Source organism: Anopheles coustani, chromosome 2, assembly GCF_943734705.1.
Source record: "Anopheles coustani chromosome 2, idAnoCousDA_361_x.2, whole genome shotgun sequence".
NCBI lineage: Eukaryota > Metazoa > Arthropoda > Insecta > Diptera > Culicidae > Anopheles > Anopheles coustani.
Window position 1 is genome coordinate 1,932,916 of NC_071289.1, and position 288,358 is coordinate 2,221,273.

At 45.9% G+C, this 288,358-nt stretch overlaps 4 protein-coding genes across 6 annotated transcripts; 2 read left to right on the top strand and 2 right to left on the bottom strand.

Moving 5' to 3' along the window:
• Nucleotides 1-47,738: 47,738 nt before the first annotated feature.
• On the top strand, nt 47,739-49,808 carry LOC131267087 (uncharacterized). Its single transcript, XM_058269847.1, has 5 exons — nt 47,739-47,780; nt 48,096-48,168; nt 48,903-49,106; nt 49,406-49,516; nt 49,579-49,808. The coding sequence occupies exons 2-5, from the start codon at nt 48,108-48,110 to the stop codon at nt 49,806-49,808; spliced, it is 606 nt and encodes a 201-aa protein (XP_058125830.1). The 5' UTR covers nt 47,739-47,780; nt 48,096-48,107.
• A 1,739-nt stretch (nt 49,809-51,547) lies between these two features.
• On the top strand, nt 51,548-61,785 carry LOC131267068 (adhesive plaque matrix protein). Its single transcript, XM_058269824.1, has 7 exons — nt 51,548-51,608; nt 57,834-58,117; nt 58,515-59,111; nt 59,182-59,629; nt 59,692-60,830; nt 60,897-61,039; nt 61,107-61,785. Exons 1-7 carry the CDS (start codon nt 51,548-51,550, stop codon nt 61,783-61,785), a joined length of 3,351 nt encoding a protein of 1,116 aa, XP_058125807.1.
• Nucleotides 61,786-62,219: 434 nt separating this feature from the next.
• On the bottom strand, nt 62,220-64,570 carry LOC131267069 (uncharacterized). Its single transcript, XM_058269825.1, has 3 exons — nt 64,434-64,570; nt 64,288-64,357; nt 62,220-64,222 (listed from the first exon to the last, which is right to left on the bottom strand). The coding sequence occupies exons 1-3, from the start codon at nt 64,457-64,459 to the stop codon at nt 62,363-62,365; spliced, it is 1,956 nt and encodes a 651-aa protein (XP_058125808.1). The 5' UTR covers nt 64,460-64,570; the 3' UTR covers nt 62,220-62,362.
• A 7,195-nt stretch (nt 64,571-71,765) lies between these two features.
• Nucleotides 71,766-186,176, bottom strand: LOC131267075 (CUGBP Elav-like family member 2). 3 transcript variants are annotated; one of them, XM_058269832.1, is made up of 10 exons: nt 185,493-186,176; nt 179,158-179,498; nt 164,331-164,413; nt 149,558-149,606; nt 86,109-86,287; nt 80,188-80,506; nt 78,358-78,534; nt 76,673-76,702; nt 74,455-74,610; nt 71,766-74,235 (listed from the first exon to the last, which is right to left on the bottom strand). In XM_058269832.1, exons 1-10 carry the CDS (start codon nt 185,597-185,599, stop codon nt 73,964-73,966), a joined length of 1,713 nt encoding a protein of 570 aa, XP_058125815.1. In that variant the 5' UTR covers nt 185,600-186,176; the 3' UTR covers nt 71,766-73,963. The 3 variants fall into 3 exon arrangements, with proteins under 3 accessions (XP_058125815.1, XP_058125817.1, XP_058125816.1); XM_058269834.1 differs by lacking the exon at nt 76,673-76,702 and having other exon boundaries at nt 80,215-80,506; XM_058269833.1 differs by lacking the exon at nt 76,673-76,702.
• Nucleotides 186,177-288,358: the final 102,182 nt, after the last annotated feature.

The following is a 288,358-nucleotide window of genomic DNA, read 5'->3' on the forward strand; positions in this document are numbered from 1 at the left end:
CGTTTGCCAAACCACGTGCTGAGCATCCTTCTGCGTCTCTTTCGTCAGCTCCATTGGATAAAGCGGGCCGCGTTCAGATGGCTGGCGTGTGCTGCGGTCGAGCACCCCGGTGACCCCACGTGCCTGACCCCGAGGGGTCAAGCAGTGTTTGCTTTTAAGATGTTATAAACGGTAATTTCGCGATCATTATCGACTGATTTGATTAATGTTGATTCGAGACGATCGGCCTCCTGGGGTTGCTCCTCTGGTGGATTAAGCTGGGTTTGAGCTGGGGTCAAAGGACGTGATGGATCGAGACCCGAAACGTGCATCCTTAAGAAATGTGGCTCGCTTCAGGCGAACTTCGATGAAGCTGTGTCCGATCCACTGACGTTTCCACTCCCACCCGAGCTTGTTTCTTAGGATGTTTCGTTCTCCGGAGACTCTCACTTCATTCCCCCGTCTTATAGCGGGGCTATCAAAAAGTCCGCGTCGTGTCTCCCGAATTGATTGGGTTTAATTTTGGGGCATTAAATACAAATAAGACACTGTTCCAAGGGAACATGGATGAATATACGAAATAGAAATTAAAAACGACGATTCCCAAAACTTCCTCCCGATCGACGCTAACGTTCTTTCGCTCGGGCCAACTTTAACGAGCCATGTTTTTGGGTCCCGGAGTCGGAATCGTTTTGACTTTGGCTACTGCCCATTCATGTGTGTGTGTGTGAGTGTGTGTGATGCAATTTATCGTCCGCTCGATCGCTCATCAAACTCGATCAAATCAATAGCTTATATGTTGGGTTTGATGTTGTGTTTATTTGTCGTCCTGTTCCCCGTCTTCCCTCCTCCTGGCGCAGTCTCCTCCGGACAACAACGCAATCAACGTGGAGCCATTTGAACAAATTTTGGGCTCCCGGAAGAGCGCACTAGAAGAGTGTGAACCCAACGCATCCTCCCGAGTGTGTGACCGAGCGTGAGAACGGGCTCCCGCGAGATCGACGCTTGACAAAGGTGCGAGTAGCTTTTAGCTGGAAAAAGGAAAACCAAAACGAACCCCAAAAGGCTCTCCAGGCAAGCGTTATGATGTTTTACTATAGATATGATAATTGTTTCGGCTCCCGTGCTACCAGACCGTAACGCGGAGCCAGCGGAGTTGGTCCCGAGATGAGCGCAAATGAGCCCAAATGATTCCGATCGAATCTCACCACCAGAAGGAGAATTGGAGCAGCAGCAATCAAAGCTTTCTTTAGTGCGATTTATCGGTTGATAGTTGCTGGGATAGAGACTCTCGTCGGAAGCCAGTAATGGTCCATATAGGCCAATTTCGGACGATTTTATTGGCGTGGTGCTAAGTTGACGGCCTTTTTTCTCACGATAGGTCAAGCTGGAAGGAACGAATCGAGTATCCTTGCGATAAACATAAACCGCTTGCAATCAATACTTTGTAACGTTGAATTGAAGAACGTTGGAGGATTAACGGAAACGGACTTTATTGACACACCACACAACTACTCAATCTTTGAATGTAATATTGGTTCCTTTTAAAAAATTGAAAGCATCGAAGGATTATCGGCAAAAGACGAAGAGAAAGTGTCAGCTGCGCTCAAAACGACGAAATTTCCGATCGATCGACAGCCGGACAGGGATAACACAGGGATCAATCCCAACGACCAGAGAGCGCAGGCCACACTTTCATCGAGTTCAATCGAGTGCCGCTGATGGCCAATTGGTTGCGGTGGATTAAACGGCAGCTCGCCAGTGCTACTAAGTCGCTGCCTCTCGTCGGTGGCAACGGTTTAATAAGCAAATTGCACACATCAAATCGGACAGTGATCGATACTCATTCGAACGTCCGGACAGTGGACGAACGGCTTTCAAACGATACCGGGCCCATAGGTGGTCGCTACTTTTAATAACTTAATTATTAATTGATACACTTTTGATTAAATATTGATTTACATTAATTCCGCCTGCTCCGTGTCCCGGGGACACCGTGTGGGAGCATTGCCTGGAGACGACCATAATGATTGTTATTACGTGACCCAAGAGTCCATTAGAGGGGGCGCCTTTAAAAGCCCTCAGCTCAGGGGCTTCACGCGCGGAAAAAAATCACGTCTCACGATCACAACATAATCCGGGAGCACTTTCCAGAGGACGAGGGCCTGTAACGGGTGACGAATGTTTCCAGTCCTGCATTAGCACCGAGCATCGGATCGGATCGAGCGTCCAACAAGGTTGCAATTTTGCATCGGGCTCCCACGCAAGCAGCCCGTCAGTAGCGTCAAACCGCATCCGAATCGAGATGGAAGACGATAAGATTGGCATCGCAAGCTGTGAGTGACTCCATATTGACTTAAGTTGTTCATTTACTCGTGTTTGCCGTGCATCAAGGGAGAACATATTTTCCATCGGAGGTTTGCCGATTGATCGATTGAACCGTCACACCTTAAAGGTTTACGCAAGTTTCGTCCGTTGCATGTTCATCTGCGAGTCAATGAACGTAATACTCAGACGAGCAAGTGGTTTATCGATCAGATTTAGTCACAACGCCACCATCCGGGGTGTATGGAAGTCCTGCGTGATGGTAATGAGGGAGTTAATTGTGCACCGATAAGGAACACGAGCGCAACACAGCATTTAATTAGTACCGGGGGCTTCTCCGAATCCTAGTCTCAAAGTCTCAATCGGGTTTTGCGTTGATCTGGTGAACGAATCTAAGCCCTACTCACCCCACCATTGCGTACTCCGGTTCGTACGCTGGAAAATTTCAAAATTAAACGGTTTGCAAGCCACTCCGAGCGTTTCACCTATTTATTAATTTCGTCCGTTCAGCTTGATCGATCGACACGGGCCGAACGGAACAACAACGAGCAACGAACGGAATCCAGTGCGGTCTAAGACTGAACAGCGTGCCGTTCGATTCGATCGACCTGGCGATCAACTGATTAGGCCGGGGGGCAACGGTAGGTAGGGGTACGGAGGGATGTTTTTGTAGAACTATGCAATAATTAATAATGCTTTGCTGCGATAAATTACCGTGCAGCGGCCCGCACGGAAAAGTAAATAGTGAGCGTGAAAATGAGATAAAGAGTCCGCTCCGATCGGGAACAATCGCGCAACAAGGGCTCGCCAACGGCTTGAACGAAAGACTTGAGACGGAGGAGTGAAGCGACGAACCTCACCGAACACTTGGCCAGTCTATCTCTGGCACCAAAGGGCGGCGTTTGCTTTCACGTGCCCGGCTCGTGATTCGACGATAGGTAGGTACCGATAGAAGCATTTAATTTGATTATTTTCGAATTAACAACCGCGATGCGTGCGCAAGCGCTATTCGCTCCGGATATTGGGTAATCACTAATGCCCAGGTCCTGGCGAGCGGGCAGCTCCTACGCCGCTTCCAAGGATGGTAATCAAACGAGGTTTGGTTTGATGCCTGGCCACGTGAAGCTGTTTCATCAGTTTGATCTCAATATTGTGGCGGACTCGGGAGATTTCTCAACCTATTTTAAGGGCCGCAAATCGATAAACCGTTTCGTTTCATTAACCAACGTTGGTTTTACACAACTCGATCTAGAACAACTGAAGCGAGATTTTTATTATTTTAAACGCAACCATACTTGAAGAAGTATGTTTCATGGAGCATGTTTTTAAAGAGCAACAAAATTCCATTATTTGGTAATTTCTTTTCCACGATGACTTCAGCAAAATGTCCAAAAAACCATGACTCGACACTCAACCAACGAAGGACGGTCGTAAACGATAGCTCTCACCGTTTAAAAAAAATCTTGTTTACAAGATAACAGCGCACCAGGCCAAGGCTTCCAATCCCGCTCCATCCATGTTGTGCATTAATGTTATTCCTCTTGCATGCCATCATTTGATGCAAATCTGTTGCAATTTACTCACGACAGTCAAGAAAAGAGCAAAGGCAAAGGTACACACCGTTCTGCGCGGGCTAAAGACTGCCGGATGGTGACGGAGGAAAAAAAAATCAATTTCCAGATGTGATTCTTTTTCCCTTACATTGTACACAAACTTCACACCAGCCGAGACTCGCCGAGAGCCTCATTTTGGGATTGCAACGATGGGTATGTGTTGTCAGAAAACTCATTCCGGATCGCAGCAGCAGCAGCCTGTCATTAGCAGCGTAAGCATCAGGCTCTTCTTCATCAGCAGCGCATCCTTCCCAACGACGACGGTCCCATTCCGGTTCGGTTTGGCGTTGTTCAACGTTATGAATATAAATGCCACAGTCACTGTGTGAGTAGTGTTTCCACCGGTGTTGCCACCGGTGTTACGCCGGTTCGGAAGATAAAAATTGATTTCGTTTTGCTGTCGACTTTGGTTTAGCCCCGGTCAAACTGATGTAAAGATTTAAAAAATGGATGTCCATTTTTTTCCACCTGTCCGCTCGTGACAGAACTGGTGTGCATGTAAAGACGAGTGCGACTCAACAAGTTTCAGTTGGTCATCTACCGGGGGGATAAACAGCAGTGACTTCTTTTTTAATGCCATCCATGGTACCTGTTCCGTTTTTGTAACTGCATTTTACTGCATGACGATATTCTGCACTGTGAAACATTTAAAAAGAAAGATATTCCTTTCATATTATTATGCTTGCTATTGGCATCACCTTTCAATAATAATCATAAACCGTTCTTCCTTCTATGAATGTACACATCCATATCTTGCACCATGACACCTGCGTTAGGGAACACTCATTCAAACGGTATTGGGCAGGTGAAAGTTGTATCGAAGACGGCCTGATATGCGCGGAATAAAATCAAAGATTTTTTCATAAAGTCAAAGACCATGTGGAAAAAAATGTTACCGTAAATTCAACGACAAAAAAACATGATTCTAACCGTTAGCTTTACACGACACGAGGGTCAAATCACCTGCCGATGTCGCAGAAGGGATGATTACGTGTGTGTGTGCTGTAACAGCTACATTTTATGTAGCGAAAATGATACGTGTTCCGTTTTTCAAACAAACCGTTTGAAAGGTGGAAAATGAGGAGTCGCAAGATGCTAACAGATGCTCACCGCGGGTCATCGAATTAATGTTGATCAAACAATTTGAACCATCAAGAACAAACAGATGCGTTGCTTTGCGATAGTACGGAACATTTTTATGCCTTTCTTTCTGCTTTGATAAACATCACATAATTGACATCTGTTTTGAAATTTTAACGTTTTTGAAACAATGCATTCAAACTAGAGTTGTGTAAATCTAATTCATATTCATGAATCATAATGAATCTCTGCCTTATAAGAGATTCATGAATCATTCGACGAGAGAATCTCAAAGATATACCAAATGATGACAAGTCACCAGCCAAAATTGGGTTGAGGGACCCCTTTTTTTGTCGCATTGTCCATTGTCGTTCAATGAAAGAATCGGGGAGATTCATGACAGATCCATCAAAGATTCATGAAGATTCATTAAGGTTTCGAAAGATTCATAAAGCTTTGAAGATTCGAATCCGCATAGATTCATGAATCCATCGGATTGAATCTTAGGTGCAAGATTCATATGAATGAATCTCGCCAAAAGATTCATTAAGCACAATACTAGTTCAAACACGTTTAAGAGGTAACATATCACATTTTTTTTAAATATTTTCCCTCTCGTTGAATATAAATTCCACGAATTAGGTTAATGTAATAAATCCCTTGCTCGATTTGAAATGCTTTGAAATTGTGATTCACACAAACGATCGTTCTAGTATTTGCATTCCTCATGCTTGAAGGACCATCAAAGCTCGAAGCAATTTGTTGACGAATCGAACGATGACCACATCAGAGACTTAGCGAGCCGAATCCTCTCCAGGATCCCACTTGAACGAGCCGTGGTGATCGACCAAACACAAACTCCCCGAAGGCAGTCACGCCTAAGGAGCCCCTTCTCCCGCTTGCGGAAGGCGTCAAATTGTTTGCGCAAAATCGGCGTGCTGCCGCGGCACCAAAGGGCCCAAATGCCGGCGTCGGTGCCTTTGACCGTCATCGCTCATTATTGAGCTACGATTTCTTCCGCTCCCCTCCAACCAAGAGAGAAGGCCCGCGACAAATCGAACCTTAGAGCCGGACCGGACGTGGGCCTGCTGGGAGTTTATGTATGTTTTTCATCCCTCCCTCCCACCCCATGGGTTTCCTTTAGCGAGTTTTCCACCATGGCGATTCCTTTTATGTTTGCTCCGATTTTGATTCAATGCTTCTTTTGACTTATGCTTGAATGCGGTGCGGTTTGTTCGCTTCACGCAGTTTTTCATGCACGTTTTCGAAACAGTTGCGCATATTGTTTGCCGACAAAACGGAGGGGGAGAGTGCTATCGATCGCACTCGAGCGATCCGAGAAGAGTGTTAACTCATCACACTTGCCGCCGCGGTGGGTGATTTACAAGTGTTTCGCGGAACGAATTCCTCCGACGATCCGGCGGGTGCTGTGTTTGGTTTGAGATTCGATTCACTTTATCGACGTTGATCGATTTGTGAAGGGCGTAGCGATTCGGAGAAAGGGAGTGGGACGAAAAAAAAGTGATTAAATTACACTATCCATCGGGACCGACCTCAACCAAGCTCGACGGAACCGAAACAAAACCTCCGGGGAAATGCTGCGGTCAGTGGTGTAGGTTTCCACAAAACAAAAATGGATCAGTTTTTCTTCTTAATTTAAATACAACCACAATCAACCTTCGGCCACGACGTTCGAAGTTGATCTATATGAGCCATCTGAGGGGTCGAGTGGTTTTTAGGCGAGTCCGAACCCCGAAGAGAAGCGTGCAAAAATACGGAGGAAAATGTAAACGTGATATCTCGATCGACCGCGAGGAGCTTTTCCTACCCCTCCCCCTCCCCCGAGCTTCAATCGATGCTGCGTGCGGAGTCTCGCGTTTCCAATCAAGCAGCAAACATTGTAATCATAATATTTTTCTTACAAAATAACACTCATTGCCGTCCAGCCCCAACTCCATAAGCCCCCGGCTCGGGCTCATATTGTTCTGGAGCGCCGGCATCGTCCGATCGTGCGATCTCATTACGATCGAAAAAGCGTAAATTCCTCGCCCGTTGCAGCTTCCCTTTAGCTGTTTATTTGTTCAACGGGAAGCACGAAGGAACGAGGAGGCGAGCGCGACGTTCTATGCTCGCTGGCAAGTCATCCAAGCCACGGACCGACCTGCGGTTGACCTGAGAAATTGAAGTCACGCGGCCACATCATCCCGGACGCGGGACCGCAACAACGCCAGTCCAAGCCAAGAGTCCCACAGCAATGTATCATCATCACTTTAATCCCATTGATTGGAGTCTCGCGTCGCCGGAATGAAGAAGTAGGACCCCGGGAAGATTAGATTGTAGTTCGGTTGGAGCCGGTAGACCGAGTTCCGAGTTCAAGTACCCTTTGAAGAACGGCAGAAAAGGAAGGGGACCGGTAGACAGGAAGGGTGGGGATTCGTTACACTTATGCTTCATGTTCCGTTCCGTGGCATCACACCGAATGACCATCGGTTGAAGTTTCGTGGCGGCACTTGTGCTTCGAGATAAAAAGCTGCGTCACAATATTTCACCCGCAGGTTACAACACGCTCACCTCCAAGATCCAAAGAAAAACCACGTGAAAAGCGGCCAGAACGGGTGACCGAAATTACTCAACCGATCGCGATCTAATCCGATTTTATGACGCAGCGAAATCTCGCACCTATTCGACCGGACTTAGAAGCGGCCTACTTGGATGCGCTTTTGGGTGCAATGACCCTTCCTTTTTGAGGTTAGTTCAGAAGAGAAGATAGTGTTTGAAAGTATTTACTCACACGCTAAATAAGCACTTTTGGAGTCGGAAGCTTCTACCAGTTCGGGGGAGCTCCATGATACGAAATGACCCACACGTCTTTCCATCCATTCCAATAATGATAAATAACGCCATGAAGTTCCCAACTTCTTCAACCCTGTGTGTGTGATTAAACTATCAGGGAGCGTAAGAACGGGATTCAATTTCTGTCCACCCTATCTCAGCCGGTGAAAACAAAAACCCGCGTCGCGTAATAACAAACTGTCGCGCACTCCTGAAAAGATGAACACCCCTCCAGAATTGCTCCAGGGTGACGCAGGGTGCAATATAAACATCCACTCTCGGCCTTTTAGACAGCTGCCATAGCCGAGAACTGGACAGATTCCAAGAACGCTCGAGGCCAGTAGCAGCATCTCCTTCTGGGCTAAAGATAGGATGAAGCTCAAATCTGCTACCGTCCGCGCAGCGGACTTTTCCAACGCTATGACAATGGTATTTTCGAGACGACAGCAAAAAGCCGTCCGTCCCGACATATCCCCGAGACATTAGCTCCCGGCTCGGAGGAGTCGTAAATTGCGTGCATTTTAATGTGGAGCAATTAAAACATTTATAATCTCTTCAGTCACCGTCCGCGCCGACCACGCAGGTCTTCCTCCTATGATGCTGCGGATGATACCATCACATCACTTTCCACAGAGCGACCTCACTGTGGCACTAAGCGACGAACCCTATTCAACTCGCAAAAGAAAACACATTGTCGGACGATGGCTTCGTTGTGGCGTCGTCGGTAGCTGATGTCGGTTTGTGTCGTGTCGGGTAAACAATCCTACCATACACCGCGCCCGGTGCGTCCATTGTGACACCCGGCAGCCAATTACAGTATGTTTAATTACCGGTGACATAAATTATCGCTCGAAGACGAGCGCAGACGTTCCAAAGGTTGGGACTTCAGTGGAAAGAGACATTCCATCAAACAGGGGGGGATTTCTGTGGCGTACTCGCGATAGAAGAGACGGGTTTTTCGAAGTAGGATAGCTTAAAGTACGAGCACGAGCTCGGGCACGTGTCGAATGAGGCTAGACCCCGATAGCCAATAGAACTCTGGGAGATTTATTTCTTCATCCTTCGAAGAAACCGAATTCTGTGAAATCGAATTACGATCAGCTCCGGACGAATCCATCCGACGATCGGTGATTGAATACCGACCCCAAACTCCCGCTCCACACACGCGTCTGTCACGTGCGGTTCTCTCCGTTTCTCGGTTCCCTTAGTGCCAGTCACGCTCCACTTTGGCCCCGCGAAAGGGTTCTTGGTTCCCCCGGTAATTGATTCCTTCCAGCGATGGATGGGCGCTGCTCGCGTGCCTCAACAGGAAATTTAACTTCCCTCCTCTCTTTCGGAATGGATGGAGAGGAAGGGTGGATGGCACGCGCGTTCTAGCCGATCGGTAGCGGTTCATTGACCATTTGACAAATGGTCAGGAGCTTTCCTGCAAAAACGCGAGGCGAACGTGGACGAAAATCTAGCGTGCAAATTATTGTACACATGGTGAGGAGGAAGTGGGGATGATTTTCCGGGGGGGAGAGGAGAACTATAGGCTCGCGCTTTCCGCTTCACGATCGGAACGAATACTGAAACTCCGGCTTCGATTAGAACCCGCCTGCGGAAAAGTTTTCCGTGGCGTTGGCCGGCCATTAGATCGAATCGAAATCGGAATCGAATCGAATCGAAATCGGTTCCAACTGGCTGATTGTTTTTTTGTTACTCCAACCCGCTGCCGACGGGGAAGGCCAGCGTGAGCACGGAAGTCCTGATCCCATTCAGGCCCGACGTTCCAGAGATCCAGAGGCGCATCCAGGGCGCAGTCCGTGGCGCGGCGAATCGTCATGGAAAAGGCAATCGGGACCGGGGCCCTTTTGTAGTCATTGTTGCAAAGGGTGCACCATTAACGTAAAAGCGGGCGTGAAGAGTGATCTCTCTCCCGCGCTGACCTCGCCGACGGGCATGAGGAAAATAGCTTGGCTGCAACTAACAAGCCGAGACTTCACTCTCGAGATGCACTTCGCTAAAAGGGTGCGATGCTTATCAATCAATTTACCGATCCGTCCGAAGGGCGCCCGTAGCGGAGAGGGAGTCGATCCGATCCGTTCGACGGACAATTTGTGCACCGTCTTCCTACGACCGTTCTGGCCAGAAGACCACGAGCCGACAACGGGTCGCCTCGGCTCGATCTAGGCCAAGCCACGGCCAGACCAGGCTAATTAATAGCTCAACCACGGCGTCCAGAAATTACAGGCATCCATCATCGACCGGCAACGGCACCAAACAGCAGCAGCACTGTCGTCGACGTATTCCGTCAAACGCGGCCCCGAGACGATCCTTTCCCTCCCCCTCCTACCGCGCTCCTTCATTTGAATGACGCCTGCCGCCTTCGCCGACTTCTTTTGGCGAAAGAAATCATACGGTGAGCGACACGCGGACACTCTCATTACGAATGTATCAATGTCTAATGATGATTATCTTTCCTTTCCCGGGTTTCCACCCCGGGCTTTGCGGGTCCCCGGGAGGAGTACCTCCCACCCACTCACCCACCCACCCTCTCCAAAGAGGGCAAGCAAGAGGTCAGCAGCATGCCATCGCTATGCGGTGCGCTGTGTTTAGGGCTTTTTACGAGCACGTGCTATCTTTGCGGTTACCCGGACGAAGTCGTTTCGAGACCGACCACGCTTGTTTTTTTTTCCCCATTCCTTTCGACTGCGTGTTTTTTCGGCATGCTTTCAAACCCCGAAAGACACCAGCTTCTCGTAGCAGATCGTTGTGCCCCATCTCTCCCCACAAAGCGAGCTAATGATAGACAAAACACCTGCGCGCTGCTGCTGCGGCTGCCTTTCGTTTTATCGTCCTTTCTGAGATGAACATTACTTTTTCTCCCCTCTCCCCCTTCGGAGTTTCTTTCCCTCCTTGGCACACCTCGTGTTTTTTGCCGCCATTCTTAGACCGAACGAAAAACGGGGGAGACGCTTCGAACGGGACACTTTCCAAAGCGCGCGCGCACCTTTGGAATACTCGTACGCAAAGTAACCGCTAATCACATCGTTTAATGGTCTTTCGGGAAGCGTCTTTCGGGACGGTTCGACGAAGCGATGGAGCGAGTGAGTGGAGAGAAAAAGAAAACCGCAAACACCCAAATTCAAATGAGTTGCCCTGATTTCCCGCCCCCCAGAGGAGGGAAGCGACAAAGGTGGCTTGAACTTGAAAGGACTCTGGAAGAGGTAAGTGGGGGAGTTAGGTGGAGAAACCTACGAAACGCGTGACCGAACCCGATTCGAAAATTGATGAAAATTACCATTTAGTGGCAGGTTGGTGTGAACCATAAATCAATTATGAACGATTAGCCGCGAAAACCCGCAGGACAGAAGTGACTCTCCGACGGGATAGGTTTTGTTGTGAATAAGGGGAAAACATTTTCCCGTGGCGTGAACTTAATTATTCCACACTCGAAACCCCTTGATGAGTATGATTGATGAATCGCGAGGAATATCGAAACCCGAACCGGGCAAACATTTTGGAACAATTTGAAACGACGAGGTAACGAGAAAGGGAGTATTCAAAACAGCTACAATGAAGCTAAAATCAAAGGATAACATAAGTAATAGACCCAAGCATAGATTTCCATATTCCTTTTCAACAGAACATAAAAACAGTCCGAAGTTGTAAATCCGTTCGACAACTGCACAAAATCGATATCCAACCCCGTCACTCACCGCGAGACACACAACCAGCTGCCATAAAGTTAAATCATCCGCCCCCCTTGGTCGGGGCAACCCTTTCTCCCTCCCCCTTTTCCCCACCACCACCCCAAGCAGGGCGTTATCTGAGCTCACCCATCGTTGCACTAAACGGTTCGCCAAACGGACAGTAATTACCCAGTCGCGTCACGATTTGTTAACCATTGACCATCCGCTACCAGGCGGCAAGCGTTACGGGTACGCCATAACGGTGACTTCAACGACCGCAACGACGAACCCCCCTCCCTCCCACGAACCCTCTCCCGTTCGTGCGCCCGCGCTTGACAGATTCAAAGTGATGTGAAAACACTTCTCATATTGTCTTATCGCGCCCGTTTCATCTCCGGCCGGTGGTGGTGGTGGTGGTGGTGGTTTCCAGTGGCAGTTTTTCCCGCCCGAAGGGGCCTCCTCGCAGGACACCCACCTGTCTATTGGCAATCATAAATTTCACTCAGCTCACCGGGGCCAGCAAACGTGGAGTCGACGTCGAAAGCGAGTGGGCCTCGCGAGATGGAACAAGATCCGATGCTGCGAGCACAAAAGCGACAGGCCTTCGCTTATAGGTACGGGCGATATCCACCTGGCTGGCCGACGATCGTAGATAGTTCTATTAAATTTATTATTTTTAATAATCGATACGCTCGTAAATGTTTTGTAATGTGTATTTCTCCACCACCCTCCCCCCTCCCCAGGCAACGCCAGCCGCCCGGGGCGATAGGGATCTTTGCACGTTGACCAAGCGTTGTTCCCCTCCCGGAGTCGAGAGGACAAGCGGTGGTTGAGGGGGAAGCCGATGGAAGTGTGCGAAAAAACCTGGCGGTTCACAGAGTCGCACTTCGACGACGTTCGATCGACGACGGGATCAGTTTACAGACCCATTTCGACCTCAAGACAGCTCGCTGGTCGTCGTTCGTCGTTGTTGCACACGTTGCGTTCTTTTCCCATGACACTGGGACAACCTCCACCTCTTCTGCGACACACACACTTGTTTTTCCCTCCCGTGGCTTTGCAAGCACGCACTTTGTCTATCACTTTTTCCCAGGGGGAGAGCTTTGAGTATGCGTTTTTTGTGCTGGAAAAGCGCCTATAAATCGACCTGAATTTGACTAATTCACCCTCTGACCCTCTGTCCTCCGATCGCTCTCTACCCATTTTGTAACACCAATGTGTCCTATTGGGATGATAAATTGCATCCGTTTCTATTTCCTCACCCCCTCCCGATCCCCTTTTGGCCGTTTTCACGTGCATCCGGTCGGGGACCGGGGTCCGTCCATGGAAAGCATTAGCCTTAGACATTACTCGGTTTAAAAAAGACCGAAAGACCTGTCCGAACTGGACTCCAACTCCAACACTCGGTGCGCTGACAATTTAACTCTATTTCGCCCAACCATTGGGTGCCCCTTTCGATATGATAAATTACGTTTGATGTCTTAATCTTTGAAGGGTTCCAATGGAGGTCAAACATTGATAGCGTCGAAGTCGATGTGTTCATGGACGCGAGCGGAGTTTCGTTGTCATGATTCATTATCGTGACTTCGAGCCAACAGAATGTGTCCAAGAAGTGGGAACTGGAGGATGTATCGAACAGGCACGCTATTCAGAAGTCACATTGCGCCCGTTGTTGAACTAGTTCTCACTTTCTTCCTAATGTCTGCACGACCTTTCGCGAGTTCGAAGCGGTGAGAGGCCCGGTTCCCGGTTTGTCAACTGGCGATCACTTTCTCGCGCTTCATGAGAAAAAACGCTTCACGATTACACGACTTCCGATGAGTGACAAGTCGCACGATCTCTCGTTGCGATCGCGATTTTTCGCGAGTTTCCAGCACCTATGGACCCCTTCCCCGTGGGAGGCGGCTTTCCTTTGAAGAGCGAACACCACAACAGACGGGATCGTGAAGCGGCATAGTTCGGTGCACAGGAATTCGTCCATCGATCCGTTTGGGTCTTTCCATCGCACCAGGGAACCATCGGGGACCTTGTCCAGAACAACTTGTCCCTAAGCGACGTGCAAGAATATCCCATTTCCGCTGGCTTTGCGCCATCACGCAATGCCGTGTGCCATCTTCCATCGCATCCCGCACCAGAGGACAACTTTCTTCCGGCTCGGGAAAACGGGTTTTATGATTTACCGCCCCAGGACTCATTCACGCACTTCTGTTTTCTATCGGCGGACCGATTCGAGTTGGCGAACCCGTTCCTGGAGTTGTCTAGTTCTTATCCGGCGGGGACAGTGGCGCCCGTAGGCAAATGTTCCTTCGATGTTCGCTGTCCGTTGTCGTGGTGGGCCGAATCTTCCCCCTCCCCACGATGATCAAATCGATCAATTTGCTCGTTTTCTCGATTGAGGGAAAACTGTTGCTCCGTTTGCTCCATGGAGTGGCCGGTAAGAAGCCGCCGTGCGCAACGACGAGTGATTCTGTGAACTATAATTGGAAATAATGATCACCGGGCGGGAACTGGTTTGCTGTCGCCGAGTCCTTCCAGTGCTCGTGCGGTGACGTGTAATATGGCATCGAGCGGGATCGATCGAGCACGCATACGGCCTGTCGTAGATCCGATACGAAGGAATCGGCAAATTAGAGATTCTCCCAGGCTGCCCAGACAACAGGAAGACAGGAAATCGTCAATCAATTATTTCACCTATACGCACAGGGAGACATACTCACACACACACACACACGCACACGTACCACCGGCCGCCGGATGCCCCGTCGCGATAATTACTCTTCATTTTTCCGCGCCTCTGCTTGTCACTTACAAAGTCAGTCGATGGTTCCAGGTTCCGTACCAGCTCGCAGCGATCGAGGCGAGGATCGTTTGTTACCGTTCTCGCCCCCGGGGGTGCAGCGGGGAGGGGGGATGACTTCTAGGGAGGAGACGTTCGTTCCTTTTAAGTAAACTCCCTACGAGGCGGGTTTCTTCCCAGTTTCCATAGTGTCGCCCTTTCGTGGAAAATATTCGGGAAACAATTAATTGTCGCTGAGTTCCTCCCAAATTCGTTCGAAATTGTGAGCACAAATGGTCATAATGATGCAAGTAATGCCCTTCTTCCCTTCGCGGGGAAACGACCTGTATTCTAACGTGCACACTCTTTGCGCAACAGGAAGTTCCATAGATGACACCAACGGACCAACGCCAATGGAGAAGTCTTGTGGTCCAATGCTGCAACCGTAGCAGCCTCGGGAGCTAATAATTACATGGTGTCACATTTTTGCACCCGAGCCCTGTGCTGCCGCCGTTCTGCTGTGGATAAGTTTGGTGCCTTTTCCTTGTGCCCTTCCTTTCTTCAATCCTCTTTCCCCTTGTTTTCCCTTGCTCCAGTTCCTCCATAAACGTGCTTGTTGGATCGTTTGCGTGAGTGCTTTTATATCCCCTCTGCACTGCTCAAACCTCTTGCAGTTCGTTGTTTGTGCCCTGTTGAGGTCTTATGCTCTCCTCTACCCTTCTCGACGGGGTTGCTGTTTTGCGAAATGGAATTTCGAAACATATGTGCGTCCCCTGGTTTGGATGTACGGATGTAAACAAGTTTTTAATTAACCATCGTTGCACATGAGAATCGTTGGGCGCCAGAATATTCCTAATACTAATCCGAGCATCCTTTCTAGAGCAAAATTCGAAACAGATGAGTTTGGATTTAGAGAGTGATGGAATGGTTCCCATCGTTTACAAAAGCAACATTTCGATCATCGTGATCATCATCATCATTTTCATGTCCCGGCGTAATGGTTCAAATTTATCCGATACAATTAATCCCCAACTGAGAAGCAAACTGCGCTCAGCAACTTTCGACCACCGATTCCCTACTTTCCGTACGATATCTTCATCCCTTCGTTCGAGCGGGGATAAATGATCACGCCTAACGAACGAGCTCCCAGATCCCCGGGGACGCTTCTTTCCGAGTAATGAATGACATTTTTGGCTACACATTGAAATTACCTTTTAGGTACGGTACGTCGATTTCACGCGTGCGTCTATAGGTTGTCCCACATTGCTGGGAGTTAACCCTACCCGCGCCTTCCGGATGGATTCCACTGTTCCCAAGCAGCGTCAAATTATGGTTATTACCATTAGATTGAGATAATTCACCTAACACGATTTAACCGGATCAAATCAACCGGAATTCGTGCTGTGGCTGTGAACTACGTGCTTCCCCAATCACATCTCGACGGCGTATCGCAGTGGAAGACGGTGGTTTAAGCCGTTCAACAATGAATGAACAGCTCTTCACCGTGGACATCTTCGAGTTCCATCCAATCGGTGGAATGCTGTGCGGAAATCAAAGATTAACCAATTATCATAGGAATTGGAAGAAAAAAAAAACGACACATCATGAGTTTGGTTGCCTCTTTGTCTGCCACGGTTTGCTTCGAGGTAATTGTAAATTTTCTGGTTTTCTGGATTGTGGAAACTACACTTACTTATGACTTCGGGGAAAGATCGGGAAGTATAAAGTCAATTTTGTACTGGTGTACATTCGAATGTTCTTCATTACCGTTGGAATATTGCTACGAAAAGAAAGGCATCGTTCGAATGAAAGTGTGTCTTTTTGTGTCACTTCTTAACAATTCATGCTACAGTAATGAAATTGAAGTTTGGAAAATCTTAAGTTAATGTAAAATAGACTAAAAATTAAACTTTGGAAACTCGAATCGCGACTTTTTTAATTTTCGGTTTTAAAATTTTAGTTACAATCATCTTGTTCTAGACAATATCTTAGTTGCAACTACCTTGGTCAACAGTCATTACTTCCTACATTTGTCACTAGATGGCGCTAACACTGCACGATACACTTTTTAAAACCTACGTGCCGCTGTAAAAATGTGAATTTACTGGACTTTCGTTTTCACGAATTTAGCAATGATTTTGGAAATTATTGCTAAATTTAAGACCAGAGAATAAAAACCTCTTTATTTGTTTTGTTCCTTCGTAATACTTTGAAAGCAAGTTCATTCTTTACGATCATATCAGTCCTCCGAAGGTGTCAACCGTCCAACGACTAATTCCTTTACCAAACTGACATCCCCACTGGAGATAATCGTAATTAAAGAGTACGGCCCGATACTTACCCTCAACGGCTCAAGGGCCAGCATTGCCCATCGATGCGCACCAGAACCTTGGGTCGCCGAGGACCACTGCTCGGTCCTTTTGCTCGCCACCGACAAGCCAACTTTCTCGCAATCGTCTGTCTAGCGAGAGGAAAGATAAAACTTTCGTGCGGATTATTTCGTCTACACTTTACAACGGCAAATCGCTTTCCGAATCCGAAACGTCCCCGAAATGGCGAACGTGCCATCCGAGGCGCCAGAAGGGCCAAGGAGGCCGTATCGCTCGAAAGGAAACCCGCGAGGGGGGTGAAGATAAGACACACAAGAAGAAAAATCCCCAGGACCTCTCCCGAGGCGCTGGGCCGTTTCTTTTGACAGATTCAGACAACGGGAAAGTTTTAAGGCAAATCCCTTCTCACGATAGGAAATAATCACTATGTGTTGTGTCTGCCGGAGTTGTCGCCCCGTTTTCTTCGGAATCCCCCCCCCTCCCACCGCGTCCCGTCCTCTTTGGACACAGCCAAGCACCACCCCCAGGAGCAAATAAACTGATCCGCGTCGGCGACGACGAAACAAGGCAAACAAACCCGAAACGATACCGAACGAATTCGGCTTCCAGTACACGGAAGTGCCTCGAGGTGGCTTATTGAAATTCGAAATTACACCTTCTCCAAGTCCGAGAGCTCGTTTGGGCGGACATTGCAATGAATTCCCTGTGGAGTTGTCACGAATGTGAGTGAAAAACTTTATTTCGCTCCCCGTCGCATTATTGGAATGCTCGATTTTACTATTTGGACACAATGGCTCGGTTTGACATAAAAATAATAAAATAAAAGAGTTTTCTGCTCATACGGTAACATATCTCATAGAATACAGGCATTCAACGAACGGATCGATATGAAAATGAGAAATTTTTCCATTCAAACTAAAGTAAACTTTCACAAATGATATGCTTTATGTAACAAGCAGAGAATTATGTTATTATTGACAACAAAAATGTTGAAATCAAAATCCTCATTACAATTTCATAGGAAATGGTCGTTGGAAATTATTCGTTGAAATGATAATTATTTTTCCAACATGCCAATCGAGCAACTCGTTGTGCCGGGCAACCGGTGAAACCAATCGAAACCAAACGAATAAAATGCAATCAGTTTCGACATTGCATTCATTTTACTTCCCGTTAATTTTGCATCCGGCATTCCAGTTGACAGGTTATTACAATTAAGAGGAAAATTTGTGCCCCATCCCCAGCTGGTCTTTCCCTCGTTTTACGAACCCGCCGTGGGCCGTCCTAATGCATTCTGAACGCAAATTATGAATCCATCGTCTTCATCGGGAGCGCTTAAGCGATGCGCCCTCGGCAGGATGGTCGTCGGCATTTTCCGGCATCAACATGCCTCGGTGCCACAGGTGCGCCCCGTCCATCGATGCGAAAGTTTTCTATTTATTTATAAGCCCGTAAATGAATGCAGACACTTACGCGGGCCCAGGGACTCTACCGGGCCACCATTCATTCTCGTGCACCTTCGAGAAAAGGTTGCGCCAAGGCGGGATGCGAGTGAAAAATGGAAAATAAATCCTCACTTTAGTGGCGGCCATGTTGAAGTGGTGAAGGAAAACATGGGGTTTGGGTGGAAAAGACGGATGGAAACTTTCGCAACCCATCCGCCAACATTGTCCTTTTCTTGCGTTGTAGGATGTTTCCCTCGGATGGTGGGAGGAAAAATCCAAACAGCAACGAATTTGCAGGAACTCCATTTACCGGCAACGGAACACGCTTTCACCAATCGCTTACCTTCATCGATGACGGGGGGCCACGGTGTGTCGTGGGCCGAAAAGATGATTGGTTGTGTAGGTTTGTTTATCTTCGCGTAACGACGACCCCGGGTCCATATCCGGGCGAAGGAAATTTTGTCACGATTTTCACAATTTCCTTCCAATGAAATGAATGAAAAACACTTTCGACTTTTTCTGATGAATCGCGTATGTGTCCATGGACGCGAATGAAACGATGGCGGGCGAGTCCCCAACGAGAGGTGAAAGAATAAAAAAATTCTTCCGTTCGCTCAACAGGCACGTCGTCCGAAATACGACGACGTGTCTGGAAAATCCTTGCCAGAAATTAACCTCACTTTACAGAGGCAAATACAAACCAGCACCCTCCGACCTCTTATCGGTGCACTGGAAAGTACATACACAGACACACAGGCAATCAGGGAAATGGCGAATTGATATTCCTCACACGAAAACAGTCCTCCCGAAAGCGGCTGAAGACCAGAAACATTGGCCAGATCTCCGATCGGAATCAGTATGCACATTTCGGTACCACATAATCGTTGGGGATGAGCTTTTCCAACCAGCAGAGCGAGAGAGAGAGGCAAGGAGGGAAATAGAGGATGGGAAAACGGCGAGGACATTCATTAAGGGCACCATGAATAAGACACCATCGTCAACTTTTCACCTTGAAATGGTGCTTTATTTTATTTTGGTCACCAACGGTAAATATGTTTCGCTTCCATTCAATGTATTCGACAGCACGAACGAAAGGACGAATGGAAAATCTGTTGAATTTTAAACCATTTAGCGGAAAGAAATCTCACCATCGTCATATATTTCATCAAAATTAAATCCCAATGATTCTTATAGAAGTTTATTTTCTTTAATTTCATACGAATTTTGATTCACTCGGAATTTTAAAAAATTAAACCTACATGAGTCGTAAAATTTTCCGCCAATCATCTTCTAGTTTAATTTGCTTACACGGCCTACTTTCCAAAAACATTCAACTTTTCCCTCCCAGACTTCACGCTTCCACGCAGGGTCCTTCTTTTCCAGCTACATTCCACTGGGTCTTTGTCCACGCTTGGAAAACGGTTTTGAAACCGAGAGCGGCAGGCACTAATTTAACTAATTTTCTTTTCAACTTTGATTACATTGCTACCAGTTGGCACTTTTTTCCTCAAAAGCTCTGCTTTTTTCTCCCCGTCTCTCTCTCTCTCTCTCTTTGATTATTGCCGCAAGTAGGAAGTGTCGTTTATTACTACTGGCTCGCACTAACCGTCGTCGTACGCTCGGGAGTTTAACGTTGGGAAATTTTTCCTTCAAAGCCCACTCTCCCCCTCGTTCGGGAGTTTAATCTTGCGCCGGAACGGAAAAGTGAAGACCAATTTGGCGGCTCCAACTTGATTTCATGATTATGGCTGACAGGCGAAATCCTTCTCTCTGTGGTCCACCATCCTTGGATTGAAAGCCGAGATGGCAGTGACGGGGGGGAGAGGGGTACCGGTACATACCGAAGCACGAAAATCGTGTTTAATTGGGGAATCCTCTCTCCACCCTTCAAAGATGGGAGGGATTTTCCCATCCCCGCGAAGGCAAACATTTATTACCGTTACACGGCATTTGACGGTCACGGAACAATAGATGGCCGGTTTTTTAAATGATATTACGGTGAATTTGGAGAATTATTGATGACAATTTGGTGATGGACGAGGATCGTTCTAAAATGTCCTTTTCGTTTTGTGGAAATTCACCAAATGCACTTCCCAAACGCACCGCTCTGCTGTCCGGTGGAAAACAATTACGCCAGCGCGGTAGGCATGGAGATATATAATTGGTCGAAAAACGTGTCGCTTCCGTGGCGCAACCCGCGCTCGCGCACACACACAATTAGAGATGTACGATATGTTTAATTAAATTCCTAAAATAATTTATGTCTTTAATAATGAAATATCTTGCTAGCGTTGGTCGCCAGGCGCCCGGTTCACCGGGTTTCGGCCATGGGGGAGCGTGACCGGGAAAAAGGAAAGCAATAGTAATCCGCACCGTCGCCAACGTCGATGCAGACGGAGATAGGTGGGTGAGGGTGAGGGCGAGTGGGAAGTTAGATTCCATTCGAACAAATCCTTCGCCAGCTTAGCATACTAGCCCCGGGGAAAACCACTGGGATGGATGGTTTTTCACGGTAACCTAGATTTTCCTCCGGGCACGGAACAATCGCCAGAACCCGCTGCATTAAGTCTTCGGCGTGGTTTCGACTTGATGGGGAAGGAATTATTTCATTCAATCAACCGTATAAATCACGAAAGGTCAAACGTAACGCTGGAGGATTTCTCGTTGCTCTAATTGTTGTTCCTTTTGCAAAAGAGTGTTCAACCCGGTTGGAATCACAGAGTTTCCTTACGAGGGATGGAAAAATTTCAACTCGAGTGGGAAAAATACAACCATCTCCGATACAAATGTTTGGACGGAGTGAATGAAAATTTTAAAGTGAGGTTTGATGAAAAATCGAAAGCATCTTTTGTGCTTCAATTGAGGCAAAATCCTTTAAAAACGAGTGAAGAATTCAGATAAAATAAATCCTTTTTGTTTTGTGATTTCATTTCCGAGTAATCAAGAAGAAAATTACCCAAATTTTAATATTGATGAACCTGTTCATTTGCACAAAGGAACTCGCCTCGCCCAGCATTACTTATTATTGTTGTAAAACAACAAACACCACCAAATGGAAACCTTTTTCCCACCCCCAACAGGGAAGGGTCCTTATGGAAAATAAATCATAATGCATTTTTATGCGAACAAATGATGATGCATTGACAATTTGTTTGTTGACAGCGCATTCCGGGATGGAAATGGGCAGAAGAAATGCTGATTTTTCCATCGCTCAATTTCCATACTTCCCACGCCAAACACGCGGAGCCCGCGATGCACCGGGAGCGCACGTATTCAATCAACGACGGGGCTGCAACTGCCACCGACACAACACCTGAGGTTAATGCAGTCCCGTCGATTGCACGTGCACGCAATTGCCACGATTTCCTCCCCTCCCCCCTCGCGTTGGTTGCAACATGGTGAAAAAGTGGCCAGGAAAGAAGGATGAAAAAAAAGAAGCCCCCCCTCCACAGCAGAAATCTCATCAACATCGTTGCGTGCGCGTGGGACGACGGTTGGTCCGTTTGCGAATGCATTTGCACTCAAAATGTTTGTTTGTTCAACGCTCTCGCCATTGGGGACTCGACCGGCACGGAGTCGAATGCGATGTCATCAATCATTGACTGTTTATTTGTCTTGAGCCGGATGCAAAGCGATACTTCCTTTACCCACTTTCACACACACACGCATCCACATGGTACACGTTCAAATGACCAATTGCCGTCCAAAGGGTAGGCACCTGTGTGGCAGCTAGGTATTCATTAATTACACCCTTTTTCGCAAAGGTGAGAGCAAACCCATCAGCCATTTCGTGGCTGGCAGCGCTTCAGCAGCCGTTACTGGATTTTCGCCACTGAAATCAATTTAAAAAGCACATCCGCCACATCGATTGTAACCCATCCTTTAACGCCAAGAAAGCACCGTCGAAACACGCACCACTTTCTAACACACAACCATGGGAGGCAAATCGATCCACCCGGCCCGGTGGTAATGGAAAAGTTTTGTCCTACGGTGCAAAAAAGTTCACTCACAACGGATGTGTCCTGAGGTTAGGGGAAAATTGAGTAACACAATCGTTCCGTTCGCTCGTCGCGAAAGGCTGACAGCTCGTTATAATGAAGCAGTAAGCGAAACAAAGATGAAATTGATTTTGACAATCATTTTTCCACACATTTCAACGCGCGCGCCGGGGCGAACATCAATCAAGTCGAGTCAAAGTTGGCGAGCAAAAGGAGTATGAGGCCTGCTTTGCTCATATTGGAACACGCAAACAGCAGGAGCTTCTAACAATTTGTCAGCCATTTTTCGCAGCTCCGTAAGCCGGGTTTCGATGGTGCACGTAACATTAAAGTGCTCATCGTCGAGGCTACCGCGCAGGTAAGGTTAAAAGAAATAAGGTTTGGTGCGAGGAAATATTCAACTTTTCACCAGGAGCCATTGCTTTAGTGGGCGAGTACAATACGTTGCACCCCTGGCAACTCCTTGGCCGCAATTTCCCCGACATCGCTTTCTTTCTAGTGCGCAAAATTTAATTTCGCCCGTAAATAAGCATGAAATAACCCATCTCCTTTCGCCGTGATTTCGTAATTGAATATTCGTGCAAACTGCAGCTCCAGTCGGACGTGCGACTCCAACCAATGCAACATCCGGTTTGCAATAATGGCTGCCAACCCAACCCTACCCACTGCCCCTGATGGATGGATGATGGTTCGATGTCTCTTTGTGGAGAGATGTACCGGAGTTAAAGAACCATAGGATTGCCATTGTGCTACTGTGTTTTGTAAATCCATCCGGCACACCGAGCTCGACGGCGGAAGGAAAATTCAATTTCCCAAGCAAGGAAGTATAAATTGGAACAGACCGAGGCGCAAAGTGCAGATGTACTTCCCGATGGAAGACGACATGCCCGGATGCGTTACAACGGATTCAATTGTGTTAATGTGAAGTTGCAGTGAATGTAACATGAATAATGATTTTTAAATTAAAATCTTGTTCCACAAAAATTCATTCTTACTTTCAGCTCTTTTAAAAGAAGCTAAAGCACGGTGCGCCATTGTAGAAGAAAAACTAGGATAAAACGCAACCATCTGTTACAAGCAAATGGTTCTTTAAGAAGACAGGAGAAAATTTCACAGAAAGAGCCCGTGGGCGATAATGAACTTTATCAACCCTTCCGCTTATGAAGCAATCAAAACCCAATCTAACCCAAAATCTCGAATCGAAACAACACGGAGTAGCTTGTTTCAAGCGAACGGAGGAGCCGACGAAGGTTCGCTCGCAGTAATGCATTCGAATTGCAACCACCGGATGGTTTGCGGGAAAGTGGATGGGGCGGGTTTTGCGGGCCAAATGCTTTTTAGAAGAATCATGATGGGGTCTTGAAGGAGCTGCGAGAGATGAGGAGGAGTTCACTTTACAACTTGACCCTTAAGCACCGTTTTCCGGAACAACAAAACTCTCATCATCTGCACACGCCTCCTCCAACGGACGCCCCCTTGTTTCCCCATTGGTTTCCGCTCCTATCCCCGGCCTACACACGTCCTCCGACATCCATGCATCCGGCGTCAAACGAACAAGGTGCCAACAAACTGCAATAATGCATTAATTTGATTCCCCAACTCTCCATCCCCCCCCCCGCGCTTTCCACGGGCTCAATTACAACGTCCTCTGCATACCTCGGGGCACCCTCCCGTTTGGCCGCTTTTCCATCAGCAGCAGCAGCAGCCGAGAGGTCTAAGTGGAAAACAGAAGATTGTGCAATAAACTTTACTTTACACCGGCGAAAAGTTTCACTTGCGCGCGGCTCTTCACAGCGAAGAAGCAATTGTGCATCTTCCACCCGATGGTGGCCTCTCGGTAACCCTTTTCCCGCCCGAGGAGAACGAAGGACAACTCCAACGACGTTTGGATGGATTATCGTCCCGAGGCACAAGCCGAGCCCGGGAAAAAGAAAACTTCTTCGCCGAGGAAAACCGGTAAGTGAACCTACGTTTTAAGAGCCTTCTGGCTAACAACATGTATGGATTCTGGGGTTCAGGAACTACTGTTCTTAAGAAAAAAAGGCCCCAACTGGAGTGATAATTTGTGTTAGTGTAGTCAAAAAGAGATTAAATGTATGATTAAACTAGTTCATGTCCTTAAATGTTCAAAGAAACAAACGTATTCGGCCTAGAAATAAGTTCTTGCAGGAACCTGAACCCGGAACCCATGACAACTCGCGCAATAGTGGACTAGAGATAAAAACTTCTCGCTCTACTCCGAACCGAAACCATCCCGGAATGTCTCGTTTTTCTGAAAAAGTTATATGATGTGCTTATTAAAAATTCACAGATTAGTGCTAATTATTTTGCGGCGGTCAGCGACGAAACATCAACCGGAAGTGGCAAGTGGTGCAAGCGCCGCTTCTGTGGTGCTTCCTGCGCTGTGACCTAAACCAGCCAGAATGTTCTCGCAAATGACCATAATTAGGAGTCCCTCACTTTCCCACCCGTTCCAACCCGCAGTGGGATCCACTTTTTTGCCCCATTTGTGACGTGTCTTCCAATTAACGGATAGCACGGTTTTTTTGGGGGAAGCTGAACATATTCCAACGCTCTGCGGGATGTTCCTCGAGACGGCTTACCACCACACTACCACGCTAACCACATTTTTCCACTCCTTCCACCCCGGGGGAAAACCTATCTGCGGCTTAGAACTGCCGTGTAATGTTATCGCTCGTTGTAAGTGCCTCCGGGACATACACTCACACACGCACACATGCCAGTTCCGAAGTAGTACTCCAAGGCACTCAAAACGAATCACTGCCTCCCCCCCGTTTCCTCCGTGTAAGCTCCTCGCTTGAATCGCCCATGCATCCCGTGCATAAAGATTACGCCGAAATCGAGTGGGAAAGAAGTGGGAGAGTATTAAGCGTAACAGTGTATGATAATAATCCGCTTTTTTTTTTTGGGAAATTTTTAAAACATTAATCCGCTTTACAATCCGGTACAATGTGCGTCCGTTCCCTTCTCGATGATGTGCTTCCTTGTGGCTGGACCATCGCCGATGTCCGTCGTCGACGCGTATGCGAACTTTTCACCCGAGGCAGAAATACGCCACGCCACATCCGTCACCGTCAACATCGAGGCATATGTGCGCAAAATTCCGGAAAGGGGTTCTGTTTTATTCCATCACTCTTGCGCACGTTCACTCGTCATCGTTCGAAGGTCGGAAAAGCGACGTCGTGTGGTGTGGGAAAAGGGATTCATACTCGAAAAAGGATAATTCCCATGGACGGTGTGTTGATGGGTTCCGAGAAACCGACCGATGGACACACACACACAAACACATGGCTATGGATAATATTTTCCAGGGGGGAAAACGGGGAAAATTTCGTCGTCCAAGTGCTATATTGACGGATGCATCGCACAATCCGCTCATGCTCTCATTCCATCGCCCGCCAGCCAGTTTCGCCCGAGGCGGAAGAACTTGTACACTGGTCGCGAGGATATGGAATTCGTCAGCCCAAAACAAAAAAAAATGCCTCCTGTTTGAAAAGCATTTAAAATGTGTTCGAAAAAAATAGGGAAAACTCTGGTGGATTGGAGAAAATAAAAACAAATGATGCTGCTTACGGATTTGGATATGGAACGTATTTTTACATTCAGGGTTTTTTTCCGAGCAGGGTAGATTTTCGTACGTTTCGTGTATCAAACCAGGAAAATATGGAAAATTATCCCTTTTTTCAAACATTTCCCGATACATCCATGTTTTGTAGCTGGAATACTGGAATGCTGTTTCAAGTAAAAAATAGGTAAAACCAGGAACGATTCGAGGAAATTTTACTTCGCATTATCGTGTGAATAATAAGTGTTTGGTTTAAGCAGATCCTTTTCCCGTGAAACGAATACGTAAAAGGTATAAATATAAAACAGTGACTATTCTTCTGCAATACCAACCAAATACTGTTACTTAAAAGATTAAGTTAGATTAAATATTGAATGATCATGTATTTTCAATAAAATCCTGAAACATTGTTTCCAGGTCCTGTTTGCTACAATTCTAATTCCTCAATTCTAATTTTCCTCAAAATTCTGTGACCAAAAGTGTCGTGTAAAAGTATGGGTGACACTAATCAAGCCAGTTGCATTAATCGAAAATCAAGTTCCATCCATTCGTTCAACTGTACGACACACTTTTATGCACACATTTCGACCATCCGAAAGGCTAAACACAAACCCACAGAATGGAAAAGATGAAATTGAGAGCCCACAGTTGTGGACGGGGCATCTTCTTCCTCCGCATGAGGCTGTCCGGGCTGCGCTCGACCGTGCCATCATTAGACCGATAGAACTGCTCGATGCAATTAACTTCATCGTGCGACCGGTAACGCTATCGAACACCGGAGGATGCACAACGTACGCAAATTTGTACGCAATCCAACCCGAAACGGGTCCGGCGGAATTAATTTATAATGTAATAATCATGACACTGGCCAGATTCCCTCGGTTTTGGTCCGGTGGCCGAAATCCGGACTGTGCAGAACGTGACGTTTCAACGGCCCTTAACACCGAGGCCGCGCTGCATCTACACGCACAATTTGGCGCAGAGACCAGTGGATTCCCCGAACCCCGAACGTTTGGACTGTCGATTTGGGAAAGGCGTTGAAGTGAAAGTACGAAACGCTCGAAAATATGCTGACCCTGGCGTGCGTGCGTGAACTATGACACGCTTCCGATTGGGTCTAACGACGAACGAACCTGCTGCAAATTGTGTGTGTGTGTCTTTTTTGGAAAGGGAACCGATCTCGGGAAAGTGGCTCGATTACACTGTGGTAAACACAGTTGGGCCCGAGAGTTGATTTCCTCCCGTCCGAAAACAATGCCCACGGTGGAAACTGTGTACTGGACATGCGTTGCAGCGTCATTCGGGTTGGGATTGGTAATGATCATTTTCCTCCGTAACACCATATCGTGCCACGATTAGACGCACGTGTGTGCAACACAACGAACGATAAGTTTTCGATGTTTTGTTGGGCTCAGGGAAAAAAAACTAGAAAACATAATAAATTGCGTCTTAGTCCACTTCTCGTGTGCGAATGGTTCCTTTCTAACTGATTGACTTCCGTGACGTAACGGTTGAGAAGTGGGCGGGAAAGGGCAGTAGGCCATTTTCTCTCTCTCTCTCTCCCTCTCTTTCCACGTAGGGGAGGCTTCGGAATGGAGGCGCATGATGTTTCAATCAATCGGTAAATAAATCATCAAAGCAAAACAACAAAATAGCCTTCCCAACGATAGGAAACACGGCGGCAGCCCATTAATCTCAATTTGGATTCGATTTTTCTCCGTCACTTTCTTCTTCGTCACTCGCACTTCGGCTAGGTTTGTTTGCTTTAGGGCCCCATTTTTCCCGTCCAGCGCAAAAGCTCATCGTTTTGCACTCTGCCTACCTCCCTTTCTTGTACGCCATCTTTTCCATCCCGCAAACGACACGTTCGTTTTTTGACGGGGACGTTTTTCCCATCAAAGCATCCAACGGCCTATCGGCCGGGGCACGTTTTCATTCCCTTTTTTCCCGGGACTGACCAGGAGACTTCGGGGGAGCAAATAAGCCGCGTTCCGCTTGGCAAGACCGGGCCGGGTGGATGGAGTGTGTTTTTCATCGTGGCCCAAAACCCGTCTTGCAACGCTGCCCGAAGACGAGCGTCCTACCGATTCGAATCAATCAATCAAACGGTAATGATCACCTACAACCGCCGACCGATCCGTTTTCCGGCAGCTTCGATTCGGGCAGCAGCAACGGCAGCCTGCGTGCCTATCACGATATTGGTCGCATTACACTTCGTTTCCCTTCGCTGGGCATATCTGGAGTGGGGGAAATTTTCCGGTTTCCCAGGCTTCCGCAAAATCGAAAACGTTCGACCATCAAACGGAAAGAGTTCATCTCTTAAAGTGTCCGTTTTCAGCTCCTGCACTCGCAATGCCCGCATTTTTCCAGCCTTCCGACGGTTCAAACGAGGATTTTCCTCTGCTTTTGCTTTATTTCTCGCTTTCTTTACGCAAGGCTCCGTTGTTCAAACATCATTTTCCGACACAGGCCGCATCGCTTTTTTATGCCTTCATTGAATTTGATGCGGGGGGAAAATTCATGTTCGCCTGCGAGGAAGCTTTCGCCGTCAACTGTGGTGGAAAAGATTAATGCACTTTCGCTTCCGTTTTGTACACCTCGAGGGTACATCGTGGACACACACAGGCCCCACTCTAACAACTCGTTGTTTCATTGCGCAACAACCCCGAACCCGTAACGAACTGACCCCGCTATAAACTTTAATCGAGAACTCAATCAAACGTCATAAAAAGGGAATTGGGTTTTGGCGCTCCTCACCCACGTTTGAAGGGTTTCGGTTTTCTCCGGGAAGCAAGATTGGCCACCATCTCGCCACCCAGTGAAGCACTGTGGAGTGTGTTTGTGCAAGACAAATGTCGCCCCGTGCAGAACATTTTGGGCTCGTGTTTTGGAGGCCGCCTTTGATGATGTTCTCCCCGACTTCCTCTCGGAGTTTTCCTCCTCCCTCCCCCAGAAGGGAAACGCTTCTCGCTGCCATTAAACGATGAAACGCTTCATCCCAAAGCCGCCACCGACGAACGATATGTGTGTGTGTCGCTAAATCCGTGCGCAGTTTTCCTCTTCCGAAAAGTGCGCCTCTGAAGTTTATGTGCCTGTTTGTTCAGGCAAATTTGATTTCTTATCGAACGGAGAAACTCCCCCCGTCTGTGGATGGAATGAAGTGGGGTTGGGGGGAGGGGGGGGGGGGTATTGCCACAAACATATCGAAACGCGGGAAGGAAATAAAAGCGCTTAAGTATTTCTCGATTCCGTGGGCGACCATCTCGGCCTTTTTTTTACGATGAATGTATCCCATTTGTTTGTGGTTGTGTCGAAACGAGCTTGATAAACATGGGGTCGAAATTGAAAAATTCGATCACCAAACCCCCAACCCAATTGATTTCGAGGGGCGCCTCAAACCAGTCGTGTATGGGCAAAACACAAGCTCACAAGCATGTGGAAAACAACAGGTTTAACTTAAACTAATTACGGCCCTTTGGTGGGTGGAAGTAAACGGATCGGTAGCGATCGGGTTTTCTTCGTTTGTTCCTTCTGGGGGAACGAGTTTCTGCGGAAGATATTAAATCTATGATCCAATAGGCAACAAGTCTTCGCTACGCTATGGAGCCCGCGGGCTGCAAATTAGCAACGTCAACTGCAGTAGCAAACTACAGAAGCCAAGGAACGGAACCCGCCGGATAGGACCACTTCGTATAAGTCAGCATCATCATCATCCTCGTCGGCGTCGTAACGAGCGAACGCCTCGAGGGTACACATGTGAAGAGAGTTTGCAAGAAATACCGTCGACCGTTCGTATCAGTTTCGATCGGGGTTTGGATGCATTCGATCCGGCTGCAAGTCCCCGTCCATCGCCCTCGAGCATCTTCAACCCGTTCGTGCGCTTCTTCACGAACCATCGACATCGACAACAATAATAATATCCGGTTGCACAAGCCCGGGTCCGTTTCGAGTGGTAACTTCGCTGCAGCTTCACTTGACGGGCTTCCTCCTCCGTCGGAGGACGATGAAAACTCCCGCCTAGAGTGAAATGCATCAACGTCGACTTTATTACCGTCAATATTGAGGTATTATAATTTTCCAATTTCCAAACCATGCATATTTTGATCGGATACCAGTTCAGTAGTTTCTTTCTCAAAAGGGGGAGAGAATGCATCGAAAAGGGATCAGGTAAGGCGTAGAGTGCATGTAGCGCACCCGAGTGCATTCGAGGAGTAAGCTCATCATGGGAAGATCGGGAAATTTCCTACGAGTCTGGGGAAAGATGTACTTTTACAGTGTTGTTGTATGTTGCAGCTTACTGGCCAAGCCCTTCCCTCATTTAAATACAGGATTTCGTTCCATACAATGTAATGTTTCAATAGACAGAGAGAACATTTAAAACGCACAAGGGATATTTTCAACCGGTTGAGAGAACTTTGCAATCATATAGGGGAATGTTTCAGACAGCAAGTAGTGCAAACTCACCTCACAACCTCACAAAAGTCCTCTTTTGTTATAATGTTTTTGTTTACTTCGATCCACCCCTGTGTACTCACGCAAGAAAAGTAAATTAATTACTGTGTTTTATTAATCGTCTATCAATTTAATTAAAATGTGTGTCTAATCCACTAGTCTACACATGTTTGTTAAGCAACGAATTTGGTACGATAAACGTGGAGAATCTCACATCGAATTTTTACCTCAGCGGATTGATTCCTTTACCGAACCGTTTGTAACAAGTGGAAAAATTGACGAAAAATCGGACAATATTGTTGTATTTTAGTTGAAAACAACTGTTTGTACTTTGTAAAAATATCGAGTTTAGACCAGTCGGTTGATCCTTGACATAAACTTAAGCACCAATCACTAGGCACACATTTATCCCTAGAAAAGTATAAATAAGAGCGAAATAAACAAAATCTCTCTCTTGATCCTCGCACTTCGTTGTCACCGTTTGGGTAACTATTTGTCGCGTCCGAAACAACGATCCGAAATTTCGCGCTAGATCAACAACTTATACGATTTTCAAATATTTAATTATCCAAAGTTATATCATCCCTTATCATAAAAATGATAAATTTTGTAAGGTTAGGAGCTTCCCCAACCAAAGCGCTCCGGTGGATTTGCACGATTCCCCTAGCTGGCTGAAATATTCCCCTATATGATTGCAAATTTCTCAAAACCGATTGATAATATCCCCTACGTTTTTGAATTGTTCTCTCTACCTATTGAAACATTCCATTGTATGAATCGAAACCCTGTTACACATGGATGCTGAAGATAGCAAAACAATACTAGAAGATATATCCACCAGCAAATATTTCGTCCCACACTGTTCCAAAGAGCAAGAATGTACATATCCTTTGCCTCCCTCCATCGACTACAACGATTCGACAACCTCTCCCTACCGGGCCGGAAAATCGAAACACAACGAGACAAAGTAAAGTGGAAAATTTTCGTAAACATGTTTGTTTATGTAGAACTGGTTCCAGCACCCTCGGCTCGTTCGTCCTTTATTCGGTTGGAAAAAAGAAGAGATCGGTCGTCCCTTATTTTTCGGTTACAATGCAAGACATCCCGACATGCGTCGGAGTGAAGCCGACCTCAACCACGATGCCTTTGCCGACTCTTTCGACAGTCGATTATTTTTCGTTTGTCTTGTACATGTCTGCCCCGGCACGCGCTTCCTCCCGCCTTCGTAAGTCCAACAGGAAATCCTTGTTTGAGCGAGTAGTTTCGGCCATCCCCGTTGCCCGTTGTTCACGTCGGAAAAATGGATTGAACTCACATTATTCCTGGCCCAAAACAGGTTGCAGAAGGGGGGAGGAAATATTGAAAACTATGAAAAACCTACCAACTATATCCCCTTGTACGACATTTATGGGAAAAAGTTACCTCACGGACCGCAAGCCGAACACACGTCGGTTCCCTCGGACCGTGTGGCTTTATGCTTATCCGTCGATGGTCCGGTTTGTTTCGTTACGCGAGAGGTTAGGATCCCTCTCCTAATCGCATCACGATAGCTGGCGGTTAAGCTGATAAGAGCAGCGTTTTTCGTTCGGCCAACGTTTGTGTGTGTTTGGGAAACTTTTTCAACAAGCGTTTCACCGTATCTCTCGAGCCGCTCGTCGCACGCGCCGGGTGGTAATTGTATGGTCAAAAATGCTCCACCACATTTGCCCACAGCCTCCAACGCTTTCACAGCCATGGGGGAAAAATGCGAGGAGGGAAAAATGAGGAAAAATCGAACGACCAAACCGGATTATAAGGATTCGATTCCAGTCATGCTCAACGAATTAGATTGTCGATTGGCAGGAAAAGTTTGTGTAGGATTTCTCTTCGACCGATCCTGCCCCCTCTCTTGTGAAGCCCCCCCAAACATACCCTTCCTTACGGCCTGAAGAATGCTCTTTTTCCACCAATGAGCAAACCCTCGCTTCCTTCGCCTCGTGGCCACATTTCGAACTTCGAGTAATCGAAACTCATCAACTAATTACTTCCTGTTTATGTAGTTTGTTTGCTTATAGCTCCCGCTGTAGGAGCTTTTTTTTCACCCGGCCGGTTCGTCCGGAATCGCGAGTTTTCCCGGGCTCTTCTCGATGATTCCAATACTTTCCACCTCTTTTTTTTCTTTCCTCGAACTCCCCGTGTTTGCGCTAAGCCTTAAACTACTAGCCAAATGATCAAATCATTGCTCGTGAATGTCCGGTTCGGTATTGGTTTTTCCTTGTTGCGCATCGGCCATCCGGGCGGGGTTTTTGCTTCTCCGTGGCTTTCTTTTTCACTGCCCGTCTGAGTCTTTTTCCGACTACCACGGCAGCGCGATGCAGGAGTTGCCGCATTTTCCCGCTCGGAATCTTCGAACCTTTCGCGCATTGGGTTTCGTGTACCGCCCCGGTAGTTTTCCATCGAGCTTCAATCCCGACCGGGGCCAAAGTTTTCCACCAGCTGGCCGGAAGTTGTTCATTTGATTTCGTTTTGATGTTTATCTAAGCGGGCGAGTGGCCGGTTGCTTTTGCAAAGCACCGGTTTTCCTTGCATTCTTTCTCGGTTCGAGAGAGTAAAGCCAGCCCGGCGAAGGTTGCACCGACGGGAAGAGAATGCTGCACACCAGCACCGTTAAGCTAATGAAGTACATGTTTGGAAGCTGCATGGGAGGTTGAGAAAAGTCCAACAACCCTGGGGGAGCTGCTAAGACCTCTCCTATCTGCTGTTATCCTCACCCTTTCGTGGCCTTTCTCCGGTAATCACTATTTTCTGGCGATTTTTCGGCATCAGCTGCCTTTGAGTTTTCATCGAACCGAAGCGAACAACGAACATTCATCCATCGGTCCGCCTCGTGCAGGGAAGAATTTATTTAAAGGGAGATGTACAATTAAAGCGTGAAGGTTGTAAAACAGCACCGACTTAATTAAAGTGACTCAACAAAGACAAGTTTTATTTTGAGCATGCCAGTTTCAAGGAAGACAAATTCATTACACAAAGAATTCTCACATGCAGATCAACCCATGTTGCTATAGGCAACCACTAACATGACATCCGCGTCGGAAAACTGCCGCCGGAAAATGGTACGACACCAAACCTACAACAATTTTGCCATTTCCATTACCTTCTTCCCTTTCAAGAACTGGGAAACCTTCCACTTCACTAATGTCTTCTAGGGATACTCTTCTTTCACCGCGCCAGAGTAACATGCTGCACCCCCTTTCTTCTTTATCATAGATCGCACCTCCCCATGGGGAGTAGTCGCATCCATGCAACGACTGGAAGCTTATGAAACGCCATTCCATCATTGGGCGCGTCAGGGTGCAATTTGATTTTCATACTTATGCACCATGCTGCGACGCTGCGTCTTGCGTTTGTTTGAAGTTGTTTTGCCTTCTTTTCCTTGTGTTTCAGCACGACGATCCGATGTCGACGCTCAGATTGCTTCCTGATTACTTCGCAACCGGTTGAACGTTTTATATTTGCACAACACGCTTGTGTCTTCCAACTCGAATCGAGTACATGTTCCCACTCCAGTGGACCGAAAAGCGGCTTACAAATACCATTTCTGGAAAGTGGAGGTAGGATCATATTTAATTTAAATGAGACTCATATTCTTCGCTTTGGGGTCTTCAGAGAATGCACTGAGGAGCTGGGGTCTCGACAAAGGATGGGTTCCATGGAGTGCATAAGGATTCATAATTGATTAAATCATCTCCAACCTCGCCAAGGCAAATAGCTCGATGACGAACGATGGGAAGATTAAATTGTCCCAATGTGCATGTGTTGTTCTCTATGAACTAACACGTATGTTTCATAGGAGAGCGTGATGGAATTCCAATACACGAACAACATGCAAAGGCGTTTCAATCTTTGACTCAATCATAGTTTCAAGTTGTGACGGATTTCATGCGAAAATCAAAACCACGACTTGGTATAGGAAAGACATATTTTGACCCACTTTATCTATTTATATCTCAACCACCACCACCTCCAACATCAACCATATCTACACCTCCTCCACTTTTGACCCTTTGCGATGCTTAATGAAGCACATTAGTCCCGTATCGATCGAAGATTATTTATGCTTTGCTAATTTTTCCCGACCCCAAACTAACGATCGCATTGAGGCGAGATTGCAAGCAAATGAACGGCCGTCCCGAATCCGGCCTAACTTTCCCGACCCCTTCCAATCCCCGCACGAGTCCGCCGGCATCGATGCGGGAACCTCTTCTCAATCGAAATCGGCAAAAGGATGCGTACCGCCGTGGCGCGTATTTCCCACAACCCATGGGGAAAAACCCCGGGGGCTGGCTCGACCCGGAAAAGTTCTCCCGAAATGTTATCGTCATCAGGCTCTCCCCCCCCCCACACACACACACACATTACAACGGGACGGAACCGAGGCAAGCGATCCGTTTTGGAACGGTGTGGAAATTTGCGTTCGGTTTTCGGGGTCCGTGTTGCTCGGCGTGTTTAATTTTATATCGTTATAATTATCGTACGTCCCTCCCTCCAAACAGTCAAGGCGGGCCACCCTCCCCCAACAGCACCACCGTGAACTTTTTCCCGTGGGGTGCGTGTGAAGCGGGCATTTTCTACCGAAGCGTGCGGTTCAATGCATTTCGTTCGCTTAATGAGTTAAATCAAAAGCATCAACTCGAACCCAAGCGAAACGCATTCCGGGCACATTCCGCATCGGAGGCCAAGGGAAGGTCAGAACCGATGGTGGGAGAGGTTGGTTAGGAATTTCCCGCCTGTTTTCCCGGCTTCGCATGCAACATCATCAGCACCCTTTCGGGTCGACGGGCCAGCTTCCTCATCAGTAGCAGCAGCAGTTGGGGGCTGCTCACCATGATTGGGGCTTCTATTAGCATCGGCTATTCTGGCCCGACCGGGACCTGGTCCTGCACGACCACGCATAAGCAACCAGATAACGTACAGGGGCGAGATTCATCGGTGGAACGATGGGATCTGATTATTTATATCGATGTTGCCCCCTTTCGACTAACAAACCTTTAACGAGATCGTCACTTCAGGAGCTTCCTGTTTTCATTTTACGGCCGTTTTGCAACATTTGAGGGAAGAAGAGAGCATTTTAAGAGTTATTCTCTAATTATATTTCGTTTAGTATGTTTACTAAAACGGTTGGTAAACATTGTTTTATATTTCTGATCTTTTAACATGGACTTTGAAGTTCTACTTAGTAGGCGATGTTCTTACAATTATTTTACCTGGTATATTATTAGAACCGGTAGGTCTTTATGCGTAACTGATCCGACACACCACACCTTATCAAAAGAATGCACTCTCAATTCTACCATAAACATACACGCAAACAACAAACGCAACTGCATCGATACGAGGCGCCTTCCGGAACAGAACATGTCACCTTCAGCCAGGTGTGGAAAAGGGGTTTGCTCGTTCCGGTTTTGTGGTTCGCCGAGTTTCGTAAAGTTTGTTTGAGTGGAAAACTCATTCCGTGCGTTAATAGGACCTATCGGATGTGCGTTACTAGGACCTACAGGATGTTTCCTAGAGGGCGTCAAACTGTGGAAAGTATTCTTTGAACAGGGAAAGGATGAATAAAAGTTAACCCAACCTTCAATTAATTCTTTCAAGTTGACAATATAAACTATGTTTCCATGTGTTTAAAGTGCTTTCAAAATTGGAAAGAAAAATGAATCGTGGAACAACTAATATCTACGATATTTATCAAGTCGAATCTCATCCTCACTTCATCCTCATCCACATTTTCGAACAACAACTCCTGGTAGAGGGAGTATTTGTGTGTATTAAGTTTCTCGATTCCTTGAAAACTCCCAATCCATACTTGCGAAACTTTATAACAAACAAGCAGCAAGACCGCACAACGTACTACGCACCTTCCTTCCAACTTCGAGCCCACATGTTGGCGTTGGTCAGTCGGTCGGAAGCACATTAGTGACGGTTCGATGAAAATCTTTCCAACAAACTGATTCCGTCCGACCTATCAAAGCCATAGCAAAGGGAGGGGAAAACTAGGCCGAGTTTCCATAGGCAAGAGACGTGAAAGATGTTTCACGGAACGATATAGATAAAAGGCATAGATTTTAGGTTCAATGTATCAAAACAGTGAAGAAAATCAATGTTAACAGCTTCAACTATATGGAGTTAAATTATACATCTCATCTCATCATTGCGGGAAGTAATCAATCTGATGAGAAAATCAATACCGGCGTGTTATAGAAATTATCAACTCAATACCTCACTGCTATCAATCTACAATACCTTTCACGAGCGCGGACAAAGTTTTCCACTTCCACACTAACTCTGGAGAGAAATCTCCAGCGTCCGTCCGAAGTTTTCCGTGCACCTAACGACTTGCTCATCGATCATTAAGTTTAATTAATATCTTCTATTCTAAGCCTTCCGGGTGTCAGTTTTGAAGCATAATTTCCATTCTATTTGCTCACTCATTCAGAAGAGATTAATTAGCTACCGATTAGGGCCGGAAGTAGCACCAACCCCGACCCGGGCGGTACTGTTCCCCTCCCCTTTTGCGTCGTACAGTCATTTTTCAGCTTCGGTTCTGGTAAAGATAAAAACCCCCCGCTCGGTCCTTGTAATCCTCAACGTCGATGAAGACTTCGGAGGAATAATCAGCGCACCGGTTTCCCGGTTGACCCGCCCAGGTGTGACGACTATTTGAAGCGGTTTGAAATTAATTTAAGCAGCGATGATTAACCAAAACCCCGTTCGCCTGAATACACGGGCCGCTCATTAAAGTGTGGACCTTTATTGCGAAGGATTAATGGAAGGGAAAATTCCACCAAATTTCGTCGCACAAACTTGCATTAAAACAATGTCTTCAGGATCGCGGAAGTTAAATGAAGCAACAAACTTTTCAAATTCTCCCCCACCCACTGGGCCACCCAAAAACAGATCTAACGTAAGGAAAATACAAAACAAAAGATGAAGGAAACGAATGTAGATCGATAGGCACCCGAAAATATCGTGACCATCTTTTATTTTCCCCACAACTCGCGAACTTGTCAATTGGCATGCGACAACGCGGTAAAATGGGCGGTGGGGGGGGGGAACGGCTCTTGCAGTGAGTTCTCGAAAACGGGGTGAAAAATCAACAAGCACCAGCCACGGCCAGAAGCACGATTTTCCCCGCAAACCTGGGCCCGAGGTGAACGAGCAAAAGTTTAATTTCATCAAAAGTCAAAAGTAATTTTTAGTTCACTTCACACAAGTATTTCCCGTCGTTGGCACGATTCTCCCCCTCTTTCCTACGGCCGTCTCCCTTCTCTTCTTCCCCCCCTCCTTCGCCAGCCAACTTTCTTCAAGATGTCTGGCCAGTTTAAGCTTTGTACGACAGTTTTTCATTAAACTTTTTCCCGCTTGAATTAACTTTTTCCACCTCGTCGAATCGGTTGGCGTAGAGGGTGGTTTCTCCCCCCTCGGAGAGCCCTCACCACACGCCTTTGGCCACACAATGTCGTCACTTGCACTAGACCCGCTGTTACTATACCGCTAAATTTCTCCACCTTCCAAAAAAAACTTTCAAAGCCTCGAATGCGGCACGCACGCCATTCCGTTTGCGAGTTCTTTTCCCATTTTCCCTGACTTTGGCCCCCCGGTTCCTACCGCAACGAAGTTTATGAACCATCCTTAGTCAAACTATTAGCGGGCGCACATTACTTTTCCCGCGAGATCCGAATCAACCCACGACCAACTGCAATTGCTTGCTCGTGCTAAGATGCCATCGCTCAAAAATCGCATGTGAATTCGGCATCAGACATCAACCTGGCGCCGGAGTCCGGAGTCCACTTCTTTATCGCTGCCATCGTTCGGGCGTCGGGAGGTGAAAAAGTCGGAAAAATGGAAGAAAAATCTACTCCCATACGATTAGAAGAATCTCTCGAAAAGTATCTTCGAGACGTGGGCGAACTTCTCTCGACTTAAAGAGCCCACTTCACCTCATCGCATTCTACTGCACACACGCGCTTGTGTCCGTTTTCTCCCGCCAGTTCTTCAACTCCATGAGCCGTCGTTACCGAGGTGCTTGTTCGCATGTTTTCTTTTCGCGCAACCAGCCCCCGGGGGCTTGCACAGAAGGCATCGGCGAACTTTCTTACACGAAGACGTAAAGTTGATTTTAATCAAGTAAAATGGTTATATCTCACCATGCGAGAGATTTTCTCTTCACTCTAAAGTACGGTAGATTGAAAGACGTAAAAAGTAAAAGAAAGTCCTTCCGGCAGTAAGTCAAAAAACAAAAATTTTCTTCATGCTTGTTGTTGGAAAAATAGCAGACCGAAATTTATAATCGCAAGCATTCCGGTCGTTCGCGGAGGACAAGACCGTTCCCTGGATGTGCAACAGGCATCGGGTGGAATTCGTCTCACCCTTGGAGTTGAACCCAGAATCAGTCACACTTATAACTTCACTGCAAGAAGGTGAATGCCTCCGGGGGGCCGAGGATGAGCTGCCTGATGGTAAGCGGAGCATCACAAGGATCATGATCCACGATGAGGTTCCCTCGTAAGGAAGCGGTGGAATTTTTGCTTTGTATCACCATCTTGGACCGACTACGGAACTTCAAGAGCTCAAACTGGCCAGACCGAGAGATACTTAGCTCGGAGCGTTCCGTGCTAACGCTAATAAAGTTAGTTTTGATTTTATTTCTGTTGGCTCAAATTAATACTTTTTCTTTCCCCCTTTTTGTCTCGGTTGATAAGATACGTATGGAGCGAGGGAACAGATGGATAAAAAGTGTTAGTTGTGAAAGTCAACAAGAGTCAGCGATACTTGAAGGGAGATAGATTTTTTAAATACATTTTCATTCCTACTATTGTGCGTTCCAACCGAGTTTGTGTCTTGGAAATGTTATCACCCAACGCTTCTGCGTGATCAAGTTTAGTTTTATTATCTTACAAACAACCAACCTATTCGTCACGTCACCAACTCGAAACATCTCGGGGGGGCGAAAGGAAAACTTTCTCCTGTGTAGTTGGTTTTTGATGCAATAAATTAAATATCGTCTTCCGTACAATTTTTCATCTCCAACTCCCTGCTCTACGATTCCAAAGGACGTACGCAAGGGAAAAACTGTCACGAGACGAGCATGAAGTGCAACTTTCAACAGTTCTTGATTTGTTGAACCAAGATTCACCCACTGCTGGAGAGTAATATTCATCGGGGCAACAGATTCCTTCAGCAAACTGCAGCTAAAATTCGCTCCCCCTTGACAGAAACGTCTTGCAATTTATTTAGCTTCATTAATTTGTCGTTCGAAAGTGTTTATTTTTGTATCTGCACGATGAAGTCACACCACTCCGGGAGTCAACTCGATTAAGTGGAAGTTTCGAAAGGCAAATTAATACTTCATCCTTGATCAGTGCAACACTCCTTCCAACTCCCCCCCTGGACAACTGCACACTTTGACGCACCGTTCAATGCTTTACAACCGGGGGAAAAGCATAATTGATCAATATTTGTTCTGTTAACGATGCACTTAATTATCGCTGATTGACAGCACTATAATCGCTCGCGGAACAAACAATCTGCCCTCGATTTGGCGAACGCATCGATAGAGGAGGCCGGCCGATCGGAGGATTATGATTTGTTGCAAAACGCGCACATCGATTCTCGCTGCAGTTGTCATACGGAAGTTTCGCAATTAAAGCATAAACAAGTAAGCATAATTATTGACCTATAAATTGACGATACATGATGCAAACGGCGTCGGTTTCAAATGTTCATCGAACGAAAAGCAAAAAGTAAAAGTATGGCACAAGAGTGGACAACAAAAACAGAAAGAAAAAGCACAGAAAAAAGTCCCATTCTGCTTTAGCTAAATGTTCAACTGTGTCGGAATGTCTGTGCATGGCGAGAACCCTTTGCAGTACTGTGAAAAGCGCATAATATTTGTGTACCGAATGGAAAATGGGCGAACTTTTCCTTCGCCAGCCACAGCACGCAACCATGCTGCTGGTCGAGTAGCACGGAACGTAATCGCAACCGAGCATCAATAATAGATCGAACTTGACTTTTACCAGTACCGAACCGAATGCATTCGGTTGCTTCTCTCACAGCTTTTCCACGTTCGATGGTCAAATTCCATTAGCGAATTACTATTTCGCTCGGATGCAAAAAGGGGGCCAATTTCCGGCAGCGTTCTATCTAACTTGCAGTTCAACCTCGGAGAGATTCTGTGGAGATTATTTGGACCCCCCGAAGTCGGGTGCAGAACGGACATAACTTCGACCTGACGTGTGACATCACAATGCACTTGGCACTGGCGCGTACCATTTTGCATCCGATGTGCCAAAAGTGCACATTTTCGATGCCATAGGGTAGGTCTTTTTCGCGAAAGACTCACAAACTATGGCAGGTTAATGTAATCACTCGATTCGGTACATTTTTGGGGATGGCAAATGGTAGATGCAATTTTTACATTATAGTAAACTTGGTTCTTCAAAGATTAAGCTGCTTCAGTGTTACAATACAGCTGTATATTTCTTACCGAAAATGTAATCAGCTCTGTACATTATCATAAAGCGTTAGGTCGTTCCCTTAGGGTGACCTTTTTCCGCGAATCGCCGAGTGATATAAACGTTTAGTGCAGGTCCTTTTGCTACCAAAAGTAATTTACCAGAGTGTGGAATAAATTGTAGCATCCCTTGAATTGGACCATTTCGCGAGCGGAATACAGAAATCTATTAAACAAATTACTCCACATCGCTCCCGAAACCCGGTTCAACGAAAAGGGCAGACAAAGATTATCCTCTCCCGCCTGGAGCTCTATCCTTTTCCTTGTTTGGAACTTTCTAAAAGCAGAAAAGTCAACAGTAAATCTCTCCGCTGTGAATTGAATTCGGGCGAGGGTACTTAAGTTAATTACACTCCCGAGCACACAAAACGCCCTCACCGAATCGATGCATCTAACGCAATGCACCTAACCAAAGCGACCGTTTTTGGAAGGACCGTTCTGATTAGAACTCTCTCAACGACTCCGGGGACGCCGGATTTGCTTGCATTCGGAGGAATTATTTCAAGTAAAGTTTTCCACTTCGAAACCGAAAGTCTCACGAGACGAACGCAAACAACGCAAACGCTGTGTTTGTCCACGGTAATATTCGGATTCGGTGACATTTCATTCGTGATAAGACAAAAAAAAAACGTCAACACAACCTCCACGATGAAGACGTTAAGGGGGAAGAAAATGGAATCGTCTGTGTCATCTAGGCGAAAACATTCCGAGTAACTTTCTGTCGGCGTTATCGAACGCATTCGTGCGTAACCTTCGTCCTGCTTCTAGAGGTCGTTAATTGCTACCAGCAGCCGTGACCGAACCGTGTCGATCGAAAACGCAAATTTCCAAACCAACACTAACCTTCTTCCCAAGGCCAACCATTAAACGTTGTCCGTCTGTCTTCGCGCGAAACGTTGAATGCTGACCGTCTTGCTATCGTTATTATCGCGAGCGACCCATCGAGACCCAATAACACTCTATCTTCGCGGACTTACGACTAGACGAGCCGGTCCTTGACGGCTCGATGGCTCGATGGAGGGCGGCCGCGAAAGTTCTTCAATCGGAAAATGATGCGAATAATTTGAATAATTTGATCACGATCGCTTTTTCCCCGAGACCCGCAGTCAAATTCTTGTCGCGCAATTGGAAGCTGCTACTTGATTTTGGGGGGTGAGTTTCCATTAGGATGGCCGAGAGGAGGGAAAAAGTGCGAGGAAATTTTTCACCCAAATGAATTCACAGTAGAAGCGGGGAGAAGGAAAAGCCTGGGATAGTCCAGCGTGAGCAAACAAACTTCTAAATCGATGCAAATGAGTTTTGACGCCCCGGAAAGCAGATGAGACTTAACAAAAAGAAATAAAACAGAAATCAGTTATCAAACTTTCGAGAAGACATTCAATTATCCCTAACAGTTTTCTTATGTCAAGGAATTTTACCAGTTGAATGATTACTTTTACAGATTTTATAAACATGTTTGAACTATTTCGGCCATCAACCAAATAGTTTTCGAAAGGGTTCAATGATTACTTTTATGGGAATATATTTACTACCAACTCGATGGCGTGACTAACCCTCATAATTTTCCAACGTGAAACATGTGGCTTAAATGTGCTGAGAACCCGAAAAAAGGACTCATCGCCTTTCTTTTTACTCCCGGTCCACTTATCTATGAATTAAACCCACGGCAAACAGAAATATTTCAATAGAGGATGAAATAAAAGCTCTTCGTGAGCAAAACAAAAAAAAAATCCAGCAGCCTCCAATTGTGCTGATGGGATCCCACAAATCGTTTCCATTTCAATATCATTCTCAATTAAGCTAAATTATTATTTCCCACCCACTCCCGCCCAGCGTCGGATCCTTTTCCTCTTTCGCTTCCCAACACCGAACCGGTTCTGGGGAGTAGGAGTAGCTTTTCTGGGGACCGGTAGCATTTCTCCACCCCATGACCTACCTTCACCTTCCGAGCAGTTGAACCTCAACAACGGCCCCCCACCCTCCCACCAGTGCCCGGTTGGGAGGAAAATTCCCATTTTCCTCCACTAAACCATAAGTAGATTTATGGTTAGAATTTAATTGAAAAATTTGGAAATTTATTCCGACCCACAACAACCGGGTGTGCAGGGACTTTGGTCCCTTTTCCCCCCGGCCCCCCTTTCCACCCCCGTCCCCACGACGACGACAAACAACCAAGACGAAATTCGATACACACTCCACCACTTCATCCAAACCCGGGGCGCGTCCCGGGGATGGACTCAGTGATTTGTGAAACAAACCTCCCATCCGAAAATTGGTTTCTTCATTCGCCACCAGTCTCGGAAAAGGGCGATGCTGCGGAACTTTCACCACCAGGCGTGTTGTCCCCCGGTTTCCCTTCCCCCGGGAAAACCACTCCGAAAACCACTTCTCGGGTAGAAGTGGAAGAGTGTCACATTAAAGTTGTGACCCATGCCGTACTCGAGGCGTTCGTTCGGGGTTTCGTGGAGCATATAATTGATAGTTTGACTTTTCCTGCAGCCGGAAAACCCGCAAAGATATCGCAGTGGTATTGAGAATTATCGGTCAAGTACTCTGTTTTGCGGGGGGAATTAGTGAACAAATTGGTCAGTTCTTTGTTTTTTTCCGGTGGCTTAGGATGGGGGGATATTTAACAAGATTAATACATGGTAGCTCTTTGGAACATTATTCTGAAGGATTTACCACCATACGAATAAGCTTTATGCGCCGCTCTTGTAGACATAATTTCTTATTTAAAATAAAAGTTAATTTATCTGATCCAATAAATTTTCGCTTTTTGTTTTGCGACCATAATTGTCTTAAATGAATTCGAAGCTTAAGAATCGAATCGAGATGGCCTTCTGGTGAGCCGCACACCACATCTACTTAAGCACACACTCCTGGCAAAGTACGATGCGATTAAAGCACTTTAAGTAGAGCATTGTTATGCCTGCATGCGTCTTAACGATGCGAGTATATCTTGCCCGGTTCGAGCGGGTATTGGATTTGAATGTCTTCCCCCGCGCCGACCTTGGCATAAAAGAGAGCCACAGCGAGTAGAAGAAGTGAAGTGAATTGCTGGCTCCAAGATGGCTCGTTTCCGAATCGGAGACGCTCGCTGCTGCTGCGGTCTAATTATTTTGATCCGCCAACTGACGCACGGCTCGTCCGCTTTGCATTGCTCGGTTCTTTCGATGATTGACGGGTTGGTGAACGTGTACGCAAGGTCTGAAAGTTCTGGTGCCACGGTGTTGACCCGCTTTGCCGAAAGGGAATGCCTTTATCAAATTAACCGAAAGTAAAATGGGACAATGTCGTACATCGTCGCGATTCCACTATTTCCCTTGTCGCGAAACACCACACGAGCCTTGGAGTGGACAAACTTTCCGAATTGGCACCCCCCGCGTTGACCGGTGGTGGACACAAAAACAAATGAAACACTCGTTAAAACAACATCATGGCACGGATGGAGAGTTTCATCCGGTCCAACATTCCGGCATTAGCACCTTCCACCAAACGGGCGAACAATCGGAATCGGGCGGAAAGTAAATCAAACCAACGCCCGTAAATGGTATTAGGAAGCATGATTGAATTTTCCCGACTGATCCGATTTAACGCCACGTTAAGGCAACACACACGCACACACACGATGGTCCACGTCCATCCATGAGATGGTAGTCAGACAATGGTGGCGCAAAGCTCTTCGCTAACATGCTCTCGAACCGTACCGGTTTTGTTCGGTTCTCGTTCGGTTGTATGTTTTTCTCTAATTAAAACTTTCCCACTGGGATGTGTTGGAGATGCGTTCGATCCATCCAGGAACGGGCACGGCCAACCGTATGTGGACAAAAATACGCAGCAAAGTGCGTAATCAGTTACAGATAAACGGATGAAGGTCGTAGGCCCTACGGACCGGAGTGAGAACCGGGCAACGCCATTGCTTCGACGTTGGCACAGATGTCCACTTCGATTCGTGTTTATTTCGAACTGGATATTCCTGACACACTCATGCGCCTGGGGAAAGAAAACCCACCGGAAAGGTAAAGCTCCGATGCTTTGAAAATTCCTTCCTTTAGTCGCATGTCCGTTTGGCTAAGGATGCATCCGTTCAGCGTGAATTGAGAGGACATGATTGACGGTTTCTGGGACGGTACGAGGATTTCAAATATAGGTCCGGCGCAATACGGTACACAGAGACGGGTGTTTCTAAAAAAAGGTTGTGAAAACCTGCGATAAAGCAATAGCTAAAGTGAACCCCTTTGCTTTACGCAGTTCCATAGAGAAGCGCCTACGATAGATTCATTGGAAAATGTAACATAGTTTCTTCTTACATTTCATTTCGTGCAAGGAAACAGATGCCATTTAGTGTCTTTCAATCATTTGACAATTCAATCACTCTACCGAGTGTCTCAATTCTCTTCGAGCCAATTGCTTAACATGTCTCTGTTTCATGAGATCTAGTTCCTTTTTCATGCGTATCTTATTTCTTACTAATTAATTTTAATTTCATAAATTGTCTACACAAATCCTAAGGCATAGGTATTTCTTGCCTCATTCAACATTGAAAGCATTAACCGTCATTTCAAACGTCAAACGTCTATCAAACGGTGGTTTAAATGAATCTAATTTGATCGTTAGATGACTTTTGGCAGTGTTGCCAGCCACATTTCAGCTGAAAGCTTTCAAAAGTTGCACTTTCCTATACCGTTTACTTCGTGGAGATTTCGATAACAGAAACTTGAAACGATTCTCACGCGCAGAATGTGGCTTTAGTGGAACACAATGTGACAATTTTATGTCGTTCGACCATATGACCCCGTAATAAACTACTCGATCATTTCCGCTAAACGACCACCTCGTCGAGGTCCCGAGGTTGACTTTCAATTAATTGGAAACCCCCCCTCATTTCATGGCGTTGTCCTTGTGGCGGTTTTGTCTCTCCGCGTTCATCCCCAAAAAACGCAACCACCATAGAAAAACCAAACACACATTCTAACTCCTCCAGAACGCCGCCACCGAAAGCGATCGAAGTTGGAAAGGAAGCGACACACCACGCGAATAGGGCTGTGTATGATCTCATCTCGTGTTGTTGTCCCTCGCCAAAGAGAAAAAAAAAACCAACATAAAAAAGAAGCTGGATGCGAAGGAAGGCCAAAATCGCGGGCTCGGAATCGAAAGGAAGAGACGACGATGACAGAAACACACAAGTTCCACGGAGCGATTGTATTCTGCTCGGGAAACCGTTGCTTTTTCAAGAATAAAAATTCGTACCGATCCCGCGCGAGAAGGTCGAACGTGGAGGGGGTCCCCCAAAGGGAGTGGAGAGGTGGTGCCGACTGGGTACGCATGCGCACGCAGCATTACAAGCGTCGGTGGCATGTTTCAGCCCACGAGGGTCAGCGTGTAGCGCGATCCTCCAAAGCCTAAGGCCCTCGGTTCTCGCCGCGAGAAGTGCGAGTCGCACGAATCTCGCGAGATCGCGGGACGAACAAAAAGAAAAATAAATGCAACCCCCAACCAAAGCTCAGGCTAGAAAGAGCGCATTAGAAGGGAAGAGAAACATAGCCCGCCAAAGATATTGTTGTCTGAAGGAAGCATAAGAAAACGCACGAGCCTGAACGAGAAGGAAAGAGAGTGTTGTGTCTGCCTTTGGCCCGCCACTCGGGGGATCGTTTGGGATTCGGTTTCTTTTTTTTTTGCTTCTCAGCATTAACTTCTTCAGTTACAACATAAAGCGAGACAGCCGGAGATGGAGACGGTGCCACCAGCAGGCCGGATTCTCACCGCATGCTGGCTCAGTATGTGTTGACGACTGCGCGAGTTCGGTGGAGGTTTCGGTGTGTTTAGGCCCAGTGGTTTGTGTTGTTTTTTTCGGTGCGAAGGTATGATCAGGATCGTCGACCAGTGGATCCGTTAGATTACCTTTCCCAACTCCCGAGTTCCGCGTTAGTGAGCGTTTGGAGAGAAGGTACGAAAGTGTCCTTTAGATTGGAGGAGAAGAAATGAAACCGATATCGATCACGTGATTTTAGAAAAAGCAACTCTTGGAGCTCGAACTCCAACTCATCTAAACCCCTGTGGCTGTGGGGGAGTACAAATAATCGCCTCAGCCTTTTGGAGGAACCGTACTTTATCGGAACCGTGTGAAACGAACGAACGTTCTCTCTCAGTGGTGGTTTCTAATTTAATTATTTCTTAATTAAGAATATTCGTGTTCGCGACGGTGTCGGATCCGAAGGTGATGCATGTTGCCAGCGCCACCCCAAGAGCGCGTGTTATACTCCCCCTCCCCCTCCCCTACCTCCTTCCACCCCCACGAACAATACCGAAAGGCCACTCCGGCGTCAACAATCGCCACACAAACGTTCTCTCACGTTTCGGTGCTTGACATTTACCCAGTTTGATCGGTTGGTTGGTGTGCTATGCTGTTAGTTGTTTTTCCCCCCCTTCCCCTTCCTTCACGAAAGATCCCTCGCCTTGCAGACGCCCGCGTCTTCTGGAGGGCAGCCAACGTTTTGCAAGCGCTGCTCCAATAATGCCACGGCTGGCGATTCGAACTATGTGCCACAAATTAGAGCCCCGATCGAAAAATCCGATCGAATCTCGTCGGTCTCGAGGGTCGAAGTAATTCGAAGTGCCCAGCCCAGCCCAGCCCGGGTCCAGCCACTGGTCCAGCCCAACCCAACCTCCCTCCCTGGCCGTCCAAACGATCGGACACGGACCTATGCGCGCATTTGTTTGTGTGTGCTGATCGACCCTAATGTGGGTGTGTCGTGGTGCATTAATCATACGCCACCCGGAGATGCTGGGCCTGTTGATGATGATGCTGCTGCTGATGACGATGATGGTGATGGCAAAACCGAAGCCCAACCGCTTAGGTCAACGGCGGAGGGCGAGCGATTCACGAGCGTTCGTCGTTCAACGTCGCGTTCAAGTCACCCCACGGAGCTGGACACCCGGAGCCTGGAGGCTCCGCTGGAGGGAGGCGAGGGGGCCTGGTTGTCGGTTCCGATGTACCGAGCCCACGGGCTTCCAGCAAGCAATATTCGAACCGCGAAAGCCTGCGGTCGTCGTCGAACGTCGCTCGGAGTTGTTCTTCTCGCGTACACTCGCGTCGTCGCGTCGTGCGGAAAAAGTAAAAGTTGTTTGCGTGCACATGCGAGGTTAGATAATAGCAATCATCACATCCCTGTGTGGGCCATCTTCATTCCGTACCGTGGTGGTCCATTCCAGTGGGATAGCGTCAGGTTGTGCGTCAACAGTGTGTGTTTATCTAATTTGGTTTTCGCTCTTCCTGTTTCGACCTGGTTCGATTGAGTTTGGTTTGTTCGGTTTCGGAGGAGGGACAATATGCTGCACAAATAAACAAACCAAGTTGTGCTGTGATGAACTCAACTAATTTGTGTTGCAACATCGTGCCAAAGTACACTCGACTCAATAAAAAATCACCTCTTTATTCTCTTCCACAAACCCCCAGCTGAAAATGTTTCTCCGGCGAACGAATTCGGTAGTTTTACTGATATTTGGATGTCTCCTTATAATAGGTAAGCGCTTTCCGTTGCATAATCGTTGAATCTGAATTTGGTTAAGAGGAAGCATACACGGCATGCAAATGTCGCGCGATGGTGCGAACTCCGCCTGATATGTATTGGAAGACGACCACAGCCAGATCAGGCCCAGGAGATTCGCTCTTTTTTGGGGAGTGTGATTTATGTTTTATAGCTCCGCCACCACGAAGCTGAAGTCGGTCGGTCGATCGTTCGGTCTTGGCCTTGCCCACCTTGCGATGATTTCCTTGACTGCGTTTAATTTTACGGCCCCCCAGCCCAACCCTCCAAACTCAGCCCGACGATACATTTACTCCGTAGGCAAATGGAGGCGAAAAAATGTCTGCCAACCGCTTCGGCTTCGAACCGAATTTAAAGCGATCACCTTTTCGGTGCGGGTTTTTATTATGGCTTCCCCGCGCGGTTCGGTTTCCTACGTCATATCTTATGACAACCAGATTGCTTCGGAAATTGGGGTCTTTGAATATTTGATGACATTTTATGCAATTAGCTAAGCCGAGGCTTGGGCAGGATATTGCACCTTAATTGAGTGCTGGCTTGCGATCGTAAATGATATTGGATGCAATCAGCTCTAAGCATGCACTTCCTTTCTAATAAGGTTTAATTTAAGGGTTTACATTTAAAGATGCTCTAAACGTTCTCCTTTAAATGGCTTAGAATAATAATACCTGTGTGTGTTTTTTTAAAAACCCGGTTTGGCTTTCAACTAGATGGTCACGAGCAAAAGAATCGCACCAAAAGAGGACGGAATGCGCGAACCTCCAACACAGCACAGTCGGTCGATGGCTCCGAACCGAGCCAGGATCTTGATTCCAACGGCAACAGCCAGCAGGAACAGGACGTCCCCGACATTCCGCCCGGATTTCTAAGCCCTTCGGTACAGGAGTATCTGGAGCTTGGGAAATCCATCCCTGGTAAGTTGAAAAACAACAAATTTTATTGTTGAGTGAACCAATGTGAAAGGTTTAGATTTGTGCTGTCGGCGAGCATCCTTGAAATGATGAATGAATAGCTTTACAAGTTTTCTTACTTATCCGAAAAAAAAAATCCGTGTCTCCAACGGGCGACGAAACCAACCGATCATCAGCGTCAGCGTTGACAGAAACGGGTTCTTTTACGTTGTTCGGCGTGGTGGTGTCAATGTATTTTTCGTAGCGTGAAGGCCGTCGCCATTTTTTGACCATCTTCTTTTCCACCCCCTTCGACACCACAGGCCGGCCCGGAACTGACTACCCCATCCTGTCGGCGATTCCGTACACCAATTTTTACTGCGACGAGCAAGAATACCCCGGCTTTTTCGCGGACATGGACACGAGGTGTCAAGGTAATGGCTGCGATTGACGTTCCCCTTGATGTTTTTAAAAAGCCCAATCCATTTGCTTCTAGGATGGCACTATTGCGACATCGACGGACGCCAGGCGACATTCCTCTGCCCCAACGGGACGCAGTTTTCGCAAGCGGTATTCGTGTGCGACTGGTGGTTTAACGTGCGCTGTGATCTCTCGCCCCGGCTCTACTCAATCAACGCCCGGCTGTACCAGCGACCGAAGTTCAATCCGACGCAGCCGCATCGAGTCATCACCCGTCAGCTGGTGGACGAAATCTTCAACGTGTAAAAAATGTGTGTGCGTGTGTAATGTTTAAAGTTTCGATATTTATTTAGCTTCGATAGAGTAACGTTTAGAGACTTCTGCCACTTGTTTTTCCCTTTCCCCCAATTTTAAACTAAGAAAACCTTGTCATCTGGATTCACTTTCTTATCGATCAACCCAGGGAACGGAAGGGAGGTGTGAAATAGTTGCCAAGAAAAATAAATCCCATCAAATCGCGTCCCATTTTTTTATTCGTTAATTCTATTGTATATGTTGCTTTTCCTCAAAGTGTCCCGACAGATGCTATTTTGCATAGGCTTACGACTCGTCATCGTGCGATTGTACTGTTGTAAAAAAACGAACCACAATGTGTAATAAAATATGTAAATATTAATTTACCACCAAACAAAGTGTTTATCGAGAATGGTTTTTAATCATCCGAAGAGTTGAAAGATTTACCATTAACGAGATGGTTTGTGTTTACAGTTTGAACCTTCATCCCCATTGTGTGGGGAATAAAATCCGTAAGAAATTGTAGGTAAGCACACTCACATAAAAAACATCGATGAACGGTGCCTTCCGTTGGCAAACATTTGCAACTAACAACAAAAAAAACAACACACTCATCATGTTCACGAATCAACCGGTACTGGCCACAGACAAGCCCCCATTTCAAACGCTACGGCACCGCCAGTAGCTTACCCCAAAACGAAAGCTCCACGCTTGGAAGCGCGTAACGGTTTCCTTCTAGCTTCAAAACGGTTCCCCGCACGGGCTGTACGTTCGTCGCTTGCCCAGCCGTTGAAGTCTTTTGTTTGCGAGCGTCAAGCTCCCCAAGGGAGCTTTCGCAAATAATGCGACGAGCCACCGGAGGAAGTATCGCGCGTGAGCACTCACGCCGTGGTGAGAAAAAGGGTGAGGAAAAAGTGAGACCGGATTTTTCGGAGCTTCGTCGGACGTCGTCGGGCCGCGAGGCGGCGTACCCGTGGACACGCGCTGCTCGGCGAGCTCAGTAAGCCCGCGACGCTGGCTTGGAACGCTGGTCAGTTTTGGTTGGAAGTCGAGACGTCGAGACGTCGAAGTCGAAGTCTGCCCAAGTCTGGGTCTCGGTCGATCCAGTTTGAATGTTGGCGCCGCAGCATTGCAGCAGTGCAAAACGGTGTAATTGCGGGGGGTGAAAAAAGCTTTTCCTTCCATTAAAGATCGTGTGTCGTAATCGTCGCGTGGTGTTCGTCCTGTTCTGCACGCGGTGTTATGCCATTACGTTCGTGCGGGCAGCGATCGCGCATCTCTCGGGTGGTGGTGCATCTGCATAGCATTGCGAGCCCTAGTGAAGTGTTGTAGTGCACACACACGCGCGGTTAACGGCAATATGCTGCCGGTCCGGTGATCTTCAGCTGCAGCCTTCGTCGGTAATGTGCCGTTTGAGTGGTTCGACGACGGAAAGTTACAATCTCCCGCGATGCGAGTGATACGATAACGACACTTTCACTCTCTCACAGCCGATCGCCTGTGCCTGCTGCACTTCCTTGAACCAGTGTTGCACCATCGTGTGTATGCTGTTGCATATCGAGCGTCGAAAAGATAGAGTGCCCGCGCGCAACCTACGCGCAAGCAGCGTGAAATACACACACACACACATCTCAGTGCCAAACGGAGTTGCATTTAATTGCCAAGTCAAGCAGCAGTAGTTTGATCCTCGACGAGTGACAGTTCTAGCGCACGCGGGAGGAAGCGAACGCGTTCACGTTCTAAGCGACAACATGAACGCAAGACATCAACGATGGATGAGGCAACGAACGCTGCCACTATTCATGGTCACAGGTAGGTCGGCCACGGGAGAACGTGTGCCAAACTGCGGTTTGTGGTTGGTGGACAAATTGCCAACGGTGGGAATGCACGGGGGGGAAAATGCAGCCACTCTATCCTACCCTTGCCATCCATGTGTCATGTTGCAAGTGTCGTAATAAAATGCATCCAGTTCCTGCTCCGCGCACGCTGGCGCATTTAAATGTTTCGAAGGGAAACCGCCACTAACCAGCAGGCCACACTAGCTCGAGAGGCTGCAGGGCAGCGCACCAGGCCCAGCTGGCATTCAAGTGATCGTTCAACTCCTTTGACATGCCACGGTGTGGTGGAAGTGGCCGTTTTGAATTGGAAATCGTAGCCCATTAGCTCGAGTTGGTTTTTGTGTGTGCGTGTGTGTGTATGTATGCAGTTTTTAATGACACTTCCTTCTATTATGGTGGAGTAGCAATTATGCAGCGGAATGCGTCTGAAGGGTGGACTTAATTATTCACTTCAATTTGGGGGAGAATATTTTTTTATTAAAATCCATAAATCTTTCCACTTCTGTTGCTGTTGGGAAATGCATATATGGATTTTATTTTTAACTTAAGTTAGAGGAAAATATTTGTTTTGTAAATTGTATCAATTCTTCTTTAACACAAGAGTCGAAATTATACTGTTTAATGCAGTGATGTCAAACTCGTATGACCTCGTGGGCCGCATTTCGTCCCAAAATATGTTTGCGGGCCAAAACGTAGAATTGATTGGATTGATGAAAACTATGTTCTTGTCAGTGTGGTTATATCTTAACAGTCAATACACTTTTAAAATATTTCTTCGTATAAAATTTACAATTTCGAGCAAAAGAGAAGGTTTCTTGCTCAATCATTTTCCAAATTTAAACGGATTTAAATCAAGTTTATTGAAATATATGTTGCAGTTCAACACTATTGTGCATTTTGGTAAAGCTTTAAGAAAAGTAATGGTGAATTATTGCTATAGCTAACTTATTGCTCCATACCTGTTATTTTATTTAGAATGCTCTTGTAGTTCAGCATGTTTATTTTCTATTAAAACTATTTATTTGGTTTTATCTAAACATCTGTGTAACACCTCCTGTGTATGAGGAATAATGTTTTATATCACTTTCTTATAGAAATTGAATAATTTGACGTTCGCTCAGGTTTTTTTGCAATTCGCAGTTTGTGAAACCATTAACAAAAAATGTTTTGCTATTCAAACGAAAGCCAATAATCAAGAATCCAATGGCCGCAGGTTTGACATCCCTGGTTTAATGCGTCACTAGCTTGACTAACTATTTATCATTATCGGGACGGTTTCAAATTCACAAGATTCAATCTTCCTTTACTTTGTTTTGGACCACACGATGTAAAACATGTTGTAAATTTATCTTGAATCATAAATCACCTTATTTGGACTGGAACAGTATGCAGATACGATCGAACAAGACAAAGTCCCCCGAAAACCAGGAAAAGAAAGTCAAGAATTAAGCAAATGTGTTAGCAGAGTATAATTTTGTTTTTGTGCATTCGCCACGATCGTCTAAATGTCAGGTTCGCCAAGAAGCGGCTCTTCAGTGAGGGGGTGGGATGCAGGTGTGGGTGCTTATGCTCCTTCGGCAAACGTAACGCAACGTTTGCCCGAACGCAAACACTGCATCCCATCCGCCGACCCCCCCCCCTCCGGCACCGAACACAGAAACAAAAAAAAACACCCGGACACGAGCCAGCGCTTCGAAAGCATCATAAGCTCGTGGTGCTGCTGCGAGGCAGCATAGCGAAGGCGCATAACGGGTGAACGGGGGAGGGCTGAAAACTATCTCATACACTGTTTTGCATCGGCGCCCGGGCTGCGGCGGTGTATGTGCCCCCCGTCTCTCACTCCCCGTCGACACACGACTCCAACTCTCTGTTGGGCTGCGAAATGTAAAACCAACCGAACGAAATGAAACCGAAAAAAAATGGAGTGTGAAATAACGAGCCTTGCAATATTGGACTCCCGAGGCAACAGTGCCGCATGCCGGGGATGAAAATGAGGGAAAAGACAAACATCTCACGTCGGATGCTAGAGGAGCGCTGCTGCTGCTGCTGGTGGTGGTAGTGAAATATGTGACATGCGGCCCCGGCGGCGGCGTGGAATCGCGGAAAAGTTTGAAGTGCGTGTCGTGCGCGGGCGCCTTCGGTTCCAACATACATCACCACCACCATCCACCATCCTTACCCCTTTCGAACGTGGTGGTGCGCAATGCAAACAAGGTTGGAAAACAACAGAAAAAGAGCGACCAACGGGAGAAGGGAGGAGGAAAAAAGTGGCTTAATGCCACGTAAGAGGGGCCCGCCAAACACTCCGATGCAAGAGGAACGGCCGAGGCTGTGAGATAACGAGGAAATGCAGTTCGGCGCAGCACCCCATGCATGGGAGATAGTGATATTTTTGTGATTGATTGTTTGCGAGCACAATGGATTGCCAAGGTGTGTGTTTTAATTTGGCCACCTTCCGCACTGGTTTTAATTATTCCCCGCGGGCGTTTCATCTTTGACGAAGCTTGAAGTAAATGGTCTTCCTATTCTTATCTTTATTGGAGCAGCAACACACACACAAAAAACCAGAAGCGGATGTTCCCGTTTAGAGCCATTAGAGAAAACAAAGAAGATAGTTTTCTTATCGCACGGGATCCTCCATTAGGGGGGGAGGGAAAATGTGCAGTTAGAAGCACAATACAAACGATAGATGATTGATGTATTTGTTTTCGTTTGCATAATGTTCTGGGAGTGAACCTGGAAATGATAGGATTCGGACAAAAACCAAACAAAGAGTAAACCGAAAAAAGCTGCAAACTATCGCACCCCGGGCATCAAACGTATAATTGACGGGCCGTAAACAATCTTCGCGAAAAATAACCGAAAAGAAAGGGGTAAACAGAGAAGTTCATCCCCGCCCCGGGGGGCGGGATACAGAAAGATCCGGAAGATTTCTTTCCTCGGAACAGGAGAAAGACATAAACAGTCGAAACGATCAAAAACCTCAAAAGCCAATAAAAGATAAGATCCCAAAATGCAACGGAAGGCACAAGAAAAGAAAAAAAAAGACCACAGCCCGAGGCAGAAAAACCGCGACGGATTGTGTGTCGGATTTCCTCCTCCGGCAGAAAATATGGCTATATTTGTATGCTGCTTAGCATAGTCCGTTCTGAAACCCGAAACAAAAACACACAACACACCAAAAAAAAACTTGTATAAATCGTTTAATTAGGTTGCTTGGAAGTCGTTTGCTGAAACTAATTACTACCTTTCCCGTGTGCCATATAAACAGAGGCCTGACCCATCTCTCCCTCTCTCTCTCTATGGCTACCCCCTGGCGGAAGGTTGCGGGATTCATTCTTTAGGTCGATAAATTGTGTCTTGTAATTATAAGATTTTACGGCACACAATAGTGTGACTTTCTCCGGAAAGCCATTCTCTCTCACTGCGCGACCCGGCAGCAACCGTTCCATCTGTCCGGTCGATTCGGAATGGACCGGTAGGGTAAGGTAAGGCGGAGGATGCTGACTACTTGCCCTACTGGAACTGCGAAAAGCACCGCACACCGTTGGATAAAAAAAAAAGTTAGTTCCGCAATCGACAAAAAAAGAACTGGTTTCGTGTGGTTTTGTTTTGAATTCCCTTCAGATCCCCTCTCGCACCCTTCCGCCTCCCCCTATTAGAGGGGAAAGAGAGGTGGGACAGGAAGGAATACCAATGGGCCCGATTTTTTTTGCTGAACGGCCCGGGGAAAGTAGAGCGACACGCGATGAAAGATGTGACGCGACTTGGCGTTTGATTGCTGCCATGTCAATTTGTATTATTTCCATCGTCGGTTGGTTTTCTTCCCCGTTCAAGCACACCATATACCGATATTTTGCCTCCTAATTCAGGTTTTTCACTCTTGATGTGATTTGTCAAAAGTAAACGAAACGTCCCGCAGGAAAAAGGGAAAGTTTTGCGCCTAAACGAGTTCCCGCCCGGACTTTGTTGAAAAAGTTGTCGTATGCATTTCGGTTAGTATGGTTTTCCTTTCTTAATACAACCCCCTTTACATTGTGTGGTTGGGAGAAGCATATTTCATGCCCGTTTTCCACCGGCAGCATCATCACCAGCACCTGCCAACACCTGCGCGTTGCGTTTATCACCTTGCGATCGGTGTTGTCCTCCGGCTGTGGCTGTGATTACTCGTGCGCCGAGTGTGCTTGTGACCCAGTTTTTCCCTGCGCCGTCTCTTGATTGCAGTAAGTGCCCTTGCCTGCTGCCTGATGGTGCCTTGCCGTTTTACAAGATGCCATGCTCGTGATGCGCCGTTGACCGATCGCAAGGTCAGGCCCGAGAGCGCGCGCGCGAAAACAAGCCAAGAAAGCGGAGGAGAGAAAGAGAGTTTTCACGTAAGGCGCTGATCAGCTGTGTTCAGCATCTCCACGTGTGTGTTGAACGCGAAGTGCGTTCGAAGATTCCACCGCGTGAAAAGTGAGAGATTTCTCTCGCGCAGTGATCGTTCACCGATCGTGGGACGGAAAAGCTCGGCGAGAAGTCATCCGGTCGAACAAATCAAAGGCGAGCTCACCAGGTGGTGTGTGCACGCTTTTCAATTGAACAAGTTAATTGGCCACAAGTCTTTCTAAACGCTCCGAAACAGACCGAAGTGGCTCAAATAATGATTTTATTATTTCGTGGTTGCTCGTGATCTTGAAGATCTTAGATCATGGATCTCGGCATCGCGCCACCGCCGCGTGACGACGTGGGAACAGCAGTAGGGTTCTGCCGACAAGACAGCATCCGGGCGAGTGGTAAACTCCAGAACACAAGGTCACCAATGGCACGAAGTTTCCCTTTGTTCGCCCCGACGACGACGACTACTGGCTGTCGCTACAAGCGATCTCTAAAGGAAAAAGGGGTCTAAAACACACAAACATGTACACACACACACAAGAGCAGGCGGAACACAAAAGCTGAGAAAATCCTTCACCTCCAACTGCTGGCAGGGCTGGGTGGTGCTTCAGCCCACGCCAATCACCCCGAGGGCAATTCTACCCTTAAAGCCGACGGGGGAAGGGGATGAGGGAGGTTGTCGTCGACGAGTGGTCACAAAGCCGTCTAGTAATAAGCGGCCATTGGATTAATCTTTTCTAGAGCACTGGAAGCAGCACTTAAACTGCAATTGCTGTTTGCCATTTATGGCACGGACGGACCGGGGGTTTAGATTGGGTTCACAAAGAGTCGATCGGTGTGTGACGCAAACATAACCCCATGCGCAAGAATAAAGGCAAAACCACGATGGGTTCAAAAGAAAAGAAAAACCAACATCTCGAGCGGTCAGAATGTGACCTGAAAATTGACGATAATTTCTCACCAACCACGCATTTCGACGGCGATCTTTTTGCCATCCGGCGCACCACGTGTTTAAACGTTGTCAATTTGCAAAAAAAACCGTTATTGCACCAGCATCTTTCGCGGGCGAAGACGAAATACGATCGATCGTTCGAACCGGTCACACACCATAAATTCTGCAATTAGAAACATTCCAAACCCCACCACCGTTTTTCTGTGAGGCCCCGTAATTGATTGAGTTTGAGCACCGAGCACCGTCTCACAGAATTATTAATTTAATCCCCACACACACGCACTCACGAAAGCACGGGGGTCACAAGAAAATTTCTAAAATAAGCCATCAACGCGGAGAAGGAAACCGATTATCCATTAACACACCGCATCACCGAGCCGAAGAAAAACACCGAGAAACACAACCAGGCGCCGCATGCGATCGTGAACCGAGCAGAATGTGCGTTGAGTGTGATTGAGTAACGGTTTTCGGGTGGTTTTTTTTAATGTCGTTGTGTCTTTGAACGGTATTGACAGCAGCCTTGATGGGCGCCGGCCATCTCACGGCCATCTAACGCCGATGCGGGTGAGGAGGTTTTCTGCCGGGCGCGCCAAAACAAAAACATAAAAAAAGAAAAGCCCCCCAACCAGCGAACGGAAAAGCCCCCGAAACTGTGTGATGAAAATGAGCGTGACCAAAGGCCGCCGGGGAGGGTGGTCACGGGTGGGTTGAATCGATGAACCGCACGCGGCGCGTGAAGGGGACAATAATTTCCCATTTTTCACCATTTTTTTCGGCGATTACCAAAACAAGAGTGAAGAGCAACGAAAAATTGCCCCACAATTTTCCCGCACATTAACGTGTTTACTTACTGCTTCTTCTTCTTACCAGTTCTGTGCATCATCGGATTAGAAGGAACGACGATACGGCTAGTTGCCGGCGATGGCCAGACAAAGGATACCGGGAAGGGCGCGACGATGGGTCCTTTGTCCGTGGACGGACACCAGCTCCACAATGCTTCCTCCAGCAACGGCGGCGATCGGCAGCGAAGGTTGATCCCGTACATGCAGTACTACGTAACGTCGACGGCAGCGCCGCCGTCGCCGTCGGCGGGAACCGATAGCGCGGACGGCTATCAGCCGTCGTTCAATCAAGTCTATAATTATAGGCCGATCGTGAGTATTGCCTTATGTATGCAGATTGCTAGGATTAAAACTCGCCCCCGGTTCCCCCGGCGCGATCGTAAAAGGAGAGCGGAGCCAGAAGGAAAGAATAAATAGAGCATAAATCGTTATTTATGTAACCGACGCGGCGGACAATACACGTATCCGTCGTCCACGGTCGACGATCGGAGGCTCGGGAAAGAATTGAGATTAAAAAGCTTAATGCAATTGCGAAAGGGCTCTATCACGTTTTAACGTTTGATCTATTTCCTTTCCATCATTTCCATATTTGCTCGCCTTTTACCTTTTTTTTCCCCCGCCTACTTCGTGTGTATCATGGACGACTGATTTATGTTTCTGATAATCCCCCTTACAACACGTTTTTCCCGAAACATCCACCTCCCCACAGAATGTCCCCTTGCGTGAGCCGTCAGACAATCGACCCAGTTACTATTCCCAAAAACCCAGCAAACCGCAACAACAACAGCAGCAAACGATCTACCGGCCACAAGAAGACCCGGTAGCGTATGAATACCAATCGCCCCGGCCGGCACTCCACCACCGTAAGCCGTACTATGGTACGCAAGCGAAGCTCGTACCGGTCAACATCAACCCGTTCACGTACGAGTACAACCATCGGCATCAAACGCCCGTGAAGGTGGACAGTGTCGGTACATCACCACAAGCACAACAGCAACATTCTCCTGCGCAACCGCATTCGGCCACATCGTACTCGGTGTTAAGCTCCGCATCCTCCAGCGATCATGGGCCGGAGTTGTACGAACGGCCCAAGTACGCCGTCATTCCACGCGAGCGAGAACCTTCGTACGAGCCAGTTCCGCCGCAACGGTTCGCTGTCCTCCCGGCGAAAGTGTACGGCATTGAAATTCACACCAAATCTCAACCACATCCGGACGAAGACGAACGCAGTCCCGCATCAGGGGGTGGGAAGTTTTACCTTCCGAACGCCCCGGTAGACCACTCACCTTCGAGAAAACCGGCGCTGGTAAGTAAAAGAGATAATGTTTTTGTTAAATACTCCATTTTCCCTAAATGCGTTCCTACGTTCCTCCCAGTATCAAAGCGTTCCGGTATATAAAAAGAACCGGATTAATCCGTTCTTACCCTCGAACACCATTCCGGGCCCGTTCACGCCGATGACCAGTAGCAGCTCAGCCGGTGTTAGTTCGAGTTCTTCGAACGCACATAACCATCAAGAAAGCGCACGAGGGGAGCAGGAAGGACTCGTACAGGTGACGTACGTGAAGGGTCCCGTAACGGAACAACCGTCCGCGTTGGACTACCAATCGTACGATCATGGCGCTCCGGTACACGATAACCGTGGCCATCCCGCGGAAGGTTTCCCTCCGTCGCCGTACGTGTTGGTGAAAACGGTACCGAAGTTTTACTACGAAAAACCGAAGATTCCGGTTGCGGCAACACCGACGCCGGTGCCTTACCAGGTTTACTACAAGGAGAAGCCAAGTACCCATGACGGACGAAAACAACACTCCAATCACAGTGGTAAGTATTTAAAAGGTGTTTTTTTAAGGAGAGATTTACAGCATATTTTTCCCATCTTAAAGGTTATACAAGACCTCGTATAGTTGGAGTGGTACCGGTAAGAATATCTGCTGAACCACAACATCCCGTGGAGCACCCAGTCGTCAATCCGTACTATCACGTTGGCCCACATGTGTACAAGGTCCCCGAGCATGGAGTCGTTCCAAGCAAGGTACAATCCGTACCACCAACCCGACAGCATTTAACCGAAACAATTCTGCCCCAACAACACGCCCAAAAGATGGTAGTGAAGGAGGTCGTGGCCAGTAAACCTCCGACCGGCGCTGGTCAGTACTTCCTGGGTGCAAACTATAAGCTCTACAAAGTGCCAGCGAAGCAGCAACACCAGCCCCATCACCAACAGAACGTTGCCCCGGATCCGGCGTACCCATTCGCACATCCACAATTGATTTCAACGATTTCCAACACCACACCGAAGCCGGTGTTTTATTCGACCACTCCGGTAACAACCGCCGCTCCCCCGGTGTACCACGAGACGCCGTCCTACCCGGTGTATACCCATCCGAAACCGCCGCGGCACAATCGTACCGAGTACACGGAACGCCAGCGTTTCTATCCGCAATCGATGCGCCATCCGAACCAACACAAACCGAGACCGATCCCGTTGGCACCGATCGTCGAGCGAGAGAAGGAACATGGAGGAGCGGCAACGACCGCTTCACTGTCGGACCTGCTGAAGAGTTTACAGGACAGCAACTTGCTGCCGAGGACGCTCACGCCGGACAACATAGATAACTCCATTCGAACGTTGGTGAAGATACTTAACAATTTGAAAGAAAACGGTCACCACCATGGTCAGGACGAGGATGATACCCGGCAGGCAGCGGTTGACCCTGGGACGCACTACAGTCGACCGAACTACACCACCGTCGAGCCGGAAACGTACGTCGACGCCGACAAATACCGCAACGGGCCACCGATGTTGATCAACAAGATAGTTTCCCCCGGACCGAATACGGGCAAACCCGGTATCGACTACCCTGCGCTTGCCGAAATCCCCGAGACGAGCTTCAAGTGTAAGGATCAACGGTACAAGGGATTCTTTGGCGATCCGGAAACCAACTGCCAGGTGTGGCATTACTGTGACCTCAACGGAGGCAAGGCTTCCTTTCTTTGCCCGAATGGAACCATCTTTAGTCAGGTGAGTTGCACGATCATGCAGAACACACGCAGATCTTACCGTTTTACCATGATATCTCCGTTCCAGGTCGCATTGACATGTGACTGGTGGTTTAATGTGAAATGCTCCACAACGGCACAACTGTACGTGCTTAACGAACGTTTGTACAAGTATATCCTTCCTTTCACTCCGAAATTCCCCGAGGATTACAGTGGCCCATTGGTTGATAAGTATGACAAACCTTCACTCATCGAAGGTGAAAAATGCGAGCTATATTTCATTTCACTTCACTTACAGGTATCTTGCACTCAAGTTCCAAGAAATGGAAGAAAAGATGAAGCAGCAACGTGCCAAGGGAGCCAAACAGGGTTCGATTGCGATACCCAGCGCCGTCCCGGACAACGATGAAGTCAACGGCAACACGCTGGAGGACAATGACGATCGGTATAATCAGAATCAACCGTACCCGGTCAAATATGTGACGACAGAGGCGGGACCGGACAAACCGAAGCCTATGGACTCGCCTTCGTCTGCCGGTCCGATTACTCTCGAAGATATTGATGCGGAGTTGCAACGAGGCAGCGCCGGAACGGAAGCTTCCAGTAGCAGTACAGCCGCTCCATCGACCATGAGGACGGAAGATGAGAACGATGGTGGTACCGCCACATCACCGGCGGTAGCAAACTTCCGAACATCCTCCGTCCCATCGACAACTACCTTCATCATCTCGACGGAGGATCCTCCGAATGACGATTACCGGGAGATGATGGTGGGGCAACCGGAGGGCAGGGAAGAGGAGGATTTTTCCAACGTTCTCAACACGGAACAACCGACCGGTCCGCCCCCTCCGCCTCTTGTGCATTTGCCAACGGCGGCCCCGATGCTGGGCAAGATTCGAAGGATCGAAGTGAAAAACGATGGCACCAGTGGACATCTGATAAGGAATCCAAGTTACGATCGTAGACGAAGAAGATGAGCAGACGTACAGTATGTGATGAATGCGATGTTGATTTTCTCAGCAATACTCAAATGAAGCTAAATAAAATTTTGTACAATACATTATGGTAACATTAAAGAAAATTACTATAGTAAGCGTTCAGTATTCGTTCAACACAATTCAGTAACACGCGGTCCTTCTGTTAGAGCACGTTACCGGCCTACTACTTTCTAAGCTTAATTTTCCTTGGTAACCGATTACGCATGATTTACGCAACATGGGTATTGCGAAAATCTGGACACAAAATGAGGCCAAACGAAACGCTTTTCGGGATGGTTGAGAAATGGAAAGGAAGTGAGCACTAATCCTTACTCAAACGAATAATATCGATGGACGACAAAGGTGAACAACAAAAACGATTGAGCAAACACGAAGTCAAGAAGTGTTTATGAACAAATACCAATTCGAATATGTCAGAACAATAAAACGTCTATCTATTTATACGTTGCAGTATACTTTACAGATAATTCAACTCTTTTAAGGAGTTTTTGAACAGATTAAAAATAAAACATTTCCAAAATATTGCTCCCGTCCATTCGTTTGCACTAGTTCTCGTCTACCTTGGGTTTTCAGGGAAATGCTTAAATTCATACACAACCAGTGGATGAAAGTTACTTATCGGATCGTCATCGTCGTCGTCTGTTTCAACTTCGGAATCGGTCATGTAGTAGACCAGCGTCGAGCTGCGATTAATATGTTTTCTAAAGCCAGTAAAGTTGTGCCTTCTAGTTTCACATACGGCACTTAAATCCAGATCCCGTTCAGTAACTACTATTTTCTCTCCTCCCACCGAGGGAACTTCCATTGCTGAGGCTGGAATGTTTTTGGGTTTATAAATGACAATTCCCTCAATCTTATAGCCACACCGTCCATCTTTGGAAAGCTGCTTCTGATAATATTCTGGCATGCAATATTTTTGAGCCTTCATAGGTTCAGGCGTTGTGTTAGAATCTCTAACGATGTCCTCCACGGGAAGCTTATTTGGCTTCTGTTCTTTTGGTTTACCGTCCGACGCATTCGATGGAGCTGTGCTTATGGTTTGTTGTTGAGTTGATGGTTTAGCGATATTTGTCACCGGTTTCGTGCTGCTCGAGTTCGTGAGTTTGGTTAATTTATTATCCGGGTTAACAGGCTTACAATGCGCGGAAATATTCTTTTGCTTCGGTGCTGGTTCAACACTTTCATCGTTGCTCGAGCTAATAATTATGCTAAATTCAGCATCTCGTTTGACGTCATTAGCTGATGCTTTGTTGTTCGCAGTTGCAGAAAATGGGATATCGAGAGCTTTTACTTGTTGCTGCGAGCAAAGGCTAGCATCGACTTTGCCAGTTTTTTTCGCTTCCGTATGCTCATTGGCCTGCCGAATAGATTTTTCAATTATTTGTTTTTGTTTCGATTGGAGTGTTTCTTCATCGTCACTGGAACTAACACTGTCTTCAATGATTCGCCGTGTACCTCGTCGTAATGGTGGTCTTTTATCCGACGTTCTACCATAACTCGATACGAACGAGTCTTCTTCATCATCGGAACAGGACTTCTTTCGCTGGTGTTGTTTCTTTCCATTATTCCGACAAGCCGATTCCTTAACATTTGTTTTAGGAGCCTTCTTTTGTCTTTCTTTTTGCAATACACGGGAAGATTTACGTTGAATACACTTGTGTTCTTGGGAGACGTTTTCTTTATCACGTTTAGCATTCATGTTCTCGTTCTTTTTGTGACAAGCTGAATCCTTAAGCGCCGGCAAATTGATATTTAAGAACCGGTGTTGGTCGATTGGATTTGGTATTTTAAACCCCTGGACACATTGAAACAATGGCAACGGTGGCACATTGAATCCTGGGAACGAACCAAAAGACAGCCCATGGTGTGCACTTCCATATCCTTCCGTAGTGATTTCGGTTACCGTGGTCAATATAGTTTTTTCGACCTGATGCACAATAATCTTTTTGTTGCCACTCGACATCTCATAGTTGGACCTGTTCTCAGATAAAATACCATTCTGGTCGACGCCGTTTACAATGGTCAGGTTAGATGCACAGGATAAGTTTATCGTCGAGTCGCCTTCCTGTGTCGTAATTTGTGACTCTCGGCCTACCACCACCTGCTTGTTGCTGCTATGCATGTTTTTACTTAACCAGTCATTCACAACATCCGTATCCAGCTTAAAATGGACATCGTTTAAAATTTTGCTTAGGCCATTCATTTGCCACTTTTTACTGCGTTCCTTCTTAACCACACTGAGCTGCTTTTGCACATCCTTATAATCATAGGATGAGTCGCTTCCTGCGTCATCGTCCTCCTGAACGTCGGAGGCGGATGAGGTGTCTTCATCATGATCAATCTTTTGCCAGATCTTCAGCGCGTCAGGTACCATGAAGCCTGTTTCATCTGTGTTTCTGTCCGCAGAGGAATATTTCTACAATCGGTATAAAAACATGCTTTATTCATAACAAACCACTTGACTGAGATAATTTTACGTACGGTGATTATATTTCTCCATCCCAAATTCCGCGAAACTAGTTTTTGATCATCCGGAAACAAATCGGCGACACTGCATAAAACACACGATCGTGAAGAAAGCGTCAACAATGCAATTCCATGTCTCCGGTATACGAAGCGTTACTTACTTTACTCGAGACGATTTCTTTGCCATTATGCACTACAAATGCAACCCGTCTTCATTCACGCCACAAAGCAATTACAAAACACTTTAAATCAGTGATTTTCTGATTTTATAAACACAAACAATGCAATTTGCGAATGCACGAACTTCGCTTGGTCAGGTACGATTTCAAATCTCCAACTGACTGATCAAGTGACAGCTGACAGATCTAGAGATCCCCATATGCATATGAACCTACAGGTTCGAACCGTTCCTTATAATAGAACCATGTAAAACATTACGCACTTAAAATTCAAATTAAATCATATTACCCCACAAAACAACTAAAAGACATGTCCCGCGAATAAAAAAAGTCAAATAATTTATGTCGCGACTGCTTGAGCCGCTTTGTCAGGTACTGTTTTAAGTATCCAACAGATCTAGGGATCCGTACAGCAACAAGTACGAACCGTTCCTAATAGCGGAACCATTTTTGGCTTATTTTTGACCAAATCACTGATAACAAATTAAATAATATGGCTTTACATACTTAAACAAATTGTGGACTGACGCATTAATTAATTCGGTGAGAACAGACCCAAAGAAAAGAGTCCTTCAAAATCTTATCATTTGACCGCTCAATAGTATTGCTTTACTACACCGTGCGCACGCGGTTGCACAGGAGAAAACCAATAATACATTTTCCCCATATTCCATGCTTCTCCACTGGGACAATAACTTCTGGGAAATGAGTCTTGTAATGAAAAATTTATTGATTACTCACTTTGTTTAACGATCGCATTTAGCTCCACGGGCTCCATTCCGGAAGCAGCGTTTGTTGATGAATCGATGCGGCTCGCCGATGCTACGGCAAAGTTTTGCTGCGAAAGAGAGTAAAATATCGATGGCTTACGTGCTGTGGTGCTTCATTTTGGCCGACGATGGATGTCCTTACTAATAGCCAATGGTCGGTTGATAAAAACAGTAGCCCGCAAGGACCGCACACGCAGGCAATAGGGAACGACATTAATTGCGTTCGGTTGCATCCCATGCGCTTCGTGTGTCCATCGTCCTTAATGACTCCCCGTCACGACATTCGATCATCAGCCTTCTACCTCGCACTCGTCCTACTTCGATAGTTTGGTCGGAACGCCACCATTGTGCTAACCACTTTTCCCAATTCTCTGGAGCACTCCACGACAAAGGAAAACACTACCGCACTACCTTGCTTCGGTCACGAATAGAGGACAGAGCCTGCTACATTGTGGAGTCCGGCTAAAAACAATGAATCAAGCGCTTCTATCGTTTACGATGGCGATCAACGTGGTTCAATAATTCGCCTATCACGTCCATCAATCGATGGCTCGTTGTGGCCGGTGGAAAGAGAAAAAAGTAATCAACCATTTTTAGATGATTTGTTATACAAGACAAAGCCAATAAATTCTTTAAAAAATTATTTGTCTAAACCTAAGGGTCATTATTTTTTATATTCTTTCGAACGTCTGCTGCTAGTTTTAATTATGACACGTAACTTTTCATTCTCAGTAACACTATATTCCCTAGACGAACACATTGTATGATTAAAACAATGGCCGGTCCTTGGCCCAAAACTTAACGGTACTTGCACTGCACGTAAGCGGACGCCACGCGCGGCTCGTCCGTGCCCGATACTCTCGCGATCCGCAGCCGAACTGTCCGATCGTCGGATGCTGCACATGAATGTGACCCCGTGTCAATTGATCCCGATGGATAGCAGACACCCATATCAGCTGATAACAATGAGTTATCAGTGAGTGTTCTAACGCTTATCCGTCGGGTCAGGTCCTATATTAATTATTTTAAAAGCTTTTCAACATTTATTTCGATGAAAGTATCATTTCTTCGCCTAGAACATCACTGCTAAACACACGAACGAAAGTTTTTCCTTTTATTTTCCCTGGGATCCTTTTTTATCGTATCGCGTCGTAACACCGGGGCCATTAATCGTGCCCCGATACGGACAACCCAAGTCTCACGTTCTCACCACGCCTCCACCGACCATGAAAGTTAGCGCACTAATCGGGCTCTCGAGAGACACTTCCGGTCTTACCGGAAGCCATCCACAAAGCACGCCAGTCTCCCGGTCACGCAACTGGAATGGGATGCTGGTTAATAAGAAGATCATTAAAATAACACAAAATGGCTGAAATTATCTCACATGACAGACGATAAAACAAAGGCATCAAGTAGCCCCGTGTGCCATTTCTCTCGGCACACTTAGTTAGGGGCGAATTTTGTAAGTGAAAAGTTTGCATCACGCACATCAGACAGAGTAGATTGGTTTGAATCCAGGCGAAATAAACATGACCAACCACCACAAACGGACGACGAAAAAGGACGAGACAATTAAAACGTTTGGGGCTGCTTGTAAACAAATTTCACAGATCGCAGATCACGACGGCCATGTCCTTCTACCCGTGGCCTGCTGACGGATGCCTTGCCGGATAGCCGCAACGAAAGAGAAAAGGTGGGCGACAGTAATTAAAAGTTCGTCACCTTAAGGAAAGGCTTTGCTTGTGAGAACGAAGATCCAATAAAGCACTCATAATAATGGCGTGGCCAGGGCAATTACGGTGAACGACAGCGTTGTTCCATTCGATGCCTTCAATTCCGAGCAGGAGCAGAGACCGTTCTCTTCCAACGGCGAGTCCTTGGCTGGTGCCATCGTGAAAGCACCGTTATCGTCATCGTCACCAAAAGATTCAAACATCGTGGGCATCCTTTTGAATGCGAAGAACCAACAACAGTCCATTGGTGAACTAATTTAGTGATTATGCAAATGAATGCTTCCCTGAGACTGGCCGATCCTTGTCCCTGTTCCTTTCGGCAACGAGTCGGTGTTGTCTGTCTTACCATCTAGGTTCCCTCGGGGTGGACGATAGTGCCAAAGGCTGATGTCGTCAAGGCAGTGAAGGTCCGCCCTTTTACGCTGGTGTTGGAGCTAATTGAAGAATAATAGATAGTTTCAATATCCGATCGGAGCAAGGGAATGGACCGACACCGGAAACGGTGGTCTAGAACAATTGTCAAGCTCGATGATTGCCTCGCCAGCAGCGGTTCTTTCGCCCCTTTGCTCTTTCCGGATCGTTCCTCGCTTCCTGCAAATAGAGGCAAGGTTAAACACGAAATGGTCTACAAGCGCCGTAAAGGAAATGCATTCAACGCGAGATAGAATTCTAATGAGCGTCGGTTTCACACGGTAAGTTTCCTTCTTTCTTTCATGGCTCCACTGGACGAGGGAGCATTAAACGGAAGTATCCCCAAAACCCAAACCCGTTGAAATGAAAACTCGGAAGAAACGAACGGATTCTTTTCATTCTGTGATTTCACGAGCTCTTGCAAAAGAAAAGTTTATTATCAAATTTCAAAGTAAACAAATAATAAAACCATACAGAAGGACTTCAAGAAGAGGGAGCAAAGAATGATCCGACAAACATTGAGATGGTTTGATTCGCTTTCTTACTTACTGATTTCGAACTAAGACGTTAGAGTTAAGGGAAAGCAAGAATTGGAATTTGAATGACTACACACAACATATGAAAACAAAGGAAACACTTTTTTTATGTGGAATCGAAGGATATCCAAGGAAAAGTTTAAAGTTGTATAACTCATTCAAATTGCATAGAAAGACGGATAACAAAAACAATGAATTAAAAATCTAGAGGTACAAAAGATCCAAGCCTTCAAATCAAACCATTTCACCACTACGGAGAAAGAAACTTTGATTAATAGATTCGGTTTTTCCTGTTTTCGTGTTTGTTCAATGAAACACCAAACGATTGTTTCGTGTTTGCCTTAAGAGTACGGAAAAAAACGAGAACGAGGGTAAAAGATTGATAATCTAACAAGGAAACAATAGAGATATTATGCTCCACATTTTTTGCTCTTCTCGTGCACATCCTCGTTCTTTTTCTCCTCTTCCATTTCATTATCCTCTTCTGTTGTATATAATATATATTCATATATAAGTACCTAGTGTATATAATATATAGTTAAGTTTTTCTTCTTTTCTCGTTTCTATCTCTTTTAAACCGAATTTTGCTTCTCTTCTTCCCATTTTTTTACTAATAGACTTTTTCACATCTCTTTTTCTGCAAACCTGCCTCCTCCTTCTCCCGTCTCGCTTATTTACTCTGATTTACACTTTGGGGTACCTAAATCGATTTCTTTTACAGTTTTCTTTCTTTCAACCTTCAAATGTTTCTCTCCTTCTGAATGCTTCTTTTTTAGATTTTCTGTTTTTCGCTTTATTTTTTCCTATAAACTGGCACATTTAGTGTTTCTCCTCGCGGATTCTTCTTTTTTTTCTACAGTAGACTTTGTTAAGTCCTCGTGTCGCGGCTTCACTGTTTTGTTTGGAAAGTCTACAGTTTTCCTTTGTTTACTTTTTTTTTGTTTTATACACTAAATCCAATCACGACTAACCAATCAAAGGGAGGGAAACACATGCTTGCGTTCAGCGCGACACAGTTCTGTTGTTTATATGTTAGCTACACGAAGAAGAAGCGTTTGGTTTTTTAAATGTTTTGTTCAACCAAAGGATCGAAATTGTACATAAAGCCAAAGTGTGGACCTGGCTCCGATGGTTAGCGTCACGAACGTGAAACATACCGGCATAGAACTGTTTCTTATTCGTACTGTTTTAATGCGATTGCACCTTGCGTTAGTAGTTTCCACTAGTTTATCCCCGTTCCTGCCTGGTGATGAGGCGTTCTTACCCTTCTCTAACTTTTCCGTCTAAAGCACCAAACGGCGGTACATGACGATAACCCGATTTCGGGAGTTCTTATGCGATGTGTTTGCCTGAGCACTTCTAACTTACGACCTATGCTGAACAGAAAAAAAAAACAGGCGTTATGTGAATGGGAAATATGTATATAAATGTGAGTAATGGTGAAAATGAAGAGCATAAAAACGTATCTTGATTGAAACGGAACACAAACAGAAAATATAAGGATGATGACAAATAATAGCTAGTGATGGTTTCTTCTTCAGGGCTATCAAAGAAGTGCTGACCTTTGTGTCTGCCAAAACAATCGACGAGACGGTACAAACACACACTACCAAAGTCGAAAATTCCTTACGAACGAGTTTAATAATTATACAAAAGATTTGGTATCTGCCGTTTTTTTGTTTTCGTCGTGAATCAGACAATCCTTACACATGACTGCACATTTACACTGTACATAGTATGATGAGCACGAAGATGAATTCTATGTCTCTTAACGGTCTACACCATACACCATTCACACATACGCACACACACACACACACAACATAACATGCTGGGTGTCCCTTTCGACAGTGCACATTTCGAGTGCACTTAATTGGTTTATCCTACTTTTACATGTACATACGTTTCGTGTTTCGCTTTTCCAATAAACTGACACATCTCCTTCAATTGGACAATTGATTTAACGGTTGCCGCTGTTGCCGGCAGGTTTTTTTTTGTAATCGATTCATCCAGTCTACCATTATTCAGTCATTGGTGTAGAGCTGCAAGGATATATTTATGCGCTTCCATACACACATGCAGCCATTTTCCCAACTTCCTTCGGAATTGCAGATGGATGGGACCGATGTAATAGTTGGTAAGCAAAATAGCTCTATCGAAAAAACCGTATCGTCCAATGCAACCCCCACGGACGGTGTTGGAAAAGGTCGTGTTCGTTAGCGACAAAATTACGAAACATTAACGCAACTTAAATTAAAACACTAGTGGGACATTGACTACTTTTGTTATTTGTTTTTTGGATATTGATGGCTCAATGTTCTATGTTTAAACGAAACTACAAAATATGTATTAAACAAACTACTATATGCTGGAAATAAAACATCAAGATTGATAGAAAATTACTTTCGATTGGATATGTGTATTTTGCTTTTGGGATCCTGAATCGAAACCAAATAGGTATTATTTTTAAATATTCAGTTTGTTTCATCCGTATTCAAAATGGGGCGTTCAATTTCCAACCCACCATTGCCGGGCCTGGTGCGAAATGGATTTGATGCCAATACCTAACACCAAATCAGCCACTTCGGATCGAGTCAAATAATATTGATGGGTTGACAGCCGAAAACCCACAAGGGTTGCAGCCTCCTCCTCCTCCCGCTGGGTTCGTCTTCCATCAGCATGTAGCATGGAATATTACTGTGTGTTTCGGGCGGGCGGGCACACTTCTGTTTCGTCGGATTTACATAATTAAATAATTAATCATAATCAATGGGTTTAAATTAGAGGTAACTATCGCGCACTATCATTCACATTCACACCTTGGACGTAGTATGGCTCTTGGGTTGGTGTGGACAACTTTGGTCTGGTGCGGTGGTGGTTTGACACACCGTTGACACAACAGCGCACGCAGGGACGCATGGACCAAACGCCCAAATCGATCTCCTTTCCTCGTCCACTGCACCGACCTTTGTTCACTGACCATTTCCTTCGCTATTTGATCATTGTGTCGACGTTATTACCACAAACCGGTGGTTTGACCGTTGAACAATGTTTAAGACGACGCCCTTATGCGTCGCCAATTTCAACCCGATCCCTCGTCCTCCTCCCCTAGGGGTGATTGTTGCTGACCTGCTTATCACTGGAACTGCACCAACAAAAGCACCTTGCAACAAACAAAACCACATCGCACCACGTGATTACTCATAGTAGCGCTAATACCGCGCTAATGAAAATTGATAGCAACCGGATATGCGGAAATTCCCCGGGCAAACACAAGCCCGAAACACACAACCACACACGCGCTCCAATTACAGTGTCCTTTGCAGTCCCTCTGCCCGGTGTGTTATGGTCCTGATTAGTTAGTCCAACCCCCTTTTCGGTCCCCCCGATAGTTTCGATTGGAGATGCAACCCCGGGGATAATGTGTCCTCGTGGCGTGTTCGCGGATCAGAGATCAGTTGACGCCCCCAAATACCGGTGGCAACCGGTGGTGGTGTTATTTCACACCACACAACCGACACCACACACAGGGTTTTTGAAATATGAGCTCAAAAAGAGTGACGACCAGATGGTAATACAACTGGCGGAGACTGGAGTTAGTCCTAGAACTGGGTTGGCTACCGGGTGTGCCGGGTGTTTGCGGTTGTGGAACTTTCGACCCTCATTGCCAGTGAGCGTTTCTATCAATTTGAGTAATTACGCTACTTCCCAGCTGTAATTATAATTCTGCTATAATGAAGGAGGATTGCGTATTTTGGGGGATGTTTTCCTCACAGAACCACCACATATCTCTTTGTTGAATCTTAGAAAATAATTTGGACTTCACATCTCGCCGCTGGAGGAATAAGATTCTGGAATCAAACGTATTTTGCAGAAGTTTATGTTACGAAAGAATAAATGAATGACATTTGATGTGATTTAACAAAAGAATAATGCTTATACATGATATACGCTACACAACATAATATGATATCGCTCTCTTATCATATGCTTCTTTCTTTTCCTTTCCTACAGGCGTGTGTGTTCTTCTTTAGTACGTCTATCACTCCTCTTCAGGCGCGCTCTTGCGTGTGTTGTTTTCCATCTATTTTTTTTCTTTTAGAAGGTTCCCACATTGTACAAGTAGTTACAACAGTTTTGTTATACACAAATCAAACAACTCGTGGCAGCGGGATACAGAAAACGGTAAGTACGGAAACACATCGAACAAACGGCAATCTTGCGATACGTATTACACACAGCAATAGAGAACTGTTATTACACAGCCTCCCAGACTTTCTTATAGTTCCTTATTCAAAAGGATACATTCAACCGGAAAGGAAAAAAGCGTTGCTACACGGTCAGGCTTTACAAGCTCATGGCATGAAACAAGTGTATCTCTCTTCCTCGCGAATGGCGATCTGTTCTGTTAGCTTTGAACTATTTTTCATTTACGTGCGCGTACTTATGAATATGAATAAACGAAAGAAATTTGTTTAATAATAGATAGAGTAATATAAAAGAAAGAGAAACAAAACTTTGAAACAATTCACTCTCAGATGCAAGCCGGGAGGAACTTGCATGGATTGTTTTAGCAGGTGCAGAATTTGTATTCCTTGGTCCACATCGTAACTTGCGCAAGGACTAGTTCATTCTTATTACTACTAACATGATCGCACCAAACGTGCCGGCGTTGAAATCGCTTAAAATCAATCAACATATTATATTTAAAAGGTAAACAGATAAACGATATAGTGCTGCGTTTACAATTTGTGCTAAATAAATGAGCTGCCTAATAAGTGTGTTGCAAAAGAGAATGCAAATTGATTTTATGAAAATGAAAAAGAAAAAAAGTAAAAATACATAAAACAGTATCAGGGATCAATACCGTCGTTTCATATGATTCAAATTAGTATTTAGCCGATTGATTGATATTGAATTCATTACATACATGAAAACAAACTTAAAGTTATTGAAATATGAACGATTAATGAAAGAAACAAAATAATAAAATCCACAACTAACAAATCCATCAAACTAAAGTAACTGTCACGCAGTTGAAAATTAGATACAGTAGATGAAAAAAAAATCAAACAAAAAAGTAAATGGCCATTTTCAATGAAAGTCAGTTCAAAATCTAACTGCGAGCACCATTGGATCGCAAAAGATCGCGCACAATCGTAGTCACCTGCGTTTTTTGTTTGTGGTTGCTGGGATTTCCGGTTCAACTAGTTTTTGCTTTGCTTGTGACATTAACTTATAGTACAGTTACGCACATAAAGGTAACACAACGTCACGTCACAAGTCAACCTTTTCTGTACAACCTCTTTCGAGCGGATATCGATCCGTTTCGATCGATCATAACACCGACGACATTAACCTTAACATAGCTTGCTGACACACGCTCACACACACGCACACGTACAAGTGGGTAAGAAAGGTGGTAACAGAAACAGAAAATAAAAGTTCCTATGAAATGAACTTTCAATACACCTAACGACAACTAGAGCTGCTCGCATCAAACGGATAGTTGATGCCTTTTCGTACGGTTCGTGTTGCATGTTTGGGAACAATAGTGTAGAGTGTGGTCGTACAATCCCTTCCCCCTGTACCATTTCCAAGGATAACGAGTGCGGTGGTGGTGGGTGGTAGTTGTAGTCTTCGACGGTCCTTTGACATACAGCGACAAAAGCTGGCCATCACAGAGGCTACATCAATTAGAGGGAGGCTTGCATGTTGCGTTGTGCTGTTGTTGTTGTTGTTGTTGTTGATGTTATATGCTGAGCACAATTAGCCATCGCTTCTTAGTCCTCTTCCTTACCCCCTGGTTGCCTGCCTCAGGACTCACTAGTCACTCCCGTGGATCTTCCGTTGGTACTGGTGGTAAATTTGAGGTTGTTTGTTGGGAATGCGCTTATGCGGTTCCCACTGGATGAGTTGTTTTGCCGGGTGTCGGGGGCGGTGGTGGTGGTGGTGGCGGTGATTGTTGCGCGTGCGATGATGGTGGCAGTGGCGGTGGCGACGGCAGCCGCGCAGCACTTGAGCAGCTGTGCGTTCGCTGCCGCCGCCAGCTGCCCCAAATCCTAGTATGGTTTGGAGGCATCCTTCGAGCGCTTGAGCTGCACCTTCAGTCGCTTGGTGCCGATCTGGAAACCGTGCATCGCCTGGATGGCCGCCTGAGCCGATGCGACGTTGTCGAACGACACGAAACCGAAGCACTTCGACAGGTTCGTCTGCTTATCGATGAAAACCTTCGCCGAGACGACGTTACCGAACGGCATGAACGTCGAGGCCAGATCGGTGTCGGTGAATTCCTGCGGCAGGTGATAGATGAACAGATTGCAACCTTCCGGTCCTGTGTCCGGTCCGATTAGATCGGGGTAAAGAAAATAAAGTGAAACAACACAGCATTAACTAGCTATAAGAAAGAGGCTGGAAGACGCATCCGATTCTAACACACCCTTGCCTCAAGTTTTGGCAAAAAACTACCACAACAGCTGAACGTAAAGCAAGCGCTAAAAAGCTAACTTGTTATCATCCAAAGCAAGGGCAAGCTGGCAACAGACGTACGTACCTTCAATCTGCTTTCCGGCGGCGGCAGCCACCGCTTGCGCTATCGACGGGGTAGGTAAAGGCGTCGGGGTGAATGCTGCTGCAGTGGCTGCTGCTGAACCAAACTGCGGTAAGGCGGCGTATGAAGTCAGGCTAGCTGTATCACTTCCGGTGGTCCCTATCGTTCCGGTTCCGCGTGAAAACAACAAGCACAAAAAGAAAAACAAACGCAGCGCCTATTAGTGTGTGTGAAGCGGCCTCGGCAAATGCATGGGGGACTGGAGGATGATGGAGAGCTGATTATGTATATGGGGGAGGTTCCTTTTTTTTTTGCGCAGCCATTAAAAACCAAAACCAAACCAAACAGACCATCCCTTCCGGTTTTAGTATTGGGAAACGTATTCGAAGGAAATGTGTAACAACAAACGCAATCAAACAGAACGTGGAACCAACACGATACACGGAAAACTCCGCTCGATGCACTAGATACGAAACCAACCGAAGCAATGGGAAGAATTGGAGATAGGCATGCATTTAAAATGAATGGGTTTGTTTTTTAAGAAAGCACTTCAGTTGATGGAAAATATATTTATCATACAGCAGTGTTAGCGATAAGACAAACCCAAAGAGATATAATTATTACAACTATTAATGTGCGAAAATCGTCTTATTTTGTACCAATAAAACCTTGTAGATTGCATAATTAAACCAATAGTGACGCTATTTTGTATTAAAGGTAGTGCAAAGAGTGTGTGTGTGTTACCGTACAGTTATCCTTATTTATTATCACAAACCCTAGAGCTCTACTCCGATCCGGACAGTCTTAACGCAGAATTGAAGGTAAATTTTAACGCTTTTTAAAAGTTAAATCAATTAAAGAGCGTAAATTCACTCGAAACCCGCGATGCAACAGGCAACAAAACCGAATAGAGAAACTTCTAGGCCATGTCGGGAAATACCGATGGTGAGATGATACGGCGTATCGACATCGCGCTGGGTAGTCTAATTAAATTTTTATGAATTTTATGCGTGTTATTTCACTCATTTAGCAAGTGGTCATATCTCTTACCGCCCACTACAGGCGGAAAACGAAAATATGCAATGGAAAAAAACCAGCAAGGATGCACCAAACGGCGAGTCGAGAGTATGTCCGCACAAAACGTAATCAACTGCAAGCATACCATGTGGTCGGTGGCGATTGGCATAAAAAAAGGGGCAAAGTTTCCCGACGTCGGGCCCCGTGTACGATAAATCCCGTGCACGGTTGGCATGGCCATGTATGCAGTCGGCAAAGTTATGACGCATACATTACGCGATTTTGAATTCAAAAGCGTCTGGCACGAGGCTGGAGGGGGAGTGGCGTCCCAGGGTTCCGCGTGTAGTGTATATGCGGCCACGGGAGGTTATATCGAGTTATGGTTTTTACATTCGTCCACCGTCGACGGAGAGTGTGTCCTCGCGGTAGTGAACTGCACCACGGCGTCGTACGGAAGCATATCCTGTGCAGACTTCAATGCTTTCAATGGGTAACCGCGTTCATTCCGTCCTTTCGGTGCTCGGATGTGTGCTCGCGAACGCGACCAAAGTGGGTAATTATCAACATTTTAAATTTTTAACGTTTTTTGAAACGGGTTAGCGGGGGCTGAAATTAAATTTTCACACATGTGGTGAGGGGTTTTTGACCATTTACCATTGACTAATAGCAGTGAAGTAAAGGGGGGCGATGATGTTTTGTGAACCGTTGACACTTTTTCCCTTTAAAACGGTGTAAGCGCATTGAAGAATGTTTTATCCATGGCACTGTGTCATCATTTTAACGACATACGTATTTCCAGTTTTAGGTGGTATTTTCGTTTTAAATAGCACAAACAAGCATATGTAGAACATAGAAATATAACATGCATCAACACACATCGCACATACCAAATAATGACAAAAAAAAGATGTGAACAGAACTACTGAATTAAGGTAAACCGTAACGAAGAAGTATTTTGCAGTAATAAAATAGTATAAACACACTACCACAAACGGGCAAATGAGGAAAATTAAAACAACAACGGATAAGTTTACACACTTAGCACTGGCTTTTGGGGAGGTTTTAATTCATTTTCACCAGAGGGAGGCGAGCGGGGGCAACTCAGAGTCCATTCCAACAGAAAGAAAACGGAAATAAACTTGACATTCCAAAAACAAAACGGGAGATTCGAGGTAGAAAGAAGTAGAGAGAACTTGGGGCTCACCTGACGTAGCTGTCTTCCCTAACAGACCGGCTGTTTTGGGGAGGATTTTATTTTTGCATATTTGATTTTGGGTACGAAACAGGGATCACACAAGTTTCCGATCGATGAGCGCAAAAGGAAGGTGTTATGAGATGGGCGTAAAGTTTGCGTTTAACATTCAAGGAAGAGGTGCCGATGTCGTCACAATGGAAAAGAAAGCGATGTCGTCGGTAAAGTTGTCGATAGAGAGGGAGAGAGAGAGAGAGAAAGAAGGGAAGAACGTTGATATTCAGTTACGATATGAAGAATAAGATAGCTGCTAAAAATGGTAATATTAATTTCACCTCCCACCTCCCTTGACCTACGCACGGCGCGCCCGTATTTTGTCCTTCCCGCATTATTTATCAGGAGTTTAAAAATCTACACTAATTTAATTTAATATAAACACATTCATTGTTGGCCACGATTCATGCGATTAGAGGGTCGGGTGACAAGGGTGGAGAGAAAAATTCCACCTACACCAAAACCACCCCTAAAAACGTTGGCCAGCAGCTCGAGAGATCCACGGCTCGGGTGGCGGTGGTCCACAGTTGGTGAATCCATTCTGGTGTGATCATAAAATCGTTTATTGCCTCGACAAGGAGCGCACTTTTATGGAACGACAGAGCATGATAGCTATCCTCCATTACGGCAACAACAAGCAACAAGCGCCCGATGACTCCCGGAGTAGAGCCCCCGTTCCCCCAGACGACGGGCTATGGCCCTGGGGGGTGGCGCCATCCACAATCGCGAAATTCATGCGCGCACAGGTGAAGAAGCCATAAAACAGATAAAAGTAAAATCGTTCATCTTTATAACTTTTACGACTGTTTTAATGGGACATTGTTGTAGCTGTTATGATTTCTTTCGACCGTTCGGCTTCGTCCATTTCGATCGATTCGTTACGGTCGGCGGGCTCCCCCCCTCCTCGTTGGCGCGGCGGAGGTTTTCGATATTAATTTTACTTTTTTACGTGTTCCGGATTCCACCAAACTGCCTGCTTCGTGGGGATTCCTCCTCGACGTTCGACTCAAGAAGGGGAGAGAAAAAGCCAGCTTTCGTCATAAAACTGCGGATTCTTGGGCGGAGGGTAGAGTAAGTGCAGGACATGAAAAAGGGATCACAAAACAGGGAGCTGCCCCTCACTGCAGTGATGTGCACTTGAAGCATTATTTTGACCGTCTCCGAAGACTTGTTTGTTCTGAGAGGTCGTATTCTGCATGTCCCCTCGGAAGGGCGACAGGTAATGGGGCATGGAGGTAGGAGAAGAAGTTTTTCCATTATCATATCCATTCTTCGGCCACGAGAATCTCCTCACATTGCGCTGCTAAGTAGTAGTGCGCAGGTTGTACGGTGCTTTTTTGAAGAACTCTCATGAACTTTGCGTGAACAGCTTCAAGACGTTACTTTTTCTCCCTATAATTACGGTTACAGAAAGATCTTTCTTTTGCCGTTAGACAGGATCATGCTGGATTATCTTTTATGGCGTTGCTATAATAATCGACCTTGCATTAGTTGTTAATGCACCTTTACGAAGAATTATTGTATGTGAAAAGGTACTTGTTTCGCCCATGAACGAATTTGCTTAACAGCAACGTTGTGTCCTGAAAAAAAACCACCAAAAGGACGAAGAAGATATACAACATGCGCTGGCGAATGACACTTACACAAGGATGTCGCTGCATTGGTGATGGCCGATGCCGGTGTCTGGGCAGCTGCTGCGGCCGCAGTTTGCAGTGACGGCTGCGTCATTGCGGCGAGCGTCACCAGGTTCTGCATCGACAGCGGGGCGAGAAGGCTTGCGGCGGCGGCAGCGGCGCTCGTATCAGTCTGTGCACCAAGTCCTAGAGTGCGTGGAAGGACGCCGTCGACGCCGGCAGTGGCAAGTATTTCCGAGAATGAGAACGAGAACGAGAAAATACCATCAGAAGCTAATCCGGGCATACGCACCAGGCATGACATTCCCCCCACAAAAAGCCCATTCATCTTCGTCACCGATCGGGACCCGATTCCTGCGCCAAAAGGGAAGGGTTCTTTGCGTTTAGTAGCGTCACCTTGTGGACACTGGACCTGGGCTAAGCATTGCGGTAATCATTCTCGAGCAGCCGAAATCCGCGTTCGCAAAAGGGAAGGAACCAGCGTCGCGTGCGTGTGTGTGCACGTGCGTGACGTCCGTTAAATTCGTTTATTTATGATCCATTGAACAACGAAACACGCCGCACACGTCGGCGTTGGTTAGCGTTAAAACGGACCAAAAGTGTTTTCGTGGAAGGACTAAGACGAATAACGTTTCCGAACTGCCCCCGAACTGGTGTGAGGAGGTTTGTTGATGGCCATCGGTCACCATTTTGTCACGATTTTCCTTAAAAACATCATCGAGCTGCTGCTCGTTTGCTAGCGAGCGTCCTTCTTGTGGCAAAGTCCCCAAACCATTGCTTGGGATTCTTCCCTTTTACGATCACAATTGGCCGTCGACGGTTGGGTTTAATCCGGAGGGAACCCTCGGACAGGAGGGCCATTCTCCCGCGTGGGCGGGGGTATATTAAATCATTTCTAATTCCCATTTAGAGTGGACGAAGTTGACGTGTTTCTGTTCGTGCCCTGGCCCAGTGGTCACACAGTCCGGGTTCCGTGTAGTAGGCGAAGCTTTTAGCAATCACCACGATTTAATGAAGGTGCTGCCACCCGAATGTGTGTGTGCCGGAAACCACCGGTTCAACGGCGCTCGAAACCGTCGTCATTTCGCGCCTTTTCAACACCATCACCCAAGGGTTTCAATGCTCGTTATTCTTCTCACCGGGGCGCGTTTGCGTGTCGTTGTCACAGGGACCGTCGTACAACGGTACCGACCGGTCTCCTGCAAAGGTGGACATTGCCAGAGTACATTCTGATTAAAAATAAATCGAAAGCGGCAAGGGCAACTAGCGCTCTCTCACTCGTTGGCCGACATGGAATGTAAGCGAATAAAGGGGTCTCATTGGAGCGCGCGTTGACCACGTTTTCATTCGGGAGGGGGGTTAAAGATTCGGTTTCGTTGGCTAACGATAAAATTTTGCCACTTCCGGTGGGAGCAGCAGAAGGAATAGAGAACGATGCAGCAAAAGCGGGCGGTGGGCAGAAGCGATTCACATTGTCGTCCGCTCGGTAGCGGGAACATCGCATGAACACGCGGCACAGAATTACGGATGAAAGGAATTTAGAAACAGGTAATTATGTAACCGAGCATGCCTTCCAGCGATCCATTAGGACGGTGTCCGGAGTACAACCGTAGTACGGTCGGTGTGTATTAGAGTGTCGTTTTATGGCTTAAATCGATTAAGCGAGCCTGATTTGTTTGATTAACTAGTTGTCCGGAGGGTCGGGAGAAGTTATTTTCTCCTGTCGTGTCTAGACGATTTATAGCGATTCATGTTCCATCTGCTTGGCGAATGGCGGTGTGTGGCGAGTTCTTATTAACAACAGCGCTTAAAGCTAACCGTTACTGCTACCGCTCATACCGAGTTCTTGGTGCTCCAGAAACGAACCTTGCATTAGATGCTGCTGCTGCGCCACGGCTTGCAGCTGCTGGAGCAAGGTGATCGGTGGGGAGATGGCATCCGCCGCCAAGAACGGGGTCTGCTGCTGCGGTGGATTCGGATGGGCGGACGCGGTCAGCGGCGTTACCGACTGCGTGATCGGTTGATTGATGCCGGTCATGTTCCACAGATTCGACTGCATCTGTTGCATCCGTTTGGCATCCTTTTCCTTCTGCGTGTCGGCAAACTTCACGACCAGCGGCGCCGAGCAGCCTTCCATCGTTTTGCTCTGATGAAGATGCTGTGGAGGAAAAAAAAGCAGAGGAAACAGATTGGATAAAAACGGTTCAACCGAAGAAATGGGAACAGGTCGTAGGAAGCAACAGTTTTGATGGAGAAGAAAAAAACGGTTGCAACGAATGGAATGGTGATGAATCAGCAGAACGACCCGCTTGGCACAAGAAATGCAAAAGGTTTATTCAATCCACGAAATGATAAAACCTTTGCAAAAGTGTGTACCTTCGTGTCTTTAGCTATCTTTTGGTTCTTTGAGTATTCTTTGAATAGTAAACCGCCTGCCAAATGTATCAACCAAGGATGAAATGGCTCCTGGATCCCAACTCGGGGAGGAATTCACTTCAGCATCACCACACAGCATGACGACGCCGAAAACGACTTCCGCTCACAAAATGTTTCCTTCCTTCGTTTCCCCGAGGGTGTCTCTGTCTCCGACAGGTTAAACCGTCGTCTCCTTCGCGTACGACGTTCGAGGGGCAATAACATAATAACACATTGCGCTCGTAACCTGGTGCCCAAATGTGCGGGTGTTAATTTCTAGACGAATTATTCTTAATGGTCGTGTCGTCACTTTTCCGTCGTAAGTCGCTCCCTGGCGCAACATTAAGGTACGGCATTTGCCGCTCACATTTGCCTTGATCTGCCGGCATGGACTGGCACCGAACAGAGATGGATAGGGAGGAAGACAAGACGGTCGGTGAGGGTGGTGACATTCTCTGATAAAATACTCGTGTCACTCGTGTTCTGAAAATATTTATCCAAACGCTTAGTCGTATTTGTTCAAAGAGGAAAAACTTACAAGAAGGGGAATCCGAAAACAGCATCCCGCCTCTTGCACAACTGATAAGTGTTTCACATCAGTGAAGCTTTCAGAAGGTGAAAAACTCATCTCCTCGTTACGCGTCTTCGGATGGAAGTGTATGTTACGTGAGCATGATGCTTAAAAATCATAAAATTTACATAGAACGTTCGTCGGTTTCTAATGATCCCCAAAGTGTCGTCTCGGTGATGTTTCCTGCCACCAACAAGCACACCTTCTTGCCTCACACACAGCAACGGAGGGGCGCGTTTGTTAAACGAGGGCTCATTAGCGCTTACTGACGCTGGGGGAGGAGGGTGGGAAGAACTTTGGGCGCCAATTTAGCTTTCCTTTCTCCCGCCACTTCTTCCCAACCTACCTCGACATTATAATCAGCCTCGAAAGGGATATAATGGCAACAGTAACAGTGCTATCATTACATTCATGAAACACGCGTTTATGTGAGCATAATAATAAGTTTATGAAAAATAAAAATTACATTTCCACGGAAATAACACCACACCCTGCGTTTTTTTTTGTGGGAACCCACTTCTGCGGGTAAGTTTTGACAAGTATGACACCGACGTCAAGGGGGTCAAACTAGAGGGCAGATCCTGTCGTCCTACCCCGCCCCGATCCGTTGGCCAACATCACCCAATGTCAATCCGAAAGCCATAAAAAATAATCGTAACAACTGTGGCTGTCGCGTAAATGCTGACAATACACGCCATTCCGGGTTCAGGGAAGGATAAGGCGAAGAACAGAAGAAAAAGGGAAACGATCAATGTTCTCTTTCCACCTTTTATCCCCGCGTAAAGGAAATGAACGCCATTGCTTGAGAATGAGACTCCATGGGTTTTTTTTGTGTGTTTTGGTGGTTGTTGACATTCGTCCTGTATCTCAAACTATTGTATTGAGAGGACGCTAGAGTGTTAAAAGAAAGAAGAAAAAAACCCCCTACCCGCCGTCAGTTTCATCATTGTACGAACGACGACGCCAAAACCCAAACCTAAACCACCACCATCGGATCCGTATTTTCTTCGGTCCCTGCAAACTCGACGTGGATTTTCCCTCAAAGCGTCGGCAGTAAAGAAAAAAAACAAAAACTCAGGGAAAGGAAACATTCACCCCAAACAAACCCATCGACAAACAACCATCACAATCACATAAACGATGATTATTGTTATTGATGTTTTGCATGTCGTTATGCTGCGGTGGCAAATGTTGCTGCACTAATGGTGAGGGCAAAACCGTAAGAAAAATGCTTGGAAATGGTGGAAAGTTATTCGTTCTCTCGACCGTTGTCGGTTTGGTGCGAGGGAAATTTTTTGGAGACAGGGAAAAAATAAAACCGACACACATACAGGCTAAGGGTCAACTTTTGCCAATGTCTTTTCCACCCATGGCGTTCAATTTCGACGTCGGGAGTGATCCTGTCAAATCCTGGCGTCATTAAATTTTACCGAGCAGCAAATGATGAGTCCCCGACAGCATGGCGCGCCAGAGAGAGAGAGAGGGGGGGTTGGTGGAAAATGCAGCAACCTCTAGCGATGCTTAACATTTCCATAAAACTGATTATCGTGAGGAAATGGCGGCATGAATAAATGTGCAATTATTTTCTGCTAAATAATTATAATTTCCAACACTTTGCAGAGTTTTTCTCGTGCCTTTTTTTACAAAAAATAAACGCCATCGGCTCGAACCAGTTCGATGAAAAACAACACTCAATAAAAAAAGATAATATTTTCTCGGAACGATTACTGGTCACCATAATCAGTTGGGAAGGATGGCGCATCGTGTTTTTTACCAACCCGAGTAAAAGGAAACCCTTTACATGCCTCAAAAACATACCACAAACTGTGAGCACCGGCACCGTTTATTTTACAGGGCCCTGGAAAAACCTACTCCATCATCCTTCCCGGTAGGCTCGACGACGACGATTGTGTGTCCCGGTCGTTACACGAAAATCCACTCGATTTAAGTGAGCGCTAGATTCTTTTTGAAGTCGAACACTTCCCCCGTACCGCTACGTGTTTTTTTTCTCTCTCCATTCCGGTGCAGTAGTGTGTACATTACGGAGTGGATGAAGTACTTTTTTTTTGCCGACTTTGCCAATCGCATTCAAAATAAGGTCGCGAACCCGGCGGAAGGAAAACTTCAGCGTAAGCAGGCATAACTTTTACACGAGCCACGAGCCGTACACACTCGCTACGCGAAGGGCTAAAAACTTTCACCCTTTTTTGATGATAAATGAGGCAAAACCACTTGAGAGACCCTTTTTTCCTTCGACGGAGCAGCATATAGGAGGATAGGTTGTATTAAGCACAATCGTTGCAGGGTTGTGTTGCTGATATTTGGTGGTCGTGATTTGCATAATATGCCATACATTTGCCTACAGTTCCTGGAAGCGTTTGCAAAGAGTTGGGTATTGTAATGGTTTGCAACATAACTACCCGAACATGAAAGGAATATTTTATTTGTATTTTATAACGATCAAACAGGAAGCGTCGGCAGAACGAATTTAATATCGTCCAGATCATAATAAATCGCGCCTCGGTCCACCCTGTTGCTGTGGACGACGATAATAAAATAATTGAAATCTTTGTGTAATAAGTCATACCGCCACTGACTAACAGATTAATATAATAAAAATCGTTAATTCCACATCATCAATCATAAAATCGTTTGTTATGCGACCAAAATCCTGGACACCTCCCGGCCCCGCTTTCGTCACCCACATTCGGGGGTCGAGGCCGGGGATGGGTCATTCGTCATTGAGATGTGCGGATTAAAGAGACCCAGGTTTGAAGCAAGAGGAGGGGTGGGGTGCGGGGGGGGGGGGGGGGTGGTAGATAACGAACCATTAAAAACGTTTCAATTCACCTCCATTCTTCGCTATTTTGCAATCCCAAACATGCATGTAGTAGCGAGGTGCATGGCAAACAAATTGCACACCGTGCACACCGATAGGATGCACCTTTTGTTGCCCCTTCCGACAACGCCATCTCCCGCACCACCCCCCACCCCACACTTTCCCTTTCTCCGAGCGAAACACAAATAATATGAAACCGATATGTTGTCGGTGCTGTTTGCGTGGGTAACTACTACTAGTACCTGTTTGCCTTCTGTCATCCCCCACCCCACTTCCGGGGTTCCGATCTTCCCCTCCCCCGAAAATCCAAATCCCAATCAATCGATTCAATGGGCAGGAAAAACTCCCACGAATATACATTTTCAATTTAATTAAACCTAGCAATTAATTCGATTTCACTTAGGGACACACACAGAAGCTCTTTCTCGCCCCATTACCATCGTGACCGAGGGGGGGGGAAGGTTTGAAGTTCCAACACCAAACAAAACACACACACGTACACACACAGACAACAATCGACCGAAGTGGAAGCTGATCATTAAATGATATTTTTCTATTTAAGTACGTCACTATACGGTTCGTTTCATCACCCAGTATTTTTCCGGGAACCGATTTTCCCATTTCAAATGAATCGAATGAACGAACCGGTTTGTTCCGGGGCTTGAAAAATGATCCGCATTACAAAAGTGCATTCAAAGCGTTCAAACCACGTTGCAATAATCAAACGTGATGATATTATGTTACTAATTGCAACATATGCACCCAACCATGCGGGCGGGCATAGCATTGGGTCATTCGTTTGTCCATTCCCCCTCCACCCCTCCTCCCCCGCTGCACTCCCACCGACGTGTCTTCCGTGGGGGAAATTAATATTATTGATATATGCATAAAACAGTGCCATCCTTTAAACCAACAACCCTTTCCCCTCCGATGGTGAGGAGCTGACCGCGGATGGGCTTTAACTGACCAACTGACTCGGTAAGCCAACCGTCACCCAACCTCAGCCTCTTTCCTGCCTTCTCGCTTCAATAGAAAAAGGTATCGCTCAGAAGGATTCATTAAATTGATATAGAAATAAATAATGGATGGAAGGGTGGTTTGAGGTGGGGGATGGACGCACGGAGGAACACTCCACCAGCCACACATGATGATGATGATGATGATGATGATCGTAATGATAGCAACCGATAAGGGAAGCGGGAGGGAAAACCATTGGTCGCCATATTTAGCTCCACCTGCAAACCCCGTTCACTTTCCCATCGGCAAACGAATGTTACAACCGATAGCAGCATACGATCGTGGTGCTGAAAGCGATAAATAAATAACCCATTTTTTATCTCATACCCCCCTCCCTTTCCCACAATCTGGTGGCTGGAGAGCACCCTTTCTTCGGAGTCATAAATCAAATCGAAGGTTTGTGGTTCAGGTTCCCTTTCTAACACATCGTAGGTCTGGTCTTCCCTTTCTACGTGTGCTTATGGGGAGCGCGTCATCGGGTCCGGAATGCATCGACGGGGGCGTCCTCTATATTATCGCTGCGTGGAAAACGCACACCCCAAAACCGCGCACACCACCACTACCATAGAAAAGTGAAGTGTTTTATGGTTGCAAATACAAAAATGATTTATTTATTCAGCAAACGCCATCGAGAGGTGGCGATGTCCTGACCGCAATTTGTAGCAGTGTGGAGGTCAAAGGAGGCCGGGTTTGTTGCGTGTTTGACAGATGGTGTAAGTTTTCGGTGAGGCTAATTTGAAAAAGCTTAATTCCCAAACTACGGACGGCTGGAGGAAAACTCGTCTACCGAAAAACGAAGGCAGAAGGACATTTCGTTGTGCCGCCAACTAAAGGGCGATTCCATTAATCATGGCGTGATATCGGTTCGGTGTATCTGGAGGTCCACCACCCTCCAGGAGGAGGTCACCTGACGCTTACCTTAATTGCACCGATCGCGGCCTGTTTGGTTGCGAATGTTACGAAAGCACAGCCTTTACTCTGCCCGGACGGGTCACGCAGCACCGTGCACTCCTCGATGGTGCCGTGGCCGGAGAACAGCTGTCGAACGTCGTTCTCGTTATACTTTTTGCTCAGCATACCGACGAACAGTTTGCGCTCTGGAAGAAAGAGAGTCAAAGGAAACGAGAAGTCAGTCAAGTTAATCAATTAATTTGAGGGCGGCCAATGGAGGCGCATGGTCAGTTGTGAATTACTGGAAAATATTATAATTTTCGTGTGTGACGAAATAATTCTACGAGTCAGAATAAATTTAAAATCCCATAAGTTCCATACTGGTATTTTTATAATGCATGAAGAAGGGACATTTCTTCTCTGTCAGCTCATCCGGGTCACTAAGCTATCGCTAAAGCCACACGCCTTCAGGAACCGAATCCGGCGCCACAATGTTACACTGCTGTTATCGGATCGTTTATTTCCGCCCCGAAGCCGATAATCCTTGCCGAGTCATTGGTTGACAATCAACAAAGCAAGAGAAACGGAAGAGCAAGCCGGGCACGACGACAATGGGAGGTTTTTTTCTCCCGACCCGGAAAATCCTACCAGCTGCTGCTTCATCTTCCCCCCGGGACGAAGGTGAGTGGGGGGAGAAGCGTCAAGAAAAGAATTTCTAATGAAATCCACTTATAAATTTATATCACACCCCGAAAAACCGGGGGCCCCGCTCGAAACACTTCACTTCACGCAAGGAGTCTTTCTCTTTTGTCACCCAAAATGTTCCCGAAGAAAGGAAGGAACAGAAACAAACATTTGGAGACGAAGATCTGGAGCTCCGGGAATGCCAGATGTTTTGGTAAATTTGCTTCCTCCATTCCAGCACAATTGTCCTTTCGAAGGAATCGATGGAAAAAATAAACGTAGTGCCATCGTTTCCCGAGGTCTGTCTTTAGGAAATTTTCCTTCACACCACTCTCGACGTACCCAGTGTTATCGGTTCTAATCTAAATGTAGATGAAAAGCGGGGATAAAAGAAAGGAAAAACACTTTCCACACCACCACCACCCCGAAACCGTAAGCAAAAGGCACACTTCATTTGATTCGCGTTGTTTTTATGCTAATTTATTTCTTCCTTCACTCGGCGCGAATTGGTTTATCGGGCGTAAAGTTTAAGCCTGCTTTCTTTGCAGCGGGTGTGTGGCAATCGCAAGATACGGGATTTTCCAGTCCCGTACACGTTAAGCTGGGATAGCTGGGAGTTTGATGAAAGTACTTTACCCTCATCGGTGTCATCGTCATGATCAAGACTCCACTGTCCCTGGACTAGGTGAAAGTATACAACCAATATCATCAAGATTGGACGAGGTGAGATGAGATGAGTACCTCTTTGTAGGAAAGAAATTTCCAACTCCGGAAAAATCCCTCCTTCTTCCTAATTCCAACGACCAAGTACAATAAATCCCATAATGGCTAAATTATACCGCACAAGCTGTTGTTTGTTTAGCTAAAGGTAGCGCTTTTCGGATAAATTATGAACCTAGTTTCCACACCAGGAGAGCACATACACACACACAGTTTTTCCTTATCGCTAGTCTGGATGCACTTCAAGCGGACGAGTCTCGCACTATTTTGCACCGAAAGAAGCAGCAATGCAGTTGAAAAATGAGCCCCCAAAGCGTTTGGGGGGGCATTTAGATGAAGCGAAAAAAAAACGGAGACTTGATAGCAAACCCACCCCGGGGGGAGGTAGTGGCGTTTTTATTTAAACGCAATAAAAGACGTCCCCAGCGGAAGGTAGCAAAAGAAGTTGGAAAAAAGTGAGCCTTTTATGCAAATCACTTCCCTACCTGGGAAGGCGCACAAGAATGTATGCCAAAGAGGCGAAAAGAAAAGCAAGCACGCCCCGTGTGGGACACCCGCCGATTTTAGCATAATAGATAGAAAATATGGGGCAAATTTCCATGTGGCGGCGGTGGTGGCGGTGGCAGCAGTCTGCGACTTCGGCCGAGCAGATTATGTCACCTTCCGGGCGGGAGGCACCCGGTTTCAATTTAATCTTACCCGCTTAAGGTGGCGGCACACACCTTGAGGATGATCGAGTAAAATAAGGAACGAAACACAAAACGAACGTGAACGATATTCATATTCTCAGTGGGTTCGAAGACCGGCCAGGACACAGGCCATTGGATGTTTTTTGCCAGCTTTCCTCTGCTGGAGTGAAGTTGTTAATGAAACATGTTGAGCAATCTGGTAAAAATGGTGGTCCTGTGATCTGGCCCCGCTTCCGCTGGGATGATAATCCGCTTAAGGCGAAGACTGACATTTTGGAACAGAAAATGAGCAGTTATTGTTAGGGCTTTGTAAAGAGGTCAGGTATAAAGGTTTGTCGAAGGCTTTGCCAGGCAAAAGGATATCGATACAATTACGATTCACCCATTGTGCTGCGAATTTAGACATCGCGTAAGAAAGTTCACTTCATGAGACAAACTTGTACATTATTTTGGATAGTCCTACTGTGTCTCATAGTACATAAGGAAGTTTAATTTTGTAGCGTGGTTTACAGAAATTTGGCCTGTGATATTTTGAAATCCTATTCTAGACAATCTCCAATAGGAATCCAGAAAGCCACAGGTCGGATGTTAATCCAATACATTCATTGTTGAATCCAAAAAGCCTGTGTGTAGGTAAGTCTTGTTCTTCCTTAAACTCATCCACGAGACACACTGTACTTCACATTAAACTTGTTCATTGGTCGACAGAAAAGTGCTATAAGGATTTCACGCTCCCAAGCAAGCAAATTCTCGTTCATCTTTACCCTCAGTAACAACGCAAATCGCACGAGGTTATTGCCTTTTTTTCCATTGCAAGACGAATCTCTGAAGAACGACTCTGGACTGCTGTTCATTGAACCTTGCATTTTCCAGGATAATGGTAAGCCCGGAAAGGCCTCGAATGGTTGGCTGCCAAAGCCATTGAAAATCTTCTCCTTTCTTTCGTGGAAGAATAATGAATAGAACTGATGTCGGAAAGCAGTTCTTCGTTCGTTTTTTTCCGTCGGCGATGCTTTACGGATGAATAATGCGGACTAATACACCTCCTCCCCCCCCCCCCCCCCCCCCCCCCGAGTCCCCGTTGAGAGAGGGTACGGATTGTACCGGGGTTTTCTGTTTTTACACTTATTACAGAACACACCGTACAAGCCCGCACCATTGTGTTTGGCTGAGGTTTGGATCGGGTTAGAGCTTCTTCCACTGCACACACACACACACACCACTCAAGCACCTTATCGGGGGAAAGGCTTGTAAATCCATTTTCCACATACACAAACATTTGGTTGATTGGTGTTCCCAGAATGTTCGGTACCGGAAAATCCTGTGTTAATGACGAGCCAACAACACCGTTACAGAGAGCCTTCAGAAGCATACGGTATTGTTCACGGGAGTTTCGTGGGTGATCGGAATATCGGGACAACGGGGGGAGAAACGGGAAGCACACACTAAAACCATCGCCACCCTTGACTAGGCTTTTCCCAATGCCTCACCGTTGGTTGGTTTCACTAACCATACTTAGAGCACACAATTCCGGAAAGTGATAGCAAAGTGTGGAGTTTCCGTTCCAACCATGCCGTGATCAGTTTTCCCGCAGCATCCCGCAGCAGCAGTTCCGTTCCCCGGGTAGTGTTTTCCCCCGGTATAATGTTGAGCCATCAAAAGCTGGGGCTTAATTTTGTTGAAAAAGCAGCCGGAAAACAGGTTAACTTTTAATACGCTGCTAATTGGCAATTAGTAGGGAAAATTTGTAAACTCACGATACACGAACGCAGGTTTTCCCTACTACACTACCGCTTCTATTCATACAATATCGACAGGGTGACTAAAATAATGCCTTTTCCAGCAAGACTCATGACATAAGGTTTCGATAGTTCCATGGACATCGTAAATCCTCGCATTCATTCCGAGGATGATTTAACCTGCACGGCAATGATCATAATTTTCCACATAATCACACTGATCTTTTGTGGAAAATCATTCCAAAGCAGATTCCACACGCCATTACAGACGTTATGAATAGAATTTGCGCATAGCTCTCTGCAGAACCACGTAACTAATGACCTTTCAACTAAAATAAAAAATAATAAGTCGAGCTTAACTCCATTCAACATGTTTCCATGCCGACACTATGAGTTCATGTTATCAAATCAAATCATAATGCAATACAATACGAATTGTTTTTCTATAATCACTGGTATTTTAGGTTAAAACAAAAAAGACATAATAAAAATTTATTGAACATTTCCAAATGATGTCGTATAAAATACGGGAGCAGGGTTATTGGGAAAAAGGGTTACATGATATTTGTTGGTTTCATGGGATATACCCATAGATACGGATTTACATCGAATTAATATTGTTATCTGATACTTTATTCAGTTGTTCGTTATCTGTTATGGCTTTGTTGTTTATTACCCGTCCATCACGAAATGTTTCCCTCAACTTCCTTTCAAACCATCCTTTTAAACCACTCAGCCTGTGGTTTATAATCAAGGAATAATGGAAAAAAAATCTTTCCCTGTTTGCGTGAAACCAATCATATTCGTGATAGGCATTTTTCAAAAATGATAACGGGTAGTACAACACTTTACATCACTCAAACGATGTATGAAATACAATATTTGCAGTGAATACCTCGACTCTTGTCCGTTTCGGAATATAGTTTTTACACCCACAGCTCGATGTACATGAAAATGAAAAATAAAACCTGTAATGAGGCCCCCACATGAATTCCGCCCGCTTTTCAAATGCCGCCATGGAGACGCCCAGTGGTTCACGGTGGCGCCTTTTTCTCCACCATCAAAAACACTCACATGATATTTGAAACCGACCCGATTCAAATCATTGGCAGCTGGCCAACAAATTGGAACAATATTCGCATCGAAAATGCGATCCAAAAATCCGTTTCCCAATAAATCGAGCCGACATAACGAGTGGTTGTTTGAGTACTTTTTTAATCATTCCCGCGGTCTCATTCATCGTCGATGGTTTGGAGGGATGTTGGAAAGCATTGGAAAGAGCAAGCAGAAGAAATAAAAAAACAAGCCCCACCTGAATGCGTCGGTGAAGGTTGGGTAATGCTTCTGCGATAATGATTCGCAAATAAATGCACCACCATCGAACGGAGCGCCAATGCTTGCAGTGCTGTACGATGCCTTCTCACTTCTTCCCACCGCTTTTGAGTGGATTTTCCGTTTCCGAACCGCAGGAGAACCCTCACCAATCCCTCGGAACCGGTATCAATTACGCGGCGAAATATTCCCTCCGTCAAAATACTGCTGAAGCGAAGTTTTGCCAGCCCAGTCTCTTTATCCTAAAACCATACACAGACAAACACACACGGGTGCACGTATTGCAAACTGGCGGAAAATCAAATACGACAGCCGGTCTTGAGGGTCGGAAGCGGCTCAAGGTACGGGGCAACACATTGTTTTGCGACGGATCCCATTCTCGCCGGATTATGCTTCGCGATCTGCTGAACATCCTGACGCGCGCGAACCGATGCTGCTATCACCACCACCACACACACAACACACACGCGAGTTGCGGGTGGCACTCAAATATAAAGCTCATCCATAATTATAACGATAGTGATTTGTCAAAATCCTACAATCGCATATCCGCACCGCGTAACATCCGAAACCAGCATTTCTCCTTCACCGGGCCGGGCTGGGCTTCGAATCGTTTCGATAACATCTTCGATATCCACGTGCGCTCATGGGTGTGTTTGTGTGTGTATTTAGCCAGGGGAATCGCACTTCATACACGAAAAGCCGAGTGCGGTAAACGCCTCACCTCCTAAGGATCGGTGGGTAAAGGTGTGTGGGTGGTGAAAGGAGGAGGCTACCGTTTGGGAAAACCAAGCGCCAGAGAACAATGGCATAATACATGTGCAAACAACCGCCCGAAACGGTAGACTTCCGAGGGAAGGTGGGACGGCACGAGGGACATGGGAATGCCACCCCTCGTCAAACACCGACATCACAATGGTCACAAACATACACAACGGGAATTTCCACACACACACATAAGGCGAACTGTATTTATATGCACACAGACAGACAAACAGAAGTAAACATATTTTACTCCTAACCCTAGCAGCATCACGACCATGTGAACCTGTCAAAGCACACATACACTCACACACACACCCACGGCGTCTGATAGCTGACGGCGGGCTGATACAACGAGCACAAGAGCATGTTTGTTTTCCCGCACAAGAGATGCGCTTTTCCAGTGGCTTCGCGCCGCGCGTTATCTTATTTTCGCCGCGAAAGAGAACGTAGCTGGAGCAACACCTCCTCCCCTCCTCCTGGAAATGGAAAAGCGCGCTGGTTGAAGCTCGCAGATCTATTTGATAGTTGATTTTTCCTCTCTTAAATCAACAATAACGCGAATAAACACAAACAATCGGGGAAATGATACGTGGACAAACGTGGCGGAATGCCTGCGCCAACCACTTGAACGCCTACCCACCCTCCCCCGCAGCACTAGACATTGTCCTTTTTTCCTACCCTTCCACCACTTCCGGGACGCCTCAGGGTGCCACTCAATCGGGAGTGCTCGTTCGGACACCGAATGGAATGAAACAACTGTCAAAATGGATAGTGTACGGTGGACCAACCAAATGGCAAGGAAAGTGGAACGTCCGTTCCATTCATACGTTACGACTGATTGCCAAAACATGTGGCCGATGTAGAATCCGGGGGGAAAATATTTACATTTGAGTTAGCATGATGTGAGCGGAATTGGTTGTAATTACATAAATTAAGGCTCATCCACAGACACACACACAAGCGCTGGGTGGACAGGACGAGTCAACGATGACAACAGGCGCGACATGCAACAGATTTGGGACGTACAGTTTTATCAACACGGATAAGATGAATCACCGTCGAGTATCCCTCTATCCCTCTTACTGTCTCTCTCTATTTTAGCCAGAGGCGTGTGTCACACACTATCAATCAAACTGTTAGTGAAAGCAAGGACACAGGTTGGAAGTAGCGGAAGGATGCTGCGTTTTACGATGACGCGACGACAAGTGCGCTAATGAGAATAAGGGAAAATGACATTGCTCCTGGCGACATTGTGACACGCGTTGTGTCCATACGAGTTGCCACAGGGGAAAAAAATATGACTTAAACTTCGCACGGATTTATGTTTTCCAGTCCGCACCATAACCATTCTGTCAATCATAATAATAGTAATTTACATCTCATTATACTGGTCAAATGTCGACTAACATTGTCGTTCATGCGACCTTCCGGGTGAACAGTTGACTCACAGTTGCACAACTTTTCGACAACTTGCTTCCAAATTCAAACCCATCTCTCAACTCATTGAACTATTAACTGAACTCACTTACTCCACCAATCCACTCGGAAAACGGACGACGAACCGTAATTTATGGTGTGTCGAAAGAATGAATATCTTTCGCACGAATAAATTTCCAACCCCGGCAAGATGAACTCCCTTCATTTCCGCAGCACGTACAACGAAACGAACCAAAAGGGCCCATGTATGGCACAACGTGCTCCGAAAAACCGGGCGAACTTGGATAAGGTTTCCTTTGGGGGTTTTTTTCCCCCCGCCTTTATGGGGTTTTTTATGGCCGAGCCAAACTTTATCCGGAATGGGATAAAGTTAATACGTGAATTATATGCATTCAGTGTCGCTCAGCCTCAAAGCGGGACCTCTCTCGCTCGTTCGGGACATCGGACACAAACGGGGGAGTCTTTATAATGACATTTTTTCGACACAAGACTCTTCCTTCGATGGGTCCCATCTGCCTCGGTTGGAAATTATTTCACGTTCTTTATGTCTAAAAGAGGAGGTTGATTTAGTTCGTTGGAGATTGGTTTGGACGACCAACCATGGTTTAGGGAAAATTATTTGGAAGATTTTTACAAATAAACAAGCGCATCAAAGGAATTCGGGCAACAGATAGGAGGATTTAGGAACTCGGGACTTTTTTCTACAATTCATCGTATACCACAAACGGGTGATTAGCCAATGAGCTTATCCTTTTAATGTAGACGACCCTTAAAATACAATTAAAAACATATGTGGCTGTGTCTGTTGATTTTTTCCTTCATTCCAGAACCGGCTGAGTCGCTCCGACTGGGTGATCATTACCATCAAATTTTATGACTGCAACGAGCTCCACACAGATGCCTGTCGCTTAACCCGAGCGCAACTGGAATATAACGCGAGTAAGCAGAAATGTTCCGGGGGGCAAACACACACACACAACAGTTGGTCAGAATCACCGACGGACGAAACCCGAAGGAAACTGCTGTTGCATCTGCAAATTTCACAATTGCCCTCCAAAGGGCCTCAACCACTGGAAAAAGGGACTCCATACACATACACATAAGCACCCGGAAAAAGGGAAAGTATTTGCCGGTCCCTGCTGCTAATCGTTGGCCATCGTCGTTTGCTGGAATCACCCTGCGTCCACGTTCCACGTTTGACGGCCAACATTTGCCTAACGATGCGCGGGGGAAAAGGGTAAGCTAACTATTTTTCTTCTGCCATGAGGAAAAAGCGGCTCCCCTTCCAACATGCATGAATAATCGAAAATGTCCCGACCGGAACCGGGGAAAAGGGAGCGCAGAACCCTAAATGGGCACACACCGAATGACAATCTCTCCTCGCGGAAGTCGAACGAATTGCATGGAAACAAAACACACACTTCCCTCCCTAATTACATATAAGTGCGCGCTTAATTGGGGAATGCACTGGGCACATACAAATACACACACAAATGTGTTACCAATTTGATCGAAAATTTATGGTTCATATGCTGTCGGCTCCGGGAGTCCGAGGGTGATACTTTTGAATGCGTGTCAAAATTGAACCTATTTTCCACCTCCGTGGGTACCTTTATTTTTGCTTAAACAACCGCGCTGCTGCTGCTGATTAGTGGAGGCAAATATATGCTCTCAGTGGCGTTGCTCGCCGGCCGGAAAGAGTCCTCGTCGTCTGGGATTGGGTTTGTTTGAATCGGGCTCATTAAAACTTAACAGCGCCGTCCCAAAATCAACAGGAGTCTGGACCAGGACGAAAATCGATATTGCACCGGAAAAACTGATGGCTGTTGGTGTGTCGATTTGATGCTTTTAAATATGTATGTTTGTTAGCGGAGAGTCTCTCAGTTTGTCCTCGTAATATTTGCCACTATATTTTTCAGGAGTTGATAATAAAAATATAGCGTGACGTTGCAATTGGCTTTGTAACATTTTATTACACACGTGACATGGAGAAAAACCGTGTGACAAGTTGTTATTAAAATGTAATGGAAAAGAGGTTCAACTAACTACAGCCAACCAGATGGGTTATGTCACAAACACATATTAGCGGGTGCATTGTTTCTGTTCGTTGCATTTCCACCGATTAGGTTTTTTTACTCTCCACGTCCTACATTATCATTATGATTCTGCCAGGAGCATGGCGTGGATTTGCATAAGCACCACGCTGCGCTGCTACTACTACGCCACGTCGCACTTATTCATTCATTACCGTAACCGGAGCGGAAAGTGGGTGGTGGGAAGATGGGGGGGGGCCCCTCGATCGACCGCAAAGGGTAAAATCATAATTGTAGCCAAACGGCAGAAGTGAGGTTAGTCCGGAACACAGCGCTCGGGACATACATGTGCAACAACCCTTTGGGAAGGCAGAAGTAGTAGTAGTAGTAGTAGTAGTAACCGTCGGAAGCATATTTCTCGCTCGCCACACCCCGCGTCGCACCATAAAGATGTCCTACCCGGGGACGCGTCGGAAGGAAAACTCCCGACGGATGCCGTCGTGTCCCGTGGATGGAATTAATATTCTTTATGCATTCCGGCGTGGCTACGAGCGCGCGGCAGCAGAAATCACGTAGTCGTACTTAAAATTTTCCGGCTTCTGTGGCGGTTGTTTCATGGATTGCATGGATCGGTTGAATCTGCTACCCCTAACCTAACCGCTTTTTCCTCAAATCGGAAAACCCTTCCATTGCAACACACGAAAGCAAAGCGAAAAGGGAGGAAAGAACAAGAACAACCATTCATGAAATATTATTTTTAATGTCAGTGCACATTTTAATTTTCCACAAATCGCAACCATCTTCAATGAAAGCCCTCGCCGTTTTGTGCCCTACTAGAGCTGACATTTTTACTGTTTCCAGTTTGTGTACGACAACTTCGTCCTTCAGGTCTGTTTATGGACCGTTGCTCGTTTCCAACATTGGAGCATAACAAATTCCATTTCAGTTGAAAGTTGAATGCACTTAAAGTTGCACACCGTCGTTGATTGGAGATTAGTTTATCGTTTAAAAAAATCGACAAACATGATTTCGGACTGGTGCTTGGAGCATAAGAAAATAAACACTTTCCAACACGTTGGTGTACACGTTTGGGACTCAAGCGTCAAGTGAAAACAGGGACTTCCATCTCCCGAAACGAAACGGCACAATGCACGGTGAAGCGCGCACGATGCCATCTAATTGATTTAGAGTTACAGAAATATTTGTTCTGGTGTTAATGGATTAAGTTTAGTTGTTGTACTCCACCAGCCCCAGCTAGTTCTTTCCCTTCGTCCCCCAAGCCATCCGGTGAAATCCGGTACGCGGAAATTAGCGCCCCATGATGTCGCCCGACAGGAATTTTTGCAACCCCCTCGAGAGAAAGAGAGAGAGAGGGGACAAAAATAGAGGGCATCAAATAGAGAACCCGGGAACAATGCCAGGTGAGGGAGGTACGCGGCTGGCAACGATAGAAACCTCGTAACGCCCATACATCCTAGTTCCGAGGCTAATGCTGCCGGGGATTTTCGTTACAACGAGAGCACGAAACGAATGCTGGAAGGTGAAGGTATGGGATTTGTGCTAAATCGACACAAAACTTAACGTGGCGATGCTGGCCCATTTCAGTGCCGGCAACAACGGCTCAACCATCGCCGCCGCCACCGTCAACATGGACGAGAGGGAATTGAATTCTGGGATTTTCGCTAATGTATTTCACGGCGCTTTCGCTAGGCAATGTGTTTGTTGTAACATTTGTGTAAACCTTCGCTTTAGAATATGTGCACGTTAAGTAAAGAGCGTGGAAATCAGCCGAGTCTTATTTTGTAACGTTGACCAATCCGATTACCATTGATGTATTTTGGTCAATGTATAAACGTTATAGCTAACAAACAAACTAATTTAATATTGAATATTCCGTTCCACACAAGTTTGAATCACATTTTGCATCTTATGTTACTTGCATGTGTGCAAAAATAAAAATAAAAAGAACTGTAAAAAAGGTGCATATAATGATGCACATTATTGCAAACGAGAAATACGACACATCCTTATGAATGTGAGAATGCCAAAGAGGGAAACAAACATGCCCTATAATTTATGTTGTGTTAGAAAATGCAACGGCGTGGAATGTGATACCAGCAGAATTCGAAACCATCAGATGCCATCCGTTAACCATTTTGATGTGCATCTTTACCGGCATTGTGTCTCTCAGGAATTTGCTTTTAATGGAGCATAAGAGGAGTCACACGAGTTTGTACATAATGCCGGCAAAAAACGGTGGGAAAATGCACATTCATGGGTCTCAATTATGTTCCATTCAATCATAAATGTAAAAATGGAATGTTTCTGCGCCGTCGCATATACTTATGATAAAGAATTTCTGATTTATTGTTAAGCGATGCAAAGAGACTTCTTTTCATCCATTATTATTCTACAAAAACATTGAAACTCCTAGGTTTTCGCACTATCATGCGGAAAATTATTTAGTTTTAATATTGTATAGTTTTATTTTGTGATTCAAAGACTTTCAGGAGTGAAAAGGAAGTCCACACTTTCCTTTGCCACATTTGGAAGGGGAAACCGAATCAGTCAAAAGCTGACGTTGCGTCTTTATGACATTCCGTGTCGTCAAATTTACTGCATACGTGATTGGAATTCAGACGAAACCCCGTTACCAAATATGCAACGGAAAAGACGGCGGTTTACTCGTTTTCATAGTTTGATGTCTTTCTTTTTTGCATACCGCTCAGCCAGATTTGGGAAGAGAGCCGTAAACGCAAGTGACATGATTTGCCTTTTTCCATAACTAACTTTCGTGGTGGAGATCCGGTTTGAATACATCATTAAACAGTAGGGTTGTTCTTTTCCGATGAAAGAGGAGCAAATTTGAAATCAACCTCATCGCAGGTCCGTAATTAGTATTATGTTCCATTTGTATTCAATAAGGTTCTTTTCGAGTCTCTCAAAAAGTTACTGATTTCTTCCTTTTAAATACAATTTTGTAAAAATGTTTATGTCTTGATGCTCCTTCTTCCAACAAATTCGTCAGCAAAACAAACAAATAACACATCCACAATCCGGGCTGAATAATGCATCACGCATTTTCAACGCCTTGTGCACTCGAGATGATTTACACCTTTTGCCGTGAACGTGTTCAAAAAGCGTTACAAAGAAAGAATGAACTGACTGTCCCGCTCTCTTCTTCAAATGGAAGAATGGTTTTGGCAACACAATTCGACATTAATGGCCGGCAGGAACAAAACGCCAAACACCGGCGTGAAGATTATCTCTGACGGATCGTTCTTCATTATTTGCAAATTTTTATCGCTTATGACGGTCACGATGCGGACCCAGTTGCCACACACACAAATCCTTAAGGTCTTCAGTCGAGGACACGATCGTTTCGGTGGCGAAAAAAGGTCGCTCCATAAAACACATTCCCCGCTGAAGGGAACAACACTCAACGTAACGTGTGTTGTTGTGTGTGCGCCGAGGTCCCATTCCACGACTTTAACCACGAGTTAAATATTTTATTACATTTTGAAATTTTATCCCTCTGCCACCCTCGCCAGTAGTTGAACATGCCGCTTACAGAAAATGCCCACCGAATGAAAACTAAAAAGTTCCAGCTCGGACCAGAGAGCCACCACCTTCGTAACACGTCGGCGTTTGAGATTTGCATATTTCATAATTTTTAATTTCGGTGCTGACACAGTTTCATGCTTTGCGCGACACTTTGTTTTTCCCTCCCATCCCCATTGGATTGCGCCATTGTTTCCGCCGGACCAAGGGGGTGTTGAGTGTGTGCAGTGCGTTAAATGTCAAAAATAAAAGATGGAAAAACGTGCGCTGCTACCGCGTTGCGCGCCATTTCGCATTTGTCCATTAAACACAAATAAGATCCCACCGACCGGACATTTAAGCGTCGAGCGGCAGGATCGTCGTTCTTTTTTTATTATCCATGCACTTGCCTTGAGCAAAAAAAAGGATCATAAAAAACATCAAACCAACGCGAAGATGAGCTGCTGAATAAGTGTCAACGCTTGGTGCAAAACTGTAGGGGTGGTTTTTCGGTGGACGATGGATGGTTTTTAAACTTTGCCGGTTTTGTTGTTGCCTTGTGTTTTCGGGCGGCATTTTTTGACGAACAGAGAAACTTTACGACCGTTTTATTACAGTGTTTATTATGACTTTTGAATCTCCATGGTAGGGCCGGACATGCCACGGGATTAAAGCAAGGGAAGGGAAAAATGTCAGCCGGAGACAAAAACAAATCTCCAGCAAGTAAAAAAAAAACCCTGATTCTACATTTCATCTCTCACCGTGTTTGTGTACCGTTAGTTTAAAATGTATTAACTGTGAATCACTCGTAAAAGATTCAAAAACTCCTGTCGGATACGCTTGGGAAGCTAGGTAATAAAAACAAGAAATTAAACTCTAGTCGGCAACACATAAATATTCTGTAACGGTAACGAAATAACCGAATGGAAAACAAACAGCGGATATAATCGTCGTGTCGAACTGAAACAGACACATTACGACGCCATTTAACGCCTTCTTATTGTTGAGTCAACAACGATCATATACATTGGGACTTTATGCCATCAAACTTACAACAACAATATTAATTAAGTCGCAAACCATGACTCGAGACGCCCACCGGCAGCTAAAGGACACACGCCATAATTCATATAATGCATCTTCCGCACAAGATTACTCGCATGCTCGTCCAAACAGTCCAAACTGACGAGACGGCTCGCTTTTCACTTAGAATTTCCACATCACAAGCCATTGTTTTCACTTGTCTTCACAACCACCAACCGGCCAACGGAAGGAAGATTCCTCCTCGAGGAAAGCGAAGAGGACACACCATTTCACGTGGTGCCGTATGTGCGCGTTCAATGGCTCGCTTCCCAACATAAACACCACAATGGCAGGACGGAACAAACAACACAGCCCCTCCGGAAGGATATGAAGGTATGCTAATGACTTTGAAGTCGGCAATAACAATGATATATGCCCAACATGCACGGAGAGTGAAATTGACTCGCTTTTGAATTGATACATTCATAACCCGGGTGTGTGTTACCCCGGTTTTGTATGCGAAGAATTCGACAACAACATCAATACTATAATGGCAGCCAAGGCAGCATCTCCCTCAGAAGGTAGAATATTTACCCCGTTCTAATTATTCTAGATTCAGCGCTCGGAACACTGAATACCAACGCTTCCGTAGCAACGGAACCGTTAGTGGGAAGGAATTACGACGTGTAACCGCAGTTGGGACTGAATCTGAGAAGAATCCCCTTCTGGAAACTCCCTAGACCGTAAAACAGAACATTCGAAAGGGCAGAGCAAACACATAGAGCTATAGAGAAGCTCAAAACAAGCGTGAAGCTGTTGTGTAGAGGTGGATGATAGTTAGTTCGAAGGAGTTGAACAAAATACACTTTTGCTACCTGTTCGCATTATGCTTCCAGTTACAACGAACGGTTTTGATTAGTGTTGTGCTTAATGAATCTTTCGATGAGATTCATTCATATGAATCTTTCACCTAAGATTCAATCAGATGGATTCATGGATCTTTGCGGATTCGAATCTTCAAAGCTTAATGAATCTTTCGAAACCTTAATGAATCTTCATGAATCTTTCAGGGATCTCCCCGATTCTATGTTAGGCGTGGACCATACGACCAAAAAAAAACTTTAAACCTATTTTTTGCTGGCGACTTTTCATCAATTGTTGTGCCTTTGGGATTCATGAATCTCTCGACGAAAGATTCATGAATCTGAATCGGATTTACACAACTCTAGTTTTGATAAATTTGAATAGGATATTCAAACCGGGAGACCAGGTTCTTAGGATATATTCGTGCTATGTGGTTGCACTTTTAGTAAGAGTATTAGACATAAAAGACGAAATACCATGTTTGACAGCTTTTCAAGGTATTTGAGAAGAGCATCTTCTTACAGCTAAAAGATCACCAACTGCTTGACATTTCAGTTCTTTAGTTGCAAAGGTGAGACATTTCCGATCCCATTTTGAGGCTATGAAACTTCAAAGCGGAAAGTTTCATCTCATCTAGCATGAAAAACGTAATGAGTCTACGATAATTTACGACGCATTTTCACCAGGCCATGGCCACAGGTGTTGGTGGTAGAAATTCCTAACCACGCTCGTTACTTCCACCACCTTCTCCCGTCCACCACAAGTGTCAACCTTGAAAGTGTGCAGTTTAAGTTGATTGAAACGACGACCACAGTAGTGCGCTAAAAGTGCAGCGGTCGGTTAAAGTTTTGCTGACTTCTTCAGCAACTTCGCAAGCCTACAACAAAGCCATCTCCCTAAGCCGGGCTCCATAATTCCCATGAATTATATGCCAGCCGTCGCGCCATCGTCGCGATCTTCCACAGCAAATGGCGACGAATCACTTAAGTTACACGCCGAGGAACTTCATTGTTGGCAGAGGGTTGGTTTCCAGGTGCAGACGCGAATTGTGGTTAGAAATACGCCGAGTGTGCATGTGCACCGACACGACGAGGCCATCAGACGATGAGCGGCGTTGGCGCTAAACTCTCGTGCACATTATTTTCAAAGCGTAATCGTATCATGCTGTGCCTCCCGTCTGGAGATAATTTTCGTGCCTGTCGTCGAACCTTACTAACTTAAATTGTTACATCACGTTGCACAAAAGCTACGAAGCAGCAAAATGCCGTCAATCAAAATGTGAAAGACGTCATTTCGTTACAGATGCAAATTCTTGGTTTTGCGAAAGTTGTCTTAAAGCATTCAATCAACTTAAAGTAAATGAAACAAGAAGTGGGCAACATTCAATTTTTCATACTAAACATTTAATATGCTTTGAGATCAAAGATGCATATTCCTTTATACGCAAAGTGCACAAAAATGAACATAAATACTATTCAAACATGAGTTACTTCGACCGAAAGGTCCTTCAGGACACCACTTCGTACCCCGCAAGAAACAGAAACCATTCATTGGGGGCGATCCTTTGGGATAGACATCCTCACCACAACGTGTACTGACCACCCTACGTCACATAAACTAATAGACAGCCGTCTTTCACCACCATCCATTAGAGCTATGAGCTTCGCCCGGAAGACCTGTAAGAGCGACCCATCTTAACAAATCATCACCTTTAAGAAAAGCCCATCCGGGTCCATTCACTCGTGTTTTTTTCTCTCTCTTTTTCTTAAGCATTATGATCGCTTGTTTCTATTACGTGGAAAAAGAACGATGAGAGTAATCCGGGCACGGGATGAATGCAAGGTGCGTGACTTCCATATCTGTTGGCGTTTCCTCCGGAACATTTATGTAACGGGGCTTAAGGAGGTTGAAGCGCGGGGTTGGAAGACACATCCCATAAAGCTTTTGGTACAAAAATCAACCACCAACAAGTGACCGTCGGTCAGCTTTGCTTGCCTCTCTCTCCCTCTGAAAGCCGCTACAAGGAGCATTTACCACATGAACGAGACATTCGTCGGAAGCTGATGCATGGTCCATGGCAGCATCTTTACCACACGTTTTTCGTTCTTCACGATGGAGCCGTCGCTTATCTCCCCTGCTGCACGCTCAGATAGTTGCTTTGGGTAGACTTTTTGATTTCTGTAACACAAACGATAGGTTGGGCACGTACGTAGACTACTTCCATTCAACCGAAAACATGAAACACATATGTAGAAGAAGATGAATTTCGACAACAGCGTGCAGCAACAGCCAGGAAAGGAAAGAGCGACTGACTGGTTAAAAATGTTTCATGGATTTAGTTTTTGACAGATGTAAATTTATTAGAAAACACACCTTCAGGTGTCAAGATAAATCTTCTGCGGTTCCCCACACAATCTGATTTCGAAATACTGGTAACGAACAGCTCTACCAAAAAGCCCACCAAACCGTAAGAAGTTGGAATTTTAATTCAAATCGATTTGTATCCTTACAATATTTATTTGAGGCAGGGTTGTAAAAAATAACAGAATATTATAGACCAAAGATAGTCTAGTCCAAGCAAGTGAATAATTCGTAGTGTTATTGATTCTACCGCCACAACCACAACCAACCCGGAGAACTAACTCTTACCAATGAGTAAAACATACAGCAGATAATATTATGCAATGGATTCGACCACCAACCAACCATCTTCTTGTTGTTTGCAGCATAGACAAGTAAAATTTGCGGTGTTGGTATGGCGTTACCATTTACCACTCATCCTCATGCTCTTCCAAAAACTCCATATTTGTTAAAACTTCTAAGGTTTATTTGTTTTACGATGCTCAGCTTCTAACCCTATAAGCCCGGAATAGGAACAACTAGAGGGCGTAGGAATTGTTTTGTGTTGATGGAAAATAATATGGAGGAGAAGTTGAGCGAAACCAAGTATTGAAAGCCACAAGAGAAACTCTGAATTTGATCCGTAATGGAAAACTTGCTACTCACGTAGTTCATAAACATAACCAAAAAGAAGGGAAAAGAAAGGCTGTTAGGTACGATCGTTTCAACAAATTTTATATATATCAAGTTTTATATATATCAGTGAAAAAACATGGAAGAAAATTCTTTTGTTCTTTGGCATTTTACAGTGCAATTTTTTCCTGTAACTTAAATATGTCTTCAACATAGAAGAGCAGATTAATCTTAACCTTTGAACCAGTGTAATGAATTTATAATTCCTTGACATCGTTGCCCAGTGAGCAGCTTGTTTCGGATCATTAGTAGTGAACGCATCACAAAATGGTCTCTAGAGACAGTGCTCCTTTGCAGCTGGCCCAAAGCCCAAAGCCGATTGCATAGCCTGGCATTCTGAGACAGGGATACTTTCTTTCAATTTAACTGCTCGTCCGGTGCCAAAGTGCTCGACGAACGTTTCCGTCAGCAGCATCTGCAGCTTAGGGAACGGGGACTGATAATGATACAAGCAAATCCTACACGCCCGAGCACAAATGGTAGGTCAGTTTTGATTCGGAAGGAGTTCCGTCCTGGGAGTGGAATTAGGATTGAGGCTATCCATTCCTTTTTCGTGCGTTCTTCTGCGGCGTGTTTGACGGGGATAAGGGGCACTTCCTGTAGCTCTGGGAAGTAAGACTGTAACCCACTGCAGAACCAACGGATAAGCTATAATCCATCCCCCAAAGGCCCTACGGTGTTGCACTATTCATTGCCCTATCAAGTAGCAAAGTACGTTACATTCCTTCCGGGGTTTAGAATGGTGCCCTGTGCCGAGAACTGTGCCTTCTCCAACGACTCAAGTGGTATCGGGGTGAGGAGCTGTGTACATTTGCATCGTATCAGGCAGATTGAAATCTTAAACCGTGATGGAGCATTGTGCGGCTGAATGGGGATGCATTGCAATAGCTGCACACAAAGAACACTACCTACACCAAACGAAACAGTACCCAAAAGGGCCCAAAACTATTACTTAGATGACTCGACGGAGTTGGATATGAAACATTGGCAATGTGCCTAGAAGGGAAGACCTGCTTTTTTTCCAACAGCATGTAAAAGAAACAGAGAACGAAAGTCGACCATCTCCATGTTTATTTAGATGTCTGTAATAAGTGAAGTTGCCTAGGTCAAAGATGCATCCTTTCTTCTTTTCTGTCTCTCAGATGTTTGGCTTTCGTGTTTGTTTTACATTACACGGCATAATAATTCTTGGAGGAATTCCCTACGCTTCCCCAAAGCCAAATAAATACCACATGGAATGCATAATCCAAGGTCCAAGATGTTGTGCTCAAAAGGAAGTCGTTCTAGGAGTATGCAGAAAATTGGTTGAGGAATATTTTTCATCTCCAAGTTTTCGTTGATGGAGTAATCCTTTCTGGTTTTGGTTTTGAGTGCCAACTAAAAGGTTCAAAAAGAGCATGCTTGTCTTTCACTAATGAACTGTTTAGGATTTGGATACAGTTATTCTCAAGGTAAAATGTATAGTTAACGTTCCACTTACACGCTTAATGTGTAGAATCACGAGAAAAGGCTTTGGGGTAAAACACATTTTTATATTTTCTCGATCGAATAGAAAATTAAAGATTATTCAAGTATCCTTTAAATCCATCAGGAATTCGCCTTAAATTAACGCAAATTGCTGGACACAGGCGAAACTTCTTTAAAATATCTCGGTTAGTTTTTTTTCCATTCATTCTCTTCCTCACCACCACCCACCCCCTAAGCCCAGATTTGCGCGTACCCTAAACACAATAATGTGGTCCACAGCACTTAATTCATTATTAAATCCAATTTCAGCGTACCCAAATTATGCACAACTGTTTCGGCGTTTGTTCGTGTCTTTTTTCGTGTCCTCCCCCTTCCAAAAGTTCAACTTTCATGTTCTGCCCGGGCATGTGGTTTGCACGATATGTGCGAAATAGTTTGTGAGTACGCGCGACTACTGTAGACTACTATTTATTCGGAGCGGAAGGATTCATTCTAAAAAACTACCGACGTTCCACATTCAACTGACATTCACGAGAAGGGAGTTTTTTGGGGACCCAGGAAGGAGAGAAATCCCTGATTTCAACCTCGTTCTACACACTCCTACGGGAGCCGGAAAGGAAATGTCGAAAGTCCACAAGTACTACATTCGCCTATGAAATATTGCCTGCGCTACAGTGGAATAATCATAAGGTTTTTCTTAATTGAATTAAACTGCTAGTTTCATGAATTAATTTTTCCACCAAATGCTTGCAGCTAGCGGCGTGTGTCCAAGGGTGAATACGTGGACACACATGTTGGTTAGATATAATTTGCAAAACTCCCCTATGCGCTCTATGAACCCGACGAACCTTATTCTCATTCGTCCACCAAATAAGGAATGTCTAGGGGGCTTTTTTCCCCCGGTTCCACCGAAAGCCGCAACCAACCGGCTTGGGTTTGGAAAAAGTGTTCCTCCAAAATTCAGAAACTCCCAAGCGGAAACGTGTTCTATTAAAATTACTCTCATTCCTCGGGAAAACTTTTCCTCACAGCATTGGAGGTGCGCGTGTCTGTGTCGTACATCATTTCGAATAAATCCGGGGGGTCCAAGTGTCCGGTGGAAATAAGCGAGGCTAGAAGAATAGTTAGCGGACTGCATCAAACGAGGAACAAGGATCAACCCTCGGTGACCAGCTCTAATCCAATTTCCCAAGCGGCGAGCGAGAGATTAATTCCGAAATCGTTTATCACTACGCGCGACGAAAACGAACGGAGATTTTACGTGTCGGTGGTCGCGAAGCTCAAGGCTCCTCCCACATTCCTCCTCCAACATTCCACATCCACCCATCCATTGGAGCGTGTTTTATACTTCGCCACTCGGGAACTCGGGTCCAACGGTTGTGTGGTCATGAAAAACCACGTCCATTGGGGTACTCCCCACTCCCATTGCTCCCGGTTTTCCCAGGTTGCCCGCCCGCACACTCTCGTCAGGAAAGGATTTCCGCCGGCATAATTATTATTCATCCCTCATAAAGACCAGAGCCGTTTACCTACAGACACAGTTTCGCGCACATTACGTAAACGCAACCGTAATGACACCAGGGTTTCGATTTGGACCTGGACACGAAATATATTAGTTCTGCTGCCTCGCACGCGTGTGTTGGTATGCCCATGCCAACCCGCATTGGTCAACGGTGAAAATGCATACAGCAGAAGGTACTGGGTCGAAAATCGGTACTGACCTCTGGAACATTGGCGGACATGCATATTTTAGGGCCGGATTATTTGTTTCCATTCGAATTCGAAACCTTTTGCGGAAGAGGTTTTAGTTTCCATGAATACTTGTGTATGAGTGTCAATGCCAATGTGTGACATACTTCCAACCACGACTCGTTCAAACAAACATTCAAGAACTATTTTGATTCTGGAGTCCTTTCTGAAATTTTGAGTATTATTATCAACACCTAATTCTAATAAGTTAAGGCTTATACATTATCCTAGTAGTAAACTGACTTTAGACACACCTCCTTTTATCAAAAAGTACAACATAGTCCCTCGGGTCATCCCCGGAGTTGCGCAGCAGCACGTTTAGAGTTTACTCCACTTCTAAGCGGCAACATAAGACGCCACAACCAAACCGCCACAACTGGCCTAGATTGCCACTTTACATCCAGATGTAAAATATTGTAAGCAAATGTTAACGAGTGGTGCGCGGTCCGTGCGCTGTTGAATAATGGATCCGTCACGAAAGGTCCGTCGTCGTCTCTTCGACAAATTGGATCTATGGGTCTAATCTGTTTGCTCTCCGTCAGTCAAGCTCTCCATATTCCCACCAGCATCCCAAGGTGTCGCGGAAGACGATCTACCATTTCGGTCGGTCATGTTTGCCCCGGCGTTGCGGATTATTTTTACATTCAATTATTATTTATGAACCAACGATGGCGACTCGTCGAACGGTTTCGTTGTGAACCGTGTCTAACTTGAATAATAGTTATAAACAGGCTTATAGAACGTACTGGCTTACGTATACATAATTCAATATGCTTTATCCCATCCGACCAACATGATCGGATCGAAAACTATCCCACCCCCGGAAGGCAACAAAGTTGTTGGGATGAAATATTTTAAATCTCGTTTTTCGATGTATGCGTTTTCCGATATCAAATAATCAATGGCGCTAGTTTTGGCTTTTTGCCGCATTACGTCAAAATCCGACGCCATTCTGGCCAACGGCAAGAAGCGCATAAAATGTAGATGCACCATACAATCAACGCCAATACTTTTACCCTTCCTCCTTCTCCAGCTTTCTCATAAATACTCTATGCGACACTCATAGTTTTCTAGCCAAAAGGAAACAAAAATCACATTTATATAAATGTTTACCGATTCAGTCTGGGTTTCTGCGTTTGGAAATCATATTTTTCCGGACAGTCGTTTGAATGTAAAAACACTAACGCACAGGCTCGAAACACATCTGGGATAAGTGCATTCGCGCGATGTATTGCGAAACAAAAAAAACCCTCCTCTGCACAATCGTTGCATTTTACGACTCTTGCAGTGGAGAAGTGCAACGTAGTGGAAGCAGTATAGTTTCAACCTTCTCCAACCAATTGACTCTGGATGGTGGTGTGTGTTTGTATAAGTGGCGCAATGTGGTGCCCTTCTGAGCCGCTACAAACGTTGCTATTTTATTGCCGCATTACCACAAGGGGCCCCCACCCGCGCGAGCCGCGGGGCTTCTGCAATTGGAGTCGATTTAAAGTGCACTAATCGCTTCCACGAGGGAGGCCTAGGGCCGCTTGTTGCCATGTTCGATGATGCTTCCGAACTCGAGTAGGAGACTTTGTCATAGATTAGTTGAGTTGCGATTGATGTCACAAAACACACGTACACACACCTACATGTGCACTTTTCTGGCTTCCAGATGTTGATGGAAACGAAAAATATATCCATCCACTTTTTTACTGCCGCAACGAATCCATCGAACGACGCAAAGTGAATAACTAGTAATTTGCCGGTTGTACGTTTCCCGTTGAATCCATTTTATTGATGATGGGAGCAATCGACATACATTTTCCATCGTTCGTGGAAGGCAAATACATACATGGATTGTATGAATTGCATAGGAATTTTTCAAGTCTTTTGTGCGACAGTCATAAAAATATTTGAAAACAACATAATTCTTTTATGTTCTGTAATCTGTTTTCGAAAAAAAGGAAAAAAAACAAGACATGTGCCACGAACATGTTTATTTTCTCGAAATTTGGTATTGAACCAGCGAGCAATCTATGTTTGAGGATATTTATGAAGTTTTAGGCAAACACAACACCTACACATACAATCCCCCATAGCATCGATTTCGTTTCGTCGTAGGTAAAGTGTTAAAAAGGAAGACAATTTTGTGTACACTTACGCAACACTACCCTTCTTCCAAGAAGAACACTCACAAGGTTATGACATCCCTGACGTGGAAGAACCCACACCTTCGACGCTAGGTCGACAACTCACCTGCGAATGAGAAGAGATTGAAGAATAAACATTTATTAACAAGGTGTGAAATGCAAGGAGATCGGTTTCTTTACAAGCTGAGCCCTCCGGTTTGTAGGATGATAGGTTTAAACTATTTACAATACAATAATATGGGTGATATAGAGTGTAAATGTTTGAAAAGTATTTCAATTTATATGAAGATCGAAGATATTTCTTAAAATATTATTGAATTCGAAATTGATACATGACAGACTCATAACTACACCTTCTCATTATTTGTAAAATCAAAATAAAATATTGTTGAAAAGTTTTGAATATCACATTCTCCCACAACATTCACCCTTCCGTAGAATAAAAGTAGATTTGCCTCTTCATGACAATCTACTCAAGACTAGACATAGTCCATGCTAAGCTTTCCTTCGTGATGGTACCATCGACGATAAGCATTTAGGCAAACAAGCTTGTTCGTACTTAAGACATGGGTTTATAGTCGCCTCGGATTGTGTCAGACTTCGACCGTCGTTTGAAAAGCTTAACGGAAGAATCAAAGTGTTGCAAGAACAGTGTTCTCTGAAAAACTAAATAAAGAAAGGACCCAGGACGCTTCAAATAATCATTCTCAATCCCATAACGGACCCGGCAAAACCCCCTTATCGTGGAATCTCTTCGAAACACAAACGAAGTTCTATTCGTCGCACGTGTCCGAGTGTGGCTGCAGTTAGATTGGAAGCCGGACCTTAACTTTTACGGAAGTAAACCTTTTTCTGTGCGTTTCTTACGCCGTCGTCTGCAATCCAACCAAAGATGGTGCTGCAATGGCCAAACATGTTATGCTCACTTGTCTGTCCTTCCTGAGGACGTGCTGCGAATACATCATTTACAACTATTGACTTACTTTACCGAGAGGGGTGTACTTGTTTCGGGCTGACGCGCTATCTTCAAAAAGATTTTCCATAGCGGAATGCAATAAATCAAGAATAGTTTAACCGATGAAAGATGAATGAGTAATGATAGTTTTTAAAAAATTTGAGGTATTTTGGCAAAAGGATTTGATTGTCAAGTAGCTAGATATGGTTTACTTAAAACAAAATTGGAGATTTAAAAATCTTTTCATGAGAGAATACGAGTATATAAACCATCGGTATACTTCTCAAGCATCATCTGCAATTGACAAGCATCAAAAATGAAAAATGGAAGTCATCGTTCACTTGGTTTCTGCGAAAGTTCGATCGAAAAACTTGGCTCAGCTTTATTTTCCTTTAAAAACGAGGAAAGTTTCTCTCAGACACTTGTAACAGAAGAAGTAAGCTACATTTATGTAGCTGGAAGAAATCTGATTATTAACAAACGTAGCAAAGTAACCCCTTAATTTGCCTTACAGAGGTTTTTAGCAGTAAAAAGCCGTTCTTGTTTTCGTTCGTGACATAATGCCACACGCGCTTGTTAGAACCTGTTCATACGCTCTGGCTCCGGCTGTTGGTGGTTTTTCTGGTAAGTAACTGCTAATACACATGTCACGCACATCTCGTTAGGATTATAACATCAAAAGTGGCAACCACCCATCGTGTTTTCCGCGAATGAAAGAACTCACAGAAAAAAAAAGTGGAACGCTAGTGACGAGTTTAGTGTCACTTTCAGTGGGCAGAGATTTGCGATGAAGAGAAGAGGGATGGGTCCGGGGCGGGGGGGAAATGAACAAAACAGAAGGTTGCAACAAATGCAACTGCACGGAATCACAGCCTGCCGTTTCTGACGTTTGTTCTGTGTTAATCAACAACGGCGAAAAACAAGTCATAGTTGCAATTAAAATGGAATCACCTCCTGTCACATCATGTGGTGCTAGTGTGTGGTTGTGTTTTACAGTCGGAAACACAAAACAGAAAATGAAAAATAGTAACCCCCTGCTATCGGCACACAATCCTCAGCGATCTAAACACGTGCCTTGAAGTCAAGCACGAGCGACATATTGTGGAACGAGGTTCTGTAATGGGGGATCATCGTAAATCCACAGGTTCTTCAACAGATGTTTCATATTTCTAACATTAGAATGCTTAGTCGAGGTCTTTCCCCACAAAAGGAAGAAACATATTTTCAAGACGCGCAAAAATGTTGAACAATCTTCAGAAGCTAATCTCCATTCTAAATAATGGCAACGTGCTCTTTGCCTTGGAACGATCTCTGTGTGGTTGTGTGGACGTGCAACGATTTAATTTAATTAGTAGTAGCGCTCGTACATCCAGTGTAGACATTTTGCATGAAGAGAAGATTCGTATAATCCGTATCCAAACTTATTATTTTGAGCAACGGTGAATACATAGTTCCGTAAATGTATTCTTAGGAAATCTTCTTGTACTACTGTCACATGTCGTTACTGCTTCTACTCCCTTTCAAACATCATGTCAATGAACTTACGTGAGGAATGTTTCAGACAGATGAGCTGCCCTCAAACGAATATTAGCTCACTAATTAACACCAAAACCTGTCGAACGGTCTTTGTCACTGACCCATCCTCCATAAGATGCTAATTTTCGAGCGTCATCAACTGAAACATTGCAGCTCGAGGCGCAACTACTTTTGAAGTTGCAATAACCAACAAAAATGACCCACCTTTGTGTCCATTCCGAGTCGTTTTCTTGTAATTTGTTGAGTAAAAGAAGCAGAATTATTGTGAACAACAAGGTGGTAGCAAAAAAGAAAACCCATTTCAAAAACCATACGAACGGAAGTCATTGCAAGCGAAATCATTTATCCTTCCGGTGGTAGTTTTTTTGCTTGAACTTTGCCAAAAAAAGGGTAAGGTGAAAAACGGATGAGAAACACTTCCCAAAATCTTGAAACACCCGTGGAATGAGGAGGAGGAGGCAGAACGGAAACGGGAACAGGATGCAGATAAATTGCACCCCATTGATTCTCGACCCCTCGAGTGCATTGCACTAACGGTACACTAGCAGGTGTGTGTGTGTGTGTGTGTGTTTTCGGAACTTTTCTTGCACCCGTAAGTTTCAACATAACTTGACCATATTCAAAGCATCAACGTTGGAGAATGAATTTATGCTCCGTTGCCGGTTGCAGCTCGTTCGTGATTTTCTACGAAACGATTTCAAACGTTCTTCTCAACACATGCACCCACACACGCTTGGTTTTTCGGCACGGAAGCTTGACTTTTCCGGCTGCCGAAAGTCGCCCGAGAAAAGACGTCCTTTGAGGTTCCGCTCTTTCGGAGCTGCTATCGGACGGCTCTCGCTTTCGGGCTGCGAAATCAGCAACGTCGCTTGGACAGCTACATTTATTGGCACATAAATTCATTCTACCTCTACCCCCATCTAATGGGGGTTTTTCCTTAACCCCTGCCTTCACAACACTCGGTGTACCAATTCTCCACCACGTGCTCGCTTGCTTTCTCGAGAGAAACTAAGGGGGAAGAAAAATCCACTTGGAAAACTGGTGTGCTGGCGCGCTTGGTTGGAATGGTTTTCCCGGTCCCTGCACTCTGACTCTGCCGTGTAGGGGTGGGTGTTTTCGATGTGTGTTGCCCTCGGTTCAATTGGTACCGGAAGTCACACATAAAATCTCAACAGACGTATCAAACACCGCACGAATTGCACACACACAGGTCTCTAATCTCGTTGGACTGGGAGGAATGTTGGACTATTTCGCATGTAGTAAACATAAATTTTGCAACCGTGAAATGGCGAAGATCGAAAAAGAACGGGACGGCTGAAAACAACTAATCACGAAATACGACACACATTGAGAGTGGAGAACTTTCCGATACGAGAAGAAATAGGTTTGCCAAGAAAGTGGAAAGCGTTTGAAAGAAAAACGGCTCCGATATCCGGGTTTTTCAATAGTCAAAACTCCAGAGAACGAGTTTAACCCTTTTCCTTTTTACCATCCGTTTGACACATATTTGTATTTTTAATATCATTTCAAAGAAGTTGCCAACTCTTATTTTATTATATAAAATACATATTTTTTCTACAAAGTCTTTAAAAACTAAAACGAAAAAGGAAAAACCCGGATAATGAAACGGAAAACCGTTGGCTATCATAAAAAAAGCAAGTAGGATGTAAAGTTTTTTAATGGACCAAAGTAAAGTTCTAAAGCTGTCTGAGCTATGGGACGCACGCGCCAGTATAGTTGAGTTAATTTTAGTTTCTTTTGAATATAGTTTGCCAAGTTCTTTCCAAATCCGTGGCAGACGAAGAAGATCCCGCTTAAGATTGCTGCTGCAAAAGGCTCGCGGCAATGACTTATATCTTTTGCGCACCAAGTACATACAGTACACACAAAAAACTATGCATACTTTCGTCAGTTGTTACGCCTGCGAAACTGTTTAAAGAACTGATCCACTGCAACCAGGAAGAAATACAAAATGTACAACGCTCCCCCCCTCTTTCGCACACCATTCGGGAGGCATTATTCACTCGGGAAATCCTTTTGGGGATGGCCCCAAAGTTTTCTCATTTGTTTAGACACCACCACCATCGTGCTGTCTTTTTCGTTCCTTCGGCCACATTTCGGTAGGGGGAAAGTTTGCAAAAGTTTCGATTTTATTGGTAGTATCGTACAAAGCACTCGCCGCCAACGACGACGTCGGATCTATCTCCCTTTGGGCCCTTTCTCGGATTTGAAGTTCGCTTTTTAACCAACGAAAATAAACCACTGTACGATAAATACGATCTTCAATTGATACAACTATGAATGCGCACACAACACATGTGCAGCGTAGTTCGGGGCAAATCGGTTGAAACCGATATTTCAATGAGCAGTTTGAAAGACAAATACTTCAAACCGACTGAGAAATTGATTCTCGATGCAATTGCTTGAGAATGATTGAAGTTTTTTTTTTTAAACGAGAAGTCATTTCAGAACGCTTCCATTTGTGAAGAGGATCTAAACCACAACAAACTCGAACAAAGGCGGAACTCCCAGATATTGCAGAATTCGGATCATCCACTCTTCAAAACTGCATCACTCCGAAAATCGATCGATACTCCGGGAGTTCGATCCCACAGAACTTAACCACAACAGCATAAAGACAGATGGAACATAAACCTAAAATACATCCTACACTCTGGGATCCCTTAAAAAAATCAGGAGTTTTGCAACGTTCCACAAGACAGCAAGATGCCGGCCTGATCAATCTGGTTGAACTGGTTGTAGGAGGGTCAGATTCTTAGCAAAAATTGAATGAACCTTTTCCGTTCGGGTCAGCGCGTCCGACGGGGTAGGGGAAACAAGAAGCAGCCGAAAACTTCTCAATGAATGGCCAAAATTGTTCAATAGCATAACCGAGACACACCAACTGGGGGCAAAGATGCTGCTGGTTTATCGCCGCAGAGGATGAGCAGAAGGCGGTCCTCTCCACCGTTTGTCCATCATTCCAGGTTCCAGAAAGAGGGGGCGCTCGGGGAAAGGCAGAAGCGCACAGACAGGCAAGCAAAATAATCGAGATGAAAGCATATAAAACCATATGAGAAGCGGGGAGTCTAGATTTAAGATACACACACCCAGAGAACGGGCTGAGCGCGCGCGCTCTATGGTTTATTGAGGTTATGTTTACGCGCGGGTTAAGATTGCACCAGTTGCGTGGACCAATGCAAGAAGGGGGGAAAGAAGAAGATCTATCTTTGCGTCCCCCATTCCCGGCTCTTTCCTTACGTCTTCTATTTCACATAGCTCTCTTATGAACCCTGCATCCACCGGAGAACATAATAAAGTTATTATTGTGCGCTGGCAACCGTTTTCTCTCCTTTTTTTTTGTTATTCTGTATCGCGAACTAACGTTTCACATAATGGAATTGAGTTCACGTTGGCATTTTTAAAACTGCTACCTCTGAAACGGATATCCAGATGGGGAGCGAGTGGAACGATTTTTTGTTTTTCTTATTGCGAAACATCGTTTATCGAAATTCTCAAGCATTTGGTGCGCGGCGAAAGTTTACTAAAAAAATCAAAAAGAAAATTAAATTTTGAACGGTCCTCGTGAGAAAAACTGTGTCATAATAAGAATGGAAAGAAGTTACGATTCTCTTCCTTCCACCGCAGAAGATAAATTGAGTTATGGTAAAGTTTACGATTTATGGGTTTCAAACTGTTCGCACACTTGATGGATATCTAGTTCAAGGTCGAAAGCGGTCATAAATAGTTGTGCTTTGCTCAATCCGTTTTTATGTTTCTTCAATAGAAACTTCAGAACACTAACTGTTTTCCTCAGACGAAAACGACTTCAGCTAACGGAAAGCATAAAATAAACTCTAACAACAATGAGGAAATCTATTTCTTAATTCTGCATCCCAAGATCGATAAAGGAAGAACATAAAACATCAGTTTCGAAAAGGAAAACGAAAAGCGTCATAATAGAGAAGGAAAGATTGTGTTTGCTGCTTTTTTTCCTGCGTAAGTCATTCATCTCCATTGAAATTGAAGATTGGCACAACTGCAATACAACGTCCCCCACAGAGTGCTATCGATCGGTCTCGACTTCACAACTCCTCCCTCCCCGAAGGAAGTGGTCAAACAGAAGCAAAGATGCTAAATTAATTGATATTCATATTACGTAAACTATGCCTCTTCCCTCTCTTCGGCTTCCTTTTGGATCGTCTCATTTGTTGTTTCCATGATCCCTCGGGAGCTGTTCGTGTTGATTCTGGATGGACTCATTTACAGGCAGTACGTCAACAAATAACTCTGCGAAAGAGCCGACAGGAATGTACAGCTCCGCTGTCCCTCTTCGTCTCGTCTCCTTCTCCTCGAATGCACTTCTCGGACTCATGTTTCCAAACCACGGGCAAACGTTTGCTGACAGGCAGACTTTCTCCAGCCATCTTGAAGATTATCTTACTTCCCAAAACGCATTCTGACCGAGAAAAGGGAAGAGAGACAGGAAGTCATTTTCATTAGACTTCACTTGGCGGCCGGGCAAAACTGCAAACGGGAGTCGGTGTCTCGAGACATTTTTCTTACGCAAAGGAAAGAAGAAAACTGTGCGAAAGGAATAAGAAGAAGGCAAGCATTACAACACAACTGTGGGGGGGCAGAACTTTTCCCCAACTTCGCCAGACGCCGGTTGCTGGAAATGGCAATGGTCGTAATTAAGCACCGCTGCCCCGTCCTCCCTCCTTGCCGACTCTCTTGCAGGAATAAAGGCGCAGGCAACTTTAAGCAACTTTAGCGACAAACCTCGTAGGAGTTGAGCCGAGATCATACCGTTTTCTTGGGCTCCCTTCAATCCTTTACTACACTTTTCCACCTCCACATTATCTTTTATCCCGTTTAATCCTCCATCGCACGCCAGTCCGTGCCGTGTAGTGCATATTAATTAAGGCAAAAGCATCCGTAGCAAAACCTTGTCCTGACCAGTGGAATCAATAATCGCCACCTATAAGTGGAACAAATCGAGCTTCAGCTCGTCTTTTACTACTTAACTCCATTCCGGACGAAACGAAGGACACTAAGCGACGAGAAAAGACCAATGTGAAGGACGGTCGTCCTTGTTTGTGCTGTAACTTGCAGCCTTAGAAGGTCCTGCAGCTTTGGAAACCAGTAAGAGAGTTCGTCGAGTACGTCATTAAACTAATGAGCACTAATGAAATAAATGTCAAATCGAATTGAGATTTTTACGAATCCTGCTTCGAACTCGAAAAACACGGTCGAGCTGAGGTGAGACATTGGTCGGAGGACGCGTTTATTGTTCATGGCAAAATTGGAGAAACACTTGGCTCCCGTGAGGACTTCCGTCGTAAATGCACCTTTTTTTTAAAGAATCGCTAGAAAACTGGGTTCTATGGAGAGCACAATGAAAGTGTGTCTTCTTTTTGTTTTTCCCGCTGGTGCATTTTCTCTTGCGAGGTTGTATTGTACTTGTCGCAATGCTGCAAAATGGTGCGCTGCACTTTCTGTCAAAGCCTGCTGCATGCCCTTTTCTCCAACCCTGCGTGAATCAGAGTGCAATTACAATCGGGGCTGCATTAACAGAGAAAGGATGTGCCACCATTGTTACGCTTATGGCAAGCGCAGGCAACCGTGCACACATATTAAGGGTTTGTCGCGAAAACCCACACAAAAGTGAATAGGAAGGATGCACCACGAAAGGTCGTTCAGTGGAACCGGAGTCATTTCAAGCCAAACACAAAGGAGGAGGCAGTTTTTCACAAGCAGTACATGTATTTTCACTTATTGCAAATGTAAGGTTATGGAAAGGATTTTTTTCGCATTTAAGCTCACTCAGCTTCTACACTAGTGATGGGTTCTCGAAAACGCACCCACCGCCCGGAACCGCTTCCGAGCATTTTTAAACCGACTTCGATTTCGGCTTAGTAAAACCTACGATTCCGTTCAGAGCCCTCCGGAATCGTCCGGAAGTCCGGAGTCATCGGAGCCGTCAGAGCCTTCGGAGCCGTCCGGAGTCACCCGGAGCCATCCGGAGTTACCCGGAGCCGTCCGGAGTTACCCGGAGCCATCCGGAGTTACCCGGAGCCGTCCGGAGTTACCCGGTGCTGTCCGGAGTCACCCGGAGCTGTCCGGAGCCGTCCGGAGCCACTCGGAGAAGTCCGGAGCCGTCCGGAACCGCTAGTCGACAGCCGGAGTTGGCTTCGGACGACTCCGAACGGCTCCGGACGGTTCCGGGTGCCGACTTGCGGTTCCGAAGTATTGTTCCTACTTTACGGAGCCGCTTCCGATATTGAAAAAGTCATTCGGAAGCGGTCCCGTTTTTATGTTGAATTGACCCATCACTATTCTACACTCACTCATACTAACCTGGCACTTGGTACGGTGTCGGCGTCGGTGCCGGCAGCCAGTAGGCCGCACTGATCGAGGGGTACGACTTGGAGGACTCTTCATTGCGCAGCGGACAGATCGGTCCGATTCCTGCGCCTCCACCTCCTCCACCCGCCCCGACGACACCCCCGCATGATGGGCTGCTCGGCGATTTGGTGCGACTTTTCATGGTTTGCAGCAACGAGCGTTACACGGAACACGGTTTTGATTTGGTATCAGATTTTTTGGTTTGCGGTACAAATATGTGTTGTATTATTTATTTTACAGTTGCGGTGTTGCGGGAGGCGAAATTGGTAAAGTTGCACATGGTTTTTTTTCACCCCATTGAAGTACGGTTATTCACAGCCACATTTTCCCGGCGATTTCATTTTCCAATTGCAAACGATATTACACATTGATAGCGACGCGTGTTTTGTGTATTTTGGGGACGGTTTTGGGGACCGGGAAGGTTGGTGGTATTTTTTATTTTCAATAATTAATAACCCGTTATAAGAGCATTTGGAAACACGTGTGCGTACACAGAACCACGGGAGCAGGACACGCCGCCGTGGGGAAGGCACGGAAAATAAAATAGAATCAAAATACACACAATTACACGGGTTCCCCAAGCTTTGTGCGAGTGAGTGCGTGTGTCCGTGGCGGTTCACGTTGCAGTTTAGGACGAAATTTTCCCTTTTTTGCAATAATTGCAGTCGTTTGGTGGGTGGTAACAGGGAAAACCCGACGGGCGATGGAGACAATTTTAGTGTTGCACAAACATGAAATATATATTGATAACGGTGTTAAAAAGCGTGTACAGGGGATGGGAAGCCAGCCGAGACTAAATGGAGTCGACAGTTGGGGGGTAAATGGAGGATTCTGTGGTGTTCAGCAGAGGAAAATAATGATGCAACCGAACACTGGAAACTGTACCATCCAACTGTATTAAATATCGGCACCCGTGGACGTAAACACCGTTACATTTTAGTTGTAATTGTCTTGGTCTGTAAAGTTGCTTTTGTGCACAAGCTTTTCCATCGTCTCCCGCCCTTCATGTACAATATGGTGGGGTGGTTGGTTTTCCACCGCTGCCCCAGGTGTTATATTTTTTGCACAATTAGTTTTGTGCTCATCCGAGCTCGATGGATGTCCTGTCGGTTGTGATGGAAACACCTCGCACACAACACAAGCAGCGACAAGTTGAGGAGGGGGGGAGAGGGCTTGGGAGGCGCAAACCACACACGTAATTATTGGCAAATTATGCTTCACGTATGAAACACGAACGCCTCTCTCGCGCGCCCTCGGGGGATGATGATTTATAACTTATTTTCATCAACTGCGTGTGGAACAACTCTTTCCCATTTTTCCGGCGAGCTCTCGGCCGGGGCGATTTTTCAGCAGCAGTTTGTTGGGAAAAACGGGATTCAACAAAAAAAAAAAAAACCATCAACAATACGGTGTACACCACATCAACAGGAGATCAAAGTTTCCACAAATTCCACTGACCGCAGACCACAAGCTTCCTTCCTTTTTGTTCCCCCCACCACCCGCTTCACTGCGGGGTGGAAACGCGGCACAAACACACCAACATTGATTTATATGTCATTATAATCATATGCACCGATGATAATTTTTGTTAATTAACAACATACTGCTGTGTGTTACATCCGACCCGATCCGATCCTTCCTGCCCTCCTTTTTTCACACTCGCGGCGCGACCTTTGCGAAATATTTTTCAGGCGATTACTTCATCCGATTTTTCCCTCTGCCATGGGGGAAAACTATCGGGAAGGGACTTTCCAGCAAACTATCACATTTACGCCGTACTGAACATTGTGACTCCCATTCAGGGTTCCGAAACAATACAATAGGAGCACGCGATGGACAGATAATCAATTTGATGCCGATATGGTTTCCAAACTAAAAACCAACCTCATATCACGGAACATTCACAACACATTCACACTCAGAGAGATTATGCTCGGACCAGAAGCACAGAGAGATGATGGAGTGGTGGTGGTGGTGGTGGTGGTGTTGGTAGTAGTAATAATAGTAGTGCCGACGTGCCAGGCTGGGCTGCTGCAGGATGAAAATTACACTCGATTAACACACGAGACACGATAGAGCATTTGTTTGTTGATATTTTATGAAAAGCGATACAGCGGCTAAATGGGTGCTTTTTGGTTATCATTAAGTCACAGATAGAAAGACAGGTAAATCCCATTCGGTGTGTCACTTGCATTACGTAATCTGCGAACCACATAAGCACATTGAACATCCAAGACATGTTTTTTTTCATCCTCGTCAGTATTTTCTCGTTCTTTCAAGTCGATCCAATAGTGTGTTTTCCATCTTTTTATAACCATACGAAATATTGTCTTATCACATGAAACAAAACACAAAGCACATGGAAACCCCTTCATCAAGCAGTCCGGAAAGAACGAGAAAATGGTTCGATTAGCAACAGAAATGTTTTTGTTTGAAAAACACATATGTAACACACACAAACACACAGAAACACACACATGGTACACCACAGGAAAGCACAGGATTATGAAAGGACACCTCGGTGAGCGCGAGGAAGAAGCGACAACGTGCGTGCACCGAACCGATTGATCGATCGATCGAGTTCGAGCGCCAACGGGCCAATGGAAACCTCGAACAGGGCTGCCCGTCAGTCAAGTGTTCCGCGCGATCGGGCCCGATCTTCGCGGGCGCCGTGTCTTTCGTAATCCTCGTGTCGACACCTTCGGTTCTGGGAGGGTGTGTTTCGTTGGAGCCTTTTTTTGCGAATGGGTCCGTTTCGCCGTTCGTCGCCATCCTCCGTCGTCGTTGACGTCCGCGTTCGAGCACGTGAAGAAAATGTCACCCCCTTTTGACCCACCCAAAAGGTAGAGGGGTGGTGGAGGAAGTATTTTCGAAAAGGGAAAATGTCATCGATCGCGCAGCAACACCCGAATGATAGTGGATCAATTAATTATAGCCTCCTCTCTTGCATTGATTGAGCGGGTCTAAATTTGGCAACAAATGGAAAATCACTAGGAATGGAAGGGTGGTGCTTCGGGGGGAGGGAAAATTACACTATCGAACTTCGACTTAACAAGATAGCAACGGAGTAGAGAGAGTGAAAGAGACCGGGCGCACACAAATGGAGCAATGTGGCGCGATTGAAGTTACAACCGAGAGGTGAACCGATCACGGAAAGTGAGGTAGTTAGCATACATACAACACACACACACAGACACGATTTAGACACACAAACATGAACAATGTTAGATGACTTTTGGCGGGGGGGTGGACACGGAAAGGGGCGGAAAACCAACCGAACCAACCAGATTCCATTACGCCCAGGATGCTAATTATAAACCTCAACATAACAACGGGCCTCGGAAGCGGTTAGCACCAGGTATCCTTGTGGAGCCGATCGATCGATTTCAAACCGACGAAGACGGGCGCTAATTTTAGGAAGTGCCTTCCTCGGTTGACGACTGTGCAGAAATCTCACCAACCCGACAGAGAAAGAAAAAAAAAGAATCCCTCCAACGATTAGCAACACAGCGCAACACACGTCGTAAAAAAGGCGACTACGCAGCGAAGAAAAACGAACCGTCCCTTTGAAAATAAATAAAAGATGAAACGCAAATGTAGAACGCTGGGTGGAAAAAACTGTTTTTCCCAGCTTCACTGACACACTAGTGATGGGTAAATTCGATTAAAAACCGGAATCGCTTCCGAATGACTCCACCAATTTCGGAAGCGGCTCCGTAAGATAGAAGCAATACTTCGAGCTCGGAACCGTCCGGAGCAGTCCAGAACTGTCCGGAGTCGCTAGTTGGCAGCCAGAGCCGTCGAAGGAGCCGACTCCGGCTGCAGACTACCGGTTCCGAATGGCTCCGACGGCTCCGACGACTCTGACGGCTCCGGGTGATTCCGGACGGCTCCGACGGCTCCGACTGCCGACTAGCGGCTCCGGACGATTCCGGATGACTCCGGACGGAATCGTGTCTTTTACTAAGCCGGAATCAGAGCCGGTTTAAAGATTCTCGGAAGCGATTCCGGGCAGTGGGTGCGGTTCCGAGAACCCACCACTACGACTCCGGAACGAACGCGAGGGAAACGTTTTTGTGTAAATTAAATTAACAAATAGATAGAAAACAGTTTTCAGATCGTGTGCGTCGTTAAAAAACTGTACAAGAACACAAAATAAAAACAAGAACGACACCAAACGAAGTTGCCATAAAATGGCGCACACTCAATTATGGCGGTGTGTTAATTAATTTTTCCTTTTTCCCCCACCAAAACTAAACGGAAGCTAGACGGTACTTCCTCCGCGTTTTCCTCGTAAAACCGTTCAATCATCGTTTACCAATCGGACCAAGACTTGACCGTCCACTCGGCGGTTTGTCCATCATTTATTTCTTCCACCCGACTTGCCCGTTTGCTCAATCAGATAAAATTTGCTGTTTGATGTTGTCATTACGATGCTTGTGCTCGCCCTCCCTTCCTCCTTCCCTGCTGCTTTGAGTCAATCGTTTTCCATCGATTTATGTAACACTATCAAACAGCGAGGGATGACGATTGCGAAACAAACATCTCTGGATCAACATTTGACACTTTTGATTGAATGACGCAATATCAAGTCCGCAAACGTATAAATAGTGGATAAAATACATTATTTTCAACGTAACATACAATTGCTAAAAGAGTATTTTGAATAGGGCCTGTTAATACAAAATATAAAAAATATATCTTTCCTCGAAATGCAAATCCCATACGAAAGGATGATGATTCCATTGGCCGGAGTATTTTCTGCATACGATTTCGATCGTCTAACTAGGCGCTCGTTTCTCTATTAGCACAGTCAATTTCACTTTTCTGCCACTCAAATATTTCAAATACCATCGAGTTCGATGACGGAAGGCAACCAGGACACACCGAGCTGTCTCTCTCTTTCGTAGGCAGCAGAGCCGTTTGTTGCTGACAGTGCCTTGTAGCCTCCCCGCACATGCTTTTCCGCCATTCGCCATTCGCGGTATCAAGAGACCGCTAAAATTCACATTCGTTCATCAGAATTTTATTTGTTGCACATCCATCGTTGCTCGATGCAAACGAACCGCCAGGAAAATACCCATCCAACCCGTTTGCGCGAGAGAGACCGGGGCCAATCGAGACGGGTCGGGAAAATTGAGTCAGCACTTCCCCCAAGCGCGATGACATTCCGAGGGCTACTCTGCATATGGTTTGAAGAAAAAGCGGCAGCATTCAAGCACCGACCGACGGTGTAGTTGCATACGATGCATTCCCAGCGAAATGCACCGAAAGAAGTGACGCGAACCGATGCGCGCTGGCATCGGGAAAAAAAGCTTCACATTCCTGCGAGGCCGGAAAACGACCGGGTGACAAGTACCATCGATATGCTGGGCTGTTGGCGAAGATAGTCGTCAAGTCGAGTGCTGGCATGCGGTGCCAAAGCTGTCAGCGAAAAGATGCATCAAGTAAAACGTGCGTAAAATGTGTTCGGTTTTCCAGTTTTGCATGTCGGCAAATTTACACAAAATCGTTTCCACAGTCAACCGAACCATTTTTGCTGTCGCCCTAGAGTACGTTGAAAGTGCATACCCCATCCGGGGGGGTTTTATCGGAAGTATATAGGACAACAATCCACAAGCGTCATGGATCGTGCGGGGTTTCATTTGAATAACCTACAATGAAAATTAGACCGATGAACGTATCTCGGCACAGGTCACTTTCATTTACTGATTGGCGGCGATGGAGGAAAACCAATCATCAAAGAAGACCTCCAAGGGGACACTTTATGGCGCCCGATGATGATGATGTTGAGGAGCAAAGCGGAGAGCAAAAATAAATAAATTAGCAATCACTAGTTGGGACTCCATGTGGATGCCGTTTTCATTCGCTTTCCCCTGCAAAGTAGACGCATCTGCAAGATAAACATCGGCACTTCTAAGCCCTCCGAGTAATGATTGCTTTCGACTAAACACATACCGGGAAAGACCACGTTGTGTGCATTTTATAGAAATATTTTTTCCGGTTGCTTTTAACTGCTCTCACCATTCCTCGCAGTACAGTCTCTTATTGACACTGCTGTGAGATTCGATATAGAAAACAAATCACGGAGAAGAACTCAAAGTCGAGAGACACACCAATGTGTTGTTGACAATCAATACGGGGCCATAACTTCACAAAGATGCTTCACCTCAATTCAGTAGCAGCAGCGGTTCACTCTCCATCCCTTTTCCAACAAAAGAGCGATCGGAGGCTTACAAATACTTCACGTAAACGCATGCATATTATTTTTTCCCCCCATTTCATATCGTATTCAACGCATGAGCGAGTCCCAACCCTACTCATAAACCACCATCATCCATCAACGGCCACAACAACGATCCCATGTGCTCTCATGTGGTGGCTTGAATGCATTTTTACCGCTTACATCATGCAGAATGTCACCACTACTGACGGGGTGAGCGAAGGAACCGGTTTTCCACCGGCTAGGTGGTGTGGTCTGCAGCAAACCCGCTAGATGATGAATGGAATAGTAAAATCATCGTGGCAAACGTCGTGGTGACTGGCGTTGATCGTGTCTCTTGCACAAAAGAGAAAACCCCACATACAACACAAACACGTGTAAAGAACCGGTGACCGGAGAATTTATGGAACAACATAATAATAACATACAAAAATGTTATGCGTTTCACAAGCCGTACGAGAAAACTCTTCCAACTCGCTTTAACGATCGTACACCGTGATCGTAAAAGTGCATCCAAGGTTGCACCGGACAAAACAGGTGAGAAACAGCACCACACAACAAAACGTCCACCGTCGTCGTGCGACAAACCTTTTTCAAAGCAACATTTGTTGCACGCGAGTTGTGTCTAACTGTTGCGAGTTCCAAACTGCGATGAGTGACGCCAGATGGGTGACGGACAGAGACTCTATGGTTCGGAGGTTCGGGGGGCTTGGGGAGGGAAAACACGTGAGGATTAGAGAACATGTCAGACGTTGACACATTCGTCAACGTCGTCGATCGCGGGACGCACCATTACGACCGTCAGTCATCATCAACCCGTTCCGAGAGTGTGTCGTCGTACGTCTCTCGGTCAGCGAAAATAAAATAGGAAAAACTAGGAATTTTCCGCAACTGGGCCACGACGGCGAAAATGTTTAGAAAAATGTAAAAACGGGGTAAACATGTTTCGAATTTCACTTTCCACCAGGGAGGATGTTGAACCTATCCCAAGGAGTAGGTTTTATTTAGTTTATTTTCTTCGTCACTTCAACTGCTACGATTCTGATTTAAACTGACACAGTTATAATAAACATGATCGGGTTAGAAAATCAACTGGTACTGTTGGAATATTATGTGCTGCAGTCGGAATAAATGCTGCTACTGTTATGATATCACCTGAAAATCCCTGTAAGTCAAATAGTTCAAACGTTCGGTACTTCCCATCGTCGTTGGATTGGAGTTAGTTAATTTCCTGCCATTTCTACCGATGGTGATGAACCACCTTCGCTACAAACATTGGGTTTTTTTTCTGGGTGCAGCATCCCAAACGGCCATTGAAAATCACAAATACGTGCACACACCCCTAGACAGATTCTGCTGGCGTTTGATGCAACCTGCCGGAGAGTCGAAGTGGCTCCCTTATTGGATAACAATTTACCTTGTGTACCTTGCCACCCTTCCCGCCCCCCACTCCTCCCAAAAAAACCCACCCCGATGCCACCCATCGCAGCAAACAGCACACAATCAACGATTAATTAACTATACATCCCAACTCGGTGTCAAAACCGATAGTAGTACAGGGATGCTGTTGGCGGACGAACGATCGCGAACGGTGTTGTACTTCGATTTTGAAGTACCCTCACACACAACAAACACATACGAGGGGGTTTCGTTTGCCACCCGGTGCACAAATACCCGCCCCTCTCGAGAGAGAGCTCTCCACCAAACCGATACTTGACGTTGTGTCATCCGCGACTCATCCCCCGGGGAATGGATGAATTTGCTTTCTTGATTTCATCACATGTTTGCAAACAACTTCTCTCGCACCAGCAGAACAAACACATTATTACCTCAGCGGTAGGAGGAGAAAAAAAAGGTACCACCGTTCGGAAAAGAGGTGGTAAGCATTTTCGGTTGCTTAAACCGGACGACGAGCCCTACACCACGGCGACGAATGTGCCCAAACAATTGAGGGTGGTGAAGAGGGAAGGAGCAGAGACACGGTGGGACCCCATGAATACGCACATTCCGCGACTCATCAGCACATGAACCTTTCGCAATGTGCTTTACCCGTTTTTTTTTTAAAGGAATTTCAGCCTTAAAAACCATCACCACCAATGAGCAAGAATGTTGGTTTTTAAAGCTGCTTCTTTCGGCTTCAGAACATTGTTCATAAATGCAGAGGCAAGCAACGAGTTGTCGTTACTTTTCTCACAAAAAAAATGTTTCGAAACAAGTTCCCAATTTTCATAAACGCGGTGGGGAATAAAAAGCAGCTTCAGTGCACAAAAATTTCAACAAGTCACAATCGCAAAAGGACTGCAAAAAAGTAGCTTGATTTCAGGCAACAATTTTCAACACAAGAATTGGGTTTTAAGGAAAAATGCATAACAGTACAATAATTTTTCATTTTTGTTGGTTATGGTTTTCTGCTTCATAAATTATTCTACACCACCAATTAATTTCCCTTAAAAGCCCCGCCGTTGATGACAGGAGCTTGGTTGGTTGCAAAAGAATCTCTTCTGATTCTGAACGAAACCCTGCAAGTGTTTTTAAAATAGTGAAGGAAAAAAAATTGTCAATCTCTTAACATGATGGAGGCCACTCCATTTCGAAAACAGAAACGTTTAAATGGTATGACGAACTGGGTGACGATGGGTCGTAAATTTGTCTAGGCTCAAAAGCCGCACAGTTTCCCTTTGTGGCCAACATTGCATGATGCACTTGGACGAAGACTAATTTATTAACTCTTATCCAATGAGATGGATTATTTTGGAGCGTTTTGACAGACGGTTTTCTCTCATTTTAAAAATTGTTTTGCCTGTGTTTGATTTAGTGTGTATATAAAAAGGAAAAAATATTTATTATCACTTTAATTCAAACTCGCAACGTTTCCAAAATGACGGTAACAAAATTTTTAATAAACGTGAGATGTAAATTCCCCGTTAACGTGCCAAAGAAGAGTAGTAAAACCCATTTTTCATATCATTAAATGCAAAAGAGGTGTTGACGAGTGCACTTTGTGAACGTGCGAACGAAGCCAACGACTCTCGTCGGAGAACGTGTTTCCAAGTACCGTGCAGCCCTTGTCCCACATTGCTTTCGGTACTCGAATGCAGCGACGATTGTGGAACATCTCCCACGTCCACCCACTGGCCCTTTGCACCCCACATCCTCCCGCCGCCGCCGTTCGGGGTCGGGTCGATGATGTTTTGCATTTTCCACTCCATTATCCATTGTTTTCTAATTTCTTCCGAAGAGCGGTCTTGTCGAGAATGCAATTATCTTTTCCAGCGCTCGTCGACGTACGGTCCGGAAACGATGACGCATGCAGATAGATATTTCAACCGATACGATCATCTTTTAGCGCGTTGCAACATGACAAGTTATAGTTTGGGTAATGTATAAGGAGCAAACAAATTAAACTTGGACTTTTTTACATTGAACCTTTGAAAAATAGAACCAGCAACCAAACACCGCACCTCAAACTCTATCAAAGTCACATATCATAGTTCCCAACCAGGTCACAGAGGTTAAATTTACCGTGATATGCGTCAACATTATTAATTTTTGCGGGAAACAAACGGATGGATGTTAACCTTCTTGTGATGTCTCCAGGACAACTCTCAACATTTCTCCCCGCATCCGGCGTCTTCAACCGGTTTCTTTGAAAATGTAAGTAAATACACGGAAGCGGCCCTTCCTAGAAGATACCAGATCTTGGGATGAGTTTGGTACTTCCCTCTTCTCTTCCATTCATGTTTATTTTTCGAAGGCGCGGCACCATCACCACATCTTAGATCGTTCCCTCCCATAGAAGACCGACGACTTCTCCCCCGTCGGAAGCTCAAAAAGGTCGGGCCAAATGATGTGTTGCCATTCGGTGACCCTTAACCGACATACCTATAAACATAGACCTCCCACCCTCGCCTAAGAGAAACCACAACGGGGAATAATTGGCCTCCAACCGAGCCGTCAGACAGCCCGAACCTTTTGCCACCTGCGACATCATGGCCCGGGGGGTGGGATTCTTATTGGATTGTTTGTATACTTAAAAACCGCCCCTCCTCCCACCGCTTGTTTATCAACACACGCGCGTTCTGATTTAACATCCATCATCCACCAACCCGCAGTCACAGTTTTGCTCCGTTTTATCTCTGGGTTCACCTCTCCCCTCCATGGTCTCCTCCGTGGTCTCGCCTGTCACGAGGCCACTTCACCCCTGTCACGCAGCAGCACTATCGTAAACATCTAATTACGCGAGATTTAGCTGACTCCACAACGGAGGAGGGAGAAGAAGAAAGTGGATTCATTTAATTTCCCTCGTCATCGTCGACCTCGATGGTTACAAAGTCATCCACGGCGAGATGATCAGCTGCTTCAAGCTAATACTTGTTTGTACGGGAAAAACGAAACACCTAAGAAGATGATGTAAGGTATCGTGCAAAGAAAGCTCTGCAACTCTAATTGTGAAGATCTTTGCAATTTATTAAAATTCTGGAAACTAACTCCAGTCGTGAACATCGACTTTGTGATTCAATCTCAAACTGTTTTAACGATAAGTAAAATTGACAAACTGCACGATAAACGTAAAGGGCAATCAAATTACTGTAAAACACGAGCTCCCACTCACGATTTCCACCACCTTGTCAACGAATGTGAGTAGCGACGAGAAATTAGCTGCACATTCGCTGTTAGCCTTTTGCGAAATATCGCAGGTCGAAGAGATAGCGCGAGAAAGATGCAGGTGCTCGTGGCAGTTAATTTGAGATAGGAGTTTTCATGTAACAGGGGTTTTTTCTCCAACAGGTACAAGATACCCTCAACGCAAAGAGCATAGAATAAGTTGTCATTGGTATCGATTTGCACCAACCCGAAAAAGTTATCTTCAGCCAGCCGTGGAAGCGCTCCCTTTTACTCGAGTGGTTTGCAACATTTGCATGGCCCTGTTTTTACGCGGACTTACCAACTCACAAGCAAACGATCCGCGCTAAACCACCCCCAACCGTCCTCTCTGCTGGCCTACGAACAACAAAGTCGCTAAGTCACCTCGTCGTCGTCAGCCAGCGAACGAAAGAGCGTGAGTGCATCCGTCGACTGATGTCGGTTGCAACGAGCGCTTATCTTTCCATTGCCGGGAGCTAAACTACTAACCGCCACCCGAACACGCCGGCGGGCGATGGGGAGTTGGAGTTTTTCTCATCTTGTGCACGATAGCTGCGAGTAGAGCCCGCTTTAAGCTGGTCCACAATCTGCAGACCCACCTGTTGTAGCTGAAATGCTAACGTTTTGCCACTAATTGTTGTTGCTTCACATGCAGTTTTTTCCTTTAGCTAAAATGATGCTAAAGGTGAAAAAGTCTATAAACAAACATTTAAATAGCCAGGGTAATTAAACACCTGAGAAGTTTTTTGTTGAATTTTATTTCATAAAATTATTATTAAAACGACGTAATTGACGCAAGGAATGTTTAAAAACTAGTCTTGAAATGTAGTGTTCTTAAACATACGCCAAAAAGAAAATACAAGTCAAAGTATAACAGCACATATTACGGGTGTTTGTCATTTATTTCTGATCGAAAAATAGTATGAAGTACAAACTTCTTGGTGGTTTTCTCGACGTACAAAAACATTGAAAACGAAACCTTTGGCGTTTTGTCCACCAACTCTCCCTCCGTTGGTTTCGTCGCTCCAACTCAACTAAAAGCTGGTTGACTGTGGATCCGATAATATTATTGTCTATTCCGGCCGGAAAGACGCCATTTACATACGGGTGTGTACGCGTCGCTCCGCAAGCGCAAACATATTTTGCGGTCGGTGCACGTCGAAGCGTCCCCTCATCGGGCCCCCTCTTCACCTGGCCGGTGGAGTTTCGCTAGAGTGAGGCGAAACTATCCTCCACCAGCGAAGATGACGAGCGGGGTCCGACCTCGGTCCCGATCGAAATAGGACGGATAGGGGGGAGGGAATTGACGGTGTTGTGGGACGGTGCGACGGATTCCAGTTATGCGTGCGGCATACTGAGCACCGGGTAAACCGGAGACCCGATGGCCATAATGAAACCGCCGTGTAAGTGGTTGATGAGCTGGGGGGGGAAGGGATGGCGTGGAAGCGGGCGGGAGCCTCGACTAAGTGTCTTCAAGGCGACCGAAGGCGGGGAAAGTTGGAACGGCGTCTAAGCTATCGGTCAAATGGTTTGCGGTTGCACAAATGCACTAAACTAGCTATTTTACTAGCGGACTCTTGCAATTGCTTGACCCTTCTTCCCTAGGAACCTTACCGTTCAGTTACCATCGTAGTTTTGCCAATACCTTTTCTTTTCAATTGTACTAATTTAGTTTAATTTTATCATGCAAAACTTAACGAAGCATCCACTTGTGAAGCGTTTGATCGTAAAGGCCAGAAAAGCAGAAGCGGAAATGTGACATAATCTCTTCGCCCGCCTCCACCCGGCACCCGGATTCCCATACCGTTTCCACCGACTCAACAACAATAGACACTAACATATCTCCCCCACTCCCTTCCCCCCGGGTGGGGAAAAACAACCCACCGGAGACCACAACAATCGCCGACAGACAGCCACACAACATTCAACCGTACCGTCATAGACACAATAAAAAACATGTTGAATGTTGTGGCTGCAAAAAAAAAACGCCGGGTTGGGGGAGCTGGAACTCTTTTTCCGCGGTTTTCTGCCATCTTCCCCTGGTGCTGTAGTAAAGCAGGTGAATTTAACGAGCCTATTCCCCGCGTTGAGAAATGCGCATCGCCGTGCGTTTTCCTTTCGCGCTCGCGAGTCGGTTTGCGCCGGCTTGCGGAAAGCAAAAGTTACACCTTGCCTTTTCTTAGTCGGACGACAGCATTGCATTGAAATGAGCAAAGAAAGGAGAGAAAGCAGCCACTAGTAGCTGGACGAACACACGTGCGGAAAGGGTTGGAAAAATAGGTGAATGGGTAATAATTATGGTGGGGTAGGTAGCATGCGGCATAACAAAACATAATAAAAATACAAAAACATGAAAAAAGGCGGTTGATGATTCCGATTTTTATGCTCCACGCACAAGCCTCGCGAGTGGAGGAAGAAAATGGCGCGGTGACGTATGTGTGTTTGGTCATAGAAATGGATAAAAATACCGTCGTCGTACAAACGGTTTCATTTTGCGATCAAAAAGACACATCACACAAATAGCAGCCAAAAGTATAAAGACAGGAAAAAAATGGGAAAGAATCGCCATTAATAATAGAACTGGCGATCATGACGGATGGCGTTGGTTCATCCATTTCCATTCGATGCTCAAATGTGCATGCGAGAAACACAAGCCAAACGGCTAAAAACGCCGCTCGGAGACACAATCATAAAGTAAATTTTGTAAAATAAAACACACAAACGCTCGTGAAAAATGACTGAGAAATGTGTAAGGGTACGGCACATTAACGCATAAAATCGAGAAAGACGACTCATCAACGTCCTAAACGTAGCCGAAGAGATACAAAACGGTTAAGTCCCTGCTGGCAGCGGTAACTCAAAATTCCGTGTCACGTCTACGTCTCTCCCGTCTTCACCCGTTTCCACCCCTCATTGGCCCACACTTTTCAAACGATGTGCAACATCGTCAACGGTCAATTGCTACAATCAGCAGGCCATCCTACTCCCACCTTCGACCCCGAATTTTCGTACTCGCTCTTTTGGGACTTAGTCAATTTTTCAAACCGTTTTCATTTTTGCAAAACTTAAATAAATAACGTCGATTTGATTAATGATCAACAAATTTGTCAAATTCCAAACGTATTTGAACTTTTGTACGTAACTATACAGAATAAAAAAGTTAAAAAGCATGTTCATAATGCACTTCAAATGATTTCAGCACATTTTACAACGGAAATAAACATAGAAAAGAGATTATGCGTTCGATTCCAACATTTTCAATATGATTTACGTCCATGTATTTGAAAATAACAATGAAAATCAAATTCACACTTCGACCAGATTTTCAATCACTCAATGCCAAGCGAAACCGCCTACATTATTGTGGGATTTGGTTGTCCTGTGGACAAAGTTTATTGCGGGTGGATAAATTATTTTTATCACCGATTTTTCATGCAATTGTTGAATAGGCGAAACCTCAACCCCGTACAAAAAAAACATTATCAAATTAAAACAATTTTAGGACAGATAAACTTTCGCCACACGCGATTTTTGTTCAACGATCACACTTATTTTTGACCACCATAGTCTCAAACCCACGCTCACAGTCAAGCTGTCAGGGGAGCGTTCAGTGATGGCAGCCGCCGGGACCAGCTTGGAGTGCGTCGAGCGCAGTGATAATAAAGTGTGTGAAATAGTGATGTTTTCAGTGTTAATTAGTGGACATTACAGAAATGACTGAAACAATTGTGCTTGTGTTTCGTTTGCGGTTCATATTCAGCCCGAAAATGGAAGTGTAGTGTTTGTTTACATCGCTACTATTCCGCACGACGAGGTACTGCAGCTGCTGGCGACTGAACAGATTTTGCAGAATTCATCGATGGAAAACAAGACAAGATAAGTATTTCATCACTTATTGCGTATCAACATTAATAATTATTGAATTCCTCTCTATTTTCATTTCTAGAGTATCTTCCGTCGGAAGTTTGTTTTGGATCCCGATCCCGCTGCTCGGAAGTGCATGTGGAAGATATTCCCTAGAAGTGCGATCTAATTTATGGTTCAAATGATTTATGGTTAATGTGTAGTGATATAAAATGAGTTTTAATATTAAGAATAGTCTAAAGTGGCGTTGGAAATAATAAACCTCAATAAATTGATTGTTATAATGTTATGGAACTGGCGGACTTATGTTTGCATGATGACCATCACTACACAGGGTACTCGGGGGCCGCCATTACTGACCCATGCGCATGCGCAAAATCGCCCACGAGGGCATCTCAGACCCGCTGGTTGCGTGTCACAACCAGCGCCAAACCAGCGCCAAACCAGCGGGGTTTACAACATTTTTACGCGTCGCGTGACATTTTCTGCCTCCAGGGGTGAATCCGTCCGTTCGCTTTTGTCGTGCTGCAGAGGTGAATAATTTCCTCCTTGCGGATAAACCGAATAAAATCATAACCCCGTTGCGAAAACGGGGACTCTTTCTTGGCAGGCAAGTTTAACGCACGTTCCGGGCTTTAATGACGATTGCTTCTTGAGTGTTAATATATCCGGGGGGGGTTGGTAAATATACACGAACATCTGACCCAGTTCGAAAGTGTACTTTTAAATGAATAATTACGAGCGGTGCAACGATAAAACGGCGTCCAACGACAAACCAACACCAAACGGAAACCAACTAGTGTTGATTTTAAGATGTTTTACAGAGTAAAACAAGTCTCGTTCTGTACCATTTCATCTCATGTGATTTATGACCGAAGGAAGGAACGTAAAAGAAAGCTTTCGAAAATGATGATGATGAGAGTTTTCTTCCGATTTGAACGTACGTGCGTGATCGGTTTCTATCTGGTATGCATCATATTTATTTGCACTGCGCTTTCCTCTAAACGAGAACTGAAATCTGAAATCGACCCTTTTTCATGTTTCAGACCACCCGAGGGGAAAGAAAAATAGATAGAGGTCACATCACAAGGAAAACGTTTACATTCCTTCTCATTTCCAAAAATTGAACATCTTAGGAAAATAAAATATACCATAGACTTACGAAGTCCGAGCGCGGGAGCCGATTTCCTTGTGATTATTGTTTTTGCGTGTCGTCGGGGGTTCGGTCGATGTTCGGTCGGGGAGGAAAAATAACATCCTCGTAGAACATTTCCCACAGCGCGTCGTCTCACGCGCGCTTGGGTGGACGATATATTTTCAGATTCTTAATTTCTTCCACATGGCTGCGAGTTGTGCGGTGTGAGGAGAAGGAGGCTCGTGGACCGGCGGGGGGAAAGATATATATTTTGAGTTTTCATTCCCAGAAATGGACTCTCCATGGCCCGGTGGGATGTCGGAGAATTTTCTTCACTCCTTCCTCCACCGTCACCGGATGCCACCCAAGTATGTCGGTCGTTCGACTACCGTTTAGCCTCCATCATAATGCTTCACTCCAGACCACGCGAGTGGTTTAAACAGTCGAAAAACATGGGTGGGCGTACGCCGCGTGAGGATCTGCGCACAATGGCCCCAAATGGTGGTGGTCCTACCCGCACCACTCAGCTCCCCGGGGGCGGGGGAAGTCATCATTTAGTGTGAGTTTTCCGGACGTCTGCAATATTTTTCCGAAGCCGAAATCGATTAAAAAATTGGACGATTTCGACGGCACGCGGACGACCACGTTGTTCTGAACGCTGGAAGAGACACCGGCCGACACCGCGTAGAATGTCGTCACGAGCAGAAATAGAGCGCCGACCAGAGTGAACCATAATCGAGCCAATGGCCCGTGAAATTGTCTGCGCTCCCGAGCAACTTGAGCCGGCGAGCATTTTGCTGTCGTAACATATATCCCCGAGCCGGGATTCCTTTTTCCCTCCACGTTGCCGAAGGGCCCAACCCTTCGCAGAACGAATCCGACCGCTGCTTCCGCTTCAGACTGCCTCGGGTTGAAAAGTGTTGGTGGTGAAATTGGATACAAGAGAATGTGACCACGTTGAGTGAATTTGTGAAAAATTATTGTCTGGCGCGCCATTTTCTTTGCCGCCTTCGAAACAATTTCTTGAATAACTACAAAAATTAAAAAAGGTACGAACTTCCTGTGTTGAAATGAGAAAACGTGCCACTTTGCATGCAAACGATAAGAGACAGTCGCTAATCAGCTATTCTGGTCCATTTCCACCCGAGCACCAAGAAAACAACTTGTTTCGAACCCTTAACTCCAACCGGGAAACATATCCATCCCAACCTAAACTTCGTGACTTCTTCGTTAAACGGCGAGCGCAAATTATCGCCTTACGGGTGAGATGTGTGAGAAACGTTCGACAGCGACCACCAACACTTGGGGAAGACGCTAATCATTTACCCCTCCTCGGTCACGGTAGAGGCAAACAATAGGGTTCGAAAAAAAACCCCCGAGAGCAGCGAAATGAGGATTCGTATGAGCAACAGCTTTCAAGTGCTTTAACTCGTTAAGCAAACGTTGCGAATTCCGCCAGAAGTAGCAGCCATCACCCGGATTGCTCACCAAGCAAACTTGAAAAAAAAAACGCTAGACACAACACTCTCTTCTGGTCGGACGACGGAAAGGATCGTCCGAATCGCAGCCAAGTCCAAGCGCGATTTTAAATTCAAATTACATGTCGTAAGCAATTGTGGTCCCATTTCGATGATACCTTTTGCCTGCTTACCACCGCTGAACCCCCGGCCCCTTAAGCTAACCTAACCCACCGCTGTTTGCCTTCAACTACAAGCGTGTGTGTACGTGCAGAGAAATAATCAGTAAGGTTTGGCTGGACTCCAAAACAAAGGGAAGGATTTGTGTTCGGAGCTGGTTTCACAAATTGCGGGGATGGTGATCGTGTGTTTGGTTTAGAATATAAATCGGTAGGAAATCACTCAAACTTCGTCACAAATACTAAAAGATAACTTAGGAGCCTTTCGGGGGCATCTCAAATCAAGGATGCGTGATCTTTGATTTTGTACACAAACTTTTTCCTTTTGAACACAACACATACGACAAACACAGACACCGTAGGATTTGATTTGCCTACAGTGTTGGTGTGTGCCGATAACAGGATCACTCACTCGACACATGGTAAGGACGACGACAACGGAGACGACGACGACGATGGCGACGACGGTGAGGATGAGGACGAGCTTGTCGGTGGAGGAAAACCCACCGACGATGCCGTCGACGATAACAAAGCTGTTGATGATGTTGTCGTTGGTGACGACTGTGTTGATGATGATGGCGCCGATCCGAGCAACCGGTGCCCACTTCCGTCCGGCACCATGCCACATCCGGTCCCGACCACGAGCCCACCACCCCCGCCGTAGAAGTGGAGGGGAAGCTGGGGGGACAGTTCCACCTCGAAGTGGGCGGTTGCGGCTTGATTCATTCTCGGCAATTTAATAATTCCAATCACACGATCACGGATACGATTCTTTTGCACTTGGATACACACGCACTGTGGGAGAAGCAATAGAATCACCTCCGCCTCCTCCACACAAAAAAAAACAAAAAGATCACGGGAACGATCAAACCACCACCCACTGTGACGAAATGCACCGTGCACCGTCGTCTTGGAGCTAGAACTGCATCGCGGCGTGCCTTAAACCCACCAACTAACCCAACTAGACGCGCAGGCGAAGGCACACGCAAGTGGCAAGCGCGCCCGATCAACAACTATTACAACAACCACGAGCACACACCGACGTCGAACACACGGAACGGAACACCCGCGGAACACACACCCCGGATCGAACCCGCGCTCGGGTGCGTTTTCAGCGATTTTGCTGTTCCCAGTTGGCCAGCGACGACGACGACACCAAAGCGCGTCGTTGCTGAAACAAAACTCAAAACGCTACTAAGCTAATATACATTTCATACACGCGTGCAATGAACAATGACGGACCCGGAGATCGGAGACCGGGTCGGACCGGGTTGGTCGGTCGGTTGGTTGGCTGGTGTGTCTCGTCGCGGCATTGGATCCCCCTTTTTCCCCACAATTTTCACGCGGTCTCTCTCTATCTCTCTATGACTAGCTGGCTCGATCTCACCGCGCGCACGGTCTGGCCTCTCAATGATCTCTCGCAACACGCGCGCGAGGCCCGCGATCGGCTTTACAACGTCGCGCGCTCGCAGAAAACCGCGGATCTCGCACAGCAACGCAACGGAGACTCGAGCTGTCGTGTCTCGTGGGGTTTAACAAACGGTGGAATTCGGTCGCCAGTGCAAAGGGGTACGGTTCCCCTAAAGGTGTGTCACCCACAATCCAGCAAAACAGACGATCGTCGACTGCGCCCAGCTTCGGTGAGGGGATTTTTCCAGGTTACCAACGAGATGTAACTTATTCTGGAACCCCGTTCATCCCAACAGCGCTGTGTGTATCAGTTCTCCGAAATCGGTACGGTACGGAAACCCGCTGGACTATTCTTACTTTCCGTCGTCAGTCGGTAAATCCTTCATCCGGTCAACGGTGAGATTTAAATTGAATACCGCGACCGAGACCGAAACCAAGGGCCAAGCGGACACGGGGTGTAAAGTGAGAAAGATTCACGGTCCAAAACCATTAGCATATGCGCCACTGGGACCGCAACAGCGTCATGGAAAGGAAAGCACATAAATCACAACAAGAGGAAGAGCGTCCCAGAGCTCCGGGGGGAATGGGTATTACACTGAGCGAAGTCTCGAACAAACGAGTCTTTCATCCCAAGAAAATCCCTCCTCTTCGTCCCATCCGACAGTGTGATCGTGTGCTGGACAGGCCTTGGCTCCGGTGAGAGATGGTAAACAAACCCGCGCGCGCCCGCGCCATCCAGGAACTCCGTCTTCTTCATCACAACACACGCGTGCCTGTTGCAGCGAACAGCATCATTTCATTAGATTTTCTCTCACGATCGCGGACGCGGGACAAGAAGATCGCCCCTCCATCGACTCTCGACGACCACTCTCGTCAGCCGATCTGGCCTCTCAACGTCTTAACATCAAAGGTCGGAGGAGTGGAATTCCCATCACAAAACCTCCACAGCAGCAATTCAAGACCTCCCTCCAAACGTCAATTGAAGTCGCCAAGCGGCCCTAAGCCAGGGGTCGTCAAAGTTCAGCTTCGATCCAGGCCGTGGATACCGAATTCTGCTAAAACAAAGGAATTAAAAATCTACACAAAGTTCATTAATACTTTACATTCAGAAGATTTTGCGTTCACACGACTAGATGGTGCCTATCAGATGGATTCTGTGTCCACAAGACTCCAAAGGGTTACAGACCCCTGTGTTCCAGATATACGATGCAACGTGAATCCTAAGCGTTCTAATCCAAAGAGTGGATAGAACTAATACTAATCCACGGGTGACGTTATTGTTGGGTGCATTTTGATGGACTAGATCGTGCTATGTCTTCTAGGTCAAACCAATTGATCATTATTCCTACGATTAATGTAATTGATCTATAACCGCTGATGAGGAGCAGTTTTGATGAAACATTCGTCGATGTACCGATGGCATGACTTTATGTCTATTACCGCCAACTATTTCCTCTCTCAATGAGCGGACAATTTTTGGCAAACATAACTCACATCTTCTTCCTACACTGAGCTAGGGGTCGTCGATGGCCGCTCGCGACACCGAACGAAAACACTTGGATGAACATCATCATTCTCGTCGGCTTACGTGATTTACGCACGCTCTTAATCCGGCCCCATCCGGCCCCATCCGGAGACAAGACATTCAACAAGTTTCTTCGACGAATTGCTCACGGCTGACGTAACGCGCACCCGCGATACTTGTCTAAGCCCAGGAGAGAAGGAGTAGCAAAATCAATCCCATCTGCGATCGTCCAAGAACCGCCCGGGTGCCTTTCTAGCGCAGCAAGGCAGCGTTCTCGTTGACGGAATTTGTTCGTCAAGCATTCATGTCATGTGCATGTAGTAAAACTCGCATCAATTCGTCCGCAAAAAAACGAAAACGAAACAAAACCACCAAGGAGCCAAGAAGCGACACGGGTTTTGATTGATGCCAAACTCTTCACCGGCTGCGGAGCGGTGTGGCGCCTCTGTCAAGCGGTGTTTATTCAACGATGAAAGTTACCATAACAACATTCTCCCGTCGGCCAACGTCAGCGGGCACGTAAATCTTCAACAAAATACTAAATGTCTCTTGTATCTCGATGGCTTTAATAAGTCACAAATGTTTCGTCTCATAGAAACGAAGTGAAGTAATTGCCTTTGGCTTTGGATCTTTTGATGTGGGAGTCAACTCGGAAGAGCTTGGAACTCTCATTAAGAAGGATATGGTAACGTATGAGGAGATTGCCATTTGGAAAACAGGAAGAATGTCATTTCATATTCCTGAAGTCAGTATTGCATTTCATTCAATCGATCAGCATATGCTCCTCCCGGAAACACACCTCCAAAACAGCTTCTGTGTGCCATTGTTCAATGCACGAAATAATTTACCCCTTTTGCTGACGTTTCGGTCACTTGTGTGACCCTTTGCCTCAAAACGCATGTATACACTACACCAAGGTGGGTGTATGCATGTTGACTTGACAAAATGATATTCCCAAACTGTATTCCCATGAACACCATCACGGAAAAGGGAGACATCCAAGGAGGCACGGTTACAATAGTTTCTTACTTCCAACTGCAGCTACCAAAGGCAAAGTAAGCCATCTTGGAACCACTGAAAGGCGAGTACAACAAAACTTCCACTCGTTGCTTATCCACCCTAGACCGCTTGTTGTTGTTTCGGAATCGAAACCGGTAAAAAGTTGATGACAAATCGGAAAAAGGTAGGGCTGAACAAAAAAACTAACCCAACCCCGCCCTGGGTGAGGTGCCCCTCGACCTGCGGGTGAAAGAAGTTACAAGCGTGTGGCATCGTAGTGTGACCGACCGTATGGAGTGACAACCTGGTGAACGATTGCCAAAAAAGACACGGCAGGAGGGAAAACTATACGACCGGAAAGCGACGGGTGTGCACTATATGAGGTATACGGGGTTCATGAAGTAGCATACATTATACGGCTCTCATTTACATACTAACTCCCGTCGGGGAGGTAGTTCCTCAAGAGCAAGGGGCTAGTTCCATATGCTAACAATGTTTTCGTCATCGTACGATGATACAGTTGTTCGACTCGGAGCCCGGAATCATGCATTCTGAAGCGTACCTTCAACACCCCGGTGTCGGTGTGAGTGGTAAAAAGAACACAGTATTATTGCATTCCTGTTCCAGGTGGCTCGCCATTTCTTTAGCATACCCTTTGAAGTGACCTTCCGCTTATAGACTTCCGAGTTTCCGAAAACTACGGTACGCCAAAGCCAGACCAACCAATCGAGCACATTCGGCAGAAGCTGTTTTCCCATTTCTGAAGCGACGTTTCTTTGATCGTATTGTTTGATGCATGCGACGAATAGAAGTCCTACAACGAAGACGACAAAATCATGACCTGATGATGATAGCTCATTTAATTTTTCCATCTCACCCGCAACCAAACACGAGTTTCATATGCAATAACTTACGACCATCTGCAGCAAAACAGGGCTTTCGCTTGGTAAACGGACCATTTCTAATACTGCACACTCTCATTCTCTTCGCGATGCCCGCTGTTCCAGGTTGCAAAGCACACACACGACGGCCAGTGCAGTATCGTCCGGAAATACGAGAAGAAACCCTGTTGTGTTTCGTTGATTAAATTTCCTCCGTCGGCAAGAAAAGAGCCGGGGAGACCACGACCTCTGTAGTACGACGACACATTGGCTGGTGTTTGTAGGCCCCGGAACGGACTTACGACCGCCTTTGACCGCCAGTACGCTGCCGCTACCGAGACCGCTCTAACATGGTTCATCTTGACCGTTCTTCTCGCCACGGTTTTCTTATGTTTTCTTGCTGGAGACAACATCGTTGCATTGAAACGATGATGCCGCGGCGACCAAAGCGAAAAGGAAACCATAATTAATGAGTAAATGCAACCTCTTCCACCAGGACCTTGCCCGTTCCATCGGACCGGCTGCCTGTTCCGTGTGGTATGAAGTGTGTGTGTGTCTGTGGCTCAAATTAAAAACTATCATGGAAAACTAAACTCCCCGGCTGGCCATACGATACCATCGCTGCGCAGGGAAAAAAAATAGCAGTCGCTCTTGTTACCCCCGTTGTTCCTCGTGTAGAAGTCGCGTTTTGAAGAACCTGTAACTAACTGAGGGAACAGCGTACTGAGTAGTTAAGTCTGCCCATGTCACACCACTTCATTTTGAAGCTCATGCCAACCCCGACGACAACCTGCCATGTCCCACAGGGGCAACGACGGGTTGATGGGATGCTTCATTTGCCGTTAGTAGTGGACACCGTTCCATTTTGTACCAAAGTAGCCAACTCCTCTTCCGAGCGACGACAGGTGAAGTGAGATAGAAGATGATTAAATTTCACTTTCCGTTTCTAATTAAGATTGTACGGTAATGTTTCCCTTCTTTTCGCAAAACGAGGCGACCCATCGGGGGTTTCTTCTAATTCTTCCCCCTTTAACCTCCCCTTCTGCTAGAGCTTGGCCGCGCTCACACGTTAAATGGAGCGTTTGTCAGGATATTTTTACACTGTCCGCGCCATTTGACGAAGACCGAATTGGAACGGAACCGAATGGAGTGGTGGATATAGGAAACCAGCTCAAACCGATGGTCATTCTCTATTCCCGTGCGGTCAGCCGTCCAATGTCTTACGAATTGAATCCAATTTTAGAACGTCTTCTTCCAAGCACACGCGAACCGGAATCATCCATTAGTAGTTGCTTTCTCTTGCCATTGCCTGTCCGCTGCTGTCGGGAGTGACGACACTTTTCCACCGACACACTCGTCACCCCTCTCTCGCGTCACCTCGGCCGATGAAAAGTCGCTCGCTAAAACGATAATTAAGTGGTAGCCAAAACACGGACCCAGCTGTTCCGTGCGCCTACGATCGATGATCGACCGGATTTTCTGCCCGACCAGCACGGGGGAAAACGAAGGGTGTGTGTGGGTGTCCACCCACGTTCCGCGAGTAAATCGCTCCCCAACGGTAGCAGCAACAAGCGTGCATTTCAATGAAAACAAACAGACAATCCTCGCGGCCGCGAGATGTTTCGTGAAGTGAACGAAATTATGAGCAGGAATTATCGCGAGTTGGTGCGCTCTGATTAATAGCCGGGGTGACCGTCGCACGGAAAGGCGAGAAAAATTTGCCCAACGAGCACGTACAAGCTTTAACAGCACGGAAAAAGAGACCTCTTCTCTTTTTTTGATTTTTGAAAATTGTAGTAAGAGAAGGTAAAAACGTGGTGAGCAACCAGGGACCATTAAAAAACGGTGACAACATCGATAATCACACCTCAACCCTCCCCGAACCCAAACCCACATCTTGGGGTGGTTGGTTTTCGGGGTCGGAAAACGCATTCAGCATAAATTAACAGGTCAACCGCAAAACATGGTTCTCGCCGATCATCACTACCCGGCCAATTCCGGGTTTATTCGCTCCGGGCGAACGCAAGAATGAATGTAACGCGCGAACACGATAAACGGCTGGATGCCGCACCACCGCACCCCCGCTCCTTATCGCACTTCCTGCCGTTCCCCCAACCAAACAAGTGGTATATCCGCATGTCCACATCCGCCACATATGGTGTAGAGGTGACCACGGAAAAGTATAAAACATAAACCTCCAACTAACAGCGTTACCATGTGTCGTCGACTCCGAACGTCCGGCGACATCGTCGATAAAATTACGGCAAAGACGGAGCCCGCCACCGGTCGGTTAGTTGGTTGGTGGAAAAATGCCCTAAGGAAGGAAACTGCTCGCATGACACATTCTTCGATATGGCCATCGGTTCGGGTAGACCATGACACGCGAACCGGATGCGGCCCAACCCAGCGACGAACACGTGGACGCCTACTTCATATGGGTAAACCGGCGACGACGGTCGTTTGGAACAAGTGTCCATCCCTTCGATGCGTTGGTTCTATCGGTTTGTTATGTGGCCAGCGTACGGGTGGTCGGTCGGTATGATCTTCCCTGGTTCTACAAAACGCAACGGCAATATTGGAAAGACAATACTTGATAACTGGATTTGCAGGGAGACAATAGCAACCGTTCCTTAGGAGTGGCTTTTCGTTTCCATTCGTGTTAAAGTCATAATGCGCCCGCCGTTCTGATTGCTGCAATGGATGTGAAAATATAAGTTTAAAAAATTCTACAAACAAAGAAACCAGAACAGTATCTTTAAGTGAACTCGCAAGGAGCCTGCATTCATTTGCCATTTATATGCCAATGTTCTCCCGGTTGAACTGCAACGTCGGTAACGCTCCTCTTTGGAGCACTAGCAAACAAAACGTTCTATTTTAAAGTGCGAAAGCGGTAAAAATGTGTGAGTTCCCGCATACCGAAACCGAAACCGATTGCGACAGAGTTTTGCAACCGAACCAAAAGGAAAGCACAATTGGATTCATTTGAGGTGTTTGTTTGTGCAAAAGTGCACAGTCCGCCTCCGACCGAGCAGCACCGTGTTCCGAAGTCTGAAAACCGCTGGCATCAGATGCAAATGACAATTTTACACCCAATAAATCTCTCATTGCTCCGTCACGCGCAGTCGAGTTTTCTCGATCGTTTGGTGCGACGGGAGGGCCACCGTGGAACCTCCTTCTGACTCGGTAAGACAGTTTTCTCCTTCCCCACGTACCCCACGAGCTACCACTGTTTAAAGAACGGCACAAGGACACGTCCCGTGGTTCAGGATCGTTGGTTTCAATTTAGCAGCACCGCAAAATCCGACCACCATCGGTTGACATTTACGTTCCAATAGTCGAACCGATTCCTTCCTATTCGGACGATAAAGTTTAGATTTAATTAGTTGGAACCTGTCGCCAGTGTCCATGACCCAAGGGGGTGAGGCGGTGACTAATGGGAATGTTGAGTTGAGGAAACGGTTGGTTTAGAACAAGTGTGAAGAATGCAACCAAAGCCACTCCAAACCATGAAAGGGAAACACCCGACGTTTCCCAACAGAACTCGGACAACCTGGGACTGTAATGTTGCCAGTTTTAAGGTTGGTGTTTATGATTTGTTTTGTGTCGTAACATGTAAGCCCCCAAGTAACGATTTATTCGACATTGCTTTTCAATAAAACGGTGACGGAGTTCTGTTATTCCAGAATGCAATCCACTGAATGCACCCAAATTGTTGGTAGATCTTATTCCCTTTTGGTACTTTTTGAATCACTCAAGTTGTATAACATCCCTATCAAATGCAGTGATGATCCATCGTTAACTGCACCGCTGGGATATTCAATTCTACCACACTTTATCGTCAACTTGAGGGCAACAAAAATAAAATTCGAATATCCAGAAAGTCATCTTGCAACCGCAGCAATTCCATCCAACCAACGTAGGTCGTAAAAAATCGGTCCCGTTAGGACACAAATCTGAAACATAATAGCGAAGGACGGTGGACAATACATTAGTTTCCGACGCTGCAACAGCGGTGGACTTATGGTGTGCTTTTCGTTAGTTCGAACGCATTTCCCGCATTGTTATGGGAACATAAACTAATCCTTCGCGATAAACTGAACAGTCACCATCGAAAATTTGAAAAGGCACAAGAAACGACACCAACGAAAAAACCGGATGGGCACTACAAGGCTGAAGCAATTGTCGGCGTGTTTTAGTAGTTTATAAAGTACAGTATAAAATGCCTCCCTGGCCACCTGACCACCACCTGCAGCTAAAATAAACGGTTATGTTGCTATGCTTTATGTTACCGGCTGATCGTTTGTTACAACATCGGTCCCGCTAGTTGCCGGCCGGAGACTAAGCGCGGACAGCGCCGTCGTCGTCGTTCGACAACCCGCTCCCAACACGACGACGGTGGAAAACAAAAAGCATCCTTACGGCAGGGAACACAGGGCAATAATCGACGTCCGAGTGCTACCGTTTGTTTCCGGCCAACGTTCGTCGGGCCCGGTTTCGCGCGCCGTGATCAACGTACAACCGGGATATGAAAAATTGTTTATATGCAGTACACGTTCATAAATTGTCTCAGCATGCTGTTCCTGCGCATTTGATGCAGCAGTCCCCGGGTCCTTGGATACGCCGATGCTTCATGTGGGAAAATTGGAAATTTGTTCGAGTTAACCCGCACACCCGGGAATCTAAAAGGGCAACCAGTGCCAGTGTGGCATGGGAAAATCTAAAATGAAACCTAGAGCAAGCAAAAACAAAAATTACGAACGGCAGTAAAAATCTTTACTGTCATTCGGTCCTTGATGTTGGTTACCTAGTAACTCTCCCAGGTTGTTCGAGAGAATTTCAACGAATCTAAAAAAATCTAAAAAAATATGCTTGTTCATTTGAAGCAGTTTGATCTTAGGAGATGAAAGAGATTATGATAGTTGATCGGTGCGACATTGCATTTGTTTTCATTTGGCATCAATAGTTGAAGGTAGTGTTTCGGTTTCTACTTTCGTTTCAGTAATGTTCGATGTTGATATGTGTCTTGTAGAAAATATTGTTGAAAGGTGTTTCTACGATACTGCATTACTTACTTCATACTCGAAGCATTAGCTTTAATCAGGAGAAACCCCTTTGGACATGCAGTGACTTACCTAAAATGAGAAGAAAATGAAAAGTTTACTTCCAGATCCAGTAAAGGCTTCAGTAGGGAGCCTTCGACACGCAACATTATGATACGTAACCTTCTTTGTCACCTTGTTTGTACCAACATAGACTATGCTCGGGAGATTCGCCATTGCTTAAGCATGTTTGGCACATATGGCTCAAGCTAAACACTAGTCCCCGCTCAGGAACCGCCAGTGATAAGATTATGTTATCCTGACAAAAAGCACTACATTTCCTTCTACGTCTACAAAAGTTGCCAACCATTTGATACATCATTTTGGACACCGGACGTACGGAAACACGAAGACCACAAATTTCACGAACTTATTCGCAAAGCACTCCGCCAAATTCTGGGAGCTGTCAAAACCTGTACTTGTAAACACTAGCAAAAAACAAGTTTTAAACCACTCAGTTGCCAACAGAGGACGCTTCTGACACAAATCCATTTCGAACAAAACCTTTTGCAAACCGTTTTTCCAGGATAAATCAAATAAGAAGTTTTTACTTTCTAGAGTACAGCAACATTTTTCAGTTAATTTATCTTTTATATGTAAGGTTTTTGGTACCTTTTTCAACTCCAAAAGTCCATTTAGCGTTCAGTGAAATGCAAAAGACTTGAACACTAGTAGCTGAATTTTTATTCATAATTAAATTAGAGGGTTCGCTTTCAGAATTTAGAAATGAAATTCTAAGTGAAATGAGCGAAACGTAAAACTGCATACCGTAACCAATTTTCACTAATAAACATGCGTTTTTATTTTCTCTACCATCCGTGACTGTTGCCGTTACTCCGGGAATGCACAACACGCGGCAAGGGATCTTTCGCGTTTGCCTTTCTTCTTGCCCTTGCTCAGTTGCGAATTATTGCGGTCGAAGTGGTGGACCCGAGGACCACCGTCTGTGGCTCCCGAGGAAGCAAGGGTTCCGACAAAGCAAATGCAACATTCAAAAAGCAATCTACAGAAAAATGGTTTGCTAGCACAACCTCGTTTTTTTCTGCCTCTCTTCCGTCCACGCCGGGTTGCGAGGTTTTTGTTTCAGGTCAGCATCATCAACCCTTAATTATTAAAATTAAATTTAATGAAAGGAATCATTTCCATTTGAATTTTTCATTGCCCTTTCCGAGCGATGCTGTTTGGCGCGGTCTTTGCTGTGAAAAATCTCTCAAACACAGGACGGGGAAGAGCTGTGCTGGAGACTTTGTAAAGTGAAACAAATTTTCCTCTAAAGACTACCGTTCAAGCAACCAGCAGAGTGGCGAAAAATAACCGAAATTTGAATTGAAATTTCGACTACCACGTGGTAGACTTTAATTAGAAAGGAGTTTCTGTAGCTGTATCAATTGAACACCTTCTTTCCAGTGGCCACTTTGGCCAATTTGTGAATGCAAACGATCCTGATGGCGTTGTTATCGGTTAGTTCATTTCCGTTTTTCGCATCGCTTTGTCGCGCCCGTGGTCAAAGTGTGTTCATCAATCTTTCTTCAAAAAAGTCTTACAACAGCGGAATTCGGTTTGAGATGGTTGGCTAAGAAAAGTGACACTGATAATTGAATTCTTCAAATTTCCGGACCGACGCGCTTCAATTTCCTACCTTCGTCCGCTGGTGAGCCCTTTTCGAGAGAATAAAAAAGATATTCTTGGCGTTCACGTTCACCACGATGTACCATCGGCAGATGAAAAACGATTTCCATTGCTTTTCATGGGTGGTTTTTCCCTCTTTTTTGTAAATGCCTATCGTACCGTGAACTTCTATCAGTATCCGTCCTCGGTACATCTTTCATCCAAAGGCATCTTGTTCGGGCACGAAAATGAGAGATGAAAAATGCTATACAACAAAAAATCTGCTAGGCTAGGAAAATTCTCCCCGGCCGTAGCCGGGAAACAAATAGTGGAAACGACGCAAATGAGAAATAAATAGGTAACGATTGAGATCTTCTGGCGCGCTCTGGGATGCACCATGGAACAGGTTCAAGGAGACCGTTATCGCAGCGAGTCGTCTCGTTTGCGTTTGTGTTCTATTTGAAAGTGGAAAATTACTATTTACACAATTCTATGCGGGCATCAACACTGGGAAGGGAGCCGTCGCCGGAAAGAAGGACGACTTAAAGCATAACGACATCCTTTCCGGCCACTAGTTCTAACCTGCCGGGAGGACGTGTGAATGTCGTGCCAGTCGAACATTTATCAGACGTTGGAAACGTCCGGGACACATTCGCGTGCTTCCGGGAACGGCGACGAGGGAAGGCGAAAAAGTTTAATTGGGAAAGTTGTTGTTATTTGCTCAAGCATCAATAGGCTACCTGTGTGACGAACACGAGAGCCGTGTGGTGTGTGGCCATACCATACATTCTAAGGATCTCAGACGAAGCAGTTGGCTTCACTCACCAACGGAAAGGACATTCCATGTGAAACTTCGGACGATGGTAATCCACAAAACTTGTAATCTCACCCTCTCTCTCACTCTGTCTCTCTTTCTCCACGTGCCCAAAAGGAATAACGAACTGCCAGGGCATGCCAACGTGTGCATTGACTTTGCACATATCCTTACTGTAGGGATCGAGTATAGGGTAACAGAAAGATAAGGAATAGTAAAAGTAAAAAGAAGGCAGAGCGTAATGGAATCATAGTACGCCCCAACGGCATGCATATCAGGCAAGATCGCAAACGAGTTCAAATTCAAAATCAGGCGAAAAGCAGGGTGTCAGAAAATTCGAATAAGGCGAATTAGCGAGAGAAGCGAGAAGGAAAGAGAAGGATTAGGAACACGCGAGCCCCACTTGGGCTCGTCAGTCTTGTGGTATGTGTCGTAAAGAGAAGTGATCGATGGAGGATTACTTGAGGTAAACAGAAATAAAACTGTAGAAAATTGGACAAGGTGCAGCAGTTGTGTTTGAAAAGAACGGATGGGGCTCAACAGTCACGACACTTACCACAGTCGCTTTGTGCCGGTAAAAGGTGAGAGAAATTAGCACAACGACACAAACCGCACCGATCCAAGCCATTTCGAATGCAACACTTTTGCGCTCGTCTGGGTTTGCCAATGCGGCTAATCTTTAGTTGCATATTTCGACCTCCATGCCTAGCCTTTCCTTGCCAGGGCTTCCTCGAACGAAATTGAAACTCCCTCTCCCTTACAGTACATCCTGTTGTCCCTCCCAACCCATCATAGCAAGGACAGTCGTTATTTTAGCTAAAGATATCAAAACATATAAGCTTTTCCCAGTCAGTTCCCTGGAGTTGATTGCCAGGAAAGGAAGTCTCAAAGATGCACAATAAGCACAGCGTGGCACAGGAGGACAGGTGAAGGAGATACCCTGTCGCTTCCCCTCCCATCCCCACACATGGCGAAGTGTTCCCGAGTGGGAGCAGAAATACGAAAGGATTCACATTTAATTTAAGGCTTGAGTGCCTCCATGTGCTACGGTTGCAGAAAGTACACAAACATTCCTCGCTTCCATTCGTGTGCAGGAAACTGTCTCCCCCCCCCCTCCCTGTTCCCCATCGCCCCGATTCCCTCCATCACCATTGGCAATGAGGCTTGCGTCGGTTGAATTGAAATTGACATTCACTTAAACGTAAGCCTCCAAGTGGAAAACTCTTCGTTTTCGAGCCCGAGGATATCGTTTAAGCACCACTATTTTTATATTTGTTTGGTTTTTTTGTCCTTTTCACCGTACGGTTGCTAATCTTCCAGGCAGTGATTCGGTAACCGATCGACTTCTCAAATCGACGTTCGTTTGAGGTCGATTGAATTTAATTAAAACCCCGTATGCGAGAGGAAAATATTCTTTTCCCCCAGAGGATCAAACCAAGTGACTATTTGTTACGGAATCCCCGGGTGACCACAAATGGGGGGGGCTGAGAAATAATCAAGCCCCACCTTTCGTTGGGATGAATTCAACTTACCGTTTCGATTTTCGCTGTCGGCGGGTTTCATCTGGATCGGATGGTGCATCTGTAATGGTAAGGAAAAAAAAGAAAAAAGTGGTTAAAGCCATGCGGAAAATCACAGTCGTGAAGGGTGGAAATAATGTTGACCAACAGTTGAGCAGCACTGGTAGGTACGAAAACCTGCCAGATAAACCAACCAAACCAACAAACTTTGCTGAACACTAAACTGGACTAATTGGATTCTCCTCTGACAGCGATGAAATTAGTCCCGAAACATCAAACTACAAATGGATCCATTTTCCAAGCATCCACCCGCCCACTTCCCTCCCTCCGTTGGCTCGGTACAATTAGCATAATGGGCAATTTATGGAGTGAACAAGACGCGCGCGCGCGTTCGACAAACACAAAAACCGGCAGAATCCGATTAACGTACGGTCTCCGGTTACGGCTCGTTCTATCTCCCGGCTGGCTTCGCGTATGACGGACCGGAATAATTAGGAATTGATTTGGGGGGGCAGCATCTTCAGCTCGCAACGAGGCGCGATTTCGACGATGAGGTGGAAGGTGATGAAATCATCATCATAACTATTAGCACCCTTAAGACAAGCCGCGGTGGATTCGCATTACGCAAACCGAATGATTGGTTGGAATCGAGTTTCAGGCAACATTATTGGCCCGCACGATCTGTCATTAAAGGCCTTGAGCTTGGTGGTGTTTATTGTACACATAGGCAAAAATACACTCTCCAGCGAAGGCCTGGAGTGTGCCTTCGAGTGGTAGTGATAAAGCAAATATTTCCTTAATTAAAACTTTCTCTCCCATCTTTAACTTCCGGTTTTCTCCGGGATTCCTTGTCCGCTCGAGTGGCGACTTTCGGTGGCAGGTGTGGATGTAGTTATTCTTAAGTGGAAACCCAAAACTTCCCGCCCATCGGGCAACTCTTGGGCGACTACAATAAGTCACCGTACATACACAACATTTGTGTGCCTTACGATTCACGCTGGATCTTTGGTCCATTATATTTCTCCCCCCACCCTTCCGACAAGAACACCGACTTCCCGTAGCCATAAGTGACTTCTTATGTGTGTGTTTGTGCGGAAGAAAGCAACATCTTCAGAAAAGCTCTCCAAGTTCCCCGTGAGTGGTGGGTGAGTTTAGGCTAGTAGTGGAATAATTCCGAACTCCGGGGTAAGTGGTATTGTTTGTGAAGCAGGTCGCCGGATTCGGAATCCGGTATCCCGGGCCCGGGCGGGTTGTTATTTGACTTTGGCATTTGAGTACTTGAGAAGCACCCAAACGGGTTTTGTGGGGTGGAATAGTTTAAATGCAGTACAATCGTTTGAGTTTGTTGTTAACACTAGAATACATTGCTTTGGAAACTTGCCCGAATGCTTTTTAGGGGTCATTTTGACCCCTATTTTGAAAACGCTATAACTTCACCATTTTTGAAGATTTTTCAAATCCGTAAACTGTTACGTTTTAGTATATTTATTGACTATCTTTTGGCGTTTTTAATTTTTTGATGTACCACTTCACCATTTCGCTAGCTCGGTGTATAACAAAAAAGATCGTTATGAGTCGAATTTTAATCCTTTTCAACTTTTATTCTTTGAAAACGTATCATGTAAATTCCGAAAAAAAGTGTGCGCTACGATGTTGATATATTAGGCCACCTTTGAAAAATAATTTCATATTTTTAACTTAACAAATAACGCCACAAATTGATCTTGAAGATGTGGATTTTAACATTTTCCATAGGAAGTTTCCGTTCTGCGCTTTGTTCCGTTATTCCGTACGCGAGCGTTTCGAAGCGTTATGCGCGATGCGTTACTATGAGAATTGGCGTTATTTTTAATCTTTGCGGTCAATTTATGGAGTCATTTGTAATGACAAAAATACGATTTTATTTTTGAAATGTTGCTCAACACACTAACTTTCTAGCGCACACTTTTTTTTTAGATTGACATCAAAGATTTTGAATGAATAAAAGTTGAAAAAAACGCAATTTCAACCTTTTTTGCTATACACCGAGCTAGCGGAATTATGAAGAAATTCATCGAAAAACCAAAAACGTCAAAAGATAGTTAACAAATATACTAAGAAGTACCAGTTTACGAATTTGAAAAATTTTCAAAAATAGTGAAGTTATAGCGTTTTACAAGTAGGGGTCAAAATGACCCCTAAAAAGCATTCTAGGTATAGTCACGTTGGTTCTCGGAACTGGTCGAACAGAAAAATCTGAAATTTTTGTTTTAGATATAACTTTGGATTTTAAGAAAAGCCTTATTTTTTTTTGTAAAAATATTCAGCCGTTTTCGAGATATTAAAATCGAAAACTGCGTCGGGGTCAAAATGACCCCAGTTTGGATTCTAGTGTTAAGAGGGTGGCATGCTTCGTTATGTAAATTTTGCTTCCATTTACGATTTTTGTGAAGTGCGAAACGTCTGTTTTGAAGATTGTGTTCCTAAATTTCCTGTTTCAAAATGTGTTCAAAAGTGTTTCAAAAAAGGTAAAACTATATATAATCAATGGAGTTTCATACCTTTTAATTAAAGAGCAAAGTAGAATCGTGTATTAAATCAAGACTCCACCATTTTGTCCCGGATCCTTTTGCCCCATGAGGCATTCGAATAGCGTCACCAACAATATTTCCGTCGAATGCTTCATCGATACGGCTTCATACAGGGTCGCGTCAACGAAGTCACACAAAGAGGCCAGCTTTGCAATAATAATACATTCGAGAGACTTCAAGCCTCCTGGAAACCACCCGACTCGATGCTCGTTCGAAGACCGTCCACTATTTTGTTGCTCGTTGGTCGTCTATAATGTATCCTTCTCGGTTTCCCGGTGCCGTCGATCGATAGCTGGTTCCTAGCGAATGCACGATGGACAGTCGAGTCCTTACTGACCTATCATTCACCACGAGAATCGATGCAGGTGTGCGGGTCGGTTCAATTTGTGTCCTGCTTGGCCTCGGCTCGATGATGGTTGACGAGCCGTAAATAATGCACACTGAAGGCATGATTGGTCAATAATTGAACCAGTCTGGTCGTAGAATTGACTGTTGGTCTTCCAATTTCTAAGACGGTACGATTCACTCAAATTGCACCACTTCCGTTTTGATTGGGAATTTGGAAAATGAAACTAATTTTAAAACCATTCCTTTTCAGTAAAAAGGACACATTGAGTCGTTGAGGATTGAGTTGAAGAATTTAGGAACTAATATAATTTGATTTTGGCTAACTCGTAAACAAATAAAAGAGCCACTTGAGCCACAGTATCCTTTTGGTTTATTTAACACTTGTGACAGTGAAACTCACGGTCACTTTCGTTACCAAAAACCAAACAAAAAACCAGAATCCACCGGAATAAAACTAGAACATATTCTCAGCACGTCCAACTAGATTGGCTTTCAATCGTTCTCTTCAACACACGCCCTGCAAGTGATGCAATAAATTTGATGGAATTTAGACAGCATCACGATATCGCTTAAATTGATCGCCTAACGAGGTTTACACTTCTTTTATTGGCGAAAGTGCGCACCAAGCACCGCTCCTCTACCAACCCCGTGCGCGCCCCAAAACATCAGGGTGACATCGTTCATGAGGAGTTTGGATTTGGACACCGCGATCACATTCATTTGCTCCTTTCCGTCCGCCAAACATTCTAATCCATAAAATTTAAACCCATCCATCCACCACCCTTTAATCATCCATCACCCCCCCCCAACCCTTGGCGCAAAAGCGCATTGTGAAGAGGCGCACGTGGACTGCATCCTCGATCAAGTGCTGGAGTGGAGATGATGGTGGTCAGTCGAGAAGCGGCAACGGCAGAGAGATGGATTCTGAAATGATTCAATTAAGGGTTTCGATGGCGGTAACGAACGATAGAAACCGATGAAAATTGGCACATGGCACCGCGTTTGGGCGAACACTTCGTTGTAGAACCGGAGGACTTTTCGCAGATGGAAAGAGATAGTAACGTCCACAAACAGGATACCATGTGTCGGCTTTGGATGAAGTATAAAATATGAAAACAGTACGCACACACACACACCGAGGGGGGTGGTTTATGTTTCGCGTACCTTTCCGCGAGAGTTAACCTTCGCACAGCCGATGGCCGCGTTTCGTAATTAGGCGCTGGTGAGGATCGGCCGTCGTTTCACCTGAGTGAGTCAGCCTCGAAGCTCTCTGGCGGCCACAAATACGCCAAACATAAACCCCACCACCCGGACGCCCGGTGAGGCTCTTAATTAAGTTCGAACGACGCACAACTGACGCACAGCGACCTATCGTACCTACCGGGTGTGTCGGGAAAATATATCACAACCGAATGCGCGCCCGTTTTCGCGCCATGCGAGCTTCAAAAAACCACCCATTTCCGGTCTATCAACGTCTTTATCGTCTTTAAACTGCATCATCATCATCATCACCATGATCATCATGGAGTACCGCGGCATCGGTTGGAGTAGCGCGATGGTGTCATGGAAAGTCAAGGCACACACACACACCTCTTCCCCGAATCGTGGCTGCCAGAACGACGATCATTATTCTCGTTAAAGGCGCGCTCACTGCGCCATCGTTAAAATGCCTTTCCATCAGGATTGTGGCACTTCATTACACCATGCACGGGGAGGCCAACTACGACGCACCGAACTAACTCGGGATCCTTCCATCCTTCAAGTGCTACACGTACACACGATTGCCTGAGTACCTAAATGCACTACCCTCCCACCAGGTAGCACGCCACGCCATTTATATTTACCACCACTTTTGGGGAGGTTTAATGTGTCAACTGTGCTACATAAAATATCCATTCGCCTCCACGTCTCGCGATGGGGAAAAGTAGGAAAATTTTAGATGCACCAAACGGGCGTTTGAACGGGAGTTCGTTCCTTCTTTTTTGCGTCCACAGCTCCCCACAGCTGCGTGGTTCCTTTCCCACGTGTTTTATGCACCTTCACAGTGAGCTGAGGCAATGATTTATGAAACAAACAAGAAGGGGCCCACAGTTATCGAGATACAATCGAAGCCCGGGGTGGTGGTTTTGCTCTTTAAAAACCCCAAGGACATTATGGCGCAGGTGGAAGGAAGCTTTTAATAAAACGCCTTCAACTTAAACTGTTCGCCATGTGCAACCCGAACCGGGTCGATCTTCCGGAACGTTTCTTCCCATGGACGATGGAAATTTATTACTTTCCCGAACCGTTCCGTCCCCGGGCCACCCGGAAAAGCCACAGGTGAACCACGTTGGGTAAGTGCTTGTGCATCGTTAAGGTGATCAAACTATTCATGCTAGTAACTTGCCACAATCTCTCGTTAGAGGGCCTCTGGAAAACTTATTTACCCGTCCCGTCGTTTTTCCGATATGTTGTCAATCTTTTTTTTAATGAGTCATTTAGTAGTTGACGAAGATTGTTATGTTTCGCTTGTTCGAAGAAACCATCGAAAAGATCACGGTACAAGAGAAACTCTTACCCGGATAAAACACTCCATCATAAAACTAGGGAGTGCTCTTATTAAAATAAGGGACTACTCTCAAGGGCTAATTAAGCTTGGAAACAGCTGTTTTGCTTCCAACGGGAAACTTTAGCCATTCTGTAAACGCTTTCTTCTAGACAAGTTGAGAAAGAAGACGGTGCAAGAAGTTGTGCCTTTTCCAAGCGGACTTCGGAGGGATGGTTTTCACCTTAAGGACCTACGATATAGGGCGACGTTATATGAAACAAGATTGCCAGGTAAGGACGTTCGAAACACACGCTCTTCAAGTGACGTTGCGTATTTCACTCGGAAAGGGTAAGCAGCATGCTTACGAACGGTATTTTAAATTTTAATTAATAGATCACGCCTCTCTAGCGCCACCGTTGCTGGTTGGAGGCTTGGATAGAAATATTTACAGGCATACACCTGCAATAAAAATACACGAATGGGTGAATAACATCCTCGCTAAGCACGATTGCTTCGGAATGCATGCTTGATACTTTCACGCCCGTCTTTGACAGGCGTCACCCCAATGAGCACTCTTAGGGTTCGTTAAACGTTAAGGTGGGGATGGCTTTTCATTTCCCTGAAACGGTAGCTTTGTAAGCTTGGAGGGCGTTTGTGGAACTTATATGTGAATAAATAAATAGTGTGAGTGGCATTTGACAAATGACAAATGCGTCCCATCTCCTTTCCATTTCCAGGATAAGGCTCAAGGCCAAGAAGGCTACTGAACAAAAATACACAAACACACATTGGTGTGCTGGTGCTGGAAAATCGATCGTTAAAAAGGAGTCTCTCACCTGGCACGGTTCTCAAGCGTCTTTTGCCGGAAACAATTCACAGAAAACGAGCTTATGAAAGGATTAAAATGGAAAATACCCATCGGCTTAGAAGCCAATTATGAGGTCACATTGGGAAAAATGTATGTGTGTGTGTTCACAGATGCAGATGAGCTCTGCTTCTATGTGGCCAAACCAGGCAGAGGTTTCTCGAGAGTGGTGGACGCAGTGCAGTGCTGCTTTCGAAACGCAACAGGTCCGATGTCCAGCCGGAGAATATCCTTGAGTCACAAGTCACCGTACCTACTCGCTCCGTGCTCCAGCTGTCACCGAACCTGTCCTTCCGGCGTGCACAAAACACTGAAGCTTCAAAACGGCCAGCAGCGTGTGTGTGTGTGTTTCGCCCCAGCCCGAAGTGCCGGTCAGTTTTTGCAAACGATCGAGAAAGGCGCACGACGACGATGATTTTGTAGCATAATAATCGGTTCTCCATCCACGGCCATCCGGCTGGATTTCAAACTACCAGAGGCAGGGACACACTCCGAGTTGAAGAGAGTCAGTCAACGCAAACGGTTCGACCCGAGTCCCCGGCAACAGCCTCCCCGGGCCTGGCACCAGCATGGCATCGCCCGAATCGAAATATAAATACGAGACAGATTAAATTCAATTAGACCTTCGCTACGGATCTCGGAGTCCCCCGAGCCGGTGGACTTGAGAAATCTCACACACGGCACTCCGACGAACCCGTGTTGGAATCGGCACGTACGACAGCACCGACACGACGTCTGCTGCAGGCCACACCACGATCCCTCAGGGGTTTTCCCCAACCGGGCAGCTGTCGGGAAAGTCGAGTGTTGTTCGAGACGGTTTGCGAAATACGCTTGCACAATACCGGATTGTACACAATTACTGATTCCACCTGCAGCACCTTCATGTCCGGAGTTGGCGCTCCAATCCCCTGCTCTTCTATCCCATCCTCAGGCAACCGGCTCGGGCCACGAAGTGTTGCCTTCAATCCTCGAATCCCACACAGGATTAACAGGATTTCTATCACCACAAGGCTTATCCCTTTTTCGCACCCCCTCCCCTTCCACGTTCCTCGCGGCGAATCCGAACCGACACACCGAGGGACCGCCTGAATTCGAACGTAATGCCAACATCATGTATGCATAAAAGATTTCTGCTTGATGATTGCTTCGGCGGGGATTAAGCCATGAAAAAAATGCACCATACACCAAAAGGCAAACCGAACAACAACAAAAAAAAAAAGGAAAAACGGAAGGGAAAACAAAATCGCAAACACTCCCTCCTCCTGGCGGAACCTGGGACTGTCCAAATTCTCTGACGTTCGTTGCCGCCATTGGATGTTTGTTCTCCGTTTTGACTCCATTACTTCTTCCACCCTGCGTCAAATCGAAGGATCAGTGTTCTGTTTGTTCCTACCGACCTCCCTCCCCTTTCGTTGGCAAGAACAATGGTTGCCGGCCGTTCATCAGTGGTCGACTCGTGTCTAGACTATCTCTCCCTGCAGGATTCGCACTCTAGAACACACTCCAGCTCCACTTGGCTTTCACGGTGCGGAGTTATCCTCGAGGTCTCCGTGAAGTGTTATAGCTGTTAATTCCCTCACCTGGGAGATATAAAAATGAATTTTAATGGCGCACCGGAAGCGGAAGTGCTCGGTGTGGGTGGAATCGATGGTTTCATGCAGGCTCCAGCTTCCTGACGAAAAACATGCCACGACTCCCTCTTTAAACGAAACGAGAGAAGTTCGATCGAACGCTGCCCGGCCTCGACTTCTGGACCGTGCGGTTTTTCGGCGAATCGTGTGTTGATGCAAAACTCCCTTTTTAAGAATTATCACCTCCTGTTGTGACAATTGCTGCCAAGGGTACACTTGCAGATATCGCGTAGGAACCGCTCCCGAAGAACGCTTCCAGCGGAGTCGGGGAATCCTATTCCGACGTCCATTACCCGACGGCGTTGAGTTCGGTGTGGGACACGATCCACTTGGCGCTCGTGAAGAAGAAAATAATTGCACGATTATGACACCGAGCGCAACGGAGGAAGGTTCCTTCGGTTCCAAGGGGGACCCGGCGGGAGAAAGAGTTCTTAAGTTGTGCTCATTTTCTTCGGCATTATCGACCCCATTACCAGCGGAAAAACCCAGACCCGGGCTACCAGCGTCGTCCCTTTGCGATTGCAGTAATTTCTGCCCTCGTATCGTCTGCCTGCCAAACTGTATAATGGCTTCATTTGGGACTGTGGCCGACGCCGGCGGTTATGGTTCCGTGTGCCAGACTGTGATGCGCTTTTTCGGGTGGCGAGAGAGAGAGAGAGAGAGTGCTACAGCACATCGTTGTTGTGTTGTGGCTTGTGATTTGAACCTTTCAGTTCCCTATTATCGCTCCGGCATCGTTCCAGCACTTCTTGCCAGCAGCAGGCTGCTTCTGCATGATGAGGAGTTGGAAGTTTAAATAAATTCAGCATACACACATCCCTCCGCTTTCCCATGGATTTCAGAATTTCTACTTTCGCTTCAACAGCTGGCCGGTAGTAGATAAGGGACCTAATATGACAAAATGCCGCAAGTTATGTGTGGCTCTTTGATGGGCCTTTGGGTCTGGTGGTTCGGATCGAGAAAATCGATGAAATCTTTAAAGATATAGCCCCAGTTTATTTTTGTTGCTGTTCAAGCGTGTCATGCGATTTTCTCAATATTAGTTGGTACATACAGCACCAAAGCATGGTAACATCTTTACATTCAAATATCTTCCTTGCCGTATTTTGATTTCGAATGAACTAAGTTGTTCTCATTTTAACGCCGCTCAAAAGTTTCGCCACAGCTGACGAAATGACTGGCAGCAGCGAAGGAAAGAACGAACCAACTCACCAACCACCACCACCAGCAGCTGATAAAATTAGAACGTAATCGTTTTTCAACAGCTAAATTTATCGCAAATTACTCTTCAATCTTTGCACGGTGTGTGGTGCTTCATCCAAGCGCGGCGTCAACCTTCGAAACGTCTACCCGTTTTTGCGCCAAAAGGTATGCAACCGGTGCAGCACACACGATCGGCCGATCAAACGGGCGGCAGTGTTGCCAGAAAGTGGGAAAGTAGATGAAACCGAAAAACCGTAACTTTTAAGAGGAGGAGGTGGAGCAGAGAAGCTGATGGCATGCCACAAATTGGGGAGGACAAGGGGTGGGGGAAAAGATGCCACACGGATGAAGGGGCAGCAAACTATGTTCTATGGCAAATTTGTCGCATTCAAGCAAGTCGGTATTCAAATGAATCTTTGAACCTACCATCCTATCTTTTGCAACGAAGCAGTAGAGGGAGCGAGTTTTCCCCATCCTTGGAGCTTTTCCGTGAAGCTGGAAATGTTTGAACGAGCGAGAGAGAGAGTCCGGACGAGTTAATGAAAATGCATTTAGGTGTCATTCATCTTATCCGCTTTCCGGGGGTTCTCTACCAGCCCGGAATCGGCCCCGGTACTATTTATAACGTTGCACAGCGTTCTAACAGCGTTGGCATTCAAGCATATGGCGCTCTGCAGGCCTTCTGGTGGTGAATGCTTTCATTTCCCCGGCTTTTTCCCCGGAGCAACCCCAGGAGCATTGGGGGGGTTTTATTTTGGCTTCGGGAAAAGATCCTTTTGTGGAAGAAAGTATGTGGCCCCGAATGCTTAGCAGTTCACCGTGCACTGCAGTGGTCATTTCTTTTTCAAATGGCGCAATGGCAGAAGTGAAGTGTATTTGGAAACTTCGGTCCCAATATCTGAGATGCTGTATGAATGACGTGTCTAAATTTTCTGCCATTTTTATCCCGGCACCCTGGAATCTGATTGGAAACAAAGTTGTTCGTGGGTTTGCCGTCAATCACCCTAACGTTAGGAGTAAAGGAAAAACCCCTGCGCTGCCCTTTTAAACCCGTACACAATTTCACCGATTTGCTTCAGTGAATGAGGCGGATGGTCATTAAAAATTCTCTTGCGCTAAAGTCGGCAGCCAACTGCTCGCCTAACAGCTGCGTCAACACATACGTCGTCGTCGTCGTCGTCGTCGTCGGGATTTGGGACACTAACGGCGTGTGTGTGGAAAGCAATTAATTTTCAGCTTGTGCCATCCATCTCCCGGCACGCGCATAAACACGTTACTCTCGTTTGTTCCGTCCGAATGACCACTGGACTGGGTTGACCGGCAAAGCATCCGGCAATGTGCTCTCCACACCTCCTTTGACAGGAAGAGCAGGTTGTGTGCAGCGGAACATCATCCTCTCTTCCGGTTCGTTACCACCACGGAGGATTATCGCGTCCATGGTATGCGAGGACGTCCGGGAAGGACTCCGGGAACGGCGGATGACATCACACAGCAGAATGGATAAAGCCACGCCAAGCGGGACGTCCGTCCGGTCGGCAGAGATCGGTCCACGGTGTGCCCGCTGCCGGGTCGGACGCTAAACACTCACTGGTGGCAGTGTCTGGTGATAGCACTGATTACGAGTTTAAACGATTATGATTATGTAAATTGAAAATAATAGATCGATTAAAGTTTAATTTCCCACAGCTTCGATGAATTTTACAGTTTGTTGCGCCCATCGACGCCATGTTGCGGAACTATTCCGATCCTGGGGAGGGATGGCTAATCGCACCGAACAGCCGCTAATTGCTTAATTCGTTTAGAGGCCGCTGAGCGGCTTACACACACCGACGCACGCGGTGCTGATGATCCGACGAGGTTTCCCCGAAGGGGAAAGGGCACACGAGAGAGCCTTTTCAGGTTTTTCAATTTTTGTTATTGAAACACAATTAACAGCAGATTTATGGTCGTTACACGCAATTGAACAGTCCATTAACATTGCCACCGACACCGACACCCACGGGGGAGGAGTTGCAATGTTGCACTTTCGAGGACTTTGTGGTCGATTGGAACAAGGATTTAAACATGTCAAACTACTTACGGGAGAGGGATGAAAATCTAATGAGTATTGCATGGATTTTATTGCCTCTTCTGACGCTTTATCCATCCCTGGTTGCTAACCTAGGAGCTCCGGTTTTTAATAACATATTCCAAGAACGAGATGAGCCTATAAGCTCCCCCTGAAGATACGAGCATTGTGCGAAGCACTCTAATTTGAAACACGATGCCTTGTACTTCGTCACCTTGATTTTGCAAGAGCGACGCCTGTCAAGAAGTCTTTGAAATCCACTCGCACCATTATTCCGTCCATCAGCTAAGCCCTAAATCGTGTCGTTTTCTTACTTCGAGGAACACTGAAACTAGAGCCGTGAGAGGTATCTAAATAGATCGGTGTTGCTTCGGTGAACCGAAAACACATACAACCTCCGGATCTGAGCTCCCGGGGCATTGTGATTCCCTGAGGTGGCGAAAAAGCTTTTTGCAAACTAGGATAAGAGATGATTCTCTTTACCTTTTTTTTCCTTTCGTCACCGTCTTAATGCAATGGGGACCTTCCTGCTTCCTGCTTTACTCGTCCTCTACTCGAAGGCTTCCACTTTCAGCAGCATTTCTTCCCGCACGCATTGACGTTCTTTTGATGAACCAGAGCTGAGGGAAAGGCGCTAATACACCTCCCCGCCGATGGCATCGTTTCGACGCGGTTCTAGGTTATCTCAATCACCATTTCGAGTTTTCAATGCTTTTTGCCAGCTGCCGGGTGTGTGTTGGAGTCTGCCGATGTGTGGTGTGTAAATAGAGCTAGGCACTCCCGAGGAAGCTGATCGAAGCGAATCAACGGCTCGAACCGGGAAATCAGTGCTTTTCACAGATTAAAGAACGTCTAGGGGATGTGTCTGCTCTCGTGCCTCTCCAATGGCGGTGTGTATTAATATAACATTACAGCCGAGAAGAACACAGAAAAAAAGACGAATCGAATGAACATAGAAACCATACCCGGGGAGGGTGAGTTCAAAAGAAGGGAGCAAGAACGTCGACGTGGGACGACATTTCGAACAACCCGCAGGATTTCAAAAAAATTGAACTACTTTGAAGTGGATAGAGCAAAAAAAAAAAAATATTATGTTCATATTCAAACACTCTACCAGCGTCTCTCTTCGTCCGCCAATCACAATTTGGCCTCAGTTCGCGCGCGCCGTAAATGGTTCTGGGGAGACTTTTCCGTTTTGCGTTCAACCAATGCGACCTTCCATAGTTCGATCATGGTACGGTGCCGCTGGCGTCGCAGGGCATACTACACGCCCGGGACGTAAGTATGTTACTGACTCAAGCACATTCATCGATGAATCGATGAGCTTTGATTATGGTTGGAGTTTTCCGAAACGTGAAAATCGCTGCCGCTCGTTGATGTGCTGTGCTCGGGTGTGAGAAACTCAACGGGGAGGCGGATCGGATCATCAACCGGCGGCGCCGATGGGAAATGGGATGTAGATTTTCAGAGCGCCCGGAACGGAAGTAAACAATCTGCAGAGCTTCTAGTTTTTACCCGATGGACGAACGGGAAAAACACTAAATGAGCAAAGAGGAACGCGTCGCCAGGAGGGAGAAGTCGGACGATAACTTTCTGCACACACACACGAAAGCGTTAGTGTTGAAACTTCGAAAGCGCTTCGGAAAGCGGAAAACAAAACGAGGTCGTGTCCTATGTGTCGGGTTTCTGTAATGTTTTCAGAGCCAACCTCATTCCGGGCTCGGAGCTAAGCTTCGAGTACGCCATGCGACGGGAAAACATACTCCGACTTCGATTGTTCCCGGTGCTTTGATGATGGTCGGTTGTGAAAGTATGACATGCCATCGACAAACTTTTCAATATTTGCTTTTTAATAATGACAGGGAATATGTTTCGATTTTTACCCCATCCACTCGGCACGGAAAACACAACAACAAGGAAGACCCGCCAGTGACTGCGAGGCGAGGTGATTGGATTTTCCTTGTGCTCGTACCGCGACCTCCAAGAGCGACTCTGAATGCGGTTGGTTGTTTTTTTTTCTACTCTTTTCATTCTCATCGTACCACCAAACCTTTCTCGGGCTCAGCTTTTCCCGACATCTGATTGCTGTACATCGCACAAAGCAGTCTCCTCCCCTCCCGGGGGCTAGGAAGGAAAGCCAGGGACGTCCTGTAATGATGGGCAAAGTTTCAATATGGAAAAACATAACAATTTGACGACACCACCCAACTCGCAACTGGCGCCAACTCCGCGCTAGGGTTCCCTTCCTGGAGTCACCTGGAGCCGCGATGGCGCGTTTCCTTTTGTGAAGTAAACCACACACACACACACACAAACACACCGGGGTGAAGATAACCCGACGCGGGTGTGTGCTTAGGGAGCCTGACAGCAGGAAATAAAAATCGATAATCATGAATTATTGAGAGCGCGCTTATTCTCGTCAAGCCGCTCGGAAAAGTTATGTTTTTGTTCATGTCTTTTTTGCTGATAGAACAGCCGGTGGGGTGTCATTGCTGTATAAAATGGTGGACTGAGATTGACTGAAGAACCTCTGCGTATGGGAAAACAGCGTTTACAGGTTCGCGGAACATATGCAAACACCGAAGGACCGTGTCATCAACTAAACTTGTGCTTCGCGTGGCAAAAACAGTGTAAAGTGAATCCTTTTTCACGTGATGAAGCTTTTGATGTCTTCTGTGTATACACTCCTGGGAGCTCTCTCGTGGCCAGTGAATGCCCCTGGCAGCCTTTTCCGATGCGATGGAACACACACACACATACAGCCATCGAAGCTGAGTGATTGTCGTTTAAAATTTTCGTGAAGTGTCATGAGCGCGCGTTTGCTTAAAAGGGTTTGCGAATGGCACAGGACAGGTATGAAGTAGTGAAGCATCGTTGGGGGCGTGTGCTTGATTTGATGCAGTGCTCTTCTTTTTTCCAAGATCTTTGTGTCCTACGCAGCACCAGGAGCCTCCATTAGTTCAATGCTTCAACATGTCAATATTATGAAGTGATCTTGGAGCTCCATGTTTGGAGTGTTTCGAGGCTTAACATTTGAGTGACCTAAATTTGATAAGAGCTTTCATGATTCATATAAAAAAAGCTTCAAGTATTACGCTTGGAAACCGCACTAAATATAGTAGTGGACAGAACATGAAAACCTCTTCCATTGGATTTGCTTTCATCCGTGTGGTTTGCAAAATAAAAACAGTGTTTAGTATTCGCTGCATTCTCAAGCCACGATTGGACGGACGCTTTGTACAAAAATAAAAAAAAACGAATACGGACGGGGATTCGGACGGACAAGACATAACCTAAAACCGTATTTCACTGGATTGGTGAAGACAAACAGTGCCGAGCAGTGGCGTTATGCAAATACGCAAACAGGAACAGGATTGCACCAGTAATAATCACATTTATCCCTTTGCACAGGGGAAAAAAACAGTAGAACAAACATAGGAAACAAATATAGATGGGAGCGTGAAATATGGACAAGAATATCCTAGCTGGAGCGATATTTTTATACCGCCTTTGTTTTAAGTTTAGCTGCGGAATAAAAACAAACATAGACAGCAAACAGGTGACTCTACTTACCCCGACGAGTGTTTTGATATTATGCAGCGCATCTTGAGCCTTGAGGGCTGCCTTTCGCGTGTAAAACGTCACAAAACAGCACCCTGTGGATGGAAAGAAACGGAAACAGAAAAGCACGATAAAGCAACGGGACACACTGGCACAAAACGATGACGATAACGCACGCATTGGTTTCTGAGAACTGGTCAAACGGAGTGACGAAAAACGAGCAATGGATTTTAGAAAAAAAAGGCTTGCAAACTTACAGCTGGTAAAAAGAAGCACTCATAACAATTTCATTTTCAAACATTATGCTTTTGACTGGGGAAATTTTACTTCAAATTCACCTGCCCATGTCGTTGGACAGTTTTGCTATGCAATACTCTTCAATACATAAAACACACAGAACTTTACAAAAAAGGAGCGGTAGGACAAACTTTTTCAAGCCTTGAAGAAAACTGTTTTATATAAAATATTTACAACAACACCTTTGGCGTTTTTTGGTAGCATACTTGTTAACATCGATCGAGCACTGTTTAGTACTGTTTCATCGAGAAAACATACGATGTACATTTAGAATATATATTACAGAAACCCCATTCAACAAACGTAAAGTAACATTTGTGGACAAGTACTTTTTCGACAAACGAAAATTTTACACCCAACACATCATTTGAAAAGAGTAAAACAACCTGATTGATACAGAAAATATTGTACAATATGCTGTCTCGATTTGAAAGACAGCATTATTGCATAATTTTTTTTTTTTTTAATATTATTCAGTGATATTACGTGAAAAAATAATTAACAAGAAAACGTAGGTAGAACCTTAATTTCTCAAAGTATTTTTAACGCCAGATGGTTCACTCCATCAACCCGTATCGGCCATTCAAAGCAACCCACGAGGTCTTCATTCTGCGTAAATGTCATTGGTGGTGACGGAGATTATGCCGGGCTTAGGTCATCGCTTCGTATTTCCTGCTTAGCTAGAATACCCCCACGAGATTTAGATCCTGTTTGGAACGTTCTGAAAAGCGATCCCCGCGGACCGGACGGAAGCGGTGGAAGATCGGGGATTTGGGTCCCGCCGGAGGACCGGATATTAAAAAGATTCATTCACAAAGGGACCGGCGGAAAGTTGGAGTTCCAATTTGTGTGCGGAACATAGCCGACCCGAAATGAACCCTGTCAGAGTCCTGCTGCGACGGTTGACTTTTCTTTTACCGCTCGCTGTCATTCGCTGTCAACGGTTTTCTAAGGCTAGAATAAAGAAAACAGATACTGGTTTTGTGTTGGATAAAAGAAAAAGAGACAAGGACATCTTCCAAGTCCTTCAACCATCGGTGGAGTTTTTCTCCAGAATTGAAGGTATAGGATCAAAGAAATAGCAGAAGTCCTGCCGGGGTTTGATGATAACACAGTTGGTAAGCTATTTCCAATCTTCAGCTCAATACAATCCAGAAATATTGCCGCGGAATGTCTTGGTTAACAAATCAAATCTTATCTGTTAGGAGGAACTTTACAATCCATTTATTTCCCAACGAGCCTTATAATCACAACCGCTTTTAGCAACACTTTTGGGGTTTTAAATGAAAAATAGAAATTAATTTACTTTTGCAAAACACATCAAAACTCCATCGGAGGGACAGGTCCACTCCAAAACCGGACCGAGGGTCGGGTGAGCAGAGATAATATGAAGTCACAATTTGTTTAGGACTCAAGTTGTCATCCCTTTCTCCTCCCCTTCCACCGATTGACTCAAATCGGTATATTCCGAAAAACTCGGACCCTCCCAGAATGGCTGGTCAGAAATGTGACCGAAAACGGTTTGGTCGGAAGGAAAGTAAGAAACTTTTAATGGTATCGTTAACAATAGATTTTCCACCCAATTTGTGTGGCTGATTTGTTTTTCCTAGCCTCCACTCTCTCTCTCTCTCTCTGCTCCTTGATGTTTGAGGTTTGGATTTCGCTTGCGGTGGTGAGGAGCTGGTTGAGATGATTTTATCTATCTTTAGAACCCTCATGCCAATCATTCAACGAGACTATTTTCCCTACCGGGACCCTACCGGCAAACCCCGGGAAAAGTCCCGGGCCCAACTAGCCCCTTATCACCGGAGTAACAACATCATCATATTTATACGATCCGGAACTCGTTTTATCTGTTTCATCCTTTGGCTCAAGCGACTTGCGGAGTACGGAAGCGTCCTTTTCATCATTTGATTCACTTTAGCGCATTAGGCCGACCTCTTCGAAATCGGTTTGGAAAAGAGAAATAGCAAGCATTACTTTCGGAGAAAGACCACCATCGAATAAAGCAGTAGATGAGTTAGACAGCGGTGGTGAAAGCTGAAGATGGCCAGAACCCCACGTCACCGGAAACTGACCACTGTTTCCTTTCGTTTCTCAAGAGGTACACTTCGGCGCAGAAGGGGAAGGCATTAATTCCTTGAGTAGTCCCCCCAACTCCATTGGCTCAAGCAAAAAGGAAAAGATCGAAACAATCACTCTCATCATCGATTGCGTCGATGACCAGCATCGGATCGGTGTGGCTGGATGTGGGTTTAATGAAAATGTGCCCGGGAATCCGGCCGTTATCGGAAAACCCGGAACTTTCCCTTCGGTTCGATTGTTTCGTAGTTCATCGTCCCCACCTCTGTGGCTAACTCATTGGATGGTGTCGTTTCGATATCGTCACATTTCTATTCAAGTCTCCCCTTCTCTCGGCATGTGTGTGTGTGTGTGGTTTTGCTCGGACAAACGAAGCAAATCACACTTACTGCGGATTATGCTGTGCGTGTCGATCGAAAAACCCTTTTCCCAACCCGCTCCACGTCTTGCACAAGCCACACAGCCATCTCCAACGAGGGGCCAGAATGAAACCTAATTAAGTAACTAATCTTCAACGGAGACAAGGGTTTGGCTCGGATCGTCTGTCACTAGCAGAACAAACACAACTGGACGGACACGATATTTGATACTTGTGCCTCGAGAGAAGAAATCATCGAGGGCGAGAAGAAAAGTAAAATGGAGTGGAAGAGAAGGCATTTGTTTTACTTGCGGTGGATGATAGTGGTATGGCCTCGGTGGTCACTACTCCTCGTTGCAAAGTCCATTTCCGACGAGGATCCCGAACCCCAAAAACCCCGGTACCAACTCCCGGCTCCCGGAATGTTTGATTTCGCTTCATCACAATCTTATCCGTGCGCCTTTTGATACAGCGAACGGAGAAATGTTTCTCCGGAGCTAACCGAGACATTATCATGCCGAGCGCCTCCGAAGGGGAAGGAGGGTAGACTGACGGACGCATGGACATGGGACGGATTCATTGTGTGTGTTTGTTGTTTGGTATCGCCTTGGAATCGATTCCTGGAAGAAGCGAGCTTCAGTCTCGTCCTGCCTGCGGTTCCCGCAAAAAGGAATTGTAAGGTGTGCCTGACAAGGACTGTCCGAAGATACTGTGTTGTTTGTTTGGATTAGTTGGTTTGGTTGGGACTTTGTGGTCGAAAGGAAATGAATTTCGTTTCCTCTCCGATAGCACAACGTGTTCTTAGCCACACGATAACCTACACACACTCTCATGGGGTGTTTCTTGGTGTCTTGCAAAAGCGCCCTCGGGAAGGACTCAAACTTTCCGAATCGTTTTCCTTTTAGTGGTTCCAGAGCAGCGAGCTTGGTTGGGTAATAGTTGAGTTCAATTTCTTGGGAGATGTTTGTTTAATTATAATTTTGAGCAGTTTAATTTTGCGAGAAACCAAACGAGGTTACATTTTATGCTACTATAGTTTCAAATTAAATAAAAAGAAACCTCTTGTAACGAATAATTAGAGATCAGTTGCATTTTAGCTTCCAATATGTCAAGAGAGCCTCGAGGCAAATTATGGCGTTAAAGCGGAAAATTACAATTTATGATCCATTAGATAAACATAAGCAGGATTACGATAGTCAATAATTAGATAAGCGTTAGTCGCTCAAACCGTGATTCAATTGAATGTTAACTCAGGAATTAAATGTTATCCATTCTGCACATCACACCGCTCTAGAGTTAAATCCGCTTAAGACACTTGTGACGGAAGATACTTCCCGACGTGAATCGATTAGAAGAGCTTCATTCCTCACTCCGCCCGAAAGCAGATTAGTGTGTGTAGGACAAATTTTCATTTCGCCACCTTCTTAAAGAGCGAGCCCGCAACCCATTGTGCTCGACTCCGCCGTGCAGACAATTATCGTGTCATCAGGTGAAAATTCCATCACACCGTACTTTAAACGATGGAGAGGCAGCAGAGCTTCAGCGTTTTTCCGGAAGGAGCAGCAAAGGTTACAACAAAGACGCGGCTCGACGAGTTTTACGACAAGCTTCGTGCCCTCGTCATGCCAACGCAAATGTGCGAAGAGAGAAAGGCCCCTTTCGTGCGAAAGGTTCGCTTTAATGAAATTAATTTTCAATTATGAACCGTCTTTCGGTGTCAAATCGAAAGTTCATCTTCGGGCCTTTGGCGTCGTAGGCGTGCGCGCCCGTGCTGGCGTGCCAAGAGACCAGTGTTTCCCTTCCCCGGGGCTATTTGCGGAACACAAAAAGGTGGAGGCCACGAACGAAAGAAGGGCACAATTAAGGTGCATAACCGATTTTACAGCCCAACGTAAAGGCGGACCTGGAGCGTCGCGTTCCGGGGACCGGAAAACCCCGTTTGGGAAAACGCTAGTCCTCCACGGTCCAGATGATGGTGTCATCGTCGATTGCTGGCGTATTGTGGGAAAATTGCCATTCGCTCGGAACGAGTTTCGAGCAGCTGGGAAAACCTCCGGGGGCCCCGAGGGTGTGGACAGTGGGTTAAATTACGCGTCAGCTACAAGCCCTAGGAAGGCTTTTTCCCGAACCTAGAGCTTTTGTTTGTGATGTAACCACTTCCGAAGCAAATTATAGGTTCTTCGCCAGCGCATGACTTCCATTGCCATTTGCTGCACCACCAAGGACCCACCTGAGTGTATTTCAAATGATTTTCCACCCCGGCCACATAATGCTGTTGTTCAATTTTTAAATTACTTATGAATTTTGCCGACCAAATGGGAAAGAAGTTGGGTTGGGAATACGGTTTGGGGGAAAACTCATCGCACCAAAGAAGCAGCAGCCGCAGCACTGCAACTTCGAAAGCTAGAAAAACATACGTCAATATGTTTGAATTATTAAGCACCACTTTCGCGTCCGTTGGTTCGCCTTTCACGTAACGTTCCTTCCGTCCGATACAGCGTGTGTTCGTTCGTTTCCAGCGTGCTCGAAGGTAACAAAACTGCAATCGTGACTCGAGTCGAAACCACGTGAATAATGCATTCGTGCAAGAAACCGTTGTCCGTTGGTCGAAACACGATTCCGGGGAGCTCCTGGTTTGAGGCCACCAAACGGAAGGTAATAGGGCCAGCTTTCGTTGGTCTTTGTTGGGCAACTTTGATCGACGAGTATTTCGTTGCCAACTTGATCGATTTCGATCGAAAATTAGAGAAGTACGATAATATGTAAGTTTGTGTGCTTTAAAAGGAGAAAACTATTTCAAATAATATATACAACTTTAAGCAAATTACATCAATACGAGTTGGAGAAGTTTTTGCCAATACAACACTTCAACAAAATCTTACAGGATCACCGCTTAATCAAAATGCATCCAATCGTATGAAATTCAGAAATAGAAGCCCGTGAGGTATCCTTCCACCTACACCCTGTTAGTATTCATAACACGTTGGCGAAACCATTTTCACCACCGCTTGGGGGGGAAATTCACCACCAAGTACCAGGCGCCTCCATTGGTGCTAGAATCTCCCGAGGGGCTCGTCTTCAGGTACCTTCGGGTACGGGGGTTTCCGTGATCGATTTCAAGACCCACTCTCCCACCAGTTCCGTAAAGGCAGCCACACTAATCGACACAAAACGCGTCGTGAATCGTGAAATTTGACGACTGACACGTCACGCTTTGCGGGCGACGCACAACGGTGGCGTCGCGCATAAATTAACCGAAAGTATCGTTTATGAATATTTAAACATTTCTCCTGGTATTCGCACTTCGGGTAAGTTTTCCCGCTCCCGCACCATTCCACCGCCAAACCAACTATCGCGAAACAGTAGTTTCCGATCCCGAGTCACAGTTGTCGAACGAAAGTTAAACACACTCACACACACACCGTTCCGGGTGCTCGAGCATCGGGGCCAGCGAGTGAGAATGCCGCCAATATTAATTTGAGCAAATTTTATTGACCGTCGTGCAAATAGTATAATTAATTTCAGAACCCTCCCACCGCGGGTTTGGGGCGCAAACCTGGCGCAAAACCGGAACACGATCATGTCGTCGTTGTTTTTAGTGCACGGGGGGGGAAAGGAGGAGTGAGGCGGTTAATAGGGAGTGGTTTATGCGTTCGGCTTATCGGGTTACCTACGGGGCTCCGTGGGGTTGACAATTTACACACAAAAACCAAACAAAACCCACCCAACCAAACACTCGGTTTTCCCTCGGACGCAAAACCGGACACCGGGGATCGTGGTCGGGAGGAATGGTGGGGGCACACGGAGGGAACGGCCCGGCTACTCACCCGAGGTCGGTTTCATTTGCCTGATGATAGCTCAAAAGTGCCGGAAATTCGAGAGTCCTCCCAGGTGCTCCCCGGGGAGGCAGGTGGAGGAAATGGGCGTTTATCAGCGGGTTTCGGAACCGCCCCGGAACCGGAAGTTAACTTTCTATCCATGGCGAGGCTTCCCAACCCCGCGGCCGGTGTTTTTCCCGTGCGACCGAAAGTGGTCCGGGGAGCTCCAAATGAATTATATGCAAATTATGTTTAAATTCCAATTGACATTGTCAAATTTATGGTAATTGCTTTATTATACCGACACTGGCCCGGGGTTGAACACTCCGGGGAGTGTAGTGTCCGAGGTGGAATGACTCATGAATCATTTTCCACCACTCTCAATCCCCCGTTTCGCTATTTCAAGGACCGAAAAGGATCAAAGCTGAAACCCGCAGCACGCCGTTGGGCGGCCAAATGGTGTTCCATTTAAAAGTGGAAACCTCACGATGGGCGCCAGCGGAAGATCCTGTTCCCAGGATAAGCTTAATGACGCGTGACAGGTTCTTTCGTGCACGCTCAGCGCAATCGGGCATGCGAAACCTTCGACCTAATTCGCCGACGCGTCAACGCATCCTTCCTACCTCGGCAGCGCATAAATTAGGAACACTTTACGATGACTGCACACGACGGTGAGAGGGCGACGGAGGGTAGGGGGAGGGCGGAGGAGATTATTTTTTCGCTCGCAAAAACCCTCAGCCTCGGTGGTTATTTGAGTCAGATTTTATACACCACTTATAAAAACGGGGCGCCGAAGAGCTCCAAACGTAGAGGCTGCGTTTTAGGAAAAGATACCACAGACTGGGAAGGTCTGAGAGGCTGGGTGTGTGTGTGTGTGTGACGATATCTCAACTCGTTCAAAGGGTAAGATACCATGCCATGCGATCGTAAGGTTTAATGTTTATTACACCGCTTGGCACGATTGTACACATGTGACCCACAAAAGGTGTAGAACTTTCGTTAACGCCTGCTGAACCTGAAGAGGCACAGGAGGGTCTTAGTTCTAGGTGCCAAACGGTTATGTAACACTGACAGTATGGAGATTTTTGTTACATAAATCTAGCCTTTAGAAGTTATTTATTAGTCAAGAACTGGTTTAATAAAAAGAAGAAGTTTTCATATCTTTATGGATAAGACTGTGCAGGCAAATAAAAGAGCCATGTTGTAAACTAACGTCATAGAACACGTCTTCAAAAATACAATCAAGTTGGTACGAACAACAAAGTCTAGGGAAACGACGACAGATGGATGATAAAAGATTAATTGCAACCTACTTGCCTACAAGATAAATTCCCTTCTTGTTCATAAAGAGCTGTTGAAGCAGGTGAAAGATGATTCTCAATCCCAAGGGAACTTTGTGTTAACTAGTTTCAGCTAGATAGATGCTTGTTTTTGTAACTTAACAGTGTAAGTAAGGACCGTTGAAGGCAGTGTCTCATTCATTAGTCATAGAAATGTTTAACTATTTGCAGAAAAAGGACTCCGACATAAACATTCGGAGTTAAAAGATTCATCGGAAATGACTAGGAAAACCGAAAAAAAATCACATATCCTAACTCTCCCCCCGTTCAATTGTTCAAAACGGAAATGCAAAACCAAATAAATCCACATAATGTTCGCATTTTTACCTTCCAATTTGAGATTCCATAATTGATGGGTTTTGCACCGGAATCTGCTGACAGTTTTGGACTGGCCGAAGGTATTAATTATTCACGCTAAACTATCGACACGAAAAACGCGTTGATTGGGGGGGAAAATAAAATACGCCAGTTGCCAACAGTTGTCGTGCAGTATGCATGTTGTCAATTTTTTTCCACCATTCCGCATTTCCCACCCTTCATCATCCAATCGCGATCATGGATCAACGCTAATTAGTGCTTGCTTACTGTCTAAATTTGACAAGCCCTGTACCCCGTACACTCCATGTTTTCCGTTTTCAACGCCACCGGCTTTGCTCGCATATGTGAACATGTTTCCGACAAACAACAGCCGGGCATCAGATCAGTGTTCAAGAAATGAACAATACATTCCCGGGTACACAGTGTACACTCACCGGCTGTACAAATACGTACTCTTCTATGTCATGCACTTCCATTCGGTTATTTGATTTGATTCCCAACGGACGAGGAATTTTTTGTTATAAGCCTGATGTGTGGAACCGATAGCAAAGGCTATTGATTCCTTCCCTTTTTTTTCTGCGGGATTCATCCGATGAGAGGCACAAAAACCATCCGTTTAAAGTGCAGCTCATACAGAGAGATTTTTGTGTGCGCTGCAACTAAGCGAAACTGACCACCAGATTGACCTAGTTTTATACAAACGAAAAAAAAAACAGCACCGATCCCTGTCATCCACTCCAACGTGGCCATTTGCCCGTACAATACCGGATATTAGATAACCGGAGTGAAAGCGGAGAGCACTTTTCATTATTTTTCCACCGAATTTTAGACCTTTTTGGGGCGCTTCAAATGTATTGATAGCGCTGTTTGGTATGGTTCGGTAAGCATTATATGATCACAAATAAACATCCACAACAACGCCAGAAGAGGGCGTTCGCCACCAACTCACTTTACGGTCAGCGCGAGGTGCCATTCAAAAATGGACTCAAAATATAAAAACGTCAAACCGATGCCAGTATGTCGCAGGTTGGATGATCCTCCAGTTAAAAGAGTGTTGAAAAATCGATACTGCAATAACCTAAGCATATCGATGGCGTTCGTCAACGTTTCAACAACTGGCCAGTGCGAACCGACATATGCTTCTCCTCCGAACAACTGGCGAGTCCAGCTGGTGGAACCAATTTTCATCATCGATTTGAAAAGGTGAAAAGCATTGGGTCACTGAAAGCTCTGAAAAGGGTTTTGGGAAGGGAAAGGGGCACGGAAACTCATTGGGAACACCGCTAATCTCCTCCTCCTTCTTCTCCTGTTCCTCCGTTCTCCCTGTTTCCCTTCCTCCCCTATTAAGGGTTGTGCGAATGTGCTCGAGTGTGCTCGTTATCTGTAATTACTTCTGACAGAACCGATGCGAGGTGGTGGTGGAGCGAGTGCATTCGTTTTCCAATTGACCATCGGCAATAGAACTCGATCTTCCCCTCAAGCTACTTTCCACTCGCTTTCCAACCTTCGCTACCTTTCACGGCAAACCGACATGACGTCTAATTAAGATTGTCAGCTTAATTACAATCGCTAAAAGTTTCGCCTGATTCTGGCGCTCTCTGATGTCGATTATTATTACTTTGCGTCACTGTTAGGGTAGGGCGGAACACAAGGTCCATTGGACTCGGAGTGGAATACAAACTTGCAATCGATATTTATACACCCCCTTAATGTGGCAGCAATGGAAGCTTTATTCCAATTTATTATACTTCAGTTTTGTAAACAACCGCAAGTTGCATTCCTGAACGCTACTGAGCGGATGAATAACTTTCCTGTCAATATTTTGGCAGAGCAAATTGAATTTGGGTCACTGGAAAACTTTGTTTTTTGGGGTTTTGTAGCTAACCTTCGGGCTTTCGTATGTACAAATAAAACTTTCGACCACAAAATGGCGCCTAAAATACCGACGAACCTTAATTAGCCGTCGGTTAAGCTTCTCGATTGGATGTTTGCCCTTTTTGCGTTGACCTTTAGTGTTGGGGTTTCAAGAGATGGCGCTTTAATGTATCTGTCTGCATACACAGTTTTGTTTCAAAGTGCACATTTTAAGAGATGTGGAAAATTTTATCTATGCAATATTATGTGAAAAACAGTTAAACTACGAACCACTATGAAACATCAAATGGAAAATATATTTCACCTCCTACGAAAGAAGTCTTTAATCTTTACCGCGTTCCACAGCCATCATAATTCCCATCAAACGAATGACATTTTCAGACTGAAATCGTTTCGCGTTTCGCTGCGTCCTTAAAATCTCGTTCATTCTTTCTTTTCATCTTGTTCAGATTCTGAATACTTGAACTTTCCTCACCACCAGCACCACCAGAACCAGTTTCTTTCGCGAATTAAACCTCGTTGCATATACCGCTGAAAACGTGACAAACAGACGGTCTTTCTCACGTTCCTCTGTGCCAAATTTGGGCCGGCACCGAAGAGACTGTGTGCAACTATGCAATCCGGAACACGGGTACAGGTGACGGGTTTTCCAAAGGGCTTTCCGTTTGCTCCGTTTTTTTTTCGGTCCAAGCCGTACTCTTATTGCAATTTTAACGATTTTCCTTCATTCTACCAATTCATCCTTGGTTTCACGGAGAGAATAGAGGCTATTAAAAATTGAAATATATTTCAAGAGCGAGGGAAATTTCAGGTTCAAAAGTAGGTTAAGGGTGGAACGAATTCAGGACTTCAGGCCGGTCACGAGCAAGACAGGTGAGATTATTAAGTTGGATAGAAAAATGAAGATTGCAGCCGGGCAGCTCAAAGAACGTTCCTCGTTCAAATGGGTACTCGTGTTTCGGTAATGAAATTCTTTGTTTTATGATTTGACATTTCACCGAGGGATATTAAAGAGAATCACGTGGACGTGAGTTGGATTGTCATTTTAAGGCTGCTAAATTCACATTTCCAGTGTTTTACCCTTGAGTCCTATTTTTTGTTGAAAAGATACCAACGTGACGGTTTCGCAAATTATTGAACCTGAACATACAAAAAAAGATCATTGAAATTACTGATGCCAAAGAATACTAATTTATTCAACGTCAATAAACCACGAAATAAAGGATCCACAGTGTTCCGGCACCGTTCACACAATGTTCGGTTACAATTAGCCATAAATTTGAATTTTTTAAAAGCCTAATTTTGCGGTACCAAATGCCAGAAAAACGAGTGGCTCCCGTGGGATCCTTCTCTGATCTCTTGGCTAAATCCGTTCAAACCGGAGGGAGGAGCAGTGCGGTACAATTTAGCTTGAACCGACAGGTTTTGACAGCCCTTTCATCTTTTCGAAACCGGCCGGAAAAATCCTTCGCCGACTAATTACAAATCCACCGGACCCAAATCAACATTCATTTTCCGTCCATCGGAGGGGCATATCGGGAGGGATCGGTTGGGCGTCGTGATTCCATCAAAAGCAAACGAGCAATGGAAGCCTACGAGGCTCCGAGGGAAAGATAAAACGTAAGTGAAATGGAAAATTCAAGCAATAAGCTAACAAGGTTTGCATTGGTAATCTCACGCCGTAGTAGTAGTCGTCCATCATTAGGATGGTTTTTGATATTACTTCGGTTAAATATAGCGTAACGCCCACGGGTGCGATTTTCTACTCATGAATTATTGCATTAAAAACAAATAGAAATAATAAATTTAAAATCTTGCATCTATTGGAATTGTATTTTTTAAAAATCCCAAATATATTCTAGTCAGTTCCCATGGATCTGTTCCATAAACGGAGGGAGTCTTTCCTTTCCAACACTAACCACTCGTAACCCAGGGCACTCGACACCCTCGGCAACCGCAACACTTACCTCCTCACATTACCAACCCGAAGCGACAATCTGGTTTCGAGGAAGTGAAGTGCGTTTTGATTCAATTTTGCGTTGAATTTAAATTAGAACAGAACCGATACCCGGGATATCCGAGAACGATGATGGAGTGAAATCCCTGTCGGCAGGATAGAATGTCGAAAAAAAGGTACAGAGTAAGAAGCAGAGGATGGCAAAAATAACGCTTTGTCACGTTGATTTTGCTCTTCAGAGGGTTTTTTTTTTCTTCATTTCCCCCTGTCGGTTTATTTGTTCCAAAATCAACCGGGAATTCCCAGAAAAAGGAAAAAGATGTTAAGCAAACGTGCGTTGAAGTGCGTCACGCTAGTTCATGCTGGTGAAGAGGGTGGTGGCGTGGGAGACAAGCAGACGGCAGGTCACCGGAAATGGAAGCATCTTCCACGCCTAAAAAAAAGTATCGGTCTGGATGGGATGGGAGTTTTCCCGGCGAGAGAAAATCGCGTGCGGTGGTGCTTGAGTTTACTGAATAAAACAGAGGAGAATAAAAACGAAAAGACCATATAAACCAGCACGCACCAGGCAGAGAGGAGATCCTGAGGCCACTGATTTGACATTTTCCACTCCCCCCCCTCCCTCTTCCCTTATCGAGGGTGGATTGGGGTGAAGCGTGACGTCGTTCCACGTCGCTCACGCGGGAACCGACAGAGCGTGGCGGTGGAGGTATATCAGCCTGATGAGGTAATCGAAAAATGTTGCTAAATTTTCTGCGGGTTTGTCCGTGGGCCCCTTTCCGGTCGAAGAAGCCCGACGACAAGCAGGAGGGAAGTGGTGTGGCAAGAGAAAAAAAATGAACAGGAGAAGCCAAAGGAGGACCCATGACTGAAATCGGCTACGGCTTTACCGCTGGTGACGTGAGTGGATTTTGTTTTATGTCTCAAGCCGTATCCGTATGACCATCGTTGCACGGAGGAAGTTTGGTACGTGTGCTACCTAGGGATCAATTTTCCTCGTGGGGTGCTTTCGATAAGAAGAAAAATCATGCCAGTAATCATGACTACATGGTTCGTAATTGAAATTCCTACCCTGAAATATTGGTAACGATTTCAATCACGGCGTGGTTTTATGTTTCGAATATCTAAACGAGACACATTCGATCGTTTATGCGTCCCGTCTGCGGAGTTTTGTTGTTTAAAATGTTTTTCCAAACCAAGGCAGTATGGGTGGATATAAAAAAAATGCACATAAACTTGACCTTCGTTTGAATTTTCCATTTAGCCTCCAAGGCAAGTAGTTCTCTCGAAAACCGTATCGTCGTACGATTTATTTGCCCAAGGATACTTTTGCTTCCCAAGTCCGCAAACTTTGATGGCTAAGCAAACATACATTGTGCAGCAGGAAGTATTAACCCCGCTCCTCTCCCTTTCCCTCTCTCACTCTTTCTCTCTCTGGCACAACTAAAGAGCAGCCAGCAGTCAAACATTTTTCCCACTAAAACCAATCCCAAAAGGAAAGGCAGAGAAACTTTCTCTTTACGTTACATTTGTCGCTGTGGTGGAAGATTTTTCCGCTTGCCAGTTCGATGCCTGCTACACTTTGCCAGCGCTGGTCAGCCGAATAAATCGCGTACCATTCCGCTGTCGTCCCGGGCACAACTTTCCACACCACCGCCAAATCGTACGACGCTCGAAGCTAGCTTCAACCGCATGCTTTAAGAGCAAGACCATTATCGTCATCATGCTCCATCGAGGATGTCAACCGTGTGTCCGAGCGACGCCATGTCGTTCGATTTTCCCGCTCCTTCGGGTTTGCACCGTTGAACGCCAGCATCGACGGGTCAACACGTCCATCCGGTCAGCAGAAGAGAAATGAGTAATGGATTGGAAATCAACAGTTCTTTCTCCTCCTGCATACCGTCCACACTGCCGTTGAGAGCGACCCGCTGCACTCCCCGTTCGATTGGTGCACTTTTTTATGCGAGGTCAAAGTGAGGAACCCGAGCAGCTAAAGGGCTTCCCGAGTGTCACCAACCGAAAACCCGTGCTCGAAGTGGAGAACGATGGCTCGAATCGGCTTCCAGGATCTATTGGCATCGACTCCGGTCAACCGGGCGGGCACGTCAAAAACATCAAGTATCCTGCCCGGCGGCGTCCATGCCATTTTCCCTTCTGTCACCTCGTATGCACCAGGTCCTGAGGCCCCGTGACAAAAAGCTTCTGTGATGCAGGTCCCTCCGATTGAACGACCAACATAAACATGCCATCCGTACGTCATATAGTTTTCTTTGGTGTCGGGCAAGAAGCCGCCTTTTTGAGCGAGGAATCATTGTGTTGGCGATCGTTGTTTTTTGGGTTCCGATGTGGCAGAGACGAAACGATGGCGCTTTCCAGGTGATAAGAGCTTCTACTCTTTGGTACTTTGTCCCTTAAAAAGACAACATGCATTAAAAACCAACCAAAAAACGTGAAGAGCTCTTCACCAACCGAACGGGTTTAGTGAAATCTCTCGAAGGATTTAGCAGGAGAAAATCAATCTCTATTGTTCTTTGCTGGTTAGTCTATCAAATCGCCCTGTAAGAAAAAATAGAACGCCCTTGGCATCCGTGACACCTACATCCTATTCTCTTTCTTTCCTTCGTCAGTTGTGAGATCGATTGAATTTATCCAAAAAGACCGTTTCAACCGTTGCTGATGATTCTGTCACTCCTCCGTCCCGTGAGTGGCAAATCAATTAACGGGAAAATAGAACCCCCTCAAGGGGATGGCTGGCCCTAGTCTTGGTTGCTGTGCAAAACACACAGACACTCACCCTTGCTCTGACCGGATGTCTTGTCCCGCAGCACGTTGATCTGGTGCACCCTACCGAACTCCTCGAACATCTCCTTCAGCTGCTGCTCGTCCATCGAGCGAGGCACCTGCCCGACGAACATCTTGATATAGTCCGGATCGGGCTGGTCGCTCACGGCCTCCTCGTCTTGGTCCTGGCACGGCGACAGCTTACCACCCGCGTCCGCCATGGTGTTGTTGTTTATCACCTTCGGATTGTTGTTGTTCAGGGTATGATTGTTATTGTTGAGGCTGCCGGGGCTGAGGTTCATGTTGTTGACGCTAGCGTTGCTATTCGCGGTGTTGTTCAAGTTCATAATGGCGCTACAAAAAGAATGAGAACAGAGAAACGGTGATTTAATAAAATGAGTAATAAAAAGTGAATCTTATGACATTTCAATAATTCCATTATGAACAATATAATCTTCTGCGATGTGAGACACATTCGAAAACTCAACCTGGTTCAAAGATTTTCTTTTGTGTTGTGACTTTAAATTGAATTTCCAAAATGGTCAACCCAACGACGAACGACAAACCCGCCCGGGTGGTCGATTTTCTTCCATCCGGCGGATGGCGGCGCCCCAAAAGGACGACCACCACCGATCGAACCGACAAGACAGATTTGTCCCGTCGATTCCGTTGTTTCCGCCCCCGTCGTTCGGTATGAAAATCATTTGTCACGATGTGGCAATTTAACGGTAGACTCCCTGGATGATTCGCCATCGGACGTGGCCCAGGACGTGCCCGGAATGTGAATTTCTTTCCAAGCAGTCCCCCACGTCGCCCGGTCGGTGGAAAAATTCGATAAACATGGAACGAACCGAACGCAGGGCGCGAAGGGCGGGCGGACGGAACGAACGAAATCTAATCTCGTCACACCTTATTGATGGTGGTTGTTTTCGAGGAGGGGGACGTGGTGGGAGGGGAAAGGTCAGGACGGAAGCTGACGGCGAAATGACCGAAAAGAACCATCATAATAATGATGCTCCGTTAGAAGGACACCCGAGCTTCATGATCCTTTTTTTTTCGTCCCGATGCTGGAACCGGAACGGTGGTGCCAATGTTGTTGTTGATGAGCATGTTTCTGTCCGAAGGGGAAGCCATCCACCCGACGGTTCCTGCGACACCAATGAACCGCGAAAACCGCCCTCGCGTCTCAGTCCCTTTTCCCCGACCGACGGCAGAATGACGGATAAAAATTTTATCGTCCAATAAAACGAAGCACTGAAACAGTGAGAGACAGAAAGAAGGAGGAATCGAGGAAGATAAAAACGATATAAAAAGCATCACTCATTAACCAGCCTCGGTGGACAGCTTGAGCGGATGTTGGAAACAAAAAATCCTCGTCGCCACGTTGGAGGACGGATGGTCGAACATGTCGGGCTTTGGCACGTACTATATTAAAGATGACCACAAAGGACCAACGAGGGGATTCGGTGGAAATGAGCCCGCGGAGCTGGTGGTCGGTCAGTGAAATTATCATCTTCGTCTGCACGGTGAATGGCCCACCATCATTGTTCTGCAATCGAAAAGGATGATTCGAGGATGCTTCACCAAGTACCGCAACGAGGTCGTAAACGTATAAGTCATCTTTCAGTGTCTGGATCAGGCTCCACGGGATCGTGATGCACAAAATAACCATCTGTTGGATAAACCTGAGTGTGCACAAGGGTGTTCTTTTTTCTCTCCCCACGAACGGATTAAAGGATCATTGGGTGTAAAAAACGATTGAATCTTTGGTCTAGGAAACGGTTTTGGTTTCCGTGTGTCTCTCTTTCTCGTACAAGTTCATTGGCCCCTACCGAGGTGGAAATAATTCAATAGAGGAACAGGAACAACTCCCCATCGATGCGATTTCCATCCGACACCATGGGGAAGTTTACGTTATTTTTCCTCCCTCTACGTAATTTTCTCTCAACACGCGGGAGAGTAAAAAATCTACATTCCTAGCAATAGACAATATGAAACGAAGAAACACTCTCAAAACAACATGCCAGTTAGAGGGCGTTGTCCGGGGATAAAATATGAGATTCAATTATTTCCGATATTGTATTTAAGTTCGCTGGGCCGTGGAGAATTTAATGAACTTCCCTGTTCTTCCACTCACGCCTCCAGGACACCTTTTCATGAATGTGTTGTGGGTTTATAAAAAAGCTAGGGTAGAAAAAATCTGCGCCGACGATGATATGAACATACATAAAACATATTTCAGGTTTCCCCCTTACTTAAATAAGCAGACGATTGAATTGTTTTCAAGCACCGGGAGATCATTTTCTATCATGTATTTTTCATGACTTTCCCTAGATGATTTTCCTTGACATTCGATGGTTGCCATGGTTTTACTTGCTACTACGACTCAAAATTTCCAAAAATCAGGATACCAACGCTGGCCACGTGTCTCGGGACGAAATGCCGCCATGGTTATTCAAATTGTTTTTACGAATCATTGATCAATGCGTCTTACACCCGCACAGAGGAAGGATTTGATAGCCCTCATATCACAAACTGTCTTGCAACGGTTGACGATTGATAAACGATGCTTTCCAAACCGGTAGACGTTTCTTGTTTTAGTTTCTCGAGGGTTCTCCAGACAAAAACCTTGATGGAAAAGCAACTTGTGAGGAGCGAACGGAGACGTGGAGTAGATTATAATTTTCCAAATCAATGAATCGAGGAGGATACTCTCATGCCGCGTGACGACGGCCAAGACTCGCCCGTTAACGAATGGCCATTCCCGTCCCGATTGATGGTCGTTGTCGACGACGTTTGAATGCCTAGAGACCTTGTAAAGAAGGTAGCTCCCATATACCAGCAGCTCCTTGCGAAGGAAAGCAAATTGGATGAATGCTCCTTCTGGAATGAGATTCTGTTTTTTGAAGGCTGCATCCACAGCTCGGCCTTACGAAGCCATGTAGTACAAGGGCTCGTGCGCACTAGGTGGAAAAGAGGATAACAATCCATCGTCCGCCGGTAGGTTGTTCCGTCTTCCGAAAGTAGGGAATTCGAGAGATTCGATTCGAAACTAATTGGAGGAAAGCAAATTCCCCGGGAAAGTCATTTGAATAATTTTCCCTGTTTTCCAGCAGCTTCTGTGATTTTCTGCAGGTTTGCGTGAAAAATAAGAAAGAAACCTGGAACAAATTAAATACGGGTATTCGGCACACAAATCGGCACGGTGCGCTTGTCGGGACGTCCCGGCCATGACAATGAGCCAAAAATGAGGTGCCTTGAATTAAGGATCTTCTCGGAAAAGATAGAGGGGAGGAAGAGACTGGCTACCGGGTACTATAAAGACACTTAATTGAATCAAAGAAAATGGAATTAAATTGATGACTGACTTTCGGTGGCGATGCGTGATCCTCCTTGCAAGACATTCAAAGCCGGAAAAACGTAATTACGAATAAATTGAGTGATTTAGCAGATGGCGTTGTAGCTGATATAATTTCATTTCGCAGCTGGTCACCGTCTCTTGGCAAAGAAAATGATTTCCTAGAGAGTATTTCGGACGAATGGGTGTCGAATTTCTCGCATTTCTGAGAGATTGAAAATTTCTTTCACCGAGGCAGCACTTCGATGATGATTTCTTGGAATTTGCTTGTTAGTGGAATTACGTTTCTTTTGGAAGGTTTTATTTATTCGTTGGTCATTGAACGCACGAGAACCATGGTTCACATGCCATTCATATCTAAGAGGATTGTAAGCACACAGTCGCAAAAGATCCTTTTTTAATGGTCATGATTATTTTATTCAAATTCCAAAACATCGCGGCACAGTATAAAAGTTTCCTCATTAAAACGAACAAAACGATACCGTGAATCCGATGCGAAAGGACATCTTATCTTTCGCCGAATACTACACATTAAAGGACAAACTCAAAGAAGGAGAGAACTTCAGTGTAAACATCACTAATTGCTCCTAACTGTGAGTGTCGATTAATTACTGGTCACGGTGAGAAGAAATAGTTTTACAGCTAATTATAAAGTTTCATTCGACTGCAAGAATGAAACGTCAAAATACGTCGACGAAGCAACGGATCGACATACAAAACCGTGTCTGTGCAAAAGTACTGAATATTTAAATACAAGAAAACTATTAAGAAAAACCAACAAACAATGTGCTAAAGGTTTTTCCTAAGTTGCTTGATACTTAAGGTTGCTCCTTCCACCACGTGTTAGTATTCGGTTCACTCACGCATGGCAGTGGTAAAACAAGTGCATAGGACGACTTTACGAGCCTTGCCTTGTTTATATTGCACGGATGAAATGATATCACCGGCGGACAATCTAATTACCCGTTGACGACAACAACAACGACGCCGCCAAACACTTCAAGTCAAACCGAGTGCCCGGCAATCGCTTGTGAAAGGATAACCAACAAACAAATTCCTTCGTTTCTGCAGAAAGCAGAAAAGTGCTCGGGCGTGTTTGTGTTCCCTGCCAACCATCTTCCTTTACGTGAGACAGTGTCGACTTTATCTGCTGTCTACAGCGCGGCATTGCCTTTTACTCGCCGCCATTTGGTTGGCCGGAGGAAATTCTCGACAACCAGCAATTCGTTTGGCTTAAGTTTTCTGCCACCGCATTCGCCACCCTCCACCCGCCTGGTGTGTATCGTTGTGCTTATGGTTTAAACTAGTCTGACCCCTCTTCGCGTTTACGTTATCTGACCCTAAACAGACAACTTTTCCCGGGGTAGAAAAAAACGGCAAGTAGCGCTGCACGGCGAGCGTGCGGCGACAGCAAGACACAACAGACTCCCGGCAAACCGGACCACCGGGGGGGAAAGGATTGTGACCAAGTGCAATCCATGCGGGGCACAAACACCAACTCCCGGCTGCTGCTGCCGGTGAAACTAATTAATAACATTTTAAAACAAAACTGAGTAAGTCTTTAAGCGTTTATCTTGCTTTGAAATGAGATGACCTCGGTGGGAGGAGGGTATGCGGGATGCGGGGGGCGTCGAGGGAAGATGAAGTTGGTGTTTTCTTTTCCGTCAGTTGACTTTTGCCAGTGCAGCAACCAGAGAGGACCCTGGTGTGGCTGGTGCGTCTACTTCAACCTGCCGCAACACGGGGTGTGAAAATCACGAAGGATTCTTTCTCTGCCTGAAGAGGCTACACCTCGTCCTGCTGGTCGACCAACGTCCCCACATAGCGCCGAGGGGCAGCGGTCTGGAATTATGAAAACCAACAGTGTGAATAACTGCCAGATCGTACATTCTTTCCCCCGTTTTCGGACCGCTTTGATCCGCCACCGCCGCCGCCGCGGGTCGTGGGTTGGGAAGCCTTTATTTACTTTGCTTGTAGTTTAACGCGTCCTGGGCGCGCGGACGAAAACGACGATGGCGCCTTGCAAAAGGATTAAAGATAAATACCATTACAAGATCATTCTGGTTTTCTGGTTTGCTGCCCGTTTCTCTGTTTGGCCCTATGGTTGGCCGTGTCACGTTTTGTCGCTGCGGAATGCGTGTTTTACCGTTTCCCTTTGGCTTCTTGAACGAGAAAAAAACTGTATAATTGTTGTACGGGTGAAAAATGTCATGGATAATAAAAGAGTGAACAGGTTAAAAGCAAAGAGCATGAAAAATGTATGCACCGTCGAGAGACATGAGAAACATTCTTGAGCTTCAACGAACTGTTAATTCCTGCTAGGTGGATAGGGAGGACCAGTTGGCACGTCGAGACCGTCGCTGTGGCCCGAAACAAGCACAAATACGTTGACTTTTTGCTGCTCAGGATAAAGCTGCTCTCCCACCGCCGAGACCGGTCAGGAAGTGACAAAGAACATGCCCTGCATGGGATGCATAGGAATGAAGAAAAAAGTGCATGCACCATACCACAACCAAACTCGGACGAAGCCAGAGGGTATACATGGCGTTCAACAGACCGTCGAGCGTGGTCGTGATAATGCCTAATGCTCCAACCAGCGGCAGTACTTGAGTGCATACTCTTCTTCGTCGTCGTATGGCATAAGATGGATTAGACACTCGCGAAGAACCGTTGTATGCTTGGGGGCCCTCTTCAACCGTTCCCCTCCTCCGCCAACAGAACCCAAGCTGTATCATCTTGCCCGTTCCTATCTGCTCTTCCAGGGACAAGCATGAAGCAGGAAAAAGCATGCTCCTGCAACTTTAAGTCAAGATAATAAAGTGGATCTTCCTACAAAGATCGCTTCCCCCGGGGGAAGAGAAATGTGAAACAAAATGGCGCCCGCTAGGGCACACGTGTGAAGCTTTGGATCATAACATGGTATGGTCATTTAGAGGTCACACCTGTCCCAACACAGAGCGGGCAGGTGACATGAAACTACGCATACTTACATAGCGTCATACTCGATGGACGAAGTGGTATCCATCGCCATCGTGCCTAAAAACGGATTTTGGCTCTTCTTGTCGGTTTCCGCGGTGGAGTAGGTAAGCATTTTCATACTGCTGCTTAAACCAATAGTACTTTGTAACAATAAAATCCGATCCTGGTCAAATCACGTGACAGGCAACGATTGTATAAAAAAAAACGAGGGAACGTTTACTGTGTCACACTTTTCAAAGAGTCCGGAAACCGAACGAATATTGCTCCAGTACACCACGATTAAATCTTCACGCACGATTCACGACGAAAAACGTATTCGTCAAACAATTGGTTAACAGTTGTTAAGGGTTACGAAACTTAACAGAACGCTTGCAAAAAAAAATACACTTGCACACAAGAATCTGCACGTGATCGACACGTGGTTTTTCTTTCTCTTGTACTTTGTGCGGGTCAAGGCACTGGGGGAATATCTTAAATCACCACGAGACGCGTCGCGAAAGTCGTACCGCTTGAATATCAAGGCACTTGAATAACAGTACCCAAGTCGTATACGCGTTTTAGAGATAAAAATCGGGGTAGAGCGGGGAATTGCGAGCCAGATGGGACGCTTTAAGAAGAAAGGTTAGGATCAGATTGGATAAAAGGGGGAAAAAGAAGAGCCGTAACACGACAAGCGGTGCACCTCCAACCGTTTCGATACGATTATGATAACGAAATGATCGAGCGTTCGATAAGATCAGTCTCGATTGCTCTCGAACGATCGCTGATGAGATGAGGTGAGATGAGATAATATTCGCTCTCACTATTCGTTCGGGTCTGATCTGATAAGCGAGAGGATCATCTTAGGTTCAACGAGCGCAAACACCTGCCGGTGTCCGAAATGCGAAACATCTTTGATCCACGAGTGTTCAACTTGAAGAATTTCTTTACCTGCAAATGATATCAATCGGGAGGAAACTAAGTTATCAGCTTGAAGCGAAGATAAGCTTTAAACTTGAATTAATTATTGTTTGAACGATCAATATCGAGCTGGATGATACAATGAAATAGTGTCTAGACCAAAATGCTTAAAGAAAGAGGTAACAATGTTTTATTAGACCTTTCAAAATCCCCTCTTGATTCCGTGTCATCGAAGCGACCCCGATACGATCATTTGTTCGCAGTTTCAAAGACCTTGAAAGAACCGTTATTCGCTTTGCAGCTACTAGTAAAAAGACCCCTTTCGGCCAGCTGCACGAAATGTGGCCAAAATCCAATGAAGAAGAAAGACCATCGAAATGGGTACGTGTGTGATTGCTTGAAGCAAGCGAGCGAACAATTTTGCTCGAGCTGTCGTTCATCGCACTTGTTGGCAATACTTTTTTGCGAGCGATATTCTACTCCTCGTATCGAGCTATTGCAATTTCCTCTTTGCACCGGTTCGTGTTCCATTGTCATCAACGGGTCAGACCGGACGATCGGAAACTTCCGCAAAGTACTATTGCCCTCGGAGGCGCTTGACTTCAGCTAGGGGCTTTGAGGTTTGATCACAGTCAAGTTCGCAGTTTCGGGTCAAATGGCGTCGTGTACGGTCACCATACCGTGGCGTGTGCGGTTCGTTCGTCCGCGATGCGGGGTAGTGGTATTCGAACGGCGTGCGGGAGTGCGTAGTGGTGATATTGAACGTGTGAATCTGATCTGAACCTTCCCCAACGTGCAAAATTATTATGCTTTATCGTTCTGTCTAATTGAAAATTGTTAAAAACAAAACCAAATTGCATGACGATTTTGCACGCTGGGTCCGCTTCTAGTTTATAAAATGTGACTCTTGTCTAGTTTACAAAAATCTAAAAATGCAAAAGGTCCCTAAAGTTTTGAGGAACAAGAAACGTTCCTTTTTGTTTTTCATCAATTAAATTCATTCTTTCTCTCAGTTGGAAGAGAAGTTAAAAAAGAAATTTCACTTCAACATTCAATTTGTGCAGTAGGATAACTTTTTGTGTCGCTTAGAAACGATATGAACTAGTGATTAGGAAAGTCTGTGGTGCAAGTGCATATGGTGACTTCAATAGCCTCGTAATGTGTAAGTATCATTTCTTTAATTTTAGGTGATGGAATTGGTGAAAAAACAACATGTCTTATCATACCCATAAAGCTTTACAAACTAAAAGCGGAACGGTTTTAGTTTTACCACGCATTTTTCGATTGAATGTGATTGCTTGTGCGTATGTGAAGTCTGTTGACTTTCGTTCTATGGATAGCGAAACCTGGCATTTTCATCGGAACCAATCTTAGCATCGGGAAAGTGGAGCAACTGGGAGGAATAGAAGTGAAGGCCCTTGCAAAGAAATTGATCTTTCTACTGGATTCGCTTGCAGCTGATACGGTTACTAGCTTCAAGCATGCATGTATCCAGACTACTGCGATGCGCTACTCCCTATTCGCGATCAGATTGTTGCTTTTCCACGACCGACTCGTTAGCTTGGCCAGGTATCAATCTTCTTCCCATCGAGATAGCAACTGTTGAACCACGGCTTGTTTGGATGCGGGAAGAAGGGGATCCGTTGTTCCGTCCGCCCTAGTGGTTGAGGATGTGTGGGAAGAAAATCCAGAAAGCGGTACCATGCAACGGGATTTGCTGAACTAGCGGAAGTGGCACTCGGCAATGCTACGATCTGTGATAAACACCAGCACGGTGGGGAGCGTAGGAGGCAAGCAATTTTCCGACTGATATGATTCGAGAGCGTAAAATATACGAAAAGAATACGCCATTCGCTTTCCCCCAAGCCGAATGTGTGTGTTGGAGCAGGAGGAGGAAAAGAAAAGTCTTCCACGAGCACAGCATCGGAAGTCATACTTTTTTTACCTCAATTCCAGGATCGCGCCTGGATGTGTGGGTTTGCGCTAAGGGCCTTCATATGGAACGGGGGCTTCAGAAAGACGCGGTTCCGGTATTTTATCGTAAAAATGAGGTTATGAGATGAATGGATGAGATATGGCAGAGCGCTCCAGCAGCGCCCTCCAAGACTAGCTTTTTTTTTCTACCACGCATCTACAATGTTGATCTCGCCCACGGACTGATAAGGTAACCGGTAAGCCGTATCGTAACGTTTCGTTTGCTCCCGGGTTTGGCCTCATTTTACTTTCCACTTCCGTGGTTGACTTTCTTCCCAGGCCGTGTTGCGACTGCGGAAATGAATATAGCTCAACGGTGAGTTTATTTTTATCTCTTCGCAATTATACCATCTTGGTTGCCATTTGGACCATCGATGGTGACGTTAAAATGAACAAGAAACTTTGACTTCCGTAGTAATTAGTGAATCGGTTATGGCCTTTTTATATGAGGCTTAACAATAGATAATTGCGCTATTCATTCCTAGTGCGCACAATGAATTGCTCACGTACGAACGTACTTTCTTTCAAAATATGAACAACCAGCATGACATGAGAGAAGGTTAAATTTACATGATATATCTGGCCACATGCAGATAGATGTAAATCCTTACGAAAAGCTATCACGTATGAGAAGGCAGTTCCCTTTCCTGCAGCTTTCAGTGCTTTAAAAGATGAATTTCCATTGGGTATTGACAGGATAGCCGTGCCATTCAACCGCTCGTTGACTAGATTAGACATGTCTCGGTGATAGGCTACCGGGGCGAGACCCTTTAGTCCAAAAGAAATAATAATAACACTAGCCTTTTCAGAGCTGTCCCCAAAATCGGCATTCGTGTCACGTTTAATCATTCTGTTCGGGCCCGAAATGAAAGAAAACACCCGGACCCGGAAGCATGGCGAGGATATGGGTTCCGGGGAACCGTGTTTCATAATCCCCAAAACATGAAAGCAATCAGTTTCCCATTTCCGATTCGGGATACAGCTGAAGGCGAACTAAGGATCGCCGGTATCCGAAAGCCGGTTACGACCAAAATGCGTACGGAACGGAAAGATGATTGACTGTAAGCGGTGGCCTTAAGGGTGTATGGTTCAGGTTGGAATCAGTGAATTTGTCCACACGTTGCTTACAAATTGAGCGCAAGAAATGGTGACGCTGGTCACAAAGATGGAAAAGAATTGTATAAGAGGATAGATATTTATTGTAAACCATGATCCAAGCAATGAGGCGTGCAAACGCCTTAGTAACTCACTCATTATATGTGTTTCTTAGTTAAGCAAAGTAATTTTCTCGAAGTGATTCACAAGGTCAGCGTGTTTAACATTATTCACCTAACTTCCATAAAGTCTTCGAGTCGGGATTTCGTTTGACAGGAAATTATTTTGTCTCTTCCGGTATCCTAATCGATACTGGCTTGGTTTGCGGTTTTGATTGATTGAGCATAAGGAACAGTGATCCCAGTGATGGGAAATCGTTCCGAATAGAAATTCATCAGATATGGGTCAGCCAGGAAATTGAAAAAAGTGGTCCAAACGAGAGGAAGGTTTTTGATTTATTAAATTCCGTTGTCCATAGAGAAACCAAGGGCTGCAGGCAACAAGTATCCCGAACCACTTGGAACCATATTCCTGGTATTCTGTTTATAGACAAAATGTTATTGGAAAAATTATGTAAACCCTATTTCACTTCCATAACTTCCGCATCCTGTCGTTGCGTAATAGATATTGCAAGACATCAAAGGGTGAGGCCACTTGCCCGTGCATCCTGGCTGTCCAATCGGGCGATCGTTCTCATCATCATCATCTGACCGATGAGTGGCCGGAAGTGTTTATCTTTGATGTAATGCCCAAGTTATCAGGTCTGGTTCGGTCCCGTCCATTTGACCGTGCAACTAATCACACGGAGTAAGTTCGCCTGCGTCGTGCACCATTGAAGACAATTTCCTCTGTACTTTGACATCCGGCACTCGGAAACCCCGATGGCCCGACTGGTTTCCCGGGAAGGCTATTTAACCTGTCCCATACTTCATACGTATCCACTGTTGCCGGTGAGATATTGATTGCCTTTCGAGGTAAAGCTCCTTGTCATAAGCTAATGATTGGCTTCGAATGTTCAACCGATGGCAACACCGGGGCAACCCATTCCTTCCTGGCCGTGATCATTTTGCATCAAATGGTTGACCCGGTCGTATCAAATCGATTAGGCTTCGTAATTAATGAACTCACTCACAAGTAGGGCTTCCGCGTCCGGGGAGGTAGTCGTCGCATCCTGATTTCTGTACTGCATCCCAGGCGAACCATAGTGAATGCTATCGGCAGTCTCAATCTTGACTATGAACCGTATCAGAACATCTTCAGTAAGTAAATTAAGGGCTTCCCATCGATTTGTGGTTCGTTTCAGCAGCCGAGCAAGCGCCATCGGAGTAGGAAGAGGAACCGCAATTCATCATTTTACTTTCAATTAGCTTAAAAACTCGATTAAACTCCACTCTGGTAGGACTGGGTGGATTTTATGCGTGCCATTGAAAGCCGCAATTTTCTCTTAAGACCCGGAAGATGGCACAAACAAATTGACAATAGACTCAGTGGGGCACAACCTATCGATGGTTTAGGTGACTCTATGGGCAGTATGATCCAGCAGTTTATCGCTGGGCTTACCGAACGGAGGCTGAACACTAGCAGAATCGAAAAATGCATGCAAATACAATGAAATTTATGACCCTCCTGGGAAATTCACAATGGACACTTTCCTTTTTTGTGCCTCGGGGTGTAAATCGTAGCTGCGTGCAGGAATACCGTTAGAGGAAAAACAGCAACACCAAGGCCTGTAACAGCCATGGCAACCAGTATTCCGGCATTGAGCCAATGATGGATGTTGTGGTTCTTCTGAGTCCCTTGGGAACCAGGACAATGTTTCATTTCTTATTGTTCGAGTGCCTCTCTTCAGCACTTATTCTCCTGTGGGAGTTTGGTGGGAAATAAGTCCTTAATTGATTTATATAGATTGTTTCCGAATTATCACTGGATCTCGAGTGCCACTCGAAGGGGGGGTCTGTACGTCTTCACTAACCTCCAACACCGGTCCAAATGTCACGTGTCCGTTACCTAAGGCTGGGGAAATTGAGCTGATCAATAATGAATCGCGCGTTGCAATTTGAAATCGTCACTATGTGTTGACATTTAAGCTGTGCAGTCTGTTTTTCCAGGTTGGTGGGAGATGGAACAAGCCGTTTGAAAACGCTCGTTCGATACCCAATGGCTAGTTGGTCTTATGGTGGTACTACGGGCGCCCTGTACGCTTCCTGGAATCCGCGTGGATTTGGCGACGCTTTTGTACGATGGTCACGTTTCAAGCTACACGAACTCACGATAGTACACGCGTATGGTGAAAAGCGTTTCATTTGTGTGGCTTTCCACAGAACGCGGCGTGGAAGATGATGATTGCGCTGGACTGGCAGAATCGCGTAATATTATCTTTTCAGCTGGCCAAACGTGGACAATACGATGCTCCCCTCGGTGGCTCTGGCATTGTAGCATAGGAGCGTGTCTACTCACGGAAGCTTTTGCGCTTTTCCCCTTGTTCAACTCTCCCGATGGGATCCGGAAGCGTAGACGGAAGTTTTCATGTATTCAAAATTACAAAACCCCTCCCCCGCCTACAATACCCGGGAATACTCTGTGGCGCAATGTTCAGCAACCCGATGGATGTCCACTTTGGTGCCTGTGGAGTTCTAAAATCCCACAACTTCCGATTTTACGCTAGCATTCGTATAAAGTCCTCTCGTCTGTCGCAGTTTTCCCCTACCCCGTTCCAGCCTCGAATAGACGAGGACACATGTCCTGGCACTGATCCTTCAAAGCTGAACATTACCATGGTAATAATGCTTCACATTTCCTGCCTGCACGATATTGCACTCAATCTGTTGGCATGGACTTCGCCATGGAGTTGCCTTTTGCAGCAGCTTCGGATAATAATCCGGTCGTTGGCCAGCTCACAAAAAAAAAGAGGGAGTCCCCATCATGTCGGTCAGCGTTTTCGGATTGTTCATTGTTTGCCAAATTTATGATTTCAATGTTTTACGATTTTGCTACAATTTTCAACATACAACCCGGCCTCCCTCGCCAATTGTTCCTTTTTGGTGTCCCTTATGCATGGTAAATGGTCGCAATGAACCCGAAATGCACAAAAATGGGGACGCGGGCCATGTCGACGCCGGGGTTACGTCCTCCAATTGTACCAAAAAGCGAACCAACCGCAAGGAACTACAAAAAAAACTGAAATAGACAATGAATCCGATTTAGGTCAGTGGAAAATGTCCCCTTTGGAATTTTTTGAGGTTAGTATTCTATTATCCATTGTGCTATTGTTTCACGAAGGAACATTCTTCCCCGAAGTGGGATTTTAGCGGCGTGATTTTACCAAGCATGAATATGGGAAAAGAAACGTCAGCGTACGGTGGTTTAACCAGCGAAATGGCTTTTCCTCTAGGGTTTCCTCATCCGTTACTGACTGCAGGAAAATTATGGTGCTTTAAATAGTTAATACCACGCAAGCGTTGGAACAGAGGGAAATAAGGAACGTAGTCCTTTTGTCTTGATTTTCTGACCAACACTGAATGTTTTGAGAAAGTCCAGAAACATTTGCCAAGCAGTAAAATATTTTGGTCGTCATTTATTAATGCATCCTTTGGAACCCTTTCCCTCCCCTACGACGCTACAGAGTTCGTGACGCGGTTTTGGCGACGCTTATAATTCGGCTAATAATAGTCGCAGCCTTTTGTTGGGCCGCCATTTCGTCCATTCCCGCCCGGGAGGATTCGGGAGAGCCTGATGGAGATAAATGGGGAGCTTTGGTCTCGCCGACAAATGTTGTTTTTTGCTGATGCGTTTTCTTCTTCCACCCCAACCCAGGGGGAGGGTTGAGGGGACATCAAGCAATGGTTGTTATTATGCTGCTAATGCCGAGGTTTTGGTGCCCGAGTGCGCACCGGGGCTAAACGTTTTATGGGCAAGTGTCTGCCTAGGACCAACCGGAATGGTCCCTCCCTTTCCCTTTTTTCCTGCAGAGAGGCCAAAATGGGTAAAAACCCGGCCTCGACACTGGCTTCGGCACTCGAGGCACCAACATCAGCGCCAGCCGTCGCCATTTCGATGATTTATGGTGCGACTGAAGGGCGAAAGGTTTTTTCCCCGGTAGCGTGGTGGGCCGTCGGGGACAGGGAAAAAGGAGGGGGGGGGGGGGGGGGGGGTAGGAAGAATGGAACATCGAAATGATTGCGGTCGCGATGGCGGCATCTGCGGAAAGTCTGGCCCGTTCTTGGGACGGGTTTTTTCAACATGGCCAATGTCTGCCATGATGGTTCCTGGTGATGCCTAGAACCTTTTTTTTTAATTCTCGGAATCGATTTTCGGTAAGTATGTTTGCCTTTAAAGTTCTGTTAAACGTTTTGTGTCATCAAAAAAGCGTGTCGCATGCATTTTCGCCCACATCAACAGGAATTGAATTGCGAACAAAGGAAAACAGTGCCTACAAAATAGGGATTTTTCCGTAGGGAGTGCTTTCATACTCGTACAAAATCTTCAAAATCTTCACTTCCATTTTTGTTGAAGCCTTGCACGAATGAAAGAGTATGTATATGGAAATGGTTGGATTTTTTGTTTCGAAAAACGAAAGTATCGCCAGGATCTTGCCCTCTTTTTTCTCCTCCCTCACAAAAAGCCTCCCATCGCCGATCCGGAAGTTGTGGAAAATTGAATGAAATCGATCCCGATACTCTTCCAATATCCGGTTGCTGTTCCCCCGCCGGCTAAACCCGCCGAACGCCATGCTCGCGGATTCACCTTCACGCCGTACGGGAAGAATTGAAGATAAGAAAACGATAAACCTATTAAATTATCTTTCCCTCCTTTTTCCTGTGTCAGGAGCAAATTTGTAACGGCCAAGCGGGTCGCGGACAGAGCGGGAGTAAGAAACGGAATGGGGAGCGGGAAAATGGTGAACGTCTGCCTATCGATTCTTTATCTCACCCGGATCGCGTGCCTCCGGGGCTAGAGCTAGCTTTTTAAACGGCATTCATTTTTTATGCGTCCGCTACTTTAATGAAAACCTTCCGCTTTCTGTCCGGGCCGAATGTCTTGAACTTGGGGGGAAGAAAACCGGCGAGCACTTTCTCGCGGCGGGACAATAAAGACGGACCGTTTCCAGAGTGGAAGGTAAGTAGGCCTTCACCGAGTGGTCCCTTTTTATGTTCCTTTCTTCCACGGGGCCATCTTAAAGGCTTGTCCTCAAGGGATGTCCATCGTTGGTGGGCGTTTTTATGCTTTCGGAATTCCGCTGGAAAATGGATGCGAAAAGGAAGTGTAGGCGAAATGGAATCGGAAACGGTGGAGGAGTTTCCTCGTTGCAATGCAGAAGCAAAGTGCCACTTAACCGTCCTTGTCCGCGAAGCGCTACCCAAGCCGAGATAACGAGAAGAACAACCTTAAGGTTTGTGGGTTGATTTGGTTTACAGAAATACTGCAAGCATCATCCGAAACATGTACATGGAGGAGTGTTTTTGGTTTTGATTTTATATTTTAAAGGGTACGCAATGTTTGATAGTTTGACTATTTGATATAGAGAGGAAGTCGTCTATCACTATTCCAATATCGGCATAAAAGTATCTTAAAATCAATCTCTATCCGAAAAAATTTTGGAGTAAATGTTTGTCGTCTTTATTTTAAATAAACCAAACATCGAAAAATCATAACGAATTGACCGGCCGATGCTCTCCAGGTCGTATACCTTATTAAAAGTATTGATTCGTGTGCGCTGTATAATCTTATTTGTCCTCAGGCCATGTCGTACATGTTGGCAGAATGGCGACGAAGCTCCCCGTTCCACAAAAATCACATTAAATTGAGATTCTTCGAGAGCATTCGGGATATATGCGATCCTGACTTACGATGGCCGTAGTTCGATTGGTTGGCCGGAGGATATAAACCAGTTTTGGAGCTATCTTCAAACAGAAAAATGCTACTCCCACCTCTCCAACCCTCAGCAGGATGTTGTAACTAGCTCAACAGGTTCGTTATCTCTTCGTTAGGATCGTTTTGGAGTGCTGTTTTCTGGAGCTCTCTCCCTTTAAAAAAACGTCTAATGATGTTTATGCTTGATGGGATTCAGTTTAGGGAAAGCCAAGGCTCGCTGTAGACGAAATAAAAGTCTTTAAGGTCTTTCCTCAATTCTTGAGGCTGAAATCGAAACGGTATTTTGCTTTGCCTCGTAATTCCTACTCGATAAAGGTCTAAAGGGCAAGACATCATTAAAAAAAGAATGTTTTGCTGGTGAAATCGAAAGAAACAAAAGTATCAATTCGAGTTGATGAGAAAAATCATTCCTTCAAGGCTATTTCATCACAAAGCATCTTTTTTTTTCCTTTTTCCGCTAGCAATAGCATAGCGAATAGGTGAAAGGAAGCAATGGTTTGTACTCTTATTTGAAAAATAACTTTTCCGTCAATGAGCGCGAGTGCTTGGTTTTGTTTTCCATTTCTTTCAAGGAACTCTATTTACTTCCACCGTGCCCTGCACCACCACCTTGCGCGCTGCGGAAACTTGTGTTTGTCGCGAATGTTTTCCCGGAGCCAAAGCCAAAGACGAAAGCTGCAAACGGCCACCACCCCGGCTTGATAGAGAGGGCTCAATTGCATCTGCCTCTCGAGCAAAATCTTAAATACACTTACAGAACGAGGAGCTTATGCGGAAAAGTTCATTTCCGCCTTTCCATCCTGCTCCATCCAGTCCAGCCGTTGTGGATGAAAGGGAAATGGCAAAATGAAGAGGGCGAAAGAAAACCCCTCCCAACCAGCACACGATCCGCGATCTTTACCAAGGAGATGTGCAGCCCCGAGAGATGATGTTTCTTCCATTTTCTTCCCCTTGTGGAGCTTTTCCTTTTCGTAAGTTCGCACTCGCTGGTGGCTTTCTTGATGGAGGTTTTGCATTTACCGCGTCTTCAATGGGGTTTTCCCTTTTTTCTCTCAAGTGGATACACCAAGACCAACTGGGGAAAAACCGGGGAACTTACTTCCAGAAGAGCTCAGATTGCAGTCATGGCAGCGTGTGGAAAGTCTGCTCGAGCTCCAGTTTACTAAGAAGTTTCCTTTCTGGAGCAAAATATTTTCTTTCTTTCCCGGAGTGGTTTCCACTTGTACGCTTTTCTCTCATCAGTCCTCGTTTTTCGTTGGTTTGACGTTTCTTTAGCAGGTGCATCTTTTTGACGTGTAAGTTCGACTTTTCCCTTTTTTTGCCTTCCCTTTTCTGTTAGAACCTGTCGATCCTACATTGCCATCCATCTTCGGATTGAGAAACGATGACGAAGGAAAGGGGGGCCTTAAATTTCCTTCCCATTACCGTCAGCCCACCAGCGAGAGACGGGGAAAAACCCATTGTTGATATATTTGGAGTTAAATTTGGCTCGAACGTTTGCTTCGCTTCCCCGAGCGGTAAAATGTCGAATGAATGACGGTTTCACGTCGATTTTCGCTTGATGTATTCCGTATTCATCTTGCATAACCCAAAGAAATACCGAGGGAGAAATTTTTCCAGCTTACTTCTGGCCCTTGACAACGGGGAAACTATCGCAACGATGCCGGAATGTGCACCGATATCTTCCGATTTTTGTCGGAATCTTCCACCTCGTGAGAGTTGGTGCATCTGCATCTTCGGCGGTATGATGCGAGTGTCGCGATGGAATTTGCAAACATTTTCTGCGAAACGTGCAAAACGTATTATCCACCATTGGATGGGTGGATTCGGAGAAACTTTCCCATGCAAGCGATTTTATCCATCCGTTACACACATTTCGAAACATACTACAAATCGTTCGGCGTAAAGTGGGAAAGGTAAAGAATTTCGATAAAACTTCGAACGCGCGTCACAAGACGCACTTATGACTGTCACATTCCCGGGGGAGACGAAAGCTCCAGCGGAGGACGATGGGGAAAAGACGATTTTCGGGCAGCCGGTCGCAAAACTTTATTGCGCGAATCGGTCGCCGTAAAGTTTAATCGTTTAGCAAATCATTTGCTGCGCGGGATCCTGCGGGCCATGAAAGGACGACGAACCCCGTTTATCGTTCAATCGCTTTGCGATGCGATAAAACTAGGCTTATTTAACTTATCTTCCCCTGACGCTTGCTTCTCTTCTCCGCCTGAACGAGCTTGTCGCCAATTTCAATAAAATCCCTGTTCTGCGCGCAATTCAAACAGGATATGGAGAGTCCCTGTTTTCCCATACCGAAAGCGAAGGGGGTTGATCGAAGCGAAAGTGAATCGGTGGTCGGTTTCCTTCGGCCGCCCGGAGGCAGTAAAAATCAAACGAAGAACCAAAACCCGGCCCTGTTATTTACCATCCATCCATCTCCATGGTTGTTTGTTCCCGCTGAACTCCCTTCAGCCCTCCGGCGGGGATATTTCGGGTCGGTGCTGTATTAGGATGTACAATTTTTATCGATTTCAAAGTTCTCGAACCCCGGTGGGGCGGAAGGGGGGAGGGATGGCCCTGTTGCTATCGATTTAAACGTTTATTGTTTCGAGCTGCTAAATCCCCCGGCCCTGGCATCGAATCGGTCTCGGTAGAGGAGAATTTTCCAATCGATTGAATTGACTGCCCTTCGGGGGGGGTGGGTGGCAGGTTCCTTTTGGGTGCTGGAAAGGTCTATTTTTATTGATTTAGCCGCCATGGTCAAGCATGGCAAAATGAAGAGATGGAATTGGTTTTATCTTTGTTTCGCTCCGTCGAACACGACACACACACCACACTGGTGTGCCGGGGACGTGCGATACGTCCGTAATGATCTTTGACTGTTGCCCTCTGCCGCATGTTTGACATTATTTAATGGACGTTCACAGTCGATTGGTTGAAATGTTCTCTCCGTTTTCTCGTAAGCTCAGCTTTGGACAGGACTTTGGCCGGGATGAATTAAATCCTTGGAAATCGAAAGGGATCAACTTCAGATGCTTTTATCAAATGATTGTTTTTTGCTGCCTTGAAACCGCGTCCATAGAAAACATTCATATACTACTTGGATGTTTTATTGATTTACAAAGTGAGGTAAAGAAAATATTTTTTTTTTTATTTTCTCAAACCAAAAAGGAATGTTTTATAGTTTATTATAGTTCATTTTGGTTGTTTTTTAGAATGCTCAGGAAAAAAGGTCGTCATACTGTGTTTATTTTCGTTTGGAAAAGATTGTCCCGGACCAAAACCAATTTTGTTGAACTAAAGAACCATTTTTCCGGCACGCACACACACGAAGCGTCAGTTTTTCTAAGAAACGTTTTTTTTTTTCTACAACCAATGGAAAAGCACTTTTCCTCCCTTCTAGGAGCTTGTTTCGAGCAGAAAAAAAATTGGAAAAAACCTCAACTAAACCTATGATGAATACAACAGGCACGAGAAAAAAAAAGAGAACCAAACCAACTGACAAACATGATAGGAAAACGCGCTTTCGGAATGGAACAAAAATTAATCATTATATTTCGTCCACCCCGGAGCGCATACATATTTTGCGATTGCGGTCACGTTCTGCGGGGTGTGGGATCCGGAAAACCGGGTAGCAAAGTTCCTTCGTTCCATATTTATTTTTATTTCCACCGCACCGACGTGTCACTTCGCATCGGATGTGTTCCATTTTTCCTCCAAGCTCCCGGGGTCAACAAGGGTGGGGTGGGATGTATTTTCCGGAGGTCAGTTTGCCTGCGGATGAGCCCCGGGAAGAAGCAACTGCTCAGCCACAAAATGAGACAGGACGAAAAGCGATCCCCCGCCCCCCAAAATGGTCCATTTCGGTGTAAAATGATAGCGCACGATGGTGTTCCGGGTGAAGGAAATATTTTTCAAAGCAGCGACCAGATGGGCGACACCATCTCCTCGTCGAGTAACGGGACATGGGTTCGCTTTTCACGCAGATGGACGGGCCAACTTTTGCCTGCCTGTACCGGGGAAAAATGGGAAAAAGTCTTATGGCGACGATATGACACAAACCCCCGTAATAAGCAGGTGTAGTCCGATAAGCTTGGTTACTCCCGTTAGCAGTTTGTGATGCTCTTTTCCCTCCGAGCGCTCCGAGAAACGAACCCCCCCTTCACTACCTTTCACCTTCAAAGGCCATCGTCAGCATTCTTGATTGGAGAAATTTGACGATAAGCTGTGCGCAACTGCAAACCGAAAATATTACTTTCCTTCAATTTGACAGAGCACATTCGGAACTGTGTGCTCCGGATTCTTCTCGAATCACGGCAGGAAGTCTCCGGGGATGGGATTATCTGCCACTAGGAACGAAAACCATCCCCCATGAGGGGGTGGGGTGTAGCGAAAAGTTTCAAAGCTTCTCCGGTCGACATTTATCATGCAATTTGCCGGGATTACAGCGTGAGGAGTTTTCCTAAACTAGGAAAATGTTTCACCACCGGCCGAGGGAACGCAGCTTCGTTACGTCATTACATTCCAGGAATGCTCAAACACACACACACGGTCATTTGATGCAATTGGAAGTTGTTTGTGGGAAAACGGGGGGATGCGATGGTGAAAGTCTCGAAACAGTTTATTTGATCAGAATGCAACCATAAAATTCATATTTATTTCATCATCAGCAAGCCAAAGAAGTGTACCGAGCATCATCCTTTCCCTGGGCAGCCATTTCCCAGAACTCTCAGTCCGATGAACTTTTCCACCACCCCCGGAAGCTCCCAGGAAAAGAGGGGCTCCAGATTGGACAAAATGTACAATCTCATTTCGTGGCTACTTTTGGCTTTTTCTGTGGGAGTTGGGTGTGTGTGTGAATGGAAAGATTCGGAAACCTCTTCATAAAGCGGATTACCGCAGAATGCAATTATTCATTTATCGTTTACATTGGATTGGGCTTGATTTTCCGGGAGGGGGCCCAGAAGACTTGACCGGCCACAACCGGACCCGACGTCATGACCCACGGGCCCGGAAAAGTGGGTTAACTTTTCTGACAAGATCCTTCCAGGAGCCTTTTCTCCAGCGACACGGAGTTGGGAGTGGACGACGGGGTTTTTAAAAAGCCAATCTCAGGATCCCCGAAAACCTTGGCCTTCATAAGCAGGTCGTTTAGGGGGCAGCGGCAGAGGAAAGGGATGCCTTTTCCCCGGTTTCTCTTGATGGAAGTGGGCTGTGCACATTCCTTGTGGCTTTCGAAAAATAGAAAAGCAAGCAACGGTCCACTGTGGACGTGTTTTTATCCCGGGTTTCTTTTCTCTTAGCTGCAACCGGTGGGATGATAAATGATGGATCTCGAGAAGAATGGTATGGCAGAGAAATTGAGGAAATCTCAAACAAGCTCTAGCCTAGGAGTAATCGAGCAGGCTTAGAAAATCTTTGGATGGCGAAAAAAAAAGGCAGAAAATGAAAAATGATCCTAAAATAAAGTCCCATCGAGTATATTATTCAATGAATCTTTGTCCGCTTTACCGCATGCGTATGATTCATTTCAGACAGTTCAATTATCAAATAAAAGTCCATAATTCAAACAAAGTTTAACACCACAGCTTTAAACCGCCCGCTGGATGAGAAGGAAGCATTTCCAGAATTTTTATATTTTTTACGGATGAACTTTTTTTTTCATAAGGTTCACGATAACAGAAAAAATTTAAGTTGTTTTCTTTCGTCCAACTGAACAACTTTCTTTTGTGGCGTCATTTAACCCCCATTCATTCAACGTTTTTCACCAGTGAGAAGAAAATCATTCAAACCTTAAATGTTCTCGTAAATTATGCATGTTATATTTGCTCGTGTTCTTTGCTATTTCCCTTCCTCATTCTTGTTGTTCAGTTCTATATGAATATCATTTTGAAAATGTTTCCTTTCCAAAACCTGGGTTTCATGACGGAGTTTTACCACATCGAATAACGTAAAACGGAAACGAAGTGAATTTGTTTAAAAATTTAAACATATAACATGGGGAAATGAGTTTGCACCAGATGCTACGAAAAGTGTTAAAATTTGATGTAAGCAAATAGAGAAATGTATCGATGTTCATTCCAACCGGAATCGCTTCCCTAGGTTCTCTCTTCACATTAGAAGGATTATATTCACAGGAATTACGTTCACTTCACTGGGCATTTGACCGAAACATTCAACACTGACAGCACTCAATCGTTCTCGGCCGATCGTTAGGGCATGGCTGGAAAGTGAACTCTTCCGGAGTGGAGGATTCCTCCATTAACTGTGAAAAGATCTTTTTGCAATGGAGTTAAACGGAGCGTTTCTTTATTTTGTCCCTCCCGCCGGGTGGGAAGGTTTTGCATAATGGTGCTGCATTTGCTTGACTGACTTCGTAATGATAGTGGACATGTGGTGAGGAGTTTGGAGAGGTGACATGCAGAACCGGACGCAACCGTATCGAAAACATATTTCACTTAAAATCCGATAAATTTAATGGCGTGGAAAGCTTCCACTCTTTTTCCGTCCCGCGTGTCCTTTTCCAGCCCGTTCCTTACTGGCCTATTTTGCATGAAAGAAACGTTAGTTAAAGCCATCAGTCTCACTTTGTGCCAACCCCAAAAAAAAGGGAGAGTTACACTGAAAGAATCCATCCAAAAAAAAAGGATGCTGCGGTTGCCGGTTTCCAGTGTGCCAACATTCCCTCGCCATACACATTGGCACAATTCGAGTTTCCCACACCGATACCCACAGTGCGCACTTCCGCCATCCACACACACACACACACACACACACACACACACACGCATCGTTACGCATCCGGTCGGTGAATGCTTTCATCGGGAAATGGTTGCTGCATGGGCATGACACAACGATGACAAAAGCAATTTCTATTCATGCTCTGAAATACAGCATAAATTGAAGCGATTTGAATAAATATGAATTATGTTTTGTGGTCGCCGACGTCGTCGTTGGTGCACGGTCCTCCTTCCTTCCCTGCCTCCGTTTTTCAGCCTCCGGAAGCAGCCACTCTCGGATGAGGTTGATATTTCTTCCGTTTTCTTCACTTACAGTGAGAAGGGGAAAGACGACGGGAACATTGTGGATGAAATATGCTGAACGTGATGTATTATCATCATTCGCGTTTTCGGAAGCCGTTTCCTTTCATTTCTTTTGCATGGTTGCAGTTCACTTGCGCTCTTTCTCTCTCCCTCTCGCTCCTTTCACTACCGCAACTTCATCTTTTCTCATGCTAATAATAATGAAGTGCACGGCGAGGAAAATGCTCTTGCGTGTGGTAATGCGTTCCGGAACATCGGACACATCCCGACGAAATCCTCCCGCTGGCTTTTGGAAAACCCACCACCACCCTCCCATGTTTTAAATCGTTCCCTCAAATAGCTTCAGTTAGTTTTGCTGCCAGTAAATGCCACCCTTTTTCCCTCTCTGCAGCGTGTGTTTTTCCCCGGAGAACCTCCGGAGGTCGCATATTTGGGCCACAATTTATGGCTTCCCGACGTTTTCCCAATTTACCGCTACGTTTCCTAAGGAAAAGTGCCTCCGATGTCTGCATACCGATTACGCTGCTCCCTTCTTATCCCTGACGAGTTTCCGAAGGGCAACGACTTTCCCCCGAAGCGTTTCCACTGTTTTGGGAAACACACACCACCCCCAAGTGCTGGTTATTGAAAACGATGAAGCGAAGATTTCGATTTTCCACCGCCCGCGCCAGGCCTTGCGATGGGGGAAGGCGGAAGGAAAAGGCACCCAGGATCTACCGGGAAGAAATGAATGGCTTTGCATTTATTGATTCAGTCACACGGTGGAATTTTCCAAACTGGGAGGTTCTCTCTCCCGTTGCGTTTACGGCGGGTGTTGAAGTGTCCTGCAGGAAAAACCAAACCCGGGCTTCCTCGGTCGTAAATAATGGGTAACGGGCTTTTGCTGCTGTGTGTGCATATTTTCGGTATCGGTTTTTTGTTTTCCGTTTTTCCTCTTATCCCACCGTGTTTTTCTCTTAAGCATACACATTTTATCTATATTTCACCATTTCCTGTGCCACTTTCTGCGGGGACATATTTTCCCCGGCGAAGAATTTCGGTGGCTAAAGAGAAATAGCTCGTGCGCGGTGGTGTTGGTGTTTATTGCATGCTGTTTTGTGGTCGCCGAATGTGAAATATGTTACAGTTTTCGGCGGAAAAGAGGATTATGTATTATTGGATGGCACGAAAATGAAGATGTCTTATGTTTGTTTTATGAGCATAAACCAATGCAGGGAAAACGTTTTCATAACGTGGGATAACATTTGTGGTTATTTCCGTGCTTTTATTCGCTCGAGAGGGATATTTTTCGTGAGTGGTATCGAATGTGATGAACCTTTTTTATCCTTTTAAAATAAATGACAGCGTCAGATTCTTTTTTAAAGAAGTTTGGTGATTGACTCGCTTTTAATCAAAGCCTTGATTTATTTAAAACTTACATTAAGTAATCTTTTTTATGGTCTTGAGTTTTTCATTTCAATTTTCGCGTAGTATTTCTATCCACCGTCAAGGTTGTGTGCGCCTTTATGGGGTAAAAGCTTTCGCTCCGACTGACGAACGAATAATTGAAAAATGGGGTAATTTATTTGTAGCGCTGTTCAGCGCCCAACTTGAGAAGCCTTTTCGGTGTGCGGAAGACCAAACGCGATAGCGCGTATCTTGATGTGGTACTGTGGCGCGAAGCAGGCTCAACCTTTGCTCCGTGGTAAATTAGCGTTGAAACGAAGAAAATCAATTATCGAAAGTAATATTTCACCGGTTTGTGTTGGCTCGTTCGGCCGTCGTTGCTCACACGGCGAAAATAGCTGCACTGAACACAACATTTCCACCGACGGTAGTGGGGTGGAGGAGGGGGGAAACAGCATGTCCTTCAATATTCCTAGTCCAAGGGAAAACGGGAAAAGCACGCCGTCGGTGAAAGTGCTTCATCGTATCGACATTAATTAAAGCCGTACGAAGCGACCGACCTGCGTTTCCAAGTGCAAGGCAATGGAAATGGAGAAACACACATACGCACACATACAAGGCCGGAAAAATCAGACCAAAACGAAAGCGCGGTTTGGAAACACCCGAATGAAAACGAGCCATAACGCGGAGCACATAAAAGGAAACTCCGGGGGAAACTACCATCCAACGACCAGACAGGACGCTCCGAAGCACTAGGCAAACAACGTTTTTCTCGTTCAAAAGAGCATGAGCAAAAGGGAAAAATAAGGTAAGGTCAAGGAGAAAGAGAGTAAGTGGCTAGCGAAGGTTCCGATGGGCCTCCGAGACGGGAGTGAAATGTTACAAGCAAATTGATAAATTATATTTGCCATAAATATTCATTTCACTGGGAGGAGTCCGAGTTTCCGACACCGGAATAGCTAGGACCCGCTTGGAACCGGTGGCGTTTTCCCTTTAACTCCCCTTCCTAACTCTCCACACCAACGCAAGGCCTGAAGGGTGCGCGCGAACTTGGCGACGATGGAGCTTTTTTTCTCCTTCCCATTTTCTTTCATCCGGCCATCGTTCCACTTAGGTGTTCCGTGTTCCCTTCGCTCGGGGAGTGCAACTTTCACTTTTCTTTTCTTCCGAAATGGGAAGTATTTTCCCTCGGGAGCTCCCATCCAACGTCCTCCCCACCCCGTAACGAACGAAGGGTATCTTGTGTTTGATCAAAAGACTTGCACGACTCAAGTGGAAAAGCCTAGTCGTAGTCACATCGTTGGCCTCGAGGTCGGGCATGATCGAGTGATGGGAGGTTTCGGTGCTGGGGAGGCACTTTAGGTGTAGCGTTGGTTGATGCAAAAGAAAGCAACCCCGCCGGCCTACTGTCCAAGGACTGTTGACTCCGGGCGGGAACGGTTGCGATGAAAACTTGATAAATATCATTTTTACCGAAACTTACCCACCACCCACAGCTTGGGGTGGGGAAAATGGAGGGAAAGAGGATAATTAATGGTGGAGGCATTGGAATGGAGTTGTGTAAAAACTGTGAGGGAAGAACATCAGCTGACTGGTTGGCGGAAGCTTACCTGAAAGAAAAAAACAGATAGAAAAGAACTTTATTAGAATCGATGAAAGTTTCAGGAAATTAAGGGTTTGAGGTAACAAATTTATATCTTTTGCTCAGCATGATAATGAAAGAATAAGTTTTGTTTTTCAAAATATATAAAAATAACTAAATACTCAATTTTTATTTTTCGATATCAAACGATTAGATTTAAAGCTAATCATCTTGTTATACCGTTTCTTCTTGAGCACAATCCTACATTTTCAAAGCAGTTGCGTGTAAGTTCAAGTAGAATTCGAGGAAAGTAAAGCTTCACTTTGAATGCTGCCATTTCTTTTCATTTTTCCTCTGATAAACCGTTTTCGTCAATACAATTCTGTTTTAGTTTCCTCACGTCTAACGAAAGGCAAAAAGGAGCGAAGCGAATCGTTACGCGAATTCGACACCTTCGACACTGCGCAACGGAAAGGTAATGAAATTGAAATCAAAATTAATGGCCATCTCTTGTCGGCTAAGAACAAGCAAGCACACTTTTTCCAGCAGCAGAGAAAGAAAGCCGAGTCGAATTGCGAGCGCAAGCGGAGCGTGACTTGAACGCAATTCTAATCACGATTTCTCGTTTGAGGCTTTTCTTGAAAGGAAGGAGGGAGGAGTTGTGGTGGTGGAGTGAGCGATTCTGGAACACGCGGTGTCCCCCACCAAGTCAGAACGATTGATTATGGGTGTCAATAGGTGAATAAATTACCTTCGCGACCATTTGTTTTATAGGTGGAAAGATGAAGACTAATGTTTTTCCATTGCTTTCTCTTGGCGGCGCATTTATTGTTTGTATATTCATTTATTTCGCCGCATTTTCACTTCAGTGCGCACCTTCTTTCGTATTATGAAACGCTTTCACTCTAAAAGGAAACGGATCCACTACTTGGTTTATGTTTTTCGGGGTTCTTAGAATGTTTTTAGACCCCCTTCGATAGCAAATTACTCCAAATGAATGTTTCTGGGGACCTTGTCCTCTCAGTGGTGTTGCACTCAGATTCCTTAGCTCATAAAAAACAACTGCAAGCCACAATTCTATAGATTATTTAGAACCAGCTGCTCCAGCAACCACAGGACAGGGAAAATATTTGATTGAAACGGCCCTTAATAATGCATTCCAACTAACAGCTGGAAAAGGGCAACGTCTAGAAGTTTCTTCACTGTCCATCAAATTGCACCTTGCCCGAGTCCAGCCCCGGAGTTTTCCCTAGTTCCAAGCAGTCGGTAAAGTTCTAGCCAGAGCCCGAGTGGACCAGAGATTGGAGGGTGAGCAGTATAAATGAAAACTATGTTCTCGGGCAGACATACTTCATGTCCGTTACTTCACACTACGTTCGGTGACTTTCTCCACGCCATAAACGTTGGAATTGGATGGGGAGGAAAGGTGAGGGCATACACCACCCTGGTGGTAATGCGCGAGTGGAAACTTAAAACCATCTTTCAGGTGTTGGTTTACTTGATGTTTCGATTTTTCAGGACACGCTCGGTCTCGGAACCGGGTTCTTTCGGTGTTCTTTTCTGGTTTGCTACAGCAAAGGTAAAGGACAGAAGATTGTATTTGTGTGTGTGAGTGTGTGTAAAAGTCGTTGGACGACGCGAGAAACCTTCACCAGCAGGCCACGCTACGCCGAGGTGGAATAGAGAAATAATAAAGGAAAATTTATTTGAATAACTTGCCAGCCACATAAACAAGGGTTTTAAACATGGGCTTAGGTGAGTAAACTACCGATAACTCGGGCAGTACACCCTCCCCCTAGAGGGAAAGGAGCGTGCTCCCGAGTGGAAACTCTCCAGCCCCGCCACCCCGGGGGACCACCAGCAGCTGGTGTGTCGCGAAGGTGTGAATATTTTAAGGGCAACGCCGAGGGAAAGGAACCGTCGTGGAAATTGAGTTAATAGTTGAGGTTCACCTAGTGAATGGCGGGATTGGGAGCCGGTTGAAGCAAACCAGGACACGACGCTGTCTGTAGTCAGGGTTACCTGGTCAAATTGGAGTCTTATGCGGTGCGCTGTTGTTTTACCACGAATAAGGTTTCAGTGAAGCATATGGGAGGAGTTCAACAGTTAGAAGATTTTTATTTGATGTCGAACATTTAACCAAGGCCATAAAACTTGCAAGAGATAGCCATTTTTTTATTGTACTTATAGGGCATTCTTTACACAATAATTCGGAAGAAATGAAGACAGATCAACAAATTATTTAAGTCATAAACATATCATTTAAACTGTTTATTGTTTTGCTTGCTTTCGTGTTTGAAGTTAACCAATCAAAAAGGTTAAAAGTTTGCAATCAAACTGGACAATAAACGTGCTGATGATAGCTTGCAAACGGGAAAAACCTTCTAATTTTCGGGTTGTTTGTTCACCCAGGCAACCTTTCCCGTCCCGAATCAGTTACGGCTCACGATTTTCCAATGAATTCGCGGAATTACCCAGTGCCGGGTACAAGGTTCAACAAATTTCAAATGTTATGCATCTGATAGCAATGAACGATACCTTTTCATAACTGCAAGTGATGTGTTCGGATTGAAATAAAAACTAATAATACGAAGAATACCTTCGTCAAATACTACAAAACGGAGGGGAATAAGTTGGATTGCCATGGGAATCTCCACAACCGACCCTTTTTTCGATGGGTTGCACAGTCGAAAGAGAAAAATAAACACAGAATCAATGTTTGAACCGAAAAATCGGAGCCTGTGCAAGTTTGTGTTGAGTTGATGTTCCCTCACCGCGCATTTTGATTTTCCGTGTTGGGTTTTGCTTTACCCGATCGAGTTGCGGTTGTGTGGAAACAAGATTTTGAAATTCGAGTTTTCCCCGACTCGGGAAAACCCCGTTCCCGTTTCCGGCTTTTTGCCGGTGCACTTGAAACTGCAAATAATTTTGCTCGCGAACCGCTCAACAGATGCTGTTTCGATGTTGTTCGTGAAAATATTATTATTACCCTTTTGCGAAGCGCGATGTTATTGGAAGTTACTTGCGCCGCGAAGGGTTTCACGAAGCCGCACACCTGCGCGAAACGGATGGGTATTTGTTGGAAATGAGTTTGTGAAAATGTGCCGAGGTTCGTGTAAACACTGATTGTGGGAGGAAGAAGACTAACGAAAGCATGGTACAACATGTTCGTTCAACGAGCAAGTGCTTCAAAAAGATGATTTTTCACTAGGTTTACTGAGAAAGTTATGCTTTCGTACAGATAAGATATATTCATGTTTGCTGATGGATTGTACATACCAAAGGTAGAAATGAGTAAAATTTAGGTCACATCCACTCAAACTTCGGTAACCTTTTTTCAAAACATTCCTTGCTCTAGAATTGTCAAATTGTAACGAGATTTCACTCGATTTCGTTTACTTTTTCGGTCTGAAGAGGTGGCAAGAAACGAGCGAGAGGGATCGAAAAAGCTCACCATTTTTGAGCCTCATTTTCCGGGCTCTACAATTTTTCGGCACGACAAGTGACGTCCAATCGACGACTTGCCCTTTTTTTGGTTCAATTTTTTCCTTGGCGGAGGCGCCCCCTATTTAGAGTTGAGTGCCCTTTTTGCACCTTTCTATGGTGTTTGTTAAATAAAAAAGGGAAAGTTTTGCTTCTTTCACCTGTCCCCATTCTTGTGCCCGAGTCCGCTTACGGAGAAAGTAACTCAATCTAACGAACAAACATACCGGCGCAACGCGAAGCGAACCATTTCGTTTCGATGGTCTTTTGATCCGGAGGTGCCATTTTTTCCCTCTTTCAAATATTTTTTTTTTCAGAGAAAGCCACGCACTTTGGCCGAAGTGCGAAACGCGCCCGTTCCCAAGCGTTCAATAACAATGCGGAAAAGCGCTTGAAAAGCATTTTAATACCTTTCGCTGCTTTGCGCTACCTTTTTTTTTTCTTCTTGTCGGGGGCGCTTCTTGTTTGGTCTACGGGCTTCTCTCTGCTTTCGGAGAAAAGAATGTCGTCAGTTCCTATGCCCCTCGGGAAGTGGTGAGGGGAAAGAGAAAAAAAACAGGACACTTTGTCGATGTTAAAGTTAACGATGGGAGAAGGAAAACTCGACGAAAATTTTGGAAAATTTCTCAAGAGCATCATATCGATCGGGGGAAGAAAGCCCCCTTGTCCAAGTGCGAAGGGAAAGTGACAGTACGCAAAAAAAATACGTAATCCAATTAAATGTCTTGGTTTTGTTCCCGTGTTTTTTTTTCTTGCTTTCTTTCCGCTCGAGGTTTCGGTTTTCAGTGGAAAATGTTTAATTTTGGTTGCCGAAGTTCGACGGACACTTCGCGTCCGCTGCTGCATTCGCAGGGCTTTGTCTGAGTCGGCTGTCATTTTTCATGGCATTTTTCATCGCCAAAGGCAGGGAAAGCTGTTGTCGGTTTTTTTTTGTAGGCTAAGCATTGAAGAAGGGTTTGATTCGATCATTAGCAAAGTTTTGACTGAAGAGATTTTGTTTCTAGGAATGGCAAAAAAAAACGTTGCAAGTAACACTCCCAAGTGTTGATTGGATTTGCAATAAAAGTTTATTGTTTTTGTCCCTAGTCTCATTTTTATTGCAAAACATTCGTAAGCACACCCGTTTATATGGAATGTTTGAAGTGTCACTTTATTTTACGTCTAAAGATCCAATGGTCTCTTCATTCAGTTAGAGAGGTCCATTATCGGTTCGAGTCCGGGTGTCTTCTGAACAGAAAATTGTAGAATTTGTCACACTCACTATGCAGAGGTGCGTCATAATATGTTTTAAACTAGAGAATATCCTCCCTAACATATGAAATTGTTCAAAAATGCATAAGAATAACTTTAAAGTATACAAAAATAATAATGTTTATTCGGCTTGAGACAACCCAGATGCGTTAGAGACATAGTTAGATGAGTAAGAGACAAAATGAGATGAGTTGGAGGCAAAAGTCGATAAGCTATTTCAATACCACATGCTTTAGAGACAACAGTTGATGAGCTATTTCAAAATAAAGTGCGTTAGAAACAAAATCACCCGCTTTCGAGGCAAAGTTGGCTGGAAACGCCTGTAAACTTCAACAACGATCGCTCGCTGAGACTCCCGGTTGACTTTTCCCGGAGGCTTCAAGCTGAAAACTATAAATCCGTAATAACCTCATAATTCATGATTAATTTTTTATGGCCAATGTTTTGCGGACCGAACATGGCGCTTAAGCCACGTTTCGCGGAAAACTAATTACTGCACTTTTGTTCCCCAATTCCCTTTCTGACAGGAGAGTTAAGTCTCGCCCCCCGTGCCTTGGCCGTTTTCCCGGCCCCATTCACCACCGTGGCCGTGATAAACAAATTTTGATAAATTTTCTTTAGCTCCCCGGGAAAAAGAAACACGATTTCCCCCAAGGGTTGGTAATCTCGGGCGCTTTGCGCTGCGACCTGGGGGCTTCCCGCGGAAGGAGTGAAAACTTAATGACGCGAAATAATTTGATGTCCTTCTCGCGCTTCAGCTGCCCTCGTCCGTCGGCTCCCTCGGTCTTTTTGTTCGCTCTGCAAAGCAAGCTCCTCAGGGTGGCGAAGGTGAGCCACACTCTTCCGACGCAGTTTTGTGGCTTCATTCGTCTAGCCCTCCCGGAAGCGTTTGGGGACGCCTTAGGATGGACCAACAACACCGAACGTCTTCTTGGGCGAGAGGTTCGACAAAAGTGAATGTAAATCATGATTCCTAGCTCTGCCTGTCGCTTACATCTTTCATCTTGCGAGCCTTTTCCGAAGCGGTCCAAGTATATATTGCCTTAGTCTCAGCCGGGCTGAGGAAAGTTTTTGGGTTGTACACTGTTGGTTTTTTTTTCTTCCACCAGGAGGGAGGAGAGTCTGCAGAGTCAACAAAACGGGTGTGATGTTTCGCTTCCCCTTTCCTACCCCCTCTCCTCACTAACCATCCGGGCTTGAGTGTCTTTAATTATTCACAAGTTTTTGCGCGAAACTCCCCAAGGAAGAGTCCCCGAGACTTCGAGCTGAGGGCAAACCTGAAGCCCGAGTTGCTCTTCCGCACTTTGGCGGAAGTCAACCGGGTGGAAATGCTGTAAATCGTTCTTCGCGGTTGACGCATGAGACGCCGCCGGGACGCCTTCTTGTGCGGTCGGCAAAAGATGCTTCCAATTAGAGACGGTGAAGTCTCACAGCTCAAGAGTGTGCGATGATTGTGAGCCACTGCCACTGGTGGTGTCCAGGATACTCTCCCGTCCCCCCAGGTCTGTCCCATCGATGGATGCCTTCATTAAAATGCAAATTTCTATCTAAACAAAACAACTCAGACGCAACGCTCAACTGGGCGGAAGTTTTGGGGACGGGACACATTTTACCCCTGGGAAAGCTCTGACAGCTAGACCGGAGGGGCAGCGAGGCGGAAGAGAAGGAGAGGCCGGAAGTTTATCACTACCCTCATCAGTGCCCGGTGTTCGTTCGTCACACGCCGTTGACAGAATTAACGTTCCTCGAGGGACTTTTTGGCGATTCTATTATTTGTACGCCTATCGTTTTATTTGTGAAACAGTAGAAGTACTTGAAATTACTCTGTAAAATGAAACAAAGAAATGGTTTTTCGTTTCGGTCGCTTAAAAGTGCACATAAAATAAAGATAGCAATGACCATGTGTTGGTCACATGTGGAGCAGTTTCAGTCCGGCCATACATTACCACGTTTTATTGTCGCTCTAACTTCCCCATTTCCACCGAGAGGTTCGAGTGCGGAAACCGTCTCCAACGACACATTACACCGGAAAGGCATTATTATATTAAATATTTGATTCCTCTTCCTCGACCACACACACACACACACGCACCATTCCCGGCGCGTCGCAAATCGCCGGAACACGCCGGAAAACTTTCACTTTCATCCCGGGGCCCCTTCGGGCCTAGACGAGTTTCTGTGGCGCGCTGTCAACAAACGACAGCCCGTCTGCTGGACCATTTCAAGTTTCCCTCCCCCCCTCCCCAACCTCCCCACTGGGGTGGCTGGCGTACGTATCTCTTCTCGGTCCGACAGACAACGGAAAGTTTCTTCCGATGCTTAATTCTATCGTCGTCCTGCGTCGACCTCTTCGGCTTCGGCGTCCTCGGCTCGAAGTAAAGCTGTTCCGCATGTTTCGCTCCGGTATTAACCTTAATGGTGGTGACAAAACTTTTGTGGGCAATATTTCAAAATGGCCCGCAAAGGCCGCCACCAGGGTGGAAAACGGAAACTCGTGACCGTGGTAGTACCGAACCCTGGTGGCTCCGTTCGGAGTTTATAGCTTCTTAGCTCCGGGACGGAGTTCTCTCTCTCTCACACACGCACACACGATCACGCTTCGGTGGAAGGTAAAGGTTGAGTGAGGATTTATTTTTCGCCTGTTTTATGTTTTCCTCAACAAATAACAAACCCAGCAATAATCGGGGCTGCTGCGATGGAAAAACCGGGGGGAGGGAAAAGCTCGATTGCGTGGGACACGACAAAGAAAACCGAGGCGCATTAAATTTATCGCACTAACGAGGTTTAAATTTTTCCTACTGCCCACGCTCACTGGTGGCGCGCGCGTTTGTAGCAATTACTGGCACGGAAAGCGATGTCTACATTAGTGAAATTGCCTGACGGAAGCGCGGGCCCCTCAATTTTCCGGAGCAAACTAGGAACCGAGCAGGAAAACTAACCGAAAATACCATTTGATATTAATCGAGCGGGCCAAGAAAAAGGCAGCCAAGAATGAGGTGGTAATCGGGAAATTAACGTGCTGTCCAGAGCTGTTTCGGTTGCTTTATGTCAAGAAAGATGGCGGCGAAGGGTTTTCCCCCACCGGTTACTTTCAATCGGAAGAATGGCGTGAAAACGTAGCACTGTAAAGTGGAAGCGATGTAAGTGTAACTGGTGGACCGCGCTCGGTTTGTTCCGGGGTTTCGATATTTATGGTTCAAGATATTTTTGCCTAAATGGTGGAGCAAATGCGAAAACCGGTTCGCGGTCCCCACAAAAAAAAAAAAAACGTGCCATGTGGTTCGGGCAACGGATCGGTGGAGTTGATTAGCGACGATTTATTTGTTTTATATTGTGATTGAATTAAGATAGGAATTATGAGTTTACAAGACGAGCCTAATGGCGTTTCGCAGAAGGTGCTGAACTCGTATATTTTAATGTGAGTTGCTAATTGGAACGCGAGCTTATTAACACTAGAATCCAAATTGGGGTCATTTTGACCCCAACGCAGTTTTCGATTTAAATATCTCGAAAACGGCTGAATATTTTAACAAAAAAAAGCTTTCTTAAAATCCAAAGTTGCATCTAAAACAAAAATTTCAGATTTTTCTGTTCGACCAGTTTCCAGAACCAACTTGACTATGCCTAGAAGGCTTTTTAGGGGTAATTTTGATCCCTACTTGAAAATGCTACAACTTGTTGCACTATTTTTGAACTCTAACTGTTACTTTTTAGTATATTTGTTGACTATCTTTTGAGGTTTTTGGTTTTTTGAGCCATTTCTTCATCATTCCGCTAGCTCTGTATAAAGCAAAAACGGTCAAAATTGAGTTCTATTCAGGGTTTATTTATTTAAAAAAAAAAAAAAATTACACCAAGCTAGCGGAATGATGAAGTGGTACATCAAAAAATTAAAAACGACAAAAGATGTCAATAATTATACTAAAACGTAACAGTTCACGGATGTGAAAAAATAGTGAAGTTATAGCGTTTTCAAAATAGGGGTCAAAATGACCCCAAAAAAGCATTCGGGCAAGTTTCCAAAGCAATGTATTTTAGTGTTAAGAGCCGTAACAGACATAATTAGCTGGCTGGTTTCGACTTGAAACTCATGCTTCAGTAGAATTAGTGACCTACAAACCGCAAGGAAAAAATAATTTCCCAACTTTTCCGTCACAATCGGTTCCAAATATCGATTTTCCGATCATTTCGTGGACCGCTTATGATTCTTTCATACGCTCAAACTGTCTTTCGACATTTATCGGGCTAGATATCGCCATTTTTTCGCCAGGTTTTATGAAGTCTGCTTTCGAGACGAGCCACGAAACCGAGTCCTCGATCCGTGCTCGATTGGTGCTGGCGAAGCAAATGTATGTAAATTTATTCAACACTTTCCACCGGTGGTTTGTCGGGTGGTGGTGGCCCTTACCACCTCACAGGGGTCGCTAACCATCAAACCGGTGTGCGAAAGGAAAAATTGAATCAGATAGCTTCGATAATGCCGAATCCAACCGTGGCGCTCGCTGGGCGGCAGGACGATTGTGGAACAGGGAGCAGAAAAACACATGAGAAATGGCGTCCGTCGTCGGGGCTATTAGTCAATGCAAATCACTTGTGTGTCCGCCGTGCAGCTCCTTCTCTTCGGTTTTCTTCGCGCGTTGTGGCATGCGTCAGCACCGCCAACACACCAGAGCAGCAGCACGTGAACCAGAACTAATGGGTCGGAACGGGGAGCGATGGGAAGGCGACCCACTTCGTTTTCCACCGGTTGACGGAAGGCAAAAAACCCTCCTCCTCCTCCTGCTCGGCGCTTGATCGGGAGACTTATCAGGACGAAACCATCGGCATCCCCACCCGCGGGCGGGGGTTTTCCTTGTCAGTGGGTCGCCTTTTGCTGCAACAGCAGGAGTCAAGTGGAACAAATTGCTGAGTGATTTCCTTTCTTTTCCGCTGACGGAGCATTAATTCCATCAAGCACCACCACCACCACCACACAGCGCTGGTGGGAAAGCTTCGCGCGTTGGATTTGGCTGAAGACCTTTGTGTGGGCTCGAATAATGGAAGGAAATGAAGCAGGAAAAGTAGGATATTTCCAGCTGCATTGTGCCTGCGATTGCCTGGTCGGTTGGTTTTGTGGTTTTTCACCGAGTTTTCGGGAGCCCCCGGTGGGTGGTTGTGGTCAAATTAACATGCATTCATTCCAAACCATCCGGACTTTTTCTGTGAGAATTTGTTTCTCAAATTCGTCTGCATCTTTTTTCTTGTTCGGCTTTATTTGTTTGTTTCCGTCTTTAAGTCATTAGGAAAATGGCACATTTTTGTTGCTTCTGGTATTAGTACTTAGTATCACAGACAATATAAATGATTTATACTATAGGCAAAGAGATTTAAAGTGTGGTAGAAATCGTGAATAACGTCTTGCAACCTTTGAGGGGTACGAGTTCTCGTTAGGGGTAAACATATTCTTGTCATTTAATACCATCACCTGTGTGTAATCAAGAGACGCCTACACCTACCTCTTGCGAGTGGAAAGGTGTGGACTTTTCCCCCAATAAAAGAAGGAAAACATTTCATGCACCTCCAGGAAAATGAAAACTGAAAACTGTAAAAACGCGTCAAACGACGGCTCCCAAAACGGTGGTACGTTCCGGGTTTGACGCTTTTGACACCGGATTTGACGAGGTCACGAGACGACGGGAATAAAATAGAACGAAAAAAAAAACTACGAAAGGCGAGGAAAACAAAATACACACATCCCCGACAGAACCGAACGAGCACTACGGTGGCGCTTTTCCCTAGGGATATTTTCCTGGAGGAAGGGGGTGCGGTGCCTTTAGGAAAATGAATCGTTTTTCAGTGAACCACCCGAACCCGAGGTGACAAATGGAACGGTTTTGGAGGGAAAGGAAAAGCTGGAGCGGGAAGATTCAAAAGGACGAACTCACACGGAAGCGAGCCAGTCAGCGCGAAAATGCCGCATTGTGCGTGTGTGTGTGTGTGTTTGTGTATTGAGGCTTAATGGTTGGCCGACATAATGGAAGGCAAGAAATAAATAAAGCAACCGAAAAAAGGTCGTCACCACTACCACCACAGCAGGAAGCGAAAAGAAAGTGTCCCCGAACAAAAAAAAAAAAAGTGAAAGAAACCCACAAACCCACCGAGCAGCCCACCGCAACCTTCAACGGTACCGGTAGAGAGGAGCCCATCAAATGTGACAACACAACAAAAGCCGTAAAAGACGACGGCGCCACACACAACAACAGTCACAGAGCGCGCGCTTTCCCTCGCCAGGAGGAATCCTTCTTCGAATCGACACGTAGATCGAGGTTGGAATGAAAATTTTATTATATGTTTAGAAATTCAGCCCCTCTCGCCTGTCCGTCCGTCCTTTTTCTACCCTCGAGTCCACATCACATTTTCCGCGCGCGAGACACGGGGATCGTTTTGGGGAAAGCTATCTCAAAGGAAAGGAAACATCAAACACGATACGAGAAAAAAAAACAACCAAATCCCAAGGATGTCTGTTTTGGGGAAGATTTGACGGGATAAAAAGTGTAAAGCAGGAAGAAAGGAAACAAATCTGCTCCTGGAAAAAACGGAGCAGGTTTCATATTTTTATGGCCTGGTGGTTTTCCTTTCCGACACTCTTTCTCTTGCGTCAAGCGTTTGATTTGTGAATCTTCATGGCAGACGGGGGGACATTCGAGTCGGTGGGATTCAATATTGGACCAACGGTGATTTTACACCGATACAAAACAAACCCCTAAAAAGAACCCTTGACGAGCAACGGAAAATATTACCCAAGAAATGAATGAACGAATGAGGAAACACAAAAAGCGTAAAAAACTTAACCTCAAAAAAATTCAAATCTAGTACAGTAAGGAAGAATACTCCTTTGGAGATTGTGCTTATGAAATAAATTTCATCCTTTCTCTTTGATGTCATGAAATGGATGGAGGTGGGAAATGCGAAGAAAACATCCTGGTGTAAATAAAGATTGTCCGTTTGAGGACATTACCAAAAAAAATATATAAAGCTCAAAATTCTGTGCAGTATGTGCAGCCACAAATTTCGTTACGTGAATGAACGGTAAAACGTAATCTTGCGATCGCTGTGCGTAGATTATAGTAAAAGATAGGAACATTTTTGTTTGTAACCACATAAAGAAGGTGCATGTTCGTTTGAAAAATATCCTTCCATCCTTCGCCCTAGCGCTATTAAGTTAAAAGCCTAGCCACAGGGTCATAATGGGAAATAAAACCCTAAGGTCCATTAAGCACTCCGATTAATCTCCCGCTACCAGCTGGCACAGGCTGTGTGCGTGTGTGTAAGTGTGTATATGTAAGGTACAGTGGAATGTATTATTTGGCTTAAAAGGATCGTAAAATTCCACAAAACAAAACAAAACAAAACAGAATAAAAAATATCATCTCAACTTTGAAGAGGAAGAATATAAGCAGTGGGAGCGATGGGAGGGGAAGAGGGAAGCAGGAAGGAATAAAACCGTCCCGGAGGAAACGAATCGTGTTCCGGTGGACATTTTACGATTTGCAATTAAACTTCGCCTTCGTTTTTCCTTCGGCCATATGTTTCTGCTGCAGTCTGAAAGATTTTTCCCCAGGACCATTCAACACTTCGGGCACGGAGGGTTTCCCGACGTGTGGAATAAAAACCCACCCACACGGGCGCATATTCGGTCATGAAAAGCGGAAAACCCAACGTTCGTTTTGAAGTCAATTGGGTGCATTAATATCGAATTTATTATCGCTCATCAAAAGCGAAACCCATCGAAGGGAACGCGCTCGTCTTGTTTTGCAACCTTGGGCATTTCCATTTCATCAGTACAGTCCTGTGTGTGTGTACGGGGTGTGGAAATGGCAGGAAACAGTGGGGTGCGTAAATTGACAAACCAAAGCCACGCGTGTTTGCTCACATTAAACGAAGATTGGGTGCGAATAAACGCATTAAATGTTATTTCATTTTGCCAGTTTTTCATTCATTTTCCGAGACCGGCCTCCTCACACACACCTCACGCGCACAAGGCCGGTCGATCGGCTGTCTGAGTGCGCGTTCTGTTTTCCCTTCCATCCTCCCCTCCTTCACCTTCGTCACTTCCCTTTTCGGTATTGTCAATCGTTTCATTTGGAGTCCTCATCTCTCATCCATGCATTATTCATTTTGCCGCCAGTGGTGTTCTTGTGCGTGTGCGTGTGCTTACGCCCGAGTCTTCGATTATCTGGCGCCAGGGTCGGGTGGAAAAGCCTCCGGAAAAGCCGGTCATCCTTTCATCCGCTCGCGGGACACGCCAACACCAAACCGAACCGGTCTTAGTTTGGCGTATTGGTGCGCGATGCGGATGTTCAGCATTTCCCGGCGGACGGGAAATAAAAAGCTGGCGAAGGGTGTGGAATAATGAAAATAAAAACAATAAACAAAATCATAACGGCTTTCCCGGGACGGAGATGAAACTGCGGATGTGCGAACGAGAGTGAGCTAGTTGTTGACGCAAAGCGGGAAAGCGAGTGGAAAGAAAATGTTTATTAATACACACGTGTCCTTGGCGGGCGTGTGCCACGGCTGAGCATATTTGAACAACTTGCAAAGGCTCACATTAGGCTGTGGCGGTACTGGTAGGATTATTTTTTCACCTTTCTCTTCCATCCACCGAGGCGAGCCAGTTTCCCCAGCCCGGAAAAGCGCATTCGCCTTCGAAGATAACAATTAGGGTTCTATTATTTTATTATCCTGTGCGTGCGTAAATTTTTATCGAGCTCAAACCGAACGCCACTTGCTGACATTCTTTTGGGGTGTGGGACGAAATTTCCCTCAACTTGGGATAAAAAGGGGGTGAACAGCTTTTCCTCCCGTTTAACGACACAGCCCGTCCGGTTTGGGTGCGTTTTTGGGTGCGCGTGTGCTTCCGAGGATAAGATTACCAGTTTTGATGCCGGTTTTTGCGGTTGAGCCTGATGTGGGTAGAATGAGAAAAAGGGCACAATCCTGACAGTGCCAAAGTGGAGTTCAATAAACTAGAGCATTTTATATCGTGGGCTCAAGGCTGCAGGCGGCGCCACCTGCGCGTTCATGCACACGATTGAAGGATTATGGGTTTTTTATTTGTTATGGTCGGAGAAGGGAAACCTTCTCTAACGAATACTCTTCATAAGGGGTTCGATTGTGGCCTATTTCTCACAAGCAAAGTCACAAGAAGTAACCGGATGAAAATATTTTATCTCAAACTTTCGTAGAGAGGAAATGGGAATATTTACAGTTTCAAACCAAAGCGCTTATGACTTCTACGAATTTCCATCGGCACGCAAAACCTTCGATTCCAGTAAATATAAAATATTCTTTGTGTAATATACGATAGTAGAATTTATTTTAGAATTATAGAAAATATAAAACGATAAAAAATATTCGAAATTAGATATAGCTAGATATTAATTATGGCAATTATATTAATTAAATAGGAAATACTCATATCAGATAGGTGATTTAAATTAGGTTGGATAGAGATATGATTTAGGTAGGATAGGGTTATTATTAAAATGTAAAGGTAAAAGAAAGGATCAAATTGCGCAGCATAATCAAGCGGCCCTTACGTGGTGTTACCAGGTCTTTGTTCAAATGAATATAAAAGCGCGCTACGAGTGATGTAAAAATTATTATATAAAAATTATGCAATAAAGTTATCGATGAAGCTGGAACAAGCTTCAAAGTTCGGAAAATAAAAGTGTTTCTCCTATGCGAAATTAAAAAACTACTACAATGGTATCTTTGAACAGTTGTAAAAAAAAACACAAATTTAATTATAAAAGTAACCGAAAGAACACCGATAAAAGTGGGGATCAGATTATTTGCCCCGTCTTCTTGACCACTATGAAAATAAATATTTATCAATGAAACCGCATTACCATAATATTCAATGTTCTGCTAGCAAGCATCTCAAATGGCGGACTGTGTTCTGTTTGCTTTCGTGAAAAAAAACGTGAAAAAAGAACACATTACGCGAGTCCTGGTCCAAGGTCGGTGCAAAATTAATATCAATTTCACCGCAATTTGCAGATAATGTTTTCATTTTCGGGGGGGAAGAAAAATTGGCCAAAACCGAGGCAGAAGGAAGGAAATCGCTGTAAGGATGCCAATTTATGGTTTTGCCTGGTGGCTTTTCTTTGGGCTGTGAGAAGATGAGGTTAAACGCAATGGAGACCGATGAGCGATGGGTTCCACTCTGTTCCACCCTCTGTGTGTATCCATTCTGTTCTGGGCTGATTAAAACGGTCCATCGGAAAGCGAATGCTTATTTAAAGCATCTTACACACCGAAAAGATAGAATTCGTTTTCACCGTTGTAGCAAACAAACAATATGACATGAAATTTGACAACCTTGAAAGAGTCCTTTCAATCAGGATGATACAAAACCAATCTCGAACTGTTGGTGAGAAGAATGATACAAAAAAGTGGAAGCTCATAACGGTTGCCACAGAGAGACACTGCTGGAAAACAGAATGCTTCAGTGATTGATTGTTGGATGATTTTTCATTTGAGAGTTTTCACGCGCAAGTGGCCCACCAGCAGCGAAGACTTTCCTTTTTTGATGGCTTTCCCAAACGGAGGATGGCTGAAAAATAGACGCACATTTGAGTAGGTCGAGTTTCTAGCACCCCTAGCTTTTCCATCCACCACCCATTGATTCCCCCTTGGGGGAAAGGTTTTCCCTGCCTTTTTTCTTTTTGTCTTTCCCGGGGGGAAATTGGGCCACGAGTAGCTTCGATGTTAGTGGCATGACTGCGTTTGATTTAGCGCCGCTCGTTCGCGGGATCGATCAAGGAAGAAAATAGAGCAACATTACTTGCAAGATTATTGCCAAAAGGCGCTGAATTCAAGAGAGTATATCTGTGTGTGTGTGCAAAGGACCTGAGGTTCGGGGTTCAGGAAGAAAATCTGGCCCTTACGCGGCCGGAAAATTGGCCCGTTCCCGGCAAAACATTCACCCCCGGGTTCGAACTGGTAGTTAATGACTAATGGCAGATCATCCATTTCGTTTCGTTTATCTGCTGTCGTTACCCATGATCATGATGGGCCTACCCCGGGCCGGGGGAGGGACTTCCTTCCGGGTCGAAAGCAACCTTCGGACTTCGACCGGAAAGAAATAACGGTTTTCCATCACGTTTTTACTTTAATGATGCTCGCCCAGTCCCAGGGTGCATGAATTTGCCAATAAGCAAATTGAAAATATCCACTACAGCCAGGCGCGCAGGGGTCGTTGAACGTGTTTGCCATTCGCGATGGGAGGCAAAAAAGGGAACCATTTTGTAATGCATTATTCATGCATCCTACACGCGTGCTTGCTTCTTCACCTTTTACTAGACTTTGCTAGTCTTTGGAATGTTACACCAAGTTTATTCTATGACCAACTAACGGCAACTTTTATTAACAACAAAACGATACAAACTCGCCCCAACTTGCTGCAGCGAGGAAAATCTGTGAAAATTGTAAGCCAAGATCAATTCTGCTCGGATTCGGTTTTTGGTGAAAACTTTTTCCTCCCTTGACAGACGGGAAAGCAATTATTAAAGTTGGTTTCTCGGGAGGCAAAAGAAAACGAAACAAAAAAAGCAAGCGGAGAGTGAAATTAATTATTACGAAGCATAAAAATTCATCGACCGCGGTATCTCTCTCTCTCTCTTCACCCGGGGTTTGCTTTGCGAACTGGTGTTCGAAAGCCCACTTCCTTCTTCATCTTATGTGGCCCAAGGAATGCCCGATCTGTGTTTGTGTTGTGCGAACTGCTGGCAACAAATGGAAAACAACAAATGATGGGTGTGCTTTTCATTTGCTACAACCGGGAAAGTATGGGGGGGTGTGAAACGATCATCGGGAGGCAAAATGTTCTGTTTTTCTTTGCAGTTATTTTCGTTTTTGTGGGTGTTTTGTTTGGGGTTTTCCTTTTCGAAACATAACCCCCACACATTTCGACGCATCCCGGAGGAATTTGTGCCGTCTTTGTAGCATGAACTGGCGGAAGAGAAAGTTATTTTCCGGTTTTGGAAAACGGCATGGTTGAAGGTTTCTCGCATCAGGATCAAGGAAAAAGGCTGATGGAAAGTAAAAATAAATAAATCCGATGAAAGTAAATGGGAGGGAAGTCTTTAGCCAACACAGCATCATAATAATTTCTCGCAAGATGGAACCATTACATATTTGTAGTAATTTTTTCTTCCTCATCCCATTTGTTGTCTACATTCTTTAACCAACTACTATTGTTCTCCCATATTGTGTTTGTATGTAAACCTCATTATGTAGCGTCCCTTATGTTTTAGTAATTGGTTATTTCCTTCATCAAACAGCAATTTCATCTCTTCCCTCCTCCACCTTCCCTTTCATAGGTTGGCAAACCGGGGAAAAATCCTGACGAGCGGGGCAAAACTTTTCTTGAGCGACAGCAGCCTCGCGCGACTCACTGACACAGCCAATTAGTTCCCAATTAGCGAACGAACGTGCAATTCACTGTGCTTTCCTTCGGGCCGCCCCACCGGCTCGTTCATTTTGTTTCACTTCCGACCGAAGGGGGGGGGTGGAGGGTGGTTTTTACATCGACATGCGTCAACGCCCTACGGGATTCACTTTTTTATCCATTGTAAAAGTGACATCACTGCGGAGGTTAGTGGCGACAGGCGTCACTTTTTCTCTCTGTACGCACTCGTTGAAGTGCGTGCTGGGTGTCGTTGGGCATGAGCATTAATGCCTTATCATAATTTAACATTCCCTTGGTGTGTTCTGTGCAGACATCCTCACATAGTGTCTTTGGGATGTTTTTCTGTTAATTAGAATGGATTTTCAAAAAGACTAGAGTTGTGTAAATCTGATTCAGATTCATGAATCTGAATGAATCTCTGCCTTATACGGGATTCATGAATCTTTTGTCGAGAATTCTGAAGACACACTAGTAGATGAAAAGTACCAGCAAAAAATGGGTTGAGGGACCCCTTGTTTTTTTTTTTTGTCGCATTATCGTGATTCGTGACAGATCCATGAAAGATTCATGAAGATTCATTAAGCTTTGAAGATTCGAATCCGCAAAGATTCATAAATCCATCTGAATGAATCTTAGGTGAAAGAATCATACGAATGAATCTCGCGAAAAGATTCATTAAGCACAACACTAAAAAAGACTTGAAAGAACTTCCTTTCTGGGCGCCTTCGGTAGAGATAAGAGAGTATACTGATTTTCTGCAATTGTCTCACACATGCACGTTAAATTTATTGCTCGGTTCGTTGCTCTTCCAGTGTAATTAAACTTCATCATCCATCAGCAATGTTTGATCAGAATTGCGCGCCCCGGCGAAGCACTTTTTCACCGCAAGCTCCACGCCGGGTCTTACTGAAACACTGTATACCCTCTATTGCTCTGAACAACCGGTTCCGTAGTCTCTCGTGTTTTCGTCGTACCACGCCTCACTTCAAACCTGGCTGCGACTCGGGCAAACTTTCAACAAGATCGGATTAATATGTTTTTCTTGGTACTTTTCACCAAACCTCGTGTACCCGCGCCGGGCAGCAATATCATCCCCGTGCGCTCACGAAACGACGTCGCCCTTACGCTAAATAATCTTCAACTCAGGAACCGGCTGCTCCACAAACCGGGCCCGGGTTGTGTTTGTTTGCATGCTCCGGCGTCTGTCGTGCTTATCTCGTTAACTTATTTTTATCATGACTCCTGAGCAAACGACACTTGGCTCCGTAAAGTGTGCACGGAGACGACGGGCTGTTGGCCCGACAGCTCCCGCGGGGGTTTTTGTGTTTTTACCCCCGGATGGAAACCAGGAGAAGGTAAGCAATCGCAAGGGTGGGTGGCACGGAGAGGGGCTAAAAAAGCGATTAGAAAAGTCTCCCGAAAAGCGACATTCGGTGAAGCCAGCGTGTTGTTCGTTCTCTTTTTTCTCCAAAAAGGTAGATTTCTGTTTCGTGCACGAAACGTTCCTTTTTAAAGCTTGCCTTGAGGACCTCAATCTCGTAACGATGTCAGCCACATTCCACTGGAGAGAGAGAGGTGCGCGCCCTGATTTATCTTTGCAGCAAACGAAATTTTAAGGTCAAATTATGATGAAATTAAACGAAACGATGTAGGGAAGGATGACGAGGAATCAATTTGAGATGATAATGTGCAACTGATATGGGGGGGATCCTTGCCTCAAAAGCATCTAACAAAATAATAAGAACCTTATTCATATTGATTCCACGAAACCCGCCACTCAGCCTGCGTTTTCTAGGAGATTGTTATGAATCTTTTATCTTAACATTTTCAGGATAATACCATCTTTTAAGTATGAGAAAAGTTCACCGTTCCGCCACCGATACACATAAATCTGCGAAAGAACATCCCACACACACGACGACTTCTTGGAAACGATGCCGATGGCAGCAAATGTAGTAAAAATCCCATCAAGTTGTCGCGCATTAACCGTACAATGTGGCGCGTCTTCAGACGCCTAGACTAAAATGAAGCAGAAAGCTTCCCCAACAGCGATCAACAAGATGCGGTGCTACTTCTTCGCCATGAGAGCGGAGGTACACCGAAATCCAGTGTCGAGCCGAAAATGGATTCTTAAAATATCACATTTCCGGGACTCCCGACCACCCACATCCGCGCGGGAAGATTGGATATCATTGGGGGGAGGGGAAGAAAAAAACGAAGGAAATCCTCACCGAAGGCAGGTTGGCACGTTTCGGAAGCCGAGCCACGAGCCACCAACCTCCATTAAAGACGCCAGGAGTGTGGCATAAACATTACTTTTTATCACCCGGGCCGCTCTCGTGTCACTTATCACCTTTTTCCCGCGAAAAAACCCCTGGCCAGAGCACAAAACCAAAGTGTGTGGCGTGCGTGAAAAATAATGTTCATAACGAGATCCTGAGGAGACCCATCAGCGGTCGTCTGGTCCCGAAACCCGGATCGTATCGCACATCACCCTCCGTATTTCCGGGAGGGCGCGCACGGTGTCCGATGAAAATTTATTCTACCACTCGATTATGTTTATGAAACCAATTTGCGCCACGGAGAGTAAACAGATACATCAATTTTCCTGTCCCTTCTAGCGTGCTCCAGGGTTTCCATTTCCTTGCGAGAGGAGGGATCATCGTCACGCCTCGGTCGTGGCAAAAAAGGTCTCTCGGACTGACTCCACACCCCACCCGGTCCGGCAGCCGTCCTCCTCGTTGATCATCAAACGGTCAAAAGGTCCTGTCCTGATGGCTCCCAATCGTACCGTTTCGTGAAGGAAAAGTAATGAATGATTTTTCATCCGCCATTCTTTCCGTGCGCTCCAACGCAAGAACTACCGGCCCTGGAATTGCAGGAGTGTCTGGAAAATGTTCCAGCATATTGCACTCGCGGGCTAAGGCAAATCCCCAGAACCAGACCTAGGGGAATTCTATTCTTTAGCGCACGGGTGAAAATCAGCAGCCGGGTTCGAATAGCTCGAGCTCAATTGAAATGTTTGCCGCCATCGCCTGGCTCCCGTTTCCGAGCATCCGGGGACCGGAAGCGGGGAAAACATTGATGGCCATTGTCTGGCGCGGGGGGGAGAAAACAAGGAACGAACGACGAGTGAGAGACCCCGGGTAGAGAACTCGGGGAAAATCAATTCATGACAGGCGGAAAACGGATAGTGATTGATTCAATCGAGTGTCCCATCGGATGAAAATATAAGGAACGCCAAGCCCCCGATGTCGGCAGGACGACGGGGAACGACGCCGTACCGCCCGGCGGGAGCATTGGAGGAAGATCCTGGGAAAGTTGCGCGTGTCGGAATTCGTTTCCGGCTTCCGGTTGATTGGCTCGGCTGATGTCTTTCGACGTCGGCCTGGGGGAGATTGAATTGAACTCCCCCCCCAGTCTTGGGGCTACTCAGCTCCGGTACTCGTGAGCCTTCTGGGTTCTCCATATTGGAGGAGGAGTACCTTCGTTGTTTTGTCAAGAGCGACAGAATGTGTCTTTTTTACGAACCCATCAAGGGAGCGAAGGTTCACTTTGGGATGAATATTTGATACGCAAAAGAATTCATGTTTTCTGTTGGACATAAAAATAAGATGTTAGCTAAAGCAAATACATTTCGGGAATAAAAAGGAAAATTATAAAATAAGCGTACTTACAGGCAAAGTACATGAAATATTTCAACCTTCAACGCTCCTCGAATCTCGTATGGCCTATTGCTTATCTGATTTGTTGAGCAATTTCTTGAGCCGAACAAATGTGCCGTGATAACCGTCTTTAAAACGAGACTTGCTGTGCACGACCTGGATAGAGTTGCTGTGATGAAATTGTACAAGGTGAGCCCCAGTCAACACCGATTACATTCCCGAAAGGGAACGAGAAGGAGAAACTCACCTTCTACTTGCTCGCCTCACTGGTTTTATGTAAACACTGCCTCAACAGCTTAGCTCAGAGGCTGATGATGATGCCGTTCGGTTGACACTGTCTGTCGCCATTTGCACAGTATTTAAATAGACGATAATAAAATAAATTTTAATGATTATTTTATTAGTCGCAAGCGGAAATGTGTGTATGCAGAGCACGGCAAGGTGGCACCGTACTTGTTACACACCGCGTCCTGGCTCGTCTGTCTGTCTGGGTTTCTTCTCGATTGCAAGTAACCCAACCCGTTCGGATCGAAGGACGAGAACGACGCTTTGCACGACGTTGGCTTCATGAAGTGAAACATTAATTACAGCGTCACCTCAACAACTTTTACCATGACCATATCCTTTCTTTCTTTGTCGAGCAACTTTTTGGGAAATGGTTTGTCGGGGAGTTCCTTTAGGAATTGGTGTGGTTAGCTTTTAAAATTTCCCAAGTACTGGGAGAGCGGCTTGGGAACGAACGACTTGACGGACCGTAACCTGGACAAGCGAATCCACTCGACGACAGGAAAAACGCTTTTCCCCGGGTCCTCCCATCTCCCAAGGAGAGGTGATCCCTGCTTTAAAACGTACTCGGTCCGTCGATACACCACACCGACCGTTGGTTGGTGGACCAGTGCATAATGTCGGCGTAACAGAGGGATCCGGTTCTAATACCTTTTAAAATTACATGGCCATTTACCTCCGAGATATGGAGGAAAGAAAAGCAACGGGAATGGTCAACAAAAACGGGACATGTTTTTCGGTACGGGGGGCTATCGTTTGATGGCTTCCCGTCGGCCACCTTCGACTAGTTTTTCGGTGTCGGTGGAATATACCGAGGCCCAGGATAAGTGGTACAACTTAATCCCAAAAAAGGTGGTAGGCCCAGCTCACGACGAAGAAGATATGACGCGTTCGTTGGGCGGCCGCGTTTTGCAACGTGTCCAGATCAAACATTCGGTCCAGGGTCCGGCCCAGGTTCGTTTGTTCGTTCGTAAATCTTCGAGTAATCCAATTATGGACGGAGGAGGAGGCATTCATCTAATTAAATGCATCGATGAGTTGGACCCCTGAGGTTGTCGATCCAGGAGTATGGTTGTGCGGCGAACCCTTTTCATTCTGGCCGAAAATAAACTCATCGTTTCTCTGGGCCACACACAAAACCACCCGGCAGGAGGTTCTCATCTTCATCATCGTCATCGACGGACCCTCCTGTTTCCAACTACGGGTGTATCTTTTCGGGGGTAACTTGGTCTCAGAATAACAACAGCAGGCCATGGCTAGGACAACCTCGCTCGATCATGGCGTAGGACAATGTATTTTGTCCACCTTCGAAGCACATTCTCCGCGCTCTACGAAGAACATCATCATCACGAGGTTCAGGCTAGTTTCCAAAGCAGCAACTAGACGCTAGGATCGTTCAACGAAAACAATGTTTGGGAGCTTAAGTGGGCAGTTATGTCAGCCATCCGTGCAGTGTTAGTTCGTCAGACCATCCGGCTTGGAGACCAGGAGAACCGAGAATGAGAGTTTAGAAACTGATTTTAGGCGGACCTATTCTTGGGCTATGGTGGTCAGCCAATCTATACATTGATTTTAGAAATGGAAATGAGAAACATTCGTTGCCAAGTATGGCCGATGTTTCTGGGGGAAATGTCTACAGATAGCAGTGGCGATGGCTTCAAAATAATTACGTTAAATTACGGAAATGTTCCCTCTAGCAGTCATATTCCAAAACCTCGAATCGTTCATGTGAGTTTGTTCAAAGTTTAAAAGTAAGAGGATCAGATGATAGGTTCCCAAAATAATCTGCTCTTGGGATTTTCGCATCCTTTTGTTCCAAAATTGCTAACCAGATTCTGATGATACGTCTGGAGTGCTTCTGTCCGTTCGGTTTCGAACCTTCTACACAAAGAAAGTGATAAGAGGCGAAACGAAAAGCCATTAGAACAACATGCCCTAGTCCCCATTGCCGTCGGTACGACCCCGCTGCGTGACTTGCGGGTTCCCAAAATTGCACCCATCGAGGCGACCACTTGGTTTGAGGTTTTCGGATTGGGTTTGAATAAATCGCTGCAAATTATTCCTCAAACCCGCACGTCAGGCTGTTGGAGAGGTAGAGGGACACATCACGGAACTACACCAAAACCCCCCGTCGGTGGCGATGACCGTCCTTGTGATTCTTGGTCCTTTTTGGGATGCGTCCAGATTTGGAGCCAATCAAACACCACCAGGTCGATATGGGTCACCCATTCGGGCGATGACGGACGGTTGAAAGAGACGCTCAAGCACTGCCGGAAGCCCATTTTCTGCCATTGAGCCACTGGCAGCGGGGATAGTACTCCGGTCGGCCAAAAGCCAAAGTGCTCTTCTTCACTTCGCTGACCAACCGATAGAACCGATAGCGTCACCTTATACCGACTGTGCCAGTTGTGACCAACTTCGTTCGGACCTTGGCGAGAGTGTATTCAAGGATTTGCCCCCGGCCCCAAACTTCCTCAGAAATGGTTTTGGGACACCGACATCGTGGGGACCACGGGTTGGTTTTGGGCAGCATTCGAAATCTAATCAAATAAATGTTGCATGAGATATTTCCGTTGCAGGACATTCAAGTACGCACACATACACAAACACCGAGATGCCGAAAGATGAAGTCCACTGGAGGGAAACAGTTCCGTCGACCACGGAACTGGTGCGGACGTCCATTTTGCAGCCGAGTTTTGGTTTGGAACCATGTTATTGAAGGGATCAATTTTGAGGCTCAAAAAGGACGCCGGAACAGAAGTGGAAGATGGTCCTATGGCGGACCATGGAGTTTCGACCGCTGTCACCATCTTCATCAGCATTTGGTGTCCCATCGTCATAATCGGAATGTGGCTCGCCGGGATATTGAGGATCTATCGGTGAGTCCCTCTGGGGATCACAGAGTTAGACGTTGAAGTGTTTTCTGAGTGGTAAGCTCTGCTAAGATCTTGTTATGAGCTCAGCCACACCAAGAATAGAGAATAGTGAGTTCGGTCAGGCCAAAAAGTGGGCTGAACAAGGATTATGATTAACTTTTAATGAATTTGGAGTTGAGGTAACGTTTCTGCACATTTGGGTAATTGACTTTCTTCTTTTGAAATACTCCTAAAGCAAATAAAGAAATATTTCCAAAATGTTCCAAATCCTCAGTTTAGAAAAAAAAGTAGAGTTGTGTAAATCAGATTGAGATTCATGAATCTGATTGAATCTCTGCTTTATTAGGGATTCATGAATCCCAAAGATACAGCAAGTGATGGAAAGTCGCCAGCCAAAACTAAGGTTAAAGGTGTTTTTTTTGGTTTTTGGTCCACGCGGTGGAATCGGGGAGATTCATGACAGAGCCAGGAAAGATTCATGAAGCTTCATTCACGTTTCGAAATATTCATTAAGCTTTTACGATTCGACTCCGCAAAGATTCATGAATCCATCTGAATGAATCTTAGGTGAAAGATTCATATGAATGAATCTCACCAAAAGATTCATTAAGCACAACACTACAAAAAAGCCATCGCTGATAAAACAAAGTACTAAGCAACATGTATTTTATGGTCACTTTTTAACAACATCCTTCTCGATTGACGTGTGATGCTTTCCCTATTTTGGCCGAGCCTCGAGGCAATTCCATCTTTTTAGGTCAGCCATGTAGCAATGCCGTTACAGGCTCTCCCGCAACTGGTGGATTGGCTCGAAATGGGTGGAAAAACATTACTCCCAAACCATTTCCCCAAAACCTCCCATCGTAATCGCCACCATCATCATCATCATCGTGGAACATCATCGTCGTTCGCCGCCCGCCATGAGAGTGTTATTATCGCTAGGAAATCGAATATTAAACGACATGTTTTGATAAACGCAATCAACAAAGTTCCTTTAATGATCAATCGTAAACGACCTCCCAAAGGGCACACTCCTCCGTCGTTAGCTTCCGCTGTCACGTTTCTGGCTGGATCCGAGAGTCCGTTTGATGATTGGAGGGCGCACCCGATTGGGCAACATCGATCCAGCGTTTCCCCTCTCCGCCGGGGAAGGGAGAGAAATTAATAAAGCACTTCAGCATTTTTTATTTACTTTCACAGCATCAACATCCAGCATCATTGCTGGTTTCGTGGAAGGCTCCCGGGGCAGGATGGCTGATCATTTTCTTTGGCATCAAATGGCTCCCTCGGCCAACATAGTGGCAGCTTCCGCTAACGCTGTTTGTTTTGCTTTCCCCGTGCAGATACACTCGTTTTGACGCGAAGCAAAACAACTTCATCGGAACAAACAAAGTCGCGCGGAGCGTGGATTCCGATTATGAAACATAAAACTTTATCTTTCTCGTTGACTTTTTGGTGCCCGGGAGAGAAGTTTATTATTTTTACCCAATCCAACGTGACGTGTTACGCGAACGGTTGCTTGCTTTCGAGAGATTTATTTCAGTTTCCGTTTATGTTTACGTTCTTCTTAAAAAGCGTCGAATGGTTAAAGGAAAAATACTGAAACAATCGATGCTTTAGGAAGAACAAAAAGGTGGCTAAACAGTGCCACCAAATCATTCTCATGTGGTTTATGTGTTGAAAGCCCCCTTGCGCAAACCAATCGGTGCTGCAGTCTCGTCAATAGGTCGGTGGAAAACAGAACGAACGAACTGGAATTCCAAATTGAACAGAGCGTGCACATAAATGTGCTTGGCGGCACAAATGCATCAAGAGCAATTTAGGAACTCTTGCCTCGCCACGCAGAAAAGTGTACAACATTCGGGGGCTCTCGACTCGATTTATACGTTTTTAATCAGATTCGACTTGATTGGCAGAACACCCGCGTGAGTGTGTGGGGTGTCTAAATCAATTTAAATGCCAACCATATGCACTTGCACACACGTGCTACTGGTATTTCGTTATCGGGCATTTATTTTTTGTGAGCGGACGCGATTGAATTTGAACCCCGGTTTGGAAGTGCTTTTCTGCTTCATTCGATCGAATTTCGGGCATCGATGTCAAATTAATACGAACATGAAGTTTTTTTCTCCCCAAATGCGGCTGCCGTTTTTGATAAATTAAATAAAACGAAACGATACGAACTTTAATGCTGATTGAAGGTATTGAAAGACAGGCTAAGGCTGGTCCTTTAAAACCTTCTCTCAACTCCTTTTTTCTGGCAATAAGAATGCAAGAGTTCTAAACGTTCTAATTCTCACATATTGCGTAGCAAAGACACACAACAAAAAGGGCCACCAGACCGTGGGATGTTTTTCCTCGCAAAAGGCGGAACCCAAGCAGAAGCTGGAAAAACCCGTACTGGAAGTGTCCCGGCAGCCATTCGAGCCAGTAATAACAACGTCGTCGTAAAAAAGTTGAATTAAAAATTAATATCGACAAAACGTCAGCTTGACGCAGTCGTCGTCGCGGACGTGGGGAGCAAAAACACACACACACAGGCGCGCCTTCATAAGGTCGCCACGGTGGAAAGCGAGAGGAAAAGAAAAAGGATTCACTCGGGCGTTTCGGGTGGTCGTAGAACCGGGCACCCACCACCGGTTCTTTTATGATTATAGTTTCATAATTTTATCGCGTGTTTAAAATGAAAACTTTCACGGCTGTTGCCTGTCACATGCTGTGCTGTGTGCCGTGGCGCAATAATGGGGCTGAAGTGAAATGGGCTCCGATGATGCGAACCGCTTTCCACCGGCGGCGGCGGAGGTCACGTTGCAGGTTTTCCGCTTCCGCGCTCTACGGGTTCGGGTTCGGTTTTGCCGTGGAGGAACTTGATTGGTGGGTTTGAATGAAGTTTCAAACGAATAGTTCTAACTTTCAGCACCACCGGCACCGGAATGAAAAATCAGTTAGCGGGGGGAGTTTGGCTTCGCGGGAAAATTGAATTTTGACATTTGCAAATCACGTTCGCATCGTATACACTCGGATGGTGGAGTTTCCCTCCCGAGGCGGGGCAAGTTTCGAGGTACAAAAAAACCGGAAAATGATTGCACCAACTCAACAAAACCACCCACCACCCCCCCCACGAGACTTCTTGAGATCCCGCCCCGGTGCAACAGCTGAGCGGAAAACGATCGATCGATCGGTCGTGCTGTGGGTTCTCGACATCTTACATCGAGGGGAAGCCACCAAAGTGACCGAAAATGTGTTTCGCCTCGAATGACCCCCCGGGATGGCTCGGTGTTGTTTTATGACTTGTGACAAAGCGCCGCCAGTGGAAATCCACCCGCTGTGGGTCTTTTATTGCCCCGATTTTTACGAGTCATATTCGATAGGTGTCGTCGCAGCAGCGATTTGAGAGAATTTAATTAAATCGTAAATTTGCTTCCGAGCGCTCTAAGTGGAGCGAGCCATTTGGGAGTCGTAACTGCGTGTTGGTGGTATTTTTTCGGAGTGGAGATTTGTGTGGAATTTCCCCCCTCCCGCGGACCGGACAGAAAAGGCGATAAGCTACACAGGACAGGAAAATGAGCAATAAACCGAATACAGATTCCTCAATCGAAATGAAAACGTAAGCCAATGCACGTAGTTATAATTTATGTTCCTTTGCTTATGTACTTCTTTATGTGCTAAGAATATTGTACCATTGAGTTACTTGAATAAAAATATTGCAAGCAATCCAAAGATGAAATCAAACTCAGTTTACCAGCAGATATTTTCTAGGAAACCTTAATATCTCTTATCGAACGAAAACTAGAAACTTTGCAAACACAAACAGCTCCCTCGATAATGGAAGGAAAATATTGCTTTTCACTTCGCAAACGCCGCATCCCTTGTTGGTGATAGTTTTTGGAACTTCTGGCAGTATTCATGGTGGTTTTTTTTTTTGTTTCAAGACCAACCCGGACCGCTTTTAACTCACTCTCGTGCAGTCGAGCGGTGAAATATATAGGAACGTTTTTACCCGCATCCTTTTAAAAATGTTCGCCAGAATATTCCACCCTGACGCATTGACGATCGGGAAACCGGGGAAAACGACTCACCATATTTTTAACTGCAAAACCCAAATTTTGCCTGCGGTAAAAACTTACCTGAAACGGGAAAAAGAGCGAGAGAAAACGAGGTTAAAACATGTTTGTGTGTGGTGCATGGTTATGATGCTCCAAATCGATCGAACTGTGCAACAGGAATGCGCACGGACCGGGAAAACAAAACTTTAAACCGGTGACCCAGCGGATTTTCCACCTGGCTGGGGGTGGGCGAAAGTAGAACGAAAGCATTGGGGGAAGGAAGGCCCATGGAAAAAGTATCCTATTTTAATGGCAGTGATAAATATTTCCCCTGACACCTAATCTGCCTTGAAGATAGATTAAAATAATTTTTGCCTCTCGCGTGCACCGGTGGTTGTTTTCATTCGTTTTGGGCTCCCTCCTGTCTTTCTCTCTCACTCCTTTTCCCCGTTGGGCACTCCCTTGCCGTACCTTATCGGGGAGGGGGAGGACAGGCGGTAAGATTTACCGTGGGCCAAGGGAAGGTGAGAAGTTTTTATTTATTCTAGCTACTTTGTGTCCAGGAAAATCGGTTTCCAATTCCACACGCCCCCCTCGGCCAGCGAAAGCCCTACGGGGAAAATCCTCCACCCAGCGTTCGGAAACCACCGCCTGCCTGTGCGGCATGAGTGTGTTTGTGTGCGCCCATAGAAGCTGGTGAAACTAAACCCTCCCGTTTTCGGTTTTTGGTTTGCAGCTTTATGTTCCGAAACGAACGGAACGGTTTCGTTTTTCTCGATTAAAATTTACAGCCCTTCCGTGCCGGGTTTGGGGCGGGGGGGAGTAGTGGAGGTAATGGAAACCGGCAAATCGAATGGGCCTTTGCTATTGGAGTTTTCCACCTATCCTGTTCCTGTGTGTGGCCACAAGGGAAAACCGGCATGGCGGCGATCAAAGTCCTAATACTCTGCTGCTGTGGCTCGGTTCTGGTGGCTCGGAAAAGTCAATAAGAAATTCGGAAAAAAGAGGCAACGTGTTCGTTTGTTGCTGTTTCGAAGTTGTTTGTATTGTTTCATTTTGTGTGTGTGTGTGTGTGGAATGAATTTTCCGGCGTTCCCTTTGGGCTAGGTTTATCCGATTTCGGCCTTTGTGTTTGTAATTCTAGAAATGTAAATTTTTTGTTTGGCTTTAGCATGAGGCCCGGATTAGGTTTATTACACACAGTTTATTGTGGGTGAATGCAAACGACGCGAACGTTGATTTAACATGGTGCACACGTATTTTAAAAACCGGTCAACATATGAGTAATACATAGTTGACCATAAAACCAATTCAGTGGAAATTAATCCAATTTAATCGCAATGTAAAATATAAATAAAATACACCAACAATATATTTCTATTTTTGAACCATATTTGAAATGACTTTTCCAGATAAAAGCACTCTACCGACAAAACCACCTGACGCTATTTCTAGATAAAAGCACTTTGCAGGAACAATTTCCACAATTTCCCTTTCATAAAATCCTGTTCATAGTGCTTTCGCACGGTTCGTTTCGAATGTTCGGTGCACGATTTATGCCACCAATAAGACGATATATGTGGATCTGAAATACAATCTCGCAATCAGGCATCAAGCCGGGTGGATATTTTCACTTCCACCCCCTGGACACGCTTGGCTGCTGTATGACAAGGATACGCCAAGAAACATCTACGCAACAGCGACGCATGTCAGCATCGCTGCCAGGCGTGTATGTAATGTTTTCCTTCCGCTTTCAGGTATATTGCTTCAGATTTTTTGATTGATTGATTCCAATCAGCGCGACGGAGGAACACTTCTGGAAGGAAAAACCGGGAGGGAGACATGTGGGGGGTAAGATCGTAAAAAAATCATATTTTTCCACTAAAAGGAGAACCATCCAGCTCTCGTCGATCCATCGTTGTCCATGGTGACGAAACGAGCGACAGGCCGTCATCAAAATGTTCGCAAATGGGCCAGCGCCACTTCTTCCACTTCGCTTCACCACCTTTCCTTTGGTGTTTTTCCGTTGGTGGCGTGGGAAGGGAGCGAAACGCTACAACGGTGTACAGTAACAACCCATTCCAGCCTCGAACGTGCCAATAAATTTTGCGCAATCGGACAAAAAGCGCGTTCGAAGGCGAGGAACCTTCAGAGTGATCCAATAAAAAAGGCGAAACAGCGCGCTAAAAAGGGCAGGGGGGGGATGTTTTCCGGAAGGAAGGAAAGGAAGTTGTGTCACCGTTGAGATGAGACAGAAATGTATGCAAATTGGAGTCTACGCACACAATCGGGAGCTGATCAAAGTTGTTGCCGATTTGCCATCCCGTTTCCTGTATCGAGTTTTCATCCTCTGTTTGGCCTTGTGTAGCTTTTTGAGACTCATTCCAAATAGTTTACTCTAATTTGTTTTCAGTGGATTATTGTTTGCCACGGTTTTAGAGAATTTACTTTAAAAATAGCTGATGCAAAATAAAATAGGCTAGATACGATTAATTTTCTGAATAACAATCACATGAATACTTCCTTGTTTTAAACAGAAATACACTGATATCTTTCAACAAATTTTCTGCTTTCCACGCTAGGACTCGCACTCGACTCACTTGACAATCATTTTCCTGGTCCTTATTTCCTTCCCTACTTTTCACAAGCCAGTTGTACCCACTCGCATCTTATTCTTATCTTCTATTTACCAGTACGAATCCCCCCAGTCAAGTAAGACTCAACGATTGGAATTGGAAATAAGGGTGAACTTTTGCGAAAAGAATCTCTCCTCCACTCGGTCTTTTGCACTTGCCTTTTCGCTTCCTTTCGCAGTCCTTCGCATTCTGACACTATCACTTTTCGATAACGAGCCACGAGATCTCCAAACGGGGGACAAAGAGAGAGGGGGCTCCCAACTCGTGCGTTTGGGTCGATTCATAAATTATCGATAATTTTAAACATTTCTTTCCCGAGGGTTTTGCCGGGGATTACTATCTTCCTTGTCCGTCCGAACCCGATGGGGAGGTGGAAAAGTATCCTTCGAAGATCCTGGAGATGCCTAAGTTAGGTGTCCGTTTTGCATCCTGTTTATCTTTGGAATCTTTTTTCCTACCACGGAAAAGAAAGGACTGAATTCAAATGTGGTCCAGAAGTGCGTTCGAGAAGTATTGCTGGGGATAAGGAAATTTCACATGAAGGATTTAAGAGAGTTTTTTTTTATTTGGTTCCTTGATACGTCTTGCGTCTAGTTTTACATATCCTTGCGAAAGAAAATTTTATTTTAAGCAAAAAAGCGTATTAGTCTTTTAGCTACTAGTATTGGTTCAATATCAGACGACAGTTTTGCATCTGATTAAAGAAATCTTTGCATTAGATCGTGGCTTAAAACTACCCTTGGACGATGCTTCCTAATCACGCAAAATCCTAAGCAGCCAAAGGGAAAGCATTCGAACTTAGGAAAGAAAACTCTACCATCTAACGACGGCTCACACGTGAGAGTCTGATTCCCGTGGTCAGTGCGTGGAAAATGCGCCCTTCTTCTTCACCCCCCTTTCCGCAACGAATGGTTGCGTTCGCTCGCGTGCTACAATTACGTAAATTTAGGGCAAGGGTAACGACCGGAACTCATTCGTCTGGTGTGGCCCGATCCGCAACGGAAGAAAGTCGTCGTCGTAAGTCGGCCCAGTGACCAAAACGGACGGCGCAAGGAAATAGTCTGTTAGCTTTTCGGTTAGCTTCGATGGCGTCGAAGAAAGATTTCATTGCCTGCCTCCCCCCCTGTATTCCCCCAGCCTGCCTTTATCCATTCCCTGAAGCGACGCAGCAAAAAAGCGCAAAATCGGAAATTATTTCAGAATTTATAGTTTTCAACACGTCATTTTCCGGATGTTTGGCGTCTTGTCCGGCCGGCCGGTCGGTCGGTGCTGGCTCCACTAGGGATCCCTCGTTGCGATGAATGCCCTTTGGCTTGAGTAAGGGAAGCACGGAAAGAGAAACCTACCAACAACGATACATTAGAGCAGTGTTCCGCGGGGACTATTTTGGTTTTCCTTTCGGGGCGGGAGGTGTGGAACGTGTGGAGAATGGCAAGGACGAGCGGAAGGTGTTTTTTTTCTGCATGCTCTCGCCCCATCGTGGAACGGTTTGAAAATTAATCAGCAAACATCAGACTCGTTATGCTAATTGCGGCAGCCCCATGCTGCTGCTGCTGCTGGATGGAGGCCATAAAATATGTGGAAAGCGAATGAAAAAAAACGGCAAAGGCGTTTCGAGCCAAGGCTTCGGTTTCAGGCAAGCAACAACCTCGCGCTCGGCACTCTCGGGGGACTCGGGGCGTAAAAGTGAAAGCGTGTTCGCTGGCTCGGGGAAGGAAAAACATTCGAAGAATGGCAGAGAAAATTTAGTCAAAAAAGCTAGCAATCGTGGTTGGGTTGGAAACTTTTTTCCTCGGTTGGGGCAAACCCGAGCCTTTTCCTTAGCCCCCCCAGTGGAAACACACTGGCACAGTGGCACACAATCAACGTGGAAAAGTTTTCCCTCGAGCGTCATGAAGCCAAGCGCGAGGCGAGGCTTGGCTTGGCTTTTTTTCTCTCGTCTTTTGCCTGTCAGGTTTCCTTATTGTGCGCCACAGTTTTTCCGAGAGATAGCAACCGAAAGCGCACAATGCTCAGGACAAGAGCGAGCAACTGGCGCAACCAGGCAGGCAGGAAGTAATCGCGCGACAGAGGGAGAAGCATTCGTACGGGGTGGGTTTTATTTTTCCGCATTTTCCCCTGACATAGGCTCGTGCGTGAGAGCGTAAGCTTCAGTAAGTGTGCAGGTATAATCAAGTGGCAGTGTATATATGGCGTGCGAGAGGGAAGTAGAGCCACCTTATTAGCATCCTAAAGCATGTGAAACTTTTGAAGTCGTTGGATGTTTTCGTCAAACTCGAGACTACGAAAAGCAGCTTGTTGGACTTCGCCGAACAACATTCAACTACAAGGTTCTTGAGGAACTTTTTCCACACTGTTTTCTAAGGGAGGAATGTTAACTAGAAAACGATTGACAAGCTTTCACCGCAGCTTCGCATAATCACAACTATTTCTTGTTTTATATTCACTCGTGTTGAAGAGTTGGGTAAATTAAAACAGAACTTGTTTTGAATGTTGTTCAAAAGCCACTAAACAATACTTCCTCAAACTTTAAAATTCTCTCCACAAGTTTTGCATATTTGGTTAACTCTGAAACCAAGGTGAACAGAGGACTTTAATTCTTCCAAACGCAAACATTCTACATTACTCGAGCATGAGCGATTCATTCACGTTACTTTGTGTGCACGCAAATTGTGAACGACAAATATGTTCAAACTGAAAGGGAGAAACCTCCTTCTGTGGCTCTCTACCTTTTATTTTTTCTCTTTTCAATGAAAATTGCGTGCACCACGTAACGAAGGCAAAAAAGGATTTGTTTTTCCGGTCCGGTCTACTCATTCGGAGCAAATTTATTCTACCAACAGTTCACCCACACACACACGCGCGTAGTGACGTGGTTTGAACCTTTCACAAACCCCTTTTTGGACGTTGGACAACAAGTTCATCATAATTTATGCAAATATTAATTTGGTTAATTTTTTCTTTGTTTTTCGGCTGTGGCGTGTTTTTGCTCCTTGAATCGTTTTGTTTTTCCTCCAATAGGGGGGGTGGACGCATGACGCACATTTGTCTTGGTGGTTCAGTATGGCCATCGTTCATTTTGTCACCCCCTTCCGGAACGGACGGTGGCTGTTTTTCCTGATTACTTTGTCATCGTCGGCTGCGTCTAGCCTCTAGGGTTCTGTTGACGCGTTCAATTACGAACCATTGCCGTGAAGCTGTCGGATTACTCCATTACCAAGTGATGAATAGTGTAGCTTGGAGCGCACGAATGTTTAATGTTACTTGTTTGATATTCGCAAAATATATCCATGGAACAAGGAACTTTTGAAGCTATTTGCGCAACTTTCCTTTGTAGATGTGAACGTTCCAGATCAGAAAATCCTAATTACATCGCCAGACATCATCACGGTGATAATTAGATCCCGAGTTGACCAACCCCAACTGCCGATGATGGTGCATTCGGTGTGATTTAATGAACTGGTAGTCCAGTGGCCTGAGCGAGCGATGTCCTGTTGACCAGCCGAAACTATGATTTGGCGAGAATGCGAAACAATTTGTTAAACGACAGTCATCGCAAGCCACACTGCTCTTCAGCAGCACTAGGATAGGAGCGTACACAGATCGTTAGATCTTTGGGTTCGATTCTGGGATAACGGGCAAGGATGAAACCACCAGCCAGGGTCACCAAGAAGAACATCGATGACGCCGACGACGACGATGAGGCGTGTTTGCTCACTTGTTAGAAGTGCCACTTGCGAAGGTTATATAAAACATATGACCGTTGGTTTGTTTGAAATGGTGATTAGTTTCGTCGTTGGCTCGTTCTCGTTAGATGCACTGCAGAAGGACTCGAACTCATTCCTACCACTGCGGAAACGAGTGGCTGCAGTTTGCTGCGCCATTCCCAAAAGTGGACGGCAATGAAAATCAACCAACACTTATCAGTCATCCATGCCGTTGCTATCAATCCTCCCGTTCGCCGGGGAGTGAGCGAACGAATCCGGTGCGATCCTTTTTTACACCGTTTTTCGGGATCAAATTCTGACGCTGTAGGGATTCGCCAGTGGAAAAGTACTGACCGACCAGTCTCATGCACGAGGCTAATGCTCTGGCACCCTCTCGCCAGTGATTGACGTCAACTATTCGGCAAACCGTGCAGGCCTTTCCGTTGATACGCTGATGAACCCCTTCGTCCGCGAGTTGGCGAGATGCGCGTGGTGTGCAGTTCAGGAAGTAAGAGCTCGCACTAATTAAATGAAACCTCACACGTTAAGTGGTCGTGGCCGGGTGATATCTGCAACGGGCAGTCAATGCGGTTGCCGGACATATCAACAACTCCCATTCCCTTGGCTGGTGGCTGCATGACAAGATTGACGCGGCACGGTTCGAATTTCACCCTTCGCCAGTGGGAAAGTTTGGTTTGTGTTTTTGAGGGTTTATTTTCGACAGGTCAGAGGACGTTGTGGTTTGGTATAGTGATGGGTTCTTGGAACTGCACCCACCACCCGGAACCGCTTCCAAGCATCTTTAAACCGGCCGACCGATTCCGGCTTAGTAAAACCCACGATTCCGAGTCGGCTCTGGACGACTCCGGACGGCTTCGACGGCTCCGGACGACTCCGGACGGCTCCGGACGGTTCCGAACTCGGAGTATTGCACCTACCTTACGGAACCGCTTCCGATATTGGTGGAGTCATTCGGAAGCGAATCCGGTTTTTTGTCGAATTTACCCATCACTAGTTTGGTACGGTAGAAGCGGCTTGTTTGTAAAATGGCAAAAGAACCTATGAGTATTCTATTTCATGCGTGGCGTAGTAATCTTTCCCCTTCCTAATCACTCGTTATAGTCGCACATTGTAGGTTTCAAAGCAAATGGTGATGGATATTGAGAAGACCTAAAAGATATCGTAACCGCTTCGATAAAACTGTAGAAAGATTAATCTTATAAATATCACTTGAGATCGTGTCAACGGGTACTCCTTTCCAACCCACCTTCTGCAGCCAACATCTGGCTATAAATAAAGTTAATAAAATACACAATTCTTCATAAATCTTATGGCATCGCAAAATGACCTCATTATATTTGTCCTTTCCGTCCGGTACGATCCCATAACGATTCCGTTCTAAATCAAAATTACACCACAAACGGCGAACGATACAAAACACAACCCTCCAATTTCCAGCTCGTTTCGCATGTGAAACACACTTCCGATTGGAGCTGGATGCGCATGATGGCTTCCAATAATGACTTGATTTGGCAAATCTTCGCCCTCGCCCTTGGGGGCGGGAAGAGAAGAGTACGTCAACTACCACCACGATGATAAAATAGAGGAGGGAAGAATTGGTCACAAATCCATACCCGAGTCCGCCCTCTACACTGGCTGCTGGCTGACCATTAGCTGAACCATTATCAAGCTGGACATTCCGTGACCTGATGCCCACCGGCGTCAGCAGAAAGTGGTGAAGAAAGAGTACATCTGGTGTGTGCGTCTGTGTGGGGCCGTCACCGAAATTTGCTGCCGTCGGCCGATTTTCCGACCACCCATTTTCGATAACTTTGCCATATATCTGTCCTTCCGAAGAGGGAGAGGGTGGTGGTGGTGGTGGATAGAACCCCAAAAAGGGTCCAATTGATAGCAGCAGTTGAAGCAATAAGTCCATCGAAGTCGAATGTTTCACTCCCCCCGACGTTCGGTCGTTCGATGGGGTTTTGTAGATAATTTATCAAAAATAATTGCCGCCAAAAAGGAGCCTCGGGATCTCACGAGGGATGTCGACGGTATTAGGGCTGACTCAGTTGACAGTTATGTGATGCGGTGTCGATGATGTTGGGACCGTGCTCCGACCGGCCCTCAGAATCTCCTGATGTACGCAGGAAACATTGCCAAACCATCAATCCCATGCGGCGGGATCTTGAGAGCGAATTGCAGAGAATCCCAAGGAAAAACGTGTCACCGAATGATCTCTGATTTAATCCCTCCCGTCCGCTTCGGATGGAAGGTGACTAGCTCCTAGTCCATGCCACGTTGTCCGCCATTGGAGAAGTATATCGTGTTTCTTTTCCATCCATGCGAGGTGAACTTTAACTAGCCGATTCTCTATTCTGTGGCCTCCGGAGTTGGTGGGATTTGATGTCGCTATCGAAGGGGAAGGGTGGCAAAGCCCTTTGTCCAAAGGCTTCAGACCCATATCAGGTTTTGCCGGATGGATGAAAAATCGACTAACCGGCACTCAATGGACGACAAATGATGAAAATTTATCACCATGGAAAGAAGCCGCCCAATCCGTCGACGCCAAAGTCCGTGTGTTCATGGATCAAAGGCAAGGAAACACCGTTTGATCGGATCGGTGAAGTTTTGAAGAGGGACTATAGCTAGCCCTACACCTATGGTTTTTCGCCCGGGAACCTGGCGGAAATAAAAGGGGCCGATTACACCTTTTCCAAATGGAGCATTTTTCATCCGTCATGTTTGGGGGGTAAAGGCAAAGATCCTCATCCTAAGCCGGGAGGGGCACTTCGATCGATGGTCCTGTTTTATTATGGTAAATATTGCGAACCCTGATCCCGGTTGATTTACCTGTGAGAATAGTAGCGTTTGCTGAGAATAAACCATGCTAACAGCGAACTAAGTGGCGAAGGTCCGCTTAGTCTTTCAGCTCGAGATTAGCCTCAGAACGGTTACCCGGAACCGCTTCCGCAGTTGGTTTCTCACTCGTTATAGTGACCGTTGTCCAGTATCTAACCTCTGGGAAGAGGGAAACATGTGAAAAACTACAGATTGCTACGCAACAACAACGCATGTTTCCGGTGCGTTTCCTTCAGTCGGACATGATTAAATGGCTACGAAGGAGGGAGCGCAATCGAGAAAGGCGAGTCCCATTTTTCTTTTCAGTCCAATGGGACGAAAACCATCCGTTTGCTTGTTGGAATATACCGTAAAAAAGGTGCCTTTCTTTTTTCTTCCAGTTCATGTTAGGTTGTTAGGCGAACACTACAACAAGCTCTCACTCTCGTATGAACCTCCCTCCTGGCAGATTGGAATGTCTCCGTCCCTTCAGCTGCTCAACCGTTTACGTTTATTTCGGGACACACCGATGAAAGAACACAAATGCCAACAGCATGTTTTATCCTAACCATTCGCTTCGTTTGAAGTTCATCCAAGTCAGGGTTGGCAGCACGCATTAACGAAACAACGGTTTTCCGTCTGCTGGTGGAAAATTGTCTTCGCTCCATCTTCACGTTCTGCTGCTTCCGTTCTGCTATTTCCGCTTCCTTACCCTCCGTTTAGTAGAAGGACACACAATCTCGGAAGCGGAATATGGCGTCAAGCATGAAAAGGCAAACGAAACGACGGACACAGGTCAGCTGCTGCGACAAGAAAGGGCAAGCCGGTACCAGACTTCCGGATAGCTCCCTGTTCTTACAACGGTTGCAAACGAACCGGGCGTGTTTCCTATTTTGTTTCTTTGGCCGCCTTTCGATTGGCGGTTCGTTCGTTTTGGAAGGCTATCGAGATGATTTGATGAAATTACACGCGCTACAACCGAAACGGCAAAAGGAGCGTGTTTGTCATTCACTCGAAAGGGTTGACAGTTTGGGGTCCTGTTTGATTAACTTTGTAAACGTCAATTTTGTAACAGTGAAACACAAATGTTTGCGTTTCCATTAGGTCATGAATTCAGCATATCCAATAGCAATAATCAATCAGTTTTGCCTTTTCAAAATTCGACCACCGTAAAGCAATCAGTTTTCGCTTAGCTTCCCCAAAAACCTTCGGATGAAATCTGTACGCCGCTTAACGACATTAAAAGTGGCACGGATTCTAGATGGTTTTATTCGGTTCCTTCCTTAGCCCTTAGGAGGCCCCCCTACCAAAAATGATCCCTTGCGATATCGTGCATTGAATTATGTTTGCCTCTCAAGCCATCGTGTAAAACCAAGGATTATCATCCACGCCTCCACGGTAAATCTTTCTCCTTCAACTCCAAAGAGCCAAAAAAAAAAGAACACAACGCCGTGAAAAAGTCCATAATCAAATTCTGCGGGGATTGACCGAGGAAAACAGCAATCTTTATCATCTTGATTGACGCTTTCAATTTCGTTACATCCCACCCCTCACGTCTACCATCCTCCCCTGGTCCGTCCCGAGTGTTACAAGAAAATATTCCTCTAATCCTTCACTGGCTTACGTGGAATTAGCGACGGGCCGCCGGGTCTCGTCCCTTTATCATTAATATCGTTGCGTTTATCAATAGTTGGTGTACCAGCCCTGCTGTGGTCTTGGGACTATAGAATTTGGAACCTCGTGGAAGGCAAAAACTAGACCGCAAAAGGAAACATTCTTGGGGCAAATCGAACCTGCTCGATTTTATCATCGCTTCGAAGCGCCTTAGAAAGTGGCAGCAGGCGAAGAAGAAGAGGAGGAAGAAAAAAGCGCTACATCATTTCCATCCAGCAAACACAATAATGTATGTAAATCACCAGCCGTTCTCCATCATTTCCTCAAGAACTGGCGGTGGCGGTGACTTTGGTTTAACATTTTCTTTACTTTTATCATCCTACGTTGGGTTGCCCGGGAGTTGAAAATGAGGGAAAGGTTTCGAAAACTGGTTCAACAAAACGACAACAGCAGCCGCCACACCGGGGGTTTTGGGTGAAAGACCTTTATCTGCCTCTTGGAACGTAACTTCACAAGAAAAAATAAATTTGAGGAGTCACTGTAGTGAGAAGAAGGTGAGAAAGCACGGGCCTCTTTCGCACAGCGGGTGGCCGCTTTGATTTTCATTCGATTTTCCGCCATTCGAACGGCAACCTCAAACGGCGTCTGACGGGAAAACCCGATGCGAACCGACAAATCCCCCTGGGAAACCGGAAGGAAAACGGAAAGATCCTCCCAGAATCGGATCCCGGCAATGTGGAGCAACACGAGTGTGGCTCGCACCCCGGATTGGGTCCGCTTGGAAGAAAAAGGGAAACATAATCTCTTCAACTTCGTAACAAAACCGTCTCATTCCCCCGATTTCCTGCCGCTTCTCCCCTGCCGCTCGGAAAAGTGGTGGCCGCATTTTTCCTGCGGTTCGCCGAGGCGTTCTCACTCACTCCTAATTTTTTTTTAAATTTTTTTTTTAGGACAGCCTTTGAAGATTCGTGGGATCACCACCAACACCGTGCTGAGTGTGCTTCGAGTTACGCCGCTTACCCCGCGAAGAACAACACGCGTGAGTGTGAGTGAGATTTTTCCAGCCTTCTTTTTTTTCTTGTGTTCGTTTTAGCTCTGGCATGGAATAACTTTACCAACGATTTTCCAGACAAGATTCCTTCCTCAAATCCGCCACGGTGCGGAACAAATCTGCATGAGGCGCAAAATAAGAGGCGGGGAAAAAAGGCCGGCGAGTGATGCGGGAAAACGCGGCCGCCTGCTTGATGCTTGAATCGTGGGTCGGTCCGACGGTTAGGTCCTGCACAAAAATATGTAAATTATTTAGCGGGAAATGGCTTTCGATGGCGAGTTTCGGAGCCCCCAAAAATTCTGACCGGTCGGCTGGTCGACTTCCACCTCATTCGTACGGGATTAAGTTGATCAAGGTAAAATGAGTCCTTTTACCATCCCCGAAATTATCTATTGGGAGGGGGCGGGAAATAAAGCTCGGGAAATAATCACGCAGAATATTTCCTGCGGCATGGATCCCGCTCGGTGGTGAGGTAAAAAGTCGCGAAAATGTGGCGCTTCCCTACGGAAAACGTGCCGGGACGTTTGGGAGCCAGCTAAGACGAAACCATCCGGAAGAGAAAAAAACAACCATTTCCATCGGCGCGTCAACAGCGAGACCGTTTACTTATTCATGCAAATATTTGCAAGCTCTTCTTCCTCCTTGTGGCAAAACGTTCGGCATCAAGAATCTGTTTCCTTTTATTCTTTCTTTTTGGGATAAGAGAGAAGAAATACCGCAACGAAAAGTATCCATTCAATGTCGCCAACATTTTTGCCACTGCACTGAAGCAATCGTGACCCGGAAAATCGAAGAGCACACTGAGCAACCCGGCTTCCGTGATGGTTCTCTCGCCCTTTTTTTACATCCTCTGTCGATCATCCAACTAAAAGAGTTGTCTAAGTAACGACCTTCTCTTGATTTCCTCTTCAATGATGGAATAATAAAGCAATGCGGAGAAAGATTTCATTCGGTTGGCAAAGGCTGTGGCCTCATTTCGACTCGCTTTCTGTGCAGTGTTAATGATGAAGAAAAGGAAAAAATGCATAAGAAAGCCGTATTTGTGAAGAGTTTAATCAATATTCAATGATGATGAGTATATTTCCTTCTCTTTTTTCAAAGAGCTAGAATTTTGTAGGTTTAACTGTATCTCATTACTTTTTCCGCTTAGCTCATTATTTGTAAAGTATCCTGAATAAATTGGATTACGCAAGCAAAACTCATTTTATTTAGATCAGCCGTACTGAGAAACGTATTACAGGCACGAGTTGAAGCGACAACAACACCTCGTGTAAGATCATTTAAACATTTGTTCATCATTTGTTTGATTATCCAAAATAACACGAAGTAAAACATGGTTGCATGTGTTACGCTCGGGGGACATAATTCGGAAAATGTTTGGAAACTCGTTAAAACTTTTCCCAATTTTTCTACCATGCCAACATCATAAGCTCACGTGGCAACATATAAGTAGGGAGCAGGTAACTCGTGTGGGGGGACTTAAAAACATATAGGATTTTAAACCGAAGTAACAAACCAAGTGGAACAAATAGAAAAGAAAGATTCCTGAGCCTAAAAAGGACATTCAGTCGAGTGAAAGTGCCAATCAACGAGAATGAACGACGAAGTCCCGAAGGAAAAGCTGCTGGAATACGCGTGTTCACCGATCGCATCGAGCGAGCTCGAACTCCATCCAGGTGTGTGGGGTCGTCCCAAGGATCAAGAGGACCAGCTCACGCGAGAGAGTACTACCACTAAAGCTACCGAAAACATTGCTACCAATCACCGATGCCTACCGGTAGTGGCACTTGTGTAGTAATAAAATCTACATATGTTTTCATATCGCTGTCATACCGTAAATTTATTGATTCTGTAACGCGCCAACAAGCGTAGGCCTTCCTGGTAGTGTGTGCTGCGGCACGCCACTTTCGGTGTGGTGGTGGTGAGCGACAGAGGAGGAGCACGTTGTAAGTACACAGAACTTTGCACTCGAACAAAAGTGTACCCCGCCAGATACCGAGCGGAGGAATGCCATTCGATACGGCGAGAATGCGCACACATAAGTTATTCCGCTACTACATTCCAGTGCACCTCCGTCTCGTACTCGCTTCGTATCCTTTTTTCTTGCCCCAGAACTGCTGGTTCACCAGGTGTCTTTGCAGAACTTGCCCGGGTCCAGGTTTGCTAAATGGACTCACACACCGCTTCCGGCGCTTGCAATGCGATGCCACAAATGATTGCGCTATCCGGGGCCAACCGGGCGTTCCGGAGTGTCCTTTGATGAAGGGGTCGGCTCGTTGGCGACGTCGGGGGACGGCGTTCAGGGCAACGTCGATATGGACGTTGTGTTGTGCACCGCCGGATATGACATTTACTGATCCTATGTGCGATTGCGGCGCCGGGACTAACTCGAACGCGAATAGTTTACGGACGGGTTCCATGGACGGATGAACCGCATCCATGGTGACCACGTATGCACAATCGATTATTCGGCCAACAGTAGTCCACGTTGGCGTCATGGAATTATTATACTCCTCATAATGGGGAGTTTTTTGATTATTACCTCCCAAACGCTACGGTCTACAATTACGCCGCCTTTGTCGTGCCGATGGCGTCATCCACAGTGGCATGAATAATGTTGGTCCGAATCAGGTTCCTCCCTCGTTCCGGCAAAAGTCACAGACGACAGAGGACGACTTGATTTCTAATAAAATCGATGCCGAACAACAACCGTGGCGTGAAATTGAACTCAAACATCGATACCTACACCCTCTGAGCGGCCGAAAGGAAAGGGAAGTATATGACCGACTTCGTAAGAGAAACAACTTTCGAGTGTGCATCATCCACAGTTATCATTCTGGTGCATCGCATTCAGATTGCATATGCATCAGCGGACCCTTGGCTGGACCTGGTTTGCCGGAAGGGTTGCGACCGGATCGAAGGAAATGTTCCTTATCGCAACCCAGGACTGCAGTTACACCATCGGGATCGGGTATCGATGTCTCGCTTCTGGTACAAATCGAGGCAAAAGCACATTTATTCTGTGGTTCTACTTGTGGGTGAAAGGTCATAAAGAGCACTCGCAAGGATGGAGAAGAGCATAAATCTTCTTCGAGTTTTCTCAGAATCACACCGTGGAACAGAAGCCTCCAGACCCCGTGCAGGATGGATTTGTTTTTCGGTCCAACTTTCCGATTGTGGTCGCTCGTTTGCTCGGAGCGACAATCCGAGCTCCATAAAACGGCCTAGCAACTTCAGCCGCTACGAAACTCCTGAAAGGTCACTGTCTCCACGAGTCTGGTGACAGACAGAAGAAACTTCTGCTACGACCTAATTCATTATCGTATGCTTCTTTTTCCCAAAATGACTCGAACTTGTGGTGGTGCTGGGCAGAAATAACCCTGTCAAGTCCTGGTTCGGAACGGTAGAGGGCCTTATCACATCAATCCGATTTATGAAGCGAGCGAAAGTTTCCGATAAAACCAACCTCCAGTTCCGCTCCGAGGCCCTATAGGTGCTTTAAATGAGCAGGACGATGTGGTTCTGTGGTAGTTTTGGTTTCTCGGCTCGGCGGCCTATCTTCAGGTGACTCCTGAGGACGTCGCACGAGTTCGCGTCTCGACGCGCCAAAGTTTTTGGCCAAAATTATGATTATTGTTTTCCTTTCACACAATACCACTGCAGTCGTCGTCGTTCGGGAGAAGTTCGAGTTTTATGTGCAGTAAACACACGCCGAAGTTGGCTTTTATGGACTGAACAACGCACCGGTGGCGCTTGATGGCTTGTTCGTTTTATGTTTGTCTTCGTCTCAGCTGACGCTGGTGCTAAACTTTGGGAAACTATGATCCCGAGCTCTATCGATCGAAGGAAGAGTCTATCATCGGTGGCAGTTTGGTTGAAATCACATCAATAAGATTTCTTGTTTCATCACATTTCTTGAGGACCTAAGCATAAGAACTAGGTTCACCGATAATGAATTTGAACGACAAATATGGATAAGTCCTGAACTCAAGGATTTAAGTTATAAAGTATAAATTGATCTTCAGGCTTCTCATTTTCAACAGATTTATCCATTTTCTCGCTTCCAAAGCTTAGTTCCTGTTTACTCCACATTCAGAATGTTGCAAGTTTCGTGTAAATAAATGAAAATAGGAGCTCCTCAACCACGCTTGTGTCAGAGAATCTGTTGTAACCAACCGAATGTTTCGTTAGAAACTAATCCACCTCCCAAAATCGAGGCGAGTCGGTTATCTATTCGACCGAGCCTTTGCCCATATATCTTCCTTATCAGTTGGGAGTGTGTTCGTTCCCACGAGCGACCTGTTTCTGCGTGTACACAACGTCACCGTCGTACACACGAACGCTGTCCCTATCTTTACAACCATTGCGGCAAATTAAATGCGGAGACCGAGGCCAAGGGAGCAGGAAAAACTAAACTAAATGAAATCCAAAACCCTTGCCAGAGCTCGAAGGATGGTCGATAAGTGGCCTGGGAGTTCGGGTGGTACTCACTTTTCCTTCGACGAAACGCCCATCATCTGCACGTCGTCCACCATCATGGCGTCGCTGGTCCCATTCGCCGTCCGGTGCTGTTGTTGCTGCTGCTGCTGCTGTTGGACGCTGGCGATGTTGTTGGCGCTTGCGGTGGTGAAGGTGGTTCCGGCGGTGTTGGTGGAGCTGTTGCTGCCCAAGCTGCTGTTGCTGCTGTTGCTGTTGCTGTTGGTGATGTTGCTGACGCCGAGCATGGCGGCGGCCTGCGGACTCAGCAGCCCAACGGGGATCGCGCCCGCCAAAAGGCTGCCCGCTCCGGCCGCGGCCGGCGTGTTGTTGACCACGTTGCAGTTGTTGTTGTTGTTGCTGAGGCCGGGCTTCTGGTAGGGCAGCTTGGTCCGGTGGTGGTAGCCACTCAGCAGCTTGTTGTTGCCATTGCTGTCGATCAGCTCGCCACCGGCCGCCGCCGCCAGCAGTCCCCCGGCGCCATTCGGACCGGACGGGGAGTTCTTGCCGGAACCGGGCGATATCTTGCCGGCCAGCGCTTCGAGCGAATTCAACATCTTGTCGGCGGGGGTGGACGTCGGCGGTGGAGGCGATAGAGCACCGAACGCTCCTCCAGCGGCCTCTTGGGCGGTCGACGGAGAGATCACGATGCTGACTTCGACGCGACGCTTTCGAAGGAAAACAACCGAATACCTACTACAGATTTCCCGGCGAATGGGTCATACGAATTTCCCACCGGATGCCGGACAAATTACACTCCTAATTTTATACTACACACGCGCGCACGCACGCACACTTACACACGCTGCTTGCCGAAAAATGCCTTTTTCGTAGCGTTTTTTATTTTGCGCCTTTAAATTTTCTCTGAGGATAAGAGGGGGATATTACTTGCTCACGGACTCTTCTTCTTCTTGCTCGCTTTTCCCCTGCTTTCCTTTCCAACGATTACACTTTACAACGCACACTGGCTTTACAGCACTTTACAGCACTCACTCACACACACACAACGCCCCTACACAGCACACGGGTTTTTTTTTCTTCTTTTCTTTTTGCTTCACGGAGGAACTCGGAAACACTTGTTGAGTGACCGACTCCTCGACTGCGCGGGCACTTGTGATGTCGAAGAGGTGAAGATAACCGGGCCCGGAATTTGTCGCTGCAGAAGAAAAAGAAAGACACCGTATGAGCAATGGCAGTAGGCAGACGAAAAAGGTGAGCTTCTTATCTAAGATAAACAAACACACCACCACCAGAGAAGAAGTGGTGGAGAAGAGGTGTCTTTTCTGGTTTGAGGTTGTGATCTTTTTCCCTCCCTCCCCCACAACACACTGCCACATGTTTTGTAATACACGGGACTGGGAAGGAAAAAGGAGCAAAGAAAACTTGCAAGATGGAAGGTGCGTTTAAAAAGCGTGTCCTTTGTTCCTTGGAAAGGATACGTGTGTTTGGAGAAAAGGTGTCCCTTGCTGGCACAATTTGGCCCCTTCTTTTTCCAAACGAGGATTAGCATTCCGAAAATTGTTTCAAACATGTCACGAGATGTTACAACATGTTTCAGGAACTTATTTGCAACGCATAAACACAAGTGAAGCAACAATTATGAACTTAAATGACACAGACTGTCTTTTTACTGGAAAACGCTGGAACACTCCAATTCGAACGTGGTGTTTTCGCGGACAATGACAAAATGGAACTTTCGGGCTCGGAAGCGACACACTTGCGGATATGTGAGCGATAAGTGACACGGTTGATTAGTGACTGAAGCCAGCGCTTTGAAGCCACAGCATGACTGGCAGCGGAGGAAAAAAAGGGCAGCAAACTTCGCCGGGCGTTATCTCATAACCTCCTCCTTCCTTCGCCCGGCAACCCCCAATCCTGCCCTGTCGTGCCTTATCTCTGTTTACCCCAGGGCTTACGTTTCACGTTACGTGTTTCCCTCCCCGTTCGAGAAATTGGTGCGTTTTATCTATATCAATTTATAGTATATGCACGCACACGTCGAAACGCTCACGTAGACTGTCTGCTATGTGAGCAAGGTGTTAAAAATATCAAGAGTCTTAGCCACCATTGCTGGATCGATGGTTCTTAAAATTCTTCCTCTCTCAGACGTATCAAAAATCAGTTTAGAAATCACTTCAACTCATCCCAAAAGTGCACCTTAAATGTATGAGTATCTGAATTTGTTTCTAATCATGTGTGTAAAAGGCTTTTTATACGGTTTATCGGCACATCGTTCGATCCGGCCCTTTTCCAAACTCCAACTCCGCCGAGTTGATTTTCCCACTCTTCTTCGATCCGCTTACGAAACAGCTGCTCGACTCCCACCGACGGATTTCCCTTGGCGAGCAGCATAAGCCTCCCCTCGGGGGGGGAGGGTGAATGTTTGCGCTGGTGCATGTGTTTTACGATATAATCCCACCCCTACCAGTCGTGGAACCACTTTTTGTGTGTACGCCCTGGGACCTGGCGCTCACGGCGCACTTATCTATTATCCTCGCGGGTATTATTCTGGGGGACTTTTTCCCGCACGCGATCGACCCTCCCCAACACAAAGCAAAAAAAGGTGGCCAGCGTGGTGCGTGGTTCCAGACGGGGGGTTTCCTTTTTGGAAAATTAATAAACGAAAAAAAAACACAAACACAAAGCGACCACCCGTCACAACAAGGAGATAAAACCGGTCCAGGTTCACTCCAAAGCAGCGAGTGGACGGCCACTTGTTTTAATTACAGCTAGCCGCGTAATGCCTTTTTCCCCGAGAACGCGCTCCAGAAATAAACCATTTCCACGAAAATAGGACCGTTGGCGGGGGTACGGAAAAGTCGCAAGTGGTGCCAGGATGAACAAATACACAACGAAATAAGGCCAGTTTGTGGTTGCCTTTCTGTTTTTCCGAGAATATTTGTCCTTATTCATTATCTATCTGCATTTCCACCGACCGACGCCGTGGTGACATTTTTACTTTTGCCCTATTAATATTTCACAAGATCGTAATGAAAAACCCATCGGACAATCGCGGGGGTTTTTCGATCTGACGGCCACATCCGCGTGTGGCTTAGGGATGAGCTGGCGAAAGCTGTCTCTCTCCCGACGTCTGACGTGTGGTCAACCATGCTCAAAAGGTACGCTTGCATTGTCATTCAGGAAATCCAGGCGTATTTTCTTCCATCGTTCGGCGTTTTCCGATTAAACTATGGTCTGTGCATGTTTGGCTCGGCTTTAATTACCACCTTTTCCACCTCGGCACGGCGACGACTTGGGGGGATGACTTGGTGGGAAATGGGCGTTTTCTCGTTCGCAAACAAATACGACACAGCAGGTGCGCTGGGCGAACGGTTGGACGGAAAGAAGCGGTGGTGATAATACTTTCAGCTTCAGCGTCTCTCTCTCTTCCAGGATGCTCGGACTCCTCGGGTTGGTCGCTAATTAAAATCTACCGGGTTTCTTATGCCACCACTTTTTTTCGCGTGCTTGTCGAGGAAAGGCGGCAGGTGGACGGCGGTAGAAGATTATTGTTCCGCACTGTCATGATCCTTATTGGCAGCGCGGTAGCTGCTGCTGCCTCCGGTGGGTGTTTTTTCTGCCGAGCAGGAGCTGAAATGGAACAGATCCAGAGAAAAAAAAGAAGGAGAAGAACAATCAGTAAGGACAATGACAGACGGTAGGAGGAGGAGGCCATAAAAACCACTCCGGCTAGTAGTCGATAAATTATTGAGTTTGATCGTTAGTTTTTCTCGTTTGTGGATAGTACTAATGTGAAAGAGAAGAGCGCGCTCGGACGACAACGGAAACATGGGAAAACTAACCTCCTCGAAACGACGAACATTTATTGAAAACCATGTATTTGAACTTCGACATTACGGGGGGACAACGGGGGGAGGTATAGCATAGGGGGAAAAGGATCGGGATTGTAAGGAAATGGAATTAACAATTGAGAACAACAGGGCCGAGAGTCCGTCTGCTTGCAGAAAGGATTTTCGAATGAAAAAGAACGAAAGAAAGAAAAGGAATCGAAGTGAAAACAAACCGTTCGTGTGCGCTGGCTTAGTAATGAATTTATTTTATCGGCTGTGGAAAATCCACTGCCACGAAAGCAAGTTCTTTTTAATCCTTCGGTTCGCCAAACGGACTGATTGGGACCGAGAAATGACTTTCAGAAGAGCTTTCGAGGTGAAGCGATGAATAAACAAGATCGATTAAATTTCACTCGTTGAAGTGAAGTTTGAAAAGGATTTTAATGCTTAAGAATAATTTAGAATTCAAAATAAGAAATAAAACAAGTGCTAGATACTAGAACATTGGTAAGAAAACATGTAAATGAATTAAAGTTTTGGTAACATGATATAAAATGGAACCCTGATTGCTCCATAAACTATCAGTATCATGATTCCGTATGTTACAATTTAAAACAATCCGAACGAAATCGTGGTTTAGTGCACTTTTACGTTACTCCAAACCGTCTGCATCAATATTCATGAGTAATCAAACACAGATGAATGCCACGGTGTAAAGAAAAAGCCTCACAATTCGAAACGGAACGAATCGTAATCGAATCGCTGGAGAACATAATTTTCCCGCTCACCCACTGGAACGTTCTGGGAGCTTTTGCTGTTTTTTTTTCCCCCACTCGAAATATTGAACGACTGGACACAGCACAACCACACAACATCTTCGATGGACGTCGGTATAATCAACTAAATATTCTTGCCCAGCCAGCCGGGGGAGTTCGCTGGCGACGGGGCGAAATGAAAGAACTAATACTATTCCCTATGCTTCGGCGACTCCTAATGGAAAAATTCAATTTCTATTATTAAATTTAATGACGGATTTCCATTTCACTCCCTATCACTAAAGCTGGGAGCGAACTTGCGCTAGCCAACGATGCTTTTTCTTTTCCCACCCCAACACATGGGGTGGGGGTCGGAAAGCTTGTGCCCTTTTAGGTTCTGTTTGTCGTAGGAATCTCCATGGGGGGCAGCGCTTGGTGCGCTTTTCTTCTTTGATTTTTGCGCCGCATTTGCCAACTTAGTTTGCGCTATATTGTTCCGGTCTGAAGTGAGCGGTTTTTCTCGCTTTTTCTCGGTTTTTCTTTTATTTTCCTCTTCGTGGCCTTTTGGAGGAAAAGTGTTTTGCTCTTTAATGACATTCGACATTCGAGGGAAAAAGTTGTGTAGTTCCGTTCCGCCGTGGAGCTCACCAAGGGAAAACAACCGTCATTGTCAAACCAACATTTCTGTGAAGCTCCCTCAACACTAACCTGTACCTTCGTTCCCCGACGTTTATCAGTGAAAAACTATTTTATAGATCAGTTTTTCCCCTTGCTCTTTTTCTTGCGGTTGTCTAGCTTATTGTCCAATCTCGAAAGCTCTGTTCACTAAACCTACAGGAGGGTGTATCGAAAATGGACGACGTGTGTGTGGTGACTTTTCCATGCTTCTCGAGTGGTGAGCAGGGTTTGAGGGACGAGGAAAAAATATCCAAATCCTCCGGAGAGCTTTCCCGGTTGATTATGTTTACCGTAAGTTACCCGGGACCAAGGAAACGAGTCTTGTGATGTTCGGCTCGTGCTGTGGTCAAGGCAAAAAGGAAGGACGAAAAAAATGTAATAATAAATAACCCTACCATGTGGTGGTGTTCCTCAAGCAACACCCTTTCCCTTCTCAAACACACGTCGCGTTGTCTGCACGGGCACGAAGCGTGAAAGTAATAAAGCACAAATTGATTCAATCAATTGACATGGGACCACCGGACAACGGCGAGCAGCAACTCCCAGGGATCCCCGGGACGACAAACCGGAGCGTACTGGATATGGTACGGCCTGGCGAGAAGGCGAGACTTTGTTTTTATTACACTCCAGGCCGCTAGTTTCCGGTTTCTTGCGTCGGGTTTCCCGCTGACCCAAACCAACCACCCAGGTTCGTTGATCGAATTTCACTCTGGGTAGCTTCTGGTTCGTTCCGGAAATGTCCGGACCTCCCGCCACGTTCCGTTCGGTTTACTCGATGGTTACGCAATCCCAGGGGATGGGAGGCCACCTCCCCCCACAAGATAAAAAATCGACCGCCCGATTGGATGATTGTTGATGGCTGGTTTGCGTTTATGATGTGACCGATTAAATATTTATCCTTGGCTAGGTTCGTTTTCTTTCTAGCTCCCGTGGGACTCGCTACGTTTACCTTCGTAAGCCTCGGAAAAATGGTATCGACCTCGGGAAAAGAAGTATCGATAAGGCTTGGGGGGCTTGTATTGTTTTCTGTCGTTTCACGTTCATGTCAATCATGCTCTGAAACACCTCCGATTTCGGACATCGCATGAAGGAAAGCTCCGTTTTATCAAATTCAATCATACGATGCTTGACCGAAAAGAAAAGCAAAGGGTTTAGTATGCGATGCGAAAACTACATTTTTCCCACCAAGGTATTCTCCCTTTCTTATCCCCAAAATCACCTCAACGACCCGCTTTGCGTCTATATGGTTTAATTTAAGGAGGGTGGTGTAGAAAGCTTTTCCCCAAGGAAAGGCGGCAGAGCAGGACACTCTTATCGATTGATAGTTACCCAAGCAGCGATCGATTCCTGAATTCCCTCTCCCCTATCACGAATGGAATCGCCTCGCCGATTTTCCGTGCGGAAAACAAGAAGGGAAGCCTACATCCGATTGAAGGGTCCTTGGGTGGCTTTTTCCATGAAAGAGGAATCAGGCGCGTATCGATTGCAAGAGTGCCCCGCTTCATCAGCCTATCCGATGCTCGGGCGTTCAACCATTCAACCATTCAGCTAATGCGAACGATGGCTGTCACGATAAATTTTCCCCAAAATGACATAATAATAACGATAATATGGTACACGCGCGCGTAGGTGGAGGTGATTGGCCATTCCATTCCGATTGGGGGACTTTGACGAGGGGGGGGTCCGTACGGAATTACGTGAAGCCGGGTTCAATTCGTCCCACGGTGGTGCGCTTTACATGATTGAATGAGGGAAATTAATAAAAAAGGCGCTTAATTGTATTTAATCATTACCCAAGCATATGTCGGAAAATAATTTTAGAAGAGTGGATGGTGTGGTTTATTACAGGCTTGCAGATACAGGAATTTTCAGATGATATCATAACAGTAGCAGTATTTATTCCAACTGCAGCACATGATATTCCAAAAGTATCAGTTGATTTTATAACGCGATCATGTTTATTATAACTGTATCAGTTGAAATCAGAATCGTAGCAGTTGATGTTATAAAGTTGGTATGGCAGGTCGAGCGATGTACGTAACGAGCAAGTATAAACGTATATCGCACGAATGAGACTTCAATTATTATAATAATTGAATTTAATATCAACTGCTACGATTATAATATCAACTGCTACGATTCTGATTTCAACTGACACAGTTATAATAAACATGATCGCTTTATAAAATCAACTGATGCTGTTGATATTCTAATGTGCTGCAGTTGGAATAAATGCTGCTACTGTCATGATATCATCTGAAAATCCCTTTCGTAAAAAATTTCAAATCGTAAGTCTTTGTCCTGGAGTTATTAAATATATTTCTTAAAATTAAAGTAATATCGAAGCATTTATGTAAACTGCTGTTAATGCTCTGTTTTACCCCCAAAATACTGTTTAATTGCAACTCGCCACTGTCGCGGAAAATCCATCATCGAACAGAAATGAAGTTTTCTTTGATACAAATTTAATTGATTTTTATTTCGCATTGATATCGGAAAACCGGGAGCTCGGGGAAACTCGGGGAAACTATCGACGTGACAGCGGCTCGACAACAAAGTATCATGCCACGAAATGTGAAATTGTTGCCGCCGGGGGAGGGAACCACCCGCGATCCGAACGGGAACGGGATGATCGGTGCCAGTGTTAATAATTAATTTTGCGATTTTTTGACAACTACTCTATCCTCCGCATCACCGGCGAAGACATCTTTCCTGGTGCCAGCCCGATCGGGAAGTGGCACGTATTGTAGTGGTGGTAGTAGTAGCAGTGGTAGTAGTCGAAGTGCCAATCGGCAACCCGGGGTTTATTAATGTTTTATTGAGATTAATTGAATTCGCCCAGCTTGATTTGATTATGTCGACAGGGAAATGCCAGTTTCAGTTGGAGGTGGTGGGGGGACATTTGGGGGTGGGCTGACATTCGGAAAACCATCATCGCCATCGCTCGTCGATTTCGGTGCCCGTATCATCGGCCCGTCGTCATCGGTTTCCGCAAACCAACGCCGGAAAATGCGCGCCACAACGTGCTGGAAAATTCATCGGCAGCACGTCAGTGTTAAAATTCGATGAATCGCACGTTTCGCCCGTCCGTCCGGTCGCGAGAGCGAACCCTTTAAGGCGGTGGCCAGCACCATAACCGAACGGAGGACGCATTCCGTTCGGGAGTGGATTTCTGCTGTCACTTTCCATTTCTTGACAGCGCTAGAATAATCGAGCGCCTGGACCATGGGGCGTGGAATGGAGCATAGAGCATCAATTATTTCTCGAGAACTGGAGTTTCCTGCTGTCAGAAATACTTCCCGCCCGGTTCCGACCCGCTGCGGGTTATCGTGATCGTAGGGTTTATTTATGTCAATCAGTTTGTTTTCTGATTCATATCCCAAACTCTAGGAAACCGGGCACCGAGAGTCCAGGGACGGAACGAACGAACGAACGAACGAACGAGTGAGTGATAATACAAGTGCATGGAAGTGCAACCAATTGTTGGAGTTTGTCAGCCGCGCGAGCGTTTGGATGATAATTTATTCTGACCATCCCCGGGACCATTCGGGAGCAATGTTGCAGAACAGAACGGTACGTTTCGAGAACCATTCGCCTGAACGGGAAGTGACGTGTGACATTATTCTGGAAGGTTTTTATTTTCCCTCAACGGACAACTATATTGAAAAGCAAGGGTTTAACACGTTTTGACTACATCCTGCATATTTAACCCATGTCTCTCCAGAATATACTGTTGTTTATTTTAACCACTTGCTGGTTCTAGAATAATTTAGGAAAAATGTTTCTGACCCGCGCATACGTTGTTAAAGGCATGTAAATTATTAATTAATTTCGCCGGGTGTGTGTTCGAGCCCTGTGTGGAGGAAGAGTTGCACTTCCGAAACATTGTCACCGTTGACAACCACTGAAAAACGGTGGCACACAGAAAAACACACATCGATCGAGCCCCGGTGTACGTGAATGGCTCAATTCTATTGGTTTTGTGGCGCAAAACATTATTCCTCACCGCGATCTATCGTCCACCAGCTCCGAAAACTGTAGCTACCAAAGGCCTAAATGCAATTTCTATTTCAGTGCAGCCGTGGGTGAGGCTTTTCCCTGGCCATTGTGTGTCGTCGTGCGACATGCGGCCAAAGAGAACCGACAACGAAAAAAAGGTAAAACAACACGTGGAAACATGGAGTTGGAGTGTGCGTACGTGCGCGTCTCCAAACATCATCATCATCATCACCTCCCCGGAATGAATGGACCTTTCTGCACAGCCAGCTCTCGGTTGTGGTGCCGGAATGATATTTCAATTTCCGACCTCGGTTCGAACCTGCCCCGTCCGAACCTGGTCGAGCCTTTCCCACCCGGTATGTGTGCATGCAGCTGCTATTTATTTCTGTTGATTAAATTATGATTGCATAGAAAAAAATGACCCCCCTCTGGTCGATTCGTTATGGTGCGTTCGGTTTCCGTTATCATTTAACCGAATCGATCCGCTCCTGAAACAGGACTCTCGCGAGGGAAGGAACTAACTTGCGAAGGTTTGTGACAAAGTTGCCTGATGCATCGAGCGTACGTTGTGTGCACTTTATTTCCATATGTCAACCTTTCAGGTAGAGATGAAGTCGATCCTTCTGGCGATTGCACATTGTTCTAGATCGATTCGAGTTGGTGACAGAAAGGAAAACTGAATTCACTCCAGGAAGAGACTAACATTTTACTTCCCTACAAAATACACTTAGTTATTAAATTAAAGAAATATATTCTTAGATTAAATTCCTATCTGTCCGATAACTCTATTTATCCAATTCTATTTATAGGAATGGATATTTGGAATAAAAGTATTGAGATAGCAAATCATAGCTCGATTTCTCTGGTATGAAAAATGGATGCATTTTCCGTGTAGACTGTCAACTATTGGGATATCCTGTTTCAGATTTGAAGAGAGGATATGCATCATCTCGCAGGATAAAAATATTCGAAGGGAACTTTGTTAGCCAAAAATACTCTAATAGAAATATTTGTCCATAGTTTCTCTTCTGTTTCAGTAAGAACCACAATATTGAAAAGAATGTACCAAACTATTCCGAAACTATTCTGAAAATCAAAACATTGTAGTCTATAACATAGAAATCGAGCAAAAGAAGAATGAGTAGGAAAACACGTAAAATAAAACGAGTTTATTTAGAATAGTACAGAACGACAGAACGAAACGCCGTACTTTTGAGTTTCTAACATGAAGCTTTAAATGTTGTTACTATCTTGAGGAACATTTCGGAAATCCGGTGGTAGACTCAAAAACCGCCATTTCCGTCTGATAAATCTTCCTTCTTTCCAGCGAGTGGAAAATGGGACAATTGGGAACGAGCTCATTTCAATCGGTTTTTCCGTTCACCTCAAACCGGAAGCAACCAGTTGGATGGAGGATGGGTCAGAGATCATCACGGAAATCGGATGCACAGAAAACCCATACTTAAGGCGCACCTTACAACCCCCGGCACACTTTCCCGGGGGCAAATCAATGATTCCGAGCGAACGCGGGGGTTTGCCGTTCCGGAAAACAGGTACTTGTTCCGGTGCGAAAGGCGCACAGGCGGCGGTATCGGAACGGAAGTCAGCCGACGATATTAATTTTATGGCCGTCCGTTTAAAGCGTTTTATCTCTCATTTCCCCCCCCAGATCGTTGTCTTATGGAATACATTCGCCAGGCAGGAGGATATGAGAAGTCACTTCCGGCGATGGCGCGCGTGAAGAGGGGAAACTCGCAAGTGATGAATCACTTTACCTCTTCCGGATCTCCCGATAAACGGCGGGCGACGGGCGTTGGTTGATATTAAATTCAAATCCAATTGAGCAACGCACAATCCCCCGATCGGCTTTTCCTTCGGATTCGCAACGAGAAGAGCCAAACATTTATACGCGCAGCGGAGATGGAGAGAATGGAGGACCGATTTCGCCTCCGTATTTCAACGCAAATCGAGTGGAAGATTGCTGATTGGCAGTGGGCCTATGTTGATGGCTGCGGAAGGCTGCGCCTTAGCGCCTTATTGCAATGAGGTTTGGGTCGGTGTGGATTGATTGAAACCATTGCCAACTCAAACAAGCCACTAACGATGGAAAACTCTTGTTTCCAATACTAAAATCGAATGAAAATTGCTTTATCAATGTTTTTTTTCTACCTTAAACATTCTCTTATGATGTGCTGACTAAATTTTATCGTTTCACTAAAAAAAAATTAAAGTTTCTATGATATTTTCAATCCACTTCTCGACACCGTTCAAATACTTTGAACCACAAACACCTTCTCGACTGGTGGTTAAACGCGCAACCACCTTGCGTCTCCCCATACGAGCTGTCATTAATTTAACAAATTGACCTCTATCTTCACCAAAACCATGGTCGGCAAAAAAAACAAAAAAAAAACTGTGCCCATTGATATGAAATCCTTTTTCACACACCGACGATCGAGAGAGAATAGTATCATAAAATTTGTGTCTGGAAATTTCAATCCCCGACCACAACTTTGGAGGTTTCCATTTACACCGACCATAAATCAAGCACCAACCCACACATCAACAGCTTCTCTGGGTGTAAGCGAAATAAAAACTAACGTCCTCATTCGTAAACCCCTTGAACTAATTTGTTTTTCAAACCCATTGGCAAGTGGCGAACGAAATCAAATCGATGTGTGACACATAATTATAGCAACCGGCAGAAACTTTAGAAATTTAAAGGGGCGCGGAAAACAACTTTCAGTGGGAGTTATGGAATATCGTTCACAAATACATATCAACTTATATTCATCGGGAAAAGTTGTAAAAAACATTTTATCAGATTGAAATAATTTACACCTTGCATCAGGCACGATTAAGATGCGAAGTTTGAGTGCAAAAGAGGAATAGGAAAAATTGAAAATCCTTTTTAAGGTCCCGCGACTGGCAAAGGCTGATACTAAACCCATCGGTCAAAAGTGTAAAAGCACGGAATGAATGTTCCGACCGATAGGACCCCAAATGGAGGGAATGAAAAATATTTATTAATTTATCCAGTTCGCAAGCCGCCCGGTGCTGATTTGATTTCGAGCCCCATCCAATATCGGGCGGGGGGGAGTTTTGTTTTTATTTCCTGCATGTGACAAGAACAGGTCGGAAAATCTCTGGACCAATGCCACATACCGAAAAGTGTCTGGCCCATGACCAACATTCGACCGATCATCCAATTTAGATGATGGGCGGGCACGGCGGCGGCGGCGGCGGCGAGGTGTGTATCGTGCGTCACACATCGGAACATTTTTTGACGCACTCACTGGAAAACCGTTTGTGAAAAGGTTACGAGGGGGGGGAGAAAAGTGGGGTTGGAACGCGTGTGTCGGCGTTTTCACTGTATGCTAAAACTTCCACTTCAGCCACGAGGCCAACTGTGTGGGGGGGAGAAAAAAACCCAAACCATATGAAGCAACATAAACCTCCCGCCCTCAAGCACCCCTTACCTCACCGCTAACGGTTCGCCTCAAGAGTGGAGAGTTTGACGATGCTGACATGTGGCACACGCGAGTACACAAATAATCATAGGTACTACACTACATGCAGCATGGAGGAGAGCCATGGGGGGGAGCCGTGGATACGAAAGGAGAGGGAAGCCGGGACTCACAAACTGGCACAACTTGGGTGTCAGTTTCATTTAGATTGCCCCTGCCTCCTGGAGCTCCGGGGCAGAGATAGGGAAGGCGATGCCAACCACTATATCTTTGTCAGCGGGGACGACAGAAAAAGCAGATGGCGACAACATAAACCTCCACACACACTCACACGAGAGCCTCGAGAAAGGAGGAGGGTGGTTGGGCTGCCCGTTGGGAAACTTTGGCAAATAAAATTGTAAACACAAACTATGACTGACTCACTCACAACTGCTGCGAAAACTGCTCGTCGGGGAAAACCCCCGTAAAACAGCCGAATAAACTGACGTTCATGCGCTCGGATGCTTCCCCCCTCAAACCTCCTCCCCAATTTTTGTTAGAACTGCATTTCCACGAGTGCGATAGTTTTCAATTTCATCTGCAATTGCTTTGTGCTCGGGAGTTTCATTCGTTCCTTTTCCTTTTGTGTACCATTTGAATTCTGCTTTTTTTAAACACATTTTCCATCAAACTAGTCATAGTTTTAGTTCGTCGAAAAAGATATTCACAAAGCGACGGGAAACCTTCCGGAACAATGGCTGTGAGAAGGATTTTTCATTTTGACGGACGATGCTTGATGACATCGTGTTGTTGAACAATTGTTTTGTTTTAACCTATAGGTTTAATTATTTTTCTATGAAATTGCAAGCTGTTTGTGGAATCGATCTATTGATTAGATTTTTTTTAGAATACGATTCGTTACGATAAAACACACACATTTTTCAAATTTAGATTACGTTTTCTCTGAAATGTAAATAATTTGAATTAGATCCTTTTTTCATATATTTCCTCAACCCTCAAAAGGACGATTAATTCATCGTAAATACACCTGTCAATACGAGAATTTCTTCAACGCTTTAAAGTAACATCTTCTTTAGCATTGACACGACGCCACTTCCCTTCGCACGCCGAACAAGACTCTACAAGACTTGGTTAGTAATCTTATAAATTATTTACATAATTGATCAGTCGCGTCGATGATTTGAGCACGTGGCCGTTTTTCCCAACACCGGTAGAATGAGTCAATCAGCGTGAAAAATGTGACAGATAAATGCGCACTCGTGACTTCGCTCAAGGAGATACGTTTTAATATGAAAAACATGACAGTTTAATTCGCTAAAAGCGATGGCGTTTAGGTTCGACTATGGTTGTAACTCGCTTTTCTCCATAAATTATGGCTTACGGGACCGCGATCGTGGATGGAAAGTGAATTCCATTAATCGATCCGATTGATTTTTCGGATTCAAATTTCGTGCAAGATTTTCCCGCTCGAAGCTGACTTGTGAGCGATGGTGAAAGCATGACGAGCACCGCACAAACTGTCCACTCATCAATCTGGGCACGACGAGGACGACGTCGTCGTCGTAAACGAATAAAACGTCACCGAAAAGCCGACACGGGCTCGGGTTTGGGCTCCGGATCCGCGGGGTGATGTTTACATTTGTCAATGCTATAAATATTAATGATGTTGATGAACCCGCCTCGATGGAAGGACTGTCGATTGACTGAGGGCCTGGATTTCGCGACCACGGGTTTTATCGCAACCGAAAATCGATCGACGAAACGTGACCGCCGAGCGGAAAAAATGTTGTGTTTGTAAAAACGATTTAACCAAACCTGAAAGCGAAAGTGAAAAGTGTTTGATCGAACCGTGCCGTGAAGTTTATGCCTGCCACGTACGGGAAGGTGAAATTTCGGCTGCCTCGCTGTCAGCCAAGCTAATTAAAATTTTCCACTTCGATTCCAGCGATAACTCTCTCGGGCAAAGCGAAAAACCCGAAAAACTGGGCATCTGTTTCAGAAAACCGCGTCTACTTCATTTTTGTTTTCGCTTTTTCACGCTTATGATTGCCCATTTTGATACCGCACACTTCGCTACATCCGCCCTTCCGTGTGGGGGGTAGGGGGTTGGTATTTATTTTCCTTCCGTTGGCGGTCGAAGAATTTGCGCAATATTCCTCGGACTTGATACAGATCTAAACTCGACTCGGATGCGATTACGGCAAACAGCAAAGGGGAAAGAACGAGAAAGAGTCACCTTCAATATGTCACATTTTCTTACGGAGTATCTTCGGAAAAACCTCACACCGACTCCAAGCCGGACCGGCTTCCGAAATATCGTTCCCGGGGCGTGCGTTTTCCAACGATGATTTATCGTCACCATCGGTGTAACGACGACGCAGGCCTGGCCAGGGAAAGCCAGGGAAAGCCAGGGAAAGCCAGCGTTCTCCACTCCGCGGCGTGGAGTGTTTTATTTATCATCTCTTCTTGCTGGCGGGAAAATCTTCCTACCACCATCACCGGCACGGCACTCCGTTATTGGAAATGGGGGAAAATTTGCGATGGGAAGAGGAGTAAGAAAATCGTGGGAGTGCGACGACCAGGAAAAGATGGATCGTTTGTGGCTGTCGATCGTTTGCGCAATAAACCGCAGATAGTTCCCACGAGGTGAATTTGAATTGGAAAAGTTTGGAATATGCAGTGGATGCGGGGTTTGAAAATATTCATGCTGCAAATACATTTGCAACGTCCGAAGTACAACTCGTACAATTTCCCAAAAATGGTGGTTCAATTTTGGTAATCCTAAGGTGGGTGGATTTGACACTTTCACCGGATTAAAGCGGGTTCCCAGAAGCGTTTTGGGCTCGGGCAAAATAAACTAAACAGCGTGTGACAACAGGCCTACTCCTGCCACCTCACCCCTCGCCCGGAAGAGGGGGGGCGGGCTGTTGAAAATTATCGAAATCCGAAAGTAAAATATTTACCCGAAACTGGACATTTTCGGCGTGTGTAATTTTCCCAGTGGCTAACGAATGGTGAAGAGAGGGAGTCGACCTCGATCCCGAAGTACCACCTTATTATCGGAAAAGTGTTTTTTCCTCTGCCGTTTGCCCTCTCTGGTCCTGTCAAAATCAGACGGTTTTCCGCTCTCGGGCGGATGATGGGCAAGTCGTGTCTCGTTCAGTGATTGCGCAAGGCGCAAAAACCCCTCGAGGGAATCGCTTTTCAAATCCAACAGCGATCCTAAACACACACCGGTGGGCAAAAGAAAAGCCAACCAAAGGGGGTTGGCGTAGTTTTTGGTTTAATTCCATTCCCGCCTCTTAAACAACCGAAGCCTCTGAAGTGTCCGTGACGAATGTTTGCTTCCGATATTGAAGTGCTTCGAAATGTAGCAGAATTAAAGCAAAGCCGAAAGACGTTGCAATTGAAAGGGGGAAAACAACACATCGGTCCCGCTTTAAAATCAACAACAGTTTTTCTCAACGAACGAATTGTTTTTTTTCTTGCTCCAAGATGGTATAATGTTCCTCCTGGAGGGCGAAAAACAATTGTCTCTAATTAAGCACGGCACAGTAAGTTATGCTTTTTGTTGTCGCCCGCGCGAATCCAGAACCAGCTGGAAGGTAAATTATCCCAAAACAACACACAAATAAACTGGGGGCCTTCACTCCAAAAAAAAAACCTCCCGATTGTTTGTCTTCTGGACTACACAGTGCCACGCACTTTGGAGGCGCTTTATCCTCCGTCTGTGTCTGTGTGTGTGTGAGTGAGTTGGCTTTTAATTCCACCCGGCGCAAGGCAAAGGATGAAGTTTAATCCTGACAAAACGACGACGAGCAACGAACGGTGAATGTTCATATAGAAGTCACATTGTCGTAGTCCGTGGCGATGGCTGGAAAATCGCGCACTACAATCGCCTGCCAGTCCTCGGGATGTTCTTTATCTAGCCATCTGGATCATAATTCTTGCCCTTTTGCGCGCGCGAACAACCCCCCTCGTGCACGTTTTCATCACCCCCTGTTCAAATAAACGTCGCCAAGGTGAAGAGCGCGCGCGCACCAGGGGAAGGCAAACATTCAACACCCCTTCTCGGTCGGAGGGCTTTAATCAAGAGCATCATCATCAACATCTATCTCCCCGGGATGCTACTGCTCTTCCTCCCGCGCCTCCTGCGGCACAGATATGGGGTGGCAAGAATTTTCAATTAATTTTCCAAAACTTCCAACACCAAACACCGCTGCCTGCCCGGGAGTTCGCGTGCTTGGATGTGTGTGCCGGCGACCCGAAACTAGACGTCGTCACATCATTCCACCCACCCATCCCACCAGCCATCGCGAGAAATACACACATTCAAATGCGCGGCGGCGGCATTCATTCGGTGCAAGCAAATATTTATTAATATTCTTTACGAGACTCGGCAACGGCAGGAGACACATTTGTGCGGTGGGGGGAGGAGGGGGAGGGGGTTAGAAAACTTCCGAAAAATTCGCTCCACAACATACCATTCCGTCAACTCTCGTGACGAATGTGTGTGCCCCCTGTGTTTCCATGTTTAGTGATGTGCAAACTGAGTCAGAGTGAGTGAGTGAGCCAATTCATCGCAATTCATCAAGATGATTAATTTTGGCTCATTAATGATTCGGCTCAGTGAGAATGTATTGGCTCAGTGTGAATGTATTGACTCAGTGTGAGTGAATAGGCTCAGCGAAAGTGAATTGGCTCCTTCCGAATGATTTGATTATTTTGCGAGGTCAAAACTGCACATTTTTTTTCTGGATGGTCAGTGATTACCAGGTCAATTCAGTTCATCAATAATTATTATCCATCGAAAAACTGCGTAATTTTAGCTCTCGAAATAGTCAATTCACTCGCCATACATTCTCACTGAGCCGAATCATTCTCACTGTGTCAATTCATACGGAGTGAATTAAAGGATTGACTCTCTATTCGAACTCACTCACTCTGAATTGAATCACGTTACTGAATCGTTATTCTCATCACTAGTTTCCATATGAGAGACCTTGCGTGTTTACCTCTTCTCCGTGTCCTCGGTTGCTTGGCATCGGCTTCACGCTGGATCAACATATAATTCCTCGCAGATTCCTTCGAAATCATTATGATGCAGATTGAAATGGAATGTCTCCGTTTAATGAACAAGCACGCGCTCCCCAAAAAGCTGTGTGTGTATTTTGGCATCGAAAAAAAAGTACCACAAACCGTTCCCAAACCATGAAGAATTGCCTCAGATTCATCAAAGTTCGAGTTGGGAAATATTCCCCCCCCCATCCCCTTTCTCTCGGAAAAGCGAAAGGGGCGCGAAAATTAGGGCGGCACATGGGTCGTCGCCGTGTCGCAAATGTCATTAATTTCGACTGCACAAGTGTCGCATCCGGGCATCCATAATTTGTCCCACCAGCTGGACACCTGAAACGCGACCGCTTCGTGGCAGTAGTAGTTAGTAGTAACCGTCACCTAATTTTCGACCCCCCCAACCGTTTCACCCTCACGAGACGCCAGGGTTTCCGTTCCACCAAAGCTAGACGAAATGCAATCATTAAATCCCGCCGCCTAAGCTCACGTCGTACTACGCGACAAGATGATGCACACACCGGGTCCTGCAGTTGTGTGCACCGGCTCGGTGCATCATCGTCAACCCCGGGGCACCACATTGTTGCACATACGGTTGTTGGAGCGTTGCATTTCTTCTTCTGCACGTGGTTTCGCTTGCACAAAAACACTTCATAATTTCTCACTGTCACTCCGCGAGCGTGCTGCTTTCTGGGAGATCGCGCAATCAGAGCGAGTATGCAACAACCCGCTTCGTCTATCATGTTGTGTGGCCCTCTGGCTGGACGCGGAAGACGCCAACTCCGGTGGTGAAAATTGTGTGAAGATCACGACGCGAAAAACGTCAACACAAGGCGTCGCCGGCGTTTCTCCCCGAGGAGAGTAGCAGGAGGAGGAGAGGTCACTTGTGTGCCCACTTGTGTGTTGGTAGACGCGACGGCTGACTTTGGGAATCATAAATCTTACTCGCTTTCCTACCCCCCCCCCCCCCCCCCCATCCCCCCCATCCCCCCCGGGGTCCTTCCATTTGATCCCATATCGCTATGACTCGCTCTTGTCGGAGTTGGTGGTTTCCGGGAGGAAGTCCTACCTCCCATGGATATGTGTGTGAGTGTGTGTGTATTTATATGTCCTTTTAATGTTTGTGCTAGGGCTTACGGTGTGGTGGGCAATGAGAGATACCCGCGAACACAATGCTTGAAAACGGAATGTCACCATATGGAGCTTCGGTCTAGCGTGTAGAAATATTTACTCCTCTGAAAAAAGGTTGCTTGCTCCTTTTGCTTGCTTTGTCGTCTACACCGCTTTTGCATTGCAACCCACTTCTTTTTTCTTCTTCTTCTTTCTCGAGTGCACTGAAGACCCCAACGTGGAAGTGTATGAAAGATAAATTATAGAGTGTGCAACCGTGTTAGCGAGTGTTTGAGATTTAAGTTCACGTTTTCGCCCCGAATGGAACGTGAACCCCCTCCCGGTTAGACAGCACAGCGTACGAACGTTATACTCTCAAGGTATTAATTCGCAATCTGTCCCAAGTGCACTCCTCTTTGATCCGCACGATGATGTGGCGATGATTGTATATCATAACTGTTTATGTTTAACTTGTTTTGCTCGTCGTTTGATTTGGTTTAAATTGCCACGCTTTCTGTGTGTGTTTCTCTGATACTGGCTTGTCCTAACTCATTGTACGAGATTTTTTTTAATCATCTCATAAAGTGCATGGACATCGCCATTTTGTTTTACCTACTCCTACAGGTGTTCCTAATTCCAATCGGCTTCCCTCGTTTCCACCGTTGGTTGAGTTTGCTCGTGCTCGACATTACAGCTGTAAAATATGACAGAGACCTTGTCCATCGTCTATCACCTGTCAGCTTAAGCAGCATATGTGCAACTGCGCCGTCAAACTGCCATCCACTGCTCTCTCCCCTCCCACGCGGGGGGGGAAGCTAGTCAACACCGATCTGCTTTCAGTGATTAATCTTCCTGCTCTGTGGTGCTGGAAACATAAAAATATCCCCTGAGCACCACCACCAGCATCCACTTGCTTCTTGTTCCACCGTTGAATCGAGAGCAACCGGATATTACATACGAGCGCTCACATACACATTTAACCCGCCTTTTCCGATCAACCTAGATTTTACGGGGGAGGCGTTGGGAGGACGCGAAACGTTACGGAGCTTATGGTTTCGTTATCCTGGTCAGCTCCGGGTCTGCTCGCTTATCTTCCTGTGTTTTTTTTTTGCTTGTCAGAAGTGTCTTTTATTTTTGAGCTCACTCATTAAAAGCAATTATGAACTTTTTGCATCCTTCTTCCCGGACACCAACACGCTCTAACGCGGTTGGGATTTTTTTTATTTTATTTTTGTTTTCCTACATTTTCCCCATTTTCCCACAGTCCCGGAGTACTCGCCCGCCCGTCCATCTAAAGTTGGGCGTCCATTGAAAGCCTTTTTAATCACGAACCCATAATCATCATGCACCGTGCCCGTTTTATTTTATCTCCCGGTCGCCGGTCACTTTTACTGCCCGCTTTACTGCCATTACTGCCGCCATCATCAGCACTAAGCCCTCCCCCCACTTCCCCCTGCTCTCTCCCCCCTTTGGGACACCGTTTAAGCTCATAAACCTGTTACGAATGCACTAACGATTATTTTGCATCGTGTGCACGATTTACCGAGGCCACGCGTTCGTTCGTGCCGGGAAACTGGGCTACGATAAAACAGCAGCATCTGTCCGGGTGTGTGTGTGTGTGTGTGTGTGTGTGTCTCTCCTGCAGCCATCAATTTTGTCAGCTATCGGTGGCCAGCGCGACCCCTGCTCGGAAACGGGCCCGATCGCTTCCGGCGCGCTGGATCGATGCACTCTTGCACTCGAAATACATATAGACGAACGCGTGGGATCGAAAGGAAAAACGCGCAAAAAAAGGCACATAAAACTCTGCTCCAAGCAAATCATGATTGCGAGATCGTGTGGATTCAGGAAGTAAATAAATAGTGTAAAAACTCGGTCGCTCTCGTTGGATCATTCCGCCTCGGGAAAACCCGCGGATAATCAGGAAATTTTTGCTCGTACCACTTGGAACCGTCGGGATGTAGCCGTACATCGATCCCAATTATTTTTTTCCGAGCACCTTCTCTCCTCTGTCTCTCTGGGTTTTCTTTTTTCATATCGTTCGCTCTTCCAACTGTTCGTCAGCATTGTTACATTCTCATCAATGCAACCATCCTTCTCGGCGCAAACCCGCCGCTTTCGCTGCTGCTGTATTACCTTTAACTTCAGATACTCTTTGTGAATCCTTCTGATCGGGAAAAGCATCCAAACAGCAGCGGGAGGCCAGAAGCCAGCCAGCTAATGGCAACCCACACACACGCAACGACCCCGTGCGAACCGATATGATGATAAATGGTGGTAATAATTGGAAAATAAATGGGCTTTCCATTATGGGCAGCCTCTCGCCCGGTTCAGTCGGGGAAGGGCCACACACACACAAATTGGACTTATCCAATTGGAAGTTAATTTCGCCCCGAACCACCACCTCCGTTTTTGCGCCCGTAAAAAAACATAAACTGCGCGAGACCGCGAGTGGATTGCACAATTTGATCGTTTGATCCTTGGGCAGCGCAAATGTCGAATGCTGGGAAAATTAAGTTGTAACGTTTTTTTTTTCATTTTGCGTTCGCTCCAGTAGATTGAAAATGTTAAATAGAACTGGTTGGAAGGGCAATTCATTTATTATTTCTACGTTCTGTGCCGTGGCAAAACTGAATTTGTTCAATTGACTTAAAGCAAAAACCATCAAGTGCTTCTGTAGTTTCAAACAAGTAGGGTAAGTGCTCCTGTAGTGGTGCTAGTTCCAATAGTGGTTGTAGAGGAACAAAAACCGAGATCTACGACGAAATAAATACAATGGAGATATTTGTTCTTCTATGAAATGTTCTTTCATCTTCTGCGGAGTGTTCAAAACATAAACCTTCCCACTCCGTAATGAATTAAGGTTCCAAAATTATTGTTTTTCAATCAGGTTGTACTAATATGCTGGATTTCTCAAGAATTTATCAGGTATGCCATGATTTTCTTAGGGCTATAAATCACTGAAAAATGCATTGGTTTTTGAGAGTATGAAGCATAATGCATTGGTCTATGAGTAATTTAGCCATTCCGTTTGAAATATGCTTCAAAAATAAATCACATACAAAATACATTCAGTCATTTCCAAGTACTACCACCACTCTAGGAACACGATACCACAGAAAAATACACTTTTTTCGTTTATTTTTCAATGGTTTACGGTGAAAATAGATGTTTTCCAGAAGAAAAGCCGTGTTTTGATCATAATTGGTATAAATATGTAAAAAATGGTGTTCTTAACACTTATAAATTAAATCATATTGTTAGTTACATGACTAACTGCGCCACTATTGGTACCGTTAGCCTAAGATTCAAGTTTTCCGATCATGGTTACAAAATTGTACACTCCAATTATTGTTCACTCTTCCGCTAGAAACGAGCTCTTTATAGAGCTTAATTTCAATAGTGTTTCAATTAACTGTTCTCCGCCCATGAAAGGAAAATCATGAAACAGAGAACACACACTTCATAATGAATACCACATGGGTGGAAAATTGACCAGAAACGTAGAAGTGTGTGCTAGTACGAATGGGCTCGGCGTTCAAAGTGGAAGCATAATGAATTCTTTTATGTACTCGATAAGCCCACGAGTGGCTCGGCCCGGGAAGAGCCATCGTCTGGTCAAGCTCTTCTTAGTGAGGAAAACGAAATACAACACAAAAGCTCAAGACAAAACCATTCCCCGGATATTCGCAGTGGATATCGCTCCGGACAAAACACGCGCGCTGGTTGTTGTTGTGCCCATCCGTCGATGGATGAAACCCGTAAAAAAGCTCCTGCTGATATCAGCGCATCCCCCGAAACGGTCTAGTAAGTAGCCGGGACCGTAGAACACCGACGACCGGAGGAAGCAACAAATCGCCTCCGAAACTCCGAAGCGGCAGCATCCTTGACGGAGTTCGACGATGGCTTTAATAGTTCGGTCCGGGCTCGAAGGTAGAACTGAGCGAGAAGAAAAGAAAAAATAAACAACATTCACAAAACAACAACAAAAAAAACCCTCCCGGATCAAGCCCAGACGTTCGTTCCGAAACGATGTCGGAAAGAATTTCTCGAGATGCTCGTAAATCATGACCCCGGCGCGTTGCTAGGCAAGCGTCAGTTCCGTTGCCCCTGGAGCACTTACGATAGGCTTCTTCGGGCGGGGGGGTTTCGCCTTCACTTCCGCTCCTTGCGAACAACAAGTAATAGTCGGATGTAGTGGCTTAGATGTCAGCCGAGCAAAAATCCCTTCTCCTCGCCTCGTTGTACAAAACAAAACAAAAACGCAAAATGGGGGGCGAAAATGTATAAAAGTCAGCTGTTGTTAAAGCGGCATCGAAAGTTTATACCTGGTTTATTGAAACCGACCAACCCCGGCTCTAATCTTCCGGCACTTAACCGATTCCATTTCCAGCGTGGGCATTAGAAAAAGTCGTAAACGGATTCGCTGTTTTAATCATTTCCGTCTCAACTACTGGGCGTCTCCATCGATCGAGATTCGTTCGTTTTTCAATTTCTACCTTTTTCGGAACAATAAAAAGCAACAAAATTCTTCACATTGGAGCTCGCATTTAAGTTGTCCTGCTCCTGGTTTTGCACCATTGCAATGCAAAGGGTGCACTGTTGCATCGTCCTTTGCGCTTCGGTGGACAGCGAGCGCGGCTTAACACAATTTCGTCCGGAAGCATTTACGTTCTCGACTCCGGTCCCCCGAGTGGGTGAGAACGTTCGCCTTTTGTTCAGCGCACACACACTGTGACAGTATTTATGCAGCGTTCGCTACGTTCTGGGATATTTTTTCCCCATTTCTCTGGACATTCGCCGTCCTTGTGCTAACACTACTCGGAGTTGTTTTCCTGTTCCTGCCAGTTTGTAGAATTGTCCTTTCGTGTCCGTGTTTCTTGGCCTTTTTTCTCCACTTTATCGAACCCTTGTCCGTCGTGTTGCTACTGTTGTAGTTGTTGTTGTTTTAGATCCCCGGCATTGGGCAATGGAATTCACTTCCTGACAGCGCTACATCGACCGCATTGCGAATTGCAATGAGCTCAGCGATTTTTATTCCCTTTGGTTCCATTCCGTATCGAAGCGGTGTCTCCGGAGGACGATGCGGATAACGCCTAAGCTATCTCTCCTCACTGCTGCCGATGGTCATGATGATGCTGATGATGATCACGACGATCATCATGATGTGTGGCACAGAGATTTTCCGTCTTCCATTCCACCTCCCCCAAGGGGGCTGTCGCTAATCCGGAGCACTTCGGTTCAAACCGGTTCCCCTCCGGTGCATTCATTGCAGTCGAGGGAACAACAGGGAATAAAACAAAGCTGCTGCTCTCAACTTCAAAACCCGGCTCGGCACTGGTTCGGATGCACTCTATAAATCCTCCAGTCCGTGGGTGGAATATATTTCTTATGTTGTTCCTTGTGACACTCGACAATTTACGATAATTGCTAGCGAACGCCCGATACACACGCGGGGGGGACGGTAAAAAAAAGGGGGGTGGAAGAGACTTGCTGGTGCTTTCCCCAGCATTGGGGGAAGTGAGTACTTATGCAAGCAACTTTCCCCCACTTTGGGATGGGAAAGAAAGTCAACCGGAGGTGAGCAATTGTAGCGAAGAAGCGGAAAACTTCCCGCGGCACTTCCCCCCCCCCCCCCGTTCACACTTCCGACCATAATCCAACCTTAACCACGGAGACTTCACGAGGTCAACTTGGGGGACAAAATGAAATGCGAACCACCTTCCGCGAGCGCTCGCTGTGTGGTCAGATAACGATTTTCCCTACGCCGTGAACAGGGTGAGCACGGAAAAATTGCCATCCATTTTGCTCGAGTTACATGTTTATCATGGGGAACATAAATTGTTCTTCCTGTTGTTGAAATTTAAAACCACGCCGCTCGTGGCATCGGAAGTTGTCCCATTCTCCCTACATTTCAGCAATCGATGTGGAAAAGGTTAAAATTTGTTGAAAACAGGTGAATGAATGTTGAACAATCATGAAAAACTCAAACAACAAAATATATACAAAATTATTTGTCATTCAAATTAAACATGAAACATTAATTTATCGAATAGTTAACGCTTGGAAAAAGGATTAGTTAAACCAAACGTATGCCAACAACCGAGAAAAAGGCAACACAAAACCCGTTTTCCGCAAGCTTTAAAATATTAACCCGTTCAAACAGTGTCCCCCGAACCGAATCAATCATATTTAAATGAATTCCGAAACCTCCGTCCGTTTCGTCAGGCACTGCATGTTTTCCATCATCGCTTCCTGTGAATGGAAATTGCGAACTACAACCGGTCACGAGATGGGTATATTTCCCCCTGTTGCCTTCAACATGGACTGGAAAAGCCTTCTCCTCTAGCTAGTGAACGCGTGCGGAAGCGTTCATATTTACGTTTGACTTGTGCGCCGGTTGTATTAGTGGTTTCTTTTCGTTCCAACCGGGCAGGATTTTCCGGTTGAATTTTTACCCGCCTCCCATTAGAAGCAAGTCGACATGCAAAATGTGCAACACACAAGGGCATGAACTACGAGCCCGATGCACTTTTGTGAGCATGTTTTCTTGTGAGGACAAAGCGAAAAATAATTCAAGCGATGTCACACGACCTCCGCATTGTAATCGGAAAAGAGAGAAAGGGTCCGTCATACAGCATAATTCTGAATGAACGTTTTTTTGGACAATGAAAGGGAGGATTTTTCAAAACCATCACAACCGAAACCAGCGAGCTAAAAGCGAAGGAAACAAACTAACTAAAATACGTACCACGAAAAACTTCCCATTTTCACGGCCTCCCAACAAAAAAAAAAAAAGACAGGATATTCAGACCGGATGGGCCAGGAATGGAATATCCTTTTGACTTCATCTTTCCGCTTTCTATCTCAAACCAGCTTTTGCCGCCGTCTTTTTTCCCTCTTGCCGGGAGCTTTTCCCGATCGACTTCCGGCAACGACCGGGCGGAGTACAATGGCCCTGCAAAGTCATGTAATTTCCCCGTGCCCACCCAGGAGTAATAAGCTTCCCAGTTTAGCGGGCAGGTATTTATTTGTCCCCGGGCTATGTATATGCAGGACAACAATGGTGCGCTTCCTTCGGTGTCTTGCGTTTACATTGCAGTTTTTCCACCCACCAGGAGTGTGCACTGCTTTGTTTTTCTTTTCGGCAGGTGATTCCACAGGAGTGTGTGTCTCTTGTTACTGCAGTTCACTTACAAAAACCCCGCCCCGGGGGAACCGTGTCCTCCACTTTAGGGATTGCAGATTTTCAGCTCGGAGCTACTTTCACTGCAATCTTTTCCCCACCCGGCAGGGTCGGGGTGGGGTTATTTTCGGTACCCGAAAGAAGGATAAGCCCCGGCCCCAACACTTCCGGAAAGAGGGGTTGGTTTTGCGGAGCACAAATTTATCGCTCTTTTGTGGTTCGCGGCTTGCGCGTGTGCCTTTTTCTTCGTCGATTCGGCTACGTGCAGAACAAAAGTGACGACAAAACCTGCTCCAAAGACCTCAGATGCCACGGTCCGATGCCGAAACCCGAGCGACACACGGGACCAAAAAAGAAAATGCCGGAAACAGATTTTAGCGACTTGCTGCGGTGGAGTGGGGGGGGGGCGCTAGGCAGAAGAACTTTCCCCGGACCATTTTCTTTAGACCGACAAAGACGCCGCCTGGAGAGCACACACCTGCAGCTGTGCTGTTGTTTTTTCGGGAAAGAAATGCATTTTCTTTCCGAAAACGGTTTCACGGAAAAAGTCATACCTTTGTTGCCGGTTTCACCACAAGTTCACTTTTCGAGAGTCTCGAAAAGGAAAGCGCTTTTCCTCTGCATCACCTGTAACTCCGATTGGGGGTGGGGAAAAAACAACCCTTGCACAAATGCAGCAAGTGTTGTAAATGTTACGGAAACTCTCTTTTGTTTTTCCCCCTTTTTGCGGGTTGCACGGTTTCAAGATTTTAAACAGGCAACCCAACGCAGATTGTGTTTGTGCGGAAAAACTTCTGATAATTATTGTCTCAACCGTCATTAACATTTTCCTTTTGCTCACTAACCTCTGGGAAAATGGGGGTCCGGTTTTCCACCGATTTCCACGCGCGGGGAGAGCCTTTTAGCAAACAATTACTCACAGATTAGAGCGATAGTGGGAAAAGTGTTTTTCACCCCAAAACGAACCGGATACGCCGCATAGTTCTTTTGAGCTGTTCGGCAAACTGCTGCTGCCGGTGGTGGATGAAAACTTGCGATCCGTGGAGTGGTTATGAATGCTGTTATGAAGATTTCCACCATTTCCCAAAAAGCAAAAGCTCGCCCGGTTTTGGGGGAGGGTGCACTTTTTCCCGAGCGTGTTTCATTCTCCAGGCCCTGGCCTTCGGGAACAAAACTGGCCCGGTCTATAAATATTTCCCGGCAGTGCCCACACCGGGATGGAACATTTTCGGCAGAAAAACCAATTTTCCCCATCAGAGGAGCTCCACCGAGTGAGGGGGGCGACGAAGACGACGACGACAACGAACAAACGAAACGAACGTATTTAATGGTGCAAACAAGCAGCAGCAGCACCGGGGCTCGTTCTCATTGTGGCTCTTGTGGGCCTCTCCCGACTTAAAGAGCCGCTTTCCAAGATCCTGGGGAAAACCCGGACATCATCCCAAAAAACGGATCCGAAGGATGAGAGCGATAAATTAGGAAACAAAGAACCGCTCGAATCGGGGGAGGGGAACGGGTCGTGTGGTATATGTGTGGGCCCTCGTTTTTCCCCCTCTTGGGTGGAAAATTTACCCATTGCGTTTTGTTGAACGGGCTCAATATTTCCCTCGGTCACGGTCGGATTGATCGAGGCCTTGGAGTATTGATCCACAAGGGGCCGTAAACCGGGAAGTTGTAGTTCATTGTCATCCCTTTTTTCGCCTTCGCTCTCCGCTCCTCGATGGAGGTTTAAAGACGAACCAGTTCACACGAGCGATGGGCAACAAATTGGTTCGTTTCTTCATATTTCCGCCCCGGGGTGCGTGTGAGTGTGTGGTCGGGTCCATGGAGGATGAAAAATGAAAGTCCTGTAAATCTTCCAATGCTTCCACACCGAATATCCTGCAATCACTCTTGCTCTCTTCCATTGGATTCGTAGTTCGGGCAAGCTAAGGTTCGGGAAAACAAGGCAAGGATAAAAATTCCTCCACCAGTTCGTTACGAGCTTTCCTCTTTTTTTTGCCATCCTTCAGCTTATCTGTGCAGAAACTTCGTCCGAAAGATACACACAGAGATTCTCCTTCCCCTTTTTAGGGTTTGTTGTCTCAACACTTTAAAAACCGGAAGGAATCAACAGGAAAAGTTGTTATTTATTTATATCATTTCACGGTGTGTTTGTCACTGAAGTGAAGCGCGTTCTGGGCCCGCTTCTGTCTTCATTTTTCCCGGCCCCTGACGCTCGCTCGGTCCCGACGGTTTTCCACATTATCTTGGCGCGTATCGTGGTGACTTTCGCTGAGCGAGCAGATCGGGGGAGGGGGCGAATGTACCCATAAGATCCTATCGCATCGCCCGTGTTCTGGTGGACGGCTTGTGACGTCGGTAGTCCCGACGGCAAGAAGACATTCGTCTTCATTTCGGATGACGCGCCATGCCCACAAACAAAAACACATGCTACCTCCTCACATGCGGGTATGTAAAGCCGTGTTTCGCGCTTAGTTTTCCGTTTTCCGATGGGCGGAAAAGTGCCGCCTCGTGGTCGCCCATCCCCCGCCCGGTTTGGGGAGGTAAATATAAAACCGGCGCGCGACCATGTTGTTGTTGTTGTGGTCTCTCGTACCGACCGTACTCAAAGGAGGCAAAGCGTCTACTTGCCTTAGATCCAGCCACTTGCGTGTGAATCCTCTTCACGCATGTAAACTTTGGACTGGCTTTCGCTAGCGCATGACATGCGTTTTCCCCGACGCCTTACCAGTCGAGTTGGTAGCAGAAAGATAAATATTGTAAATTTTTAATTACACCAACCGAGTCACCAGACGTCGTTGAAAGCGTTCCGGCACGCCCGATTACCATTGGAGTGTGTAGAATTGTATCCTAGAATTAATTTGAAAAAGGGAGGAAAGCTGAATCCTAGCTAGAACTGGCGTTACGCAATTTTTCTCAAACAAACCCAAAGGAAACAGCAACAACCAGGACACAGAACCATTGGTGGGATAACGAGCGATTGGCCATTCTTTAACGCCAAAGTCACAGGAACGCTGATGCATACCAATGAGCAAAACCCTCTGCCCCAAAAAAACCGAATGAAAACGGGTTTCGTACAGAACTTCAAACGGAAAAGGAGTAAGTAAGTGGGGCGCGAGTGGGGTTCCTTCCGGTGCTGCAGATTGCAAATGGCACGTTTTCAATTAATATCCAATCGATACGATCAATGGCATCGGGCCGGATCTTGAGGTCCACCCGGGAGGGAAAAGCTGCTGGGTTTTATAGTCGTAGTTAGTGGCCAGAAGCCAGTGACTAGTTGCCTCCATATGATGATGCCGGCCCAAGAATATCCCCCCGATGGAAGCGATCCTTTTGACTTCGTCGGGGTGGAAGAAAATCAATAAAGAAGTGAGCTCTGGAATTGGTTTCTGAAGGGAATTCCTTTCGTTTGGAGAAACCATAACACTTGAAACCGGTTAAGAACTCTTTCTGAAAACGAGTGTAAGAGTTGATGCTGATCATTGTAACTCGTCTCTTTCTACTTTCAATCAATAATTTCTAACCAGAATCGTCATAAAAGTACACGTACACATTCAACTTCCACTCCCAAATTAGCTCACAAACAGCCCAACCAAGGCTTAATGTCATTCCCTCGGTCTCGGTAACAAAGTGGAAATAAAGTCCGGTAGAGGGAGTGGAAATGGCGAAATAAAACGAACGAGAAACGAGAAGGGGGAATCCTTGCTGGCAGGAAATTAAACTTCTGTTATATCACCGACCATTCGTTTTTTTTTTCCTCCCACTCTTTGGAATCAAGTGAAGCGATACCGAATTTGGCGGGGCGAGGGGACTCGAACTCAAGAAGCGAAAGCGCTCCCGGTGCTTGGAGGGATGCCTGCCAACGGAAAATATTATTGTACGCAAAACCGGCAGCCATGGAAAACCCCGGTCGACCGACGCCAGGATTCGCCGATTTGTGCTTAGCTTATTAAAATATGCCTGCGTTATTATCTCCAGAAAGGGAGAGAATGGTTCGGATTGGCTAGGGGAACACAACATTAAGGGACCGGGTCCTCCGATAATCACCGCAAAAGTTGTTTTCCCTTGGCGGATATGCCGTATTGAGAACTTTCCTTGCGTTGCGGGAAATGAGGATAGCGTAGCGTAAAATTTGGCACGGACATTTCACGCTCTAAAGTCACCGAAGTAATTTAAAGTAACCCCATGTGATCTTGCTTATCAAGATAAAATATTTTATAATACTTCTTTAAGGGTTACATTGTTTTTTTTTGCTTTAAGTACTGTTAAATAATCTTGATAAATTCATGTATCAATTTAATAATTCTAAGAACAATGTAACGAAAATAAATCAACTCACATCAGATAAAGGTTGTTGTCAAAGATATCACCCGTTACACGTTTGTTTAACACTTTGCGACACTTTAGAACGTATCGGTCGTGACAATCGGATGCAATATGAATACATACAGACCGGGATAACCTCATAACACCTCACTGGATACTATCAAACGTCGTGAAACTGTGTATCTCACCTTATCAAATTCGGATCGGATGTATTCAACGCTGCAATTTATATCTTCACCAATGCACCTTTCCACCTGCACTGAACACTCCTTTCTTCTCGTCGTCAAACGTGGGGGGGGGTGGAAATAGCTTTAATTAATTGGTATTGGTTAACCACAACAGCAGGGACCAGTGAAGTTTAACCTTCTTCCGTCTTCCAAACCGATGCCGCACTCGGCCCGATTTGACAAGAAACTCCTTGCAATCACCTGCACCTGCACACTGCTCTTTAATTACACTGATTGCCGTTTGCCGTTGTTAAATAGCAATCATATGCCCCGTACACGTACACACGAACGATGGGTTTCACTGGGTCCGAGAGGGTGATTTTAAAGCAAGTGATTTTCCACGACTTTCATGTCACTGTGTTTGATGTTCGACTACGTTTTTTCATACCACAAAACCAACCTTCGTTTGATGGCCTTGTTGGCCCTTTAAGGTTTTAAAGGGCGCTTTTCCCGCGTGAAAATTCGCATTCATTCGCGTTGAATTTATTTCCCTAGCCCTCGGAAAATAGAGCTCACGTGCAGAGGAAAACCACTCCGCTGCATCGCACACAAAACTCACGGCGTCTTTCCGTGTTGTTGGACGCTGTGTCTCCGGGAAAAACACGCGCGCGTATGTAATGTGATGGCTTTTCCTCCGATGGCCAGCGACAGCGATTACGACAACGACGACGACGACGACGGCGACGCGCTCGGCCGGATATCCACTACAAGACTGAAGAGAACGTGAGCGGAAGATTGATAATTTCGTCCGATTTTTCATCGCCGCCTGCTCGGATCGGTCTCGGCGGTCCGTTGTCGATGTTGTCGTCGTCGTCGTCGTCGGTGTTCTCGTCCTGCTGCCGTCGGAAGAGAGGAAAAGCGGGTGGAGGTTGCAACCATGGTTTTAACAGCGAGAGAGAGAGAGAGAGAGAGAGAGCGGCATGTGTCCGTGATTAACGGAAAACTCGAAACAAACCCCGAGTTTTCAAGTCGAAACGTTGGAGTGGCTGTTTCGAGCGGGAGCGTGAGTGCTCTCACGATGGTTTTCGACGGGCGTGCGGAAGAGACGGTTGATAGTGTGCGAAGCGGGCGGCAACACAACGGATTGAGTGTCCTCTTTATAGCCACAGGAAGAAATTTTACTTTCTCTTCCTGCTGGGGGACTGCTCGCAGGTATGGTTTTCCTTCCGCAAGCCTTTTTTTCCGGACGGACGGAATAACCCTTTTCAGCCGTGCCTTCGTCTCCACCACACTCACCTTTCAGCATCGTCGCGTCGTCGCCGTGTGGCAGACGGAATTGTCAAATTTTCCTGCACTTTTCGGACCCATCGCACGGACCTTCGATCGAAGCCAATTATCCTCGCAAGCCCTTTCCCGGGAACTCGTTTACCGAACGCGACGATTGAAATACACGAACCGCACTCCGCGACCGGGCAATTTCCCTAAACTAACAACGTCACAAACTCCGAACCGAACCGCATCGAACCGGCCTTACGACCGTACCGGGGTGAAATTTCCTCAACTCTGACTCAAACACAAACTCCGCACGGAGCTGCAACCGACGATGTTTTCCTTCCCGTCACTCAGAGAAAACCCCTTCGCGAGAGAGAGAACTAGAACCATTTTCCGTTTGCTCCCCCGGCCTCTGTGACGCCTTTGTGTTGGTGATTTGTTGATGGTCAGGATACGTTTTCCATCCTGCAAAACGGCCGACTGTCAAACGTCAAACCGCGTAGCGTAGCAAAGGAGGAAATGTTTTCCTTCGACGGCGCATGCGTTCCCGCCGCGGGTGGAATGGGAAATGTCAGTCCACGAGGGGCCCATGTGTGCAAGACTTCGGAAGGGACGATTTCTTTTTTTTTTTTCAACCCGGTCCAACTGCTCGAAGCTGCTCGAATTTATTGGTTTCCAAAAGGATACGAAAACAGCGCATTGGAGAGGGTGTTTAATAGTTCAGAAAAAATGTTTTATAATAAAGGATCTATTTTTCATACGGATTCCGACGTCAATACTAATGTGAACATTTCTACCTCTTTTCAGAAAACACACTACGAGGTGAGGTGAGTAGAAAACTTTTATTTTGAACTCATTCCTATATTTTTGGAACGACAACAAACCGTTCCCAAGTTTTCAAACTTGAAGTTTTCACTGGAAAATTCCTTCACCACATCGGACCCGCGTGTGGGTCCAATCGCACTCGGGCGTTGCAGAGGCCAAACTGGGTTTTCCCGATTGAAATGTCGACAAAGTAATCTCGTACAACACGCATCATTAAAAAGTAATTCATCACGGAATACTTTTCCGGCACCACCAAAAGGCGCACTGCGTGCTTTCCGAGTGCCCGCCGCCAGCACCGATGCCAGTAACCAATCCAACCTCCCCTTCCCCCGCACGCACACCCCCACACCCGTGTGCTGCAGGAAAATGACAAACTTTTCCTAACCAGGGAACCCGTCGTGTGGCCGCGTCCAAACGAAGACACGCTGCCAAACGCTACCAATACCACGTTCCGGCAATGTGGTTTGGCACATGGTTTTCTTTTTTCAAAGATGTGTATTTTCACCATTTCTTTTCATTCTTTTCCTTCCACATAACCCCGAATGTGGCATTTGTAGTTTGTGGCGAAGTCGCCCACTCGGAAACTCGGCGTGTTTTTAGGCCAGGCGGAGGGAAACTTTAAATAAGATAACATAATTTCTTCCCTTTTGTGTTGTGGTCGGATTTTGGGAAAGATTTGAAGGAGGATCTTTGAAAAGCATCTTGTACGACACAGCATAGGGTGAAAAAATTGCCAAACTGATTGGCAAAGTTTTCCCAAATCAATACACATATCGACCATTATTTTCAAGCTTCAAAGTGTTATATTTTATCTCTGCTACATGTGCGTGGGTAAGATAAGACAGTTCCATGTATTTTTAATCCCTTCAAAATCATGTTTATTATCCATTTAAAACATCCTTCAATTGCTCAATCCCTTTTAATTTGAACTACAACTCATTCTATCCGGCAACTCGTTTACTCGCTGCGTTTAATGATCCAGTTGGTTGAAAATTTAAAATCGGAAAAACAAACACCCCTTCTTTTAGTCCCCCGCTGCACCGAAGAATGAATGTTTCATTGGCTTCCGATGCCACATTTCGCTGTTGGAAGCAAATCACAGCGCGAGCAGTCTAATCAAACATTACGGTTGGCTAATTTTTGGATCACTTCCGAATTTAATTGCTTGTCAATTGATGTTATTGCGTACGCTCCCACCCTCACCCCCATCGGGAGTTTTCCACCTCACTGTTACGTTAGGCTACGGCATTGTGCGATGATGAGACCAACCCATTTACGTTCCAATAAGCGAATCGACCGGATACCGGGGAATCCTTAAAATAAGCCAAGCCATCAAATATGTGCGTTTGAATTTAGTCGCGCCTCCTGTGTGTGTGCAATCGGGGTTTTTCGGCCACCCAAAAGGGGTGGAAAATGGACCCGCAATACGTTTGCGGCGGCGTGAAGGGAAAGTTTTTGCCAACCACCGAACCAAAAACCAACCCGGACCCGGCACTAAATGACTGTCGCGCCGCGCGAAAATGCGAGAAACTCCCCAACTCCCTCTTCCCGAACAGGTGACGGCACGAGTGACGCCCTGGTGTGACACTTGGCTTTGCGCGAGCCCGTCAACCCCGTTTTTCCCTAGGTGAAAAACGACTCACACACACACACACACCGGCACGGAGCGCATTTTGATCATCCGTTCCGTTGCTGCACCACGATTTTCACCATTTATCTAGGGAAAGCCGGAACCGAACGGGAAAAGAGGGTCCGTGAAACAATAGGCATGAAATTAAAATTCATTATAAATTAACACGTGTGACTCTCGCCGACCGGGTTTTCTGGGGGAAAAGGATGCAGGGTGAGTGGATGAACTATGGATCGCGAATGTCATCCAACGTTATCCACTGCAAGGATTCGGTCGAGTCGTAGTGGAAGTGCATTTGCCGGCTCGGCAGTTGCTTGATTTTGTTGGTTGGCCAATAAAGTCATTTACCGTTTTTCATTTTTTTTCCCCGACGATGAGCATCATACCGATCGCGTTGATCTACCTTAATGACAATTATTATTAATTCTGCTTTACGTTCGTGGTGAGTTCGGTGAGAGTGATTCGTGCGAGAAGTGAAGATAATTCACCATCGATGACCGTTTGCGTTTAATTGAATTTAATAATTTGTAGCAAACTCATTCCAACCGCAGATGGTTCAGTTTCTTTCCTAACTCAATTTCCTTCGATTCAATAATGGATAGGGGGTTGGACGCGATAGACACTCCATGATTGCGTACTTATTTAACATAAATGCACATCATCTAAGCAACCCGAACCTGTTTTCCTTTCCATCATATAAATGCACCCTTTTAAATCAACCTCAAACGTTGGAAAAACTTTCTCTCTGCCTTTTCTGCGTAATTGTTCGCTCGTTAGTAAATCGTTGCACAAATGTTACGATTTTCCCGCTTAAGCAGCGACTGAAGGGAAAAGCTTAAGGTCGTTGTGGGCCTCTCTCGTTTCGATGATGAATTTGTTCCCCTGACCCCTTTTTTTCATTCGTTTTGTATGCCTTGTGCGTATCGTAAACTCTAGTCACCACCACTTCCGCCATCGATTTTCCCGGGGCTCCGATGTTCAATTACTTTTATTCTATTTACGAAACCCGGGCGTCCTAATCCCGCATGCGAGCGGGGCACACCCCCCCCCCCCCCCCCCCCCCTGCGGCTTTTCATGCCAATCGAATCAATCCACCACCGTCCGGCGGGTTTCATAACGAAATTGGATTATTTATTTGCTATCATCTACACTTCCGCGCGCACACACACACGCACATTTCTCCAACGCAAACGGCACGCAATGTTTCGATAGCGCGGGGAAAATGTTATTAATTTCCACGGAACCTCCAGCGAGGTTCGGTTACTTCCAAGCACCTTACTTGCCCTGAAGGAGAGAGAACACGGAGAGGCCTTCCAGAGGCTTGTTGAACTAAAGGTCAGCTAGATTGTGTTTAGTTTTCGTGTCACTCAAGGATCAGTTAGCGTTTCGCTGCGTGGACGCTTCACTTTACCTCGGAAGGCGTCAAATCACAGGCGTTACCTTTAGGATGATGAATGTTTAATAGCTATTGTTTCGTGGAAACAGAAAAGAGGATCGGTTGTTCGCTCCCGCTCTACAATGCATACATGCACGGAAGGATAAAAATATCCCCGCTCACGGATGATGTTGACGTCGCAGCATAAGAATGATTGGTTCTTGTTCGTTCGGAGGGTAGAATAAAACAGCGAGCTTGGATGGATACATTTTTCACCGACAGTTTTTCCTGCGAAGGAAAACCCCGAAACAAGGGCTCGATCAACCGACCAGTCCAGACTAGTGATGTGCAAACTGAGTCAGAGTGAGTGAGTGAGCCAATTCATCGCAATGAATGAATTGATTCAATTCACCAAGATGATTTATTTTGGCTCATTAATAATTCGACTCAGTGAGCATGTATTGACTCACTGTAATTCAGCTCACTGAGCATGTATTGAATGCACAGACTCAGTGAGAGTGAATTGGTTCAGGAAGAGTGAATCGGCTCAGGAAGAGCGAATTGGCTCCCTCAGAATGATTTGACTATTTTGTAGCTCAAAACTGCACATTTTTTCGATGGATAATCAGTAATTGCCAGATCAGTTCAGTTCATCAGTAATTATCCATCGAAAAACTTTCCCTGAGCCAATTCACTCTTCCGAAGCCAATTTGCTCTCACTGAGTCAATACATTCTCACTGAGTCAATACATTCTCACTGAGCCAATACATTTTCACTGAGCCGAATCACTCTTCGTGAGCCAATTCATACTGAGTGAATTAAAGAATTGACTCTCTATGCTGACTCACTCACTCTGAATTGAATCACTTTACTGAATCGTTATTCACATCACTAGTCCAGACCCGGTCGCGTTCCTTTTCCGCGCTTTTCTCGTGCATTATGTACCGCTGGCCGGTTTTTCTTCCCCCCCGCGCCCCCCGGTCGAGTGCACGACGATATGTAAGCGCATCGGATGAAACATTTTCACAACGCATACATCCTGCTCCCCCGCTGCTTCCACCGTGCCGACGGAGCAACACAGTTTGATGGTTTTTTGAATAATGCAACGGTCTGAAAAACGTCGGTCGGGAAATGACGGAGCAGGCCCGTGTTGTGTGCCATAATCGATATGGATAGATGGTGGCAACCTGCGGCCGCGCCTGTACCGTGCCTTGATGAACTCTAGGTCCAGATGGAAAGGGGATCCGTCGTTGTAGCGTATGAAACTTTTATCCATACGTTGTGTCGCCCGGTGCTCGAACCTGTCCTGTCGTCAAATGCATGGGCCTTCCGTATGCAGCTGACCGGTGCGTTGTTCCTCCGCGTTGAACGGCGCGATAGATGGATGACAGGAGCTAACAGCCGAAAAAAGGGAGCCGGGGAAAAAAAGTGACACAGCGCGCCATTGAATCAACTAAGCCCAACAGGCGTCATGTTTTGTGGACAACAAAAGGATTCCACCGAACCAACAACCTGCACGGGGGAGGCATGGACAAAGTCTGATGGACAGAAATGGCAGAAAATGAAAAGAAAAACCGACAACATGACCCGATCCTTCATTACAAGCACTCAGAAGTCGAGTTTTTATCCGCAAACACTTCGCCATAAACCTTCGCACCAGACATTCGGGAAAAAGGGTGACCGTCCATCCGGGCAGGCCACAACTTCCGGAAGTTCTGCAGCAATACATATTGGAACAACTCGCCACCTGCGCTTTCACGTCACCAGGACAGGCCCGTCAGGTCCGTATGTTGTGTGCTTCACCTTTAACTAGCTCTCCGGCGAACCGAAAACTAACAAGTGAAGTCCTTCCCCTATTATCCCACCTTCCGGAATAGAGATTTTCGGGAGCAGCGATTCCCGATACCCACCCGGGAGAAAGGAGTCAATGATGCGCAAGATAGAGATCATTAACTCCCGGAACTGGCGACGACTCTACGGCGATTCGTTCCTTCGTGCCCAGAGTAGCTCATTATGTTTTTGGGGGGGGGGCTTCACCACATGTTGTCACCATCGGTAGAGGATGTTTATTCCTTGCTTCTTTCTCCCCAAAGTGGCCACCTGCTGGCCGGAATTGAATCAATGAAATTTTCGTAACTTGTCAAATACACTTCTGGGAAGGTGGTAGCATCTTCCGGGTGCTCCGAGGCGTGAAGAAACCCGCTGTGGGTGCGAGCTTCTTTGGACGGTGGTGACAAACCGGAAAGACGAGGTACACGGACGATGGCGTCTAACGAGCGTTCAATTTTTTCCTGCAGTTTGGCGTGTCCCAGAATGTGGAGGAAATAACGAGACAGCCGAGAGTCGCCGGAATCGTCATAGTTCAGCTATAGTTGGGCCGATGAAATGTTGCGGAAAAGCAGGAAGATAAGATAGTCGCTTGCCAGCACCACCGCAAGGATGTTGATGTCAGGTCTTCGCTGGATGGAAGTTGTATTTTATCCACTACCAAACCGTCAAAGCAACATGTGTCGAGGACGCATCGATTCGAACACGATGCCACGGCGTGACGATGCTGTGCCGCACGGATGTAATGATGGAAAGCATTTGCGATTGTGATTCATAACGCAGGTGGAAAAGTGCCTTCGAACGGTTTCCCGATCGTCGTATCTGCTTCCTTCCGGCACCCACCCACCCGCCTGTGTCTCCTCGAGAAGGCAAGAAGTTGAAAAATATCAATTGTTCCCTCGCGTCTTCGTTCGGTCGCGCTTGCATTGAATCGAGCGGCCATGATGGCGGCACACGTTCGCGGAAAATGTGTCATATTGTTCGACTGATAACAATAAATATTTGTTTGACGGTGAGGCCTGCCAGTCGCGCCTCACCTCACCAAACCCCTTGGCGTCGATTTGTGCTCTGATAGACAGGCACACCGGTTCAACATCGGCGCTTCTTCCTACGCGACATCACGCGACTGCAAGAAGCTGGTTTTTCCCGGGAACGAATG

What these genes read in the sequence shown, in the direction of transcription:
- LOC131267087 (XM_058269847.1), top strand. Translation starts at nt 48,108, where the DNA reads ATGTTTCTCCGGCGAACGAATTCGGTAGTTTTACTGATATTTGGATGT. An exon ending in GCTTGGGAAATCCATCCCTG is followed by an intron (nt 49,107 to 49,405) that starts GTAAGTTGAAAA and finishes TCGACACCACAG; the next exon opens with GCCGGCCCGGAACTGACTAC. An exon ending in CATGGACACGAGGTGTCAAG is followed by an intron (nt 49,517 to 49,578) that starts GTAATGGCTGCG and finishes ATTTGCTTCTAG; the next exon opens with GATGGCACTATTGCGACATC.
- LOC131267068 (XM_058269824.1), top strand. Translation starts at nt 51,548, where the DNA reads ATGAACGCAAGACATCAACGATGGATGAGGCAACGAACGCTGCCACTA. An exon ending in ACAACACTCCAATCACAGTG is followed by an intron (nt 59,630 to 59,691) that starts GTAAGTATTTAA and finishes CCCATCTTAAAG; the next exon opens with GTTATACAAGACCTCGTATA. An exon ending in AGTGGCCCATTGGTTGATAA is followed by an intron (nt 61,040 to 61,106) that starts GTATGACAAACC and finishes CTTCACTTACAG; the next exon opens with GTATCTTGCACTCAAGTTCC.
- LOC131267075 (XM_058269832.1), bottom strand. Translation starts at nt 185,599, where the DNA reads ATGAAAATGCTTACCTACTCCACCGCGGAAACCGACAAGAAGAGCCAA. An exon ending in CCGCGATCGGTGCAATTAAG is followed by an intron (nt 80,507 to 86,108) that starts GTAAGCGTCAGG and finishes TTTCCTCCACAG; the next exon opens with CATCTTCATCAGAGCAAAAC. An exon ending in CGCCGGAAAGCAGATTGAAG is followed by an intron (nt 74,236 to 74,454) that starts GTACGTACGTCT and finishes GACCGGACACAG; the next exon opens with GACCGGAAGGTTGCAATCTG.
- LOC131267069 (XM_058269825.1), bottom strand. Translation starts at nt 64,459, where the DNA reads ATGGCAAAGAAATCGTCTCGAGTAAA. An exon ending in AAGAAATCGTCTCGAGTAAA is followed by an intron (nt 64,358 to 64,433) that starts GTAAGTAACGCT and finishes TGTTTTATGCAG; the next exon opens with TGTCGCCGATTTGTTTCCGG. An exon ending in GATGGAGAAATATAATCACC is followed by an intron (nt 64,223 to 64,287) that starts GTACGTAAAATT and finishes TACCGATTGTAG; the next exon opens with AAATATTCCTCTGCGGACAG.